Source organism: Geotrypetes seraphini, chromosome 1 (genome assembly GCF_902459505.1).
Source record: "Geotrypetes seraphini chromosome 1, aGeoSer1.1, whole genome shotgun sequence".
Taxonomy (NCBI): Eukaryota; Metazoa; Chordata; class Amphibia; order Gymnophiona; family Dermophiidae; genus Geotrypetes; species Geotrypetes seraphini.
The window spans coordinates 109,342,043-109,630,400 of NC_047084.1; positions in this window are offsets into that span (position 1 = coordinate 109,342,043).

Consider the following 288,358-nt stretch of genomic DNA (forward strand, 5'->3'; position numbering starts at 1 on the left):
TTTGGCATTTTATAGATATGGCATAAAGAATTCCACCAAAAGTTATAATTTAATCTCCTCCAGTCTTTCCAATTATATGTGATTTGATGAATGGCAACACCTGTCATTATAAGTAGTAATTTATTGTTGTTCGCAGAAATCTGACTTTTTGCTCTCATATCCATACCAAATATCACAGTATCATAGGATAATGCCACTGGGCTCTCTAATAAATTATTAATTTGGTCCCAAATTGATTTCCAAAAATTCATAAAGTGCCGGGTTTTGAAAAGCCCGGACATGATCTTGAAAAAGAGGACGTGCCCGTGGAAATCCAGACGCCTGGTAACCCTAGATGTAGGTAGGGTAGTTTTGGGGTGGGTTTGCATGTGAGAGGCAGTGGGATCGTTGCCCACATTCTCCAGAAACAGCCACCATAACCTTAGCTTTTGGAGGTGGGGAACGGCTTAGTGGTAGAAATGTTGCCTCAGCACTCTGAGGTTGTGGGATTTAATCCCAGCGCTGCTCCTTGTGACCCTGGGCAAGTCCCTAAATCCTCCATTACCCCAGGTACAAAATAAGTACCTGTATATATGTAAACCACTTGGAACGTGTAACCACATAAAGGTGGTATACAAGTCCCCCCCCCCACACACACACACACTTTTAGATGACTCCCAATACAATGTAACAGGTTAGCTGTGAGATGTGTACTTGGGACCTTTTATGCGGAGTCCACTGCAAGGCCTCCTAAGGTGCCCCACTGCTCCGCGGGGATGTCTGTGTGATGGCTCCGTCTTGGTGGGGGCGCAGGCACCTCTCTGCCCCCCCACCTTGCCACGCTCCCTTCTCCCGTACCTCTTTAAAACTTCTCAGACCTGTTGCTTGCACCAGCCTGGCTCCCCTCTGAAATCGCTTCCGGGTCACGGGGCCAGGAAGGGACATCGGAGGGAAAGCCAACACCGGCGCAGAGGCAGCAGGCTGGAGAAGCTGCTCACGCTGGCAAAGATTTAACGAGGTGCGGGGGAAGGGAGGGTGTGAATGTGGTGTGGGAGCGGGTGAGGAGCAGGGGGGGCAGAGAGGAGGGCATGGGTGGCACCTTCGCCCCGGGTGCCTCCCACCCTAACATAGAAACATAGAAACATAGAATATGACGGCAGAAAAGGGCTGTAGCCCATCAAGTCTGGCCACGCTAATGACCCACCCCCAGACTTCATCCGGCTAGAGATCCCACATACATATCCCATTTCTTTTTGAAATCGAGCACACTGCTGGCGTTAATCACCTGCAATGGAAGTTCATTCCAATGATCGACTACCCTTTCGGTGAAGAAATACTTCCTGGCGTCGCCATGAAATTGCCCACCTTTGATTTTCAGCGGATGACCTCTTGTGGTTGAAGGTCCTTTAAGAAAGAAGATATCGTCTTCCACCTCAATGGCCCGTGATATATTTAAAAGTCTCAATCATATCCCCCCTCTCTCTACGTTCCTCGAGCGAGTAGAGTTGCAGTTTATTCAGTCTTTCCTCATATGGGAGGTTCTTGAGTCCCGAGACCATCCTGGTGGTCATTCGCTGAACCGACTCGATTCTCCGCACATCTTTTTGATAACGTGGTCTCCAGAATTGAACACAATATTCAAGATGAGGTCTCACCATGGATCTGTACAGGGGCATTATGACTTCGGGCCTCCGGCTGACGAAACCTCTACGGATGCATCCCACCATTTGTCTAGCCTTGGATGCAGCTTTCTCCACCTGCTTGGCAGTTTTCATGTCTTCACTAATGATTACTCCCAAATCACGTTCTGCCCTAGTCCTAGCTAAGGTCTCGCCATTCAGAGTGTAAGTTCTGCACGTGTTTTTGCTGCCAAGGTGCATGACCTTACACTTTTTGGCATTAAAGCCTAGCTGCCAAGTCGAGGACCAATGTTCCAATAAGAGCAGGTACCCTATCTACTCCGCTGCCTCCCATACATCCTAACGGCTGTTTTTTTGTGCGTTTTTCCCTTGAACTTTTTTTTTTTTTTTTTTTAAATATTCCTAAAAGATAGGCACACTCCCCCAAATTCTATAAAATGTATCTAAAATAAGGAACCTATATTGAGGGGAGTGTGTGGTGGAGTGGTTAGAGCTACAGCCTCAGCAACCTGGGGTTGTGAGTTCAAATCCTGCTCTGCTCCTTGTGTCCCTGGGCCTAAGTCACTTAATTCCCCCATTGTCCCAGGTACATTAGATAGATTGTGATCCCGCCGGGACAAACGGAAAAATGCTTGAGTACCTGAATGAATTCATGTAAACCATTCTGAACTCTCCTGGGAGAGCAATATAGAAAATTGAATAAATAAATAGTGTGAAAAGTTTCAGCCTCTGATAACCAGAGCTGCTATTATGACGTCATAATGCCTCATTCCACCAATAAGAGCCAACCTCATCAGTGATGTCACAATGGCTTGATTGTCCTTTACTCGGCTCACTTTTACTACATTTTGATTTCTAGAGTGGCGCAGTGGTTAAAGCTACAGACTCAGCTCCCTGGGGTTGTGGGTTCAAACCCAGGCTGCTCCTTGTGACCCTGGGCAAGTCACTCAATTCCCCCATTGCCCCAGGTACATTAGATAGATTGTGAGCCCACCGGGACAGACAGGGACAAATGCTGGAGTACGTGAATGTAAACCACTTAGGCTATAAGTGGTATAGAAATACAGTCAAACCTCGGTTTGCGAGTAACCCGGTTTGCGAGTGTTTTGCAAGACGAGCAAAACTTGTCTCGCAAACCAAGTGTTGGCTCGATTTGCGAGCGCACAACCCCCCCCAGAGAACCAGCATCGCTACCCCCCACTCGAAAAGGCCCCCCGCTCGAACCGGCACCCCCCGCCTGAACAACTTGAAACTTCCCCCCCCCCCGCCCGTCTGGCACCGGCACGCAGCCCACAGGACGTGCCGGTGCCGCTTGAAGAACTTCCTGCCTCTGCTGGGCCTTGAGCATGCATCTGCGCATGCTCAAGGCCTTCTAATTCTCCCTCTCGCCGATGTAGGTGCCTAACTTAATTGATAGGCTAAATCGACACTAATAGAGCTTCTATGTGGGTGGAAAACGCTCTTAAACTTTTAATGCGCTGGTATATTAAGTTTCAAGTTTATTAGTATATTTGATGAATCGCTTATTAGGATTACTAAGCGATGAACAAAATTAAAAATAGAGTATAATACAGAGAGACTAACATATTAACAATATTCTTTCATAAACTACAAACATGAGTCGGGAGGGTAAGTGGAAAAGTTACAATTTTCATCTTGGTAAAAAAAGGAAAAAACAAGAGGGAGGGGGGTAGTTAAACTTTAGCACATTTTGAAACCTTTATTAAAAAGTTTAAATATTAAAAGCATCTTTAAAGAGATAAGATTTTAAAGATTTTTTGAACAATGTGAGATCTTTTTCTTTTCTAATATATTGTGGCAGAGAATTCCACCATTGAGGACCCATCACAGAGAACATGTCCGATCTTCTTGTTCCTATAATTTTCAAAGAAGGAACAGAAAGGAGATTTTGGCTTGATGAACGAAGTAGGCGTTGAGTATTATGTGGTATTAACAATCTTGATATAAATTGGGGTTCGTTGAATGCTACAGTTTTAAATATAAGCAACATTATTTTAAAAATGATCCGATGGCCAATTGGAAGCCAATGGGCATCTATCAACAACGGCGAGACATGGTCATATTTCCTAGCATTGGTTTTAATTAGTAGATGTGTAAAAGGGAAAAAAGATGGTTGTTGGCGGGGGTGAACTGAAAGAGGCACGTTCTGTCATATGTGGTGGGAATGTCAAGTCCTTCAGAGGTATTGGGAACAGGTGCTCCAGTATGTGAGCAGATGAATTCAGATCCTTGTCGATATGAAAGCTGAAAGGGAGTGGGGGGTTGAAGGACTGTCATCCCCTCATTCTAAACTGATGGATCTGGCATTTATAGCTGTGGCCCAGCCGTGGCGTAATCCCAGTGCTCCTAAATCAAGAGATATTACATTACATTAGTGATTTCTATTCCGCCATTACCTTGCGGTTCAAGGCGGATTACATAAGATTTCTCAGGAGGTTACAAGAATTGTAACTTTACCTAAGAATTGTCATATGAGGGATCGTTTAGGAGTACATTTCTCCCTCCGTATTCGCGGGGGATGCGGGCGGACCATAGGCGGGAATATGGAAAAACCATGAATAACTTTTTATATATTATTCGTGGGTTTTAGAAAACGTTGTTGTTTTTATTATTGAAACTGCAAATAACTTTTCTACTGTTATTCGCGTTTTTTGAAATAAGCAGCGATTTCAGGGCTTGGAGCAGGCAAGCAACGGTTCCCAATTCCCAAAGAATTAAGGGCTTGGAACAGGCAAGCAGCGATTCTCAACGATTCCCAAAGAATTAAGGGCTTAGATCAGGCAAGCAGCGATTCCCAAAGAATTAAGGGCTGAGAACAGGCAAGCAGCGATTCCCAAAGAATTAAGGGCTTGGAACAGACAAGCAGCGATTGCCGATTCCCAAAGAATTAAGGGCTTGGAGCAGGCAAGCAGCAGTTCCCAGTGATTCCCAAAGAATTAAGGGCTTGGAGCAGGCAAGCAGCAGTTCCCAGTGATTCCCAAATAATTAAGGGCTTGGAACAGGCAAGCAGCGATTCCCAATGATTCCCAAAGAATTAAGGGCTTGGAACAGGCAAGCAGCGATTGCCGATTCCCAAAGTATTAAGGGCTGGGAACAGACAAGCAGCAATTCCCAATGATTCCCAAAGAATTAAGGGATTGGAACAGGCAAGCAGCGATTCCCAATGATTCCCAGCAATTCCCAAAGAATTAAGGGCTTGGAGCAGGCAAGCAGCAGTTCCCAATGATTCCCAAAGAATTAAGGGCTTGGAACAGACAAGCAGCGATTGCCGATTCCCAAAGTATTAAGGGCTGGGAACAGACAAGCAGCAATTCCCAATGATTCCCAAAGAATTAAGGGATTGGAACAGGCAAGCAGCGATTCCCAATGATTCCCAGCAATTCCCAAAGAATTAAGGGCTTGGAGCAGGCAAGCAGCAGTTCCCAATGATTCCCAAAGAATTAAGGGCTTGAAACAGACAAGCAGCGATTGCCGATTCCCAAAGTATTAAGGGCTGGGAACAGACAAGCAGCAATTCCCAATGATTCCCAAAGAATTAAGGGATTGGAACAGGCAAGCAGCGATTCCCAATGATTCCCAGCGATTCCCAAAGAATTAAGGGCTTGGAACAGACAAGCAGCGATTCCCAAAGAATTAAGAGCTGGAACAGGCAAGCAGCGATTCCCGATTCCCAAAGAATTAAGGGCTGGGAACAGGCAAGCAGCGATTCCCGATTCCCAAAGAATTAAGGGCTGGGAACAGGCAAGCAGCGATTCCCAATGATTCCCAGCGATTCTCAAAGAATTAAGGGCTTGGAACAGGCAAGCAGTGATTCCCGATTCCCAAAGAATTAAGAGCTTGGAACAGGCAAGCAGCGATTCAAAGAGAATTTAGGGCTAATAGCAGGCAAACAGCGATTCCCAGCGATTTTCTCCATGCATACTGGGAAGAAGCCTTTCTCTCTATGGATGCTGGGAAGCAGCATTTTTCTCAATGCTGGGAAGCAGCAAATATGTGGGAGAAAGCATGGAAGCAGCGATTTTCAGAGTGAATGGTAAGCGATCAACTTTTTTTATCGGTACACTAAAAGGAAAAAGAACTCTAATGATGATGTAATTTGGGGGGGGCGGAGTCAGCAGCCGAAAAATAGCGAATCCGCAGATTCGGAAACCGTGACTACAGAGGGAGAAGTGTAGTCTGTGAAAAATAGAGATTATCAGCCCTCTTAACAAACCGGTTTTATACAATTTAAAGATTTGTGGGGGAAATATGGTGAAGTAGAGAAATAAGGATGTTATGCATATTATCCTGTCCTTATGAAAATTTCTTTTCCTTCAGATTAATTCCAGATTCTTGAGGGGGGGGGGGAATGTTATATCTAATTATATGTTTAAAGATGTGTTACTTCTACATTTTAATGCATTGTATACAAATCTTTTGGATAAATGTATTTTATGCTTTTCTTTGGAAAGTATTATGCTATATTTTATTCAAAATAAACAATTGAAAAAAATAAATTAGCACTGATAATTGGCACAACACCTCCTAAGTGACGTTAATTGAAGTTAATTGAATGTTAGGCACTCAACTTAGTAGATAAAGCGCCATTTTAAAAGTGGGTGTGGCTAGGGGGTGGATTATGGGCATTTTGTGAGTTATGTGCACGATTATAGAATATGGACCAATGTTAACTTAGGTGAAGCCATTTAGGCCCCAAAACTCCTGGCATAAAAATGATGCGCTTAAAGTTCGGGCCCTTAACGCCGCTTCGATGGCACTAAGCGGGATTCTATATAGCGCATCTGACGTTCACAGAATCATGTTGAGCGCCGCACTAGTCTGTGCCGATTTTGTAAGCGACCTACGTAGAAATGGGCCCGCAGAGCTCATTAATATCTAGCAGATAGCCATTTTCGGGAAAAAAAACCCCCAAAAAACGTTGGAGGTTTTCAGGTTTGAAAATAGCTATTTTCTCTACTGAATTTTTGAGCATTTCCCCCCAAACATCCCAGATCGGATTTAGACGTCCTATTAAAAGTGTCCCTTTCCCATCACCTTTTCTGTTTTCTACAATGGGGCACCTCTCGATGTTTGTTTCATAATCTGTCATTATTGTAGATTGAAACTTTTCCTTATTATAAAGCACCGTCACTGGAGTACCGTATATACTTGAATATCAGCTGAGATTTGGGGGCCCAAAAAATAGGGGTTTTGGCTTATGTTTGGGCCATGGCCTACCCACCCCCCTTCCCGGACATATCGCAGGCTTTCACAGGGACTGCTGCAAGACCTGGTGATCCAGCGGTGGGCTGGGACATGAGAGATCCCCCCTATAACGGCCGAATCCAACCCCCCCCCATGCACCGTCCGACTCCATGGCGGCCTCACGGTGGATAGGACAGGAGGAATCCCTTCTGCCTCCTGTACCTGCCGAAATAGACACCCACACCTCCCTCCCACCTCCCCCACATACCTTTGTTCGAGTACTCGCAGCAGCCAATCAGCCAGCAGCCTCGAATGGAGTAGGAGGGCAGGAAGATCGCTCCTGCTCCGTGCACCGGCTGGCTACCAGGACCCGAAAAGTACGGGAGGGAGATGTGGGTGTCAATTTTGACAGGCACAGGAGACAGAAGGGATTCCTCCTGTCCCGTTCACCGCAAAGCCACTGAGGAGTTGGGGATGCGTGGGGGAGACTGGGGGGGGGGGTTGTTGAAGGCCTGCAAGGCATCAGGAGGGAGGGAGATGGTATAAGGCAGGGAGGGAAGGGGGGCCGGGTGCAGAGCCTGGCAGTGAGGGAGGGGGCACTGAGTACAGATCCTGACAGAGCAGTGCACTTGAATAATAAGCTCCCCTGTCTTATATTCGAGTCAACAATTTTTCCTCCTTTTCTGGGGGAAAAGTGGGGGTCTCAACTTATATTTGAACTGATTTATATTCGAGTATAGGAGATAGTGTAGTAAAGAGCCAAACATTTGTTCTTTCTACTCACTACTCTGTATGACCTCTGGCAAGCCACTTAACCTCCCCATGCCCAAATATAGTCTGTAAGGCAGCCAATCATAACCCAGTCCTTGGGGCACAGTGCATGTAAATCTATCTCATGCATATTCATTGTGAATAACCCGAAAACTTGCCAACCCGAAAACTTCACTAACCTGCCAGATCGTGTCTGATCCGCGGCAGGCCGACAAATTCACCAAGGGTCAGCATGCCAATGGGAGTGATCGGAGGAACGCCCCCCCACCGACCACGCTGATTGCTAGTGAGCGATCCTGAAGCATGCGCAGACCATCTTCTTTGTCTGTAGACGGTCTACGCATGCTTACAGAGCTGCGAGCTGCTTTTTCTTTTTTTACTTTATTAATACTTCGCAAGCCCATGGTTTTAACCCGCTTTAAACTCACGGGTTAAAACCACGGGCTTGCACTGCGGGGGAAGGACAGGAGACAAGACAGGCGCAGGGCAGCGATTCGGGGCGGCGAGCAGGGCGGCGAGAGGAGAGTCGGGGCGGGCAAGGCAGGAGAAGTCGGGGCTGAAAGGCAGGAGAACTCCGAGCGGCAAGGCAGAAGTCGGCAGAGAGCAGGAAAGGTCGTGAGGGACTGGTCCCCACGAGTCGCTTCTTTTTTGATCGGCCAGCCCAGTCAGTGTTCCTGAAAAAGTTTAGTGAATCGCGTCCTTCCTGCTGTGCATGCTGTTTTCCCTCATTTGCATGCGCGGATCGGCCACGAGTTTAGTGAATCGGGTTGGAGTCGCAAAGGGGTTGCAAACCGATCGGAACACGATCGGTAAGCTTTGTGAATCTAGCCCTGGGTGTGCACTGAGCATGGCTGGTGTAAGGTTTTGGACAAGGTGACCTTGCTAGCATGGAACTTAAACTCTTCTGCCATGTGTGAGGGCTCTGAAGGCCTCAAATGAAACGCTACAAGTGGAATGGAATGTCCTGCTGGATTTCAGCAAACTGGCTGGAGGAAAAGGTCCAAGTTTTAAAGGGTAAAAGGGATGGGACCCGATATGCTGTTGTTTTCTGTGTGGTTTACACAATCAAAGCGGTTTACAAGGGGCAGTGAAGTGTTAAGTGAATTTTATTTTATTTATTTATTTCTAAACTGCCTATAACTAAGCGGTTAACAGTTAAAAAAACATTCACAATAGTTCAAAGGACAGTACATTTACAAAGTGCATTCAGTTACGTTTCAATCACATAGTAATTTAATCCACTTAATATAATGTCAAAAGTTTCCAAGTTTATTACAATTTGATACCCCACTTTATCATTAAATAAAGTGCAACAGTCATAATCCGTGTGGCACAGTGGTTAGCGCTACAGACTCAGCACCCTGAAGTTGTGGGTTCAAATCCCATGCTGCTCCTTATAACCTTGGGCATGTCACTTAATCCCCCATTGCCCCAGGTACATTAGGAAGAATGTGAGCCTATCAGGACAGATAGGGAAATATGCTTGAGGACCTTAATGTAAACCACTTAGACCAGTGTTTTTCAACCTTTTTACACCTATGGACCGGCAGAAATAAAAAAAATTATTCTGTGGACCGGCGGTTGAAGAACATTGGGCTAAGTCATGGGCCAGACCCCGCCCATCTCTAACCAATCTCCACCCCACACCCCGCCCCCATAATAGTACTAATTGCACCTTGCATGTCCCTTGCCTCATCTGGAAGCCTTCCCTCTGACGTTGCTTCCGGTTCAGGCGCAGGATGCCCGTAGGAGCCAATGCCCGTGGCTTTGTGCACTGAATCAGTTAGGAAGAGGGAGCCGGCTCGAAGATAACACCGCATCGATCGCACTGTGGACCGGAGGTTGAAGAACACTGTTTTGGGCCTGATGCACGTGCTGGCCCAGGAAATTTCTGTGGACCGGCACTGGTCCATGGACCGGTGGTTGAAGAACACTGACTTAGACTATAAGTGGTATATAAATACAAAACTAAAATAAATTCTTATTAGATATGACCACCAGTCCAGAGTCACAAGGAGCTGCAGAGGGAATTGAACTCGCAACCTCAGAGTGCCGAGGCAGCTGCTGTAACCACCAGGCCTATAACTCGGCCTCCGCCAATACCTCCAAAGGGCTGAAATAGAAATTTGCAGTAATAGGCATGGTGAGGCCATTAATCAAGCCCTTCATGGGCACGGCAGTCCCATGGGTGTTATATATGAGAAAGATACTGAGAATTTTTTTTTTTTAATACCATTAGAGAGTATGACAGATGCCACAGTGTCTGGTGCAGAATCAGCTAATTCTGAATTTAAGCAAGTGCGAGATACTATGGATGAGTGAGTGAAAGGCACAGACACAAAGCTCTGGGGTTGAGAGTAGAGAAAACTGCTATTTCCCTCTGTGCATCGGTGAGGATTTTAGGCGTCGGAGTTGACGCTCACTTAACCTGTCATGAGCAGATTCAACGTTTTCAAGTTGAGGCTTCTATGAACATTGTGTCTTTTTCTAGGAGGCTGGAGCTCCGTACTGTATTGTATTCACTACTCTTAACCTGTGGCAACTAAAATACAGCGGCATGGCTGTTGACAAGTTGTACTTTTCCCTTTAACTCTAGAAATTCTGAGTGGTGTACAAGTGACTCGATTTTCAAAAAAAATGCAAGGACTAGAGGACACTCAATGAAGTTACAGGGAAATACTTTTAAAACCAATAGAAGGAAATATTTTTGTTTCACTCAGAGAATAGTTAAGCTCTGGAACACATTGCCAGAGGATGTGGTAAGAGCGGTAAGCGTAGGTGGGTTTAAAAAAGGTTTGGACAAGTTCCTGGAGGAAAAATACATAGTCTTCTATTGAGACCGACATTGGGATTGGTAGCATGGCAAGTTGCTACTATTTGGGTTTCTGCCAGGTACTTATGACTTGAATTGGCCACCGTGGAAGGAGAATACTGGGCTAAATGGACCATTCATCGGACCCAGTATGGCTATTCTTATGTTCTTATGGTACGACCAAATGGTTTACATATTACAAAATCCAACTGTGCAATATGTACGAGCTGAAAAGTTCTCAGACCAACCAAGAAGAGAGTGATGTGGAAATGGTTCAATCACCGATCTGAAAAAATGTCAAAACCAGAATTCCGTTTCTGCAAATTGGCACGTCACGAAATAACACTCTTTTCAGCTAAAGTGACAAAATAACGTTCAGAATTTAAGAAGTTGGTTGGTTGGGCTGAGAACTTTTCAGCACCCCTTGGTATGTAATAAAAGTGAGCCAAGTATAGGACAATCAAGCCGTTGTGACATCACTGCTGAGGTTGGCTCTTATTGATAGAATGAGGCATTATGACATCACAATCTCAGTTCTGGTTACCAGACACTGAAACTCTTCGCACTACGAGGAGGTGCTGAAAAGTTCTCGGCCCAACCAACGACGTGGATACGGTTCAATGAACGATCTGAAACAATGTCAAAAACAGAATTTCGCTTCTGCAAATTGGCACTTCACGAAATAACCCTCTTTTCAGCTGCAGTGACAAAATAACGCTCAGAATTTAGGAAGTTGGTTGGTGGGGCTGAGAACTTTTCAGCACCCCCTCCTATGTGTGTGTTTCCTGCAGGAGGCTTTTCCCCTGAATCTGCGCAGAGTGTGGGGGTGATGCAGGATTAAAAAGACAACCTGGCCTGAAAGGAAAATCAGGGGTAATCCAGGATTTGATTACATTTTCCCTGAAGTTGCAGAGATTTGTTTCATTATTCTGACAGTCCATCTCATTGTATCAGTGATAAAGTATTTAGTGGTTATGACTCCTGATGCAGGCACTATTTGCCGAAACACGACTGTGTCTAGTCCTTTCAGTTTAACTATTTCTGTGCCACGGATCTTTTTATTTACTGGATGCAATTTCCATTAAAGTGACGTTGCATCGGATCTAGTCTTGCTTGTCTAATCTAAATCTAATCTAAACCTTAGGTTTGTATACCGCATCATCTCTACATTCGTAAAGCTCGACACGGTTAACAAGAGTTAGGGTAGAAAGGAACTCCAGTGGAGGGAAGAGGCAAAATGAAGAGAAAATTTAGAGGACTAGAATAACCAGAGAGGGAGGAGGAAATAACCAGGTTTTCAGATGTTTACGGAAGAGTTGGAGGGAGCTCAGATTCCTAAGAGGGGAGGTAAGGTTGTTCCAGAGCTGAGTGATTCTGAAAGGGAGGCAAGAACCTAGTTTTCCTACAAGTGAAACACCTTTTAGAGAGTGAAAGGAAATTTTCAGTTTTTGGGTGGATCTGGCAGAATTGGGGTTAGAGGAGTTCCAAGAAAGAGGAATGAAGGGAGGGAGAATGCCGTGTAGGATCTTGAAAGTGAGGCAGGCACATTTGAAGTGGACTCTGGAGATAATCGGAAGCCAGTGGAGCTTGGATAAAAGCGGTGAGACGTGGTCGAATTTCTTTTTGCGAAGATAAGCTTAGCAGCGGTATTCTGAATCCGCTGGAGTCTTTGAAGGTTTTTCTTTGTTAGGCTAAGGTAGATAGAGTTGCAGTAGTCCAGTCTGGAAAGGATGGTGGATTGGACAAGGACGGCAAAGTGTTTTTGATGGAAACAGGATCTCACTTTTCTCAGCATGTGAAGGCTGAAGAAACATTTTTTTTACTAGGGAGTTGAGGTGGTCATTGAAGGAAAGTGTAGAATCAATGATGACTCCCAGAACTTTACTAGATTGTCAGCATTTTTGGTCCACTTTGTTTCACCAGGACTATATCCTTTGTTATATCTGTTAAAATAGTAGCACCCCCAGTGATATACTCAACTTGGACATCCTTTCTAAAATGCCATTCTACATCAGCTACCTCACCTTAGGAGTTAGGCCTAGGGTCACCCAGAAGAGTTCCTATTGCCAAGAATTCATTTTCTAATCTTGCCTTGCCTGAGAGTCTTAGCAAGAACCCCCCTTATCTATTAGGGTGAGGTCAAAGTTTGGTTAAACCAGTCCTTCCTTGTTTGTAGTCAAGAGGAGTCTCCTCTCCCCATTCTTGGGTTTATATAGAAGTCCCTAGGAGTCCATTCTCCGTTTCCTAAAGGATTTATCTTCTGTTTTCAGTCATATGCAAATACCTTGCAAATTAGTCAATTCAGTCCCATATAGCTGAACAACAAATTCTTCCTGTTCTTGAATATACAAAGTTTGGAGGATATATCGGGTAGTCTGTCCCTGACACGACCATCTAGTCCTTACTAGTACTGCCCAACTCAGGGATTCAACAAGGCTACCTTTATACCCACGTCTTCCTGGGGTTGTTACGGGAAACCTTCCTCCCTCGTGATGGGACATACACGCTATCACAGAACCTTTAGCTAAATTATGGACTGCAGGTACCAATAGACTAGCAAACAATCTGTTTCCAATGTCAGGGTTACCAATCCATATGTTTTTTGACTAAGCTTCTTGAAGATTTAGAGTTGAAATTGATTATTTAATCTTCTGTAAAAGACGGAAGAAGTTTCTATTTGTTTCAGGTTTTTGGAGATGAAGCCTAACAGAAGGAAGATGTTGGGTTATTTAATGCATGGGAGAGCGATATTCAGCCAGGCATTGAAAGGATAATTTGTTTAAATGGCACAACTCAATATCCATACATAATTTGAAGTATCTAAGTTGAAAATTTCAAAGACATACCTACGACTGTGCAGACCACCTGGACAAAAGCCATGTTAACACCTAAAATGCTGTTTTTCCACATGTAAATGAGCTCTTATAAAATTATACAAGACGGCACTTGCTTGTACAGGAGGATGAAGGATTCTAGAGGTAAGGCACTGCCCCTTTCCTTTAAGACTACCGTATTTTCACCCATATACCGCGCACCCATGTAAAACACGCACACGGGTATAGCGCACGAGGAACACAAATTTATGTTTAAAAAATTTAATATAGCGCGCACACCGCGCATGCTAAAACCTCCTCCCGCCTACTCCGAACCGGCATCCTCCCCCCCCCCCCGCTCGCTTAGCCGCGTTTTACAACTTTTTTTTTTCAATCCGATCCGGCATCCCCCCTGCGAACCGGCATCCTCCCCCCCTGCTCGCGTAATCCCCCCTCCCCCGCGATCCTACATCCCCTCAGCACCAAATATCTCTTATCCGATTGGGCACCGGCACCAGCACCAATGCACAGGACATGCCAGTGCCCGAAGATCCTCCTCGTTGGTTTGGGCTGGGCTGGGCTGGGCGGTGCGGTGCATGCTCAAAGCCTTCTGGTCTCGCTCTCTCCAGAGTGTACCTTCCCCAACTACATGTAAATACCACAACTTGGCTGAGGTTACGTAGTGAGACCGAGTGACTGTGGTCTGGCTAGAGCCAGTCCATACTGGAGCAGTGGCTTAGCAAGGGGGTGGGGGTGCCGGCAACCTTCCTCCTCTCCGCTCCCCCCCGCCTCCCCTCACCACTTGCGCTCCCCCTTTCCTTTCCCCGTACCTTTAGTTGTTCACCGCCGCGAGAAACAACTTCAATGTGCTCCTCGCAACCGCGTCGTCTCTCCTGCCGACACGACTTCCAGGCGTTGCGCATAGGAAGTGACGTCAGAGGGAGAGCCGACGGGGCCGCGGATGAGCGCTTTGAAATTCTTGTTGGTTCGCAGCAAACAACTAGAGGTAAGAACATAAGAATAGCCTTATTGGATCAGACCAAAAGGTCCATCAAGTCCAGTAGCCCGTTCTCACAGTGGCTAATCCAGGTCACTAGTACCTGGCCAAAACCCAAAGAGTAGCAAAATTCCGGAATCCCCAGAATAGCAACATTTCAGAGCTGAGATTGTGATGTCATAATGCCTCATTCCACAGTGCCTCAAAGCCAACCTCATCAGTGATGTCACAATGGCTTCATTGTTGTATACTTGGCTCACATAAGAACATAAGAATAGCCTTACTGGGTCAGACCAATGGTCCATCAAGCCCAGTAGCCCGTTCTCATGGTGGCTAATCCAGGTCCTTAGTACCTAGCCAAAACCTAAAGAGTAGCAACATTCCAGCATCTCAAAGAATAGCAAGATTCTGGAATCCCAAAGAGTAACAAAAGATTCCAGAACCTCAAAGAGTAGCAAGATTCTGGAACCCTCAATAGTAGCAACATTCCATGCAGAATCCCAAAGAGTAAAAAGATTCTGGAACCCCAAAGAGTAGCAACATTCTATTCAGATTCCTAAAGAATAGAAAGATTCTGGAATCCCAAAGAATAACAAAAGATTCCAGAACCCCAAAGAGTAGCAGCATTCCATTCAGAATCTCAAAAAATAGCAACATTCCGGAATCCCAGAGAGTAAAAAGATTCTAGAATACCGAAGAGTAGCAACATTCCATGCTACCAATCCAGGACAAGCAGCGACTTCCCCCATGTCTTTCTCAATAACAGACTATGGACTTTTCCTCCAGGAACTTGTCTAAACCTTTCTTAAAACCAGCTATGGGTGGAAGGGAAGGGGCCGCACATGCGGCAGGGGGAAAAGGGGGGCAGAGATGGCACCTCTCACCCTTGCTATGCCACTATTTTAGTTTATTAGTCATCTATGTGGAACCACTTCAAAAGCTGTCATCGAGGGCGCTCTCTCTATGCCCCTCACTAGCCATCCAGTCAAAGAAATTAGTGATTTTCATCACCTACCACTGTTTAGTTTATTTAAGCTAGAAACCATGCTGCCTTGGGTCCTGCGATCCACTGGATTCCAGGAACTTTTCTCAGTTTTAAAAGTTTTTTCATTCATTTTTCATACCCCAGACGTCAGACTTACCAGCTTTATCTGCGCATTCTTATTTGATTATTTAAAAGATTTTTAATCTGCCTTTATCCAAGGCGGCTCACAAATTGCCATACATAATAAAATTAAACCTTTTACAAGAGACATACGTCACATAAAGGAAAATACAGACTAGATGGACCATTCGGGTCTTTATCTGCTGTCATCTACTATGTTACTATGTTAGAAGATCTCAATTTGATATCATGTCTTCAGCAAGACTAAATCTAAACAATTATCAAGCAACATCATTCTTCATTTTAGTACACCGTTATCCAATAAAGACGTAACTGAAAAAATGTTTTATGTTCACTTAGAGAGGGCTTGAACAAACAGATGGGTTGTAAGCAACTTCCTGTATTGTAGGAGATTTCTACAGAGATGGAACGTTCCAGACAAGGCATTCCACATCAATGGTACGGGAATGAGTAAGTATGTGTGTGTGGGGTGGGGGCTTTCAGAAGGGTGCATTATGCTTGGAAGTGGGGGGGGGGGGTCTGGGAAAGGGAACTGTTCTTGGTGGTGGGGGCCTGGAGGAGGCACTATACTTGCTAAAGGGGACAAGAAAAACGCTTTTCTGGGCATGAGGTCAAGAAATAGAGGGAGGGAGGTTGAAACTGATAATCCCCCTATTCAAGTCCTAGCCACTATTCAGCTAGGACCCATATAAATCTCTTATGTGGCTAGCACATGTCTGGTCCAATCATAAACGGGAGCCCGAGATCTTGTGTCGATGGGCGGAATATAACACGGGGCTGGTAGGGCCCATGTGCTGCCCATCAGTGGAGGGGGGGGGGGTTAGGAGGGAAAGAAGTTAGGGGAGAGGATTGGGCGATGGACTGGTTAGGAATAACAAGTTTAAACTGATTTAGGGAGGCAGTGAGGGGCGAAGTGTTAAGAGGCAGGACGTGGGAGGACTCGGTTCCTTCCGAGGTCCTCCAGGGTGGTTTTTCCCACCCAACCGCCCCTTTTTTTGTCTTGGCTGGTGCTGGTAGCTCGGGTGTGCGGAGCGCCCGAGCTACTGGGTCGTGGCGCTCATCCGGCGATGAGCGGTGGGCCAACAGGGAGCAGTGCCTGGTGGGTCAGATGATCCGGGTAAAGGGGCATGTGGGTCATGCCACCCCTCTGACCCTTGCTGAGGTGGTGGGGTCGAGGGCACTGAAACAATGTATATTTTGGTAGCTCGGGAGGAGCTCTTTGGTTTTCTGTTAATTAAGTTATGATTGTTAAAGCTATTGATTAATAAACTGAGCTGCGGCTAATTTTTACCATCATATTGATTGTAGCATGTTTGTGATAATAAAGAGGATGGAGGAAGGTTATGTCAAAGTGGCAATGATCAGCATTTAAAAAAATCACTGACTGCCACAGCTCAATATTAACTGGAACTATACATAAAACATATCATAACATTAAAACTGATCAAAATAGACTGATTCCCCCCCCCACACCCCCTTTTATACCGTGGACTTAAATTAGCTGATTTCTCCTTATCTATATATATATAAAATCGGAGGTATGTGTGTGTGTATGTGTCGCGATCACGCAAAAACGGCTTGACCGATTTGAACGAAACTTGGTATGCAGATCCCTCACTACCTGGGGTGATATGTTCTGGGGGTCTCGCGGCCCACCTGCACACGTGGGCGGAGCTACAAACAGAAAATCAGATTTCACCCATTCATGTCAATGGAAAAATTGTAAAAAGCTGCCAACGCAAAAACGGCTTACCCGATTTGAACGAAACTTGCAACACATCTTCCTTTTCAGTTTAAGAGATTGCAAATTCCAGTGAGACTTGCATTCTCTATCACAATCAACAAATCACAGGGACAGACTATTACATACTGTGGAGTGGATTTAAGATCCCCCTGTTTTTCCCATGGTCAACTCTATGTTGCTTGCTCAAGGGTGGGTTCACCCAAGAATTTATATGTTCTTGCTCCTGGAGGTGAAACTAAAAATGTTGTTTATAATCAAGTTTTGTGTTAGTTGTATTGTATTCATTTTGTCAAATATTTCACATTATTATTTGAATATTGCACTTTTTATAAAGCTGTAAAAATATAATTTCATTCACCACTATAAAGTATCTTTATTTGAATCCATTTACAGTGTTATTCCTATAATTAAATACCCCTGCAACGCCGGGACATCAGCTAGTATGTCATAAATGCAACAGCTTATGTTTCTATGGGACAATTCATTCTTCTGTGCATCGGTTTGAAATCTCTAAATAAAAAGTAGAACTATAATTCTTTTCCATTTACGCTTTTTATGAAGCATTTGCCCTTGAAAGAGCAGATGGGTTTTTTTTTTCTTACTTAACTACTTTTAAATGTGAACTAAGTCAGTTGTGCTCAAACGTGCGTGAGGTGTGGTGTTAATTTTTGATTCGCCACTCAAGAGGTAGCAGAATCAACTCGTAAGGAAGCGAGGAGCGATGGCCTGGGGGGTACAGGATGGGTACGGCTGACGAGCCAAAAGACGAAAATTGTAAATACGGAGGATGCAAACATGCTTTGGATTCATTTGCAGCTACACTTCTCCCTCCGTATTCGCGGTTTCGATTATGCGAGGGTTTTTTTTTTTTTTTTTTAGCTTGCTGGCTCCTCCCCCCAAAATTACGTCGGCTTGCATAGAGAAATCGCAGATTCCAAGCGTTTACGGAGAAAAATCGCTGATTCCCGGCACTTTCTTCACCGTGTTTTGCCTCTCCTTCAAGCAACAGGTCAGGTCTCCCACCATGTTATTTGTGGTTTCACCATATTTACGATGGGTTTGTTTGTTTGAAATAATTTTTATTGAACGGACAGAACAGGCAAACAATGCACTGGCAGCAAATGGAGACACAAGAACCGGGAAAACACTTGTACTCTAAGGAGAAGGGGGGCCGAAACCCACACATACCCCTTCAAAAACCAGTCCCCCCATAACAAAAATAACAGCAAACCAGGATCACTGGGCAAAGAATAAATGGACCGTTTAATAAGTTCCAATTTTTAGCATAAGAAATGAATAGTTCCCCAAGTAACCCCTCCATACAACCATCCACACTCACACATCCCCCCATTCATACCATCCCCCAAATACTTCACGATGGTTTTTAATAGAAAACCGCAAATGACATATGAAAATGTTATTTGCGGTTTTTCTGTATTCGCGGGTCTATTAATCCCCTATCACAGCGAATGCAGAGGGAGACGTGTACTTTTATAATTCAGGTGTATCTGTCCTTCTGCATTTTGTTCTTCCAGTAGAGAAGCCACAGTCTCAAGGTTATCATGATAACTTTGAAAAATATCTACTTTTTAATATTCTGCATTATTCCTGTTTTTATTTATATGCCTGGCAGGGTATTGTAGCTGAAATGGAGCTTCCTGATCATCCATACTAAACACTTATTACATAGGACATGGATAACAATTTTTTTTTTTTCAGCTCAGCTGCCAAGATGTGAAAAACTTTGACGCGAGCAGCCATGAACTTTGCTGCTCGTGTCGGCTTTGGCGCTCTCTCTGACGGTCACTTCCAAGGTGCGGGTCCCAGAAGTGACATCAGAGAGAGCGTCGAAGCCAAAGTGAGCATCGTGACTGCTCGCACAGACGTTAAAAAGGTATGGGGGAACGGAAGGGGTGCACACGCGTGTGCGGTAGGGGGAGGAGTAGGAAGGGGGAACGGAGAGCAGGAGGGATGACAGCGCCCCGAGGAAGACTGCACCCGGGGTGGACCGCTCTGGCCCGCATCCTAACTGTGCCACTGACAGGCATCGACATGGCAGATGAGGTTCAACGTGGATAAGTGTAAAGTGATGCATGTCAGGAACAAAAATCTCATGCACGAATACAGGATGTCCGACTCCAGGGCAGTACCTGGAGAGACCCCCCAGGAAGGAGACTTGGGAGTTCTGATCGACAAGTAGATGAAGACGTCCGCGCAATGTGCGGCGGCGGCAAAAAGGGCAAACAGAATGCTAGGAATTATAAAGAAGGGGATCACAAACAGACTGGAGAAGGTTATCATGCCGCTGTACCGGGCATGGTGCGCCCTCACCTGGAGTACTGGTCCAGCACTGGTCGCCATACATGAAGAAAGACATGGTACTACTCGAAAGGGTCCAAAGAAGGGTGACTAAGATGGTTAAGGGGCTAGAGGAGTTGCCGTACAATGAAAGATTAGAGAAACTGGGCCTTTTTTCCCTCGAACAGAGGAAATTGAGAAGAGACATGATCGAAACATTCAAGGTACTGACGGGAATAGACTTAGTAGATAAGGACAGGTTGTTCACCCTCTCCAAGGTAGGGAGAACGAGAGGGCACTCTCTAAAGTTGAAAGGGGATAGATTCCATACAAACATAAGGAAATTCTTCTTCACCCAGAGAGTGGTGGAAAACTGGAACGCTCTTCCGGAGGCTGTTATAGGGGAAAACACCCTCCAGGGATTCAAGACAAAGTAGATAAGGACAGATTGTTCACTCTCTCCAAGGCAGAGAGAACGAGAGGGCACTCTCTAAAGTTGAAAGGGGATAGATTCCGTACAAACATAAGGAAATTCTTCTTCACCCAGAGAGTGGTAGAAAACTGGAACCCTTTTCTGGAGTCTGTTAAAGGGGAAAACACCCTCCAGGGATTCAAGACCAAGCTCGACAAGTTCCTGCTGAACCAGAATGTACGCAGGTAGGGCTAGTCTTATGGCGCTGGTCTTTGACCAGAGAGCCGCCACGTGAGCAGACTGCTGGGCATGATGGACCACTGGTCTGACTCAGAAGTAGCAATTCTTATGTTCTTATGTTGTCTGCTATTGAGAAAGACATGGGGGAAGCCACTGCTTGCCCTGAAATCGGTAGCATGGAATGTTGCTACTGTTTGGGGTTCCGGAATCTTTTGTTACTCTTTGGGATACCAGAACCTTGTTATTCTTTAGGATTCTGAATGGAATGTTGCTACTCTTTGAGTTTTTTCCAGGTACTAGTGACCTGGATTGGCCACCGTGAGAACGGGTTACTGGGCTTGATGGACCTTTGGTCTGACCCAGTGAGGCTATTCTTATGTTCTTATTTTAGCGGCGGATTCTCAGAATGGGCTTACCACGGTCTTTTCCGAGCTTCCTAGCAGTCTCCGATTCTGCCACACAAATAGGCTGATCAATATTTAAACGAGCACTCTGTACGATTCTTCATCATCGCCGAGTGATTCTCCAAGAGCGACGTCGGCTTTTAGCGTCCAAAAATCAGCCGGTGCTGTGAAAAGCGCATCTCTGGTTTTGAAAAGCTGTGTCGGGGCAGGGAGGGCGTCCGTGTATGCACGGCCTTCATGCAATGACATTGTTTCATAGTGTCCGCACATGCGCCAACGTCCTCCGTGCCCGACAAGAGCAGGTGGTGGGGGCGGGGCTAGGGTGGGCTTGGGGGCGGGATTAGGGCGGAGATTTGTGGAATTAGGCGGGGCTAGGGGGGTCCGGATTTTCCAAAAGGACAATCTGGCAGCCCTATTTGGCTGGGACCAGACTGGGACCCTTGGCTAAAGAAAGACCGCTTGCTTTTTTTGAACTGAAAAACTACTTTTCCTTTCACCGAGCCTGGTGAAGTAACAGGGCTCAGGTTTCTGAACTAATGAAGACCTTTTGCTGCACCTTTCATGGGTGCACACAGGTTTCATTACAGAATCCGCGCAGGCTCTTACACATCGGAACAAATAATCTCTTTAGCCAAATGCGAACAAGAAAGGGATTTGGGGGTGCTGATAGACAGAACCCTAAAGCCATCGGCTCAATGTGCGGCGGTGGCGGCGGCAGCGAAGAAAGCAAATAGGATGTTAGGCATGATTAAGAAGGGGATCACGAGTAGGTGGGAAGATGTTATAATGCCACTTTACAGAACAATGGTCAGACCACACTTAGAATACTGTGTCCAACACTGGTCTCCATACCTTAAGAAGGATAAAATTCTGTTGGAAAGGGTACAGAGGCGAGCCACGAAATTAGTCAAAGGCATGGAGAATTTAAGCTACATGGAACGCCTCGGAAAACTGGGACTGTTCACCCTCGAAAAGAGAAGACTGCGTGGGGATCTAATAGAGACTTTTAAAATATTAAAGGGATTTGATCAAATTGACCAGGAAGCAGCATTACTGACATTTTCAGATGTGACGCGGACAAGAGGTCATAGCCTAAAACTGAATGGCAGCAGGTTCAGGACAAATGTCAGGAAGTTCTGTTTTACACAAAGAGTGGTGGGTGCTTGGAATGCTCTCCCGGAGGAGGTGGTGGCAGAAAATACTGTGCTGGGTTTCAAACGCAAGTTGGATGCACACCTTCTTGCAAATCATATTGAGGGATACGGGAATTCCGGGTCTCCAAAAAGGAGCACCTAAATGGGCCTCCGCGTGTGCGGATCGCCGGACTAGATGGACCTCGGTCTGATCCGGTGAAGGCGTTTCTTATAGTCTTATTTACCAATCGCAGAAAAAAAAAAAAAAACCCCTCACATAATTTATTTGCTGGTAAATAAAGGAAAAGCAGACTAAGAGAACAGCTTCAAGGCAAAAACAGAAAAAAAAAAAGCGAAACTCAGTTGGCAAGGTGAAGACGCAAATGGACTCTTTCACTGACAACATAAAAAAGCCAGGTTTCAGCTCATGCGGTCTCAAAGAATTGAGTGAAAAGATTAAGGCTTTAGCTCAGAGCTGGTGCTTGAATGCAGCCCGGTGGTACTTGCATAAAAAGGAGAGAAACGGCCTTTAGTTCACAATGAAACCAGACTCCGGTTGTGACAAAGGAACCGTCACGCTCTGATCTCCTCAGACTAGATGCTGGCGGAAAAGGCTCAGGATTTGCACCAGAGGCTCCACTCTGCAATGCTATCTTTCTTTCTGTCTCAGATGCAACCTACAGCTCCAGCTCATCCCACGGCCATGCTGAAGTCAGCTCTTCCCTCAAACAGCAACCGCGGCACCGAATTGCCGTTAACCTCTAGTTCAGAAATGGGCAACCTCAAGGGCCACAAACCGGTCGGGTTTTCAAGATTTCCTCAATGAATATGCATGAGAACCTTTTTTTTTTTTTTTTTTTTGCATACAATGGAAGCAGTACATGCAAATCAATCTCATGTGTATTCATTGTCGAATTCTTGAAAATTCGACTGGGACCTGCTCTAAGGTAACATTGAAGACTTACTGGCCGATATTTAGCGCTATTTAATTGGTTCCTGGCCAGCGTTTGGCTGGCTAAGCGCTAATGTTCAGTGGGAGATAGCCGGCTCTCGCCGCTGAATGTTAGCGGTTAGCCAGTTATATCACGCAATAGCCACAAATTGCATGGCATGTGGGTGGGGGGCAGGGGTGGGAAGGAGGTGACATCAAAAATGACAGATATTAGTGTCTAATTCATAAACGCATGGACAGATTTCAACCAAACTTGGTATACATAAGACTTACTATCTGGGGGACAAATACTGTGGGGGGAGGGGTGACGTGGGTGGGGGGACAGGGGAAGGGGTGATATCGAAAACGTCTAATCCATAAACGTAAGAACAGATTTCAACCGAACTTGGTATACATAAGACTTACTATCTGGGCACAAATACAGGGGGGAGGGGAGGGGTGACGTGGGTGGGGGGCAGGGGTGGGAAGGAGGTGACATCAAAAATGACATATTTTAGTGTCTAATCCATAAACGCATGGAGAGATTTCAACCAAACTTGGTATACATAAGACTTACTATCTGGGGGACAAATAGTGTGGGGGGAGGGGTGACATGTGGGTGGGGGGACAGGGGTGGGAAGGGGGGTGACATCGAAAATGACATATATTAGTGTCTAATCCATAAATGTAAGAACAGATTTCAACTAAACTTGGTATACATATCACTTACTATCTGGGAAAAAATACTGTGGGGGTGGGAAGGGGGTGACATGTAAAAATTATCGAAAATGATAGATATTAGTGTCTACCCCATAGTGTTTTCGGACTCACTGAGATAAATACTGACACTCCCAATATCGTTTAAGTCCAAGTTCAGCCCCATAGAGAGGGACATTCCTGTGGGACATGTGGGGGTGGGGGGACCATGGTAGGGGTGGGACATAGTAACATAGTAGATGACGGCAGATAAAGACCCGAATGGTCCATCCAGTCTGCCCAACCTGATTCAATTTTAAATTTTTTTCTTAGCAATTTCTGGGCAAGAATCCAAAGCTCTACCTAGTACTGTGCTTAGGTTCCAACTGCCGAAATCTCTGTTAAAACCTACTCCAGCCCATTTACACCCTCCTAGGCACTGAAGTAGAGAGCTGCATGGGGACGGGGACGACGGGAATCCTGCGGGACCCGCGGGCATCCCGCGGGTTCCCCCTTCGAGTCACAGGGATCCCGTGGGGACGCCCCCTAGGCTCGCGGGGATCCTGTGGGGACGCCCCCGAGGCGGGGTTCCTGCGGGGCTGGATGTACTAAGTCACGCGGCTTTTCTCCCTACCTGCTCTGCTTGCAGCACAGAGCCGAACAGAAGTCTTCCCGACGTCAGCGCTGACGTCGGAGGGGAAGGAGGGCTTAAACAAAGCCCTCCCTCCCTCCGACGTCAGCGCTGACGTCGGGAAGACTTCCGTTCGGCTCTGTGCTGCAGGCAGGATAGGTAAGGAGGAGTAGCCTCGCGGCTCGAGTGTCTACCAAGGGAGGGGGGCGGTCCGCCCCGCCCCGCCCCGGGTGCAGCACAGCCGGCCAGGTCCCCTTACTTTTGTGGCGCTTCCCCGACCGACCGACAACAGCCCTGGTCCGACAAACCTCCCTGCCCTTAACCGCAAATCTAAATTACCTTCTTACAGCAGCTGTAAGAAGGAAATTTAGATTCGCGGTTAAGGGCAGGGAGGTTTGTCAGACCGGGGCTGTTTTCGGTCGGTCGGTCGAGGAAGCGCCACAAAAGTAAGGGGACCTGGCCGGCTGTGCTGCACCCGGGGCGGGAGAGAAGGAGGGGGGAGAAGGACGCTGAAAGTACTGGGGAAGACAAAGGGGTGGAGAAGGACGCTGAAAGGCCATGGGGAAGACGGGGGGGGAAGGACACTGAAAGCATTTGTGGAAGACAGAAGGGGGAGAAGGACACTGACAGGACATGGGGAAGACGGGGGGGGGGGAGAAGGACGCTGAAAGGACATGGGAAAGACGGGGGTGGAGAAGGACGCTGAAAGGCCATGGGGAAGACGGGGGTGGTGGTGGTGGAGAAGGACGCTGAAAGGCCATGGGGAAGACAGAGAGGGAGAAGGACACTGAAAGGACATGGGGAAGACAGAGGGGGGAAAAGGACACTGAAAGGACATGGGGAAGACAGAGGGGGGAGAAGGACGCTGACAGGACATGGGGAAGATGGGGGGGGGAGAAGGACGCTGAAAGGAAGTGGGGAAGAGAGAGTGGGGAGAAGATGCTGGCAGGGAAGAAGACAGAGATGCCAGACTATGGGGGGAGCGGAGGGAAGAAGATGGGTGCCAGACCAATTTGGAAGGGGGGGAGAAAGGGAGAGGCACAGTAACAGAGCAAATGGAAGACTCAGAAGGAAGAGAGACAGTGGATGGAAGGAACTGAATGAGAACATGAGGAAAGCAGAAACCAGGCAACAAAGGTAGGAAAATAATTCTATTTCTTTTTTTTTGCTTCAGGATAAAGTAGTATATTAGTTGTGTTGATAAAAATTTATAAACAAAAGAGGCTCTGGTAGAAACCCGTTTACAAAGTATGTATTCTTCACAATTAATATTTCCAAATTAATAAAGTTTTTTTGCTTATTTGTAAATGGGTTTCTACCAGAGCTTTTAATTCAGTAGCATAATTAAATGAAATAACTATTTCTGAAGTTTATAGGGACGGGCGGGGACGGAGGAGATTCCTCACGGGGACGGGTGGGGATGGGTGGGATTCCTCACGGGGACAGGTGGGATTTCTGTCCCCGCGCAACTCTCTACACTGAAGCCCTCCCCAGCCCATCCCCCACCAAATGGCCATACACAGACACAGACCCTGCAAGTCTGCCCAGTACTGGCCTTAGTTCAATATTTGTGGTGGGACATGTGGGGGGGGTGGGAGGGAGATGGGAGACATGGGGGTGGGACTTGTGGGGGAGTGGGAAATTTTGGGATAAATAAATATCCAGGCCACGCCGGGTAATCTGCTAGTGTTAGAATAAAATACCCCAGAGCTAAGCCGAAATTTAACAGGAAAGATTTTAAAAGATTTAAAAACTAGTATGAATATTTAAAAATATAATCCTCCCAATTTTGTCCCCTGGTCGATGGAGGTGAAGGAACACAGTTGCCGTGGCAGGTAGCTTGCTTTAGAAGTTGAATGAGAGAGGTTCCATGTATCATATGACCGTGATATACAGACAAAATGGACAGCTCTCACCGCTTCTATATAATACTCTGGCCGTTGCTTGAATTCTTCCCCCTCTCCCTCCCCCCCCAAAAGGAGAAAGTTTAGAAGACACTGCAGGGATTCCTAGCATAACCAGTCTGTCTTCCCTGGCCAAACTGCTTTCCCCTCAAAATATAAACTAAAATCGAGGCAGACTGCTGTTTCAGCTGTCCAGAAGCAATTTCTCCTGTGTGGATGAGCAGAGCAGCTAGAAGCCGCAAAGGAAAGGTTCAGAGGATTTTAGATTTACCTCAGGCCTTTTTCAGCTGACGCCCAAGGCAAGTTAACCTTCAGGCACCTGAAAGGAAAGAAATGCTGAAGGACAAATGTTCGTCTGATGGAGCTGAGACTCTGAAATATGAAACTTTGTCATTGAGAAATATAGGGATTGGGACTTGTATACCGCCTTTTTGCATTTTTACAATCACATTCAAAGCGGTTTACATACAGGTACTTCATGCATTTTCCCTGTCTGTTCTGGTGGGTTCACAATCTATCTAATATACGTGGGGCAATGGGGGGGGGGGGTTAAGTGACTTGCCCGGGGTCACAAGGAGCAGTGCGGGGTTTGAACCCTCAACCTCAGGCTGCACCACTCTAGAAATCAAAATGTAGCAAAAGTGAGCCAAGTATAGGACAATCGAGCCAATGTGACATCACTGATGAGGTTGGCTCTTATTGGTGGAATGAGGCATTATGACATCACAATACCAGCTCTGGTTATCAGAGGCTGAAACTGTTCACGCTATTAGTTTATTCAATTTTCTATACCGTTCTCCCAGGGGGAGCTGAGAACGGTTTACATGAATTTATTCAGGTACTCCAGCATTTGTCCCTGTCTGTCCCGGTGGGCTCACAATCTCGCTTATTAAAAATAGTTTTCTTACATCTACAGTTCCTCTTGATTGGAAAAAAGCGATTGTCACTCCAATACTGAAAAAATATAACGCTGACCGCAATGATGCAGCCAACTATCGCCCAATCTCAAATTTGCCTTTTTTAGCTAAAGTCACTGAAAAACTGGTCTTTGAACAACTATCGGACTTTGTTGAGATATCAAACGTATTACACCCTAATCAGACTGGTTTTCGGAAACACCATAATACAGAGTACTCACTGCTTGGCCTTGTCAACACCATTCACTACTATTTAGACCACCATAAATCGGTTGCTCTTTTTTCCCTGGATCTTTCAGCGGCTTTTGATACTATTGATCACGCTATTCTAATTAATCGTCTGGAATCTATAGGTATCGGAGGACAGGTACTGGAATGGTTTAAATCTTTCCTTTCTAATCGACTCTCAACTGTTATAATGAAAGAAGATCATTCTACTTCTTACACCTTGCCTTTTGGTATACCTCAGGGTTCTGTTCTGTCTCCACTGCTATTCAATATCTTCCTTTCACCTTTACTTACTATCTGTCAATCACTGGGTTTTACTTCATTCTCTTATGCCGATGACATTCAACTCCTTCACCCAATTGACCCACAGAACAATAATGAAATTACAGAAATTAATACAAAACTTGATATAATCAAAAACTGGCTCTACAACAATAAACTTTCATTAAATATTAAAAAAACACAAACTATGTTATTTACATGGAAAAATGACATTACAGCTATATCACCCTTCATGCTTGAAAATAATCCAATAGAACCTGTATCAGCTATAAAAATTCTAGGTGTAATTATTGACACAAATTTATCCTTCCATGATCATATAAGTCAAACGGTAAAATCTTGTTTCTATAAATTACGCCTAATACGATCTATTGCATCTTTTCTAGAACCAAAATCTATTAATATTTTGGTTCACTCTATGATAATTTCTAAATTAGATTATTGCAACTCTTTATTGTATAACATATCTCAAAAAGAAAAGAAAAGACTTCAAATAATTCAAAACACTGCAATAAAACTCATACACAAAGGAAAAAAATATGATCATGTTACTCCTCTTCTTATCAAGTCGCATTGGCTACCTATTAATCATCGGATAACATTTAAAATAGCTTTCTTAGTTTACAAGGTATTATTGTTTAATACGCCATTATTCATCTCTAGAATGATAACCCCTTATTGTACAACTTGACTCCTTCGATCTTCCCAGCAAGACTTATTACTGGTCCCTTCGCTAAAAACTGTTGGAACAAGGAGAAATGATATGTTCTCTGTACTAGCTCCCCAACTCTGGAACACCCTGCCTCTTTTTATCAGAAAGGAAAAAGATCTTATTTCTTTTAAAAAATTATTGAAAACTTTTTTATTTAACGATGCTTTTAACGATTAATTTCTTTTCCTTTCTCCCTTTTTTATATTGTCTTTCCCTTCCATTTGTTCTTTCCCTTTTTTTTAAGAGAAATATTGTAACCCTTTCCTTCCTTTCCTCCCTGTTATGTCTTATGTTTTCTGTTAATTGTTAGGTAAAGAGAAATTTTCTCTATTTTATTTTATTAATTAATAATTATTTGAGATTATGTTTTGGATGTTTTGTAATACTAATGTGATATTATGATATTAACTTGTATTTTATTGTACATCGCCTAGAAAGTTTTATATAGGCGATTAATCAAAATAAACCTGAACTTGAACATCTAATGTACCTGGGGCAAGGGGGGACTTGAGTGACTTGCCCAGGGTCACAAGCAGCATGGGTTTGAACCCATAACCTCAGGGTGCTGAGGCTGTAGCTTTAACCACTGCGCCACTCTAGAAATCAAAATGTAGTAAAAGTGAGCCAACTACAGGACAATCGAGCTATTGTGACATCACTGATGAGGTTGGCTCTTATTGGTGGAATGAGGCATTATGACATCACAATACCAGCTCTGCTTATCAGAGGCTGAAACTCTTCACACTATTTATTCATTCAGTTTTCTATACCATTCTCCCAGGGGAGCTCAGAACAGTTTACATGGCTTTATTCAGGTACTCAAACATTTTCCTCTTTCTGTCCTTTTGGGGTAGGGATACCAGATGCCCGGATTTTCCCAGACATGTCCTCCTTTTGAGAACATGTCCGGGGGTCCGGATGGCTTTTCAAAACCCAGCACTGTGTCCGGGTTTTGAAAAGCTTCCCCCGAAATCGTATCGGGCCAGAGGGCACCCAACTAGAGCAGTGGTCTCAAACGCAAACCCTTTGCGGGGCCACATTTTGGATTTGTAGGTACTTGGAGGGCCGCAGAAAAAAATAGTTAATGTCTTATTAAAGAAATGACAATTTTGCATGAAGTTAAACTCTTTATAGTTTATAAAACTTTCCTTTAACAGTTAAAAGGAAAGATATATCTATATATATATAAAATCGGAGGTGTGTATGTGCCGCGATCACGCAAAAACGGTTTGACCGATTTGAACGAAACTTGGTATGCAGATCCCTCACTGGGGATATGTTCTGGGGGTGATATGTTCTGGGGTGATATGTTCTGGGGGTCTCGCAGCCCACCTGCACACGTGGGCGGAGCTACAAACAGAAAATCAGATTTCACCCATTCAGGTCAATGGAAAAAATGTAAAAAACTGCCATTCTCACAGTAATTCAAAAACGGCTTGACCGATTTGAACGAAACTTGGTATGCAGATCCCTCACTACCTGGGGTGATATGTTCTGGGGGTCTCACGGCCCACCTGCACACGTGGGCGGAGCTACAAACAGAAAATCAGATTTCACCCATTCATGTCAATGGAAAAAATGTAAAAAGCTGTCATTCTCACAGTAATTCAAAAACGGCTTGACCGATTTGAACGAAACTTGGTATGCAGATCCCTCACTACCTGGGGTGATATGTTCTGGGGGTTTCGCGGCCCACCTGCACACGTGGGCGGAGCTACAAACAGAAAATCAGATTTCACCCATTCATGTCAATGGAAAAAATGTAAAAAACTGCCATTCTCACAGTAATTCAAAAACGATTTGAACGAAACTTGGTATGCAGATCCCTCACTACCTGGGGTGATATGTTCTGGGGGTCTCGCAGCCCACAACTCTATGTTGCTTGCTCAAGGATGGATTCACCCAAGAATTTATATGTTCTTGCTCCAGGAGGTGAAACTAAAAATGTTGTTTATAATCACGTTTTGCGTTAGTTGTATTGTATTCATTTTGTCAAATATTTCACATTATAATTTGAATATTTTACTTTTTATTAAACTGTAAAAAAATAATTTCATTCACCACTATAAAGTATCTTTATTTGAATCCATTTACAGTGTTATTGCTATAATTAAATACCCGTGCATCGCCGGGGCATCAGCTAGTAAACTATAAAGAGTTTTACCTCATGCAAAATTGTCATTTCTTTTAATAAGACATTATTTTTTTTGCGGCACTCCAAGTACTCTATTTTCTCTGCAGCCCTCACATTTAAAGTTTAATATCTTTTCTTTCTCAAAACTGGCACATTTCAATCACTAAATTGAAAATAAAATCATTTTCCTACCTTTGTTTGGTAATTTCATCAGTCTCTGGTTGCACTTTATTCTTCTGACTGTGCATCCAATATTTCTTCCCTTCTTTCAGCCTCCTGTATGCTTCCTCTCCTCCAGACCTCATTCCCTACCCCAACTTTTTATTTCTTACTCTATATCTGTCTTTCTCTGATTCCGTGTCCCATTTTTTGCTTTGTTTCTGGCTCCCTGTCCCCCCCTTCTTTCTTTCTTCCTTCCTGCCCTCCCCCATGCCACCGCCGCCGGGGAATAAGCTGCTGCCGCTGCCGCCATCGGGAACAGGCCGAGATCTCCCTGCTTCTCTTCTCCACGGGGCTGACCAACTCTCGCCGTCTGACGTCAATTCTAATGTCGGAAAGGACATTCCGGGCAGCCAGGCAGCAATTGGCTAGCCAGAACGTCTTCTCGACGTCAGAATTGACGTCGGGCGGCGAGAGTTGGTCGGCCCCGTGGAGAAGAGAAGCAGGGAGATCAAAGAACACGGTGCCGGCCTGTTCCCCGATGGCAGTGGTGAGAAGGAAAGGGAAGCAGGTTGGGCACCACTGCTCTAGACGAGCCACGAGCCACACTCTAGGGAGAACAGTGGAGGGTGGCCAGCTGTGCACCCCCTTGGGGCGTGCACCTGGGGCGGACCGCCCCCCCTTGGTATGCCACTGGAGCAGCAGCGTGTCTGGCCAGCTCGTTCCGTTCAAAGCCGCGGGTGGTGGCTCCTTGCGAGAGGCTTCCGATGCAGGAGTGGATAGTGCAAGGAGCCGCCAACCCGCGGCTTTGAACGGAACGAGCCGGCCAGACACACTGCTGCTCCAAAAGGAAGAGAATGATCCAGTCCAGACAGCGGGCCGCAAATAAAACCTGGAGAGCCACATGCAGCCCGCGGGCCGCGTGTTTGAGACCGCTGATCTAATGGAAGAAATATCAGTAGATCGGTTTAAATCAGGGATGTCAAACTCAATCACATAAGGGGCCGAAATCTAAAACATAGGCTAAGTCGCGGGCTGAATTTTTTTATTAAGATACTTAGGGGTCGTTTTATTAACCCCTTAGGCCCTCTTTTACTAAGGTGTGCCAAGCGTTTTAGCGTGCTAAATCAACGCGTGCACTAACCGCCAACGTGTCCATAGGATAACATGCACGCGGTGGCGTTTAGCTTATGATTAGCGTGCGCTAATATTTACCGCATGCTAAAAAGCATAGCGCACCTTAGTAAAAGAGGGGGTTAGTCTTCGTAGACGTATAGCTAAAATAATAGATTTACTGTTATAAAAGTTTAATATCCTACAGGTATAAAAAATAAATTTACAAAGTTAGTCTAGAGCGCTAGTGGTATTACTTGTATGACAAAAAAAAGTAAAAAACGTGGTTAAGAACCCGACCCACGTGGTGGCCTCTAGGGCCACAACCCCAAAATGTTTTTATTATAAACAGCAAGGCCGTGCTATCATTTCACTGCCCAACCCCAGTTCAAGATTCTCTTCCTTCATTTCTCGCTGTCGCGATAAGTTTAGCGGCAGCCCGTCCCCACCCCCCACGAACACTACCGGCAGGAGGGATGCCCAATCCCTCCTGTCGGACCACCCAGCCCACCTCCGACCTCCACCACTACCCAGATCCCCCCACCAGGACCCCTCCTAACCCCTACCGGACCACCCAGCCCATCCCCACCAGGATAAGGTGGCCCCCAGAAGAGGGGGGGGTATGGAAACCCAGCACCCGGTTATAACACATGATTTGTGCCAGGAGATGACCTATTTCTTCAGATTCTGTAAAAAAATCTTAAGACTTTTCTTCTATGGAAAAGTTACACTGATAGAAGCAAATTTTCAAAGCAGCGAACCAGGAAAGAAAAAAACCCTCTAAGAAATTATATTTAACAAAGCTAGTGCAGGATTTAGATAAGGTGACCTTATGTAATAACGAGTTAAAGACGGGCTCACCTTTCGGTCTTGCTCCATCAGGGCGCTTTTGTTATCACTGCTGTAAGCGGTTTTTTTTTTTTTGCTCTGCCCTCAAGTCTATGACCCGCCGATCGCTCACTTTTCGCATCTCTGGGCTGCCGTCCTGTGCCAGACTTGCTGCTTCAGCCCCACTCCCCTGTTCTACCGCGCCCTGGTTCTCTGACATAATCTCCTCCTAGTACCCGGTTTTAACACAAGACTTGCGCCAGGAGATGACAAAGTACTCAATTACTTTTTACTCGCGGTCCAAAGGTTTTAAAAAAAAAAAAATATGCTGATGCGGCGGGCCGGTTTAAGTGCAAATTTGAAATTGTCTGGCAGGCCAAATTTTATTACACTGCGGGCCAGAGTTTGACATGTCTGGTTTAAGTCAAATCTCAAAACCTTTCTTTTTAGGGACGCTTTTAACGTATAACTATCCAATCTCAGGAAGCTCGGTGCAAATGTCCTTTACCTCAATGCCTTTCTGGGTCAGACTAATGGGCCATCAAGTCCAGTAGCCTGTTCTCACGTTGGCCAATCCACGTCCCTAGTACCTGGCCAAAACCCAAGCAGTAGCAACATTCCAGCATCTCAAAGAATAGCAAGATTCTGGAACCCCAATGAGAGCAACATTCCAGAGCTGAGATTGTGATTAGAGAATGACACGGTGACGGTTTACCCGCGGCCACCGCATTTAAGCCGCGGGTCACCGCCGAAAACGGGGAAGAAAACTAGCAGTCGCTGCGGTGACGGGGACAAGGCCATTCACCGACCGCGGAAACGGTGAACAGGTTTGTCCCCGCGGGCCAATGTACCCCCTTCTAGGAACCGCTATTTACCTGTGTTTCACCGCTCCTCGCTCGTCTGGCCAGCAGGGGTTGGGTACCCTCCTGCCGGCGATCTTAGGGGAGGCCATTGGGAGGCAGGGGAGGGGAGGAGCTGTCCGGTCCAACTTGGAAAGTAAGACTAAGGGGGTTCCGGGGTGGGAGGGTTCGTTGGGGGGGGGGGGTCCAGCAGGAGGGGTTGGGTACCCTCCTGCCGGCGATCTTAGGGGAGGCCATTGGGAGGACCGGCAGGAGGGGTTGGGTACCCTTCTGCTGCGATTGTCGGGAGGGCCGTTGGGGGGGTCTACAGGAGGGGTTGGGTGCCCTCCTGCCGTGATCGCTGGGGGGAGGGGAGACTTGCAGCCGCAGCCGCGGTCACTATGCTAATCACGGCAGCATTTAAAGTACATGTCGTGTTTGTTTTTGCATTGCTAGCCCCAGGGGTGGTGAAAGATTAGTGATTGAAAAACTGTATGAAAAATAACTATTTTAAATTTAGTGATCAAAATGTGTCAGTTTTGAGAATTTATATTAATTAATTTTTTCTCTGCGTGTTTTGTTTTTGTATAGTTATTAACTAATATTTAACTAAGTTTTAAAGTTTTAAAGAATGTTTCCTTTATACGTAAATAAAGAAAAGTGAATGGGATTGCAGTGGCGGTGACGGGGAGGTGAATGGGGTGGCAGTGGCGGTGACGGGGCGGTGAAGAGGATGGTGAGACGGGGACGGGGCGGTGACGGGGATGGTGAGACGGGGACGGGGCGGTGACGGGGATGGTGAGACGGGGACGGGGCGGTGACGGGGACCAATTTTTTCACCGTGTCATTCTCTAATTGTGATGTCGTAATGCCTCATTCCACAGTGTCAGAGCCAACCTCAGCAGTGATGTCACAATGGCTTCATTGTCCTATACTTGGCTCATGTAAGAGCATAAGAACAAATCCAAATGCACAAAAACACACCCTTAATGCTCAAGATTCAATATCAGATCACCTTCAAAAGGGAGAAAAGACCTCAGTGTCTAGGGGTACACTAAAAGGGCTACCCACATAGACAAACTGATCTCAAATGGAACTTGAGACCAGAAGACACATCCTTGGTCAGAAAAACTCCCAGAAGAAAGAAGACGCGATAAGGTAACAGTTTATAGCATGAGCTAATTCCGAAAAACAGTCTTATAAATCTTAGCTCCCAAATCACTTATCTGAAATTTGCTGTCTTCAGTCCATTGATACTGGTAGAAACTTGAGACTTAAACGCAGGCAAACACCGGCTCCAAAAAGGGATCAGCTTGATAACCAACTGCTAGCCTGCCTCCATCAAATCCAACAGGGCTCCCTGTTTCGCTAAAAAGCTTCTTCAGGGATTTGAGCGTCGATTCACCCTGTTGGATTTGATGGAGGCGGGCTAGCAGTTGGTTATCAAGCTGATCCCTTTTTGGAGCCGGTGTTTGCCTGCGTTTAAGTCTCAAGTTTCTACCAGTATCAATGGACTGAAGACAGCGATTTTCAGATAAGTGATTTGGGAGCTAAGATTTATAAGACTGTTTTTCGGAATTAGCTCATGCTATAAACTGTTACCTTATCGCGTCTTCTTTCTTTTGGGAGTTTTTCTGACCAAAGATGTGTCTTCTGGTCTCAAGTTCCATTTGAGATCAGTTTGTCTATGTGGGTAGCCCTTTTAGTGTACCCCTAGACACTGAGGTCTTTTCTCCCTTTTGAAGGTGATCTGATATTGAATCTTGAGCATTAAGGGTGTTTTTTTGTGCATTTGGATTTATTTGACATCCTTCTTGATTTATATTTATATTTAGAGCATAAGAACAGCCATACTGGGTCAGACCAATGGTCCATCAAGCCCAGTAGCCCATTCTCTCAAGGTGGCCAATCCAGGTTACTAGTACCTGGCCAAAACCAAAGAGCAGCAACATTCCATGCTACCGATCCAGGGCAAGCAGTGGCTTCCCCCATGTCTTTCTCAATAATAGACTATGGACTTTTCCTCCAGGAATTTGTCCAAACCTTTCTTAAAACCAGCTACGCTATCCGCTCTTACCACATCCTCTGGCAACGCGTTCCAGAGCTTAACTGTTCTCTGAGTGAAAAAAAATTTCCTCCTATTGGTTTTCAAAGTATTTACCTGTAACTTCGAGTGTCCCCTAGTCTTTGTCTTTTTCGACAGAGTGAAAAATCGATCCACTTGTACCCTTTCTACTCCTACCCTCCTTTCCCTCTTGTGTCAGTTTGTCTGTTTGGTCTTTCTATGGAATACCCTTATTTTTATTATTATATTTTATATGTACTCCGCTTAGAAATTTGATAGGCGTATGAACAAATTTTAAATAAACTTGAAACTTGATTATAACCACCAAACCAGATGTTTTATTTATTTATTTTTACGCCAGTTGCACTTTAGAAAAAATAAATAGTACCGTGTTTCCCCAAAAATAAGACAGTGTCATATTAATTTGGGGTCCAAAAAATGCATTAGGGCTTATTTGGGGGGGATGTCTTATTTTTTTTCCATGTACAACAATCATTTCTCCCTTCATCTCCTCCACCCCAATTCTTCCTCTTTCTTTTCTCCTCTCCCCCTCGCCGCATGTGCAGCATTTTTCTCCCCTCTTTCCCATTCCCTTGTGCAGCATCTTTCTATCCCTCCCTCCCATCCCCCTGTGCAGCAAAACCCCACCGACCCTCCCACCGTGAGTCTGACATACCTCCGCTCCAAGGCCCCCCAAAACAGCAGCGCCGGCAGCACTATGAACGAGCTGCTTCGTGGTCTTCCCCGCCAGGGTCGAGCCTTCCCTCTGCAGCATCTTTCTATCCCTCCCATACCCCTGTGCAGCAGAACTCCACTGGCCCTCTCACTATGACACGGCGGAGGGAAAGCCCCAACGGGGAAGACCACGAAGCTGCCCTTGCAGAGCGCTGCCACCGCTGCTGCTTTAGAAGGTCTCGGAGCGGAGGTAAGTCAGGTCTCACTGAGGTGGGGGGTCGCTGAATTGACGAGTCTGATTTTTTTTGGCAAATTGGGCAGCACTAGTGTTAGGGATGGAATCGTGGCGTGCCAAGGACATTCGGGGTGGGGGTGGGGCTTCGGTGGTCGATCTTAACTAGGGCTTATTTTGGGGGAAAACAGGGTAGTTGTAGCAGTGGTTGCCAACTCTGTGTGACTTTCAGGTACTATACATATTCTTTCTATGTGGTCTCAGCTGATTTTGTTATACTTTTTCATATCATTAATGCTAGTATAATACTGTGTCCTGTGGCTGGTGTGAAATAATCTGATACCAACAGGGCTGCCTGCATCACTTTGAACCATTAAATAGTAAAACGTGTTGGGAAAAGCTAGCATGCAAATTTAAATTACTTCAAGGCATGCTGGAGGCCTTTTTTGTTCTTATACAAATATTCATAATGAAGTTACAGAGAAGCTGAAAATAAATCTTACCCCAATTCCCTGTGCCAAGCGCGTGGAGATCACGCTGCAGCAGTGGCAGGCAACGCCATTCTTTGTGATACCCTGTAACGGCCTGGCACGTTAACAAAGCGTTTTTCTAATTAATCTGCTTGCCCTCGCAGCAAGGAGATGGGGATACGAAACGAGTAGCAAAAGTTCTAATTAGCAGGCACAGGAAGCTGCTGGGCCCCAGAGCGAAAATCTGAAATTAAGGAAATCAGATTCGATCGAGGCTAACAAAAATGAGTAGGAATGGGCCGCTGGGTGCCTCCGTTCATTGCTAGCGTTTCACAGCCATGTCTGGTTAAAAGTTTCCTAATGAATGTGTGAAACAAACCGAAAAGTTTGGATAATCAGTTAAAAAAAAAAAAAAAAAAGCCCAAAGTTGTTTTTTTTGGCCCATGTACAGTCCTGCATTCCGGTCTGTTAAAACAGCATAGCTCTCACACATTGGGCTAGATTCACAAAGCAAACCGATCGTGTACCGATCGGTTTGCGACCCCTTAATGTGCAAATTTCCCTCCGGCCTGATTCACTTGCCTCTCCTGCGATCCGCTTCGAATCCGTGCATGCAAATGAGGAGAAACGCATGCAAATTGGACAGCGACGCGATTCACTGCACAAAATTTCACAGCCGAGAGGGCTGGCCGATCAACGGAAGAAGCGACTGCTGGGGAGCAGTCGAAAACGTCCTTCCGACTCTCCTGTTCTATTGAAGCCCTGCTCTCTGCCCTGTCAGCCCCGATCTCCTGCAGCCCCGAACGCCTCCTGCAGCCCTGACCTGCCCGTTTCGATCTGCCTGCCCCGGCTCTCGCGGTCCTGCACCCCTGAATGCCTGCCTGACATGTCCTCTCTGCTCCCCCTGGCTCTGCCGCCTTCCCTCCAGGGCGAGACACAGTGCAGCCCCGCTTTAAACCCACGGGCTCGCACTGAAGGGAAGGAGGGAAGAGGCCGCCGCATGGAAGCAGGAAAGTCGGGCCTGAACATGCCTGCCTGCCCCGACCACATCTACCCCGACTGCCTGGGCAAGCCCATGGGTTTAACCCGAAGCGGGTTAAACCCACGGGCTGCAAAAGTTTAAAGTTAAAAAACCCCAAAACGTTGCGGCTGGGACAGGTCTGCGCATGCGCACAGATCGCGCATGCGTGAGCCGTGCAGACAGATGGGGGCGTTCCTCATCTGCATATTTTTGTTTCCTGAATTAGTCGGACCTGCCCGGATTGGGCCCGATCAGGCAGGTTAGTGAATCCACACACCCTCACACCCCTTCCTCTTGTCCCCACTAATTAATAAGACAACACACTCAGTTCTGGAAAACAGCCGCAGCTCTATTTATTGATCAATAATCTATATATATAAAATCGGAGGTATGTATGTATGTATGTATGTATGTGTGTGTGTGTGTGTGTATGTGCCGCGATCACGCAAAAACGGCTTGACCGATTTGAACGAAACTTGGTATGCAGATCCCTCACTACCTGGGATGATATGTTCTGGGGGTCTCGCGGCCCACCTGCACACGTGGGCGGAGCTACAAACAGAACATCTGATTTCACCCATTCATGTCCATGGAAAAAATGTAAACAGCTGCCATTCTCACTGTATTTAAAAAAACTGCTTGACCGATTTGAACGAAACTTGGTATGCAGATCCCTCACTACCTGGGGTGATATGTTCTGGGGGTCTCGCGGCCCACCTGCACATGTGGGCGGAGCTGCAAACATAAAATCAGATTTCACCCATTCATGTCAATGGAAAAAATGTAAAAAGCTGCCATTCTCACAGTAATTCAAAAACGGCTTGACCGCTTTGAACGAAACTTGGTATGCAGATCCCTCACTACCTGGGGTGATATGTTCTGGGGGTCTCGTGGCCCACCTGCACACGTGGGCGGAGCTACAAACAGAAAATCTTATTTCGCCCATTCATGTCAATGGAAAGGATGTAAAAAGCTGCCATTCTCACAGTAATTCCAACTATAAAACACTTTCTATGACACTATAACCACTAGGGACATCATTTCTATTCTACCACGGACACCATACATATAGAGTTTGTATGTTCTAACTGTGTTTGTAACTGTTTCCTTCATGCACCCCAGTTCATAATGTTATTACATTACATGAGTACTCACATATCCTGAACTAGGAACACAGGTTCCATTCTGAACCGGGAAAAAAACTACATGGAGTTTCTTTTCAACCTGAGTTTCCACATATTGAGTTGTTTAAATCAATACTGAAACTTTTGGATGCCACTTATTCCAACAGATCTTCCTTTTCAGTTTAAGAGATTGCTAATTCCAGTGAGACTTGCATTCATTCACCACTATAAAGTATCTTTATTTGAATCCATTTACAGTGTTATTGCTATAATTAAATACCCGTGCAACGCCGGGACATCAGCTAGTAACAATTAAATTAACATTGCATATATTAACAGCATTAACAAATTAAACATCTATTAACAAAATCAGCAAGCTCCTCCCGAGCTGCCAGGTGTAGACCAATCCCGCCACAAACAGCAAGAGTGACCTCATGCCCCTTTAACCTGGTCACCTGACCCCAAGGCACGGCTCCCAGCCAGCCCACCACTCATCGCCGGATGAGCCCCAGCACTCAGTAGCTCAGGAGACCCGCCACAGCCCCCCCCCCCCTCAATAAAAGAGCTACGACTAAGGAATCTTTCGGAACCCGATGCAATATCATCAAGCAAAAGATCCTATCCCACCGCCGATAGGTGAACTCCATCCCTGAGGTACAAGCCAGCTTCGTGGTCTTCCCCGTTGGGGCTTTCCCTCTGCCATGTCATAGTAAGAGAGTCGGTGGGAGTTCTGCTGCACAGGGGGATGGGAGGGAGGGATAGAAAGATGCTGCCGAGGAAAGGTTCGGCCACAATGAGGAAGACCACGAAGTAGCCCGTTGAGAGCACTGCCGGCGCTGCTGTTTTTGAGGGGCCTCGGAGCAGAGGTATGTCAGTCTCACGGTGGGAGGGTCGGTGGGGTTTTGTTGCACAGGGGGACGGGAGGGAGGGAAATAAAGATGCTGCAGAGGTAAGCCAGCACATCAACCCAAGCATGGAAAATCTGAATACCCCCATGACCCTCCACCCATTTTCCCATTTTCCGATTAAGCTTGGCCAACTCCTGCGACCAAGAACGGGGGCGGGGCACAATATCGGACCAAACCAACATCACTTCGGGGAATCAGTCAAGGACCACCCTCAAGTCTTCTTTCATGATATTAACCAAGTCCTTCCCAGGCCAGGCATCCACATCATTCCCCCCTAGGTGAATCAATAGAATATCGGGATGCCCTGTCCGAGACCGCAGATCCTTCAATAACAACAGCAGCTGACTCCGACGCATCCCTCGCTGGCCCCACCAGGACACACGTAAGCCACCATGTCCTAACCCAAGACGACGACCACCGGGGCGGAGAACTGCACGCACACCAGCCCAGTGTACAAAGGAATGGCCCACAATCCAAAGAGAATAACGGCTGCATCTTGAAGCTGAGAGAAAAACAACAAATCTTAACACCCATCAGCAGAATTCCCTCCCCCACCAGCAGCCCCTGCATTACCGGTTTCCCTGCCCTGGGCACAAGCCCGACCCCGAACCCCCACGCCGAATATATCCCTGAAAGTCATCAGAAACCCAGCGACCCAGCCGCTGTATGCCTTCCGCAGACATACCCGCCACACTCAAAACAGCCCGAAACTAAGAGGGGAACCATCCATATTCACAAACAAGATCTGACCCCCCCCCCCCTCAGGATGAATCGCAAGATAAGCATGCAGCCGCGACACCGGACAAGAGAGACTGCCGGTCACCGTGTGCAGCACAAGCCACTGACCGAAACTGCACTGATCAGTCTTGGAACTGACAATATAAAGTCTCAGCGAAGAGTCCCTGAAGCAAACGTGCTGAAGAAAGAGCCTGATACGACGGGCAGACCACAAGCTCACTAATACGCAAAGCACCGAAAAAGACAATGGAGAAGGCCGCCTGAAACAAACAAGCTTTGTAAGGGGAGCTCGCCACCCCAGGCAAAACCGCCAACAAGCGGAGGAGCAACTCATGCGTAGTCGGCAACCGAGAGTCACGGGGACTGGGTAGAACACGCCCCAGAGCCCTCAGCATGCGCTGCACCAAAAACCCGGTAACCGGGCAAGCCCAGCCCAGTGCCCGACAGAAAAAAAGGCAAACCTGGCCAAGCGCCCCTGCACAACACCCCGGTAAACCCGAGCCTGAAAAGAGGACAGCACGAAATCCTCCAGCAAGGATTCGGCCACATCGCCTGGGCATCAGCCCCTTGCAGCCAAAAGGCCGCCACCGTCCTGAACCCCCACATTGTAGTGCGACCATGTTGAAGCTGCTATTGACATACAGAACATCTCCCAGACTCCTTCCCTACCAGGCTCCACAAATGCACTGGCATCGGCGAACCTTCCGCCCGAGCTTCCGGCGCCAACTGACAAAACTGCAAAAAAAAAAAATGAAAGCGATGCCATTCTGCAATCATGGAACATGATGCTCCCGAATGTACAAATTCAGCCACAAGCAGCGCTTAACTAACTCACGCATCAGCGCATTGATCGTCAGACAGGGCGCAGCCTGTCGGTTAACAACCTCTACTGCCCCAGGTTGTCACACCTGTTACGCAAAGAGTCCAACCAGAGCTCCTGGTGGGCTCCCACTCTATCTAATGTACCTGGGGCAAAGGGGATTAAGCGACTTGCTCAGGGTCACAAGAAGTAGAGTAGGATTTGAACCCACAACCTCCGAGTGCCAAGGCCATAGCTCTAACCACTGCACCACACACTCCCGTGAGTGTCCCAGCTTGGGTGCAGAGGCCCCAAGAACTGGGCAAATACTTGGCGACGAATCCCAAAAGAAGGGAGCTGAATTTTGTTTGGCTTGTGCACGTCCTTAATATTTGATGTTGTAATTCTGTGTGTGAGTTTTCCGTGAAAACTGTTCAGACTTTCTGCAGTGCAGCTGTACCTAGCTTCTGTGCTTTGCAGAACCCTTTACCCCGTTGACTGAATGAAAAATATTTAAAACTCATGCTGGTGTGGGACTTTGGATCAGACAGAATGCATTAATCTTGTGTTCCCCAAACTTGTTCTCAGAACTCTGTAGCCAGCTGAGTCTATCCACAATGAATATGCATGAGATATATTTGAATATTCCAAGTCTTCAACGCGTATCCGTGGTGAATATCCTCAAAACTAGACTGGCTGCTGTATCCTCAGGACAGATATGGAAACCGCGGCATTAATATTTCCCATTTTTGTCTGTCTCTGGGACATGAACCAAGCATAAGCATTCCCGAATGCATAAAAGCATCGACCAGACAATCAATCAATCAGCCATAAAATGAAGTTTAAAGAGTGTGTTGACTAAGGGTCACAACGCAATGGACCACTTAAAGGTTGACAAGATCTTGGTGACAGATCCCCAAAGGAATATTTTTGTAGAACATTTTGTAACTTTGGCTAATTTCTGTTACATCAAAAATACCTTTTCATGAACTTACAAATGTGTTGATTCTTTGCCCATCTGACACAAAAAAGGCCCTGCTACACATTGTAGTGAGAGAGAGGTAGCCAGTATGTTTATTTTCCATTAGTGTTTGATAAACTGCCTTTCACTGGGGGGAAATCAAACATAAACTAAGTAAGGAAACCCTAAATAAGGAAGGACGTATATAAAAAATAGTTGCAGAGCATCCTACGAACACGCTTGCAAGCGTCGGGCTTGCTAGAAACTCTGCATTTTAAAGATAAGTAGCCCATCATGTTGTGTATACAAAAATAAATAAAAAAAATATGAAGCACAGCAAGAATTAAGTTGAGCACCAGGAGGAGGAAGTTATAAGGGTATTTGGTCATAAGGGTATTATACTCTTAACCAAGTGGGTTTCTGAGTCGACCCTTTATCCTCCAATTCTCACTTTAATATATCCTGTTGTGGGATCTATTTGCATCTGTGGATTTTGCAGTTAATCCCTCAAACCATCTTCCCTGATTTTTCATTAGTTTACTATGATGGTTTGGAGAATCCCCAGCCTGAGTCCTGCTTTTCTTTTTTTAAACTTTTTGTTTGCTGCATCCATAACTTCATTTGCAAAAGCTTAAAAACAGAAAGTAGCATGGCTTCTACTTCATTGCAAATGGAGGCATGCAGCTGAACAATGCTGACCTCATAATGAGATCATCAAGGTACACCTGCAGGGTAGAATGCCACAATTAAAATACATGCAGGGATTTGAACCTATGACCTGAGGAAGATGGAAACAGGGCTTTTACCCATTGAGCCACAACAGCTTCCACTAATATCTTCATTCCTCATATCTGATATGATAGCTTAGGGATCTGCTACGCTACGATCTTGTCAGCTATTTTCACAGTCACATAGCTAGGATCACTGAGCTCTCATGGTAGGAAACACCATGACTGAAAAGCAGCAGTTGTGGTTCAATGGGTAAAAGCCCTGTTCCCATCTTCTAGAAGTCATAAATTCAAATCCCAGCACGTATATAATTGTACCATTCAACATTGCAGGTGCACCTTGATGATCTCACAATGAGGTCAGTATTGTGCAGCTGCAAACCTCCATTTGCAATGAAGTAGAAGCCATGCTAAAATCTGTACCGGTTTTTAAGCTTTTGCAAATGAAGTTATGTATGCAATCTATAATAAAGCAAAAATAAAAACCCAGAGAGATATTTAGCAGATCGCGTTAAGGACGTCCAAACTGTGCCTAAGTTCAATCCATAGAATTCAGGTCTATCTGAAGACCAAACTAAGCCAAAAGTAGACCTGTTTATCATTCGCCTACAATGTAGGCATGAGATGGATGCTCTAGGTCATTCAGCATTATGCAAATAAATCGAAGGCCCCCCTTACCCAGACCACACCCATGCCTATTCCATTAGCCATGAGTTTTCCCAATGGGCGTCCATGAAATTGTGGAGGTGCCTACAAAGTGACAACCGCATCCTTTGGACGTCCATGTGCCAATTATCACTTGTTAAGACCCTTAAATTGCTCATTAACTATTTAGTTTGGACGCCTAAATCCCACTCAGTGTTACACAGGACTTTGGCGCCATTTAGGCACCTTTTATAGAATCAGGGCCTTTGTGTCTAGTATTGTTAATTGTACAGCATACAGTTTCCTGTTTTGTTTATTTTATTGTTGTTTTTTAATTATTTCCCTTTGATTTTTATCTATTGTTAACCACTTTGATTTGACTTTTTTTTTTTTTTTAATAATAATGGAGGTCTATCAAATAAAATAACTCAAAGAGGATTACAATAGTATCAAGACCTTACTAGGTGCCTTGAAGTATGATGAGTACGTCTGGGAGGTCATTGGAGACTTCAGAATGGTGGTTGCGTTTAATTCTGGTCTCCTTATCTCAAGAAAGATATAGGGCTCCTTTTACAAAGCTGCGTTAGCGGCTTTATCGCACGCACATTTTTAGCACGTGCTAACTCCCGCGCTAGCCGAAAAACTACCGCCTGCTCAAGATGAGGTGGTAGCGGCTAGCGTGGCCGGCAAATTATCGCACGCTATTACGCGCGTTAAACCGCTAACGCGGCTTCGTAAAAGGAGCCCATAGTGGTGCTAGAAAAGGTTCAAAGAAGAGCGACCAAGATGGTAAAGGGGATGGAAAGACTAAAACGGTTAGGGCTCTTCAGCTTGGAAAAGAGACGGCTGAGGAGAGATATGATTGAAGTCTACAAAATCCTGAGTGGAGTAGAACGGGTCCAAGTGGATCGATTTTTCACTAGGGGACACTCAATGAATTTACAGGAAAATACTTTTAAAACCAATAGGAGGAAATTTTTTTTCACTCAGGGAATAGTTAAGCTCTGGAAAGCATTGCCAGAGGTTGTGGTAAGAGCGGGAAGCAAAGCTGGTTTTAAGAAAGGTTTAGACAAGTTCCTGGAGGAAAAGTCCATAGTCTGTTATCGAAAAAGACATGGGGGAAGCCACTGCTTGCCCTGATTCGGTATCATGGAATGCTGCTACTCTTTGGGGTTCCGGAATCTTTTCTTACTCTTTGGGATTCCGGAATCTTGCTATTCTTTAGGATTCTGAATGGAATGTTGCTGCTCTTTGGGGTTCCGGAATCTTTTGTTACTCTTTGGGATTCCGGAATCTTGCTATTCTTTAGGATTCTGAATGGAATGTTGCTACTCTTTGGGGTTCCGGAATCTTTTCTTACTCTTTGGGGTTCCGGAATCTTGCTATTCTTTAGGATTCTGAATGGAATGTTTCTACTCCTTGGGTTTTGGCCAGATACTAGTGACCTGGAATGGCCACCGTGAGAACGGGCTACTGGGCTTGTCGACCATTGGTCTGACCCAGTAAGGCTATAAAACTATAAAACTGGGGAGCTGTTCTAGAAATTCATTGCCCTGTTCATGAAAAAGTATTTGCTCAGGTTACTTTTGAAAATTTTCTCAGATCGGCTTCATTCTTTACTCCTCATTGCCGAGCTTCCTTTCAATTGAAAGAGACTCGCCTCCTGTGCATATATGCTATATATGATAGAGAATTTTAAATATCTATCTCCCCTCTCAAATATTTTTTCTCCAAAGTATAGAGATCTTGAAGTCTGTCCCCATATGCTTTATGATGAAGACGACTCCCTCCAGTTTATCTTTTGAAAGTCCAGTCTCCAGAATTCTATACAATATTCTAAATGAGTCTTATACAGGGGGCATCAATACCTCCTTTTTTCTACCGGCCATTCTTCTCCCTATGCACCCAAGCAACCTTGTAGCTTTCACCATCAACTTTTCCACTTCTACAACTACTGCTGTTAATTATTTCTATAGCGCTACCAGACGCACGCAGCGCTGCACAGTCAAAGAATAAGAAAACAGTTCCTGCTCGAAAGAGCTTACAATCTAACCAGACAAACAGGATGTCATGGATACAGTTAAGGGGAAGGGTTAATCTGCTGTCTGCGTTGGAGGGTAGAGGGGAGTACAGGACAATCAAGCCATTGTGACATCACCGATGAGGTTGGCTCTTATTGGTGGAATGAGGCATTATGACATCACAGTCTCAGTTCTGTTCCCCAAAGACTGAAACTCTTCACACTACTACTATGAATTAGTTCTATAGCACTACTAGACGTACGCAGAACACAATCCCTGCTCCAAAGAGCTTACAATCGAAACAGACAAATAGGATGTCATGGATACAGTTAAGGGGAACGGTCAATCAGCTGGCTGGGTTGGAGGGCAGAGGGGAGTACAGGACAATCAAGCCATTGTGACATCACCGATGAGGTTGGCTCTTATTGGTGGAATGAGGCATTATGACATCACAAGCTCAGCTCTGCTCCCCAAAGTCTGAAACTCTTCACACTACTACGACTATGAATTATTTCTGTAGTGCTGCCAGACGCACACAGCGCTGCACAGTCACAAAGAGTAAGAAAACAGTCCCTTTGGCCACCATAATTATATATTTGCAAGCCTAGCACCCGCATGTAATAAGTTTAGAAGAGAACCTCAGTGCAATGTTTCCCTACAAAGAGTCCCTTTGCCATGCCACTGCTTAAGACAGCGTGGCACAGAGATTAGAGGTCTGTCAGTCAGACTTACTGCCACTGGATTCTTATGCTGATACAGACAAATATCACGAGAACAATGTAGCTCTGGGCTCCCCTCCCCCACACCATCCTTTCTGGAGCAATGAATTCTGGATAGGTTTGCCCAGATCATTATACCCCGGAACGGCCGACCGGAGCTTTCCAGAAGATTTTCCAGCATGCCACGGCTGCAGAAGGGGGGCCCCTCCTCCCCTTCCGGCTCTTTGTTTTCCATGGCACCCGCTGCTGAGACAGCAGCCTGGCTCCCTAGTGGAGCGTGATAGATGGAAATCCACAGCGCAGCCTAGGTCAGGCTGATAAACTAAGCCCCATCATGCATCAGTGAACTCTCATTTTTGAGAGATTGCTTGCTGAGCTGAAGGAAGGTGCCCACAGGGAGCTGGCTTCCATCTCGTTCTGATGGGCTGACTGAAAACTCCTGCTGCCTGCTATTAGGCCCCAGTGAGCCAACTTGCTTCCTATCAGCTCTCTGCTCCCACCAGTGTGCCCTTCACGCTGCATTTAGCAGTTGTCTGTGAATAAGAACAGAAGGAGGAGGAGGAGGAGAGCGCAGCCTACCTGTTACCTGCTGGACTACGGGGAAGGAAATCATTGCCAACGTGGACGTGGCTTTAACTGCCCTTTAAGGAACCCATTCCCAGTTTGCATGTCTGTGGCCGGTTCTTCAATGTGTATGTTGCCTGGGTCATAAGAACATAAGAATTGCCATCTCCGGATCAGACCCTGGGTCCATCAAGTCCGGTGATCCGCACACGCGGAGGCCCCGCCAGGTGTACCCTGGCCTAGTTTTAGTCCCCATATCACCGTATGCTTCTCAAGGGAGATGTACATCTAATTTAACCCTTACCCGTATCACTCTATGCCACTCTTAAGGAGATGTGCATCTAATTTAACCCTTACCCGTATCACTCTATGCCTCTTTTAAGGAGATGTGCGTCTAATTTAACCCTTACCCGTATCACTCTATGCCACTCTTAAGGAGACGTGCGTCTAATTTAACCCTTACCCGTATCACTCTATGCCTCTCTTAAGGAGATGTGCGTCTAATTTAACCCTTACCCGTATCACTCTATGCCACTCTTAAGGAGATGTGCGTCTAATTTAACCCTTACCCGTATCACTCTATGCCACTCTTAAGGAGATGTGCGTCTAATTTAACCCTTACCCGTATCACTCTATGCCACTCTTAAGGAAATGTGCGTCTAATTTAACCCTTACCCGTATCACTCTATGCCACTCTTAAGGAGATGTGCGTCTAATTTAACCCTTACCCGTATCACTCTATGCCACTCTTAAGGAGATGTGCGTCTAATTTAACCCTTACCCGTATCACTCTATGCCACTCTTAAGGAGATGTGTGTCTAATTTAACCCTTACCCGTATCACTCTATGCCACTCTTAAGGAGATGTGTGTCTAATTTAACCCTTACCCGTATCACTCTATGCCACTCTTAAGGAGATGTGCGTCTAATTTAACCCTTACCCCTATCACTCTATGCCACTCTTAAGGAGATGTGCGTCTAATTTAACCCTTACCCGTATCACTCTATGCCACTCTTAAGGAGATGTGCGTCTAATTTAACTCTTACCCGTATCACTCTATGCCTCTCTTAAGGAGATGTGCGTCTAATTTAACCCTTACCCCTATCACTCTATGCCACTCTTAAGGAGATGTGCGTCTAATTTAACCCTTACCCCTATCACTCTATGCCACTCTTAAGGAGATGTGCGTCTAATTTAACCCTTACCCCTATCACTCTATGCCACTCTTAAGGAGATGTGCGTCTAATTTAACTCTTACCCGTATCACTCTATGCCTCTCTTAAGGAGATGTGCGTCTAATTTAACCCTTACCCCTATCACTCTATGCCACTCTTAAGGAGATGTGCATCTAATTTAACCCTTACCCCTATCACTCTATGCCACTCTTAAGGAGATGTGCGTCTAATTTAACCCTTACCCGTATCACTCTATGCCACTTTTAAGGAGATGTGCATCTAATTTAACCCTTACCCGTATCACTCTATGCCTCTCTTAAGGAGATGTGCGTCTAATTTAACCCTTACCCGTATCACTCTATGCCTCTCTTAAGGAGAGGTGCGTCTAATTTAACCCTTACCCGTATCACTCTATGCCACTCTTAAGGAGATGTGCGTCTAATTTAACCCTTACCCGTATCACTCTATGCCACTCTTAAGGAGACGTGCGTCTAATTTAACCCTTACCCGTATCACTCTATGCCACTCTTAAGGAGATGTGCGTCTAATTTAACCCTTACCCGTATCACTCTATGCCACTCTTAAGGAGATGTGCATCTAATTTAACCCTTACCCGTATCACTCTATGCCTCTCTTAAGGAGATGTGCGTCTAATTTAACCCTTACCCCTATCACTCTATGCCAATCTTAAGGAGACGTACGTCTAATTTAACCCTTACCCCTATCACTCTATGCCACTCTTAAGGAGACGTGCATCTAATTTAACCCTTACCCGTATCACTCTATGCCTCTCTTAAGGAGATGTGCGTCTAATTTAACCCTTACCCCTATCACTCTATGCCACTCTTAAGGAGATGTGCGTCTAATTTAACCCTTACCCCTATCACTCTATGCCACTCTTAAGGAGATGTGCGTCTAATTTAACCCTTACCCCTATCACTCTATGCCACTCTTAAGGAGATGTGCATCTAGTTTACCCTTAAATCCTAGAACGGTGGATTCTGCAATTACTTCCTCTGGGAGAGCATTCCAGGTGTCCACCACTCGCTGGGTGAAACAGAACTTCCTGATATTCGTCCTGGACCTGTCCCCCCTCAGTCTATGTCCTCTTGTCCGTGTCACGCTGGACATTGTAAATAACTGCTTTCCCTGCTCCTTGGAAGATTAATGAGATTCACAAGCCACACTTGTAATATCAGCTTGCCCATTTACCACGCAGAGGCTGCATGTAGGGTATTGTTTTTCAGGCAGAGATAAAATTGCACCTGCTGTTATCCTGTTTCACATCATTGGCATTGACAGCTGAGTTCAGCCGAGATCGTTTCTGCCATGCTTGTTTTAGCAGACAGCCTGGAAAGAGTCATTCGAAAATAACAGCCCATTAACAGTATTTTGTGGTGAAATTTATCAATACTTACCAGGAAGACGGAGGCTGGCAGAATCTGTCAGCCGTGCTCATAACCCCCCATTTTATCTCTGTGACAGTCCCTCGGATGATGCATGGTCCTTCCTTTCCCTAGGCCGTTCTGGGGCTATTGCTCCCTGCCCCCCCCCCCTTTCCCTTCTCACGGGAGGCTGGTATCTCTGACCTGCTCGATTACATTTGTCACCATATTTCATGGCTGACAGACATTATGAGATAACAGCTTCGGCCTTTATCGGCACTAATCCAAGATCATGGCTTTAGGCAGCATCTGTGTGCCTTGACGTGATCTGAGAGGAAATATTTCTTTGTTACCGCAGCCTCTGTTAAGACATCTGGTATACTTGCCTTTGAGGCCATCATAAGAACAAAAGAATATTAAGAATAGCCATACTGAGTCAGGCCAATGGTCCATCAAGCCCAGTAGCCCGTTCTCACGGTGGCCAATGCAGGTCACTAGTACCTGGCCAAAACCCAAGGAGTAGCAACATTCCATGCTACCGATCCAGGGCAAGCAGTGGCTTCCCCCATGTCTTTCTCAATAACAGACAATGGACTTTTCCTCCAGAAACTTGTCCAAATCTTTCTTAAAACCAGCTACGCTATCCGCTTTTACTACAACCTCTGGCAACGTGTTCTGGAGCTTAACTATTCCCTGAGTGAAAAACTATTTCCTCTTATTGGTTTTAAAAGTATTTCCCTGTAATTTCATCGAGTGCCCCTTAGTCTTTGTCATTTTTGACGGAGTGAAAAGTTGATCCACTTGTACCCGTTCTACTCCACTCAGGATTTTGTAGACTTCAATCTCTCCTCAGCCGTCTCTTTTCCAAGCTGAAGAGCCCTAACTGTTTTAGTCTTTCCTCCTACGAGAGGAGTTCCATCCCCTTTATCATCTTGATCGCTCTTCTTTGAACCTTTTTTAGCGCCGCTATATCTTTCTTGAGATAAGGAGACCAGAATTGAACGCAGTACTCCAGGCGAGGTCATCTTTACATCCTTGAGCTCTTTGTTATTTTTACTCTCTTTCTCATCTTCTCCAGGGATTGAAGACAAAGTTGGACAAGTTCCTGCTAAACCGGAACGTACGCAGGTGAGGCTGGACTCATTTAGAGCCCTGGGCTTTGACCTGGGGGCCACCGGGTGAGCGGATTGCTGGGCACAATGGACCACTGGTCTGACCGAGCAGCGGCAATTCTTATGTTCATATGTTCCAGTGTATATACAGACCCTTTAGTCATTTGTTCAAAGTATTTAAATAAAAGTACAGTGAGAAGCATATTAAAAATGTGCTTAAGTAAAAGTAAAAAAAAAACTTATTGCCTAATACTGTGTAATACTTTATGAGTAAAAAGTAAAAGTACCACCATGACAATGAATATAGCTATTAACATTTTTATCCTAACCTTATTGCTCTGTCGATTCACTTTGCTTTTAGTAAAAGTAAATTTTTGAGAATGACTGTCACTTATGCAAATGTGCTGATGACTTATCCAGCATAGCTACAAAGGTGCTCTACAACAACTGCACCAGCGGAAAGTGGATTGTTCAGCTTGATTTAATCTAATCTAATCTAATCCTTAGGTTTGTATACCGCATCATCTCCACGTTCGTAGAGCTCGACGCGGTTTACAGTAGGAGAAATAGGAAGGAACTACAACAGAGGGTTAGAGGTAGAAGTGTGAAGAAAATTTACAGGACTTGGGTTGCCAAGATAGAAGAGTTTCCTTGATTCCTAAGTTGGAGGGAGACTTACATTTTTTGAGAAAAGCCAGGTTTTCAGATGTTTGCGGAAAGAAAAAAAAAAAAAAAAGTTCCCTCAAATTAGACTAAGCTGTAACATTACTGATGTCTTCTGAAACTGTTGACCTGGATTGGCCACCGTGAGAACAGGCTACTGGGCTAAATGAACCATTGGTCTGACCCAGTATGGCTGTGCTTATGCGAGTCATGGAATCGAGGGTGAATTACTCATGTGGATTAAAAACTGGATGGCGGATAGGAAACAGAGAGAGTGTGTGTGTGTGTAAATGGACAATACTTGGACTGGAAAAGAGTCACGAGTGGAGTGCCTCAGGGTTCGGTGCTTGGGCCCGGGCTCTTCAACATATTTATAAAAGACCTGGAAATTGGGACGATGAGCGAGGTGATAAAATATGCGGACGATACGAAGTTATTCAGAGTAGTGAAGACACAGGAGGATTGCGAAGACCTGCAACGGCACATAAACATGCTCGAGAAATGGGCTGCGGCATGGCAAATGAGGTTCCATGTGGATAAGTGTAAGGTGACGCATGTCGGTAACAAAAATCTTATACAGGATGTCTGGTGCAGTACTTGGAGAGACCCCCCAGGAAAGAGACTTGGGAAAACTGGTCAACAAGTCAATGATGCCATCTGCGCAATGCGCGGCAGCGGCGAAAAGGGCGAACCTAATTATAGGAATGATTAAGAAGGGGATCACGAACAGATCGGAGAAGGTTATCATGCCATTGTACCAGGGCCATGGTACGCCCTCACCTGGAATACTGCGTCCAGCACTGGTTGCCGTACATGAAGAAAGACATGGTACTACTCGAAAGGGTCCAGAGAAGAGTGACTAAAATGGTTAAGGGGCTGGAGGAGTTGCCGTACAATGAGAGATTAGAGAAACTGGGCCTCTTCTCCCTTGAAAAAAGGAGACTGAGAGGGGACATGATCGAAACATTCAAGATACTGAAGGGAATAGACTTAGTAGAGAAAGACAGGTTGTTCACCCTCTCCAAGGTAGGGAGAACAAGAGGGCACTCTCTAAAGTTGAAAGGGGATAGATTCCGTACGAACGTAAGGAAGTTCTTCTTCACCCAGAGAGTGGTGGAAAACTGGAACACTCTTCTGGAGAATGTTGTAGGGGAAAACACCCTTCAGGGATTCAAGACAAAGTAGATAAAGACAGGTTGTTCACCCTCTTCAAGGTCGAGAGAACGAGAGGGCACTCTCTAAAGTTAAAAGGGGATAGATTCTGTACAAACGTAAGGAAGTTCTTCTTCACCCAGAGAGTGGTAGAAAACTGGAACGCTCTTCCGGAGGCTGTTACAGGGGAAAACACCCTCCAGGGATTCAAGACAAAGTTAGGCAAGTTCCTGCTGAACCAGAACGTACGCAGGTAGGGCAAGTCTCAGTTAGACCGCTGGTCTTTGACCAGAGGGCCGCCACATGAGCGGACTGCTGGGCACGATGGACCACTGGTCTGATCCTGCAGCGGCAATTCTGATGTTCTTAATTGGCTGTTTTGGGGTGCCCGGTTTTGTAAAATGTGCCACTTGTACTGACATTTACATGTGGGAGTGTGTTACCAGCCAATGGTCTGTCATGCAGGAAGAAGGTCACAAGAGGGAGCTTGATGCCTACTTGGGATGGTATATGGGTCACTTCATTGATTCCCTATCCGTTTCCGCTTACAGTTCAAACTCCTGTTACTGACGTACAATTGTATTCACTCTGCAGCTCCTCAGAATCTCTCCTCTCTCCCCACTTCCCTCTCTCCCCCCCCTCCCCGGGTACTCCACTCATCAGTTAGTCTCTCTTACCTGTACCCTTCTCTTCTATTGGCAACTCTAGACTCCTTCCCTTCTGCTTTGCTGCACTGTATGCCTGGAACAAACTGCCTGACTCGATATGTCAGGCTCCGCCTCTGGCAGTCTTCAAATCCAGTGTCTAGTAGCGCTATAGAAATGATTAATAGTAGTATGGAATGTTGCGACTCTTTGGGGATTCCAAATAATAGCATCATTGCAGAACCTCATAGAACAATAACATTCCGGAATCCTGACTCGATACGTCAGGCTCCGCCTCTGGCAGTCTTCAAATCCAGACTTAAAGCCTATTTCTTTCAATTACAAACTCCAACCCACCTGCTAAGCATCAATATCTGTCTTATGATTCCCTCGGTAATTCCCCCACCTGAGCCCTGTGTATTGATGCACCTTCTTGCCCAGTTTGTCTGTCTTGACTAGACTGTAAGCTCTTTAGAGCAGGGACTGTCTCTTCTGTGTTTTGATATACAGCACTGCGTATGTCTAGTAGCGCTATAGAAATGAGCAGTGGTAGTAGTGGAAGCTGTCTGAACGCTCCGTGACATCACAATGCATCTGCGTCATACCCAGAATTCTTGATGACATCATAATGCAGCTATATACGGTTCCTCCAACTGATGCACCTTCTTGTCCAGTTTGTCTGTCTTGACTAGATCGTAAGCTCTTTTGAGCAGGGACTGCGTCTTCTGTGTTTTGATGTACAGCGCTGTGTATGTCTAGAAGCGCTGTAGAAACGGTTGTAGTAATATGCCAGCAAGGCCACCAGGGCGCGCTCCGGAGACTGGAGTCAAAGAGTAGAACCGAGAAGGCAAGGTTGTCTTCCTGAGGGAAATACAGTCCCCAAGAGGCTTAGAGGCTGGGTCCTTGGAAGCTTTGGGAAGTAAGGAAAACCCAAGATGAAATCTTCTTGGATGGGGGGGGGGGGTGAGAGAAAGACAGAGCATTCTGGAATACCCTATGAGAGAGAGGTCTCAGAGGAGGGATCTTGACTAAGGTAGGGCTGGGTTCCTGGGTAGAGTTAATCTAGAACCTCCTCACTCCTGGATAAGTTCCTTTGGAAAAGCTAGTTCTGCAAGTATATTGTAAGTCTTGACAGAGCTAGGGGATGGACAAAGTGTTAAATGACTGGTTGTTTTAAGAAAATGTTCCTTCAAGCACTGATAAAACTTAGCAGGGGAAAGGAGAAGGAGCCCTAGCAATGTTTTGGGGGGTTGAAGGATGACATGGAAAGAAATGTCAAAAGGGTAAATGTCATCCACGGTTTGGAAGTGAATAAGCAAAAAAAGAGCAAAATCCCCCTAGTCTGCTATAGAGCAAGTACCACAAGAGTCAGACTTGTCCACGCACTCATTTTCCCAGTGGTCAGTTATGGATGTGAAAGCTGGACACTATGGAAACAAGACAGAAAGAAGATAGACTCATTTGAGCTTGGGTGCTGGAGAAGGCGTACCGTAGACCGCCAGAATAACTAAGCAAATCGATTCTGGAAGAGATCAAACCGGCTATGTCACTTGAAGCCCAAATGATGAAGTTACGACTGTCTTATTTGGGTCACACCGTCAGAAGAGAGAGATCACTGGAGAAGGACATCATGTTTGGGAAGATCGAAGGAACCAGGCGAAGAGGGCAACCTGCTTTCAGATGACCGGACACAATGAAAACAACCATGGGGATGATGCTGGAGGACCTTTCCGAACTGGCACAAAACTGATTTCTTTTTCAGATCCACAATTCATCAGGTCGCTAGGACTCAAGCATGAGTTGGTGGCACATAACAACATTCACATAAACCTTGTTTTCCAGAGAGGAGAGAGAAGGGCAAGTGAGCGTCTTGCACAAGGAGGCCAAGATGATGCCTCCTCAGAGTCTGAGCTGGAAAAAGGAACATTTTTGAAGTCACCTTGACTTAAAGAGGACTGGGAGATAGAGCCCTGTATCAGTAATTACGGAGCTAATCAAGCTTTGCCTCTGAAGTGGGTTTTTGTTGTTGTTGTTGTTGTAGAGACTAGGGTATTTTCCCATGGCACAAATGGTTGCTAGCCCTTAGAAGTGGATGGAGAACTGGCCTTGATCTCAGTGAGGTCCTGTGGCTTTCTTGTTGGCCATCTTTCGGAGGGAGGAGTATCTCACGGGCCGCATCAAGGTGGAAGAAGATATCTTCTTTTTCAAGGGTCCCGCGGCAACAAGGGGGCATCCGTGGAAAATCAGGGGCGGGAAACTGCACGGGGACACCAGGAAATTCTTTTTCACTGAGAGGGTGGTTGATCGCTGGAATAGTCTTCCACTTCAGGTTATTGAGGCCAGCAGCGTGCCTGATTTTAAGGCCAAATGGGATAGACACGTGGGATCTATTCACAGAGAAAGGTAGGTGAGGGTCATTGGGGTGGGCAGACTAGATGGGCCGTGGCCCTTATCTGTCGTCTATTTCTATGTTTCTATATGGGATAGTTACGTGGGATCTATTCACAGAGAAAGGTAGGGGAAGGTCATTGGGGTGGGCAGACTAGATGGGCCGTGGCCCTTATCTTCTGTCTATTTCTATGTTTCTATGAGGAGCCTAACCTTACCATTATCATGGCACTTGCATGCCTGAAGACAGGATCCAAATCCGGCAGATCCAGTTGTGAGGAGGAGCGGATGCCTTGAGCCATCGGGGAGAGAGATGGTGGAGGTCAGGATGAACCACGCCAGTGTGGAGGATGAGGACCAGAGAGGCCAGTAGCCCAGTCAGGGCCCACATGTGAAAACTCACCTGTGCAGACTCACATGTGCAGACTCACCTTTGCTGCATGTAAAAGGTACCAGGGCAGGGTGGGGCACATGCATTGGCAGTAATTCCAGGGACGGAGACAGTGGCGTAGGAAGGGTGAGCTTCTCCGGCATGAGCAGCGTGCTCACATTGGTATTGGCTCGCCCTATGATGTCACTTTCTAGGCACAGGTCCCAGAAGCGACGTCAGAGAGTGCCGGGGCTGATGCGGACAGCAACCTTGCACTGGGGAAGTCAAAAAAGGGATGGGGGAAGGCAAGGGACGTGCATTTGCGGCAAGGAGAGGAGCGGGGGAGGGGGCAGAGAGGCTGAGGGGTGCTGCACCCTTAGGAAGACCACGCCTGGGGCAGACCACCCTCCTCCCCGCACCGCTCTTACTATACCGCTGGACGGAGGGTCAGTCACACTTGGTGGCAGAAGGAACGGAGCGAACTGCAACCGTGAGGCCAGATGGAGAAGGTGCCAAGGTCATTCGACCCATAGGGAGAGAAAACCAATGGCAGAGCTTCCAGATCCTGGAGCGATGGTGGCTCTGCTAAAATTGTCACAAGGCTTATGAGAAGCCAGCATCCAGAAGGGCAGTGAGAAGCCTCTTTATCTTTCGCAGTTCCACCTTATGCGCGGAAGCCCACCGGAATCGTCGCCAGGGGACGCCAAAGGATGAGACAGACTTTGGATGCGGCATACTTGGAGACCTGAGGGACTTGACCCAGAGGAAGGTCTGCAGGAATGGACATGGAAAACCCAGGAAGAATCGGGTACCTTTGATCCGTTTCGGAACTCAAGGAATGGGGAAAAGTCCGGGGAGGAAGAGGATAGCCCAATAACAGGTGACTGGCGAGTGTGAGAAGACCCTAAAGCCAAACCCAGGAGGGCCAGGGGACTGTCATAAAGGGAAAATACTCCAGTCCTGGTTACATTAGGGAACTAGTGAAGTAGAGCTAGACCCGAACCCAGGAGGGGAGGGATCGTCATACCTGCCCTTGGAGAACGATACGCCCGCAACAGATGACAAGTGGAATAATCAATATTTACTTAGATTATTTATTTATTTAATTCGATTTCTATCCCGTCCTCCCGGGAGCTCAGAACGGGTTACAAGCCAACATTCACAGTATGTTACATTGGACAGTACATTTGGTTAATACAACACCATACAATACAGTAGACATTCATAGGATATTCCTGGGGAGGTAGTACAGTAGATTGGACCAGAGGGTCGCCAACTAGTGGTTAGTGGGAGAGAGTTGAGGGGATTGTTTGCGGTAGGACCTTTAGTTGAAGAGAAGAGTCTTCACAGCTCTTCGGAAGGTCATTAAGGCTGTCAAGTCTCCCCCCTCCCCCATCCCCACCCTGGTTGTATAATGCATGGCTTTGACACGCAGCTCCTGATTGGTGAGGCCCGACTTTAGTACAGGAAGAGGCGGTCGGAGCATACCGTGAGTAATTTCCTTCCCTCGCCGGAGCTCCGGTTGCCCTCTCCTATCTCCCCTGCTAAAAACCGTATTTGCGGTTTTCCAACATTTGCCGGGGTTCCTGGAACGGAACCCCAGTGAATATCGGGGGAATACTGTATATAAAAGTCACATTCACTTAAGGGATGAGAAGGAGGTTTTGATATAAATGATTACATAAGAACATAAGAATTGCCGCTACTGGGTCAGACCCTTGGTCCATCGTGCCCAGCAGTCCGCTCCCATGGCGGCCCTTAGATCAAAGACTAACGCCCTAATTGAGTCTAGCCCTACCTGCGTACGTTCTGGTTCAGCAGGAACTTGTCTAACTTTGTCTTGAATCCCTGGAGGGTGTTTCCCCCTATGACAGCCTCTGGAAGAGCGTTCCAGATTTCTACCACTCTCTGGACTTGAAATAACATATACGTTATATGAGGTCCTATGCACTGAAATTTCTTATCCATATGATATATCAACCTCCTAGTTGATGCACCAATTGGGAGAGGTTTAAAATGTGGGTTTGTTGTTAGCTAATTAAAAGGTTCTGGTATGTAGTTGTGATTGGAACCGCGTTGGTCAGCTGCATTAGTTTGCCATAAAAATCTAAAGCCGACCCCCTATTTTTGTGAATAATTTAAATGTGGGTCGGATACAAGCTATAAAGATCCGTTTTCTAGTGTATTTGGTTAGCAATTGATTATTTAGGATTGGCACATTTGAGGAAATAATTTACACAGCTGTGGCTGTGTTTTTAGGGTTTAATGAACATACGTCTCTCCTGCGTGTTAGAAAATGAGCCAGGAATCAAGCGATCTGCACATCATGCGTACGTGTGATGTCATCACGGCAACATCCACGCCTGCGCGGAAGCCCTCCAGACGGGGCCCTGAGCTTACTAACCATGGGAAGAGAGGCGCCGGCAAAGGGTGAGAGATGCTGGCGCCGCGAGAGGCACGTCCTGTGGATGCTGGCACCGGCGCCTCTCCTCGCTGGCGTCTCACGGCGCACCCTGAATCTCGCCGCGGCAGACAGTTTGCGATACACTGGCTTAACCCAACTGGACTCTTGTCTTTCAGTAAACTTAAAAATCAAACATAATGTTTTGAATTCTTAGAGGTGGCACTTCCACACCACAGAAAGCACATATAAAACTTTAAACTTATTTCCAGGTATGTTCAAAGTCCTGATCTCGTAATTTTCTCACTTCCAAAAATATCCAGTGTTTACGATGAAACCCACTGCTGCCTATTATAGCTTCTACTTTTATAAAAACCTTCATTTCTCAAAGCATCTGGTGCCGCCTTCGTGGAGTAATTGACAAATTGCTTCTCAGAATCCCACTGCGCCCCCCCCTTCTCGCCCCAGAGCTCCGTCCTCTGTTTCTGGTGAGCACAGCGCTCTGAAGCAGAATGGAGAGGAGTGGGAAGGAAAAATCGTGTCAGGACAGAGAGGCTCCCTTGAAGCCTCAGCCTTGGATCGGGGCCGACGCGGCCGTTACCTTGCAACGTCTGTTACCAATGAAATATTGTGATAAAGAGAGAGAGAGAGAAGGTCAGAGCTAGGCAGCGTTGGGCTGCATAGCTAATGCAGACGCCGGATTAGGCCTGGAATATTTATGAGGACTGCAGGGGCCTAATGATACAACAGGTGTGTAGGGAAATAGAGGGCATCTATTACCAAAATGAAAGCAGGCCTGCCAATTACCACGGACTCGATGCGCACAAATTCATTTTGGGCCCTGGAGGCTGCACAGCAGTAAATACTTAGGGTTTGCTGAAGAGCAACTGTCCTAGAGGAAATGTTTGGCAGATAAATGGCAGGAGGAGAAAAAAATATATATTTGCCAGAGCCTGAAAAAGATATGTGGAGAGGGCAGGAGCATAAGTTGCTTTTATAGCTGGCCTGCTCCCAAATATACATGCACAAGAGGTCGCAAATATTTTTCTTGCAAGTGATATCTCAATTGATAAGCTCAGTGTGGGAGGGGGAAGTCTCTGCCTTTTTCTAAAGGGAGAGGGCCTCAATTACCTGTTGTGGAAGATTATTCCAGCGGCGGTTGACCGCTGGAATAATCTTCCACAACAGGTAATTGAGGCCAGCAGCGTGCCAGATTTTAAGAAAAGATGGGATTGGCAGGTGGGATCTCTTCATGGAGGTAGTTAGGGGGTGGGCCATTAGGGTGGGCAGACTGGATGGGCCGTGGCCCTTTTCTGCCGTCATTTTTCTATGTTTCTAAAAGGAATTATAACTAAGGGCTCCTTGTACTAAGCCACGGTAGAGGTTTCTACCGCGGCCCGGAGCGTTAAATGCTCCGACATTCATAGAATTCCTATGAGCGTTGGAGCAGTCTGGATTGCGGTACGAACCTCTACTTTGGCTTAGTAAAACCCAGCGAAAATTTGAATGATGAGGTTTTTTTGGGGGGGGGGTTTCTTTGGATCTTTTCCAGATGAGCCCCGCCACTAATGGAAAAAGTGCACGCGCCGAAAGTTAAGCCCCGCCACCTTTTGCCAGCGCACGCAACCTTAACCAGTGAAGTTCTCAGCACAACGCCCCCACAACGCGGCGCGATGTGTATAAAGTAAAGTGGGGGGGGTTCCCCCCCATACCCCCCCTGTCGGAGAACCCAAAAAAGATTATAAAAAAGAGGATATGAAACAACATTATAAAAAAAATAGGATAAACTGTCGACCATTTTTTTAAGGGCTCCGACGGGGGGGGGGGGCGTGGGGGGGGAACCCCCCCACTTTACTTTCTACAGATCGCGCCTCTTTTTTATAATTTTTTTTAGGTGGCGGGGGTTAACTTTTTGGCGGGGCTTATCTGGAAAAGATCCGTTTCTTTTAGGGGGATTAGGGGGATCCAAGCTGCTTCCAGGGATCCTGAACTGGGCCAAATGGTTAGAATATCAATCTCATATCTGCATTTTAGAAAGCTATTAAAAACCCATCTCTGATCAATTTCTCCGACTCCTTTCCTGCCTTGCTGTATCTTTGAAATGCTTCCGGATAAATCTGGACTACTCTTGGCATGCGAATGTAATCTGAAAGTCCTTTTCCGTAACATCGCTGTCTGTGTACAGTCTCTTCCTCTGTAAACCGCTCTGAACTTGTAATATTGCGGTAAAAATAAAGTTATTATTTTTATCTGTTTTCCAAATTCTTGTAATCCCTTTCGTTGATGACAATATTCTATCCATTGTAGCGCACTGATAATGCTCAGTGCTATATTCTATTGTTCGATGACTCTCTCCGTACGCTCAAACCAACTTACAACGCAAGCCCTTGCTGAACATTTTGACACTTGTTTTGATAGACGGTATATCAGAAATAAAGAAACTTGAAACTTAAACCGCATAGAGCCGAAAGGCTTTTGCGGTATATCAATAAAAATGTAAGTTACGTTATGTTATCCTGTTTCTCAGGTTCTCAACCGGTGTTGGGCACACTGGTGCGATCCTAACAGCTAGTATCAAGTATCCTAACAGTTCAAGTATCTTACGGGCCGCATCGAGGCGGAGGAAGATATCTTCTTTTTCAAGGGTCCCACGACAACAAGAGGGCATCCGTTGAAAATCAGGGGCGGGAAACTACGAGGTGACACCAGGAAATTCTTTTTCACTGAAAGAGTGGTTGATCGCTGGAATAGTCTTCCACTACAGGTGATTGAGGCCAGCAGCGTGCCTGATTTTAAGGCCAAATGGGATCGGCACATGGGATCTATTCACAGGGCAAAGGTAGGGGAGGGACATTAAGGTGGGCAGACTAGATGGGCCGTGGGCCCTTATCTGCCGTCTATTTCTATGTTTCTATGTTTCTAGGAGGCACATCACTGAAACTTTGATAGCATATTTGTGCTGCAAGTTGGGGAGACTTGAGAATCTGCGAGTCGGGTACAGGCAGGCCCCGGTTTAAGAACGCTCGACATACGTTGAACTTGTACTCCCCTCTGCCCTCCAACCCAGCCAGCAGATTAACCCTTCCCCTTAACTGTATCCATGGCATCTTGTTTGTCTGTTTCGATTGTAAGCTCTTTGGAGCAGGGACTCTGTATAGCGCTGTGTGTGTCTGGCAGCTCTATAGAACTAATTCATAGTAGTAGTGTGAAGAGTTTCAGTCTTTGGGAAGCAGAGCCGAGGTTGTGATGTCATAATGCCTCATTCCACCAATAAGAGCCAACCTCATCAGTGATGTCACAATGGCTTGATTGTCCTGTACTCCCCTCTTCCCTCCAACCCAGCCAGCAGATAAACCGTTCCCCTTAACTGTATCCATGACATCCTGTTTGTCTGTCTTGTCTGATTAGATTGTAAGCTCTTTGGAGCAGGGACTGTTTTCTTACTCTTTGTGACTCTATGCAGCGCTATAGAAATAATTATTATTAGTAGTAAACAACTGCCAGGTTTGAAGAGGCATCAGAAACTTGTCTGGGTACTGGAGAGCAGAGATTTTGAATCTACAAGGATCTGATCATTTAAAATGAGTCCTAATTGCGTTTTTTTCTCTGGGACAGGATCTGGGCCATGCCTGAGTTCTAACCACTGGACATTCCTCAAGTTAATTAAAGAGTAACATAGTAACATAGTAGATGACGGCAGATAAAGACCCGAATGGTCCATCCAGTCTGCCCAACCTGATTCAATTTAAATTTTTTTTTTTTTTTTTTCTTCTTAGCTATTTCTGGGCGAGAATCCAAAGCTTTACCCGGTACTGTGCTTGGGTTCCAACTGCCGAAATCTCTGTTAAGACTTACTCCAGCCCATCTACACCCTCCCAGCCATTGAAGCCCTCCCCTGCCCATCCTCCTCCAAACGGCCATACACAGACACAGTGTTGATCGACCGATACCTTGTAAGTGGAGCAGACTCTGTTCTAGTGTTTCCCACAGAAATTTGGGGTAGAGGGCCCTATAGAAGCTTAGGTTCCTGGAAGTTAACGTATACACTATCGCCCGTCCAAGAATAGCTTCGGAGTGGATGGTTGAAATTTCAAGGTTCGGTTTATTTTCACATACCACGAATCATTAAAATATCTAAACGGTTTAAGTAGTCAATAAAGTATGGGCAAATTCAATTAAACAAAGCAGACATCACATAAGAAAGGGAGCAGGGGAAAGACAGAATTATTACTTACAATCTCTCTTTTAAAAAGTTAAAGGGTCTGGGGGAAGGAGAAAACCAAAGCTTAATCTAAAGTTATCAAGGATGATGATAAGTAGGGTCAACATATTTTGTGTCGAGAAATCTCGGAAGCATGGTCCGGCCTTGTTCCACTCCAGCCCCGCCCTGTTTTGCTTCTAACCACGCCCCATTCGGCCTCTAGCCCTGCCCCATTCTGCCCCCAGTACCCGCCCCCAGAAAGCTTCATCTTTTTATTCCTGACCTCTGGGCCGCGTCCAAAGTCTAAGTATGCGTGGATGTGTGTGACGTTATTGGCATGTCCGAGTTTTCTCAGATGTCCGGTAACCCTAATCATAAGCCCGCCAATTCTATGGGAACACCTGGGTAAAAAGGCACGTCCTAAGGGCACTTTTGAATTTCAAAGATGAAGATTCAGTCCTGCGAACCAAAGGGACAGGGCAAAAAGGCTGAAACAAGTCGCACACGTCAGTGGGATGGGAGGGACTGTGAGAAGGAACAAAGGATATCTTGTGGCTTGTAAGGAACGGGAAGATCAATTCTTTGAATGGAACGACATCATTTGCCCAGTTCAGGATAGGCCTAAAAACGTTTCTCTTTAACGATGCCTATAGCTCCTCAATCTGGTAGCATTCTAGAAATACCCTGTTTCCCCGAAAATAAGACCTGGCATGATTTTTAAAGATGCTCCTAATATAAGCCCTACCGCCCAAAAAAGCCCTAGTTAAGATTGACCCCCAAAGACCCCCATCCCCCTGAATTTCCCCGACACTCCCTGACTCCATCCTTGACACTAGTGCTGCCTGATTTGCTGGAAAAAAAATCGGACTGGTCAATTCAGCAACCCCCACCCCTGCTGCTTTAGGAGACCTTGGAGTGGAGGTATTTCAGGTTCAGTGGGGTTCTGCTGCAGAGGGGGAGGGGAGGGAGGGGAGGAGAGAAAGGAAAGAGGAAGAATAGGGGTGGAGGAGAGGAAGGGAGAGATGACTGTTGTACTTGAAAAAACATAAGACATCCTCGAAAGTAAGCCCTAGTGCGTTTTTTGGACCCAAAATTAATATGACACTGTCTTATTTTCGGCAAAACACGGTAATAATTAGCAGTAGTAGTTTTCATCAGACTCCCAATCATAAAAGGACTGATATTAAACTAAAAACAAAACTTTATTAACAGTCCATCTCCCTCAGCAGTCGAGGTGTCTATTAAGCTTCTCATACAGCATGAACACATATTAAGCAAGCAGCGTCTCACTTCCGGCTCACCACACAATTGTTTCCCACGTAATCACCTTTATAGGACCCCCAGGGACCCCTGAAGAAGACTTTTTGTCGAAACGCGGACCGTGTTGGGTCCTGTATCCCTAGTGGACTAGGTCCTTTAAGGCTTTTATGTGGATGAATTTATTTTTATGTGGATGATTTTGGTGTAATTTTGGAACTTTGACTCTTTCAAATAAAGTCCATTTAGGAACACCGTCACTCCACAGAGTTTTTTGGGGTTTTAAAGCTGCTAAACTTGCAAATGTGGATTCTTCGCACTCTTTCCTACGGTGGTAAGCAGTTTATAAGCCGCTCACGTCACGGGCTGAAGAAAACCCTGCTATTCAACGCCAGGGCATGCAAGATATCAAGCATTGAATATTTGGGAACGCATGCTGGCCTGGAAGTTAACAAGGCACTGGCCTATATTCAGACGGATGTTTAGTTCGCTTGGTACAGAAAGTCAGGCCAGCCTTTTCGGTTTTCTACATTTATCCACGTAGGTAGCCAGGCTAGGCTGAGGCAGTGGCCAGACTCCGATCCCAGTCCGCCCCTAATCTAGCCAGTTAGCAAATATGGGGCCCAATATTTTAATGGTGCTCCAGTTGAAGGGGGGGGGGGGCGAGAAAAAGGAGGGAGGTGCATTTTGAAAACCCTGAGAGGGGCAGGCAAGTTTTCGACGGGTTTTATGGAATTGACCCTAAATCAGTTTTGCAAGCCTTTATCAAATAGTTTCAAGTTTTCAAGTTTTATTAAATTTTAATATACCGACCATCAACAAGTATCTAGCCTGTTTACAAATTAAGATAGGATAAAACTAATACTAAAAAGATATGGAGAGTGGGGTGGTGAACATTCAGACTTTAACTGGACATACTAGGTAGAGATGGTGAGGAAGAAAGCGGGGAAGGGAAAAGTTACATTGTAACTTGATCTTTTTGTCTTACTCATAGTGATCTTCAATATGTTTATTATGAGCACTAATTTGGTTGCTGTATTTACCAATTTGATAACTATATGATTGATTTCGTATGACTATAATCAGACATGTTTATTTCTGACATTGTACACACATGTCACACATTTCATATTTCTTATCTCTTTTATATTCACGCTCATTATTGATAGCTGATGTATTCCTATATACCTGTTGTATCGTATTATTGATTTTTTTTTTTTTTTTTGTAACCTACTCTCCATTGTTATGCAATGTGATATATTTGCTGGTGTCCTTCTCTTTCGATTTCTTCCGTAGTTTTTCGGAAGCTTATCTTACTTTTCTGTAACTCTATTGTTTATAAAACCAATAAAAATTACTGGAACTTAAAAAAAAAAAAAAGGAAATGGAGAGGGAAAGGATAAAACATTAGGGATACTGCAGTTGTAACCATGCAAAGTCCGAATAAGCCGGGAAGCTGACCTTAAAACTGTACATCTGTGTGGCATTGTGCTCATACGTGTGGGCACTGCGTCGCCCTTGTAGGGCTCTGTAATCATTCTGGAAGGTGCTCTAATCTCAAATTTTCTTTTGGGTTTGATTGCCACATCTTCCAATTTCTCACTGATTTCTGAGTCTTAAAATTGAGGTTATTCCACGTTGGCTACTTCACTGAAAAGAGTGATTGGACAATAGGGCAGTGGAGAGCTTGTTAAGTGCCTCAGATATCTGCCATATCTTAATGCTCTACAGGGGAGACAGACCTGGAAGAGCGCCAGGCAGCACAGGTTGGAAGAAATCTGTTGTTTTTTTTTCCAGTGGAAGCCAGATTGGTTTGTTGATCGGGCCAAGGTCACGAAAGCACAAGCTGCCTTGTCACAACACCGATGGTTTATGGTATCTTTGAAAACCCAGGAAATGACCTCCAGCTGGGGATTTTGATAACAGCGGGATCTGGACACGTCCACTGTTGCCCTATAACCCCAACACCTTGACTCTCCCTCCCCATACTCCCCAAGCATTACCCCAAAAACACTCTGACTACAATTGTTGGTAATTAGCCGCAGCTCAATTTATTAATCATAACACTTAACATAATATAATTTCAATTATAACATTAGTTAACATAAACTCCGAGAGCTCCTCCCGAGCTACCCATAGACTTCAGTGCCCTCGACCCTGCCACCCCAGCAAGGGTCAGAGGGGTGGCATGTCCCTCATGCCCCATTATCCGGGTCACCTGACCCACCAGGCACGGCACCCCGCCGGCCCACCGCTCATCACCGGATGAGCCCCAATGACCCAGTAGCTCGGGAGATCCGCCCCCGAGCTACTCCCAACTACCGGAAAAAACATGGGGTGGGTGGGAGGGAAAAACCGGCTCAGGAGGACCCACGACGGTTGAGTCCTCCACAGTCTCCCCTTTTATAAATTCACCCCCCCCCCCACCGCGCGCTCCTACTACCTCCAGTCAATTTTAAATTCTCCTGCCTACCCAGCCAATCGTACCGCCCCTCAAACTCACCGCCCCTCCGACCGCCCCAGCCGATGGGCAACACGCAGGCCTGCCAGCCCCGTGTTATCTTACGCCCATCGACACGGGGGTCTCGGGCTATTCTTAATTTCAGTTTATGACGTACAAGATGGGGATTTTAATAGTTTCAAAGAAACTTTGATAAAATAATCTCTGAGCAGAAGGCCAAAACTAAGCAGAATGGAGGGAGTGGCCTAGTTAGGATTACCAGACGTCTTTGTCCGGGTTTTGAATAGCCTCTAGCAACGGGCGATGTTGAGATGGCGTCTGCACATGCACGGATGCAACGCGGTGATGTTACCGCGTCACACCGGCGCAGATGCTGTCCCGGCGAGCAAACAGGTTGAGGGGGCGGGGCTGGGGGTAACCCTAAGCCTGGTGGTTACGGCTGTAGTGAGGTGAGATCCTGGAGAATTGGTTTCGGTTCTCATTGCAGCTCCTTGTGACCTTAGGACAAGTCACTTAACCCTCCATTAATTGTCAACCAACCAAGGATAGAGGAAGTATCTACATATAGGGGCAAATGCTATAAATGGCGCCTTAACTTAAGGTAAGAGGAAAACATCATTTCAGATGCAACTTAAGTGAATATTCAAGGTGCCTACTGGCGCCCAACACCGCTATAGGCATGGCTAATGCCAGAAGTGGCATTGGGCGCCATAAAGTAGAAAATGACATGGGGACAAATTTTCCCCATCCCCGCAAGTTATTTTCCTATCCCCGCAAGCTCTGTCCTCATCTGCACAAGCCTGAAACGCTTTAAAATCCTAAGAGCAACATTCTAGAGCTCAGATTGTGATGTCATAATGCCTCATTCCACCAATGCCTAAGCTCCGTCCTCATCTGCACAAGCCTCAAACACTTTAAAATCCTAAGTAGCAACATTGTAGAGCTCAGATTGTGATGTCATAATGCCTCATTCCACCAATGCCTAAGCTCCGCCCTCATCTGCACAAGCCTGAAACGCTTTAAAATCCTAAGAGCAACATTCTAGAGCTCAGATTGTGATGTCATAATGCCTCATTCCACCAATGCCTAAGCTCCATCCTCATCTGAACAAGCCTCAAACACTTTAAAATCTTAAGTAGCAACATTGTAGAGCTCAGATTGTGATGTCATAATGCCTCATTCCACCAATGCCTAAGCTCCGTCCTCATCTGCACAAGCCTCAAACACTTTAAAATCTTAAGTAGCAACATTGTAGAGCTCAGATTGTGATGTCATAATGCCTCATTCCACCAATGCCTAAGCTCCATCCTCATCTGAACAAGCTTCAAACACTTTAACATCATAAGTGTTCGAGGCTTGTTGGTTAATGCAGAGCTTGCAGGAATGGGACGGGGACAGCAACAAAACTTGCAGGGACATGGAAATTGAGCTCATGTAGGGATGACAAATTTGTCCCCATGTCATTCTCTACACTGCACCACTCTAGAAATCAAAATGTAGTAGAAGTGAGCCAAGTAAAGGACAATGAAGCCATTGTGACATCACTGATGAGGTTGGCTCTTATTGGTGGAATGAGGCATTATGACATCACAAAGCCAGCTCTGGTTATCAGAGGCTGAAATTTTTCACACTATTTATTTATTCAATTTTCTATACCGTTCTCCCATCCGCAGTAACCATTGTCTCTTCCTCTCTCCGAGAGATCCCACGTGCCTATCCCAGGCCCTTTTGAATTCAGACACAGTCTCTGTCTCCACCACCTCTACCGGGAGACTGTTCCACGCATCTAACACCCTTTCTATAAAAAATGATTTCATTTGATTACTCCGGAGCCTATAAATAGAGGAGTGGCCTAGGTGTGGGAGCTGCTGTCTCAGCACCCTGAGGTAACAGGCTCAGTTCCAGCAAATGGCATAGTGAGGGTGAGAGGCACCCTCATCTGTGCCCCCCTCTTTCCCCGATCCCCAGTACTGCATGCACCCTCCCCCCTTTTCCCTTCCCTTCCCCATACCTCTGGTTGTTCACCGCTACAAGGAAGAAGAACTTCATTATGTGCACGACGGAAGAGTGGGACTTGGGTGTGATTGATGTGATGATCTTAAGGTGGCCAAACAGGATAAAAAGGTGACGGCAAAAGCTAGAAGGATGCTAGGTTACATAGGGAGAGGTATGGCCAGTAGGAAAAAGGAGGTATTGATGCCCTTATATAAGATTCTGGTGAGACCTCATTTAGAATATTGTGTACAATTCTGGAGGCCACACCTTTAAAAAGATATAAAAAGGATGGAGTCGGTCTAGAGAAGGCTACTAAAATGGTGCGTGGTCTTCGTCATAAGGTGTATGGGGACAGACTTAAAGATCTCAATCTGTATACTTTGGAGGAAAGGCGGGAGGGGGGAGATATGAGAGAGACATTTAAATACCTACGTAATATAAATGCGCTTAAGTCGAGTCTCTTTCATTTGAAAGGAAACTCTGCAATGAGAGGGCATAGGATGAAGTTAAGAGGTGATAGGCTCCGGAGTAATCTGAGGAAATACTTTTTTACAGAAAGGGTGGTAGATGCGTGGAACAGTCTCCTGGAAGAAGTGGTGGAGCCAGAGACTGTGTCTGAATCAAGAAAGCCTGGGACAGGAACATGGGATCTCATAGGGAGAGAAGGAGATAGTGGATGCTGCAGATGGGCAGACTGGATGTGCCATTTGGCCTTTATCTGCCATCATGTTTCTATGTTTATAAAATGCTCCTCGCAACCCCGTCATCTATCCCAGTGACGTCACCTCCTATGTGTGGCATATCGCTTAGAAATACTAATAAGCATTTGAATCAAATTTTAAATAAAGCTTGAGACGACGGAGCCACGTGGAGCACATTGGGGTGAACAATTAGAGCTTCAGGGGAAGGGAAGGGGGGCATATGTGTGGTGAGGGGAGGAGCGTGAAGAGGCGGGGAACTGGTGCCCAGGGTTGACCGCCCCTCTGCCCCCCACCACGCCCCAACTATGCCAATGTATCCCAGCATTGCTCCATGTGCCCCTGGGCAAGTCAGAGAAAAATTCTATAAACAGTGCCTAAATTTAGGCTAAACCGGCTGGCCATGAAGAAGCTAGACACCTGGGGGGGGGGCCCTTCCCTCTTGCCAAGTTGCTATAGGCTCTGCCAGTGTCGATCTCACCCCTCAAAATCAGGAAGTAACCAGAGGGGGGTGGGATCAAAACCGGCAGAGCCTATAGTGACCTGGCAAGAGGCAAGGCCCCCACCGTGTCTGGCTTCTTCATGGCCAGCAGGTTTAGTGGGACCAGGAGCGAAGGCAGAGCTCATCGCCATCCATATGAGTGCTGACTCCTCATTACCCCCTCCTCCCGGCGACCGGCAAAGAGTATGAACTGATGCTGTGGCCGTCACCGGGAGGAATTAGCTTCCTGCCTCGTATTTTGGGCCTGCCCCAGACCCACAGCCAGACCCCTGGTAGGTGTAAATTCAGATTTTTTAAAATTATTTTTTATTAGCTAGAGAAGTACTCAAGTATAGACTCAAATATAACCGAGACCCACATTTCTAGGACATATTTTTAACCCCCAAATCTCAGTTTATATTTGAGTATATACGGTAATTTCCTTAAAGAGAAGTCCACAGGTCATTCTTGAGATGGCTTGGGGAAATCCACTGCTTATTCCTAGGATAAGCAGCATAAAATCTGATTTACTACTTGGAATCTAGCTAGGTATTTGGGATCTGGGTTGGCCACTGTTGGAAATAGGATACTGAACTTGATGGACCTTTGGTCTGTCCCAGTAGGGCAACTCTTATATGAACTAAGTATAGGGATAACCAAGCCATTGTGACATCACTAATGAGGTTAGCTCTAAGGCATTGGTGGAATGAGGCATTATGACATCACAATCTCAGCTCCGGAATGTTGCTACTCTTTGGGATCTTGCCAGGTACTTGGGACCTGGGTTGGCCACTGTTGGAAACAGGATACTGGGCTTGACGGACCTTATGTTCTTATGTGAGCCAGGTATAGGGATAATCAAGCCATTGTGACATCACTGGTGAGGTTTCCTCTTAGGCATTGGTGGAATGAGGCATTATGACATCACAATCTCAGCTCTGGAATGTTGCTACTCTTTGGGCTTCTGCCAGGCACTTGTGACCTGGGTTGGCCACTGTTGGAAACAGGATATTACATTACATTACATTAGTGATTTCTATTCCGCCTGTGCCTTGCAGTTCTAAGCGGATTACAAATTAGAAGATATCTGGACATTTCCTGGAGAATTACATAACAAAGAAGCAAGTATATAACTGGTTACAGTAGAGAATAACAACACATTCAGGTTACATAACGTTGAAGGAAGCAGTTTTCTGGTTACAGATGGTAGCTGCTAAACCTTAGGTTTGTATACCGCACCATCTCCATGGTCGTGGAGCTCGGCACGGTTTACAGGAATTGTAGTGAGAAAGGAACTACAAGGAAAGGGCTAGATGAAGATCAGAGGAAAGAACAATATTAGAGGGCTAGGATGTCAGATGAGGAGGGAGTGTTAGATTCTTGAGAAAAGCCAGGTTTTCAGATGTTTACAGAAGGGTTGGAGAGCATTCAGGTTACGAAGAGGGGAGGTCAGGTTGTTCCAGAGCTCGGTGAATCTGAAGGTGATAAGGTTTGAAGAATTGATTAGGTGTTACTATAGGGGTGGTATTCAGGAGGGAATCTGCATGTGCGAATAGGAAGGTGGTTAGAATGATGGGAAGTGTTTTTTTGAATAGAAGTGTTTTGATTTCTTTTCGGAACACTTTAATGTCTGTTGTTTTGATCAGCAGCTTGGAGATGGTAGGGTCAATTTTCGCTGCCTGTGTCGCTAGAAGGTTGTGGTATAGTTTCTTGCGTCGAGTACCATTGAGAGGAGGGTAGGTGAATAGGCTCCGAGTTCTCCTTATTCTGGGTGAGAGGTTACGGTATAGGCGGTTGTTTAGGTAACTGGGTGCGGCACCATGGGTTACTTTAAATATTAGACAGTAGAGTTTGAATTGGGTTCTTGCTTTTATCGGTAGCCAGTGAGAGTCTAGGTAGGCATTGGTGATGTGGTCAAATTTGCTAAGGGAGTAGATGAGTCTGAGGGCTGTGTTCTGAACGGTCTGTAGTTGTTTTATCATGTTGTTTGGGCATGGTAGGTAGAGGCTGTTGCAGTAGTCTACAATACTTAGCACAAGGGATTGGACTATGATCCTGTATTGATCTTTGTTAAAGAATTTTCTTATTTTTCTTAAGTTTCGCATGGTGAAGAATGCTTTTTGGATGATTTTGTGGATTTGTGTCTGCACTGGGATAGATGGACCTAAGGTCTGTCCCAGTAAGGCAACTCTTATGTGAGCCAGGTATAGGGATAATCAAGCCAATGTGACATCACTGGTGAGGTTGGTTCTTAGGCATTGGTGGAATGAGGCATTATGACATCACAATCTCAGCTCTGGAATGTTGCTGCTCTTTGGGATTCTGCCTGGTACTTGGGACCTGGGTTGGTCACTGTTGGAAACAGTGCTTAATGGACCTTCGATCTGTCCCAGTATGGCAATTCTAATGTACTTACTGTGAGTTTAAAAAAAAAAATATCCTGGAAGCGTTGTAGAATCAATACCAGGGTTTATGTATGAATCTTTAATAAGCAGCCTGAACATGCAGGTCAAGGCAGTTTACAAGATTAGTAGTATGTGTAAACTTGAAATCTTTTGGTGGCCCTCGGAGCTTCCTCATGGTCACACTAAGGTTAGAGACGACTGCTATAAAGGGCGCACTCTAGAGAATGGCGCTGAGCGCTGAATTCGACCCTCAACTTAAGGCATGAGAGCTTTACACCAGTTGAAACATGATGTAAATCCTAGCATGCAAACTGGGCAAAGGCTGCTGTTATTCTGTAACACTGCTCACATCGTCTGGTCACACTCCATTTGAGTTGCACGCAGTCCAATTCAGGCGCCCCTTGTCACTGAACAGCACGTGGTCAGATCAGCCAGAGCCAGATCACGACGACTGCTCGCCATTCTCCAATAATTAAATCATTTGGAGACCATTAACTAATTATTTCAGACGCTGATCCGGAATCTGTGTTCGAGTTGGGCGATCGTTGTAGAATCCGAGGGGGTTAGCATTTGTGTAAGAGAGCTTTATTTGAAACCCCTCCCCCCCCCAAACCTTTACTAGGGAGGAAATGTCCCTCACAGCAAGACCACCAGAATTTTGGACCGCTAAGGTGGAGCTGGTCTGCATGGGGTGAGAGGAGGCTATTTTTTTTGATTTATAGGCTGTCTTCCGCTGCGGAATGAGTCGACACCTCTGGAATTAACAACATGTCTTGTCATTGACTTTCCTGAAATTACACAGCTTGAAAAGGTTATCATAAGCTGCATGGTTCTGTTGGCATAATAATGGGTTGTTTTGCATGCATTTGCATGATTCATAGCTCTTTATTTCTTAATGTGTCTTCTCCTTGGATATTTTTATACCAAACTGCGTTATTGGCAAATGGCATTCATTCTTGCCAATTAAGGTGTGTGATGATCATAACTCAGCATTATAAATAGGCCTCTATATTTCTGAGCTGTCGGGGGATGGGAAGATATTCGCTCTACCTTGAGCATAATGGGCCTGAATCTATAAAAGATGCCTACAATGAGGCACCTAGCCTATCTGGGTCCTAAATCATTAGTGTGCCTTAGCAAAGGATCCCCTTAATTTTTTAAATTGCTTTAAACAGCACTGATCATTAAAAGCCAATGAAAAAATGATGAAAAAATTAATTTGCCAGTAGGGGCCTACCATGTCAAGGTAGACGTCCACCCCAAGGTGCCTACCGATGCCTACTAGAAAGTAGACATGGTTAGAGGCGGATTCGGGGTGGAGTTTGGGCGTGGATTGATCTAGGTGCCACTAAGCGCCTACTGTAGTGTAACCAAGGTTTTAAAAATAAACATAATTTATTAGTTACCTGTGGCCAAGGGATTTAGGCAGCAGATGGAAGCAGGGGAGGGAGGGCCGCGTCGAAGCATCTGGGTCCGCTGGGCCTTTGCAGGCACTGCTAATTGCCGAGAAGAGGCAGTTCGTTCTTCCGGCGGCCACGTGAGTTTTATTGTTTGCAGCCACTAGAAAGCGATGCTGGGAGCACCGATAGCATGTCCGATTGAGGAAGGTGCTGGAGAAGCCGTCCATGCTCATCATTATCGAGCGCGACCATACATCCGCAATTTCTGACTTGAAGAAATCTGATAAAAGGTATGGAAAACCTTTCATATGCTGAAAGGCTAGAGAAGCTGGGGCTCTTTTCCCTGGAAAAGCGGAGACTTAGAGGGGACATGATAGAGACTTACAAGATCATGAAGGGCATAGAGAAAGTGGAGAGGGACAGATTCCTCAAATGTTCGAAAACTAAAAGAACGAGGGGGCATACGGAAAAATTAAGAGGGGACGGATTCAGAACCAATGCTAGGAAGTTCTTCTTCACCCAACGGGTGGTGGACACCTGGAATGCGCTTCCAGAGGGTGTGATAGGACAGAGTACGGTATTGGGGTTCAAGAAGGGATTAGATAATTTCCTGAAGGAAAAGGGGATAGAAGGGGATAGATAGAAGATTACTATACAGGTCCTGGAACTGATGGGCCACCGTGTGAGCGGACTGCTGGGCGTGATGGACCTCTGGTCTGACCCAGCAGAGGCACTGCTTATGTTCTTATGATCATATTACACCATATTATAGAGAGCTCCGTTGTAGAGGTCTGCACAGGAACAGGGAACACGGGAATCCCGCGGGTCCCGCTGGAGTCCCGCAAGAATCTCCCCATAGGCCACGGAACTCCCACGGGGACCCCCCTCTAGCCAACGGGACTCCCACGGGGATGGAAGGCTTTGGAAGCAGGGTTCGTCCATAGTGGACACGTCAGCCTTAGTAAAAGAGGGGGTTTATAAGTTAATTACCTGAACAGAAAACAAAAAAAGGGTTTCACCAAAGAGATTCCACAAGGAAAACAGCAGCGCAAACACAAAAGAAACTGTGGAGTTGATGATCCTGTCAGAAGTAATTGCTGCTTTTTATGGGGACGGGCGGGGATTGAGGTAATTCCTTGTGGGGACGGAGAGGATCCTGGTGGGGATGGGTGGGGATGAGTGGGATTTCTGTCCCCGCGTAACTCTCTACTCCATTGGCTCCCATTCGAGGCCCGGGTACTGTTCGAATTTGGGACCCTCTGTTACAAAGCTTTATATGGGCAAGCACTGGAGTATTTACTGGATCTAGTCACTTTTTTAAAAGTAGATCGTCCATTACGAATTACATCTTTATTTGTATTTCCTTCTGTTCGAGGTTGCACTTACAAGACGTTTTTACGTTTGCCTGCCTATCAGGCTGCTAGTTGGGATAAGGAGTTACGTGCTTTTATTTGTGCGGTTGCGTTCGTACATATGTTTCAGAAAATTATTAAAATCAACTTTATTTGTGAGATTTCTGGGAAATTAATACTGTTTATGATTATTCTGTAGGTCACTGGGGTTGTGCAGTCTCTTGTTTTTGTAAACCGCTTCCAGCTGAGAAGTTTTGCAGTCTAGAAATGAAATGTAATGTAATGTGATGGTTTCCTGATGCCTGTTTGGGCCTAGTCAGCCTGAAGAGAGAGTTTTTAGTGCCAGAAACCGCTGGAGAAGGCTGACAGTGGCCAGGAAGAGTGGGGAGAGGCTTCGGAGAGCCTCCCCTGAAAATTATTAAGCGCAGTTTTCCCGCAGCTCGTTTTTTAAATAAATTTTAAAACTGGCGCGAGCACAGACAGGAGAGTGCTGGCACGCAAGTCAGAGCTGGAAAGTGTTGGGTGTCTCTGTGGCAACGGCTCTTAAGCATGCTCATGGCCGGAGTCTGTTCCGAGTTCGTGAAAGTTGCTGCGGAGGAAGACACTTGAATAAATCTGAAGTTTTGAAGGTTCAGAAGACAAAGGTAACGTCTGGTGTTCTGGGTTGTGTTTTGTTTTTTATTTGCATTGTGTACTGGTTTGATTTTAGGTCAGCATTTAGAGTTTTTGGAGCGGCAGCATGCGTGCTTACCTCACGCAAAAGTCAGCGGACCTTCTGGAGATTCTAAACCATCAGGTTGACATTTGGGAGGCTTGTACTATTAGAGATAGGTGTTATATAGCTGGCTCTTGAGGAAATTGGATTTTGGAGAGATAATTTCCCTTTTTGGGTTCTTAATGGCAATATTGATAAGCTCCGAGTTGTGGTTTTAGTGTGACATCGATTCGGGCAAAATTATTTACTGGTATAAAAAAAAAACTTCTCTCATTCAGTCACTTTGGCAGGAAGGGTTGCTGTTGTTTTAAAACTGATTTTTAGAGTCTTACTCTGTAAGTATTCAGTAGTCTCAGTAGGTATTTTTGGGTTAATAAATTTACCTGTATAGCTATCCTCTCCTGAGAGCTTAGGGAAAGCATTGCAGAAATTTATTCTCCTGAAGTTTTGAGGATAGCCATGAAACATGCCCTTGAGGAGGGTAAGTGGCTAAAATAGTGACTGCTGGCACGCAAGTCATCAAAAAAAAATAAACAAACCCTAACTTATGCTTGTTAAACCTTGGTGACTACTAGTCTGTTTAAGTCATAGTAACAAAGTAGATGACGGCAGATAAAGAACCGAATGGTCCATCTATCCTGCCCATCCTGATTCAATTAAAAGGTTCCAATTACTGAAGCCTCTGTCAAAGTTCACTCCAGCCCATCTACACCCTCCCAGTCATTGAAGCCCTCACCAGCCCATCCTCCACCAAAAGGCCATAAACAGACACATATCGTGCAAGTCTGCCCAGTACTGGCCTTAGTTCAATCTTTAATATTATTTTCTGATTCTAAATCTTCTGTGTTCATCCCACGCTTCTTTGAACTCAGTCACAGTTTTACTCTCCACCACCTCTCTCGGGAGCGCATTCCAGGCATCCACCACCCTCTCCGTAAAGTAGAATTTCCTAACATTGCCTTTGAATCTACCACCCCTCAACCTCAAATTATGTCCTCTGGTTTTATCATTTTCCTTTCTCTGGAAAAGATTTTGTTCTATGTTAATATCCTTCAAGTATTTGAACGTCTGAATCATATCTCCCCTGTCTCTCCTTTCCTCTAGGGTATATATATTCAGGGCTTCCAGTCTCTCCTCATAGGTCTTTTGGCGCAAGCCTCCTATCATTTTCGTCGCCCTCCTCTGGATCGCTTCAAGTCTTCTTACGTCCTTTGCTGGATACGGTCTCCAAAACTGAACACAATACTCCAAGTGGGGCCTCACCAACGACCTGTACAGGGGCATCAATACCTTCTTTCTTCTACTGGTTACGCCTCTCTTTATACAGCCCAGCATCCTTCTAGCAGCAGCCACCGCCTTGTCATACTGTTTTTCGCCTTTAGATCTTCGGACACTGCCACCCCAAGGTCCCTCTCCCCCTCCGTGCATATCAGCCTCTCACCTCGCAGCAGTATTGTTTTATTATTAATTGGGTTTAAATTGAGGGAGGGTCCAGGTTAGGGGTTTTCCAATTATCTTTTCTTTTGGGGTGATTAGACAGGAAATTATGAAAAAAAATTTAGACAGATTTTAGGTTTATTCTTTTTGAGTTTTAAAGGTAGGGAGTAGGAAACCTCTGAGTACAATCAAGAGCGTGCAGAGAAGAATAGAAAAAGAAAAAGTATCCCTGGATTCACCGTAAGAACCCACCCCCAATAATCAATTTTTAACAAGAGACTTTTGTTTAGAAACTTGACTTAAAATTTATTTAGTCAAAAGAAAAAAGGTTGCTTAGAGAGTTGAGAGGTGGCCGCTGAAACTAATTAGAGCTAAATACCTAAAAATAAAGAAATTCTGTTCAGATATTTAAGTGTTTTGGAGTGGTTGAACTGATGTATATTTTGCATTTTTAGCCAATCAGGCCTTCAGCCCCTCCCACTGTATCCCAAGATGCATTGGGAGGGGGAAGCTCTGTCATTGCAGCAGGCGGTCCAATAGGCAGGAGAGAGTGAGCTTCCCTCCTGCTGTTTGCTCTTCCAAAGGTACAAGGGTTGGAGATGTCAGGGGAGGGATGGGATATCAGGGGGATGTCGGGATATAAGGGGGAATGTGTGGAATACTGGGACGTAAGGGGGAATGTGGGGAATATCAGGGGTATATCAAGGGGATGTCAGGGGGATGTTAGTAGGGCTCCATGGCTCAGCTGATCCTGGCAGGGGGAATCCCCATCAGCTGAGCCAGCAGGAATCCCTGAAACTGGCTCAGCTGATGGGGATTCCGTCTGCCGCAATCGGACAAGGTAGTTGGTGAGTATGTCTACAAAACTTGCTTTTGTGCGTTTTTCACATGGATATTTCTGTTTTTGAAAATGTGCAAAAAAGGTAGACATCCTAAGGACCAAACCTTTTAACGTGCTCATTTTCAAAAAGAAAAGATCGACGTTTGGAAACTTTGAAAATGGACATTTTTCCTGCCGGGTCTGATTTCATTGACACAGCATGAGTTAACCAACCAATAGCACCAGAGTACTGTGTGCAATTCTGGAGGCCACATTACAGTAAAGAGGTGCGCAGAATTGAATCGGTTCAGCGGACGGCCACCAGGATGATCTCGGGGCTCAAGGGTCTCTCGTACGAAGAGAGACTGAACAAATTGCAGCTCTACACTCTCGAGGAACGTAGGGAGAGGGGAGACATGATCGAAACATTTAAGTAGCTCACGGGACGTGTCGAAGTGGAAGATGATATTTTCTTTCTCAAGGGACCCTCGGCCACAAGAGGGCACCCGCTCAAACTCAGGGGCGGAAAATTTCATGGCGACACCAGAAAGTATTTCTTCACAGAGAGAGTGGTTGATCATTGGAACAAGCTTCCAGTGCAGGTGATCGAGGCAGACAGCGTGCCAGACTTTAAGAATAAATGGGATACCCATGTGGGATCCCTACGAGGGTCAAGATAAGGAAATTGGGTCATTAGGGCATATTTTAATTTAGGTCATTTAGGGCATTTAATTTAGGTCATTTAGGGCATATTTTAATTAAAAAGGGTGGCCAGGTAGCATTTTGTTGATACTGTATTTCTTTTAATTTCATTTAAACTGAAAGTGATTTCTAAGCTCGAAGATTAGACAAAGGAACGGAGTTGATATAAGTCTGCTGCAGTCCCAAATTAGCGCCATTGTACAGTTTCGGTGGGTAAGCAGAGTGGGCAGACTTGATGGGCTGGAGCCCTTTTCTGCCGTCATCTTCTATGTTTCTATGTTTCTATGATGGGTCATTTGGCCTTTATCTGCCATCATGTTTCTATGTTTCTATAATCAGAAAGTTCTATGACATCACAATGCAGGTGTAAAGAGCCTTAGCCTATAGGAAGAGGAGATGCAAATGTTAAGAGCCTTAGCCAATAGGGAGAGGAGGAGAGAGTGGCTGCTGCAGACACCAGAAAGTATTTCTTCACAGAGAGAGTGGTTGATCATTGGAACAAGCTTCCAGTGCAGGTGATCGAGGCAGACAGCGTGCCAGACTTTAAGAATAAATGGGATACCCATGTGGGATCCCTACGAGGGTCAAGATAAGGAAATTGGGTCATTAGGGCATATTTTAATTTAGGTCATTTAGGGCATTTAATTTAGGTCATTTAGGGCATATTTTAATTAAAAAGGGTGGCCAGGTAGCATTTTGTTGATACTGTATTTCTTTTAATTTCATTTAAACTGAAAGTGATTTCTAAGCTCGAAGATTAGACAAAGGAACGGAGTTGATATAAGTCTGCTGCAGTCCCAAATTAGCGCCATTGTACAGTTTCGGTGGGTAAGCAGAGTGGGCAGACTTGATGGGCTGGAGCCCTTTTCTGCCGTCATCTTCTATGTTTCTATGTTTCTATGATGGGTCATTTGGCCTTTATCTGCCATCATGTTTCTATGTTTCTATAATCAGAAAGTTCTATGACATCACAATGCAGGTGTAAAGAGCCTTAGCCTATAGGAAGAGGAGATGCAAATGTTAAGAGCCTTAGCCAATAGGGAGAGAAGGAGAGAGTGGCTGCTGCAGACACCAGAAAGTATTTCTTCACAGAGAGAGTGGTTGATCATTGGAACAAGCTTCCAGTGCAGGTGATCGAGGCAGACAGCGTGCCAGACTTTAAGAATAAATGGGATACCCATGTGGGATCCCTACGAGGGTCAAGATAAGGAAATTGGGTCATTAGGGCATATTTTAATTTAGGTCATTTAGGGCATTTAATTTAGGTCATTTAGGGCATATTTTAATTAAAAAGGGTGGCCAGGTAGCATTTTGTTGATACTGTATTTCTTTTAATTTCATTTAAACTGAAAGTGATTTCTAAGCTCGAAGATTAGACAAAGGAACGGAGTTGATATAAGTCTGCTGCAGTCCCAAATTAGCGCCATTGTACAGTTTCGGTGGGTAAGCAGAGTGGGCAGACTTGATGGGCTGGAGCCCTTTTCTGCCGTCATCTTCTATGTTTCTATGTTTCTATGATGGGTCATTTGGCCTTTATCTGCCATCATGTTTCTATGTTTCTATAATCAGAAAGTTCTATGACATCACAATGCAGGTGTAAAGAGCCTTAGCCTATAGGAAGAGGAGATGCAAATGTTAAGAGCCTTAGCCAATAGGGAGAGAAGGAGAGAGTGGCTGCTGCAGACACCAGAAAGTATTTCTTCACAGAGAGAGTGGTTGATCATTGGAACAAGCTTCCAGTGCAGGTGATCGAGGCAGACAGCGTGCCAGACTTTAAGAATAAATGGGATACCCATGTGGGATCCCTACGAGGGCCAAGATAAGGAAATTAGGTCATTAGGGCATAGACAGGGGGTGGGTAAGCAGAGTGGGCAGACTTGATGGGCTGTAGCCCTTTTCTGCCGTCATCTTCTATGTTTCTATGTATAGTCAGCAACGGTGCCTGGATAACAGCAGGCTTAATACGACTGGGATAATTTTTGGCAGCTGCCAAAGAGCTGGAGATTCAGCAGCCCAGCCAGATATGACCTGGTGTTTAATATCGGAGTCTAAATCAGCCCAAAGTGGCCAGATTTTTTTTTTTTTTTTAATTTACTATATCTAAGAAAAGCAAGATTGGAAACTCATACTGTACAGATAATGTGATGGGAATTTGAAAGCAGCTGTTCCCTAATAACTTGGAGGCATCGAGTAACCAAGACATATTGCACTAGTGTTTGGAACCGCAATTCTATTATTTTCGAGATGAAAATAACAGTTTGCAAATCTACAGGTCCAGATTACACAACAGTAGTGGGTCACATTTTAGCTTGGCTAGGTGGTGCGATTAATGGCACTGATGCTGCAGCATGGAAGACAGACACAGGGCCACCAGATGGTGGAGGAGATGATGGCCCCGCCCCCCGTTCCGCCCCCATCCCCTCCCCCTCAACCTAGTCGCTTGTCGGGAGGGCGTGTGCGCATGTGCTGGTGTGACGCAATAACATTGCATGCATGCGCGTGACATCACCGCATTGTATGCGTGCATTCGTAGATGCCGGCCCGATGTCGCTGCTACCTGGAAAGCTTTTCAAAACCCAGACAAATTGTCAGGTTTTGAAAAGCCGTCCAGGCTCCCCAGACACGTCTAGTAACCCTACACATATGGAACTAGTTTTGGACTGTCTGGATCCACATCGGTAATGTGAAGATCTTGCAGAGAATGTTGTCATTGAGTTTCGATGAAAGGAGTCTCATCGATACTTACGATTGCAGTTTTTGTGAAAGGCAGTGGAAGGATCACAGCAGACTTGTGTCACAACCCATACATTGCACTGGGTTTCATTTCCCATTGAGAGCATTTTCTTTGGTTTTGGCCGGCTGTGCACCCCCCCTAAGGCTGCACCCGGGGCAGACCTCCCCCCCGCCCCCTTCTTGGTATGCCACTGCTTAGTACAATTATAGAAAAGGTATGTGCTAAGCACTAGTGCATGTCATAACTTTTAGGTGCACCCATTTAGACCAAGGAAAACCAGGCCTAAATACCAGCGCCTGATTTGTACGCGCTTCGGGCGTATTCTATAACAGTGCACAGAAATTTTAGGAATACCCACATTTAGAGTTACCAGATTTTACATATGTAAAATATGTACCCCCTAGGCCCGCCCCCAGGCCCGCCCAGTTTTACCCATCCCTTCCCTGTTAGGCCCACCTATGCTCCAGCCTAGTCCCGCCCTCTCAGACTGCTCGTATCAGGTGGGAGGGGCATCCACACATGCGACACCATGACTTCACCTCATTGCATCCGTGCATGTGCGGATGCCCCTCCCAACACGATCCGCTTTTTCGAAACCCGGACAAAGTGCGGGGTTTTGGAAAAGCCATCCGGATGCCTACAACCGCCCTCTACATTGACGCCACAAGCATCTGCGCGTGCTGGAGGCCCTCCAGACACGGCCTGGAGGTTGGGGGAAAAAAAGACGAGGCTTTTTGGCGCAGGGCTGGAGGCGGAATGGGAGGGGCGTAACAGGATGGGGCCATGTGTCCGGGCTTGTCCGTTGTTAAATATGGTGACCCTAACCAGGACATTTTTAATATCGGGGGGAATTGGGGGAGGGGGCATCGGCTCAGGAGGAAAGAGAGGGAGATTGGGGATGGTGACTGTCAGTGTCTGAGCCAATCACAGCTCATGGCTGTAATTCACATGCCCTGGTTGCTTTCCTGCAATCGTTTTGCGGTAGAACCATGTGCTAAGCTGGCTCTATCGTTAATGCTGGTTTATGGAATTACCCCCTAAATAAAAGAAAAATGTCAGAAGCTACAGGGCGGGAAGAGTTACCGAAGCTTTCTTGCCTTTCCCCCCCCCCCACCCCACCCCATTTTAGGAAGTGCCTTGAAGCCTTTGCCTACCTTGGAGCTCAGCTAAACAAACTAAACACCTCGATCCTTTTTCTAACGTACCTTGATTGCATTTTCTTAATCAATCTACCAAAACCAAGTAAGAGAAGTGAGAGCAGAGAACTCCCCTCCCTTTAAACGCCTTTCTTTCTTTCTCAAGATGCCCCTCATGTACTCAGATATTCGCTATCCATAGTACTCCAATTCAAATGGAAGTTCTAAAGAAATACTCAATTACTCTTTACCCATTGAACCCCAATCTGTAACTTTCCCCTCTTCACTATTGTATTATATTTAGACTCATTGTACGATACTGTATTAGACTTATGTATGGTGTTGTCTTTAGACTTATTGTATTGTATTATATTTAGACTCATTGTATTGTATTGTTTTGTCTTGTATTGTATGTTGACTTACTGTATTGTATTGTGACCTTGTTATTCGCTGAATGTCCAGCCTTCTTACAGTGTGAACCGCCTAGAAGTCACCTGACTATGGCGGTATAGAAAAATAAAGTTATTATTATTATTATTATTATTAAACCCCCCCCCCCCAGCGACGACACATCATTGGACGCCTCTCGTTCATATATTGCGGTAAAATCGGTAGCAACAGCAACCCTGTTGACATAATTCTTAGATGCATCATATGCCAAATGATCGGTAAGTTATGAGCTTTCTCTCCTAACTGCCTTTCTCGTCTCCTCGGGCTCGTTATTTCTCCTCGTTGCCGACTGCGCTCTTGCCTTTTGAACTGGCTATGAAAGAGCTCTTGCTTTAGTGTTAAGGCACAGCAGGGAAGGCTTCGTGTCGTCGCCGCATGCAGTGAATGTGCTAGAAGGCAGGAGATCAAAGGCCTACATCAGCACCGTGATACGAGCAAATGAGTGATGACCTGGTGCGGCTACATAATAACTTCTGGCGTGCGCATTGCACAAGATACATTGGCCCGGCAGCTCACTCAGTCACTTTGTCCTCCGGATGCTGCATACGGTAATCAAAGTTGTGCACGCAATTCTATTAGCACCATCAATTAGCCAATTAGCACCATCAACTGGGTGCCACGTAAAATCAACTACTGACGGTAATTGGCAACAAATTGGGTTTGATTGCGCAACTTACCAAGTGCTATTCTATAAAGATGTGCGTACAAATCTTTTAGGCCCAGATTGTATAAACGGTGCCTAGATTGGCGCGATCCAGGCACCTGACTTAGTTTTTCATTAGCTTAATCGGCACTGTCAATGCGCAATAATGAACCGATAATTGGCCAAACTTAAAATGAATTGGGTGGGAGGGGGAAATAATTAACTGGTTGCCACGGGTACGGGGACAAGGCCATTCACCGCCCCACGGGGTGGTTTATGGCCTAGTCCCTGCAGTAAAGGATCTTCTTAGTTGCCTCCCTTCCTTCCCCTTCAGGTCACACTGACAGCTCCCCTTGTGCTTGCACCGCCTGCCCGACACCGGGAGAGGTTCCGCGGGACTGGAGAAGAGCAGATGTGGTCCCTCCTCACAAAAGTGGTCGCACAGATGAAACAGGAAATTACAGGCACCGGTAAGCTTCAATTCAGTTATTGGAAAAATAATGGAAACGATGCTGAAAGAAAAGATAGTGAAATTCTTAGAAACTAATGGATTAAAAGAGCCAAGGCAACATGGATTTATTAAAAGTAAATCGTGCCAAACAAATCTGATTGAATTTTTTTGACTGGGTGACCAGAGAATTGGATCAAGGACATGCACTTGACTAGATGTAATTTACTTAGATTTCAGCAAAGCCTTTGACATGGTTCCTCATAGGACTCCATGGTAGAGAATGACACGGTGAAAAAATTGGTCCCCGTCACCGCCCCGTCCCCGTCTCACCATCCTCTGCACCGCCCCGTCACCGTCATTCCCTTCACCGCCCCGTCACCGCCACTGCCACCCCATTCACCGCCCCGTCACCGCCACTGCAACCCCATTCACCGCCCCGTCACCGCCACTGCAACCCCATTCACCGCCCCGTCACCGTCACCGCTGCATACATAAAAGCCTCAAACGGGTACGATTTTATATACTTTTCTAATATCTCCCCTATGTATCTGCCATTGCCCCCCCCTGTGTCCATATTCCATCCACATGGCATGTCCCCTTTTTGTCTCTGTCCCTATGCCCCAATGCACATAATTTCCCCTCTTTCTGTTACCTTCCTGTGTCCAGATTTCCCCTATCTTCCTCTTCCATACCAGTGTGTCTCTTCTTTTCAACCCCATCTAGCTTTTTTCCCTCTTTCTTCCCCCCCCCCTGCTTCTAGCATCTGGCTCACCTGCCTGTCCTACCCTTTCTTTCCTGCTGTGGGTTTTTCTTTCCGTTTTCATCCCCTTGGCCCAGAATCCTTTTCCCTTTCACTCCCTCCTTACAGTCTGAGCCGGGAACACGGGTGATCGCACGGTCCTCGCAGCCCCCACCCGCCTGCCCAATCGATCCTAGTGTTTAGCCAGCTCTCTCCCTTCTCCTCACCTTAATTTGCAGGCTTTCTTTTTCAGCGACCTGCACGCTTTCCCAAAGAGCCGCACACGCACGGCTGCTCAGTGTTCAATCTTCTGCTCTGCTGCAACTTCCTGTTTCCGGTTGCGTCAGAGCAGAAGATCGAAACTGAGCAGCAGCGGCTCTCTGATAGCGTGCGGGTCGCCGAAAAAGAAAATCTACAAACTAAGGTGAGGAGAAGGGAGAGAGCTGGCTAAACACTAGAATCGATTGGGCAGGCGGGTGTGAGCTGCGGGGACCGCGCGATCCTTCATGCCTCACTGCGGGGACAAGACCCATTCACCGCCCCGCGGGCGGTGAATGGCCTTGTCCCCGTCGCCGCAGCGACTGCTAGTTTTCTTCCCCGTTTTCGGCGGTGACCCGCGGCTAAAATGCGGTGGCCGCGGGTAAACCGCCACCGTGTCATTCTCTACTCCATGGACTGAAGTTAGGGCCCAAAGCGGTGAACTGGATTAGAAACTGGTTAATAGACAGACGCCAGAGGGTAGTGGTAAATGGAATTTGTTCAGAGGGCATTTGGAAAAGTTGAAAGGGGACAGATTCAGAACGAATGCTAGGAAGTTTTTCTTTACCCAACGTGTGGTGGACACCTGGAATGCGCTTCCAGAGGACGTTATAGGGCAGAGTACGGTACTGGGGGTTCAAGATTGGACAATTTCTTGCTGGAAAAAGGGATACAGGGGTATAGATAGAGGATTACTACACAGGTCCTGGACCTGTTGGGCCGCCGCGTGAGCGGACTGCTGGGCATGATGGACCTCAGGTCTGACCCAGTGGAGGCATTGCTTATGTTCTTATATGAAGGACAGGTGACTAGTGAAGTGCCTTAAGGATCGGTGCTGGGACCATTTATGTTCAATATGTTTCTCAGCGACATTGCTGAAGGGTTAGAAGGTAAGGTTAGCCTTTCTGCGGATGATACCAAGATTTGTAACAGAGTGGACACCCCAGAGGGAGTGAAAAACATGAAAAAGGATCTGCAAAAGTTAGAAGAATAGTCTAGCGACCGTTCAGGTCTTTATCTGTCGTCATTTACTATGTTACTATGTTCCAAATCCATTAGTACACCTTAGTAAAACTTTTCTGCTGAAAATTCACCTAAATTTAGGAAGAGGAGATGCAAATGTTAAGAGCCTTAGCCAATAGGGAGAGGAGGAGATAGTGGATGCTCTGGATGGGCCATTTGGCCTTTATCTGCCATCATGTTTCTATAACCATAAAGCTCTATGATCTCACAATGCAGGTGTAAAGAGCCTTAGCCAATAGGGAGAGGAGATGCAAATGTTAAGAGCCTTAGCCAATAGGGAGAGGAGGAGATAGTGGATGCTCTGGATGGGCCATTTGGCCTTTATCTGCCATCATGTTTCTCTGTTTCTATTTATCCCAAATTAATATTTGGAGTAGATATTATTATTACTCTTTATTAAAACTAGGAAATCTCGTTAACCGAGTCGAGCCCTTTTTCTGAGGGATGAATCGGTATATAAAACTAAAGATTGGATTGGATTGGATGACATTTTTTTTTTTGCTGTTCGCTGGTAATAGCGCACAGTCTTTGAAAATGATGATTGCAGGAGGATAAAAGCAGAATAAATGTTTTTTCAAAAATCCTGTAAACTGCATGAGAAACGAAACAAAATAACTTTTTTTTTTTTTTTGCCTTTACATCCCTATCAGCCTCCCCTTCTTCCCTTTTGTTTTCTGCTCTGCAGCGTCACTTTTGAGTCATGGAGACCAAACTTGCAGAGAGCAAACCTGACGTGAGCTGGCTGGGTCCTCGTGCAAACGCAGAACTCAGTTTTGCAAACAAAAAGATTGCCACTAATGCTGAAAATAAAAGTCCAGCCTCTTGTTAAACAGAAGCTTCAGTTAAAAAAAAAAACAAAGCAAAAGCAATAGCTGATTATTATGATCTCAGTAGTGCTCTGTCCTCCCTGAGAGAACAGCTCCTAGAAAAACCATTTCATTTCCCCATCGGAAACAATACAAAATTGATTTGCTTTCATTGCTCTGGTGCAGGATGAACATCCTTCAGGCAATTACCAGGAGATGATGGGCTGAAATTAAACAATCATATCTTTGTTTGTAACTATAGGGTTTTTAATGTTGAACACACGCTGAATGGGAATCAGTATGCATTAGATATCCCCAGCCTGCTCGATCCGAAACTGTACAATGGCGCTAATTTGGGACTGCAGCAGACTTATATCAACTCCGTTCCTTTGTCTAATCTTCGAGCTTAGAAATCACTTTCAGTTTAAATGAAATTAAAAGAAATACAGTATCAACAAAATGCTACCTGGCCACCCTTTTTAATTAAAATATGATGGAATTAAAGCTGTATTCAGTTCAATGAAAAGATATTTCTTTTTCTTAAGGGGGCGGTAGTTGACCTCTACGAGAACTATATACCAAATATAGGGCTCCTTTCACGAAGGCGCGCTAGGGCCTTAACGCACGGAATAGCGTGCGCTAAAATGCCACACGCGATAGCCGCTACTGCCTCCTCTTGAGCAGGCGGTAGTTTATGTGGCACCCTTTTTGTGAAGTTCGCAGCAGTCCGCTGTAAGGTGCCCCCCTACTGTGTTGCCATGTCTGGGTGTCCTGTCCGTCACTTTGCTGGCCCCTCCCACGTCCAAAAGGTCTGGTTCTAGGCGTTTTTGACTTGGATGAATTTTTGGACGAGAATAGGGTATAAAGATAGACGACTTAGCGATCTGACGTATACTTAGACGATTTTCAAAAAAGAAAAATATTTTGGACAGATTTTTCGGGAATGGACTTTGGACACTGCCGACTTCTGAGCGACTAGCGACTTAGACCCAAAACGGACTTAGACGTTTCTTTCGATTATTCCCCTCTATGTCTGACTTGATGTCTTCCTGCAGGAATCCCACAAGGAGCATAGCCACTAGGCAGGCCAAGGGGCTCTAAGTAGACGACCTGAGATGAGAGTAAACAAAACCAAGAGTGGCAATTTATTTATTTGGTTTAAAAACTTATATTTCAATAAAACAACAAACCAACATAATACAATGAACATACAACAACCAACCGACAATAAACAAACCCCAACAAAGCAAATAACCATCAACTCCATTGCTTGTACTTGACCAAGACTTGACTGCCGGGTCATTACTCGCCGCTACCGGTTGAAAAAGCGCGCAAAAATAAAAAAAGGTTTTCAGCTTGCCCAAGATCCATAGAAAGCCTGTTCCAACAAAGAGGGCCCTGAACAGGAAACATCACTTTCCGGCGACTCGGCAGTTTAACTTCTGACAGGGAGGACGCAACAAGACGAAGCTTACCTCTGGAACGTAAACTCCGTAATGGAACGTAAAAGTGCACCAACGACCGCAGCAACTCGGGACCACCATCATTCATTAGTTTAAACAGCTTAAACACGTTGTCTTACATTCAATACGAGCCCTGATTGGCAGCCAATGCAGGTCTTTCAAAACAGGCATAATATTATCTATACTCTCATGCACAAATACAGGATGTCCGGGGCGGTACTTGGAGAGACCTCCCAGGAAAGAGACTTCGGAGTTCTGATCGACAAGTCGATGAAGCCCTCTGCGCAATGTGTGGCGGCGGCGAAAAGGGTGAACAGAATGCTAGGAATGATCAAGAAGGGGATCACGAACAGATCGGAGAAGGTTATCATGCCGCTGTACCGGGCCATGATGCGCCCTCACCTGGATTACTGCATCCAGCACTGGCCGCCGTACATGAAGAAGGACACGGTACTACTCGAAAGGGTCCAGAGAAGAGCGACTAAAATGGTTAAGGGGCTGGAGGAGTTGCCGTACAGTGAGAGATTAGAAAAACTGGACCTCTTTTCTCTCGAAAAGAGGAGATTGAGAGGGGACATGATCGAAACATTCAAGATACTGAAGGGAATAGACTTAGTAGATAAAGACATATTGTTCACCCTCTCCAAGGTAGGAAGAAGGAGAGGACACTCTAAAATTGAAAGGGGATAGATTCCGATCAAACATAAGGAAGTTCTTCACCCAGAGAGTGGTGGAAAACTGGAACGCTCTTCCGGAGTCTGTCATAGGGGAAAACATCCTCCAAGGATTCAAGACAAAGTTGGCCAAGTTCCTGCTCAACTGGAAAGTACGCAGGTGAGGCTGGGCTCATTTAGAGCACTGGTCTTTGACCTATGGGCCGCCATGTAAGTGGACTGCTGGGCACGATGGACCACTGGTCTGTCCCAGCAGCGGCAATTCTTATGTTCCACTTTCAAATACAAATGGAAGAAAATGCCATTTCATAATGTGGCAAATGTTAATATAGAAAATGGAGAAGGACGCTGCTTTACTGTGTTCTTTTAGGGTTCCAATTTTTGACATTCAAAAGTCCAAAAGCTACAGTTCAACTGCCTACCAATTTTGCCAAGTCGTGCCGTTCTATGTTACCCATGCTTTGTAATACTAGGCTCACCAACCTATATTCTCACCATACCAGGTATGTTCTACCATGCTTTGTTAACTAAGGGCCTTTTCTACTCAACCACGCCTAGTGGTTTTAGTGCAGAGTGTCAGCCTAGCTATCACTACCATTCAGCATTTTTAGTTGGCATTACTTATGTCAGCGAGGCTTATGGGAAATTATATCAATCTGACTCGCATGGGAATGCAGATAGACTATGTAAGGCAGGGAGACTGTGTTAAGTATCCCTGATATGTTTTAAGTTGCCCTGATTGAATCATGACTAGCTAAAAGATGTTAATGTCTGATTAAGAGGGTGCTTAGGACAATGGCCTGCTTGAATGGGACAAAGAAGCCAGAGACTAATCCCATCACCATGCTTGCAAGTATCACACCCTCCTTAGCAATTAAATTAACCATTGTTTCAAACAATTTACAAATTCTAAACAGAAAGATACTGGGAGATACAATAATTTCTTTATTCAGAATAAGATTCCAAGATATAAAAGCCTGCTCTCTGCTCTATCAATCTATCTCTTTTTCTATCGAGCTATCAATCAATCTATCTATCTCTGGGCTCTCTGGTTCTTTCTTTCTTTCTTTCTCTGGCTCTCCCTAGAACTGCAAGCTTCTTTCTGGACTCTGTAAGGCAGAGAAACTGCTTTGCTCTCTGCTTAAGTGTAATGCTCTCTACTTAATTGTAATGCTTCAGAATATTGCTTTTCTGTAAGACTATTTCTATAATATATTCTTTTGCAATCACCTCTGGCTGTGCTCGTTTATTCTACTTCCTGGTGAGTCATCTGTGAGGGAACTGAACCTGGGACCTGGCGTTGGTCAGTGCGCATTTCACTTAACCCCTACCACCATACATTGGGGGGGCCACGAACAAAACTGACACAGAGAGCCGCGCTGGATGGCCCGCGCTGCTCCGAACTCAATGAGCGTCGGGAGCAGCGTGGGCCATTCAGCGCGGCTCCCTGCGCTACAACCGCTAGTGTGGTTTAGTAGAAGAGGGGGTATGTTTTGCCATCCCTGTCAGACAACGTTTGCCAAGCTATCTCCCACCATACTATGCCTGAGACTGTGGCGAAGGGGTTGGCCCTGCAGCCGCGGCACCTTGAGGTTGTGGGTTCTGACACGCGCTGCTCCTTGTGACCTTGGGCAAGTCACTTAATCCCCTCATTGCCCCATCTACATTAGATAAGACACGCGCTGCTCCTTGTGACCTTGGGCAAGTCACTTAATCCCCTCATTGCCCCATCTACATTAGATAGACACGCACTGCTCCTTGTGACCTTGGGCAAGTCACTTAATCCCTTTATTGCCCCATCTACATTAGATAGACACGCACTGCTCCTTGTGACCTTGGGCAAGTCACTTAATCCCCTCCCCAATGCCCCCAGGTACACTACATAGATTGTGAGCCTACCGGGATAGACAGGGAAAAATGCTTAAATACCTGAATTATTTATTTATTCAATTTTCTCTACTGTTCTCCCAGGAGAGCTCAGAATGGTTTCAGGTTTTATTCAGAATTTATTCAGGTACGCAAGCATTTTTCCCTGTCTGTCCTGGTGGGTTCACAATCTATGTAATGTACCTGGGGCAATGGGGGGCATTAACTGACTTGCCCAGAGTCACAAGGAGCAGTGCGTGTCTATCTAATGTAGATGGGGCAAAGAAGGGATTAAGTGACTTGCCCAGGGTCACAAGGAGCAGTGCGTGTCTATCTAATGTAGATGGGGCAAAGAAGGGATTAAGTGACTTGCCCAGGGTATATATATCCGAGCATTATGCATAGATTCAGTAAATGGTGTCCACATTTGGGCATTAAAAAAAAAAAATCAATCTACCTGGAACACCATCCTATAAAGATCATTCTGAGTTGTGTGCCTCCAAAAACAGTGCTGGTCATGTGTCAGTCACACAATGGCACCATTTGTAGAATCGCGGCCACCGTTAAGCATAGGTGCCAGAAATGTAGGCCAGATTTTTTTTGAAGGCCTACATTTCTGGCACCTATGTTTGACGTGAATTGCGTCCTTCTGAGGTGTCTGAGGTCATTTTATGGCATTAACCATGCCTATTGACACATGGGCTGAGTCGGGTGTCGCTGAAGGAGATCTGTTTGAACGCAGGAAGCAAAGGTACTGGTTTTGTTTTCGAAGAGCCGATATGGATACACTGCAGCTGGTCGCATGTCCCTATAATCCAGCGCACAAAATGAGTGCCACGGAGTTCCAAGTGCATATGCTGACAAAAAACATTTCTTTTTAAAGCTTCTTTCAATCTTTAAAGAGGAATTTTTTCCTCGATAATTTAAAATAATCAAAATGTGAAAAGGTTTTACTTTACTTATACCCCAACCCCAGTGTTCTATCCTACCCCATCCAGTTTTCTTCTCTTCCCTGTGGGGAAACAACAATTTTGTAACTTTTATCCCCTTATGTTTTTTCCAATCATTCCAGTATTGTCTGTAGTGTTAGTTTGTCATGACCATGTTTTTTTATTTTTAAGTTAATAATATTTTTAACTGTTTTTATCCCAATATTTACTGTTATGTTATTCGCTTAGAATTATTAAGCGAACCATTAAATATAAATAAACTTGAAACTTGAAACTATTTCGACCTTGGGTACCCTTAGGTTCCTCCGTAGATGCGACGACGGTGCCATTTTTGGAGGCACTGATGGGTGCCTATATTTTCTTTAATAATTATTTTTTAATTGTTTTAAAATGATGAAGTCAATTTCCATGCCAATTAAAAACAATTAGACATTAATTTAGCCGCAGCAGAGCACCTACCGCTGCTTAATAGATGGCACTCTTTGAAGAATTTGAACCTTAGAACCAATTTCCATGCCAAACTTTGCGCAGGAAGATTTACATTAACTGATAGTGGTAGTTGGCGATTCTCTTCTGAGGGGTACAGAAGCATCCATCTGCAGACCAGACATGATGTCACGAGAGGTATAATGTCTGCCTGGTGCCAAAATCCGAGATGTTACGGAGATGTTACGGAGAGTTTGCCAACACTCATCAAGCCTGAAGACTATTATCATCCACGTTGGCACTAGTGATACTGCCAGGTACCCCTGCGAACGTATCAAAAGCGACTTTGTGGCTCTGGGAGAGAAGGTGAAGCAGTTAGATGCGCAGATCTTATTCTCGCCATCCTCCCTATTGAGGGTAAGGGCCAGGTCAGAGAAGCTCGCATCCTGGAGATGAATGTGTGGCTACGTGGATGGTGTCGTCGAAAGCGTTTTGGCATCCTGGACTATAGGATGATTTTCCAAGGGCTGCTGAGTAGGGATGGTATACATCCGTCAAAGAAGGGAAGAAGTGTCTTCGATGGCAGGCTGGCTAATCTACTGAAGAGGGCTTTAAACTAGAAGTGATGGGGCAGGGTGGTCAAAGCCCCCGGGTGAGTATAAGCCCTCAGGTAAGTAAATCACTGACACCCCTGGTGTAGAGGTATTCAAAGTCCCTCCTCGAGGGCCGCAATCCAGTCGGGTTTTCAAGATTTCCCCAATGAATATGCATGACATCTATTAGCATACAATGAAAGCAGTGCATGCAAATAGATCTCATGCATATTCATTGGGGAAATCCTGAAAACGCAACTGGATTGCGACCCTCGAGGAGGGACTTTGACAGCCCTGCTCTACACGGATGGGAAAAGGGGGCAACGTCTGGAAAGCAGTATATACTAATGCTCGGAGTATGGGAAAGAAGCTTCTGGATCTAGAAGCTGTGATGGAAGAAGAGACATTCACGGAGAACCATGACTGGGATGTAATTATTCCGGGCTATAATTTGTTCAGGAAAGACAGGGTAGGAAGAAAAGGAAGGAGAGAAACGTTATATGTTAAAGATCATATTAAATCAAAAATAAGTAAGGGTGAGAATGATCGTTCAAAGAAAAATTTTTAAGAGCTGAGAGGTCAAAATAACATATGTAATACAAAAAGGAAAAAGACTTCTCAGAGTGAAGGTCACAATTAGAGATTTGAATGAAGTTCAAATACTATAAAGTACACTTTAGCATACACTAAATCCGACCAAGAGCCAAAGCTCCTCTAGCCGAACCCACCGTCCCATCACTGTGAAGTGAAGAAATAAAGTAATCTTCTGAACTATTTAACTAAATTTTTCGATGGCAATAGAGGATAAAAAAATCCTACTTAGCTTAAACGGGTGTTAATAGGTCCCGACGTGGGCCATGTTTCGTGGTCTTTTTCAAGGAACCCACGAAAGAGAGGTGGTAAATTCAAATGCCAAAGAAAAGCAGGGTGATGTAGACAAAAAGATAATTCATAGATTGAAGAAACAACTTCGTGGCGGGATGCCGAAATTTATAATACTTCAAGAGAATGGCGGCGGGAAAAGACCACGAAACATGGCTCACGTCGGGACCTATTAACATCCGTTTAAGCTAAGTAGGATTTTTTTATCCTCTATTGCCATCGAAAAATTTAGTTAAATAGTTCAGAAGATGACTTTATTTCTTCACTTCACAGTGATGGGACGGTGGGTTCGGCTAGAGGAGCTTTGGCTCTTGGTCGGATTTAGTGTACGCTAAAGTGTACTTTATAGTATTTGAACTTCATTCAAATCTTTAATTGTGATCTTCACTCTGAGAAGTCTTTCCTTTTTGTGTTAAAGATCATATTAAAGCCACACAATTGCAGGATCTGCAGGGCAAGGAAGAGGCACCGTGGATCGGTTTGGAAAGAGGGAATGGTGAATATATTTACATTGGTGTGATATACAGCCTCCTTCACAGACGGAAGCAGTGGACAGAGATTTAATAGGAGACATTCAGAATATAGGGGGTGGAAAAAGGGTGCATCTTAAGGAATGAATGTTAAAAAAAACCCCAAACCCCGTACCTTATATTCCCTTCCCGGCAGTCCAGCGCGCTTTCCACGCTCATGGCTCGGTTTTCCCTGCTCTCTTCCGGCAGCGGCACAGTGGTGCACAAGGCAGGCACGCACTTTTTGCGTGCCTACTTGGCCCTGTGCTGCGCTCCGAATGGCTGCCTGTCAGTTCTCATCCCGCGAGAACTGCCATTCGGAGTGCAACCAATCCAGGTCACTAGTACCTGGTCAAAACCCAAAGAGTTAGCAACATTCCAGCATCTCAAAGAATAGCAAAGTTCCGGAACCTCAAAGAGAGCAACATTCCAGAGCTGAGATTGTGATGTCATAATGCCTCAGAGCCAACCTCAGCAGTGATGTCACAATGGCTTCATTGTCCTATACTTGGCTCAGATAAAAGCATAAGAACAGCCATACTGGATAGACCAATGGTCCATCAAGCCCAGTAGCCTGTTCTCACGGTGGCCAAGCCAGGTTACTAGTACCTGGCCACAACCCAAAGAATAGCAATATTCCATGCTCCCAATCCAGGGCAAGCAGTAGTTGAAGGAATATTTCTCTTTAAACGGTTTGAAACTGGACCGAATATATTATTACTCTTGGCCTCCAGCCTACCAGTAACAGTCTCCGTTCCTCCCCCATTTCCAGCTGTGCCAAGCCCCGTGCCCCCACAGCCCTCCCTTTCTCATTCTCGCCATAATTATAAGCATATTTACACTGTATATGAAAGGCCAATAGAAAACTTTTAGCGCTGGAATATCTTGAAAAAAATCAATATATTAATTACATTATTCAGAGGGAAGCGCTGTGGTGCCTCGGGAAGTTATTATTTTTCAAAGGTCACTCTTGTATCTACATGGCTAATGTAGAATGACCAGAGGACAGAAGCAGGAAGTGTTTACATTTACAGCAAAATTTGCTTTTGTTTATTTGAGGACCTTATTCTACCTTGAAAAAAACAAAGCAGTTTGCACTCATGAATCAATAAAGAAAAAAAAAATAAAAATAAAAATGAAAAGGTTACAATGTATCCAAAGAGAAAGGGTGGAGGAATACTCCAGAGTACTCTTTAAATGTGCCTGTTTAGCTTTCAAGATCCTACATGGCATCCTCCCTCCCGTTATCCCACTCTTCTGGAATTCCTCTAACCCTAATTCCACTAGATCCTCCCAAAAACTGAATCTATCATTCCCCTCTGCAAAAGGTATATCCCGCATAGGAAAACTAGGAACACCCCTCCCCTTTAGAACCACAGAACTCTGGAACAACCTCACATCCCCGCTCAGAATTTCAAGCTCCCTCCAATCCTTCCGCAAACACCTGAAAACTTGGCTCTTTTAAAAAATCTAACACCTCCCGCTCTTTGGTTCCCTGTCCCTCTTTATCTTCCTAGCTCCTTTCCATTGTAGCTCCTTTTCTAACCCTGTAAACTGTGCCGAGCTCTACGCTTGTGGAGATGGCGCGGTATACAAACCTAAGGTTTAGTTTAGTTTAGAAAGGATGTGATTGGCTACCTTAACCTTTGGTTTTCTTTTTTTTTTTTTTCAGTTCAAAATTTTTATTGAAAATTTTGTGACAACAGAAAATAAAATACAATTATGCAGTGAATATATAATCAACGAAGAAATTAGCATAGGAGAGAACAACAAATTCACTGATCATTTTGCCCCGTACAACGAAATCAACCTATAGGTTATAAGGTGAGGCAAGATAAGAAGAAGCAAAGGAAGAAAAAGAAGAAAAGGAAGAGTCACAAATAAGAAGAAGCGGAAAACAGGAGTGTTCTAGACCACAGTTCTTCAACCGCCGGTCCGCAGGAAATTTTTGCCGGTCCGCACAGGGCCGGCAAGACTGACTGACTTCAACTTCCTGCCGGTCCGCTCAGGGCCGGCAAGATCAACATCCGAAGTCTGCACTGGGACGGAGAGATCTTGGGGAGTCTCCGACAGTGGCTTTCTCCCCTCTCTATAGCTCTCCTTTACTTCCCAGCGTAGCGATTCATGAAGGCAGCCTCGGGGCTTTTGCTGAGTCGCGGCTGCCTCTGATGATGCAACTTCCTCTTTCCTCAGAGGCGGCGCGACCCAACAAAGGATCCAAGGCTGCCTTCGTGAATCGCTACGCTGGGAAGTAAGAAGAGCTGCTGAGAGGGGAGAAAACCACTATCAGAGTCTGGGAAGCTGTTGGGCAAGGGGAAACAGGGACAGCTGCTACTGGAGAGGGAGAAGGAGAGATGCTTCTGGGAGGGGAGGAGGGAAAGGGATCTGGGAAGCTGCTGGGCAAGGAAAAAAGGGACAGCTGCTACTGGAGAGGGAGAAGGAGAAGGAGAGATGCTTCTGGGAGGGGAGGAGGGAAAGGAATCTAGGAAACTGCTGGGCAAGGAAAAAAAGGGACAGCTGCTACTGGAGATGGAGAAGGAGAGATGCTTCTGGGAAGGGAGGAGGGAAAGGGATCTGGGAAGCTGCTGGGCAAGGAAAAAAAGGGACAGCTGCTACTGCAGAGGGAGAAGGAGAAGGAAAGATGCTTCTGGGAGGGGAGGAGGGAAAGGAATCTGGGAAGCTGCTGGGCAAGGAAAAAAGGGACAGCTGCTACTGGAGAGGGAGAAGGAGAAGGAGAGATGCTTCTGGGAAGGGAGGAGGGAAAGGGATCTGGGAAGCTGCTGGGCAAGGAAAAAAAAGGGACAGCTGCTACTGCAGAGGGAGAAGGAGAAGGAGAGATGCTTCTGGGAGGGGAGGAGGGAAAAGAATCTGGGAAGCTCCTGGGCAAGGGAAAAAAAGGGACAGCTGCTACTGGAGAGGGAGAAGGAGAGATGCTGCTGGGAGGGGAGGAAGGGAAGAGAGTTATTGCTGGACAGGAGGAGGAGGGAAGGGAGAATGAAAAAAGGAAGGAAACAGCTGGCAGAGAGATTAGAGAAGGGGAAGGGGAGACACAGGCATGAGAAAGTAGAGAGATTGATGATAGGAAGGGGTCAGCAGAAAAATAAGCAGAGAGGGACAATGATGATACATCTGGTGTAGGAGAGATAAAAATGAAGAGCAGTGAAGCTGGAATGAATCATGTAAAAAGGAGAGAGGGGACACAAGCTGGATGGAAAGGGGAGAGGGGCATAGAAAGAAGACAGATACCTTATGGAAGGGGGAGAGGACAGACAGTGGATGGAAGGGGCAGATGCTGGATTGAAGAGACAGAGAGGGCAGACGCTGGAAGGAAGAGAGTGAAAAGAAGATTGAAAGCAGAAACCAGAGACGACAAAAGGTAGAAAAAAATAATTTTATTTCTATTTTGGGATTAGAATATATCAGATTTGAAATATATATCCTGCTAGACATAACTGGGGACTGCAAAACCCAGGCAGTGCTTCTTTAGCTTCCAGCTGGCTTAGGGCGCTCTCTGACCAGGGGGCAGTTGCCCTAGTTGCATTCCCCTAAAACTATTCCTGTCATGTGTGACTGCAGTATTCTGTTAGCATGATATTTCTGTGAAGCATTCTGTAATAATTTGGCTTGTTCAGTTTTCTTGATAGTAGAGGGGATATATGTGAAGAGGAGGGGAGACAGGGGTTTTGTTGATCCTGCTCTGAATTTTTTGTATTTATAAAATGACAATTGTACAGAATATTGTTTCTTTTTATACTTTAATAAAATACATTCAATATAAAATCATAACTGAGGCTTGTGTGGATGGGATCAGATGATTTGTGGGGACCGAGCTCGCGGAGATGGGGCGGAAATGGGGTTTTTAAATTTTAGTCCTAGTAGTTTGCCGGTCCACAAAATAATTCTTTTTTTTCTGCCGGTCCACGGATGTAAAAAGGTTGAAGAACACTGCTCTAGACTGTATAAACCGATCTAAAAACTTCCATGATGAGGTAGGATGAGAGGCCTGTGGAGAAAGCCTAGAAATACAGCGTTTAGTTTGGAAGGCCAAACTAAAATCAGACCCTAAATGCTGGCACTGCTTACGAGTCGATCGTACTCTTGATCAGTGTTCTTCAACCTTTTGACGCCTTTGGGCCGGCAGACATAAAATAATTATTTTTTGGACCGGCACCAGTCCGCAGACCAGCAGTTGAAGAACACCGGGCTAAGTCATGCCCATCTCTACCCAATCTCCGCCCCAGACTCCGCCCCCATAAAAGTACTAACTGTAACACCATTTTTTCCATTCATTTTCATATCTACACACACACACACACACACAATATAATCGTATTAACTAACACATAATGATTAACCACAAAATTAAACTACACAAAGCACACTGTATGCTTTTTAACATTCATTCCTACCAGAAGACAGATAACCCCTAAGCAAATATGGGACCAAAAACTAAAAGCACTAATATTCACAAACGAACCCTAAGATGCAAGACTCTGCAAGCAGTACAACCCCAGAGGAAAAGAAACAAATTCATTTCTTCCTGAACAGCCAAATCAATCACTAAATAAAAAAAATAAAATCATTCCACCTACCGTTGTTGTCACTCTCCCTCCATGCTGTGCCTTGCCTTCTGGCCTGCCCCCAGGCGTTATCTTCGGGCCGGTCCACGGTGCGATCAATGCGGCGTCTTCAGGCCGGCTCCTTAAGTGCTGCAGTGCACAAAGCTGCAGGCAGTGGCTCCTTGCGCGCGTCCCGCATCTCATCTGGCAGCCTTCCCTCTGACATTGCGACGTCAGAGAGAAGGCTTCCGGTTCAGGCGCAGGCCGCGCATAGGAGCCTTTTCCCACGGCTTTGTGCACTGCAGCACTCAGGGAGCCGGCCCCAAGACGCCACGTTGATCGCACCGTGGACCGGCGGCTGAAGAGCACTGTCTTGGGCCCGATGGACGTGCTGGCCCTGCGGACCGGAAGAAAATTTCTGCGGACCGACACCGGTCCGCGGACCGGCAGTTGAAGAACAGTGGTATAGATCAGTGTTTTTCAACCTATGGACCGGCAGAAATAAAAATAATTATTCTGTGGACCGGCGGTTGAAGAACACTGGGCTAAGTCGTGGGCCAGACCCCGCCCATCTCTACCCAATCTCCACCCCAGACCATGCCCCCATAATAGTACTAATTGCACATTGCGTGTCCCTTGCCTCATCTGCAAGCCTTCCCTCTAACGTTGCAACATCAGAGAGAAGGCTTCCGGTTCAGGCGCAGGATGCCCGTAGAAGCCACTGCCAGTGGCTTTCTGCACTGAATCAGTTAGGAAGAGGGAGCTGGCTCGAAGATAACGCCAACCCTTAGGTGAGAAGGATTTCCTGTCAGTAACCCTAGAGATGAGAGGGGGATGGGCGCCCTGCACCTGTGCTCTCTGACCCCCTCTAGAGTTCAAGGAAGAAACAGCACAAGATGAATCAAAAAGAGGTTTACATGAATCACTATGAGAAGGGTTTGCATTTAAACTAGGCTCTGTTCTGGGGACACGCCTAACAGGCATAGGCTGCATACCACACCACATTGTTTTGTTGTGTTTTTGTGTATAATGCTCAGCAACACTGTTTTGATGTGTGTAGCTAGTGTTCAGCCCCATTATTTATTCATCTATCTATTAAATTTATATCCCACACTATCAAACTTATGTAAGTGAGTTACAAGGAAACATACATAAATCATAAAAGCATGCAAAATACATTGACTTAAAAAAAAAAAAAAAAAATACAAATTCATGGCATCCTGCAAGGTAACAGAAACAAAGGAGTTCTCATGGATAAGCATCAAAGAACAGAAGAGGTCCTGCAAAAAGAAAGCATCCAAGATTCAAAAGCAAATGTTTAAAAGACCAACCGGTTAAAAAAAAAGCTTTAATACTGCCATGCTTCAGTATCAATGCCTGCATCAGGAATCTGTTAATATTTGAATACCAGTACAGCAAAAAAAACGCAATATATGTGCTTCTGGACTGAAAAAGTGTCTATGCACTATATATACTGCTTAGGGCACCCACAAAAACAGATCGTCCAAGAGCCGATAATCAAACCTATTTTTTGGACGTATCCAGGGACTTTTTAGGCCTCTGAATCCTGCTGTGTGCCCAGTGCTAAAGGGGGCGTATCTGAAGGAGTGGTTAGGGCGGGATGTAGGCCGAACTAGACCTAGTTGTCCTGCAGGGATAATCAAAGGTTTTATGAGACAGATAACCACTGTAGAGACAAAGTAATGACCCCCATACACTCTCCAAGTGTTCACTGACCCCCTCACACCCCCACAAAGATTGAAATAAAATAATACGTGCCTGTCTCTAGAACATCAGCAACTAGTATAGGAAAGCCTTGTAGAGTTACACATAAATTACAACTTTTATTAAAATTTGATATACCTATATCCTCCTCCTTCTTGTAACTCCTCTGGAAATGTTCTTCTTCTTGTAACTCTTCTGGAAAAGTCCAGAAGTCTCTTTGTAATTATCCTGGAAATGTCCAGATGTCTCTTTTGTAATCCGCCCAGAACTGCAAGGTTGAGGCGGAATAGAAATCAGTAATGTAATGTAATATACCACTTATCGGGCTTCTAAGTTGGTGTTTGGGACTTGGACAAATTTCCTTAGATTAATCCTGAGCCTATCACCTCTTAACTTCATCCTATGCTGTCTCCTTCCAGAGCTTCCTTTCAAATGAAAGAGATTTGATTCATGCGCATTTACGCCACGTAGGTATTTAAACATCTCTCAAGAAAAAAACAAAGAGTAATAGAAAAAAATCCCAAAATTTAACTACAAAATATTACTCACTAGAGATGGGTTACACTCCCCCGATAACCATTTTACAAATCAGTGGAGAAAAAGCCTCAAAAATTTCAATGCAGCAGTAAACAACTTCAATACTGTTTAAAGTCCAAGCTGCTTATGTACTATCACTGGCAAAAAAAACTCCACCACCACTGAAATGTAATTATCAAAAGGGTAATAGACCTATCACTGTGCACAGGAAAAGCAGAAAAAGTTTTACTTAGCTTGGGACCATGGTCTGAAACGCCGTGATGTGCTGGTAGAAAATGTCTGGCCAGACTGTAGATGAAAACACCACGGCACCATTTAGATCATGAGTAGGGAACTCCGGTCCTCGAGAGCCGTATTCCAGTCGGGCTTTCAGGATTTCCCCAATGAATATGCATTGAAAGCAGTGCATGCAAATAGATCTCATGCATATTCATTGGGGAAGTCTTGAAAACCCGACTGGAATACGGCTCTCGAGGACTGGAGTTCCCTACCCCTGATTAGATGTACAGTCCAGAATCCATGCCCAATCCTCGAACAAGTGCCTTGTTTCGCCTCTCAAAGGGTTCCTCAGGGAATGTATCAGCTGGAAAACTTCACTCCTCTTCCGTGCACACCGGCACAAGAAACGCCCATTGCTAAAAAGAACTACAGGATCCAACTTCCAGTAGCACTTCCAGGTTACAGCGTCATAGCAACAGCCAAAAAACGGCTGCCATTCGTCCATACAACTGCCATTCATTCTTCAAACTGTCACTCATCCAAAGAATGCCAGCCACTCCACCCGCTGATTGAGGCCATTAGGCCAAATAGTATCCAAAAAAGAAAATCCAGCGCTGTTCATGCTGGCACAAAAGCCTCTTCACATTGCCCCTCCGTGGGGTAACAGGAATGTGTTCTAGCACAAAACACACAAAATCATGCCGTTCTTTGGCTCCAATGGCGGGTCAGGATGTCAACTTCTTTTTTGTGACCGATATTGGACTGGTGTTCAAATAGCCGAGTCTTGAAACATCTGGCAGTGTGACCAATATAGGTTAACCCGCAAGGGCACGTCATCTGGCATGTCTGGCCAGACATTTTCTACCAGCACAGCACGGCGTTTCAGACCATGGTCTCAAGCTAAGTAAAACTTTTTCTGCTTTTCCTGTGCACAGTGATGGGTATATTGCCCTTTTGATAATTACATTTCAGTGGTGGTGGAGTTTTTTTTTGCCAGTGATAGTACATAAGCAGCTCGGACTTTAAACAGTATTGAAGTTGTTTACTGCTGCATTGAAATTTTTGAGGCTTTTTCTCCACTGGTTTGTGAAACGGTTATCGGGGGAGAGTAACCCAGCTCTGGTGAGTAATATTTTGTAGTCAAATAACATCTCTATCATATGTCCCCTTTCCCGCAGAGAGTGGTAGATGTATGGAACAGTCTCGCAGAAGAGGTGGTGGAGACAAAGACTGTGTCTGAGTTCAAGAGAGTGTGAGAGAGGCACATGGATTTGTTAGGAAGAGGAGGAGATAGTGGATGCTCTGGATGGGCCATTTGGCCTTTATCTGCCATCATGTTTCTATAACCATAAAGCTCTATGACCTCACAACGCAGGTGTAAAGAACCTTAGCCTATAGGAAGAGGAGATGCAAATGTTAAGAGCCTTAGCCAATAGGGAGAGGAGGAGACAGTGGATGCTGCGGATGGACAGACTGGATGGGATATTTGGCCTTTATCTGCCATCATGTTTCTATAACCATAAAGCTCTATGACCTCACAATGCAGGTATAAAAAGCCTATAGGAAGAGGAGATGCAAATGTTAAGAGCCTTAGCCAATAGGGAGAGGAGGAAATAGTGGATGCTCTGAATGGGCCATTTGGCCTTTATCTGCCATCATGTTTCTATGTTTCTATAACCATAAAGCTCTATGACCTCACAATGCAGGTGTAAAGAGCCTTAGCCTATAGGAAGAGGAGATGCAAATGTTAAGAGCCTTAGCCAATAGGGAGAGGAGGAGACAGTGGATGCTGTGGATGGGCCATTTGGCCTTTCTCTGATGTCATGTTTCTATGTTTCTATAAATATAAAGCTCTATGACCTCACAATGTGTAAAGAGCCTTAGCCTATAGGAAGAGGAGATGCAAATGTTAAGAGCCCCTTAGCCAATAAGGAGAGGAGATAGTGGATTCTGTGGATGGGCAGACTGGATGGGCCATTTGGCCTTTATCTGCCTTCATGTTTCTATATTACATTAACCATGTGAGAGACAATCCCTGCTTGACAGAACTTACAATCTAATCAGACAGACAAACCGAACAATTTGGGGTAGGGAATTACAGAGGGAGTGACCAAATAGACATGTGTACTTTACAAGTGGGTTGGACTTAGGAGTTAAAAGCAGACTTTAAAAAAACAGAAGGTTTTTAGCTTGGATTTGAACACTGCCAGAGATGGAGAATGATGTACCAACTCAAGCAATATTTTCCAGGTATATGGTGCACGAAAGATGGGATGGAGTCTGGAGTTGGCAGTAGAAGAGAAGAGAGTCTTTCCCAATGAACAGAGTTCTTGGGGAGGAGGATAGGGAGAGAGAAGAGAGGAGAGATACTGTGGAGCTGCAGAATACACTTCCCCCTCCATATCCGTGAATTCTGTATTTACGGATTTGCTTATTCGCGGTTTTAAACCAAAAATGCATTTTCATTTTTCAGGCTATTTTAAGCCCTGTAAGCCCCCCCTTAAGCCTTACCTGGTGGTCGAGCGGGTTTTCGGGGCAGGAGTGATCTTCCCACTCTCCTGCCCCGTGTAGATCACTCACAGGAAATGGCTTGAGAGACTACGGGAGCTCAAGGCAGCCATTTACTGTGAGCAATCTGCACGGGGCAGGAGCGTGGGAAGCTTGCTCCTGCATGAAAACCTGCTAGACCACCAGGTAAGGCTTAATGGGGGGCTTTTAGGGCTTAAAATAGCCAGGGGAAGCGGAGGTTAGGGTTAGAACTGGCCCGAATATTATTCGCGGCCCGGCTCTGCCCCTAACCCCCACAAATACGGAGGGGAAATAAAACTATTTCTTTAGTTAACTGATCATACACAATAGATCCATATAGTCCACCTCTCTGTCATATACACTTCCAGGAGAACTACGTTCCAGCCAGGCTTCTCTTAAACATTGGAAAGTACACGGAAAGGTGTCTTTTTCTACCCGTTATATGAATTCATTACCACATAACTTAAGGGAAGGATGATCTTTTTCTCAATTTAAAAAGAGTATAAAGGCCTGGTGGTTCCTACAGGCCTATGGGACTGTTCTTGAGGAAGGTTGAAACAGAGAGCATTGGCTTGATAGAATTGGATGTAAAGAGGGGGCCGTATTCCTTTTTTGGGCTCAAAAGATGTTTTATTAGGGGTACTCTTTGGCGTGATTTCCCGGGTGGGTTTTTCTCTATGTGTATTATGGCGTTCTTTTCTTAATAATGGTTGTTTTATGGTTGAAAACAGCTTATATTCTCCATAAAGTGACATAGCGCTATATTAAGAAAACCTGTAACCTCTGGCTAGGTCGATAAACATCTCCTATTCCTCGATCTGCATACTTTTGAACTCGACCTAGACCCAGCTGGTCTTATGATAACCCAGTTTTTATATATATATATATTTTTTTATTTTATTTTATTTTATTGTTTTTTGTTTGTCATGAAAGTTGCATGCCATCTGAGGTCAGCGCAAACCCTTCCTGCTGTAAGTCTGAGCTAATAGCGTTTTAAAAAGGCTCCGATTTGTCTCAATAAGTGAAAGAACGCATGCACAGTACCCTTAGACGCTGCTTTTAGAGAAGACGTCTGAAGAGCCATTTTAATAATTACTGTTTGGTTTGCCTCAGGATAGAAGGGATTCACATAAAGAGCTCCTTCTCTCTCTCCATATAGGCTCATATTAAAGCTTTTAAAGGAATGCTCAGGCTTATTGTGAATTCATAAACAGAAGACCAAAGGTTAAATGCTATCACAGAAGGCCCGGGAAAGCTTTAAATGCGTACCATATCGTATAAATTGCTGGCCATATTTTATTCATCATAGCTGGATTTATTTGATTGAAGTTTTATTAAAGTAGCAGCCATCCTGCTCCCCAAACCCCCTCCTAGGATTTTATTACAGCATAGACTTCTTCCCTTTTCTTTTTTTTGCTCTGTTCTTTTCAATGTACAGTAAACCTTTCCCCTTCTTTTTCTCCTTGCCTTAATGTCTCGATAGGTCTAGGCCAGGGGTAGGCGCTGAGGGATCATAAAAGCTTAGAGGGAACATTGGAATAAAGGTAGGCTGGCATTTCTGAGGGAACCCTGGAGATCCAGCTTCCATCACCGCGGGAGTCCCTTGGACCTAGGGGGGATCCCCGCAGGAGTCCCGTGGACCTAGGGGGGATCCCTGTGGAAGTCTCGTGGACCTAGGGGGGATCCAGCGGGAGTCCCGTGGACCTAGGGGGGATCCCTGCGGAAGTCCCGTGGACCTAGGGGGGATCCCTGTGGAAGTCCCGTGGACCTAGGGGGATCCCTGCGGAAGTCCCGTGGACCTAGGAGGATCCCCGCGGGAGTCCCATGGGACTCAGGGGATTCCCGTAATCCCCGTTTCCATGCAGACCTCTAATTTGGACATTGTGCGTTATAACCCTGCGTGCAACCAGATTCATGTGCCAATTCTAATGGGTGCCAATTAACATTGGCACTTGGTTGTCAGCAGTCAATTATTGCTCGTTAATCGCTCATTCGCTAATTAAGATTCCAAGTACAAAAGAGAGACAAAAATCCCACACCATTAGAAGTGGTGAATAACAATGTCAAAAATATCAAAATGTCAATAATATATCAGTGGCATCCAAATCATAAATGCTGACTGTAAAAAATTGTAATAAATAATGTAGAATCCACTCAGAGCAAGTAAGAGAAAAGGGGGGGTCAAACACAATACATAGTAGAGAAGGAAGATGAACTACAATTTGGGATAGGAAAGAATGACACATAGGGTAGGGGGCGCTCTCAGTGGCATAGTAAGGGGGGCAGTCCGCCCCAGGTGCCGTCTTGGTGAGGGCGCAAGCACTTGTCCTTCTTTCTGCCCCTCTGCTCCCCCCCACTGCCGGGTGTACGCACCGCTTCCCTTCCCCCGCACCTCTGTAACGTTCCTGGCACAAGCAGCAACCTCCAACTGCCTGTTGCGCCAGTGTTGGCTCTTCCTCCGACGTCACTTCCTGGACCTGCACCTAGGAAACGACATCAGAGGAAGAGCCGACGCTGCTTGGGGGGTTCCTTGGGGGTTGCTGCTCACACCGGCAACGTTGCAGATGTACAGGGGCAGGGAAGGAGCGTGTGGATGTGGGGGTGGAGAAGAGAGCAGGGGAAGGGCGCCTCTCACCCTTGCTTTGCCACTGGGTGGCCTTGGGCATTTTGCCGGGCTCACTCAATGGTAGCTACGGCCCTGCTCACACAAATTATCTGATCCTCTGTTGAAACTAGTAACCGTCAGGACCTGGCTAGTTTCTCACTCTGAGTTTCAAACCTTTTTATTAAGGGTTTTATAATTACAGAGAGAAATACATTATTCTGTAAATACGGTACAAACAGAAACAGAGATGCAACCTGGGGGCAACAAGCACCCAGTCACAATGAGTACACGAGAACAATTATATGAAACCATAAGAAGAAGCAAGTACGTTCAATAGGAGATTCATGAGAATTATAACTAATGAAGTAAGCAAATAAAGGAGAAAACAAAAAACAAAATCTGAACTGCAGTATAATGTACAAGGTGCGGGAATTTAATTTAAAACATGTATAACATACATAAAATAAATATAATTTTAAAAAATCCCAAAACTGGTCCTAGTGTGTGAGTAATACTGTAAATAATATGAAGCAGAAGCCCAGATGGTGAATACGAGAAGAAAAGATGTGAGGAAGAAGTGTTTTTTCGAAACACAGACCGTTTCGGATCCGGTCCACATGAATACTAGGACCAGTTTTGGGATTTTTTTATTATATTTATTTTATGTATGTTATACATGTTTTTTAAATTAAAGTCCTAGGTCTTCTAGACTACTGCAACAATCTCTATTTCCCCTGCCCTGCAACCATGACAAAACAACTAGAAACAGTTCAAAACACAGCGCTAAGACTTATCTATTCACTGAGGAAACACGACCACATCACGGCGGAACACCTCGACTCACACTGGCTCCCAATACAAATAAGAATACTATTCAGATTCTACTGCCTACTATTTAAAACCATAAACGGAGACAGCCCAGCCTATCTAAATAATCGCCTAATCCAAACTACCTCAACAAGACACAAGAGAACACACAAACCGTTGACGCATCCCCAATCAGAGACGTCAAACGAAAAAAACTGTACGATGGCCTTCTAGCCACTCAAGCAGCAAAACTGGACCACCAACTCTCCAATTTACTGATAACGACCCCAGACTACAAATCTTTCAGAAAAGAAATAAAAACCATCCTATTCAAGAAGACAAACTAACACCGCAAGATTCGTCCCAATTCTCTGAAGCATCCCGCTCTACTCTTCAATTCCTCTGGAAATGGCCAGACAACTCCTTTTGTAATCTGCCTTGAACCACAAGGTAATGGCGGAATGTAATGTAAATTCCTGCACCTTGTACATTATACTGCAGTTCTGGTTTTGTTTTCTGCTTTGCATTTTTTCCGTATTTTCTGATGGGTTTTTTTGTCCAGCAAAGAAAGGAGTAAGGTTAATGCTTGATATTATTAAAACAGTTGGAATATATATATAGTAGAGAATGACACGGTGACAAAATTCATCACCGTTCCCGTCCCTGCGGGAAATAATCCCATGTCATTTTCTAGTGTCTATTTCAACCTCCGTCCTTTTACACCAGCATTCTTCAAAGCAAAGCTTGCGGGTCAGTGGTTGTGGCCATTCATACTCTGATTCTTATGTGAGCCAAGGATAATGAAGCTATTGTGACATCACTGATGTGATTGGCTCTTAGACACTGGTGAACTGAGGCATTATGACATCACAATATCTGCTCTGGATATAGACTGTCATTCTGTAGTGTCTGTTTCAACCTCAGTCCTTCTACCCCAGCATTCTTCAAAGCAAAGCTTGCGGGTCAGTGGTTGTGGCCATTCATACTCTGATTCTTATGTGAGCCAAGGATAATGAAGCCATTGTGACATCACTGATGAGGTTGGCTCTTAGGCACTGGTGGAATGAGGCATTATGACATCACAATATCTGCTCTGGATACCAGAGACTGTCATTCTGTAGTGTCTGTTTCAACCTCAGTCCTTCTACACCAGCATTCTTCAAAGCAAAGCTTGCGGGTCAGTGGTTGTGGCCATTCATACTCTGATTCTTATGTGAGCCAAGGATAATGAAGCCATTGTGACATCACTGATGTGATTGGCTCTTAGGCACTGGTGGAATGAGGCATTATGACATCACAATATCTGCTCTGGATACCAGAGACTGTCATTCTGTAGTGTCTGTTTCAACCTCAGTCCTTCTACACCAGCATTCTTCAAAGCAAAGCTTGCAGGTCAGTGGTTGTGGCCATTCATACTCTGATTCTTATGGGAGCCAAGGATAATGAAGCCATTGTGACATCACTGATGTGGCTCTTAGGCACTGGTGGAATGAGGCATTATGACATCACAATATCTGCTCTGGATACCAGAGACTGTCATTCTGTAGTGTCTGTTTCAACCTCGGTCCTTCTACACCAGCATTCTTCAAAGCAAAGTCAGTGGTTGTGGCCATTCATACTCTGATTCTTATGTGAGCCAAGGATAATGAAGCCATTGTGACATCACTGATGAGGTTGGCTCTTAGGCACTGGTGGAATGAGGCATTATGACATCACAATATCTGCTCTGGATACCAGAGACTGTCATTCTGTAGTGTCTGTTTCAACCTTGGTCCTTCTACACCAGCATTCTTCAAAGCAAAGCTTGCGGGTCAGTGGTTGTGGCCATTCATATTCTGATTCTTCCCTCTCTCCTTAAAGAATGACATGAAGATGGTTATCTGCGGGGACGGGAACGGTGATGAATTTTGTCACCATGTCATTCTCTAATATATAACTTTAATGGAGGGAAGACATATTTAGTAAGGAGAACCACATTTTTATTGATTTAAATCCCTTATTCATGAGAGAGTTAGCTTTTACATTCAAAGTTATGTATCATCATTACAGTGGCTCACCAAAAAGTATCGAGCAGTGGACAATAGATTTTAAACTCAAATTAAATCCTGAAAAAACTACATTTTTTCTTGTTAGTCCAAATGATAAAAATCAAAGACACGATACTTCATCTCAACGGCCAGAACTATCCGATAGCTGCCTCAATTAAAATCTTGGGAGTTAACGTTAGACCGTCTCTTAACTTGGGTCGAACATACAGATTTATTCATCAAAAAATGTTTTTTTTTGTCTTATGGAAGCTGCGGACCAGCAAAAAATACTTTGATCCAACATCTTTTGGATTGTTAGTACAGACTTTTCTATTCTGACCATTCTTGACTATTGTAACATAATCTATTTGGGATCTTACAAGAAGATCTTTAAAAGATTGAGGATAATTCAAAACTCAGCTGTCTGATTGATTTTCGGCCTGTCAGTCCTTATTATTGGCATAAGAACATAAGAAGAGCCTTACTGGGTCAGACCAATGGTCCATCAAGCCCAGTAGCCTGTTCTCACGGTGGCCAATCCAGGTCACTAGTACCTGGCCAAAACTTAAAGAGTAGCAACATTCCATTCAGAATCCTAAAGAATAGCAAGATTCTAGAATCCCAAAGAGTAACAAAAGATTCCGGAACCCCAAAGAGTTGCAATATTTCATGCTACCGATCCAGGGCTAGCAGTGGCTTCCCCCATGTTTTTCTCAATAACAGACTATGGGCTTTTCCTCCAGGAACTTGTCCAAACCTTTCTTAAAGCCAGCTTCGCTATCCGCTCTTACCACAACCTCTGGCAACGCGTTCCAGAGCTTAATTATTCTCTGAGTGAAAAAAAATGTCCTCCTATTGATTTTAAAAGTATTTCCCTGTAACTTCATCGAGTGGCCCCTAGTCTTTGTCATTTTTGATGGAGCGAAAAATCGATCCACTTGTGCCCGTTCTACTCCACTCAGGATTTTGTAGACTTCCATCCTATCTCCCCTCAACCGTCTCTTTTCCAAGCTACCAACTGAGGCAAGAGTTTTGTTTAAATTCGCTTGCATCTACTTTAAATCGACATTCGGTTTGGCTCCAATTTATTTTTCCTCTCATTTTGAGCTGTATAGGCCCACCAAGGTTACTCGAAGCTTGCAACCACAGTGGTACCTCGGTTTGCAAGTAACCCGGTTTGCGAGTGTTTTGCAAGACGAGCAAAACACTCAGCAAACTTTTGACTCACAAACCGAGCACTGCCCCGATAAACGAGCACTTACAGCCCAGGAAGCGCCACTTTGGGGGATTCCTCATCCGTCTTCTGGCCAGCCTTCCATGTCTGGTGCCTTCCGCAGGTTGGAGGACCCCTGTCTGGACCTGCGCGGCCGGGTGCCGTCCCCCCTGTGCGTTGCGTGTGACGCGCACAGCGTCAATCATCGGCATTGTGCGTGTTGTGCGCGGTGTGCGGGTGGGGCAGCGCTCGGCTGCGTGGGCTCGGGTGTGGGCTCTCCAGCATGCAAGGGGCATCCAACTTGTAGGGCTGGCCGGCGGATGGAGGAGGCATCCCTCTGAAGCGGTTCTCCGTCGGCTGACACATTAAAGGCATCCCCCCCCCGAAGCGGCACCGTGGGGTTGTTCTTCATGACGGACGGAGGAGACGGCGCTGCAACACCCGGCCCCAACAGGTACATACCCTGGGTTCTGGAACCAATCGTTGCTGTTGCCACTATTGTCCATGGGGAACTTTGCTTTGATAAACGAGCATTTTGGATTACGAGCATGCTCCTTTTTTTTTTTATTATCTTAAAAATTTTATATCATCGCTTATTCTATTCTTTCAAATTTTGAATGTAATTCTTGTTTTTAGTTTGAATGTAATCCGCCATGAACCGCAAGGTAATGGCGGAATAGAAATCACTAATGTAATGTAATGTAATTATGCTCGTAATCCAAGGTACCACTTTGCCTACCCGAATTTAAAATCTTATCGATATAAGACGTCTCTGGATAGAACATATTGCATTTCAGGCAGGCAAAATGCACACTTGTCCTACTGTTCTTTTAAATTTGTCACATGACATAATTGTTCTTATCTTGCTGTATTTCTTGCATAATTGTACTTTCACTGATTATCCAGTTTCTCTTTTACATGAACCGCCTAGAACTGCTGGTGTGGCGGTATACAAGAACAAAGTTATTATTATTATGTAATAGGTGAGCAGATTTCCAATGCGACAAGATCATCTGTAAGGAGATAGCTATAAGAGCAGGGGTGCCCAATACGTCAATTGTGATTGACCGGTAGATCACGAAGGCAACGCGAGTCGATCGCAGAGCCCATCCCGGGCTCCGTGATAGACTCGCGTTGCCTTCGCGATCTACCAGGCCGTTCAGCCTTCCTCTCCCCGATGTCAAGTCTGCCGTCGGAGAGGAAGTTCTGGGCCAGCCAATCGCTGCCTGGACCGGAACTTCCTCTCCGACAGCAGAATTGACATCAGGGAGAGGAATGCTGGTCAGCCCGACGCTTCTAATCTGCAGGGAGAGCTTGGGGCAGCGGTGGCTTGGGGGCCTGTTCCCCGATGGCGGTGGCAGTGGCTTGGGGAAGGACAGGGAGAAAGAAAGAAAAGGGACATGGAGAGAGAAAGAAAGAAAGGGAGGCAGGGAGACAGAAAGAAAGAAGGGAGAAGGGAGACGGGAGACTGACAGAAAGGGGGCATGAAGAGAAAAAGACAGAAAGAAAGAAAGAAAGGGGGCATGGAGAGAGAAAGAAAGAAGGGGCAGGGAGAAAGAAAGAAAAAGTTGGTGGAGGGAATGAGATCTGGAGGAGAGGAAGCATACAGGAGGGAAGAAATATTTGATGCACATGGGATAATTTGGAGAAATGGGGGGGGGATAGGATATTTTAACTGATTAATGCATATAAGAAATATGGTATATATGTATGAACAGAAAAGGAAAGGGGGTAAATATATTGGAAATATATTGCTATGGAATTTTAGGGGATATATGTAATATGATGAGTTATATTTGTTGTGCATTTAATTTATATAATACAATGAACAAAGAGTTTGAGGAAGAAAGGGTGGGGGGAGGGATAGGTTAATGTAAGATTAATTGTAATATAGAAGAGAGATGTCTAGGTATGTATATGTTTGGATAGATTATTTTGTGGATATGGGGAGGGATGGGAGGTGGGTGGGGGGGAATTAAAATATGTATAATAACGTTGTTTAAGAATGTCAAGTGAGTTATGTGAATCATTTGTAATAATATTGTACACTTGTTGAAAGAAATAAAATGAATAAAGATTAAAAAAAAAAAAAAAGAAGAAGAAAGTGCAACCAGAGACTTATGAAATCACCAGACAACAAAGGTAGGAAAAATGATTTTATTTTCAATTTAGTGATCAAAATGTGTCCATTTTGAGAATTTATATCTGCTGTCTATATTTTGCACTATGGCCCCCTTTTATTAAACCGTGATAGTGGTTTTTAGCGCAGGGAGCCTATGAGCGTCGAGAGAAACGCTGGGCATTCAGCGCAGCTCCCTGCGCTAAAAACTGCTATCGTGGTTGAGTAAAAAGGGAAGGGGGGTATATTTGTCTATTTTTGTATGGTTGTTACTGAGGTGACAGTGCATGAAAATCTGCCTTGACCTCTTTGAAAAAAACCTGGAATTGAATGATAATTAACATTTTCTCAGCGTACAGTGTGCTTTGGGGGGGTGTTAATTTTATTGTTGGTAGATTATTTTTGACATGGTCATTTTAAAAGTAGCTCGCAAGCCCCAAAAGTGTGGGCACCCCTGTATAAGAGCATCTAGTAATTTGGATTGCCAAACACCCGGGGCCGATAGTTTCTCACTGTGTAACAGAATCAAGCGATTCTTGTCTGCATTTTCCTCCACAAGTTCCTCACTGAATGTAGACCTGGAAATGTTGCCGCTTGCCGACCCTCCCAGCAGAGCAGAAGTTTGAGACAAGTGGTAGATCAAAGTCGTCTCAAGGACCTGCATGTTCTGAGCACAGCTAACCAGCAGGGTGTATTGACAAGCCCAAGTCACATAGTGGGAGTGTGTAATATACAGTAATCCATGAACCATGGTGTCTCATCACCCAGAACAGGTTGTCAAGGGAATAAGTGCAGGTTGACAATGAAGGACATGAACTCGATTTATGGATCTCTGCTGGCTGAGCTACTCAATGTTGCTTAGGGAAGCCAACATCTAATGGTTAATAGGAAACAATCATAGTCAAACAAGCTATTTTAAATATATACCAGCTCAGATTTGTATTTCAAACTATTGGCATGTATACAATGTTTTTTTTTTGTTTTTTTTAAACTTTTTTATTTATTGCAATTATATTTTGACATGATGAAACTAATCATACAGAAATAAGCAGTGCAAACTGTATAAAGGAAATATAAAGAAGAAGCAGAAAAAATATATACAGTGGTGCCTCACACAACGAACTTAATTCGTTCCAGGAGCAAGTTTGTTATGCGAACAGTTCGTTATGTGAAACGCGTTTTCCCATAACAATACATGTTAAAAAAAATAATTCATTCTGTAGCATAAAATATGCTAAGATGACATAAAAAAAGATAAATTTTTTGTTATTATTTTTATTTAGATACATCTAAAAACATAATTGTTTTTTAAAACAACACACATTTTTTAAATTTAAAGACAGACTAAGTAGAGTCTAATTTTACAGTGAGAGAGGGCAGAGTCTCAGCGGCAAAAACTGGGACTTAACTGTTCATTTTTTTTTTCTAGCATCGGGGAAGCGGCGAGAGTAGCTCTGCCCCCCCCAACGCATCAGCAGTAGGCGCCGGGCCCCTGCGAGCCGACGGTCCGCCACTGCACAGGGAGCCAGGCGGAGAGAGGGCAGTTAAGCGCAGTGCCTGCGCGGAAGGATGCAGCTCGGGCGACTTCGTTGTGTGAAACGAAGTTCGTTGTAGGAAGCAAGACATGAAGTTCGTTGTGCGCAGCGTTCGCTGTGCGAGGCGTTCGTTATGCGAGGCACCACTGTATATCAATGTATACACTGCTAATTTAGTCCACTATTATGGGGGAGTGCTATAAGAAAAAACGGAATTACATGTTCATATCCAATAAAATGTCTATAAATGGACCGAAGTTGGAAGGAGTACTCGATGGAACCTTCCCTGAAATAAATTGAGAAGCTTCAAAAAAGACACATCTAACTCCTTGTAATATTATCAAACATTATCATATCACTTTGTGTTATATAACCCTGTGCGGATAACCAGGAACTGCAAACCTATTTGCTTACCCAAAGATTATAGGCTGCAAACTCAGGTCTTATTTAGACAGGATGCTGGCTTTTCAAGCAAGCAAACAACAGTCCTGGTTGGGTAACTTTATCAGCGGAGCCATGTTGTCCTATGGCGCTTTTAGAAAAGAAATCAAGACAATATTATTTGATAAATTCATCTCTTAATCTGTGCTTTTATCTTCATTTTCTAAACACAATGAATCTTATCCTAACAATTTTAAATTTTTAATGTCTTTTTAATATAACAGGTTGAATTCATTTTTTACCATTTTGTATTTCACTGATTGTCCAAGTTTTTCTCTTTTGTGGAAACCGCCTAGAATTCTTCAGATTAAGGCGGTATAGAAAAATAAAGTTATGTTATGAGAATTGCCGGCTCTTCTTTCGGGTAACTCTTGATACATCAGGATACATCCGAATTTCATAATTCAAAAACAAAACATCTTGGGGGTCGTTTCAGTAAGGCACGCTAGTGTAATGTAATGTAATGTAATGTAATTTATTTCTTATATACCGCTACATCCGTTAGGTTCTAAGCGGTTTACAGAAAATATACATTAAGATTAGAAATAAGAAAGGTACTTGAAAAATTCCCTTACTGTCCCGAAGGCTCACAATCTAACTAAAGTACCTGGAGGGTAATAGAGAAGTGAAAAGTAGAGTTAGAGGAAAAATAAAAATAAAATAAACATTTTAACAAGACAGCATTGATCTAAATACTTTGGAAGGTAGAAGAGAGGAGAGAAAGGAATAGAAGCATGATGAAGTGATGAAGTGGAGCAAGTAAGTTTAGTAGGAGCGATTGACGTTTCCAGAAAGGGCTAAATGCTAATACGTCCATTGATGTTTGAAAAACATTTGCATCAACCAATCACAGAGCAAACTGTAGCAACAACTGTAGCTCCCGACCCCATTCCAGATCTCTCTAAAAAGTTAGTTTAGACCAAGCTGTCCACTGAATGACCTTGCTGGGCCACAACAGGATTATTTTTCCCTGAAGGAGATAGTATATCTTAAAACATAAGAATAGCCTTACTGGGTCAAAACCAATAGTCCATCAAGCCCAGTAGCCACTAGTACCTGGCCAAAACCCAAGGAGTAGCAACATTCCAGCATCTCAAAGAATAGCAAGATTCCGGAACAACAATGAGAGCAACATTCCAGAGCTGAGATCGTGATGTCATAATGCCTCAGAGCCAACCTCATCAGTGATGTTACAATGGCTTCATTGTCCTATACTTGGCTCATGTAAGAACATAAGAAAAGCCTTACTAGGTCAGACCAATGGTCCTTCAAGCCCAGTAGCCCGTTCTCACGGTGGCCAATCCAGGTCACTAGTACCTGGCCAAAACCCAAGGAATAGCAACATTCCATGCTACCGATCCAGGGCAAGATCGGAGGGTAGGAGGATTCAGGAATTTTCAAAATCTCAGTTGAATATCTTTTAAACATATCAACAGGTGGTACCAAATATGTTTTAGGAAAATGTATTAATCTAAGATTATGTCGTCTGACGGTGTTCTCTAGGATCTCTAGTTTATAATGGATATACCCACTGTCTCTTATCCAGGTTTGACCCTCTGAATCCGCTGTTTCTAATCTTGATGTATATTCTCCAACTTTAATTTCTAATTCTTAAACGTATTCTTGTGTAATAGCTGATTCCGATAAGATTCCTTTACAGTGGGATGATATTTGTTGTATTTGAGCTCCCAAAGAAGCCTGCAAAGCCGAAATAGCCTCCCAAATTGTTTCCAAATTAAACACAGTTGGTCTCTGAATTGGAGTCAGTGTCATTCGTGAGTCAATTTTCTCAGTACTCATGGTGTCTGAATTTGAAATTAAGGCAATTGTATTTGGGTCCCATCTTCCTTCTTCCAACTGTATCGAACCACCGTCTGTCAAATCCAACGATGTTCGTCGTCGTTCTGCTATTGCCGTGGGTTTCCCCTTCTGAATCAGAACAGTTTCGCTCACTTCTCCCGACGCTAATAATGACAACAGTGTAGAGCTGTGGTTGATTCAGCAGGCTTCGATCGTCTGAAGAGAGACTGACCGCTTCAATTGAGGCTTGGAGATCCTCCGCCTGACTCCCACCTCCTACCGAGGACATTTCTTCCAGATGCCCAGGTCCAGTTCCACAAACCAATCCACTGGGCCAGCAAATACAGCATCAGACCGGGGTTCAGATGGAAAAACCCGGGTTTTAGACTTTCTATTTTTTTTACCAACAAATTCCTTTTACAGCGCGTTGCAGGGCCTCCGACTGCCATCTTGTTCAAGCTCCTTCCCCATATATACAATGTATTTGGTTTTAGAGTTAGGGGTGAACACATAAGCCCTTCTTAAACAGACAATTCCTCCTCCAAATCCTTAGGCCGATTCTGTAACCGGCACCGTGGTCGGCAGCCACCGATCTCATCAAAGGTAGGGTTAGCAGACATCTGGATTTCCCCAGAGATGTCCGGGGGTCTGGACAGCTTTTCAAAACCTGCCACTTTGTCCGGGGTTTTGAAAAGCTTTCCTCCTGCCCGACGAGAGCAGGCGGCTGGGGCGGGAATGGATAGAACTTGCGGGCCTGGGGGCAGAACTAGGGGGTCCGGAGTTTCCAAACGGAAAATCTGGTCACCCTAATCAAACGTAGGTGTCAGACATGTGGGCTATGGTTTCCGGGCCTACATTTCTGTCGCCTACTTTTGATGAGAATCATGCCTTCGTAGGCGCTTTCTGGCACCTAACGCCACTTCCAGTGTGAACCAGTGGCATTAGGCGCCGGAAAACACCCACAGAGGCACGATTACAGCACTGATTTTTAATGCAACGGTAGGCGCCTTGAAAATCAGTGAACAATGTTGTTTAAATGGCATTTTGGCTGATCTTGGGCGTCTAAAAAACCGGCTCCGTTTAGAGAATCTGGGCCTTACGGCGTCCCGGACATCCTCTTCTTGGTTACTCTATACCCCCTCCTCCCCCCCCCCATAGACCCCTGCTCCAAACATCCTACATTGACACACCTCACCTATATGCACTTCCACACATCACAACCCCCCCATGCCATCAACAAACTCTAGCCTCTAATCCCACACCTCAGGTGTGTAAGTACAACAACCCCTTACTATGCTAGGTACCTCTTACATACCTCATATAACAACCCCCCCCCCAGTCCAACACACCCGAATCCCAGCTGTACACTGCATACCTAGACTCACACTGGCTACCTACACAAGCGCGAATACTATTCAAATTCTACTGTCTATTATTCAAAGTAATGAACGGCACTGCCCCCACCTACCTAATCAACCGTCTAAACCGGAACAAATCAACTCAGACCCCCATTTACCCAGTCCCCAATCAAAGGTACACAGCACAAAAAGATGTACGACAACCTACTAGCAACGCAAGCAGCGAAACTTGATCACCACCTCTCCAACATGCTGACAACAGCGACCGACTACAAATCATTTCGAAAAGAAATCAAAACCTTGTTATTCAAAAAATTTATCAAAAGACCCTAACACATCTCCAGGACTATCCCCAGTCTTGTAAATCTCCCAGCAAAGTCTCAACCATGTAGACAGTACCCTAATTTGTAATTCTCCTGGAAATGTCCAGTTATCTTCTTCTGTAATCCGCCCAGAACTCAAGGTATTGGCGGAACAGAAGTCAGTAATGTAATGTAATTGTTACCTTTAATATCTGCCCCCCCCCACACACACACACACATTACCCCAATACCTTCTAGTTTCCACAGAACCTCCTTCTGCTCTCTGAGTGGAACTTAAGTGCCTCCCCTTGATCTCCTTCCGCTGCCTCAGCGCCCTGAGGTTGTGGGCTCAAATCCCAGCGCCGTTCCTTGCGACCCTGAGCAAATCACTTAATCAAGGACAAAATAAGTACCTGCATATATGTAAAACCACTTTGAATGTGTAACCACAAAAGAGCATTTAAACGAGCCCCATTCCCTTCCCCGTCTTAATTTTCAGCCCAGGGCCCGTTCAGTTTCCTTCGCAGCCGTTTCCACCATCCACGTTAGGCAGAAGGCAGCTTTCCACGGTTTGTCTGCTTTTCTGTTCTTCAGCTCCCATCCTTGTCATTAAGATACATAAATTTTAAAAAGCCCATCCATTATAATAGTAATTAATGAGGGCTAAATAATTGTAACTGCTGTTAATATTTTGCATTTTTGCAGTCATGTTTCTTGTGATTTCTAATGATCGGTGTAGGGAGACAAGTCTGCTCTTGACAGCTTATGCACTTTAACTAGCCTTTACCGTGGATTTGTAGTCAGTCCTCCTGCACTCCAGTCGCCCACGATACCTAATTTATTAAGGCAGAAACACCGGAGATACTGACAGAACCTCATAAACGTCAATTACCTCATTACAGCACGCTAATTAACACTGTATTTGAGGAAAAAAAAAAAGCTCACTGCTCTCCAAAAAAAAGTGTGATTAAGGTGAGTGGCAAGGGTGTTTTAAAAAGCTAATTATTATAAATGTGTTTAGCTGCTAAGATTGAGGCTGTTCTCCAGGAAAATGAAAATGAAGGCAGGCTGTTCCTCCTTCAGCCCTGATAAGTTAAACGGCGCTTTAATAATGTTGGATCTGAAGGTTACGATAATCGGCGGTAATGGGGGGCAGAATAAATTGGATTGTGTATATAGTACACTGCACGCCGTCAACAACGGCCATGCTTGTCTAGGGTTACCACACGTTCGGGTTTTGAAAAGCCTCCTCAAATCGCATCGGGCAGGGAGGAAGTCCACGCGTGCGTGAACTTCCTCCCTTCCCGACGTGATTTGCGGACAACAGCAGGGAGCAGAGGGGAGGCGGACAAGAACAGGCAGCGGGGAGCGGGGGGGGGGTGGACAAGAACAGGCAGCAGGGGCGGGGCTAGGATGGGACTGGGAGTGGGATTAAGGCAGGGATGTGCGGAACTGGATGGGCCTGGAGGGCGGGTTTGGGGGGGGGGCGGGGTCCAGATTTTCCAATTAGAAAATCTGGCAACCCAATTCATGTCAGTACTACAATAGAACTTCATTATAAAGGACCTGGATATAAGGACATTCTGATACAGTGGACTACAATTTTAGTCTCGGCTGAGAGAATAGGACATCTCGTGTATTTCAGTTCAGTGGGCTTCCGCTTATGAGTCCATTTTACACAGTCCCAAGGCTTCAGTCAACCATCAATATAAGACAGAGTTTCTCAACTTCTTCAAGCCAAGTACCCCCTAGGTCTAACAAATATCGACCGAGTACCCCTGCCCAAGCTCCACCCCAGTCCTGCCCAAACTCTGCCCCTGAATCTGCCCCCATAATAATAGTAAACGAAACCTTAAGTTTGTATACCGCATCATCTCCATAAAGATAGAGCTCGTCACGGTTTACAGGTAAATTCAATAAATGAGGTAAGGACATAATAAGAAATTAGAGATTATGAAGAGGATAGATCGCTTTACGTTTTGGAGAAAAGCCAGGTTTTCAGATGCTTTTGGAATAATTGGAATGAGCTCAGGTTCCGCAGCGGGGCAGGGAGGTTGTTCCAAAGCTCAGTGAATTTGAAGAAAAGGGATTTCCCTAATTTCCCTGCATACATGATGCCTTTTAACGAGGTGAAAGATAGTTTGAGTATGTGGGCGGATCTGGTAGTGTCAGGTCTCGAAGAATTCCAGAATAGTGGGATTAGGGGAGGAAGAATGCCATGTAGGATCTTGAAAATTAGGCAGGTACATTTAAAGTGAATCCTAAAAATCACCGGAAGCCAGTGAAGTTTTAACAGAAGTGGGGAAACATGATCGAATTTGCTTTTTGCGAAGATCAACCTACCTGCAGTGTTCTGGATCCGCTGAAGTCTTTGAAGACTTTTCTTGGTTAGACGTAGATAGATGGAATTACAATAGTCCAGTCTGAAAAGAATGATTGATTGTACAAGGACAGCAAAATGTTGTTGGCTGAAGCAGGATCTCACTAATAGCAATTTCTTCCATCCATTTTTCATATACACACATAATCTTATTAATACATAATGGCAACCACAAAATTAAAAAAACCACAAAGCACATTATATGCAGAGAAAATGTCAATTATCATTTATATTCGGGGGGTTTTCAAAGATGTCAAGGCAGATGGCGTTACAATATACAATATCACCTAAGTAACAACTATAGAAAAATAGACAAATATAGTGCAAAATATAGACAGCAGATACAAATTGTCAAAACGGATACATTTTGATCTCTAAATTGAAATTAACATCATTTTCCCTACCTTTGCTGTCTGGTGATTTCATGAGTCTCTGGCTGCACTTCCTTCTGACTGTGCATCCAATATTTCTTTCTCTCTGCCTCCTGCACGCTTCCTCTCCTCCAGTCCTCATTCCAACTCCCAACCAACATCTCTCTCCTCAATGAGGCAGCAGCTCTAATCATTAGGCCACCCCTCCGCATATGCACAGATGAAAGGACGGACAGAAAGTTTAGAGTTACCAGACATCTGGGAAAACCCAGACGTGTCCTCCTTTTAGAGGATTGTCCGGACTCCCGGATGGGATTTTCAAAATCCGGCATTTGTCCAGGTTTTGGAAAGCCCTAATGAACTCTGGCTGCATACGGGGGGAGGGGGGCCTCTGAGCATATGTGTATGATGTCACACACATCCGCGCATGCTCCAGGCCCTCCAGACGCGACTGGAGCTTGTTGCAGAAGAAAGGAGACTTTCTGGGGGTGGGACTGGGGGCAGAACTGGGCAGTGCTGGAGGCGGAACCAGGCGGGGCCAGAGGTGGAACTGGGCAGGGCCAGAGGCAGAACTGGGCGGGACCGGAAGCGGAACCAGGCGGGGCTGGATGCGGAACTTGGCGGGGCCAGAGGCAGAACCGGGTGGGGCCAGAAGCGGAACCAGGCGGGGCTTTAGGTGGTACTGGGCGGGGCCAGAGGCGGAACTGGGCAGGGCCGGAAGCGGAATGGGGCGGGGTTATGAGTCCAGGGTTTTCCTTTGTAAAATATGGTAACCCTAAGAAAGAGAAACAGCCAGACAAACTTTCAACCAAAAGCACTTTTCTTTTTTTAAAATTTTTATTGAGGCATGAGCAGAAAATGGAATATCAGAGGGCACTGAGGGCCCACGAAGGATATGAGCCAGGAGTCAGGGAGCGCTCTGCTACTGGTGGCCAAAATCTCTATGACATTTGATAAATGGTTCTGAAATTATAAGAGAAGAGGATGGACAGACACATGTAGCCCTGACAGCTTTATAGAGCCTGCTAATTTACTTTAACTTACCGTACACCCAGCTGTACATAATCTATTTCTCTGTTTCCACCCACATAACTCAGATCATAATAAGGAAAGTTCTTTTGGCTAATGTCATAATTTTAGAAGATTCCTGTAGTGACAATCATATATAATATTTCCACATTTGGCAGGCCGTGAGCTGGTTCGCGGTTCCCCCAACTATAATTTCACCCACTGTTAAAAGCATTCCCAACTTATCTTTTTTTAATTTTGTTTAAATTACACGGATTAAATACTTTCCATAATGCATTTCAGAGTGGACTGCACAGATTTCAAATGTTTTCCATCACTGAGCGGGATCCAAACCTCTCGGGTGTCTGGAGCCCAAAATGCTTTCAAACACAGCCAGAGAAGCAGGGCAATTTTCTCCTGGCTACTCCCTCCCCCCCACCCCCCAAGTGTGTCTTCAGCGTTTCATACCCTCCCAAATGCTTGCCCGCTTCTTCATCGATTTCGCCCTTGCCTTGTGAAGCAGCTGGGAAAGAATTAGACACCAAGGGGAATTTTATACTAAACTGTGCTGAAATCTGGACTTAACATGTTCTAACGGTACACCGGCAAAAGCGCGCATGACAACTGCGCCCCGTCAATCACGCGCCGTGAAATGTGCACACCAACAACTGTGCGCAAGACAATGGTGCCCCATCAATTGAACTAGTGTTAGGGGTAAGGATTAGATGAGGATTATGGGAACCCTTCCCATAATCCTCATCTAAACCTTACCCCTAACACTAGATACCAAGTGAATATTTTAAGTGTAGTGGGGGGTCCCCCCACCACCCTTCAAAAAAGAGAGTTACTTCATAACCTTCAAAAAGACAAAATAGTATCCGCTGTATGGCGCAATTTTTCTGTGTGCATTTGACGGGTCACGGGTCCAACACGCGACTGTTCCGACTGCTGAGCCCAGATTTAATGTGACACATTTAAAAAAAAATTTCAGGTCATGCACTAATGTTCTTATTAGCACCCAGTATCTGTAAAAGCCTAATGCAGGTCCGCTACACATTTATATTGCGCTACTAGACATAAGAACATAAGCAATGCCTCTGCTGGGTCAGACCTGAGGTCCTTCGTGCCCAGCAGTCCACTCATGCGGCGGCCCAACAGGTCCAGGACCTGTGCAGTAATCCTCTATTTATACCCCTCTATCCCCTTTTCCAGCAGGAAATTGTCCAATCCTTTCTTGAACCCCAGTACCGTACTCTGCCCTATTACGTCCTCTGGAAGCACATTGGCTAAGGCTCTTAACATTTGCATCTCCTCTTCCTATAGGCTAAGACTCTTTACACCTGCATTGTGAGGTCATAGAACTTTATGGTTATAGAAACCTGATGGCAGATAAAGGCCAAATGGCCCATCCGCAGCATCCACTATCTCCTCCTCTCCCTATTGGCTAAGGCTCTTAACATTTGCATCTCCTCTTCCTATAGGCAAAGGCTCTTTGCACCTGCATTGTGATGTCTTAGAGCTTTATGGTTATAGAAACCTAGAAACATGATGGCAGATAAAGGCCAAATGGTCCATCCGCAGCATCCACTACCTCCTCCTCTTCCATAAGAACATAAGCAATGCCTCCGCTGGGTCAGACCCGAGGTCCATCGTGCCCAGCAGTCCGCTCACGCGGCGGCCCAACAGGTCCAGGACCTGTGCAGTAAATTTCTATCTATACCCCTCTATCCCCTTTTCAGCAGGAAATTGTCCAATCCTTTCTTGAACCCCAGTACCGTACTCTGCTCTATTACGTCCTCTGGAAGCGCATTCCAGGTGTCCACCACACGTTGGGTAAAGAAGAACTTCCTAGCATTTGTTTTAAATCTGTCCCCTTTCAACTTTTCCGAATGCCCTCTTGTTCTTTTATTCTTTGAAAGTTTGAAGAATCTGTCCCTCTTTACTCTCTCTATGCCCTTCATGATCTTGTAAGTCTCTATCATATCCCCTCTAAGTCTCCTCTTCTCCAGGGAAAAGAGACCCAGTTTCTCCAATCTTTCTCTCTCTCCCTTTCTCTCTCTCTCTCTCTTTCTCTCTCTCTATTTTTCTCTGTCTCCCTTTCTTTCTGTCCCTTTCTACTCTCTCTATGCCCTTCATGATCTTATAAGTCTCTATCATATCCCCTCTAAGTCTCCTCTTCTCCAGGGAAAAGAGTCCCAGTTTCTCCAATCTTTCTCTATCTCTCTCTATTTCTGTCTCTCTCCCTTTCTTTCTCTCTCTCTTTCTTTCTATCTCTCTCTCTCTATTTCTCTCTGTCTCTCTTTCTGTCCCTCTCTACTCTCTCTATGCCCTTCATGATCTTGTAAATCTCTATCATATCCCCTCTAAGTCTCCTCTTCTCCAGGGAAAAGAGACCCAGTTTCTCCAATCTTTCAGCGTATGACAGGTTTTCCATCCCTTTTATCAGACGTGTCGCTCTCCTCTGAACCCTCTCGAGTAACGCCATATCCTTCTTAAGGTACGGCGACCAATATTGAACGCAGTACTCCAGATGCGGACGCTCCATCGTCCGATACAACGGCAGGATAACTTCTTTCGTTCTGGTTGTAATACCCTTCTTGATTATACCTAGCATTCTATTCGCTCTCTTAGCGGCCGCTGCGCACTGTGCTGTCGGCTTCATTGTCATGTCCACCATTACCCCCAAGTCCCGTTCTTGGGTACTCTCATTCAATAACATCCCTCCCATCGTATAGCTGTACCTCGGGTCTCTGCTTCCCACATGTAGTACTTTACATTTCTCAATGTTGAACTTCATCTGACATCTCGTCGGTCGTTATAGAGTACTAGCACAAGTCCGCAGTTCCATGCCTAATCTTAGGCATGATATTAACGCCTGCTCAAGGAGCTGCTGAAAATGCCAAAGGTTGACTCTGAGGCCCCCCCCCACTCCCCGGTTTGTTCCACCGGTCCCTGCACCCATCGCCTCTGTGCTTTCGCTCTTACAAAATTAACAAGTGCAAAGTGTGTACGCTAAGCACAGCTGCATAATTTCCACCTGAGGCATTGCACATGGAAAGCAGACATAAGACAATTTAGAATTACAGCACCATAAACAGCACAGTAAGATACTAATATATAATTATATGCATGCAACTTACACAGTCACCTCAATACATTTTAAAACATCTTAATAGATAATAAAGAAGGCATGTGGAGACATAATGCATGGACAAATAAAACGGCATAAGGAGTAAACTGCAGTGTCAAATCAAGGGGGGAGGAGGGTCTGCCCCAGGTGCAGCCCGTAAGGGGGTGCTCTGACAATTCCTCCGAGGGACAGCAGAAGCAACAGCAGCTTTTATAATTTGCTGCTCTTGTCGACCCCAGACCTTCCTCTCTGCCGGGTCCCGCCTTCATGGAAACAGGAAGTAGACAGCGAAAGCAGCGAATTGTGAACGTTGCACTGCTGGCTGGAGGGTGACAAAGAGAGGGAGGGAGGGGAGAGAAATACTGCACCCGGTTGAAGAGAGGGATTGAGAAGGAAGACCAGGGAAGAGAGAGGAGGTGAAAGACAGATGTGAGACCATGGGGAAGGAAAGAAGGGAGGGAAAGGAAGAAAGGAAAGGAGATGACAGGCCATGGAGGGGGAGGAAGAAATGCCAGTGCATGGATGGAGGGAAGGGAAGGAGACAGAGATGCCAGACCTGGGAGAAAGGAGGGAGGGAAAGGAAAGAGAGGAGATACCAGAGCATGGAGGAGGAGAGAGAGATGGAAGGAGAAGAGAGGAGAGAGATCCCAGGACATGGGAGAAGAGAAGTAGAAGCCAGAGCATTGGGTCAGTTGGGGTGGGAAGGAGGGAAGGAAAGGAGAAGAGAGAGATGCCAGAGAATGGGGGAGGGCGTGGAGACAGAAAGAGAAAAATGGAAGGGACAGAGAAAGAGGGCGGACGCAGAATGGAATGGAGAGTGAAGAGAAGATGAGTTTCATTAGGATTTTATATACTGCCTATCAAGCATTTTTCCCTATCTGGCCCGGTGGGCTCACAATCTATCTAACGTACCTGGGGCTACGGAGGAAAGCAGAAACCAGAGATCCAAGTTTCTAAGTTTTATTTAAAATTTGATATATCGCCTTAAAAAAATCACCTAACTAAGTTTTATTTAAAATTTGATATATCGCCTTAAAAAAATCACCTAAGTGGTTGACACGATTATATTAAAAAATTTCCCAAAATTTAGGGGGAACATAATTAAGACTGAATAATAACAGGACTCACAGAAACGAGCAAGGAAGGGGTGGGGGGGGGGGGGGGAGAAGACAGGAGGTAGAAACAAATAATTTTTTTGCTGCTTTAGAATAAAGTAGTATTGTAACTGTATTGATAAAAATTTATCAATAGAAAATGGAAATAAGATAATCTTTTCATTGGACTAATTTTAGTACATTTTTAAATAACTTTGGAGACCAAAACCAAGGAGTTGGGGGGGGGGGGGGCGGGCGGTTCACCCCAGGTGCAGCTTGTAAGGGGTTCTCCTCCAATCCCTTTCTTTATGGAGGCATGGGAGGGGTGTAAAATATGATTGGCCCTGGATGTCACATACCCTAGGTACGCCACTGGTAAAATGAAATCAGGTAAATGTTGAGAGATTTTATTTTAAAATGCAGGTGCAATTGTTGAAAATGGGGCTGATATTCAGTGTTATTTAGATGGGTTCATAGACAACAGCGCGAAAGACAAAGGCGCGCTCGGACAATTGAGCGCAACACGGAGGCGCGCGCCGCTCTAAATTAGTGTTTTTAGGGCTCCGACGGGTGTGTGTGTGGGGGGGAGCCCCCCCACTTTACTTAATAGACATCGCGCCAGCGTTATGGGGGGTTTGGGGGGTTGTAACCCTCCACATTTTACTGTAAACTTAACTTTTTACCTAAAAACAGGGAAAAAGTGAAGTTTTCAGTAAAATGTGGGGGGTTACAACTCCCCCAAACCCCCCACAACGCCCCCACAAAGCGGCGCGATGTCTATTAAGTAAAGTGGGGGGGTTCCCCCCACGCCCCCCCGTCGGAGCCCTAAAAACAGTAATTTAGAGCGGCGCGCGCCTCCGCGCTGCGCTCAATTGTCTGGGCGTGCCTTTGTCCCGGCGCGCTTTTGACCTGACACCATTTAGATGACCGGAAATGGCTCTTAGCCAGCTAAATAGCACATACTATTACTACTATTAATTATTTCTATAGTGCTACCAGAAGAACACAGCACTGCACAGAGCCACAAAGAGTAAGAAAACAGTCCCTGCTCCAAAGAGCTTACAATCTAAACAGCCAAGACAGACAAACAGGATGTCATGGATACAGTTAAGGGGAAGGATTAATCAGCTGGCTGGGTTGGAGGGCAGAGGGGAGTACAGGACAATCAAGCCATTGTGACATCACTGATGAGGTTGGCTCTTATTGGTGGAATGAGGCATTATGACATCACAAGCTCAGCTCTGCTTCCCAAACATTGAAACTCTTCACACTACTACTATGAATTATTTCTATAGCGCTACCAGACGCACACAGCACTGCACAGAGTCACAAAGAGTAAGAAAACAGTCCCTGCTCCAAAGAGCTTAAAATCTAAACAGGCAAACAGGATGTCATGGATACAGTTAAGGGAATGGTTAATCAGCAGGCTGGAGCTATCCACCAATATTCAGCAGGAAATGGCTGTCCAGACAGACATGACTTATAGAATTGGGGATGGGTGAGGTGAGAGGATTTAGGAGTCGAAAGCAATCTCAAAAAGGTGGGCTGACATTTATAGATGGTCCCTGCTTGGAAGAGCTTACAATCTAACTTGGTCAGACAGATATGACATAGAGGGTTGGGGATGCTGTACATTTTGATATAGACGGTGTCTGATTAGCAACTTAGCTGCCAAATCCATTAACCCCCAGATTTGTATGCCTATATTTGAGCATGCTTCCCTGGATATTCGTGACTGGAATTTATGTGAGTCCTTTTTTTACTCCTCAAAGCCCACTTCCGCCCTATAAAATAGCCCCTACCTCCCAATTACCCTCCCCTCCAGTCTGTGACATTAAGAACCTCCCTCCCTCCTGAACTCCTCCAGGCCTTCCTCAGATCTCTGGTGATCCAGTGAGGGTGATGGGGGCAGGAGAAGGGTTACCATATTTGTGAAGACAAAAAAGAGGATATGACCCCACCCACACTCCACCCTCAGCCTCGCCCACACTCCACCCATGGTCCCGCTCATACACCACAATTTCCTTGGTTCCCCCCCCCCCCCTTCCCACCCTCTGTACCTTTTTAGTGCTTCTCTCTAAATATTTCCCTTCTCATACCCCCTTCTGTGGGTGCTTTTTTCTTTCTCCTTCCAAACCCCAACCCCATTTCCCCTGGTGCCCTTCTCTCTCCTTCTAACCTTCTCTCCTACTGTTTCTATCTCTTTCCTCCCATCCAGCACCTACCCTTCTCCAAGCTTTTTTCTATAGCACCCTCTCCTCTCCACAATGCTTAATTGCTTCTCCAGCCCCACTCCCCCCACTCGGCATGGAGGGGCAGGCCTACGGCGGGAGGCTGGCTTTGTTACGCCATTGGCTACCTGAAGATTTTAAATTTCAGCGGCAGAGAGGTGGTAGGTGGGGGAGTCGGGAACTGGGGATGAGTCATACAGTAGAATCCAGCTGAGAGGGGAGGGCTGGGGTTGTGAATGAGGGAAGAACATGGGCTGCAGGGGGAGGGGTGTTGGGAAAGCAAGAAGGACTGATGCTGCATGGGCTGGGAGGGGGTTGGGAAGGACAGAGGCTGCATGGGCTGGGGGATAGGAAGGGATGGAAAGAGAAGGAGAGAGATAATACACCTTGGGAAGAGGGAGGGAAGGAGAGAAAGTTGCCAGACCATGGGAGAGGAGAGAGATTCCAGGCTATGGGATAGAGAGGCAAAAGATGGCAGACCATATGAGGGGGAAAGGGGGAAGACAGAGTTGCCTGACCATGCGAGAGGGATGAGATGGTGCACAGGATTGGAGGGGAAGGGGAGACAGAGGGGGAGATGGTGCACATGCTCAGAGGCCCTCTAGACGGAGTCACAAGTTTAGGGTGCTGCGGTGAAAAATGTTTGTGACACACTGAGTTAAAGTTGGCTAGTTACGTTAAAATGGGCAAAGCTAAGCCTTATTTTCTTATGATCCAATGTGCCTGCTACAATTAGCAGGTCAGTGCTGAATATGGTCAATTATTCTGTGATATAGCCGGTTAACTTTTAGCTGCTAACCACAAATATTCAGCGGAGTTAACCACTTATCTCACGCAGAATATTCACGGTTAGCGAGTTAAATGCTATTTAACTGGTCAGTGGCTATTTCTGGCTGGTTAAATAGCTTTTAATATCGGGAGGTTTCTGTAACTAAAGGCTCCAAGAGCCCTAAACTAAACTTTAGGTTTGTATACCGCACCATCTCCATAGTCGTAGAGCTCGGCATGGTTTACAGGAATTGGGATGATAAAGGAACTCCAAGGAAAGGATGAAGATCAGAGGAAAGAAGAACGTTTAGAGGACTAGGATATCAAAGGAGGAGGGAGTGTTACATTTTTGAGAAAAGCCAGGTTTTCAGATGTTTACGGAAAAGTTGGAGAGAACTCAGGTTCCGAAGAGGGGAGGTAAGGTTGTTCCAGAGCTCGGTGAATCTGAAAGGGAGGGAAGTCCCCAGCTTTCCTGGATGGGAAATGCCCTGAAAAAAACTTACAAAGAACTGAGAGAGAAAAGGGCCTCCCATGAAAGTAAAGCTGTAAAATCATCAGGAACCTCTTTCAAGAATAGACTTTAAGTGTTGGAAACTAAGAGAACACCTGATCCCTCCCCAGTCCCGCCCCATTCTACACCAGCCCCACCCCCAAATAAGCCTCGCTTTCTCCTTCCCTGACATACGGACACCCTTCAGAAGCGGCCCCCCAAGTTCGGGGACTTCCAAAACCTGGACAAACTACCAAGTTTTGGAAATCCCTCTGGGCACCCGGACAAAGAGGGCATGTCCGGGTTTTCCCGGATGTCTGCTAACCTTAATCCTCTAGGCCTGAAGAATCCAAGTTCGAGCAAACCCTTTTGGTTCAGAATAAACTTCTGGCCTAGACTGACTTGTTCAAGAAAAGTGTGGAACGAGTGGATTACCTGTTCCAAAGCTGAGCCGGGTCCCGACTTCCCTCCGAAACCTTAGTGGTGTACTTAAAGTAACCTACCTGATGCTTACCCAGGCAAGCAAGATTTACAAGGAACATCTGCAGTAAATGGCCAGAAGGGGTTCCACCGTAACTAGGCTTCGCTACTACCAGTACCACCAGCTGAGTATAAGAACATAAGAACTGCCGCTGCTGGGTCAGACCCAGTGGTCCATCGTGGCCAGCAGTCCGCTCACACGGCGGCCCTCTGGTCAAAGACTAGCCCTACCTTCGTACGTTCTGGTTCAGCAGAACTTGTCTAACTTTGTCTTGAATTACTGGAGAGTGTTTTCCCCTATAACAGCCTCCGGAAGAGCATTCCAGTTTTCCACCACTCTCTGGGTGAAGAAAAACTTCCTTTCGTTTGTACGGAATCTATCCCCTTTCAACTTTAGAGTGTGCCCTCTCGTTCTCCCTACCTTAGAGAGGGTGAACAACCTGTCTTTATCTACTTTGACTTGAATCCCTGGAGGGTGTTTCCCCCTATGACAGACTTCGGAAGAGCATTCCAGTTTTCTACCACTCTCTGGGTGAAGAAGAACTTCCTTACATTCGTACAGAATCGATCCCCTTTTAACTTTAGAGAGTGCCCTCTCGTTCTCCCTACCTTGGAGAGGGTGAACAACCTGTCCTTATCTACTAAGTCTATCCCCTTCAGTACCTTGAATGTTTTGATCATGTCCCCTCTCAATCTCCTCTTTTCAAGGGAGAAGAAGCTCAGTTTCTCTAATCTTTCGCTGTACGGCAACTCCTCCAGCCCCTTAACCATCTTAGTCGCTCTTCTCTGGACCCTTTTGAGTAGCACCGTGACCTTTTTCATGTACGGCGACCAGTGCTGGGCGCAGTACTCCAGGTGAGGGCGCACCATGGCCCATTACAGCGGCATATAACCCTCTCCGATCTGTTCGAGTATGGCTTGACCTAGCCTTATGGGACTTCTGTTTTAGGTGTAACCTTTCACTCTATCTAAGATGTGTGAAATTGAAAGGAATTCAGCCTTGGAGCAGATGAAGGTGACACTCTAGAAGGTGAAAGGAGACCAGGATTCAGCTCAGTGTGTCTCCCATTAGCAATAAAAAAAAAAAAAAAAGGGGAAGCAGAGTGTGATTTTAATTAAGTGTGGTGACACAGGCTTCTTGCAATTTCCCAGGCTGTGTGTTATTTCAGGTTAAGTGCGCACTTCTATAAAGCCATGACGTGCTGTCAATTTCTCATCAAGGGCTCTCACCAGCTCTGCCTTTCCACACAATAATTGGAGGTCAGTTCTGGTCACATTTGTGTATAAGCTTTAGCAGATCCAGGTCTACAGATATGCAGCAACTCAGGGGTTCACGAGCCTGACATGTTGTGGACCGCAGGGAAACAAGATATGAATCTGAAATATGCATGCGTGTACATACACACACACGCATATCTTTGCACCTGTGGATGAAGCCCCCTTTTTTCCCCCCCCCCCCCCAATAATTTTTATTAGCAAATGCAACACAGAGTGTACAGAATCCAACAGTACAAGGGCACAAGGCCCAAACCCAGGTACAAAACTGAGCAATACATCAAAATCAGCAAGACACAGAAAAGAAAGAAAAAATACAGACTGTCGCCATATCCTCCAGTTGCAATCTGCAATTTTTTCAGAAGACCCTTTTTTAATGCTTTGATTTGGAGGCTGATGCTTTGGAAGAGTAGACGTACCAGACATTCGGGGAAACCCAGACATGCCCTCTTTTAGAGGACTGTCAGGGTCCTGGACGGACTGTCCCAAATCCAGCAGTTTTTCCAGGGTTTGGAAAGTCCCAAAGAGCTCTGGAGGGCATCTGAGCATGCGTGGATGACATCATACACAACCGCGCAAGCTCCAGGCCCGCCAGGCGTCGGGAAAGAAGGGAGGTTTGTGGGGGCAGGGCTTGAGGCTGAACTGGGAGGGGCTGGGGCAGAATGGGGCGGAGCTGAAGGCGGAACGAGGCAGAGCCAGGGCCAGAGGCAGAACAGGGCGGGGCCATGTGTGTCTGGATTTTTGCTGCCCAAAAAATGGTAACCCTAAGGAAGAGTGCAGGGGTCTAATTTCATATTCTAAGAAAACATGGAGCCCTTCATCAGTTGTGAATTGGATGGATGCAGGAGACATTTGCACTCATGCCCCCTATTTCTCTCCCATATTTATCTGTCTTCAAATAGATTGGACAGTTCAGAGAGTGAGCCGTACTATTGGTGAGAGTTTCTAGAGAAGAAAGTATGGCCCCCACCTCCAGTCAAACAAAACAAATCCCTTTAAGAGTCTCAGCTGACTCTCAAATTTGTTTTTGTCATAAAGTATATGGGCAACATTATTGTAATTCACTCACAATAAAAACAAGAGAATTGACCCAATGATCTCCACAGACAAATCCAAGAAGAAAGAAAAACCAACGTGGAGAAATGATGTTCCTGAGATGGACTTTATTAATATTAAAATAATATGAAAACTTGGCAAACCACATAAAAACCTGTAGGACGCAGTCCGCTGAAAAGCTTTGGACCCTGGACCCAACACGGTCCATGTTTCGACAGAAAGTCTTCTTCAGGGGTCCCTATGGTAAAGATACCTGGATAAAAATGCCATAAACTGAGAAACTGATCCGTAAAGCTGTGTGAAGGACATGGACTCAAAAAGTCGAGTATTGGGTCCAGGGTCCAAAACTTTTCAGCGGACTGCGTCCTAGAGGTCTTTATGTGGTGTGCCAAGTTTTCATATTATTTTAATATTAATAAAGTCCATCTCAGGAACATCAATTCACTCACAATGGAACAACCACTACACAATAAATAACGTTCCATTGGAAAAGTATATAAATCTCATTAAAACCCACCCCTAAATATCCTTTAAACTGGCTAACTTGATTACTGCAGTGCCCTGTACTTTGGAATAACAAAAGCAAGATGCAGGGCATTGCAGGTTCTACAAATCGCAGCAGCACGATTGATAATATACTCAGCCATATACCAAAAAGATCTTTGCGTTCTGAGAATTGAGCTTTACCGAGGACGTCTGGTGAGACTGGTAAAATGACTTTCTGTTTTGCAAGAGTTAGGTTATGGAATTCCTTGGTGGGTCAGAAATTGCTGTAAAAAGGGCAGGTTTAGAAAACTTCTTAAGATCCAGTTATTTGTAGATGCCCTTTTTTTTATTTTTTTGCTATTTCTGGTAAAGTTGATGAATTATCCATTATTTTTATTATCTAAATTACGGTATCTTTCTGAGGATTGTTTGCATGTTTATTTTATCATATGTCTATTTCATTATGTATTTGATTTATCATGTGTCTATTTTAAATACTAGAGAGCTCATAATCCCCCTCATAAAAAGTTCAAAAAGTGGCCTAAATGGGATGGGGAGGGGGTCGTGGGGTGGGGGGGTCACCTCGGCAGGAGGGGTTTGGCTCCCTCCTGCCGGTATTGTCCAGAGGGGGGGGGGTGGATTGCGATCGTGGCAGGAAATCCCCCCCCCCCGAACTGCCGCGAACCACGGTAGGAAAGATTAGGCATTTCTCCTGCTGCAGTTCGCATCAGTTCAGGGAGAGGGGGATCTCTCCTGCCGCGATCGTTGTGGGGGGGGGGGGGGGGGAAATAAGTACAAACAATCCACACTTAGAAAAATACAATGAGGGGCCGCTGAAAAGTTCCCAGCCCAACCAAGAAGAGAATGATGCGGAGTCATGAAACTTACAAGTTATTCCACACATTTTTTGACACCTTTCGTTTCATTTCATATTATTGAAACAAAGTGTCAAGAAAAGCCTGAAATAACTTGTAAGTTTCATGGCTCCGCGTCATTCTCTTCTTCGTTGAGCTGAAAACTTTTCAGCAGCCCCTTGTATGGTAGGCTGTTAGCGATTTGTACATTAAACACCCCCTCCAAAACATTTATTGGTCTCAACTAGAGAATGCCACAGGGACAAATTTGTCCCCGTCCCCGCAAGTTTTGTTGCTGTCCCTGCCCCATTCCTGTAAGCTCTGCCTTAACCACACAAGCCTTGAACACTAATGATGTTAAAGGGTTTGAGGCTTGTTTAGATGAGGGCGGAGCTTAGGCACTGGTGGAATGAGGCATTATGACATCACAATCTGAGCTCTAAAATGTCGCTACTTAGGAATTTAAAGCGTTTGAGGCTTGTGCAGATGAGGACGGAGCTTAGGCATTGGTGGAATGAGGCATTATGACATCACAATCTGAGCTCTAGAATGTCGCTACTTAGGAATTTAAAGCGTTTGAGGCTTGTGCAGATGAGGACGGAGCTTAGGCATTGGTGGAATGAGGCATTATGACATCACAATCTGAGCTCTAGAAGGTTGCTACTTAGGATTTTAAAAGCGTTTGAGGCTTGTGCAGATGAGGCGGAGCTTAGGCATTGGTGGAATGAGGCATTATGACATCACAATCTGAGCTCTAGAATGTTGCTACTTAGGATTTTAAAGTGTTTGAGGCTTGTGCAGATGAGGACGGAGCTTAGGCATTGGTGGAATGAGGCATTATGACATCACAATCTGAGCTCTAGAATGTTGCTACTTAGGATTTTAAAGCGTTCGAGGCTTGTGCAGATGAGGACGGAGCTTAGGCATTGGTGGAATGAGGCATTATGACATCATAATCTGAGCTCTAGAATGTTGCTACTTAGGATGTTAAAGGGTTTGAGGCTTGTGCAGATGAGGGCGGAGCTTAGGCATTGGTGGAATGAGGCATTATGACATCACAATCTGAGCTCTAGAATGTTGCTACTTAGGATGTTAAAGGGTTTGAGGCTTGTGCAGATGAGGGCTCCTTTTTCTAAGGTGCGCTAGCGTTTTTAGCGCACGCAAGAAATTACTGCGCGCTATACCACATGCTACGCTTCTAGAACTAACACCAGCTCAATGCTGGCATTAAGATCTAGCATGTGGGAAATGTAGCGTGCGCTATTCCACGCGTTAAAGCCCTAGCGCACCTTAGCAAAAGGAAGCCCATGCCTTTTGTCTTCCTCCATTGCAATCTGTTATCAAACTTCCATTTTTCAGATATTTCGCTTTAGAAAATCTCTAGCTTCTCTATATTTTCTCTGTTTGTTTTTCATAAATAAGAGATTAGGGATTGCCGTGCGTCCAAGCACAGTCCACAGGCTCAGAAAACTTCAAATCCATGATTGTGATCTGCTAGGATTTGTAGTGAGAGCTAGCTTTCAAATATTGTTGGGTATTTCTTGTTCCATATTGTGCTAACTCGAATGAGCGCTATAACTAGATTAATAAACCATAAACCTCTCCAATACAGCTTTACTTTAAAAAAAACAACCCCCACCCTCTCCTTCCTTCAACCCATTTGCTTCAGGGCTGGATTTTCTTATATCGTCTGCACAACACATAACTAATTGTCTTTCATTAAGTGAAAATCAATCTAGATTTCTTTTGTAATATAAGCACTTTATAGCACACCTAATAATCAAAATGGCTATTATTGAATGGAAGAGCTACAGTGAAACTCTCAAGGGAAGGGAAACCATCAGGAGCCTCAAATCTTGCCCCCATCAGTCCGCAAAAAAAAAAAAAAAAAGAGTTGGTTTCTACTGAGGGAAGTTTTAGCTGCAAAAAAACGGTCTCCCCAGATTCAACATGAAGACAATGCCACCCCTAGTCTCACAAAGGATCATTCAGTGCAGGAATAGATGGATTCCTGTGGGGTCAGGCCGGAAATGCCTTCCATGCCTTGGGAAGTGACAGCGGTTTAAGAATAGAATATGAAGTCTGACGTCACTTCTGAGACCTGCGCCTAGGACAGGGGTGGGCAACGAGGGCCAGAATCCAGTCGGGTTTTCAGGATTTCCCCAATGAATATGCATGAGATCTATTTGCATGCACTGCCTCCCATTGTGTGCAAACGGATCTCATGCATATTCATTGGGGAAATCCTAAAAACCCGACTGGATTCTGGCCCTCGTTGCCCACCCCTGGCCTAGGAAGTGAAATCAAAGGGCGAGTCGACACCAACGTAGGCAGCATGCTGCTCACGCAAGAGAAGCTAAAAAGGTATGAGGAAAGGGAAGAGGCGCATGCATGGAGGTGGGGAGGGGGGGCACCACCGCTCCAGGCTCCACTCTCCCTTACTACGCCACTGGTTGTGGCTTGTGCTGCACAGGTAGGGTGCGAGTCAGAGGGCCGGGATTTGATTAGAGATTATGATCGCTATCTCCAGTAGAGAGAAGGAGAATGAACAAGAGATTATGGAGAAGAGTGGGGGGAGGCATGACTAGCGTGAAGAAAATGAGATACGGTCAAAGTGGAGAGGATGAAATGAACAGAAGAAGCTTGAGAACTGAGGAGAAGATGTAGTAGATGACGGCAGATAAAGACCCGAATGGTCCGTCCAGTCTGCCCAACCTGATTCAATTTAATTTTTTTAAATTTTTTCTTCTTAGCTATTTCTGGCCAAGAATCCACAGCTCTAGCCGAAATCTACGTCAAAACCTACTCCAGCCCATCTACACCCTCCCAGCCATTGAAGCTCTCCCCAGCCCATCCTCCACCAAACGGCCATACACAGACACAGACCGTGCAAGTCTGCCCAGTACTGGCCTTAGTTCAATATTTAATCTTATTTTCAGATTCTAGATCCTTTGTGTTCATCCGACGCTTCTTTGAACTCAGTCACCTCTCTCGGGAGCGCATTCCAGGCATCCACTACCCTCTCCGTAAAGTAGAATTTCCTAACATTGCCTTTGAATCTACCACCCCTCAACTTCAAATTATGTCCTCTGGTTTTACCATTTTCCTTTCTCTGGAAAAGATTTTGTTCTACGTTAATACCCTTCAAGTATTTGAATGTCTGAATCATATCTCCCCTGTCTCTCCTTTCCTCTAGGGTATACATATTCAGGGCTTCCAGTCTCTCCTCATACGTCTTCTGGCGCAAGCCTCCTATCATTTTCGTCGCCCTCCTCTGGACCGCTTCACAAGGACCATGGTACTTGACCATACAACAGGAGATGTATCTTTACCAATATTCGTACTTTTACCCTCCAACTAACTGGCAACCAATGTAATTGTTATAACACTGGGGACATTAAAGTTTATTGATTCACTCCCGTCAGTACCCCTGTCACTGCATTCTGAATTATTTGAAGTGCATGAAATCTACATTTTGCAATTCCCAAATAGAACACATTACAGTAGTCAATCGGAACACTAGACTTTGCAAGATATTCCAAAAATCACTTGGTAGTACTAGAGGTTTCAATCTTCTTAACAAATGAAGCTGGAAAAAAGGTGACTGTATTACATGTGCCACTTGTGGCGGTGGTGGTGAAAAGGGCGACCAGAATGCTAGGAATGATTAAGAAGGGGATCACGAACAGATCGAAGAAGGTTATCATGCCACTGTACTGGGCCATGGTGCGCCTTCACCTGGAATACTGCGTCCAGCACTGGTCGCCGTACATGAAGAAGGACACGGTGCTACTCGAAAGGGTCCAGAGAAGAGCGAGTAAAATGGTTAAGGGGCTGGAGGAGTTGCCGTACAGCGAGAGATTGGAGAAACTGGGCCTCTTCACCCTAGAAAAGAGGAGACAGAGGGGACATGATCAAAACGTTCAAGATAGTGGATAAAGACAGGTTGTTCAACCTCTCCAAGGTAGAGAGAACGAGAGGACACTCTCTAAAGTTAAAAGGGGATAGATTCCGTACAAACGAAAGGAAGTTCTTCTTCACCCAGAGAGTGGTGGAAAACTGGAACACTCTTCCGGAGGCTGTTATAGGGGAAACACCCTCCAGGGACTCAAGACAAAGTAGATAAGGACAGGTTGTTCACTCTTTCCAAGGTAGAGAGAACGAGAGGGCACTCTCTAAAGTTGAAAGGGGATAGATTCCGTACAAACGTAACGAAGTTCTTCTTCACCCAGAGAGTGGTGGAAAACTGGAACGCTGTTCTGGAGGCTGTTATAGGGGAAAACACCCTCCAGGGATTCAAGACAAAGTTGGACAAGTTCCTGCTGAACCAGAACGTACGCAGGTAAGGCTAGTCTCAGTTAGGGCACTGGTCTTTGACCTAAGGGCCGCCACAGGAGCGGACTGATGGGCCACTGGTCTGACCCAGCAGTGGCAATTCTTATGTTCTTATATTTTAGTGACAATCCAACAACATTCCCGACAAGCGTTTCTTCTTCCTATAATTCTATTCGTCATCTGCTCTGGACACTTCTGCTCCTCTATTCTGTATGTGTACAAGGAGTCGCTGGAAAGTTCTTAGCCATCAAGGGCTGTACACTTAGTCCAATGATATTTCCACTTTGTTCATTCCTATAGAAAAGTATGGAACGAAAAAAGTGAAAAATCGCTGGACTAATTGTATAGCCCTCAATGGAGACTGCCCCAACTTTGTCAGTTGGGCTGAGAACTTCTCAGTGGCCCCTCATACCAAACCTCAGCCTTACCTGACCTCCAACACTATCTACGGTCATGTGCCCTTTCCGACCAGTACCTTTGGCTAACTTCCTATGTCCTCGTTGACTTGCACGTTTCCGTTTCTTCTTCACCTCATTCCAGTATGCTCTTGTACTTGCCAGAAAGCTAAAAGGATATTGTGGTGCTGTTTAACTCCTTGTAACAAGGCCTAATCCAGTGTGAGGCCTTGTTGCAAGGAGCTGAACAGCATCACTGGCTTTATCCAGACTATCTCAAGAAGACATTGAATGCTTGAGCGTTTGGAACGCCATTGGTAGATGACTACACCAAAGTGTACGTGTTTTGCTATTGTTTACTATTCCGTTCTCCCCCAACGAGCTCAGACCGGGTTACAGGTTAATCTATATAATATACAGTTAACAGGTTACAATTTGCCATACTTACAATACAAAGTGTTATTCATATCTCAACATATACTGGGGGTCTAGGTCCAATCTTCTTAATGCCAAGGCAGTAGGTAGGGGAATTAGTGAAGTATGTTAAATTTCTGTTATTTTCCACTATAAAGTGCAGATATTGAAGGATCATTTCATAAAATACTGCTAGATTTTTGCATAAAATGCCTTTTTTTTAATCATTATTTGATGACAAGAGATTGGGTAAGGCGGTATACAAGAACATAATAATAATAATAATAATGTTTTCCTATTCTTTTGTGGTTGTAACAATGTATTAGTGGGGTTCTAAGGAATCTGATCCCTCTTGTTAAAATAAGCATATTAGAGACTTATTTCTGTAGTAATTTATTGTTCTTTTTCAATAAAACAGATGACATAAAATGTCTTTTTATCAAAGTATCATTGCTGTGTGTGAAAATATAAAAGTTACAGCTATAATACCAAGAAATTTGCTCCGTTAAGCAAAACTAATAGCAAATTTTAAGAAAAACAGAGCTTTATGCAATCGGTGGCTTTGAGGGACCCCAGGGTGGACTTTATAAAATAAAAAAAATAAATATATTTTCTGGTCAAGCGCAATCGAATTCATGGGGAAAAACTTCAAGGTGCACAATTTTTCCAACGGACAACCCAGCCCTACATAGTGGTGTCTCACTCTGCACAGGAGAAGGTGATGGCAAACCACAGCGGTATCGTGCCAAGAAAACCATGGGAGGGTGGGGGGAATCTCTCACTGTGTGGTCACCAGGAGTAACGACTCAAGAAACTGGGACTGTTCTCCCTTGAGAAGAGGAGACTGCGAGGGGACATGATTGAGACTTTCAAAATACTGAAAGGATTCAACAAAATAGAGCAGGAAAAAAAATTATTTACAGTGTCCAACGTGACACGGACAAGAGGACATGGACTGAAGCTAAGGGGAGACAAGTCCAGGACAAATGTCAGGAAGTTCTGCTTCACGCAGCGAGTGGTGGACGCTTGGAATGCTCTCCCGGAGGAGGTTATTACGGAATCCACTGTGCTAGGATTCAAAGGCAAATTAGATGCACATCTCCTTACGAGAGGCATAGAGGGATATGGGTGACTAAAACTACATCAGGTGTACACCTGACTGGGCCTCCGTGTGTGCGGATCGCCGGACTCGATGGACCATGGGTGTGATCTGGAGATGGCAGTTCTTATGTTCTTATGTTTTAAGTGCCTGTCCCAAATAGGGTTACCAAACATCTGAATTTCCCCGGACATGTCCTCCTTTTCGAGGACATATCCAGACGTCCGGACAGCTTCTCAAAACCCGGCACTTTGTCCGGATTCTGAAAATCTTCCAGCAACGAGCAACGTCGGGACGGCAACATGGTGATGTCATGCACTTGCGTGTGACATCATTGCATCATACCAGCGCAAGCGCAGATGCCGTCCCAGTGAGCAAACAGGTCAAGGGGGTGGGGCTGGGGGGGGGCGGAACGGGGCATGGCCGGGCAGAATGAGTTGGGGCCTTGGGTCTGGATGTTCGTTCCTGAAAATCTGGTAGCCCTAGTCCCAATTTTTCTTGAATTCACTCGCAACTGTCATCTCTACCACCTCCAATGGGAAGCCTCTTCACCAATTTGCCACCCTTTCCGAGAAAAAGTTACTTCTGAGTCTGTCCCCTTTCACCGTCATCCTCCATCCCCTCATTCCAGAGCTTCCATTCACTTGCAAGAGACTCAACTCCTGTGCAATCATGCCATGGAGTCATTTTAAATATCTCTATTACATCACCCTCTCCTGCCTTTCCTCCAAAGTATTGAGATCTTTAAGCCTGTCCCTATTTGCTTTATGACAAAGACTATCAACCATCCTCTGGACTGATTCCATCCTGTTTATATTTTTTTGGAGGTGCAGTCTCCAGAATTGTACACACCAGAGTTACATACAGGGGCTTCATTGCCTCCTTTTTCCTACTGGTCATTATTCTCCCTGTGCATCCGTGCATCCTTCTAGCTTTTGCCACGGTGTCAGGTCAAAAGCGCGCCGGGACAAAGGCGCAAGCAGACAATTGAGCGCAGTGCAGAGGCGCGCGCCGAAGAAAATTACTGTTTTTAGGGCTCCGATGGGGGGGGGTGTGGGGGGGAACCCCCCCACTTTACTTAATACAGATCGCTCCGCGTTGTGGGGGGTTTGGGGGGTTGTAACCCCCCACATTTTACTGAAAATTTCACTTTTTCCCTGTTTTTAGGGAAAAAGTTAAGTTTACAGTAAAATGTGGGGGGTTACAACCCCCCAAACCCTCCACAACGCCGGCGTGATTTGTATTAAGTAAACTGGGAGTGCTCCCCAACAAAACCCCCCATCGGAGCCCCTAAAAACAGTAATTTTCTTCAGCGCGCGCCTCCGTCTTGCGCTCAGTTGTCGGCGCGCGCCTTTGTCTTCCGCGTTGTTGTCTATGAACCTTTGCCACTGAAAGCTTGTATGCTGTACTGTTTGTAGCCTCTTAACTACTTGGATCTTTTTGTGACCCCTGAGGAAGGCATTTTTATTATGCTGAAACATGGCCCGTGTTGGATCATCTGTATCTTATACATCATTTGTTTTCTATCTTGTGGGGCACTTGTGGATTGTTTTTGAGATTATTGTTTTTTAAGCTTATTGGATGCTTGTTAAAGTGCAAACTGGCACATCCGATCTTTTGTTTGCCCCTTGAGATCATCACAGTCACACCCAAGTCCCGCTCCTCTATCATGCACAAAAGTTTTGTACCCCTAAAATGTTAAAAACAAAAGACTGTGGATATAAATGTTCTGAAAGATGATTTATTATTCGCTCTACGCAATGAAAACGTTAAAATGCAAATATAAGTCTATAGTGCATATGTAATAGTCTAACCGGACCCTACACGGTCCGTGTTTTGGCGAACACGCCTTCCTCAGGGGTCCAGATGATGTAAGGTACACAGATAGAAGAATAGACTAAACCAGGGTACTTATCTTTGAGCAGATAACCGAAAATGGCTGGAGATAAGCGCAGTGGTGCGAAAAATCGACATTTTGCTTGTCTCCAGCCATTTTCAGAACATCTATATCCACAGAGGGGCATAATCGAAAGGGATGTCTAAGTCCGTTTTCGTCCAAGTCGCAAGTCATCCAAAGTGAAAAAACAGCTTAGGACACATTTTCGTAAAATATGTCCAAATTATTTTCCGTTTCTGATCGTCCAAGCCGCTAAATCGTCCATCTTTATACCACATTTTCGTCCAACTTTTTGTCCAAGGCAAAAACGCCTAGAAACAGACCTTTTGGACATGGGAGGGGTCTACAAAGGATGGACTGGACAACCAGACATGGCACCTAGAGGGGTACCTTATAGGGCACTGCTGTGAACATCACAAAAAGGGTGCCATGTCTTCTCCTCACTACAGCTCCCTTATAGATCATTGTGAGCCCCCCAAACCACCTCCAGAATCCCCTAGACCCACTTATCTGCCACCCCAATAGCCCTTATGGCTGCAGGAGCCACCTATATGCCAGTACAAAAGGGTTTTGGGGGTGTATAGAGGAGTGCACATGTTACAGTATCAATGCAGTGATTACAGGGGCTTATTGGCATGGATCCTCCTCTCCATGGGTCCCTAACCCACCCCCAGGATGGCTTTGCAGCACGACTAGGCTTTCCTATGCCAGGTGGCCAGGTGATGATGGTCTGGAGGCAGAATTTTAAAGATGTGATTAATATTTTTAGTGGGGGGTCGGTGATCACTGGGGTAGTGTGTGGGGGTCTGTATGATGTGTTTGCAGTGCTTATCTGGTGACTTTAGGTGGGTTTTTGTGACTTAGACCATGTTTTAAATGATCTAAGTCACAACGTCCAAGTTCCGTCGATCCTGGGCTGTATACATGCAGTAAGACTAAGTCTAAGCCGGCCCACGTCCCGCCCAACTCCCGCCCTCGACACTCCTCCTGACACGCCCCGTTTAGCTATGGTCGTTCAGCGGCAGTATGAAGGCCGAGGTCATTTAGAAATATGTCCAAAAACCCGTTTTTATTAACGGCATTTGGACGTATTTTGACAATGTTCTTCCAAGTGCCGACTTGGGCCGGTTTCTGGACGTTTTTCTCTTTCGATTATGAGCCCCACGGTCTTTCGTTTTTATCGTTGGATTGTTCTCACTGTGGAATATTGGGTCTTTCTTTTTGTTCCTTGTTCTGGAACCCCTAAAATGTACCATTCACTTGGGTTTTAGCACCCAAATATATGACCCAGAATTGTTTAGCTTTAAAATGACCGTTTGAAAGTTTTTAACGTGTGCGCATAAGACAACAAAGAAAAGCTTTTCCTCCTTTTTTTTTTTTTTGTTGCTTTTTATTTTCACTTAAACACGAAAGGACATAGAAAATGTTTCAAATGACTGCCCTATTTTACATTTCATTAGTGGCTCAGGCCTCGGACCTCCTCTGATGACTCTTAATTGACCAATTTCCCGCTTTTAGGCAGAATATGCATTTTGACAGCTTCAAACTTTACTCCTCCAGGACAAGCCATAGTGGCCCGTAAACACCTGGTTTCCCCGTCTCTCATCGAAAGAGAACGAAAGGAAAGGGCTTAGGCTAGAGATAACATTGGCAGACCTCTGCAGAAACCGGCCTGGCCATCTTCCAGCTGTTGCAGCTCCCTAATTACCAGGCTGATGTGCTTTGCACACACTACGCGAAATTATAATAGCGCAGCAACTCTCATTATTCAAATGCCTCCCACAGATGTCTCTCGACACCGGTTCTGGCTTCACTTTATCGACTATAAAACTATACAAGCTAGTCAACGACTTGCTACCATTAACACCATCTCATCTTCCCTTAGAAGAAATAACGTACGGTATGCCAGCACTTTATGAGAAGGTGGAAGACACACGATAAGTGGACAGGCTCATGGAGGATTTAGTGTCTCTTAGCAATGCCAGCCAGTAGATTTTGCAATTACATGTTTGTTCCAAGGCACCAAACTGCTGGATTTAGGGAGACAGGACTAATTTGGGCAAGCCACTTAACTTTGCATTGGTTCAGGTACAAACTTAGGGACCCTTTTATTAAACTGCGTTAACCAGCTCAGGTGGGGTTTTCCGCATTGTAGACGGCAGCACAGGTCCATGCTCCTGTCAGCTGTGTTAAAACGGGAGCCTGTGCATTAAAACCACTGCGTGAGCTGCCTCACGTGGGTGTGGTCAAGGTCGGGAAATAAAAGGAGCATGTGACGATATGGCGATGTGACACTAGTGCATGGGTCTTTACTGATAGAAACAGTCGGACAGCACCGGGCTGGCATAGGAGTTGCAGCAGTGCTGTTCTCCCCTTCTGCAACCCTCCCTCCAGTCTCCCCCATCATGCTCTCCCAGGCCACAATATCACCAGATCCATCTCCCACCCCTGATTCACGTTATCACCCCCACACCCCTGATTTACATTAGGCGATCTCTGTGAACGTAAACTAGCATTCCTCAAACAACCCAGCATCCCTGACGCACAAACCCCACTCTCTGGTCTATCCTGCTCCCAACTCTGGGAGTCCTTATTCGTGGTCAGTGGTCCCCCAGGTGGCAGTGGTCACCCTTGCTGTAAGTCAGGGAAGCATTAGAATTCAAAATGGCTCTGATAATCCCCTGGAGGTAGTTTCACAGTACTACCACTAGGGGTCACCCTTCCATATAAAGGAGGTTTGTGAATACTTAGGGCCTCTTCTATTAAACTGCGCTAGCAGTTTCTAGTGCGGGGAGCCGCGCTGAATGGCCCGCGCTGCTCCCGACGCTCATAGAGTTCCTATAAGCATCGGGAGCAGCGCGGGCCATTCAGTGCGGCTTTCCACGCTAGAACCTGCTAGCGCAGTATCGTAGCAGAGGGGGGTTAGTGGTTGTAACATGAAATTAATGCTAGGGGCACAATTTTGGGAGGAGGAATAGCTTTTCCATTCAATGTTTAATTCCTTTTAATACACCTTAGAAATTATGGGGATTTTCCTCCCTATTGTCTGTTAGTTTTTCAGAGTTAGACAGGAGTGATTTTGGAATGTCAGGATTTTGGGCTCCTTTTACTAAGCTGCGCTAGCGTTTTTTAGCGCATGCAGTATTTTAGTGCATGCTACACCCACGCTACGCAGCTAGAACTAACGCCAGCTCAATGCACGCACGGCAATTTAGAGTGCGCTATTCCGCGCGTTAATGCCCTAACGCGGCTTTGGTATATCCTGAGCTGGCAAGAGCCACACAGACTCATAAGAACATAAGCAGTGCCTCCGCCGGGTCAGACCATAGGTCCATCCTGCCCGACAGTCCGCTCCCGCGGCGGCCCGAACAGGTCACGGCCTGTCTGAGTCACCAGAAGGGGCCCCCTTGCCACCTTGGTTTCCCATTGAGTCCTATCTTCCCATCGAAGTCCTAACCCTCCGGTCTTGCACATGCACGACCTGGTTGGATTTCTATACTTATTACCTGGTTAGCTTTCTATACCTGTGTTACATCTCAGCACCTCTCTCAGTATCCCACGATCCCCCTATCCCTCAGGAATCCGTCCTATCCCTGTTTGAATCCTTGTACCGTACTCTGCCTGATCACTTCCTCCGGTAGCGCATTCCAAGTGTCCACGACCCTTTGTGTGAAAAAAAACTTCCTTGCGTTTGTTTTGAACCTATCTCCCTTCAGTTTCTCCGAATGCCCCCTCATACCTGTTGTCCCCCTCAGTCTGAAGAATCTGTCCCTATCCACCCTCTCTATGCCCCTCATGATCTTGAAGGTCTCTATCATATCACCCCTGAGCCTCCTTTTTTCCAGAGAGAAGAGCCCCAGCCTATCCAACCTCTCAGCGTATGGGCAGTGTTCCAGCCCTTTTACCAGTTTCGTTGCTCTCCTTTGGACTCTCTCAAGTACCGCCATGTCTTTCTTGAGGTGCGGCGACCAATACTGAACGCAGTATTCCAGATGTGGACGCACCATCGCTCGATACAATGGCATGATGACTTCCCGCGTCCTGGTAGTTATGCCCCTCTTTATGATGCCCAGCATCCTGTTGGCTTTTTTTGAGGCTGCTGCGCACTGTGCAGATGGCTTCAGTGATGCATCCACCAGCACACCCAAGTCCCTCTCAAGACCGCTGTCTCCCAACAATGCCCCCCCCAATTCATCAATGTCAATTTCTCTTACAAAGGCCAAGGCTACACCAGGTTGTGGCACAGTTTTATTTAAAATTTCCTTAGCTAAATACGTTTGTTTTTGAACCATCATAACCATCTCTTTTTCTTTGAAATGGTAAAATCTCTGCCTTATCTCACTCTAATGATAATTACACTTCTCTACTTGGTGGGTCCTTTTAAGTCTCTGTGCTATATTTGGTTGAAATACGAGCTAGAAAGCTCAACAACAGTGGCATAGTAAGGGGAGGAGGCGTCCGGGGGCAGTGCCCCCCCCCCCTCCGGGTACCTCTAAATCTTCACCAGCACAAATGGCTTTTCTCCAGCATGCTCCTCGTGCCAGTGCCAGATTTCCCTCTGACGTCACTTCCTGGCCCCGTGACCTGGAAGTGATTCAGAGGGGAACCAGGTGGGCGCAAGCCACGGGCAGGAGAAGTAGCTTGCACTAGCGAATATCTACAGAGGTACCAGCAGGGGTGGGATGGTGTAAGGGGGCACGGCGCTATCCACCACTACACCACAGCTCAGCAAACAGAATGTTAGGAATTATCAGGATGAAGACATGGCCATTTTAACGATACAGGCACAGTCTTAATAATAATTTAAAAAAATTATTTTTATACGGTTCTATGCGGTTAACAATAATGAAAAGCTGAACGAAAACAGTGGTGGGTCAATTTCTATACACAGCATGGAAAATCTAACATATGAGTTGGGACTAATTACAGCAACGAAACAGCAACTTATTAAGAACATAAGAATTGCCGCTGTTGGGTCAAACCAGTGGTCCATCATGCCCAGCAGTCTGCTCCCACGGCGGCCCTTAAGTCAAAGACCAGTGCCCTAACTGAGTCTTACCTGGGTACGCTCCAGTTTAGCAGGAACTTGTCCAACTTTGTCTTGAATCCCTGGAGGGTGTTTTCTCCTATTTGAATCCCTGGAGGGTGTTTTCCCCTAGGACAGACTCCGGCAGAGCGTTCCAGTTTTCTACCACTCTCTGGGTGAAGAAGAACTTCCTTACGTTTGTACGGAATCTATCCCCTTTCAACTTTAGAGAGTGCCCTCTCGTTCTCCCTACCTTGGAGAGGGTGAACAACCTGTCCTTATCTACTTTGTCTTGAATCCCTGGAGGGTGTTTTCCCCTATGACAGACTCCGGAAGAGAGTTCCAGTTTTCCACCACTCTCTGGGTGAAGAAGAACTTCCTTACGTTGCACAGAATCTATCCCCTTCCAACTTTAGAGAGTGCCCTCTCGTTCTCCCTACCTTGGAGAGGGTGAACAACCTGTCCTTATCTACTTTGTCTTGAATCCCTGGAGGGTGTTTTCCCCTAGGACAGACTCCAAAAGAGCGTTCCAGTTTTCCACCACTCTCTGGGTGAAGAAGAACTTCCTTACGTTTCTACGGAATCCATCCCCTTTCAACTTTAGAGAGTGCCCTCTCGTTCTCCCTACCTTGGAGAGGGTGAACAACTTGTCCTTATCTACTTTGTCTTGAATCCCTGGAGGGTGTTTTCCCCTATGACAGACTCCAGAAGAGCGTTCCAGTTTTCTACCACTCTCTGGGTGAAGAAGAACTTCCTCACGTTCGTATGGAATCTATCCCCTTTCAACTTTAGAGAGTGCTCTCTCGTTCTCCCTACCTTGGAGAGGGTGAACAACCTATCTTTATCTACTAAGTCTATTCCCTTCATTATCTTGAACGTTTCGATCATGTCCCCTCTCAGTCGTCTCTTCTCAAGGGAGAAGAGGCCCAGTTTCTCTAGCCTCTCATTATACTGCAACTCCCCCAGTCCCTTAACCATTTTTGTTGCTCTTCTCTGACCCCTTTTGAGTAGTACTATGTCCTATTTCATGTACGGTAACCAGTGTTGGACGCAGTATTCCAGGTGGTTTGTTTTAAATCTAATACTTAATAGCTTCATCACATACCCCCTAATCCTAGTATTTTTGAAAATCTAATCTAATCTAATCTTCATTTTGTACACTGAATCTACTCCCTAAGGAGCTCAACTCGGTTTACAGTTCGTTAAAAAAATGAAACATAACAAGTAAAACTGTGGGATAAACCCAGAAATTGGTTAGATTAGATGGATGGAAAAAGTTAGAAAAAAAGTATGTTGAATTGCTTAAAAGTGAATAAGTGCGACCTCACCTGGAATATTGCATTCAATTCTGGTCTCCTTATCTCAAGAAAGATATAGCGGCACTAGAAAAGGTTCAAAGAAGAGCGACCAAGATGATAAAGGGGATGCAATTCCTCTCGTATGAGAAAAGACTAAAATGGTTAGGGCTCTTCAGCTTGGAAAAGAGATGGCTGAGGGGAGATAGGATTGAAGTCTACAAAATCCTGAGTGGAGTAGAACGGGTGCAAGTGGATCAATTTTTCCGCTCTGTCAAAAATGACAAAGACTAGAGGACACGCGATGAAGTTACAGGGAAATACTTTTAAAACCAATAGGAGGAAATAGTTTTTCACTCAGAGAATAGTTAAGCTCTAGAACGCGTTGCCAGAGGTTGTGTGGTAAAAGTGGATAGCATAGCTGGTTTTAAGAAAGGTTTGGACAAATTCTTGGAAGAAAAGTCCATAGTCTGTCATTAAGACTTGGGGGAAAGTCACTGCATGCCCTGGATCGGTAGCATGGAATGTTGCTACTCTTTGGGGTTCCGGAATCTTGCTGTTCTTTAGGATTCTGAATGGAATGTTGCTACTCTTTGGGGTTCTGGAATCTTGCTATTCTTTGAGATTCTATATGGAATGTTGCTACACCTTGGGTTTTGGCCAGGTACTAGTGACCTGGATTGGCCACCGTGAGAACGGGCTACTGGGCTTGATGGACCATTGGTCTGACCCATTAAGGCTCTTCTTATGTTCTTATGATCATTTTCTTATCAGGCTGTTCAGACGTGGAACAGCTTCCATTTGAAATAAGAATCTTAGATACGTATATTATTTATCATAAAATTTTAAATATCTACTTTTTTGAGAAATGTTTCTCTTGATTTTAATTGTTTTTATAATCTTTTTTATTTTTTAAAGTATACATGTACCCCTTTAATGTAGGGTTTCTCTTATAATCCGCTCTGAATCTGACTTGAAAAGCAGCGGAATACAAAATTAGATTAGACTAAGGGTAGAAGTAGCCAACTTCTAACATGTTCTATTTTCCTTGTGGAAACCAAGTTGTTAATATCTTAATGGCAGTGCATCCATATTTAATAACGTTTTGACTTCTGTAATTGAAGTTTCAGCAGGAAGCACCGCAGGCAGCACTTAGCAAAGATAGGAAAACACGCCTGGCTATTATAAGATGTTTAATAAACAGGAGAAGGAGTTGACAAAGGCAAAGACGGCATGGGAAAGCATCCAGCATTTGTCTCATCTGCATGCCAAGTTCATTAAGGCATTCGACGAGCCTGAGAACGGCTCACTCCAGGCCCCATTTATCACTGGAGCACTGGCACGTGTAGATCCTGGGGCCTTCAGTCTAATCAGAATGGATGATTCTACCTTGGAGAAAAGAAGTGGCTTTTATTCCGTCCATAAGTGCGACTGTAATGAATATTTATTGCTGATTTCTTTCTGACACATGGGGTGTTCACAACAAATATGCCGTTTCAGGGTATAAAAAAAACTGTCCTTCTCCTTGGGTTGACATTTTGGCATTCAAGGCCGGATAGAGAAGGGCCTTTCTCAATCCCCAGCCACTTATGCATCGATCAAAATATTCCGAGAAAAGGCTAAAGAAAGTGTCACGTCGATTGCACAGGCCGAAAGAGTGGTTCCTGGTAACCCAGAATGATTGCAGTCCATGCTGAGCACGGAGCACAAAAGAAAAATTTTTTGGCTGTGATAGCGTTCAAGTTAATTTCTTATTTAGCCACTGAAGCCCTTTTATTAGTCGTTTTGCTTCAGAATAAAGCGGAGTCAGATGCCTGCCTGAGCTCGAAGCACATAATAATTTGAGACAGACAGAAACAGTAACAGAATTTGAGAACGGGTGGGATTTCATATACTGCCTTTCTGTAATTACAATCAAAATAGTTGTATATTACGAGGGGCCGCTGAAAATTTCTCAGCCCAGCCAACAAAGTTGGGACAGTTTCCATCGAGGGCTACACATTTAGCCCAGCAATTTTCCATGCTTTTTGTTCTGTATTTTTCTGAGAAATATATTTTTCCAATGGAACGAAAAAAGCAGAAAATTACTGGACTAAGGGGCTCATAATAAAATTAAAAAAAAACGTCCATAAGTCGGTACTTTGACAATCAAAAAGATAGATTGTCCAAGTACCAATACTGGTTTTAGACGTATCTAAAACCAGCTTAGGTCTTTTCATTGCCTCTATGTGCCCAGAGCTAAAAGGGGCATTTTGGGGGGAGTGGCTAGGGCGGGAGGTAGGCAGGACCTAGATGTGGGTCGACCTAGACTTAGTCGACCGGCAGCCATAATCAAAAAGTCTGGAAGGTTGCCAGACGGAACTTATACATTTTGACTTAGACAAAGTCAAAACAGGTATAAGTTCCAGATCGGGCCGCTGAGCTGATCGCAGTTGCTGCGATCAGCTCAGCGGCCCAGGCAACACATCCCCCGCACCGATAATGATCACAGCAGGAGAGATGCCCAATCTCTCCTTCCGCCACCCGCCGTGACCCCCCCCTGACACAACGCAGCAGGAGAGATGCCTAGTCTCTCTTGCCAGACACCCCCCGAACCTGCGTGATAGTGATCTTCATCGGCAGGAGGAATGCCCAGTTGGAGTTTGTTGGTCATTGCTCTATTTGGTTGATGATAGATGCGACAAAGTGACTTGTTTCAGTTGACAGTGCAGAGATGGGGACAATGATTGTGATGTCATCCGCTTAGATGTGAGATTGGAGGTTCAGTTTGGATTGTTCTTATCCTAAGGAGGCCATGTACAGATTAAAAAGGGTGGGGGATAAGGCGGAGCCTTGAGGGACACCACAAGTGTTGGCCCAAGCCTGGGAGTAGGTTTGCTCACTGATGACTTGGTAGGATCGTTTTTTTAGGAAGCCTTTAAACCAATTAAGTACGTGACCCGAGATACCTATGGCATCTAGACAACTGAGTAGGTTGTTGTGGTTGACCAGGTCGAATTGGAGTATTAGTGTGTGTTTCCCAGAGCTGAGTAGTTGTGCGATGATGGAGGCTAAGGCTGTTTCTGTGCTGTGGTGTGAGTGGAATCCTGACTGATACTCATGGAGTATAGAGATTTATCTAGGTAGTTTGTAAGGGCATTGTTGATCAGACCTTCCATCAGTTTGCTGAAGAAGGGGATGTTGGCTACTGGTCTGTAGTTGGATGTTGTTGATATGGGATCCTTGTGGTTCTTTATAATAGGCGAGATGAGAATGTGGCCAAGATATGTTGGGAATTTGCCGTTTGCCATTAGATGAGAGATCCAGTCAAAGAGCATGATCTTGAAGGGAGTGGGGGCTGGTCTCATGATGGAGGGTGGACAGTTGTCTAGGTGGCAGAAGGTTTTGGCATATTTATTATAGAGCTTGAGAAATAGGAATCAGTTAGGGGGCTCCAAAGTGGCTCCAGCTCCTGTCTACCGGGGTCAAATCAGAGAGTGTGGATGTGGTTGTTGGGGGAGAGCTTGATGGTTGGTTTTGGAAGGAGGCTCTGAGATTGAGAACTTTAGACTTGAAGTAAAGTATGACGTTCTCAGCGGTAGGTAGTTGTGTGGAGGAGGATCTTTTTGGTAATCAATTTCCAGTAGCGTGTTGATAAATCTGAATAGTTGGAGTAGAAGGTATGTCGTTTTTCCTTGGTGATTCTTTTGTATTCATGGATTTTGGATCTCCATATTGCTTTGTCCTCTTCCTTCTTTGTTTTGTTCCAGATTCTTTCAAGTTGCCGTGCTTTTCTTATGAGTGAGGTTAGATCTGTCTATTAGGTGTCGTCTTTGTTTGCCTTTCTTTAGGGGAGTGATTTGGTCTAGAATCTGATTGCTGAGGGTGATCCAGTTGGAGTTGAAATCTATTTCTGAGTTTAGGTTGGATAGCAGGTTGAAGTGGGAACAAAGTACTGTGGAATTGAGGGAGGGTCTGAAGATTGTTATTGGGATATCTTTTCTGTGTTTAGTTGATGTGTGGGGGAGTGTGTTGCTCCATAGTATTTTAAAGTTGGCCCTTAGGTGGTCAGATGGTGTCTGTCCAGGTTCCCTCTGTGGCAATCTGCTCTGTCAGAAACGGGAAGTTGCAGCAGAGGGAAAACTTCAGGGCAGCCACCAGCAGCTTGCGAGAATAGCTGCTGTGTCGGGGCTCTTCTGTGCAGGAAAATTTTGGCTACTGGCAGAGCCACACTCAAGTGGCTAAAGAGCCGCGGTTTGCCGACCACTGCTCTAGGTGGAGGTTGATGTCACCGAGAAGTAGGCTGTGTTTGTCTTTGGAAGTGTTCAGTAGGAGGAATTCGGAGAAGTCTTCACTAACATTACTCCATCTGTTGGGCGGGATATAGAACAGAGTGGTGTTCAGGTTGGTGGTCAGGCCATGATTTGTGAGGTTGCAGGTGAGAATTTCTAAGTCTTCAGTTGACTTGGAGTCAATGACCTGGAAGTTAAAGTGGTCTTTAAGGATGATGGCTATTCCACCACCTCTTTTGAAGTTTCTGGAGAGGGGAATGATCTTGTAGCCCCTAGGTAGGATGTCTTGGATAATTATGTTGTTGTCAGAGATGAGCCAGGTTTCAATTAGAAATACTAAGTCCAGTTGAGATTCATTTAGCCAGTCTTTCACTAGTTAGGCTTTATTTCTGATGGAGCGTATGTTGAGGTAGGTGCAGAAGTGAGAGTGGTTGGCCGGGGTTCCAAGGTGGTGATGTTCTTTAGCAGGCGTTCCAGAGTGGGTTCCGAGATAGTGATGTTCTTTAGCAGGCGTTGTTTTCTCAGGAAGGTATGTTTTGATGGGTGGTGAGTGGTATGAAGTACTTGGATAGGGAAAGGGCCTGGTTTTGGATTGGCGAATTTAGGGTGGGGATGGTGGCCATCCGGCCTTACTTGTTGGTGATAGAAATGGTGGGTGTGGGAAACGGATTCAAAGGCTAGTGTCCCGTAGGACCAGAATTGGGAGCATATTAAGTTTAAGATCAGGTATGATCGGAGGCTGTTTCGGGTGGGTGTCATGATTAGTTGTGGGGAGGGGGAGACTGAGGGCAGAAGTGATCGCGTGGGGCTATGGGTGTGACTGTGTAGATGTGGGTTGAATAGATGTCGGGTATACAAAATGCAATGGTATCAATAGGTAGAAACATGAGCTGAGGTGTGGCTCTTGGTTGATGAAGATGTGTCCTGTATGACTCTTTGTGTCAATGATTGTCTGTTATCTGTGGTTTGTATGGGCTGAATAAACCTGTGTCAAAGTTTATCTGTTATCAATGGCTAATGTGTGGTTAAGATTTCCGTGCCGAAGTCTGATTGTTGCTGTTTCTGCATCTTTGAGCGATTTTTGCTGCCCTCAGTCGTTGCACAAAGGAGTGCGCCTTTGGCATGCACCTTAGGAACCTTGTCGAGCTGGGGTAGCTCCCGACAACAGTGGAGCTGCCCTGAAGAGATCTTTTCTTGGGCAGGAGCACCGCAAGGGCCATTAGGGGGGGCGGAGTTTGTCTCCCACGCCTGCCTCAACTCCTTCCCTTGCGGCAGCATCGGCAGTTGGAGGTTATCTGGGGCAGCTCCCGACAGCAGTGGATCTGCCCTGAAGGGCTTTGCTTTAAGCAGTAGCGCCGAAAGGGTTGTTGATTTAAGCACATAGCTAAATGATCTCTTGCAAACCTGTTGGGCAGAAAGACAGACAGACAGATGGCCAGGGAGAGAGACAGACAGAAAGAAAGACAGACAGGGGGCCATGGAGAGAGACAGACAGACAGGAGGCCAGGGAGAGAGACAGACAGACAGGTGGCCAGGGAGAGAGATAGACAGAAAGAAAGACAGATAGACAGGGGGCCGAAAGAAAGACAGACAGCAGGCAAGGGAGAGAGACAGAAAGACATACAGACAGGGGGCCAGGGAGAGAGACAGACAGAATGCAGTCAATGGGCTCCACGCCATTTGGAATGCGTTACTATATCCCAAACATTCCGCGTTCGTTCTTTCATACTTGTAACTGGAACATAGGTTTGCCCACCAGAAAGTGTAATTCAGTCGATCATAACTCTTCCAGTTACGTGTAACCATCTGGATCCCGTCATTATCAAGAAAAGCCGGCTTTTATGTTGATCCAAAGAAGGTTTAATATGTAATAGAGTACCACAAATTATGGCTTCATAAGTCATTGGTATCGTTGACCCAAGTACAACTTTGATTTGTCCCCAAATTGACTTCCAAAAATTAAGTATCAATGGACAATAGAACAACAGATGATCCAACATCCCTATATTAACATGACAATGGCCAGCATCTATTAGACTTAGAACTGTCTATCTTTTGTAAACAAACTGGGGTCAAAAAATCCTATGCAACAAAAAACCCCAAGTTTGTCTCATAGTTACTGACGCTGTACATTTTAACCTCCAAGTCCAAATTCGTGGCCATCGAGATGCAGAAATATACTGTTTTATCTCGATGCTCTAAATGTCTCTAAGACTATTTTTTTATTCAAAATTTCTGAAATTAATTTATATCACTTATAATTTATATTCACTCTTTATTAATGCCTCTTGTATACTTTCAAACATAGATATCATAGAAATATGCAATCTTACTTCATTTAAGCAATCTCGGTCTTCATTTCTCCCCATTTAGGATCCTCAGAGTTGAGCGCAGGAATCCTTCATAATTTTATAGAAACACTGCTCAAATCAGCATTGATCCTTTTTTTTTTTTTCTTCTGTTTATCTTTTTCAAAATAATTATATAATTTTTTTTTTCTTTTAATTGTACTTAAAAATACCCATAAATTGGGCACTTATCTTTTATTGTTGAAGTTCTGTTGGCTCGGGACTTGCCGACATGTTTCGCCTCCCCGGCTGTGTCAAGGCTGACCCCTTACGATATTGTGCTGCACCATCAAGCCCGCTATTTACTCTGGACAAGAATCCTGAAATGAATACCAAATATATTGCCAAACTTATAAGCCCTCTTTTCCTAAGGTGTGCTAACTGATTAGCATGTGCTAAGCGCTAACATATGCGTGTTAGGATGTCAGGTCAAAAGCGCGCCGGGACAAAGGCGCACCCAGACAATTGAGCGTAGCGCGGAGGCGCATGCCGCTCAAAATTAATGTTTTTAGGGCTCCGACGGGGGGGCATGGGGGGGAACCCCCCCACTTTACTTAATAGACATCGTGATGCGTTGTGTGGGCGTTGTGGGGGGTGTGGGGGGTTGTAACCCCCCACATTTTACTGAAAACTTCACTTTTTCCCTGTTTTTAGGGAAAAAGTTAAGTTTACAGTAAAATGTGGAGGGTTACAACCCCTCAAACCCCCCATAACGCCGGCACGATGTCTATTAAGTAAAGTGGGGGGGTTCCCCAACAAGACCCCACGTCGGAGCCCCTAAAAACAGTAATTTTGAGCGGCGCGCACCTCCGCGCTGCGCTCAATTGTCTGGGCGCGCCTTTGTCTTTCGCGCCGTTGTCTATGAACCGCGTGTTAGTCTATGGACATGTTAACGTTTATTAATAATAATAATAATAATTAATTTTTTTGTATACCGCTATACCAAAAATTCAAAGCGGTTCACAACAAAATAAAAAACAAATACAATCAATATATAGAGAGTATATTAAAACAGTCAAAAAATACATCAATTAAAAAGTTAAAAATCAGGAGAAGTTAAACAGTGCCGCAACTAAGATGTAAACATGTCGAACAGGCGTGTCTTTAGTGAATTTCTAAAATCAGAATGAGAAGTAATCTCTAATATAGGTTTTCCAAGCCATGTATTCAATTTAGCGGCCTGGAATGATAAAATTCTATCAAAAAACTTCTTATATTGACATGATTTTAGAGAAGGGTAATTAAATAGATTTATTCTACGTGTACTCTAATCAGTTAGCACATCTTAGTACTTTCCACATCACTATTGTGGAAGGATAATTGCATCAAACAGTCCATTTCTGAGGATCTAGATCACAATAATGAGACAATTCCTCATTTGTGAATATATTTTTATTATTAACTTGTGGACTTCTATACTGAACTAGGTTAGGGTGTCTCACACTCGGTCCTGTTGTTCAGTTAATGCTCAAACGAATGGAACATCCGCTTTGTCCAGCTGTCAGCTCCAGAAGGGTTTTGGTAACTTGAGTAGCTTGTTGAAAGCTCACTGATGATGTGTTGGTTGAAAACAATATCTGAATTTTAAAAAAAAACTCCAAAAAATGCTGTTTCTGTTTAATATTTCATGACCAAAATCCGCTCTCTGTAAATGATAGTCCCCTTGGGAAAAGTCACTCTTCTCCAGGAAAATACTTGTGGACCAATTGAAAGCAGTTGATGTCAGCAAGGGACATCTTGACTTGGGTTGGGTAATTCTCTGGCATCAGAGCCCATTTGTTATGAATCACTGTTTGATTTTCTATTGCAATGATGCATTACGTTATTAAATGGTTACTAGATGCCAATTTATTTGAAGGACAAAAGACAATAGTTTTTGGACACCGGGAAAGCAATGTTGCAGGTGTTCAGGAAGCTGCAGCTGAAGACTGTCCAATTCGATGAAACCAAAGCTGCAGGTGATGCAAGCTGATATAAGTAAAACATTGATTTATTCACTGCCTGAATGAGTAGACTGACCTTTGCACCAAGGGCCCTTTCAATTTTTCTGCAATTAACAAACGATTGTAACTCTTTGAACTTTGGTCATTCGTGATTAGAATGCTCTTTGATCGGCTTGTGCGAGTTCATTCCTTGAGGGCTGCAAGCAGACCAGGTTTTCGTGAAAAAAGACCTGGAGAAGCTTGAAGAATGGCTTTAAATTTGGCAGCTAAAATTTAATGCTAAGAAATGCAAGGTCTTGCATTTGGGCTGCAAAAAACCCGAGGGACCGGTACAGTTTAGGGGGTGAAGGACTTAAGCGCATGACAGAAGAGCGGGACTTGGATGTGATTGTTGGTGATGGATCTTAAGGGGGCCAAACAGGTTGAAAAGGTGATGGCGAAAGCTAGAAGGATGCGAGGATGCATAGGGAGAGGTATGGCCAGTAGGAAAAAGGAGGTATTGATGCCTCTGTATAAGACTCCGGTGAGACCTCATTTAGAATATTGTGTACAATTCTGGAGGCCTCACCTTCAAAAAGATATAAAAAGGATGGAGTTGTTCCAGAGGAAGGCTACAAAAATGGTATGTGGTCTTCATGACAAGGCTTGTAGGGACAGACTTAAAGGTCTCAATCTGTATACTTTGGAGGAAAGGCGAAAGGGGGAAGTTATGATAGAGACATTTAAATACCCACGTAGACACTTTGTCCGGGTTTTGAAAAGCGTTGAGATCGGGGCTGCGTCTGGAGGGCTTCAGCGCACCGGTGGATGCAACTCGGCGATGTCCCACAGATGTGCGCATGCATCCGCACATGTGCAGAGTGGCCCCCAAAGAGACATGGATCGTGTGAGGCGGGGCTGGGGTGGAACAGGGCGGGGCCAGGCATTCTCATTTTTTTGAGGCAAAATCTGGTAACCCTAGTTTTTGTGCCTAGGTAACCTGAAAATGGGCCCCTAAGTCAGAGGCATCCAGGTTATAGACTGCTTATTCTATCTATTTGTTGGGCTCTTAAATCTTGAAACACGGTAAAATAGTTTTTAACCCTTTAATTGGCAGATGGTGAAAACGGCTGCTTTACGTAACTTGAACCTGAACGAGAGCAACAGTGCCAAGCAAACAGGCATTTGGGGATGCAGATCTCCCCTAAGAGCCACAGAAGGCACATGTTGCTTCTGAGCAGCAATGCCAAATAAAGGGTTAAAGCCCAGTGCCTAATATCTAACAAGGCACTTCTGTTTCCTAGAGACATACCCCCCTCTTCTGCGAAACTGTGCTAGCGGGTTCTAGCGTGGCGGAGCCGCGCTGAATGGCCCGCGCTGCTCCTGACGCTTGTAGGAACTCAATGAGCGTCGGGAGCAGCGCGGGCCATTCAGCGTGGCTCTCTGCGCTAAAAAAAACGCTAGCGCGGTTGCATAGAAGAGGGGGATAAATGATTGAATTTCACGCCTGTGAAAATATCTGGAAGTTTTAATGCAGAGAGATATTCAGATAGTGTAAGTTAAAAATATGAACTCCAACTCAAAGAATTATATTACAAATTGCATTTATAACCTGCCAATATCACAGAGTTCAAGGATGGGTCACACAGTCAAAAAAAAAAGAGAAACTAAGCATTCTCAGGATATAACAAATTAAAAACCATCAGATACAACAATTTGAACTTATTTCAGTTCGTTAATACAAATTTCTGAAATAAATAAGCTTTTAATTCTTTGAGACCTTTTGCAATTTGTTATACATCTCAGAGGTGAAGGTAATTCATCCCAGTATTTTGCAGCTAAAAAAGTTAAGAGATGTGGAAAACAATTTCTAATATCGAACCTCGGTTATGCTGGACACTGAGGCATTATTGCTTATTGAAAGCTTCTACTAGTGACTGGATAAGTCAATAGTGCGGTTTACATGAGCTTCTGCAAAGGTGTTACAATTCAGAGTTAGAGTGTTTCTGATGGTTTTCGGTATAGCACTCACTTTGGTTTATGTGTATTTAGGCATTGTGGTAACATAGTAGATGACAGCAGATAAAGACCCGAATGGTCCATCTAGTCTGCCCAACCTGATTCAATCTAAAAATTTGTTGGGTTGTTGTTTTTTCTTCTTCTTAGCTATTTCTGGGCAAGAATCCAAAGCTCTGCCCGGTCCCGTACTTCTACTGAAGTCTCCGTCAACGCTCACTCCAGCCCATCTACACTGAAGTCCTCTCCAGCCCATCCTCCACCAAACGGCCATATACAGACACAGACCGTGCAAGTCCTTAGTTCTTCAATATTTACTATTATTTTCTGATTCTAGATCCTCTGTGTTCATCCCATGCTTTTTTGAACTCCGTCACCGTCTTCATCTCCACCACCTCTCTTGGGAGCACATTCCAGGCATCCACCACCCTCTCCGTAAAGAAGAATTTCCTTACATTGCTCTTGAGTCTAGCAGCCCTCAACCTCAAATTATGTCCTCTGGTTTTACCATTTTACTTTCTCTGGAAAAGATTTTCTTCTACATTAATACTCTTCAATTATTTGAACGTCTGAAACATATCTCCCCTGTCCCTCCTTTCCTCTAAGGCAGGGGTAGGGAACTTCGGTCCTCGAGAGCCGTATTCCGGTTGGGTTTTCAGGATTTCCCCAATGAATATGCATTGAAAGCAGTGCATGCAAATAGATCTCATGCATATTCATTGGGGAAATCCTGAAAACCCGACTGGAATACGGCTCTCAAGGACCAGAGTTCCCTACCCCTGCTCTAAGGTATACATATTCAGGGCTTCCAGTCTCTCCTCGTACATCTTCTGGCTCAAGCCTTCTATCATTTTCATCACCCTCCTTTGGACCACTTCAAGTCTTCTTACGTCCTTCGCCAGATACGGTCTCCAAAACTGAACACAATACTCCAAGTGGGGCTCACCAATGACCTGTACAGGGGCATCAACACCTTCATTCTTCTACTGGTTACGCCTCTCTTTATACAGCCCAGCATCCTTCTAGTGTGGTGCATTAGAAAGTGTTTACAAGAAATAACACAATTTTTTGCTAGAATTTTGACTAAACATATATTCTGGAGCTTGTCCATATAGAACCAAGAATACAGTAGCACAAATTTTAAATATCACTCTAGCCTCCATGGGCAACCAGGAGGGTAATATGAGAGGCCGATGAACAGTTCTCAGCCCAACCAACAAAGCTGGGGCAGTCTCCATCGAGGGCTATACACTTAGTCCAACGATTTTCCCCTTTTTGGTTCTGTATTTTTTCAGCACAGTGACAAAAGTGGAAAATCACCAGCCTGTAAGGCCCAGATTCTGTATAGGGCGCCGGGTCTTGCAAGCCAACGGGCGTCCTATCGGTCCTAAGGCTGCTTAAAGTGAACCCAATTCTCTAACCGACGTCCATGTTACAGACACCGGTTAGAGAATCGATTTGTTGTAGACGCGACCGCTAAGCTTATCGCTGCCAGTCGCCCCCCCCAAATGAATGCAGCTGAACCCATGCTAACTCTGTCCCATTAAATCATGTTTGTCTATATGTTCCACAACTTAATTTTTTATAATTGCTTCCACTATTTTGCCCGACACTGAAATCAGGCTTATCAGTCTGTAATTTCCCAGATCTCCCCTGGAACTCTTAAAAAATTGGGGTAACAGTGGGCAAAATGGTGGAAACAATTAAAAAAAATTTGTGTAACACATAGACAAACGATTTAATGAAAGAGAGTCAGCAAGGGTTTAGCCAAGGGAAATCTTGCCTCACCAATTTGCTTGACTACTTTGAAGGTGTGAATAAGCATGTGGATAAAGGTGAGCTGGTTGATGGAGTGTATCTAGATTTTCAGAAAGCTTTTGATAAAGTTTCTCACGAGAGGCTCCTGAGAAAATAAGAGTCATGGGATAGGTGGCAAAATTTAGTTGTGAATTAGGAATTGGTTATCGGATAGAAAACAGAAGGTAGGGTTAAATGGTCATTTTTCTCAATGGAAGAGAGTAAATAGTGGAGTGCCGCAGGGGTCTGTACTGGGACCGATGCTCTTTAACTTATTTATAAATGATCTGGAAATTGGAACGACGAGTGAGGTGATTAAATTTGCAGAAGACACTAAAGTATTCAAAGTTGTAAAAATGCATGCAGATTGTGAAAAATTGCAGGCGGACCTTAGGATATTGGCAGTCTGGCCGTCCAAATGGCAGATGAAATTTAATGTGGACAAATGCAAAGTGATGCACATTGGGAAGAATAAGCTGAATCACTGTTACCGGATGCTAGGGTCCACCTTGGGGGTTAGCGCTCATGAAAAGGATCTGGGTGTCATTGTAGACAATATGATGAAACCTTCCGTCCAATGTGCGGCGGCGGTCAAAAAAGCAAACAGGATGCTGGGAATTATTACAAAAGGGATGGTTAACAAGACTAAGAATGTCATAATACCCCTGTATCGCTCCATAGTGCTACCTCACCTGGAGTATTGCGTTCAATTCTGGTCTCCTTATCTCAAGAAAGATATAGCATCACTAGAAAAGGTTCAAAGATGAGCGACCAAGATGGTAAAGGGGATGGAACTCCTCTCATATGAGGAAAGACTAAAACAGTTAGGGCTCTTTGGGATTCTAGAATCTTTTGTTACTCTCTGGGATTCCGGAATCTTGCTATTCTTTGAGATTCTGTATGGAATGTTGCTACCTTTGGGATTCTAGAATCTTTTGTTACTCTCTGGGATTCCGGAATCTTGCTATTCTTTGAGATTCTGTATGGAATGTTGCTACCTTTGGGATTCTAGAATCTTTTGTTACTCTCTGGGATTCCGGAATCTTGCTATTCTTTGAGATTCTTAATGGAATGTTGCTATCTTTGGTATTCTAGAATCTTTTGTTACTCTCTGGGATTCCGGAATCTTGCTATTCTTTGAGATTCTTAATGGAATGTTGCTACTCTTTGGGTTTCTAGAATCTTGTTACCCTCTGGGATTCCGGAATCTTGCTATTCTTTGAGATTCTTAATGGAATGTTGCTACCTTTGGGATTCTAGAATCTTGTTACTCTCTGGGATTCCAGAATCTTGCTATTCTTTGAGATTCTGTATGGAATGTTGCTACTCTTTGGGATTCTAGAATCTTGTTACTCTCTGGGATTCCGGAATCTTGCTATTCTTTGAGATTCTGTATGGAATGTTGCTACTCCTTGGGTTTTGGCCATGTACTAGTGACCTGGATTGGCCACCGTGAGAATGGGCTATTGGGCTTGATGGACCATTGGGTTGACCCAGTAAAGCTATTCTTATTTTCTAATGTTCTTATCCCCTGAGGAAGCCACTAGAGTGAAACATAATGGCCATAACATGTTACCTTCAGTTCCGTATAAAGGTGTCTTTAGAAGTTTGGCACTGGAGTGTTTGAAGTCTTTTTCTTCATTGCATTAAATTTCCATCACTGTGTTCTAAGTATTGATGCCCCATTCAGTGGTTATTTGAATGATGGTGTGTTTCCATTTGTAAATTAGTGCTCAGCCCACAGCATTAAGATGCCATACTGGAGGATCCAAGTTATAGAATGTTCCCTAGATTTTCTAAAGCAGGGGTGTCCAACCTTTTGGCTTCCCTGGGCCGCATTGGCCGAAAAAATTTTTTCTGGGGCCGCACAAACACTAATACTAGCCGATGAGCCAAAAAAAGGTTGAGCAGGTCCCAAATTTGCAATCACTAATATAGAAGATGTACGTATCTAATAATAAACCTTCATTAAAGGGACATTGTGGAGAGGAACCCAAAAAAGCGGTAATACTTACCCTGACTGAGTGATTCCTCCATGTGCACCGCTGACAGTGGGAGCAGCCACAGGCTTCCGCATCCCCACTCTGATGAGCAGGGATGCGTGCTCCTGGTTCTCCCGTTCACTTCTATTACAGCTACGGTGAGCCTCTTCAGAGGTGAGCCTCATCAGAGTGGGGGTGCTGAATCAGCTGTCAGGAGCGCATGTGGAGGATCGTTTAATCAGGGTAAATATGACTGCTTTTTTGGGCTTCCCACCTGGAGCTTAGGCTCCCTCAAAATGAACATCTCCCCTGTTGTAGCTAGTAGGGATCCCCAAGCCTCACCAACTGATGGCCACCTCCTCCCCCTCCAACTTCCCAAGTTCTGCAGCTGGCAGCAATATTGCAAAGCTGCTGCCTTCCCTCCTCCCTGCCCTCCCCCTTGGCATTCATGCATGCATGAAAGCAGTGGCAGCTTGCTATTGGCTGGAAAGCTTGGAGATTTTGGGTTGATAGACTGGAGGAAGATGTCCTCAATTGGCAGGGCTTGGGAATACCCACTAGCTCAAGTATTTATAAATTGCACTCAAGCGGGGAGAAACTTTGGTGCCCATCCACTAATTTTGGGCTCCAGTCCCTCCCCCAAATCAGCTGCATATAACTACTCCACTGAATACAAAAATAATTGTGATGCACATATCCCAAAGCTAACATATTCCAGTTAATAAATTCAAAATAAAACAATTTTTTCTACCTTGTTGTCTGGATGTTTTGTTTTTCCATCATCTTGGTCCCAGTTTCTCTTTCTGCTTTTTCTCTGTCTTCAACTACCAATTCTCTTTCCAGTGTCTGCTGTCCATTTTTTTTCTCCTCTTCTCTCGTTCCATTTCCTTTTTATGCCTGTCTCCAACGTATTGATTTTTCCCTTTCAGCTTTCTTAACTTTTTCTCTTCTGTCTCTTTCTACTCAAATCTTGCCTTCTTTCTCACCATTCTTCTTTTTAAATGTTCAGCTATCTCTCAATTCTCATCTTCTCTCAGTCTCTAGCTCTCCCATTTTCCATCTCACTCCTTTCCCAGCCTCCTATTCCTTCTATCTACTCCCCATTACCACATTTCTACCACTGTACTCACTGCTCTTTCACTCATCTTGTCATCTCCATTTTGACCTCATCCACATGCCTCACCACTTTCAGAATCCCCCTCCCTCTCTCCACTGGTCAGACTATAACTCCCTGTCCCTTTCTTTCCATCCCCTAGCATCATCTTATCCCAGCATCTCTTCCCTCCTGCCCTTCCATGTTTCCATTTCTCCTCCTCTATCTCCATGGTCCAACATTTTGCTCCCTCTCTTTTCTGTTTTTCTTCTTCCCTCCCCCCTTGATGCTGAACAATGAAATGGAGAGAAAAAAGAGAGATGCTGCCTTCTCTCTGCCTTCCATCCACAGGCCTAACATTTCTCCCTCCCATCCCCAGATCTAACTTCTCTCCCTTTCTCTTCCCAACTGCCCCATCCCATCTCTCCCCGTGCCTGCCTGCTTCCCTTCCCCAGGTCCACCATTTCTTTCTTTCTCTTCCCAACAGTTCTTCCTTGAAGTATCTCTTTCCCTCTTCCTCCTCACTACCCCAGGTCCAACTTCTCTCCCTTCAGACCATTGCCTACCATCTCTCTCTCTGTCCTCTGTTTCTGGCCCCATAAGCTCTCCCACCAGGCCCAATCTGGCACTTCTTTTAATACCCTGCCCCCCCAAAAAAAAAAAAGTCCAGGAGGCTTCCTCTGCCCAGCATGTTCTCCCCCTTCTCTCTGCGCCCATGCATCTCTACCTCACTCCTCTCCCACCACCATGTCCAATAATTCTCTCTCTGTCTCCGTCCCTCCTCTCTCTGCCCAACAGTTCTCCTCTTTCTTTATCTCCCCAATTGCACCATCTGTTTCCTTCTCTCAGACACCCAATTATCCCTTCCTATTATCTCCCTCACCTCTGCACCTCCTTCTTTCACTCCCTCAATTCTTCCATTTTACGGCTCATGCTCCCCTCTATCTTTCCTTTCATTCTGTCTCCTTCACTGCTGCCCCCAGCCCTCTCTGCCTTCTCCTGAAGGGCTACTCGCTGCTCGTGTCTGTAACTTCCAGTTCTAAGCCCGTTGATTTTAAAGATTATTTTAACACAAGGGAAGAGCTTGGATCTATATGAGACTAGAGAAGAGAGGGCTCCTTCCATAAACTGTCTATCCTATGTCCCTTCTCTCCTTTGTATACGATTCATTTCAGCTTCACCCCCTTTCCATTTTTCTGTCTCCACCCCTCCCCTGGGGTCTGGCATCTCTTTCTTCTCCTTTCTTTCCTTCCTAACCATTTCACCTTATGGTCTGGCATCTCTATCACCTTCCCTTCCCTCCCCCCATGCCCTGGTACCTCCTCTCTGGCACCTCTTCTCCCTCTGGTCTGGCATTTGTTTCCTTAGTTTCCCTTCCCTCCTCCCCCATGCCCTGGCATCTCTCCTCTCCTTCAAACTCCCCCTTCCCCTCTCCCTCCATTATCTGGCATCCCCTCTCCTTCCTTTCTCTCCCTCCCTCCTTCTTTCCTTTCCCCTGGCCTGGCATCTGTCTCCTTCCCTCCCCCCCCAATGCCCTAGCATGTCTTCCTCCATCTCCATGGTCTGGTATCTCCCTCCCATGGACTTGGCATCTCTCATTCCTCTCTCTTTTCCTTCTCCCTCTTTCCCTCTCTCTCCTCAATTGGGTGCAGCAGCAGCAGCATTTCTCTTCCCCCTTCCCTGTGCAGAAGCAGCATTTCTCCCCCCCTCACACATCCATCAGCAGTACAGGAAATTACCCCTCCTGGCCAAAGTGAAGCATTTGCTTAAAACCGCTGATCCCTACCCGTTCTTCTGCCGGGTAATGCAGAGTACTGGGTTGTAGGCCTTGTCCATGGAGCAGCGCTGTAGGTTCCATGTGGCCTCACGCAGCAAGAGTCAGCACTTGTGCATGCTGGGGAAGGGCTCAAGGGGCGCGCGCGCTACCTACAGCTGCCCTGGGCCACCGGCAGGGAGCTCAAGCTCTTCGCTCTGCAGACTCAGCGTGCCACAACCAGGCTTACTCCCCTCAGGGTCATCAGCTCCTCCTCAGTGGCCGTGTTGATGCTCAGTCACCAGGATCTGGCCAAAGGATCTTGGGAAATGGAGCGGTGGCAGCCCAAGGTGCTGACCATTAAAAAAAAAAATTAATTGATGCTTCCGACGATGTTTAAGTGCCTGCAGTATGCGCTCAAAGCTGTGGGCAGCGGCTTCCACGTGCCTCCTGCGGCGGACCTGGAAGTGTTCCCTCTGATATCGCAACGTCAGAGGGAACACTTCCAGGTCCGCCGCAAGAGGCACATAGGATCCGCTGCTCGCGGCTTTGAGGATGGAGCCGGCCAGACTGAAAATCACCCGGGGGCGGCAGAGGAAAACACCGCATCACCCTTGAGTGTGAGCGGGGCCGCACAAAATAGTCCACGGGGTTGGACACCCCTGTTCTAAAGTATTAACCCTTCTCTAACTTCATCTCCTTCACAAGCCTTCCTTCCATCCAGATAAATTTTTGAGCAAAGCATTTAATAAGTCTACTTCTGTATGTAAAGCACTGCTTTGCCTCTAGAAATGCTTGACAAAATTACCCATCCGATGTACAGGCAAGATGAAAGAGCCTTAAGCAATTCAGCCACCTTTCTCTCTGGCTCTTCACACACTCTGCTGCCTGTCTGGAGCAATCAGCCTTTAATAAGCTCATCATACAACCAGGCAGCCATTCCTTCCCCAGATTTACTGCTGCTTTTCATTTAATCAGATTTCTTGCATTAATAATCTCTGTTTGTTTTACAACCGGTGAATATTATACGGCTGCTTCCCCCCCCCCCCCCCCACTTTTGCTTGAGCTGAGATCTCTGATCATTCCTCGGTGGTCGCTTAACTCCACGGTCTCTTGTGGCCCCCTATAGCACCCAGAGACGGAGCAAGGTATGACATTCATCGCTTCAGCGGTAACGCAAAGCACTTACATTCTCCTTAGGCGTTATCCATGGCTTTTTAAACTTAGTAAGGAGAAGGAAGCTGACAGGGAAAATTCAGGCAAACAAATTCTGGGCTCCTTTTACTAAACTGAAGAAGAGCTTCTTACTGCGGGCCAGTGAGGTAATTACTCCAATGCTCATTTAATTCCAATGAGCTTCAGAGCATTTATCTCGCCAGCCCACAGAAAGAAGCTCTTCTGCAGTTTAGTAAAACCCAGTGTCCATTTGCTCAAGTGTTGCTTGGGTTTCATTTCCCATTTTTGGAGTCTACTGTGAGGGGCGCTGTTATGCATAAAGCATTATTATTATTATTAATAATTGTTATGATTATTTATTGATTTGATAGACTTCCTTTACCAATTAAGGACCTAGCAGTGAACATAATTGCTAAAAACACACCACAGAAAAGAAAGATATGCCAATATCAAAAGAAAAGTTCCAGAGATAACACACATACATACGATCATTCAATCTTTAAAAAAAAAAAAGTCACTAAAACCAAATATAATTTAAAACTCGATAAGATCAGCCAATGGCTTTTGTTAAATATCTCCAAAACCAATTGTCTCCTCTTTCCATGGAAAGAAAATATTCACTTACCATCCCCGATTACCCTCAATGGCACACCAATAAACTTCATTAGTTCAATCAAAATCCTCGGTGTAATGATCGACAATAAACTGTCCTGTCACCTTCAGATTAGCGCAGTTGTCAAGAATTGTTTTTGGAAACTCAGAACGGTCAGATCCTTAGCTAACTTTCTTGATCCTCTGTCTCTTTACATTTTAATTCACGCCCTCATAATTTCCAAACTCGACTATTGTAATTCCTTATTCAAAGGTGGCTGTCAAAAAGACATCCGACGCGTACAATTAATACAAAACACTGCCATAAAAATTATAATGAACAAGAAAAAATTTGACCACGTCACTTCTTTGCTAAAAAGTGCACACTGGTTACCAATCCACCATTGTATTATTTATAAAATTGCTTTAATCTCCTTTAAAACTATGAATTCCAAGGAACCCGCTTTTATTCATAAGTTATTCCCCATGATCCTTTGAGAACTTTAAGATCTGCCTCTCAGCACCTTCTTCATGCCCCATCTTTAAAAATCATTAGTACGCGTAGGGTGACTTCATTCGCAACTATAGCTCCTACAATATGAAATTCGTTACCTCACATTTAAGGTGGAGGTCTGCATGGGAACGGGGATCGCGGGAATCCCGCGGGTCCCGCGGGAATCCCCCCCTAACCCATAGGACTCCCATGGGGACCCCCCTCTGGCCCACGGAACTCCTATGAGGAGCCCCCTCTGGCCAATGGGACTCCCACGGGGATGGAAGGCTTAGGAAGTAGGGTTCATCCATATAATATAATGGACACGTCAGCCTTAGTAAAAGAGGGGATTTATAAGTTAATTACCTGAACAGAAAACAAAAAAAGGGTTTCACCAAAGAGATTCCACAAAGAAAACAGCAGCGCAAACAAAAAAGAAACTGTGGAATTGATGAGCTTATCAGAAGTAATTGCTGCTTTTTATGGGGATGGCTGGGGATGGAGGTAATTCCTTGTGGGGATGGAGAGGATCCTAGTGGGGACGGGTCGGGACGGAGAGGATCCTAGCGGGGACGGAGAGAATCCTGGCAGGAATGGGCGGGGATAGGTGGGATTTCTGTCCCTGTGCAACTCTCTAATTTAAGGTCTGAGAAAAATTTAGATAAATTTAAGGGCATGGAAGTGTTGCTGAAAGAAAGGATAGTGTATTTCCTTGAATCTAATGGGTTACAGGATCCGAGGCAACATGGCTTTACAAAAGGTAAATCGTGCCAAACGAACCTGATTGAATTTTTTGATTGGGTGACCAGAGAGCTGGATCGAGGACATATGCTAGATGTAATTTACTTGGATTTCAGCAAAGCCTTTGATACAGTTCCTCATAGGAGGCTGTTGAACAAACTTGAAGGGCTGAAGTTAGGACCCAAAGTGGTGAACTGGGTCAGAAACTGGCTGTCGGACAGACGCCAGAGGGTGGTGGTTAATGGAAGTCGCTCGAAGGAAGGAAAGGTGACTAGTGGAGTCCCTCAGGGTTCGGTGCTGGGGCCAATCCTGTTCAATATGTATGTGAGTGACATTGCTGAAGAGTTAGAAGGGAAAGTGTGCCTTTTTGCAGATGATACCAAGATTTGTAACAGAGTAGACACCGAAGAGGGAGTGAAAAATATGAAAAAGGATCTGCAAAAGTTAGAGGAATGGTCTAATGCCTGGCAACTAAAATTCAATGCAAAGAAATGCAGAGTAATGCATTTGGGGATTAATAATAGGAAGGAACCGTATATGCTGGGAGGAGAGAAGCTGATATGCACGGACGGGGAGAGGGACCTTGGGGTGATAGTGTCCGAAGATCTAAAGGCGAAAAAAACAGTGTGACAAGGCAGTGGCTGCTGCCAGAAGGATTCTGGGCTGTATAAAGAGAGGCGTAGTCAGTAGAAGGAAGAAGGTGTTGATGCCCCTGTACAGGTCATTGGTGAGGCCCCACTTGGAGTATTGTGTTCAGTTTTGGAGACCGTATCTGGCGAAAGACGTAAGAAGACTTGAGGCGGTCCAGAGGAGGGCGACGAAAATGATAGGAGGCTTGCGCCAGAAGACGTATGAGGAGAGACTGGAAGCCCTGAATATGTATACCCTAGAGGAAAGGAGAGACAGGGGAGATATGATTCAGACGTTCAAATACTTAAAGGGTATTAACGTAGAACAAAATCTTTTCCAGAGAAAGGAAAATGGTAAAACCAGAGGACATAATTTGAGGTTGAGGGGTGGTAGATTCAGGGGCAATGTTAGGAAATTCTACTTTACGGAGAGGGTGGTGGAATGCGCTCCCGAGAGAGGTGGTGGAGAGTAAAACTGTGACTGAGTTCAAAGAAGCGTGGGATGAACACAGAAGATTTAGAATCAGAAAATAATATTAAAGATTGAACTAGGCCAGTTACTGGGCAGACTTGTACGGTCTGTGTCTGTGTATGGCCGTTTGGTGGAGGATGGGCAGGGGAGGGCTTCAATGGCTGGGAGGGTGTAGATGGGCTGGAGTAAGTCTTAACAGAGATTTCAGCAGTTGGAACACAAGCACAGTACCGGGTAAAGCTTTGGATTCTCGCCCAGAAATAGCTAAGAAGAAAAAAAAAAAAAAAATTTAAATTGAATCAGGTTGGGCAGACTGGATGGACCATTCGGGTCTTTATCTGCCGTCATCTACTATGTTACTATGTATTTCTCCCTACCATCCTGCTGTTTTCATGTAAGTAATGTTAATTGTTCCCCTTTTTTTTTAAACTTCAAACAAGTTTTTATTGAATTGTTCCCCTTTATAATTTTTTAATTGTCAAACGCTTAGGATGTATGATTAGCATTTTATCAAATTTTAATAAAACTTGAAACTTGATAATTAATATCTCAATCTGATAGCCCTCAAAATCCAACAAACCAACCCACCAATATTTCTGCATCGTTTTCTGATCCCACACTCTCCAGCCGGGACTCTAAGATCAACGGAACAACATTTGCTGACTATCCCTTCTCTAAAAATAATAGGTACCAGAAGAGATTTGATTTTTTCCAGTCATAGCACCCCAGCTTTGGAACAATTTACCAATCTATTTGCGTGGAGAAAACTCATTAGAAAAATTTAAAAGCACATTAAAATGTCACCTGTACAAAGACGCATTTGAGACATAGGATAATTCATTTATCATTAATCCCAGGCTCAAATACCTAAATTTAACCAGACCTTATGTATAGGTCACAACCTCCCCCATCCTCTTTTTAGGCTTAGCCATATTTGTAAAACATTTTTTCATTACCCTCCTGATGCTGTTTTTTCCTTAAATGTATCTTTACTTTCCTTAAAAATTGTAGTTCACCCCTCTTCCCTTATGTATCACTAATTATTTCTGTACATACATTGTATGTTTACTTGTACAAATTGTTTTATTTTGTCTCCCCAAAATTTTTATTGTTATACGCATTGAAATTATTTGATATTGCGTGTATAACAAACTTTTTAATAAACTTGAAACTCAACCAGGGGGCAGGGAGGAGAGGAATTGGGGGCCTTCCTTAATTTCTTCCCTGGGCCCCAGCATGTCTGATGCCAGCCCTGCTCCCAGTTATTCTATACTAGTATTTTAGCCGTTACATTAACGGGTGCTAGCTGTCTGTCTTTCTTCCCACCCACCCACACTTCCCTGTGCAGCAGCCACAGCAGCATTTCCTCCCCCTCCATGTCCCTGTGCAGCAGCATTTCGCCCCACCCTACTTCCCTGTACAGCAGCATTTCGATCCTCCCCCCTTCCCTGTGCAGCAGCCACAGCAGCAGCATTCCCTCCCCCCCCACTTCCCTGTGCAGCAGTAGCATTTCCCTTACCCCCCTTCCCTTCCCACGGTCCCGACAAATCTGCTGATTCCAGCACCGTGTGCAGCACTCTACACACGCTGCTTCAGGGCCTTCTACTCAGTGGCGTACCAAGGGGGGGGGCGGTGCGCCCCGGGTGCCAGCCCTAAGGGGGTGTTCCTGGCCTTGCCGTTCAGTCCCCCGCCACCCCCGAAGGACCGCTCGCCCCACTGACCTTCCCGCACCACCTATGAAGCAGCCGCAGCAAGATCGCGAAGTCAGCGTCAGTGATCCCTGCGCTGCTTCCTGCGTCGCGATCCCGCCCCTCCTCTGACGTCAGAGGAGGGGCGGGACCGTGGCGCAGGAAGCAGCGCAGGGATCGCTGACGCTGACTTCGCGATCCTGCTGCGGCTGCTTCATAGGTGGTGCGGGGAGGCCAGGGGGGCGAGCGGTCCTTCGGGGTGGGTCGGGGCATCAGGCCTTCAGGGTGGGGTGGGCGGGCAGGCAAGCAGGCTTTCAAGGGGGAGGGGGTGGCAGGCAGGCAGGCAGGCCTTCAAGGGGGGACAGGCCTTCTGGGGGGTGCAGACCTTCGGGGGGGTGTAGGCCTTTGGGGGGGTGCAGACCTTCAAGGGGGTGCAGGCCTTCAAGGGGGGGACAGGCCTACAAGGGGGGGACAGGCCTACAAGGGGGTGGGACAGGCCTTCAAGGGGGGGGGTACAGGCCTTCAAGAAGGGAGACAGGCCTTCAAGGGGGGGAAAGGCAGGCAGGCAGGCCTTAAAGGGGGGACAGGCCTACAAGGGGGGGACAGGCCTACAAGGGGGTGGGACAGGCCTTCAAGGGGGGGACAGGCCTTCGGGGGGGGTGCAGACCTTCAAGGGAGTGCAGGCCTTCGGGGGGGGGTGTGCAGGCCTTCAAGGGGGTGCAGGCCTTCAAGGGGGAGAAAGGCAGGCAGGCAGGCCTTCAAGGGGGGGACAGGCCTACAAGGGGGGGAGAAGCTACAAGGGGGTGGGACAGGCCTTCAAGTGGGGGACGGGCCTTCGGGGGGGGGGGGTGCAGACCTTCAAGGGAGTGCAGGCCTTCGAGGGGGGGGGTGCAGGCCTTCAAGGGGTGAACAGGCCTTCAAGGGGGGGACAGGCCTACAAGGGGGTGGGACAGGCCTTCGGGGGGGGTGCAGACCTTCAAGGGAGTGCAGGCCTTCGGGGGGGGGTGCAGGCCTTCAAGGGGGTGCAGGCCTTCAAGGGGGGGGAAAGGCAGGCAGGCAGGCCTTCAAGGGGGGGACAGGCCTACAAGGGGGGGAGAAGCTACAAGGGGGTGGGACAGGCCTTCAAGTGGGGGACAGGCCTTCGGGGGGGTGCAGACCTTCAAGGGAGTGCAGGCCTTCGAGGGGGGGGTGCAGGCCTTCAAGGGGGTGCAGGCCTTCAAGGGGGGACAGGCCTTCAAGGGGGGGGGAAAGGCAGGCAGGCAGGCCTTCAAGGGGGGACAGGCCTACAAGGGGGGGGGAGAAGCTACAAGGGGGTGGGACAGGCCTTCAAGTGGGGGACAGGCCTTCGGGGGGGGACAGGCCTTCGGGGGGTGCAGACCTTCAAGGGGGGGACAGGCAGGCAGGCCTTCAAGGAGGGGACAGGCCTACAAGGGGATGGGACAGGCCTTCAAGGGGGGACAGGCAGACCTTTAAGGGGGGACAGGCCTTTGGGGGGGACCATGATTTAGAAGTACACGGAGGGAAGGGGGTGTTCAAAGAGACGTGCATATGCCAAACATTGGGGGGGGGAAGAAATAATGGGTCTGAAAATAGAGGAGAGGGAGAGAGATGATGGACCATGGGATTTAGGGAGGGAAGGAACAGAAAGGGAGAGAAATTGGACACAAGGGATGGTGTGGAGGAGGGATAGAGATACTGGATAGGAGGGTAATTAGGAAAAGAAAGGGAGAGATGGTGGACTCTGGGATGGTGGGGAAGGAGGGAGAGATGCCGGATGAAAGGGTATTTAAGAAAAGGTGGATCTGTGGAGGGAGATGAAAAAAAGGAAAGATACCAGACTTCCTGGGAAGGGAAGGGAAATGGAAAGGGAGGACAGAGTTGGCAGATGGATGGTTAGCATGCAGAAAGAAGGAGACCCTGGCAAGCAAGTTATCAGAAGAAAACCAGAGCCTTGGACCAACAAGATTTGAAATATAACCAGACAACAAAAGGTAGAAAAATTAATTTTATTTTCTGTTTTTTGATTATAATATGTCAGATTTGAAATGTGTATCCTGCCAGAGCTGGTGTTGGACTGCAAACGTGAGCTAGGATTTAACAGAGAGAGGAAAAGTCCTTTTTGTTTCTTTATTTTATTTACACCACAGCGCCAGTGTGGTTAGGAGAAGCCAAAGGGGGTGAAAAAGCTATAAAACCCACCAGGAGTTTTGAAAAAAATCACCCAACTGGGCAGGAAAATCAAATTGAAAAACCAATTCAATAGGGCTGAATCGAATCAAAAATTTTTTTCCTGTATCTGGCAGCATTAGTTTGCGCTACTGTCTTAGACTTTAGGACCTGGGATTGGGGAGAGATGGCATCCTCAGTACTTTATAATGCAAGTGAAATGAGGATTTGGTCAGACTTTTGAAGGGTCTGCAGAAAAAAAATATTGTATAGGCTGGGGACATGAGACAGCAGGAAATGGGAACTTTTCTTCCTTCTATTTTTGTGAATGGAAAGGCTGAGGATGTCAGAGAGTTCAGTTAAAATATGTGCTTTATAAGAAAATATAATAATGTGTTTTATAAAGTTTATAGCATAGCTGGCCTACCCAGTGAGGTGTTCCTAGTGGTGATGGTGGCAGCGTGTCAATGTGTTGAGAGGAAGAGGTGGTCTGGGAAATTCTGCTGAGCAAACTCCGGGCCCATTTCCACCCCCCAGTTAGTCCACTCCACTCAACTGGTTCACACACTGAGTGGGTCTTTGGGTGTTGTTTTGGGATCTCTTCCAGTGGTTTATCTCCTTCTGGTCCAAGGAAGGAAACTTTGTTATCCTTAGCATTGACCTACAGAATATGTTTGTAACAGCGCTGCTTGTGTGGCATTAGGCTATGTAGTGATCGAAAGAAAAAAACAGACCTTTGCACATTTTTGCACTATATGGTGGGTGTATGAGGAGATTCACGTTTCCTGCACAGCTAAGTCCATGTGAAGTTACCTTGTGCTGTATTTGACATCTAGCAAGGTCTCTGTTTGAAAGGAAAGATCTAAACTTAAAAATGAAGTGGCCAGAAGTTATGGTAAAAGCAGATAGTGTAGCTGGTTTTAAGAAAGATTTGGACAAATTCCTGGAGGAAAAGTCCATAATCTGTTATTAAGACATGGGGGAAGTGTCTGCTTGCCCTGGATCGGTAACATGGAATGTTGCTACTCTTTGGGTTTTGACCAGGTATTAGTGTCCTGGATTGGCTACCATGAGAATGGGCTACTGGGCATGATGGACCATTGGTCTGACCCAGTTAGGCTATTCTTATGTTATGTTCTCATCTCTAGGGGCCTTTGTTTTCACTTCTTATTTTAATGTATTTTTTTTCTGGGAACTTATCAGTGTTTTTTATAATGGGAACAAAAATGGAAGAGAATTAATGTGTGTGGGATGAGGGGGTAACTAATTTCTTCAGCTAAATAATTCAATCCACCTCAACCAGACATAGGAGAACTCACGCACCATTCACACACCCTCCAACCAAAAACGTCAAAAGAAAAAAACTGTTCGACAACCTCCTAGCCATTCGAGCTGCAACACTCGACCCCCAACCCTACAACCAATTGACATCGACCACAGACTGCAAAACCTTCAAAAAGAAATAAAAACCCTTCTATTCAAAAAACACATAAAACCGAACTAACACAATCAGAACTGTCCCAAGCATCACCTGCAACTACTCTATATGTACTTCTGATGTCATGACAATTCAGACATAATTTATGTTATGTTATGTTTGGAATATAAGAAAATTTTCACTGCCTGTTTCTATTCTGACCATTTATTCTGTTTCATGGTCATTACAAAAAATATTTTTTTACATAGGGGGGGGGGTGTCAAAAAATGATGGGCCCCGGGTGCCACATACCCTAGGTACGCCACTGCTTCTACTGTCCTGATTTACTCTGGCACGTCCCTGATGACATCATAAGAGACACGGCAGAGCAAATCAGGGCAGTAGAAGGCCCCGAAGCAGCGTGTGTAGAGTGCTGCACACGCTGCTGGAGTCAGGACCGCGAAGAACGTAGCGGCTGGAGTGGTTTTTCGGCGCTTCCCTTCCCACCCTGCAAGGTGTCACCGCAGCTCCTCTCGATCCCTGCCAGCGTCGGAAGCCTTCTCCGACGCTGGTGTGGCTGGTGAGAGGAGCCGAATATTGTGCAGAATACAGCGCTGGCAGCCAGTCCTGTCGGCAGTGTAGGTAGGTGCTAGGAAGAAGGCTGGGGACTCGCGCATGCGCACTCCTGCGGCCACAGACCTACAGATCATGGAAGCACACAGTTAGGAGTGCGCATGCGCGGGGGTTTTATTATATTGATGCCAGGCACTGTTCCCTCTAGGCTGAGCAGGAGTCTGCTATGTAGAGTTCTGCCAGTGGGGGGTGCTGTTCACGGTTATATTTTCAATAGTTACGTACAGGTAAGCTCTACATGACTCCAGAAAATCTGCCTGCCCCTAATAATTGAAAACACAATATTGAAACAACCCCCCCCAGTGGCAGCAATGCAGTTGGAGAACACCCGCTCATCTTAAAGGGAACAGCGATGCTAGGGGTCCTCGAAACCAGTCCTCGAGGTCTACAACCCAGCCTGGTTTTCTGGATTTCCACAATGAAAATGTATGAGATCTGTTTGCATCCAGTGCTTCCATTGCATGGAGACGGAAATCCCACATATTCACTGTCCTCAAGGAATGGATTTGAAGACCCCTGGTATATATTATCATCTCTCCATCCTTTGTTCTCTCTGTAAAGGTCGGTCAGCGGAGAAACAGAGCAGATCTCACAAACCAGATAAAATTATCAAACACAATTTGTAGTAGCAACAGATCAAACAACAACGCCCTATATCGGCCAAATGTAAGAGCATTTAACTTCTCAATTGATAATTCATATTTATTTAAGAGCTTAAAGGTTCACGTGTATTTGCGACAGTTGAACGTTTTCCAGGAATTTAAGCAAATGTTAAAACATCTATTTTGTGCTATCAAATATGATACTTAACACAATGTAATAACAGAAACAGTGGATAGAAAGGTGTACCGTGAAGTATGTCATTTGGTGAGAAGTTTGATTGTTATGGGCAAGTTGTTTTGTTAACTGTTGTGTATGTAGGTTTGTTTTATTATGAACTAGTTTTTTAGTCTGTGACATTAACGGGTGCTAGAATAGATGTGTAGACTTAGGCATTTCTTTCTTTATGTCTGTCTTTCTTTCTGTATGTTTGTCTTTCTTTCTCTCTCTCTGCCCCCTTTCTTTCTTTCATTATGTCTGTCTTTCTTTCTGTCTCTCTCCATGGCCCCCTGTCTGTCTGTCTTTCGTTCTTTCTTTCTGTCTCTTTCCCTGCCCGCTGTCTGTCTGTCTGTCTTTATTTCTATCTCTTCCCCTGTCCAGCAGCACCCCTTCCCTGCTCCCCTGCCCAGTAGTACCTCTTCTGCCTTCCCTGCTCCCCCTGTCCAGCATCTGCTAGCCTGGGCAGCCTCGGGGCTTTTGCTAGGCTGGCCCGCCTCGCATTATCAAAGTGGGCTGGCCTAGCAAATGCCCCGCGGCTGCTTGATGAAACCGGTTGCAGCAAGCAGCATCTCTTTATCTGCTGGTTGCACCAGCCTCCCTCTGATGTCACTTCCTGGTCATGGGGCTGGGAAGTGACTTCAGAGGGAGAGATGAGGCCTACGCGAGCAGCAGGTAGGGAATACTACTCACTGCTGGTGAAAGTTGGAAGGCATGGGTGGGTGGAGAGGAGGTAAGGTGCTGGACCCACCAAGAGGTACGTAAGGGAGAGAGTGGGGGGGGAGCACGCAGAAGGGAAGAGTGCAGAGGGAAGGGTGCGGAAATGCTTGCTACACTGCTGTGTTGGTATAAACATCAAGTTGAGTGGAAGTAACCAGTGGTATACCAAAGGGGGTGCAGGGAGCCCAGGGGTGTCAGAGCAGTTGCAGGTCTATGCTGGTATCCACCCCCTCCGACGTCAACTTCCTGTTCTGGGGCGGAGGATTGGCGGAGCCAACTGCTGTGCACAGGGGGTGCTTCAGACAGACGAGAAGGTGCTCTACCCAGGGTTCCCGCCCTGCCAGGTATACCACTGGGAGTAGCCTTGTCTTTGACTCTTAACTCCCACCCATTCTCCCACCACAGCAAGGGGAAGAGACTTGGCTTTAATCTCCCTAATTAAAGTACATCTAAGAGGAAGTGGATTTCTGGCTATAAAAGCCACTTTGCCTGGAGGGAGCAGGATAGAAGCACATTTAATGCTATTGACCCAACAAAGCTGCTGCATTTGCACAAAGTGAAAGCAGGAACGGGTAACCAGCTCAGCAAGGGAGAAAGCCAGAAGAAACAGGACAGAGAACCTTAAGAACCTAAGAATAGCCTTACTGGGTCAGACCCAGTAGCCCGTTCTCACGGTGTCCAATCCAGGTCCCTAGTACCTGGCCAAAACCCAAGGAGTAGCAACATTCCATTCAGAATCCTAAAGAATAGGAAGATTCCAGAACCCCAAAGAGTAGCAACATTCCATCAAGGAAGAAACCACTTGCAGGGGCTTTGTACCTGAAGACAGAGATTGCTTCTAAATCTGATATGAGACTTACAGAGGGTAAAAATGAAAACGACATTTCTCGGAACCTCTACCAAAGTAGAGTGCCCAAATGGAAACTACTAGAGATTGTAAGTGACTGAAACAACCTTATTCTGTTAATGCCAAGAAGTTGTCCAGCACCATCCAAGTTTATGTAAAGTTTTGGAAAAGAGCTGCACCTTCTGGCCTCTACCAACTTGTTGGATGAAAGGAGAATGCTGAGAAAGGCCACCCTGATGCTCCCTGGGCAAGCAAGGGTTACACAGGAAAGAAAAAAAAAAAAACCATCAAAGTTTTACAGTTCCTTTTCAAACTGCCAGTTCCATTTCCCAAGTTTCTGGTCCTGAAATAATTCTGTTGCAGCCGTCATTTGGTTGAATAAATTCAATTTATCTTCCAGTGTTGAACTCATTCCCCAGTTTCCTCATTCTCCCGGTTTCCAAATGGTTTTTTCAAACACTTTGCAGAGCAAGATACACTATTCAGTTGGCTCATATGGGTTTGACCTCAAACTCTGTCTCGCAATTCTTTTGCTCTCTTTTCTCATTTTTTATTTTTCTTTCTCCTTCTTTTCTTTTAATCCTCCCATGACTCACTTCCCATTCTCTTATTTTTTGGTACTCGCCTCATTTTCTCTCTCTGTTTATCTCTCACTTTTTCTTGCCAAATTCTACATAAGCATCTTCTACTTCTCCTATTGCCTTTGATGTACTTTACACAGTGAAAAAAGGTACCGGCACTCGTACCGGAAACCTCAGGGGCAGGGGTCTATCTGTTGCTCCATCCGAAGATGTAGCGATGGAAGTTGTCATCCTGCATGGCTGCACCGTATGCCCCCCACTCTTCCCCGCCATTTGAGTATCCCCCGCTGCTTGGCCACCCCCCACGTAGCTCTTGAAATGTTCTCCAGCACAAGCAGTATCTTTCAACCTGCTGCTCGCACTGGCCTAGCCTAGACTCCCTTCTGATGTCACATCCTGGTCCCATCAAGCAGCAAATGGAACATTTCTCTCTGCCTCTTCCATATGGTATCTGCTCTCTTTCTATGCCTCTTCCAGAAACTGTCTGCCTCTCCCTTCCATCTCTCCCCCCCAAAAAAATTCTTCCATCCGCTCCCTCCATAGTCTGGCTTCTCTGTCTTCTGCCCTTCCATCTTTTCCTCCCTCTCCCTGGTGGTTTTTAGTATCTCTCTCTCCTCCTTTCCTCCCCTCAGATCTGGTATCTGTCTCCTTCCCCTTTTCCTTCCCCATGCTCTGTCATCTGTCTCCTCCCCTCCCCCTCCCCCAAGTTCTGGCATCTGTCTCCTCCCCCTCTCCCCATGCTCTGGCATATCTCTCTCCTATCCCTTCCCCTTCCTTTTTTCTTCCCTGGTCTTCCTTCTCATTTTATTTTCTGCCTCTATCTAGATTAATTTCTTTCTTACTATTCAGCCCTCAATTTCCCTCTTTTCATTGTGTCTGTGTATAGCTTGCCAACTCACTCTCTCACCCTTTCTAGTATCTCATTAACTCTATCCTCTTCCCCAATCCATCATTGCCCTTTTTTCTTTATCCCCTCCTTCCATCCAGTATGTATCCTCTCTCTGCTCCCCACTTCCTTTCAGCATCTGCTTCCCTTTCTCCCTCACTCCACTTCCATCCAGTTTCTGCCCCCCCCTCCACTTTCATTCAACGGCTGCGCTCTTCTCTCTCCACTTTCATTCAGCATCTGTTCTCTCTTTCCTCCCCACTTCCTTCCAGCATCCGCTCCCCTCTTTCACTCCCCCCCCACTTCCATTAAGCATCTGTTCTGTTCTTTCCTCCCCACTTCCTTCCAGTGTCTTCTCTCCTCCCCACTTCCTTCCAGCGTCTGCTCCCCTATCTCTCCACTTCCATTCAGTATCTGTTCTCCTCTTTCTCTTCACAATAAACCTAAAGCGCCACGCAACCTCTTCCCCTTGTCAGGCCATGTCCATCCCTTCCCCTCACCTTCACGGGCGCTTTTCAAAATCAAAGTTTTCTCTCTCAGAGGAACCAGGATGCAGCAACCGTTTTCTCTAGTTGCATGTGGCTACCTTGCAGCATCTCCTCTGATGTAACTTCCTGCTTCCGCCTGGGCGGATCACAACACAAAATGTGTGCTGAGCTGTAGAGCCTGAATCTAATACAAGGTTACTGGATGAACACTTTAGCTTACACATTTAGCTGTGTACACCTGCTTGCACCTCTAGACAAGAGAGGATCTTACAACGTACTATTCTTATTGAGTATTTATCACTTATATAGCGCTGAAAGACGTATGCAGCGCTGTACATTTTGACATTTAATAAACGGTCCCTACTCAGAAGAGATTACAATCTAACTTAGACAGACAGACATGACATATAGGGATAAGGATGCAGACCCAAGGTGAGATAAGTTAGGTGCTGAAAGCAGTCTCGAAGAGGAGGGCTTTTAACTGGACCTTGAACTCTGCCAGAGACAGTTAGACTGTCCAAATGCGAGATTTCACTTTCTCATACTACGCACCCCACATTTTAACATACAAAAGACAGTCCCCGCTCAGAAGAGCTTACAATCTAATTTAGACAGGACATTACAGGGTTGGGGAGATTATGTTAGAGGAAATGATACAGCGGGTCTAGGTATCTGACATTTTTACATACAACAGACAGTCTCTGCTCAGAAGAGCTTACAGTCTAATTTAGGCAGGCCATTTCAGGGTTGAAGATTCATATTTCATCTACTCAATTAAAATTTAGGTAAAGCCCCAATACCTAACTCTTTGGGCAAACATTTGAAAGCGAGCTGGTTTGTTCCTCTCAGTCCCATATTACATATTCATGCTTTTTTTTTTTTTAAATGTGTTTTATTTATTATTGGAGCCAGGATTTCTAGAATGTTTTATGTGAACATTTCATACATCATTTGAGCTTTCCTTGTAAGTTTTTTTTGTGGAGATGCGAGAGATATTTATGTACTGTTACTGCTAAGTTGATGTGTCTGATGATTTCTGGGGGTGCTGCATTGTTGCTCTAGGCTGGTCTCTTATTTCTTGCGCTGTATCTTTTTGCAATGTGATTTATGCATAGAGTATGTTTATTTCATCCTATGATATTTGTTTCATTGTGCAGGGAGGGGAGGGCATCTATAAATAAGGTGACTTTAAGTAGAGCATCACAACAGGGAAAATTCCACTTATTTATTGACTGTTCCTTGGATTTGAACACTTTCATGTATTTACTTTGTGCTGTATCTTATGTAATCTTCAGAAAGGGGTGTAATAAATATGAGTTAATAAATAAAATTATAAAATGACAGGATTCAGCTCGTGTACAGTAAACCACAGAACATCGATGAAATGCCGGTTCTTTGTTTCTGAACATCTCTGGGCATTTGTTCTTTTTTCTGGGCCATAACTTTAAAGCCTGCTGAACGGCGACAGCGGCCAAAGTTTATTAAAACTAGCGAGAATTTATGAGCCACCTGTGCTCCCTCTGCATCTAAATTTGTAACTTTTTCAACACGCTGAAGGAACAAAAGCATTGACAGGTTCATGAATTAAGAATTTCTTGCTGAGGTTTTTGATATATCTTCAGGTTAGTGCATAAATCGATGCAAAACTGATTCCTTTACCTGTGAATTAATTTAAAGAATCTAAAGCACAGGAAGGGGGGAAAGGATGCTGAGTTTTCCCTTCGGATCTGGGGACCTGTAGGAATGAGAGGTGGGAGAAGAGAAGCATCCTATGTTCCCTGGAAGTCCTCTTCATGGGATAGAACATGCTAGCTATTGAATAATTCTCTATGATCTGATCCCTCTAGGATAGTGAATCGCAAACTGTGTATCGTGGCTCAATAGAAACATAGAAAATGATGGCAGTAAAGGGCCATGGCCCAACTAGTCTGCCCACACTAGTGACCCACCCCCTAACTTCCACCATGAAGAAATCCCACATGCCAATCCCATCTTTTCTTAAAATCTGGCACGCTGCTGGCCTTAATTATCAGTTGTGGAAGATTATTCCAGCGGTCAACCACTCTTTCGGTGAAGAAATATTTTCTGGTGTCGCCATGAAATTTTCCACCCCTGATTTTCAACGGATGCCCTCTTGTTGCCGTGGGTCTTTTAAGAAAGAAGATATCTTCTTCCACCTCGATACGGCCCTTGATATATTTGAACATCTCAATCATGTCTCCCCTTTCTCTGCGTTCCTCGAGTGAATAAAGCTGCAACTTACCCAGCCGTTCCTCATACGGGAGATCCTTGAGTCCTGAGACCATCCTGGTGGCCATTCGCTGAACCGACTCAATTCTCTGCACATCCTTTTGGTAAATCTGAGACAAGTCCGAAAATTCTTTGAAAGAACACAATTCCAACTTATAGTACAATCCCTAATACTAGGTATATTGGACTACTGCAACATCCTCTTCCTTCCTTGCCCTGTAACTACGATTAAACAACTCCAAACAATCCAAAATACAGCTTTGAGACTCATCTACTCAAGAGAGAGGAGAGAAGGGAAGCAGGAAGCAGAGGAGACAGGCAGCGTTGGTGCCGGGCACCGAAGCAAGCAGGAGGAGGAAGACAGTAGGCTCGGGGTAGCGGCGAGAGTTCGCTCCGCCCCCCCCAAGCGTCACAGGCAGCGCCGGACTCCCCCTTGAAAAGGGGAGGAGCCAGCGCGGCACACGCGGTGCCGAAGAGAGAGGAGAGAAGGGAAGCAGGAAGCAGAGGAGACAGGCAGCGTTGGTGCCGGGCACCGAAGCAAGCAGGAGGAGGAAGACAGTAGGCGCGGGGTAGCGGCGAGAGTTCGCTCCGCCCCCCCCAAGCGTCACAGGCAGCGCCGGACTCCCCCTTGAAAAGGGGAGGAGCCAGCGCGGCACACGCGGTGCCGAAGAGAGAGGAGAGAAGGGAAGCAGGAAGCAGAGGAGACAGGCAGCGTTGGTGCCGGGCACCGAAGCAAGCAGGAGGAGGAAGACAGTAGGCTCGGGGTAGCGGCGAGAGTTCGCTCCGCCCCCCCCAAGCGTCACAGGCAGCGCCGGACTCCCCCTTGAAAAGGGGAGGAGCCAACGGCGCCCAGCCGTTCGGCGCGCGGCGAAGGCGTGCGGTAAAGGCGCTCGCCTTAGCGAGAGCGCCTTTGCGAAGGGCCTTGCAAGGGACGAGCGCTACTCTCAAGAACACCAGAGGAGAACAGACCGGTAAGGAACCGACAACCACAGAAGGTAAGGAAGAGACAGACACAAAAGAAACCAACCCGCACATACAATCAAGGTGAGGTAGAGCAGAGACAGCACACACGAGAGAGACAACAAGGCAAGCAACACAAGGAAGCAGCAGGCAAGGGACACAAGCACACAAAGGCACAGGCACTGTAACACAAACAGACTCACTCAAATAGGAAGCTTGCAGTCAGGAAGTCAGAAGGTAAGGGGGAGGTAGGATCAGTAGGAAAAAGAGCAGCAGTAGGTCACAACAAATCACTCAGACAACCCACGAGTGAAGCACGAAATGGAAGCCCAAGGAAGTCAGAAGATGAGCTTTCCTGTCTTCTGCATCGACTGCAATATGTATGACTACCTCCCTTCGGGGATCCAGGCATACATTTGCGATCGATGCATGGAGATGGATAGCTTGAAATGTCAGGTAAGACTATTGGAGGGAACAGTGATGGAACTCGAAGACAGAATCCGAGCACAAGGGAAGATTCTAGTGGAGTACAGCCCAAACGACGAGGTCAAGGATCTAGAAACGTTCATAGAGGAAGCCCATCAGCACCACGTAGAGTTCCCAGGGCTGGAAAACTGTACTCAGGAAACACATGTGAGGAGAGAAGACATCCATGCAAACACAGAAGAAAACGAAGACGAGATAGGAGACAACCGCACAACAGGAGGAATAGTGAGAGCACAGGAAGATGTCCCCCCACCCAAAGAACAGGAAACAATTTCAAGAGTATCATTGGAGGAAGATGACTGGCCCTACTCCAAGGACGTGGACCTACGCCCCCCAAGGAACTCCCGAATAAAGAAGATGGGGATCATCGTAGGCGACTCCATTATACGACACGTGGACAGCCACACCGCAGGAGGAAGAGAGGACAGAGTCGTCACCTGTCTGCCTGGAGCAAGAGTAAAGGATGTGACCAGCAGGATCTCCAGGATCATAGATGGCGCACGGGGAGTGGACACCGCTGTGCTTATCCACGTGGGAACAAATGATGTGAGCGGGCGGAAGTATGACAGGGAAGAGATGAAGGGCCAGCTCCGCTCACTCGGAAGACAATTGAAGATCAGGGAGGTGAAGGTGGCCTTCTCTGAAATCCTCCCTGTACCAAGAGCAGATGGAAAGAGACAAGGGGAATTGCAAGTGATCAACGCCTGGATGAGACGATGGTGCGAAGACGAAGGCTTCGACTTCGTGCGCAACTGGACGGCGTTCTGGGGAAAAAGCAAGTACTACAGAAGGGATGGACTACACCTCAACAAGGAAGGAGCAAGAGTTTTGGCAGGCAACATGAAGAAAGCAATAGAGAAGGCTTTAAACTGAAGGACAGGGGAAAGCCGACAGTCGACAACCGGTCGATGGCACGGACAACAGGATGCCCCGACGTAGGAACAAAGGACCACTACTCATACACAAGAGAGGTCGACCTCACAGCCAACAAAGGAGAACAAGCAGGAAAGGACAACTCAGACACAGGAGGGGATGACCACACAGCAAACATGGGAGATAACACAGGAGCAGTAAAGGATACCGTAAATGAAACTGTAAGGACAGCCAAGAGTAGAAGGTCCAAAAAGGTAACACGAAGGGAACTTAGATGTATGTATACAAATGCTAGAAGTCTAGGAAACAAAATGGGAGAACTAGAGACGATAGCAAGACATGAGAACATGGATATCATTGGCATAACAGAAACATGGTGGAATGAAGAAAACAAATGGGACACAGTACTACAGGGATACAAACTATATAGAAGAGATCGAGAAGGGCAGAAAGGTGGAGGTATTGCCCTATATGTTAAGGAAGAAATAGATTCTGTTGGAATGAGTACAACAGACAGGAAAGAGAAGCTGGAGTCCCTCTGGATCAAAATTCCTGGTCGCAATGGCGCAGATATAAAAATTGGCCTTTACTATCGTCCCCCAGGACAGGCGGAAGTCACTGACTCAGAAATGATGGAGGAAATCAAACAAGTATGCAAGACAGGCAATGTAGTTATATTGGGAGACTTCAATTTCCCAGGAATAGACTGGAAACTAGGAGCCTCCAACTGCGGCAAGGAGGCCAAGTTCCTGGAGGTGCTAGGGGATTGCTTCCTGGAGCAAATGGTAAAAGAGCCGACAAGAGGCGACGCCACCTTGGACTTGGTCCTAAATGGTCTCACTGGACCGATAACAGAAGTAGAAGTCATGGTTCCACTGGGAACGAGTGATCACAATGTAATCAACTTTAAACTTGACATCGGGAAAGGGAAACATGTCAAAACCTTAACCACCACCTTAAACTTTAAAAAGGGTAAATACGATTGCATGAGAGCCATGGTAACAAAACGACTCGAGAAGATGGTGGACAAACTTGAAACAGTAGATCAGGCATGGTGCCTATTGAAAAATACTATTGCAGAAGCACAAGATCTCTACATTCCGAGGATTTCCAAAGATCGGAGAACTAAAGGCAAAAGAGAACCGGCATGGCTTACCATACAGGTGAAGGAAGCCATAAAGGTAAAGAAGGACTCTTTCAAAAAATGGAAATGCACGAAGACAACCGAAGCCTGGAACAAACATAAAGATGAACAGAAGAAATGTCACAAGGCGGTGAGGGAAGCAAAACAGGACTATGAGGAAAAAATAGCCCGGGAGGCCAAAAACTTCAAGCCCTTCTTTAGATACGTGAAAGGGAAAAAACCTGCAAAAGAGGCAGTGGGACCCCTGGACGACAAGGGAAGAAAAGGGTACATCAAGGAAGATAAACAAATCGCAGACAAACTAAATTCCTTCTTTGCGTCCGTTTTTACGAAGGAGGACACCTCAACAATACCTGAAGCGGAGAAAGTGTTTGCAGGAGAAATAGAAGACAGCCTCACCACAGTTGAAGTGGACTTAGCCCAGATATACTATCAGATCGACAAACTTAAAAGTGACAAATCACCTGGACCGGATGAAATTCACCCGAGAGTCTTGAAGGAATTGAAGATTGAAATTGGAGAGTTATTGCAAAAACTTGCAAACCTGTCAATCAGAACTGGTCAGATACCAGACGACTGGAGGAAAGCGAACGTCACGCCAATTTTCAAAAAAGGATCGAGAGGAGAACCGGGCAACTATAGACCTGTGAGTCTTACGTCTGTCCCCGGCAAGATGATTGAATCACTGATCAAGGATAGCATAGTTCAGCACTTGGACACACACGACTTGATGAAACCCAGTCAACATGGATTCAGGAAAGGGAAATCGTGTCTGACGAATTTACTCCAATTCTTTGAGACCGTGAACGAGCAAATTGATAGTGGAAAGCCGGTGGACATAATATACTTGGACTTCCAGAAAGCATTTGACAAAGTTCCACACGAAAGACTTCTCAGGAAGCTACAAAGCCATGGCATAGAGGGAGATATACAAAGATGGATAGGCAAATGGCTGGAAAACCGAAAGCAGAGAGTGGGCATAAATGGGAAGTTCTCCGACTGGGAGAGAGTGACTAGTGGTGTGCCCCAGGGCTCGGTACTTGGGCCGATCCTTTTTAATATTTATATCAATGACCTGGAAAACGGAACATCCAGTGAGATCATCAAGTTTGCAGACGACACAAAACTCTGCCGGGCAATCAGATCGCAGGAGGACAGTGAGGAACTCCAGAGCGATTTGTGTCGGTTACAAAAATGGGCGGAGAAATGGCAGATGAAGTTCAACGTGGAGAAATGCAAGGTAATGCATTTAGGCAGTAAAAATAAGGAATACGAGTACAGAATGTCAGGTGCAACTCTGGGGAAAAGTGAACAAGAAAGAGATCTGGGTGTACTGATAGATAGGACCCTGAAGCCGTCGGCACAATGCGTGGCAGCGGCAAATAAGGCAAATAGAATGTTGGGCATGATAAAGAAAGGAATCTCGAGTAGATCGGAGAAAGTTATAATGCCGCTTTATAGGGCAATGGTCAGACCCCACTTGGAATACTGCGTCCAACATTGGTCTCCCTACCTAAAGAAGGATATAAAACTGCTGGAGAGGGTGCAGAGACGAGCAACTAAACTAGTGAAGGGTATGGAGAAACTGGAATATGAGGATCGACTTAAAACACTGGGATTGTTCTCCCTTGAGAAAAGGAGACTGCGTGGGGATATGATCGAGACCTTCAAAATACTGAAAGGAATTGACAAAATAGAGCAGAGAAGATTATTTACAATGTCCAATTTGACACGGACAAGAGGACATGAAATGAAGCTAAGGGGGGGCAAGTTCAGGACTAATGTCAGGAAGTTCTGCTTCACACAGAGAGTGGTTGACATCTGGAATACTCTCCCAGGGGAGATTATTGCGGAATCGACAGTCCTAGGTTTCAAAAGCAAACTAGATGCATATCTCCTTGAGATAGGCATATAAAGATATGGTTGGCTATAAAATAAGCCAGGTGAATACCTAGCAGGGCCTCCGCGTGTGCGGATCGCCGGACTTGATGGACCGAAGGTCTGATCCGGAGATGGCGCTTCTTATGTTCTTATGTTCTTATGTTCTTATGACCACATCACTGAAGCCTTCATCAACTCACATTGGCTTCCAATCCAAGAAAGAATCCAATTCAAATTCTACTGCATACTATTTAAAACCCTACACGGAGACAGCCCATCATACTTGAACAATCGCCTCATCCTAGCACCCACTACCAGACACAGAAAAACACACTCCCCATTCATACCCCCCCCAATCAAGGAAGTAAAAAGAACAAAACTACACGACGGCCTCCTAGCCACTCAAGCCGCAAGGCTGGACAACCAGATCTCCAACCTTCTGATGACCACCCCAGACTATAGGACGTTCAGAAAAGAAATAAAAACCACACTTTTCAAGAAATTCCTGAAGCAGCAATAACATCACGACCTCTGAGTAACTCTAAAACCGACATCTGATCTACCCATTACTGCACTAACAACAACAAAAGAACCTCCACAATGACCAACTATTAATTCTCTTACAAACCACCTCACCCTCAACAACCCGTTAATGTTTATAAAATCTACAACTTACCTCTCTAGCTAATCATTGTAACTCTGTATTTTTTAAATTAACCTTTTGTAATCCGCCTTGAACCGCAAGGTAATGGCGGAATAGAAATCCCTAATGTAATGTAATGTAATGTGGTCTCCAGAATTGTACACAGTATTCCAGATGGGGTCTCACTATGGATCTGTACAATGGCATCATGACCTCAGGCTTACGGCTGATGAAACTTTTACGAATACAACCCATGATTTGTCTAGCCTTGGATGAAGCCTTCTCCACTTGATTGGCAGTCTTCATGTCTTCGCTAATGACCACTCCCAAGTCTCATTCTGCTACAGTCCTTGCTAGGATCTCACCATTTAGGGTGTAAGTCCTGCATGGATTTTTGTTGCCTAGGTTTTGTTGCATTTTTTGGCATTGAAACTTCGTTGCCAAGTCTTTGACCAATGCTCCAGTAGCAGTAGGTCTTGCTTCATAATGTCGGGAATTGAGCTTTTGTCGGGCACTGTGCTTTTGTCTACTATGTTGCATAGTTTGGCATCATCGGCGAATAATGTAATTTTACCTCGAAGCCCCTTAGCCAAGTCTGTTACGAAGATGTTAAATAGGATCAGGCCTAAGACCAAGCCCTGCGACACTCCGCTGATCACCTCCGTCGTATCGGAGAGGGTACCGTTTACCACTACCCTCTGAAGTCTACCTCTAAGCCAGTCCTCAACCCATGCGACGAGATTCCGGGTGTGCCGTGGCCAGATACGAGGCACGCGTGCAATGCCATCGCGTCGACATCCTCCAGACATGGGAAAATGAGACGAGGTTCGTGTGGGCTGGAGTGGGGCAGGGCAGGGCTGTGGGTGTTGCCACAGCAAAACATTTGCTCCATTAGCGTGCAGGAGCAAAATGAAGTTTGCGGGACACTGGGCTATAGAAAGGGCGTGGCCCTGGGCTACGTGAGCCTAAAAAAAATAGCACAACAGAAGGTAAGCGCTGTCTCGCCAAACTCTGTCCCCCCCCCCCCTGTTTTACCAAGGTGCGCTATGCGTTTTAGCGCATGTGTAATGTGCGCTAAATCTACGCGCACGCCAACCGCTAACGCGTCCATAGACTAACAAGCACAAGTTAGCGTTTAGCACGATGGCGCTTCCAGAGGGCGTAATAGGGCAGCGTACGGTACTGAGGTTCAAGAAAGGATTGGACAATTTCCTGCTGGAAAAGGGGATAGAGGGGTTATAGATAGAGGATTACTGCACAGGTCCTGGACCTGTTGGGCCGCCACGTGAGCGGACTGCTGGGCGCGATGGACCTCAGGTCTGACCCAGCGGAGACATTGCTTATGTTCTTATGGGAGAGGAGGAGATAGTGGATGCTGTGGATGGACCATTTGGCCTTTATCTGCCATCATGTTTCCATGTTACTAAAGGTCTGTGACATCACAATGCAGGTGCAAAGAGCCTTAGCCTATAGGAAGAGAAGATGCAAATGTTAAGAGCCTTAGCCAATGCGCTTCCAGAGAGCGTAATAGGGCAGAGTACGGTACTGGGGTTCAAGAAATGATTGGACAATTTCCTGATGGAAAAGGGGATAGAGGGGTATAGATGGAGGATTACTGCACAGGTCCTGGACCTGTTGGGCCGCCGCGTGAGCAGACTGCTGGGCACGATGGACCTCGGGTCTGACCCAGCGGAGGCATTGCTTATGTTCTTATTTAGCGCTTAAAAGCATAGCGTACCTTAATGAAAGGAGGCCTTTGTGTTTCCTGGTTTCTATACTGTTCTCCCAAGGGAGCTCAGAATGGTTTAAATGAATTTATTCAGGTACTCAAATAAGTTTCTGTCTGTTATGGCAGGCTCACAATCTATCTAATGTACCTGGGGCAATGGGGGGGGGGGGTTAAGTAACTTGTTCAGGGTCACAAGGGGTAGCGTGGGTTTGAACCCACAACCTCAGGGTGTGGAGGTTGCAGCTTTAGCCACTGCGCCCTATTCTCCCCCTGGCTTTCTTTCTGCTTAGCTGCTGAATCTTTGCTTCCCTTTTCGTAAGGAAGTTCCGGAATGAGGGGGGCATAGGATGAAGATGAAAGCGGACAGATTCAGAAGTAACCTCAGAAAATATTACCGCTAGTGAATGCACGGAATGACCTTCCGGTTGGGGTGGTAGAGACGAAAAAAGTATCTGCATTCAAGGAAGCTAGGGATAAGTACAGTATGTTGGATCTCTAAGGGTCTTATCTCACCTCCTTGAGTTGGATGCGTGTTCTTTGGCCACAGGAGCAATATCCTGCGGGCAGCCCAGAACACAGGGGTTATGAGTGCGTGCTCCTATGCCCTGGGCCCTTAGAACATGTTCTCCCACTCAACATGCAATTGGTTTCAAACTGTGATCCTTGCTGGGCTTCTAAAGCTCACGGTGAGCAAGTGTCAAAGCATCTGATATGGACAGGGTTGCCAGATTTTCCAATCGGAAAATCAGGACCCCCCCTAGACCCACCCCCTGGCCCACCCATCCCCGCCCTTTAATGCCCTAATCCCACCCCTGTACCACCTTAGCCACGCCCCCGCTTCTTGCTCTTGTCAAGCGATTCGCGAGAATTCACGGGAGCCAGTCAAAGAGGCCACTGAGTGCCGAGCAGGAACGCCAAACCATACCCCCGCTCTTTGCTGCTCAGCAGCAGAAGAAACCAGCCACGAAGACCGGGCAAGCAGCGGGGCAGGAGTGAGGAAAGCTCGCTCCTGCCCGCTGCACTGCTGGACCACCAGGCCAGAGGAGGTAGGAGGACGGGGCTGGGTGCAGAGTCTGACAGGGGGAGGGGGCTAGGTGCAGTGCATAATGTGGGGGGAGAAGGGGGATATGTGCAGTGCCTGAAGGGGCTGGGTGCAGACTGACGGGGTGGGGAGCTGGGTGCAGAGTCTGATGGGGGAGGGGGATAGTAGTGCATGACAGGGGAGAGAGGGGGGCTAGGTGCAGCAGAGCCTTAGAGGGGAGGGAGGGCTGGGTGCAGAGCCTGACAGAGTAGGGAGGGAAGGGGGTTGGATGGAGAGCCTGACAGGGGAAGGCTGGGTGCAGAGGGTAGGGAGTTGGGAAGGCAGAGAGGACAGATGCTCAGGGGGTTGGGAAAGCAGATACTGCACATACAGGGAGAGGGTTGGGAAGAACAAATGCATGGGGGGTGGGTAGGAAAAGAGAGATGCTGCACAGGTGGAGTAGTGGAAAGGGAGAGAAATAAATGCTGCCATGGGGGAGGGAAAATGAACCATGAATTGTTGGACATAGGGTGTGTGGCGTGAGAGGGAAAGACAGATGATGTATATGGGGAAAGGAAGAAAGAGGGGGAATTGTTGGACATGATAGTGGTGGAGAGGAGGGAGGGAGAAATGTTACACTGGGAGGGAGGAGAGATGATCCAAAGGGAGTGACGTCAGACCACTGGAATTTTGTCTCCCTTTTTCAAATTTCTAGCCGCTTGCACTTTCACCAGACGTATCTCTCTTGGCTTCTTTTTGTTTCACCCAGTATTGCTTTCTGTGCTCCTTTTGGAGCCGTCTGTGCCAGGGCTTCGTGGATGACGTCACCCACATGTGAGAATATCTGCCTGCTGACCCTGGATAACACCTGCTACGGTAAGTAACTGTGCTAAATCAGTGTCTGGAAACCAGAGCTGAGATTGTGATGTCATAATGCCTCATTCCACCAATAAGAGACAACCTCATCAGTGATGTCACAATGGCTTGATTGTCCTACACTTGGCGGCTCACTTTTATTACATACCAGCGGGGGGGGGGGAGGGGGCTGAAAAGTTCTCAGCCCAACCAACCAACTTTCTAAATTCTGAGTGTTATTTTGCCACTGGAGCCGAAAAGAGCGTTGTCTTATTTTGCCGAGTGCCAATGTGCAGAAATGGTATTCTATGTTTTTGACATTATTTCAGATCATTGCTTGAACCATATGCACGTCATTCTCTTTTTGGGTGAGCTGAGAACTTTTCAGCTCCCATTGAAATTATTGGAACCCATCGTAAACCTCTGTACAGAAAGACGGGATATAAGAAAAATAAATGGAATGAAATGTGCCTTGTAAAGGGTTAATACAAGACCTTCAGCTTTAGAATTTCCTCGGAAGACGGATCGGCAGTCAAACAAGACATGCGAGGACACGTTCAATGTAAGTTTTGGGCTCTATCAGAGTTGTTTTGCACCAGCATCAATTCTCTTGACTTGAATGCACCTAAAAAACGATTTTGTAGCCAGTGAAAAATGTGTCTGTGTGTATATGTGAGGTCAGGGACTGATGCTTTTGAATCCGAGAATCTGTTCCCAGTCCATGATGAACCTTCAATGGGAGGACGACATAGCTACGGTGCTCTGGTTAAAACCTTTAAAATGAATATGAACCAGGAAATGTACCTTGGAGACGGTTATACGGAGAAGGAGGAGGTTTATTGTTGCCACTTCCCCTGCTTGTTGAAGTACAGCTTAATTTGATATTCCACCAATGCATACAGAGACATCAAAGTGAATTCTATGCTTCCAGTACCTTCTCTAGTTCATAATGAGCAGATCTATAATTGTTTATGTAATGAAGACTGTACGTTGAGAGTGAGTTGAAATTTCTTAGGCATTAAAATGTACTTATGAATGTTATTAGAGTATAAGGTGGTCTATAAATTGCTTAGAGCACAGTTCTTCAACCGCCGGTCTCCGTTCCGCAGAAAATTCCTGCCGATCCGCGCAGGACCGGCGAGATCAACATCTTCGATTTCCTGCTGGTCCGCGCAGGACCGGCAAGATCGAGGAGCTGTAGTTCGGGCAGGGCTGGAGAGATAATGGAGAGCCTCAGACAGTGTGCTTTCTCCCCTCCCAGCGGCTCTCCTTACTTACAAGCGCAGCGATTCAGGAAGGAAGCCTTGGAGCTTTTGCTGAGTCGGGCCGCCTCTGATGATGCAACTTCCGCTTTCCTCAGAGGCGGTGCGACCCAACAAAGGACCCGAGGCTGCCGTACTGAATCGCAGCGCTGGCAAGTAAGGAGAGCTGCTGGGAGGGGAGACAGGGGTTTTGTTGATCCTTGCTCTGTATTATTTGTATTTATAAAATGACAATTGTACAGAATATTGTTTCTTTTTATACTTTAATAAAATACATTCAGTATAAAATCATAACTGAGGCTTGTGTGGATGGGATCAGATGGTTTGCGAGGACCGAGCTCGCGGAGACGGGGCGGAAACGGGGTTTTTAAATTTCAGTCCTAATAGTTTGCCGGTCCACAAAATAATCTTTTTTCCCGCCGGTCCATAGGTATAAAAAGTTGAAGAACACTGGCTTAGAGTATAGGCGATATATAAATTGTTAAATAAATAAATAAATAACACATCAAAATAAATCATTTCAGGGGGAACACACACAAGAAAAGATGTAAAAACAGAATAAAAAGAGGATGAAAAGAAAAAGGGGGAACATAAGTGAGGGGGGGGCCCCTGCTCCCTCTAAGCCAGGGATCTCAAAGTCCCTCCTTGAGGGCCGCAATCCAGTTGGGTTTTCAGGATTTCCCCAATGAATATGCATGAGATCTATTTGCATGCACTGCTTTCAATGCATATTCATTGGGGAAATCCTGAAAACCTGACTGGATTGCGGCCCTCAAGGAGGGACTTTAAGACCCCTGCTCTAAGCTAAGCAGAAATCCACCAGCTGCATTGCCGTCAGTGTGGTGTGATACTTCAGTATTGCATTTTCAGTTGCAAGGGCCAAGCGGGTTCCCTAGAGTCCTGCAGAATTTACCCGTGAAACAGCTCTCCTGGGGGGAATCGGAGTGCAAGATCTGTTATGCAATAGTCAAATATATAAAGGAATTCTAATAGGTGATAGGGAGCCAGTGTTCTGAAAAAACAGGGGTGTCACATGATCATATCTTCCTCCCCCCCTACCAAATAACAGTTTGATGGACAATCTGAATTCATCGGATTTAGGAAGCTGCTAGGCAATGATATAGGGAGTTATAATAATCTAATTTTGTGGTGATCAGGGCCAAAAGGAGGATTCTAAGTGAGGACTTGTCAAGCATGCAGTAGATTAGGGATGTCAAACTGAAATATACAGTAGAGAATGACACGGTGGATGTTACTCGCGGCTAGCCGCGAGTAGCCACGGGTAACCTGCCAAAATGGTGGAAGGGGGAAAAGTGCTCACCGCAGGTACAGGGGCAAGGCCATCCACCACCCCATGGAGCGGTGAATGGCCTTGTCCCCACAGTTAAGGGAGGGAACGCACGCGGTCACCAATTGCGCGCGGCCCCCTCCCTCCTTCCTACATACCCGAATCTATCTATCTTCCTCCTTCCCCCTTAACTTCACGGCGTGTTTTAAGGTTTGAGACTTGTTGAAAGCCGCCGGAGCATACATGCAGTCGCGTGCAAGTGTGGGCAGAAGCTTCTCCTCTGATGCAACTTCTGGTTGCGTCAGAGGAGAAGCTTCCGCCCACACATGCATGCGACTGCATGTACGCTCCGGCAGCTTTCAACAAGCTACTCAAATCTTAAAACGCGCCGTGAAGGTAAGGGGGAGGGAGGGAGATGCACGGACCGCACGAGGGGTGCCGAAGGGCGGTGAGGTGGCAAGAGGGAAGGGTGGATGCTACAGGAACGGGGCGGTGAAGGGGATAAGGACATAAGCAGTGCCTCTGCTGGGTCAGACCAGAGGTCTATCCTGCCCAGCAGTCCGCTCGTGCGGCGGCCCATCAGGTCAAGGACCTGCATAGTAATTCTCTATCAGTACCCTTCAATCCCCTTTTCCTTCCGGAAATCATCCAATCCTCTATCTATACCCTTCAATCCCCTTATCTTTCATCCAAACCCTTCTTGAAACTCAGTAGCGTACTCTGTCGTATCACACCCTCTGGAAGCGCATTCCAGGTGTCCACCACCCTCTGGGTGAAGAAGAACTTCCTAGCATTGGTCCCGAATCTGTCCCCTCTTAAATTTTCCGAATGTCCTCTTGTTCATTGATTTTTCAAAATTTTTAAAAATCTGTCCTTCTCCACTTTCTCCATGCCCTTCATGATCTTGTAAGTCTCTATCATGTTCCCTCTAAGCCTCCGCTTCTCCAAGGAGAAGAGGCCCAGATTCTCCAGTCTTTCGGCATATGTTAGGTTTTCCATACCCTTTATCAGTCTCGTCGCTCTCCTCTGAACCCTCTCGAGTATCGCCATATCCTTCTTAAGGTACGGCGACCAGAATTGGACGCAGTACTCCAGATGCGGGCGGGGACGGGGCGGTGAAGGGAATGGCGGGGGCGGGGCGGTGAAGGGGACGGTGGTCCGGTGACGGGGACAGATTTTTTCCCCGTGTCATTCTCTAATACACAGCCAAAATTAAAAACTTGGACAAAGTCGCAGGCCAACCAAAACAAGTGCCGTGGTCATAACCATGTTTAAGAACAAGGTTCGGCAAAAGAAACTAAAAGAGTGTAAACATAAAAGCGGCCAAAGAAGCATCACGGCCACGTAATAAACTAAAACCCAACGACAACAAAAAAAAAGTGAAAAATAAATAATAACAAAACCTTGCGTGCGGACAGGTTTAAAAATGCATAAATAAAAAAGTCACTGCTGTAGAGCGTGAAAAAAGCGTAGAAATGTCGCAGTGTGGCAATAGACTATAGAAAACGTAAAAACCATCCTGTGTATCTTCCAAAAACTCTGTCAGGTTAATTTCACTTGTTACCAGATGGTCCACCTCCTGGTCGGATTGTATTTTCTTTTGCGGAATATAATAACAATTATTGACTGGAAAATTCTCCGGGATGGGTAATCCCAGTATTTCTTTAAAAAACTTCCTTAACAAAATTTCAGGAGATAGTAAGTGAGTCACTGGGAAGTTAACCAAGCGTAGATTCCTCGCTCTATGCATGTTTTCCAACATTTCTATTTTAGAATGTAACACCGTAGAATCCTTAACAGCAGATACTGAGACAGCTTGCAACGTATTACTTTGAGTTTCAACCACAGTTAGTCTTTTATCTTTTTTTTTTTTTTTAATTCTTTATTCATTTTCAAAATTACATTAAGGGTAAAATATATTCATTCACAGTAACAATAAATATATCACTTATAAACAATCATTGGTACATTATATAAATTTTTATCCCTTCCCCTTTCCCATCCCTCCCAACCATATATTCCATTATTATATAATATATGTAATAATAAAATACCCCCCTCCCTACATCCTGAACTGATAAATAAAAGGGAAATAATTTTACTTAATTCTTACAATATTTTTTTAATGGTTTCCACACATCCTGAAATTTCTTAAAGTATCCCCTTTGTAAAGCAATAAATCTTTCCATTTTATAGATATGGCATAAAGAATTCCACCAAAAGTTATAATTTAATCTCCTCCAATCCTTCCAAGGGAAATGCTTGATACAAAGGAATATTATAATAGTTTGGAATATTTGTTAGAAAACGTATATGAAAGTGATGAATATATAAATGGAACTTAAAATACTTTCACTAAATGTTAATGGTTTAAACCATCCAATTAAGAAGAAGAAAACACTTTTATTTTTAAAGATCAAAATATAAATATATGTTTCATTCAAGAGACTCATTTGTCAGCCTTAGAGTCTCAAAAGCTAAAAGGAAGTTGGATTAGTTAGTCTTTTATCTAAAGAACTTAAGTTAGAATCCACATTCTCAAACTTTTGAGACACAGAATGTGAATAGTCCAGGATGTTATTCAGATTAGGTCCACCATGGTAATAACATGCATGAGTGAGATAGACAAAATGTTATAATGAAACTTTACTTTAAAAATAGGTTGACCAAATTTTGTGGAGATTTGGTTAGAATTTTTCCTGATGTCTCTAGAGCTACACAACTAAGAAGGAAAGAATTTTTGAAATTAAGAATAAGAGTTCTAGCTCTAGAGGCATCTTTTTATTTAAAATTTCCATGCAAATGTCTTGTCAAATTACAAGACATTGAATACGTATTTTGGGATCCCATTCAACTGCAACAATTTCTAATAGCTCGAGAACAGAAATGATTTTTCCTATTGTTTTAATGATTCATTACTGAGAAAATGGTGGATGTAAGATTCCCAATAGTAATTGAATGGTTAAGATTCATTTGAATCAAGAACCAAGCATGTCTCCCCATTATTTGAGGGCTTGAAAAGGAATGTTTGTGTTGTATGAATATTGTAAAAAAATTGTTGTAAGAAACCTTTATCCTTGATATCTTTTGATATTGTAAATCATTTAAATTCATAAAAAAAAAAAAAACCCCGTAAAAACCATCAGCTAATATTTTAGGGGTAGGGTTAACTTAAAATAACTATATACACGTTAAAAATAAAAAGGAAGAATGAAATAAAGTCATGGTGGCTCTTCCCTAGTAGAGACAATCTGTAGCGCTCTGAGCTGAGCAAACCAAAAGTAAAACCAGCTCGAAAAATGCCAGCAATTTAAAAAGGAGGGGAGTCACATGACAAGTGCCGCAGTCACAACCGTAATCAGAAGGAAAAAGTGGTACGAAAAAAAACACTAAAGAAATCGATGGTCACATGATGAATTAAAAGCCGATTAAAAATAATAAATAAAAGTGAAAGGTCTAAAAAACAACTGACACACATTGTGAAGATGGTCCAGCTGTCCGAGATTAACATACCCAGCGGGCCAACTCTAGTAGACATTTGGTATCTTCTCGCGGGCCAGATTTGGGCCACGAGCCCGAGTTTGACACCCCTACAAGAGATAGAACGGATCTACTGCAGTTTATAACAACCTTGTACCACAGATGAGCTCTGTTTTTGAAAGGAGAGGGAGTTATCCGAGTGGACCCCAAGGATCTTGATAGAGTCCCGAGGGGAACGTCAATGCCATGAATATAGGGTGGCAAATGGATTGAAGTAGGTGGGCCAGAGAACATAAGAACATAAGAATTGACGCTGCTGGGTCAGACCAGTGGTCCATCGTGCCCAGCAGTCCGCTCCCGCGGCGGCCCTTAGGTCAAAGACCAGTGCCTTAATTGAGTCTAGCCTTACCTGCGTACGTTCTGGTTCAGCAGGAACTTGTCTAACTTTGGCTTGAATCCCTGGAGGATGTTTTCCCCTATGACAGCCTCCGGAAGAGCGTTCCAGTTTTCTACCATTCTCTGGGTGAAGAACTTCCTTATGTTCGTACGGAATCTATCCCCTTTCAACTTTAGAGAGTGCCCTCTCGTTCTCTCTGCCTTGGAGAGAGTGAACAATCTGTCCTTATCTACTTTGTCTTGAATCCCTGGAGGGTGTTTTCCCCTATAACAGCCTCCGGAAGAGCGTTCCAGTTTTCCACCACTCTCTGGGTGAAGAAGAGCTTCCTTATGTTCGTACGGAATCTATCCCCTTTCAATTTTAGAAAGTGCCCTCTCGTTCTCCCTACCTTAGAGAGGGTGAACAACCTGCCCTTATCTACTTAGTCTATTCCCTTCAGTACCTTGAATGTTTCGATCATGTCCCTTCTCAATCTCCTCTGTTTGAGGGAGAAAAGGCCCAGTTTCTCTAATCTTTCACTGTACAGCAATTCCTCAAGCCCCTTAACTATCTTAGTCACTCTTCTCTGAACCCTTTCGAGTAGTACCCTGTCCTTCTTCATGTACAGCGACCAGTGCTGGACGCAGTATTCCAGGTGATAGCACACCATAGCCCGGAACTTCCTGTGGCTCATCTGGCTAACCTTTCTAATGCTTTTCTAGAGCCAGAAGACTGGAGAAGGGCAGGTGTGATCCCTCTCCACAAAAGCAGTAAGTCTGACTATTGGATAAGTAAGTTAATGGAAATTCTTTTGAAACAGAGGATAGTGAAGTTACTTATGCATCAAAAAAGTTCCAACCCTGCACGCATCAACGCAGCATTCCAACACGACGTCACCACACACAGCGTGGTGATGGCACCCGTAATCAAGTTCGAAAACAGCGGCGCCAGCATGTATCAATGCGGCATTCCAAAATGATGCCATCACGCATAACGTGATGACGTCACCGATCATAAAATTCAAGAACCTACCAAAATAAAAATGAACAAAATGTCTTTAGTAAAAAGCGTTCCAGTCTTTGCTGCCATTCAGACCCCCTGGAGGAACAGCGTTCCAATCAAAAATCCATTTCTGTTCCATTCGCCACACAATGGGAATCCAAAGGAAATGTCATCTGTTCAATTAATCTTGCTTTTAAAGCTCCAGATGTTTGACCCACATATAAAAGCCGAAAAGGGCAAACTAGCAGATAAATAACTTAGGAAGATGTACAATCTGTCAAAAATTGTGAAGACACAAAGCGAGATCTAGTTGGATGAATAAATTTATCAGCCTCTAACATAAGGGCACGCATTCAAGTTTCAAGTTTATTGAAATTTTGATTTACACGCAATATCAAATATTTTCAATGCGTGTAACAAAAATAAAATTGGGGACATAAATGAATCATTTAAACAATAGACATAAAAACATATCCATAAATAAAAATACATAAGGAATACAGGGATAAAATTACATTTGTTTAAAGTAAAAAAACCAAAAGAAAAACATTTAAGGAAGAACAACATCAGGAAAGGTATAATTAAAAAAAAAAAAAAATCATTAATATTTAAGTGAAACTTAGGTTAAAAATACGTCTTTAAAAGAAGACTGAATCCAAGAATAAATAGGGAGATCATAAGAAGGGAAAATTATCTGATTTAAGATTCAAATGCATCTTTATAAAGGTAACTTTTAAAATTACTTTTAAATTTTTCTAGAGAGGTTGCGGCGCGCAGAAAGATTGGAAGTTTGTTCCAGAGCTGAGGTCCAAAAATAGAAAAGGTTGCCTTTCTTCTAGTGCCTATTACTTTCAATGATGGAATGGTTAGTAAATATTGATCTGCTGATCTAAGAGATCTAGCTGGGGAATAGGGTATCAAGTACCGATATAAGAATATTGGGGTATTAGTTTTCTGAATTTTTAATGTCCACATTTTCTCTGCCCTTTCGTACTCTCACCCATAGCTAAAGGCTGAGTCTATACATTAGGTTTACATAAAAGATTCTTTAAATTTCATGAAAAAGAAAACATTAAGGCCTGGGTTCTATAAATGGCGTCCTGATCGTAGGCAGCGGAAGGCATCCTAGCACTGTCTAACCAGCCAATCAAGACGTACGTTTTTAAAAAAAAAATAAAAACCTCCTGAGGCAGGCCGTTTACATTGAAGGCACCTCCAGGAGCCTAGAGAACTGCACAAGCCCGCCTGAGCTCGCTTAAGGCTGGGCACAGGCGTGGTTTGGCCCGGAAGTAGCCTTAGGCTGACCTAGGCTGACCTAGGCCAGCAGGAGACGCATACAATGTAGGCCAGCAAAATGCTGGCCTATGTTGTAAGTAGACGCGGCTGCTGAGCTTATCGCGGCAAGGGATCTCCCTGCCGCGATAAGTTTAGCTGCTGTGGCTGAAGCCGCCAGTCCCTCCACCCCCCCGAATGAACGTGGCAGGAAGGATGCCCAGTCCTTCCTGTCTGGAACTCCCACCCCCCCACTCCCTCACCCCCTGAATGAATGCGGAAGGAGGGATGCCAATCACTCCTGCCGGAAACTCCCCCTAGTAGGTCGTCGGCAGGAGAGTGCCCAATCTCTCTTGGCCCCCCAACCCCCCTGTAGATCGCCAGCTCGTTCCTTCTGCTTTTGGTCGAGGGGTGTGTGTGTGTTCCAGGCAGGAGGGACTGGGCATCCCTCCTGCTGCATTCATTGGGGGGGGGGGGGAAACTGATGGCCACAGCCACGGCAGCTAAACTTGTCACGGCAGGGAGATACCTTGATGCGATAAACTTAGTGGCCATGCCTACTACAACCCGATTCTCTAACCTGCGCCTGTAACATGGACGTCGGCTGGAAAATCGGGTTCACTGTAGGCGGTCTTAGGCCCTATTCTATATAGGACGCCCATCGGCTTCTGAGACAGGGCGTCGTCTACAGAACCCGGGCCTAAAGGCGGCTGCCTATCATACCTTTATGGATTTATGCTGCTGGGTTCTTCATCATATCCTGATTTCAATTTGGAGAGGAAATATGCAGAGGCCTAGGCGTTTGTGGCAAATGGAACAGAGATAGATTTTTGTTTGGGGGTCTGAATGGTAGCGTAGAGTGGAATGCTTTTCAGTAAAGTTAGATTGTTTCTCTTTATTTATTTATTTATTTTTTTTGTAGTTTTATTTCATAGGTTTTTGAATTTATATGTGATGATGTCATGTTGGAATGCTGCACTGATGCATTGAAACTTTGATTCCCGGTACATGGTGATGTCACTGAACGTTGCATTGATGTGTGTAGCATTGGGTGTGGCTAGCTTGGAGTTTGACGAGATGATTTATCATGCAGGAGAGCTGAAGGAAGCTGCAAGCTGCAGGTGAGCCTTATATGGGATGCTTTTCAATATTCTACTTTCTTTTTAAAAAAATTTTGATAAGCTGATGGTTCGTTGGAGGATACTTGCCAGTGCTCTTGAAACAGCTGCAGGGGGGGTAAAAGGACAATACTTGGACTGGAAAAGCTTCATGAGTGGAGTGCCGCAGAGTTCGTTGCTCAGACCCGTGCTCTTCAACATATTTATAAATGACCTGGAAATTGGTACGACAAGTGAGGTGATTAAATTTGCAGACGATACCAAGTTATTCAGAGTAGTGAAGACGCAGGAGGATTGTGAAGACCTGCAACGTGACATAAACACGCTCGAGAAATGGGCTGCGACATGGCAAATGAGGTTTAACGTGGATAAGTGTAAGGTGATGCATGTCAGCAACCAAAAACTTATACATGCCTACAGGATGTCCGGTGCAGTACTTGGAGAGACCCCCCCCCAGGAAAGAGACTTGGGAGTTATGATCGACAAGTTGATGAAGCCGTCCGTGCAATATGCGGCAGCGGCAAAAAGGGCGAACAGAATGCTAGGAATGATCAAGAAGGGGATCACGAACAGATCGGAGAAGGTTATCAAACAGCTGTACCAGGCCATGGTACGCTCTCACCTGGAGTACTGCGTCCAGCACTGGTCGCCGTACATAAAGAAGGACACGGAACTACTCGAAAGGGTCCAGAGAAGAGCGACCAAAATGGTTAAGGGGCTGGAGGAGTTGCTCTACAGTGAGAGGTTAAAGAAACTGGGCCTTTGAAAAGAGGAGACAGAGGGGACATGAACGAAACGTTCAAGATAACGAAGGGAATAGACTTAGTAGATAAAGACAGGTTGTTCACCCTCTCCAAGGTAGAGAGAATGAGAGGGCACTCTCTAAAGTTAAAAAGGGATAGATTCCGTACGAACGTAAGGAAGTTCTTCTTCACCCAGAGAGTGGTGGAAAACTGGAAGGCTCTTCCGGAGTCTGTTATAGGGGAAAACACCCTCCACGGATTCAAGACAAAGTAGAGAAAGACAGGATGTTCATCCTCTCCAAGGTAGGGAGAACAAGAAGGCACTCTCTAAAGTTGAAAGGGGATCGATTCCGTACAAACGTAAGGAAGTTCTTCTTCACCCAGAGAGTGGTGGAAAACTGGAACGCTCTTCCGGAGTCTGTCATAAGGGAAAACACCCTCCAGGGATTCAAGACAAAGTTAGACAAGTTCCTGATGAACAAGGACGTACGTTGGTAGGGCTAGTCTCAGTTAGGGCGCTGGTCTTTGATCAAAAGGGCCGCCGCGGGAGCGGACCGCTGGGCACGATGGACCACTGGTCTGACCCAGCAGCGGCATCTCTTATGTTCTTACACTTGCCTTATCATAGGGGTCTGTACCACAAATGTTGTTTGTTTCTATTTAGACAGGATGGAGTCAGTCCAGAGGAAGGCTACTAAAATGGTTAGTGGTCTTCCTTACAGAGAGTGTAAAGATTTCGTATAAAGTCCTAAAGATCTCAATTTGTATACTTCAGAGGAAAGGCGGGAGAGGGGAGATATGATAGAGCCGTTTAAATACCTATGTAATATAAATGTGCATGAGCCGAGTCTCGGTTCTGGAATGAAGATGAAAGGGGATAGATTCAGATGTCACCTCAGAAAATATTACGGCTAGCGAATGCACGGAATGACCTTCCAGTTCAGGTGGTGGAGACGAAAAAAGTATCTGAATTCACGAAACTTTGAGATAAGTACAGTACGTTGGATCTCTAAGGGAGAGGAAGGGATAATAGTGTGGATAGGCAGACTAGATAAATTTATTGATTTATATTTCACCTATACCCCACGTGGTTTACATTCAGGTACTTTATCATATTTCCCTATCGGTCCCGGCGGGCTCAAACTCTATCTAGTGTACCTGGGGCAATGAGGGGATTAAGTGACTTGCCCAGGGTCACAAGGAGCAGCGAGGGATTTGAACCCACAACCTCAGGGTGCTAAGGCTGTGGCTCTAACCACTGCGCCACACACTCCCACGGATAAAGATCATGTGGCCTATCTGTAGGGTTATCAGATTTTACTATTATATAATCCGGACCCATGGCCCTGCCCTCAGGCCCACCCTGTCCCGCTCAAGTCATGCCCCGCCCCCTCAACCTGTTCTCATGCTCAGAGCCGCATTGGGAGAGCATCCGCGCATGCGCGACCTGATGATGTCACACGCCTGCACGTGACATCACCGCGTTGCATCCATGCACGCACAGATGCCCTCCCGACGCAGTCCCCGAGCTGGAAGCTTTTCAAACCCCAGATGAAGTGCCGGGCTTTGAAAAACCATCCGGACACCCGGACATGCCCTCTAAAAATAGGACATGGCCAGGTACGTCCCTTCATCATTATCTTTCCTATGCAAATTGTAGTTCTGCCACACTCTCCTTTTGTTTCAAGTTAGTTTGGTATTTGAGGGTTTTCGTTAGTGACGCCATTTGCTTGATGTTTATGCAATGTAATGTAATGTAATTATTTGTTTCCCCTATTATATTTTATCTGTATCTTGCTTGGAAATTGGATAAGCGATAGAATCAAATGTTAAGAAAATCTTTAAACCTGAAAAACTTGACATCTGGTAACCCCTACCTATCTGCGTTAATCGTTCTCTGTTTCTGTGAGCGAACTGCTGGGCACGATGGACCATGGCACGATGGTCTGACCCAGCAGTGGCAATTCTTATGTTCATTCCTCAGGACACACCTAGCCAGTCGAGTTTTCAGGTCACCTGCAGTGAAGAATCACATTGCCAGAGGTTGTGGTAAGAGCAGATAGCATAGCTGGTTTTAAGAAAGGTTTGGACAAGTTCCTGGAGGAAAAGTCCATAGTCTGTTATTGAGAAAGACATGGGGGAAGCCTCTGCTTGCCCTGGATCGGTAGCATGGAATGTTGCTTGTCTTTGGGGATTCTAGAATCTTGTTACTCTCTGAGATTCCGGAATCTTGCTATTCTTTGAGATTCTGTAGGGAATGTTGCTACTCTTTGGGGTTCTAGAATCTTGTTACTCTCTGGGATTCCGGAATCTTGCTATTCTTTGAGATTCTGTAGGGAATGTTGCTACTCTTTGGGGTTCTAGAATCTTGTTACTCTCTAGGATTCCGAAATCTTGCTATTCTTTGAGATTCTGTAAGGAATGTTGCTACTCTTTGGGGTTCCGGAATCTTTTGTTACTCTTTGGGATTCCGGAATCTTGCTCTTCTTTAGAATTCTGAATGGAATATTGCTAGTCCTTGGGTTTTGGTCAGGTACTAGTGACTTGGATTGGCCACCTTGAGAACGGGCTACTGGGCTTGCTGGACCATTGATTTGACCCAGTAAGGCTATTCTTGGCTATTCTTACGTTCTTATATCTTGAAAACCTGACTGGCTAGGTGTGTTCAGAGGACTGGATTTTGAGAAACCCTGATCTGAAAGCAGAAGCCACAGAATTCTGGCAACAGGACAAAATGCAGTCTCAGGGTCTCGTCCCTTCTTATCCACATCTATCCACTGAGTAAAGACGAGCTCGGCCTGCAGGCAGCGCTTGCTTGAATTGATCGGCGCCGTCATGGGGACACTCTTGAGCCACTCGTCTTTTAATCGCCCTTCCCTAAACATTCTGGGACTTCTCTTCTTGTTTAATTGTATTTTCTTTCAGTTGAAAAGCCCAGCCGTGGGAGATTTGAGCCCAGTGCCCTGGTTTCCTCTCAAAGGGCCCCACATGACGGAGGCTTAGTCGACACTTCTGGTTTCCATTAATGTTACTGAGAATAATAGCGGGATAGGAGGAACCCAGAAGACTTCAAAAACAATACAACGGCACTGAGAACAAGAGCCGGCTGTTTAGGCAGCGTGGGTTCACTGGACTCTTTTATGCTCGAAAATTTCAAGGTGGCTGCTTGCCCAGTCAAGTGAAATTGTGCAGCCCGACGAGGACGGTTCTGGAGCAAAGCAGAAAGTGAGATTATTTGGCTGAAAGTGAGATCCCTTCATGCTGGCAAACACAGAAGAGCTGCCGGCGACCCCTGCCCTGACCCCCCCTTCTTATGCCGAATAGGAAACACATTGGCATCACCGACTGCTTTGTTCTGCTCTATCCAATTGACACTCCCGGCAGCAAAGGAACTATTTATTCATTTAAAAATATTTATACATGCGACTCCGCCAGTTCTTTGAATGAAACAGCCCAAAGCAGTGCTACAATGTAACAATAAAAAGCGTAATAGGCAACAGAAGACCAAGAATGTGTGATACACAGCAAACGGATGAATTTTCAACTGAAAACTGGGGCCGTCTCTTACCAAGGTGCGCCGAGCGTTTTTAGCGCACGTCGAGCGCACGCTAAATCAACATGCGCGCTAACCGCCAACGCGTCCATAGGATAACATGCACTTGCCAGCGTTTAGCGTGTGATTAGCGCGCGGTATAAAGCATAGCGCACCTTAGTAAAAGAGGGGGTTGGTCTTCTAAATCAGTGTTTTTCAACCTTTCTACACCTATGGACCGGCAGAAATAAAAGAATTATTCTGTGGACCGGCATCGGTCCATGGACAGGCGGTTGAAGAATGCTGGGCTAAGTCGTGGGCCAGACCCCGCCCATCTCTATCCAATCTCCACCCCAGACCCCGCCCCCAGAATAGTACTAATTGCACCTTCCATGTCCCGTGCCTCATCTGGAAGCCTTCCCTCTGACATCAGAGAGAAGGCTTCTGGTTCAGGCGCAGGATGCCCATAGGAGCCACTGCCCGTGGCTTTGTGCACTGAATCAGTGAGGAAGAGGGAGCTGGTTCGAAGATAACGCCGCATCGATTGCATGGACCGGCGGTTGAAGAACACTGTTTAGGGCCTGATGCACGTGCTGGCCCTGTGGACCGGCAGGAAATTTCTGTGGACCGGCACTGGTCCATGGACCGGTGGTTGAAGAACACTGTTCTAAATTATTATTAGCTGAAAATGAAGAACAAATGTATTAATGTAATTTAGGCGTCTTATATTTTGGAGCTCTGCTTTTTTGGAGGGTAATTCTATAACTGAGGGCCCCAAATTTGGTGCCTAGATGCCTCATGCGTAGGGTTACCAGGCGTCTAGGATTTACCCGGACATGTCCTCTTTTTAGGGATGGCTTTTCAAAACTCAGCACTTTGGCTTGGTTTTGAAAAGCTGTTGAGATCGGGGCCACGTGCGGATGCGACATGGTGATGTCATACAAATGCGCGCATAAGTGCGACATCATCACGTCTCTTAGTCCAAAGAGACAAGTTTTGCATGGGACTGGGGTTAGAGGGGGGGTGGAACGGGACGGGGATGCGGGCAGAACAGGGCGGGACTGTGGGAAGACTGGGGCGGGGCCACGTGTCCCTCTTTTTTTTCTCCAGTGGAAAAATCTGGTAACCCTAGATACGGGCTGGGGTACAAAGAGAAGTGGGTGAGGGATGGGCTGAACAAAGATGCAGAGATGGGGAGCCGGTGTTGAACCGTGTGGGATTCAAAGAGCTGGTAGGGGAGATGGGCTGAGAAAAGGGTTCTGAAAAGAGAGAAGATCAGGTTGCAGGGAAGAAGTATTAAGGGATGAAGAAAGGAATGAAAGTGACAGAAGGAGTGAAAAGAAGAAGAAGAAGAAGAAAATAAAGTACAAGCAACAAAATGATAATTTGTAGATTTTTATGCTTATAGTTCAAATCTATCAGCCCATCCCCACAGCTCAAGAATCACTGGTTGAGAGATACGTATATTACTAATGGGGTAAGTTTGGGGTAGCTGGTGGTATCTGCTCTTTTCTTCTGACTTTGTGGTCACTGGGGTCAATAAGGTATTTCAGTAGAAGGATGGGAAAAAGGGGAGAAGGTTAAGAACATAAGAATAGCCTCACTGGGTCAGACCAATGGTCCATCAAGACCAGTAGCCCGTTCTCATGGTGGCCAATCCAGGTCACTAGTACTTGGCCAAAACCCAAGGAGTAGCAACATTCCATTCTGAATCCTAAAAAATAGCAAGATTCCGGAACCCCAAAGAGTAACAAAAGATTCCGGAACCCCAAAGGGTAGCAACATTCCATTTAGAATCCTAAATTTAGCAAGATTCTGGAATCCCAGAGAATAACTAAAAGATTCTAGAATTCCCAGAGAGTAGCAACATTGCATGCTACCGATCCAGGACAAGCAGTGGCTTCCCTCATGTCTTTCTCAATATCAGACTATGGACTTTTCCTCCAGGAACTTGTCCAAACCTTTCTTAAAACCAGCTACACTAACCGCTCTTACCACATCCTCTGTCAATGCATTCTGGAGCTTAACTATTCTCTGTGAAAAAAAAAATATTTCCTCCTATTGATTTTAAAAGTAACTTCATTGAGTGTTCCCTAGTGAAAATTTGATCCACTTGTATCCATTCTACTCCACTCAGGATTTTGTAGATTTCAATTTTATCTCCCTTCAGCTGTCTCTTTTTCAAACTGAAGAGCCCTAACCGTTTTAGTCTTTCCTCATACGAGAGGAGTAACATCCCCTTTACCTTGTTGGTCGCTCTTCTTTGAATCTTTTCTAGTGCCGCTATATCTTTCTTGAGATAAGGAGACCAGAACTGAACGCAATACTCCAGGTGAGGTGGCACCATGGAAGGATGAGGTTATGGAAGGATGGAACACCGTGAACTGAAAATGTCCCTTTTAAAAACCTACTTTCTCTTGGCAGCTCTGATATTGAGAGGGATTACATAGAAACATAGAAATAGACGGCAGATAAGGGCCCAAGGCCCATCCAGTCTGCCCACCTTAATGTCCCTCCCCTACCTTTGCCCTGTGAATAGATCCCATGTGCTGATCCCATTTGGCCTTAAAATCAGGCACGCTACTGGCCTCAATCACCTGTAGTGGAAGACTATTCCAGCGATCAACCACTCTTTCAGTGAAAAAGAATTTCCTGGTGTCACCTCGTAGTTTCCCGCCCCTGATTTTCAACGGATGCCCTCTTGTTGTCGTGGGACCCTTGAAAAAGAAGATATCTTCCTCCGCCTCGATGCGGCCCGTAAGATACTTGAACGTCTCGATCATGTCCCCCCTCTCTCTGAGCTCCTCGAGCGAGTATAGCTGTAATTTGTCAAGCCGTTTTTCGTATGGTAGATCCTTGAGTCCCGAGACCATCCGGGTGGCCATTCTTTGCACCGACTCCAGTCTCAGCACATCCTTGCGATAATGCGGCCTCCAGAATTGCACACAGTATTCCAGGTGGGGCCTCACCATGGATCTATACAATGGCATAATGACTTCCGCCTTACGACTGACGAAACCCCTTCGTATGCAGCCCATGATTTGTCTTGCCTTGGACGAAGCCTGCTCCACTTGATTGGCAGACTTCATGTCCTCAGTGATGAAGGTCAGGGATTGATTAAGGTCAGGGATTGAACTGAGGGAGAACGGAGAGTAGCACTGTTCCCAATCCTCCCCAAAATGAAAAATATTTTTCCTCCCCCCCATTACCTGCCACAGGAGGTAGATATGGTGGGGGCACTGGACTATGTGAGCCTAAAGAAACAACACAGCAGCTACAGCAGGAAGAGTGGCAGGAGACCATTGGGGATGGTGGAGAAGAGACACGCTGTCTCGCAAACTGTGTGTTTCCTGGTTTGGCTCCTTCTTGCTCAATTACTGGATCTTCGCTCCCCCCTTTATTTTGGGTAGAACTCTGCAACTGCCTTCCAGGTGCCAACTTGGCTCCTTAAGCTTGCTCCTTGGCTACTGGCAGCCCAGAACACGGTGGCTTAGTATGAGTGCGTGCTCCTATGGCGTGGCCCACTAGAACGTGCTCATGTAATCTTTGAGGTTTCAAACTACGATCCTGGCTGGGCTTCCAAAGCTCAGGGTGAGCATGTGGCAAAGAATCTGACGTGGACTCAGGAGGCAGAAAGGTGGCCCTTGGTCTGGGATCTGCGAGTGCTGCAGTTGCAAAAAGGGGTGAGGAACCAGCCCCAGAAAACAGGGGAACAGAGCAAGGAAATGATTCACGCCTGTGGTTAACGGGAAGTCACAAACTGAAGATGAGTTAAATCGACAAACAAAAGGAACTCTCACCTGTAGAGGGGAGGGAAAAGTGGGAATTAGAGAATGACATGGGGACAAATTTTTCCCTGTCCCTGCCCCATTCCTGTAAGCTCTGCCTTAACCGCACAAGCTTTGAACACTCATGATTTTAAAGTGTTTGAGGCTTGTGCAGATGAGGGCGGAGCTTAGGCATTGGTGGAATGAGGCATTATGACATCACAATCTGAGCTCTAGAATGTTGCTCTTAGGATTTTAAAGCGTTTCAGGCTTGTGCAGATGAGGGCGGAGCTTAGGCATTGGTGGAATGAGGCATTATGACATCACAATCTGAGCTCTAGAATGTTGCTACTTAGGATTTTAAAGGGTTTGAGGCTTGTGCAGATGAGGACGGAGCTTAGGCATGGTGGAATAAGGCATTATGACATCACAATCTGAGCTCTAGAATGTTGCTACTTAGGATTTTAAAGCGTTTGAGGATTGTGCAGATGAGGACGGAGCTTAGGCATTGGTGGAATGAGGCATTATGACATCACAATCTGAGCTCTAGAATGTTGCTTTTAGGATTTTAAAGCGTTTCAGGCTTGTGCAGATGAGGGCGGAGCTTAGGCATGGTGGAATAAGGCATTATGACATCACAATCTGAGCTCTAGAATGTTGCTACTTAGGATTTTAAAGCGTTTGAGGATTGTGCAGATGAGGACGGAGCTTAGGCATTGGTGGAATGAGGCATTATGACATCACAATCTGAGCTCTAGAATGTTGCTTTTAGGATTTTAAAGCGTTTCAGGCTTGTGCAGATGAGGGCGGAGCTTAGGCATGGTGGAATAAGGCATTATGACATCACAATCTGAGCTCTAGAATGTTGCTACTTAGGATTTTAAAGCGTTTGAGGATTGTGCAGATGAGGACGGAGCTTAGGCATTGGTGGAATGAGGCATTATGACATCACAATCTAAGCTCTACAATGTTGCCATGTATGATTTTAAAGTGTTTGAGGCTTGTGCAGATGAGGACGGAGTTCGCAGGAATGGGGCAGGGACAGGAAAAGAACTCCCTAGGACAGGACGGGAAAATGAGTTCCTGCGGGAATGGGGAAAAATTTGACCTTGTGTCGTTCTCTAGTGGGAATCAGTAAAGGGGTGGGTGAGCCAAATCCGCATGGAATGGCAACTAGCCAGGGAAAAGAGCATTGGACCTTGCTAGGGAGCGTAAGGAAATAAAGGCTGGGAAAAAGGAAAAAGGAGAAACAGAATAGGTTAAAAAGATTTAGGAAGCAGAGCAGGCCAACAGCAGTTAAATTCCCTGTCTCCAAATATATAGCATCAAATTATACCTGTGCTGGAAGAGAAAAATTAAAAAGTACAAAGGGAGGTTGGGGGGGAGGGGGGGAATGAAATTAGGGAAAAAAAAAAATTGGGGGGAATAGAGTATGGGGTAGATCAGGGGTAGGCAATTCCGGTCCTCGAGAGCCGGAGCCAGGCCAGGTTTTCAGGATATCCACAATAAATAGGCATGAGATAGATTTGCATCTCAAGGAGGCAGTGCATGCAAATCCATCTCATACATATTCATTGTGGAGATCCTGAAAACCTGACCTGGCTCTGGCTCTCGAGGACCGGAATTGCCTACCCCTGGTGTAGATGGACTGAGGGAAAAGAGGGACTGGACCAGGGGTCTCAAAGTCCCTCCTTGAGGGCCCCAATCCAGTCGGATTTTCAGGATTTCCCCAATGAATATGCATTGAAAGCAGTACCTGCACATAGATCTCATGCACATTCATTGGGGGAAATCCTGAAAACCCGACTGGATTGCGGCCCTCAAGGAGGGACTTTGAGACCCCTGGACTGGACGGAGAAAAGTGCTATGAATGGCTTGAATAGAGGGAGGGGGAGAGAGGGAGTATGAAGCTGACATGCTGGGAGGGGAGGAAGGGAGCAACTGGACCTTAGCTTTTGATTTGTCCACATTTAGAGACAGGCTGATCATCACTACCATTCGCTACCAGATGTATTTTTGTTTTTCCTTCTTTTTTTTCTTTGCGAGGTGAGGGGAAATCTGTTGTGCGTTAGGAGTCGAGCACCCCCCAATCATTTTCAAAAGTTGGCTCCTATACCACAAACAGATCAAAGTGATTTACAATTGACAAAGATCAGTACAATTGGGAATTGCAATTAGCAAAGAGAAGACATCTAAAGCTGAGATAATTATTTGCAAAAAAATCACAGTGTAGCCAAGTCCACATGTCTGTCTGTCCCTCTTGTTGACTCGTTACTAATAAAAATGATTTAAAAAAAAAAGTTGTCATGGAATAGGAATAGCAAAGGAACAGTCTCCCAAGCTATCCCAAAGTTACAAGTTCAAAGCATTTCCCGTGCATTCAATCTGACAGAATTTGATATCTCCTAAACAAAATTGCTTTTAAAGACTTACAAAATTGACCATTATATGAGATACCTCTAATAAACATAGAGGGGAATTTTCGATAGGACGTTGGATGTTTTGAGAAAAATCAGATGGACAAAATGTCCATTTTTGAACCCACAAGAAGGCTTTCACCCCCCCCCAAAAAAAATATCCAGCTAGATGTTTTGGCCAACTATACATCTATACAGTATATACCGTATTTACGGTTTCGATTATTCGCGTTTTTTAGCTTGCTGGCTCCTCCCTCCCCCCTTATGTCAGCTTGCATAGAGAAATTGCCGATTCCAAGGGTTTACAGAGAAAAATTGCTGATTCCCGACACTTTCTTCACCGTGTTTTGCCTCTCCTTCAGGAACAGGCCAGGTCTCCCACCATGTTATTCACGGTTTCACCATATTCACGATGGTTTTTAATAGAAAACAGCGAATAGCATATGAAAAAGTTATTCACGGTTTTTCTGTATTCACGGGTCTGTTAATCCCCTATACCACGAATACTGAGGGAAAACTGTATAAAAGAAAGTTCAAATTAAAAAGGCCAGAACAAGCCATTTGCATGTAAGAAGTGCCAGCATTTTTAAAGGAATGGCCACACAGCCATGCCAGCAGAGCAGTGGGGCACCCTATGGAGCACTGCTGTGAACTTCACATTAAGGGTGCCAGGTACACATCTCACTATCACCCCCGTACATTATATGGTGAGCTGTCCAAAACTCCCCCAAAACCTACTGTACCCACCTGTCTACCACCCCAATAGCCCTTAGAACATCACGTTAAAGAATGACACGGTGACAAAATTCATCACCGTTCCCGTCCCCCGGATAACCGCGGGAAATAATCCCATGTCATTTTCGAGTGTCTATTTCAACCTCAGTCCTTCTACACCAGCATTCTTCAAAGCAAAGCTTGCGGGTCAGTGGCTGTGCTTATGTGAGCCAAGGATAATGAAGCCATTGTGACATCACTGATGTGATTGGCTCTTAGGCACTGGTGGAATGAGGCATTATGACATCACAATATCTGCTCTGGATACCAGAGACTGTCATTCTGTAGTGTCTGTTTCAACCTCAGTCCTTCTACACCAGCATTCTTCAAAGCAAAGCTTGCGGGTCAGTGGTTGTGGCCATTCATACTCTGATTCTTATGGGAGCCAAGGATAATGAAGCCATTGTGACATCACTGATGTGATTGGCTCTTAGGCACTGGTGGAATGAGGCATTATGACATCACAATATCTGCTCTGGATACCAGAGACTGTCATTCTGTAGTGTCTGTTTCAACCTCAGTCCTTCTACACCAGCATTCTTCAAAGCAAAGCTTGCGGGTCAGTGGTTGTGGCCATTCATACTCTGATTCTTATGGGAGCCAAGGATAATGAAGCCATTGTGACATCACTGATGTGATTGGCTCTTAGGCACTGGTGGAATGAGGCATTATGACATCACAATATCTGCTCTGGATACCAGAGACTGTCATTCTGTAGTGTCTGTTTCAGCCTCAGTCCTTCTACAGCAGCATTCTTCAAAGCAAAGCTTGAGGGTCAGTGGTTGTGGCCATTCATACTCTGATTCTTCCCTCTCTCCTTAAAGAATGACATAAAGATGGTTTCCCGCGGTTATCTGTGGGAACGGGAACGGTGATGAATTTTGTCACCGTGTCATTCTCGACTTCACGTGTCACCTATATGGCAGTACAGGCTCACACTTTCCACCACAAGTGTACTAGTTAGGGTGGTATATGGGGCTGGGTCCCTTTCTCTGCAATCCACTGTCCACCATAGTTTCTGCAGTTGTCATAGAGACAGATATGTACTATTTCATGCAGATATTTGGAGGGTGGGAGGGGGGTCGGTGACCACTGGGGGAGTGTGTGTGTGTGTGGGGAGCATATTTTTATCCCTCCAGTGGTCATATGGTCAGTTTGGGTATCTTTTTGGCCCTTATTCATTTGAAAAATAGGTTTAGTCCAAAAGTGTCCAATTGTGCTCTGGACATTTTGTAAAATGTTTGATTATCGCTGTAAAACATCCAAGTGCTAACCCTGCCCTTATCCCATCCAAAACACACCTTAGTGCAGGAAGAGGCGGTCGGAGCATACCGTGATTGATTTCCTGCACACGCGGTGCTCCGGCTGCTCTCCAGCTGCCCTCTTCAGGCTCCCCCATGAAAAACCGTATTTGCGGTTTTTTGAGATTTGCAGGGGTTCCTGGAATGGAACCCCCGCAAATATAAGGGGAGTACTGTATTTATATTTAACTTTCAGGCCACTATGGCCATTTTAAATCAGAAAATGTTTGATGGGAGACACAAGATTCCTAGGGTTAGATTCACTAAGCAAACCGATCGTGTACCGATCGGTTTGCGACCCCTTTGCAACCCGATTTTACTCTGGCCCCATTCCTTACCTCTCCTCCGATCCGATTCCGATCCGTGCATGCAAATGAGGGGAACGGGCATGCAAAGTAGGCAGGGATGCGATTCACTACAGAAATCTTGCAAGCCGACTGGGCTGGCTGATCAACACAAGAAGCGACTGCTGAGGACCAATTGCTGAGATCCTTTCCAACTGCCCTGCCTGCCTTCTGCCGCCCTACTCTCTGCCCCAATCTGATGTCCTGTCTCAGTCCCAATCTCCTGACTGCCCTGATCTGCTCTCTGCTCCGATCTCCTGCCCTGTCTCAGCTCTAATCTCATGCCTGCCCCGATCTCCTGCTGTCTCCTGCCTGCCCCTATCTCGTGCTCTGCCCTGAATCTCTCCTTTCTGCCACCCCGACTCTCCTGCCCTTCCCCGCACTGCGAGTCCGTGGTTTTAACCCGTGGTTTTAACCTTGGGCTTGCTGGGCTAGTAAAAGGTTAAAAAAAAAAAAAAAGTTGCGGCTCTAGACAGCTCTTAGACAGATGGTCTGCACATGCGTCAGGATTGCAAACTAGCGATCCATGCGGTCGGAGTGGAGCGTTCCTCCTATCGCCCTCACTTGAATATTTTGTGTTCTGAATTCGTCAGGCCTGCAAGGAACGGGGAAGCAAAGGAGGTTTAGTGACTCTAGCCCTTAGCCAGAGGATTAATTTAAGTTCGTCACAGAGGCCTCATCAGATCAGGAGGATAAAAGCCCCAGAGCCCTGCCACGACGTCGATGCTTTATGACTCCCAGTGATTAGATAAGTATCTTATTTTTCAAGTCCCTGTATTGCTTGTTAAATTTATGATATTAAGCTCTTTAATTGCATTTTTTTTTTTTTTTTAATTGCACAAGGCTCAAAAGTATACATTTCAAGACAGGAGGTTTTTTTTATGCAGATGATGTAGCATTGACCCTGGACACACACTATCCGATCTCTGCAGGATAGTGGCTGGGCTCTGAGGCTTTTCCTTCCTGATCTGATGTGAATTGTTTGATCTGTGCAATTAATTAGGAATATTTACTCATTTCCCAACAGTATAACTCATGAGAGGGCATAGGATGAAGCTAAGAGGTGATAGGCTCCAAAGTAATCTAAGGAAATACTTTTTTACGGAAAGGGTGGTAGATGTGTGGAACAGTCTCGCGGAAGAGGTGGTGGAAACAGAGACTGTGTCTGAATTCAAGAGGGCCTGGGATAGGCATGTGGGATCTCTTAGAGGGAGAAAGAGATAATGGTTACTGCGGATGGGCAGACTGGATGGGCCATTTGGCCCTTATCTGCCATCATGTTTCTATATGTCCATTCTAATGCTACTCACACAACGCCTCTAACAGATCCCCTAGACCAGGGGTGTCCAACCTTTAGGCTTCCCTGGGACGCATTGGCTGAAAAAAAATGTTTCTGGGGCTGCACAAACGCTGCAGCAAGACAGAGGAGGGAGCCAGCAAGACGGTAAACACCCAGGGGCAGCAGAGTAAAACACTGCGGTGCCCTTGACCAGGGCCGCACAAAATACTTCACTGGGCCGCAGGTTGGACACCCTTGCCCTAGACATTTCGATGAACTACTGATCAACAGCATAGATAACCATCTAGAAAATAGGTTTCAAAAATAGAAATTTGGAAGGGTTTGGCAAAAAAAAAAAAAAAGTTTATTTGCCCCTCTATGCCACTTTTGGGATGTTTTTCTTGTTTGAAAATGGGAAGCAAACTTTTCCAGCAATAATACTTTCACCTTTGGACTATTGCAATGTCTGTTTAATTGGATTATCAATAAAACGTTTAGAAAGACTTCAAACCCTTCAAAATGGATCTGTTAAACTGGTTTTGGGAGGACTGTTCCAGCAGTTGGTAATGGAACCCACGCGGGAATGGGTCATACTGGACTTAGTGCTTACAAACGGGGAAAGTGTTTCTGATGTTACAGTGGGTGATCATCTGGCATCCAGCGATCACTGCATGGTACGGTTTAATATTAAGAGAGGGCTCATTCAAAAGCAAAGGTTCTAGACTTTTTTAAAAACTAACTTTGTTTGGATGGGGGATTATGTCATGGAATTATTGTCTAGATGGGAACGTCCGGAAGGAGTGGAAATGCAGTGGGAAAAACTGAAAGGAGCGATTGTAAGGGCGACAAATCTTTTTGTGAGGCAAGTAAGTAAAAGTAAGAGGAAAAGAAGGCCGCTTTGGTAGTAGCTGAGAAGGTAAGGAATAAGAAATTAGCTTCATAAACTACGACAGATCGCAGAAAGAGGAAGACAGGCAAAAATATCTGGAAAAGTTAAGAGAGGCTGGTCGTGTAGTCAGGAAAGCAAAGATGCAAATGGATGAAAAAATAGCTGACAAGGTAAAACAGGGAGATAAGACATTTTTTAGATATATTAGTGATAGGAAGAAGTGCAAAAGTGGAATTGTGAGACAAAAGTGAAGGGGAAGAATATGTAGAAGCTGATAAAGAAAAGGACGAATTGCTTAACAAATATTTATGCTCTGTGTTGTCAACTGAAGTGCCAGGGGCGGGACCGTGGAAGACAATAGGGATGGAGGAATAATAGACCCTGATCGATTTTCAGAGGGTTGTGTTCGTGAGGAGCTAGCTATGGGGCCGGGTGGTGTACATCCGAGGGTGCTGAAGGATCTTAGGGAAGTTCTGGTTGCTCCGTTGACTGACCTTTACAATGCTTCTCTAGAGTCGGGAGTGGTACTGGAGGCCTGGAGAACGACGCATGTGATCCCTCTACACAAAAGTGGAAGTAAGGAACAAGTATTTTTATTTATTTAAAAGATTTATAAACCGCTTACATTCGAAGCAATGTGCATACTGTACTTAATAAAGTGACAAACCATAAGTACATCAAACATAATAACATCTACATAGCAGAACAGTGAAACTAAAACTCTTGCTTATCTCTCAACATCTCTTCATTAACCCATTGAGGCAGTGTGATGCTAAATTATGACAACATACAGTCAATCCATATTACATAAATGCATCATCAAACAATTGGGTTTTCAGTTGCTTCCTGAATCATACCCGATTATTACACAGTCTCATAACTGAACCTTGCAAAACTGCCTAGAACAAGGCCCTCTTCAAATCCCTGTCATGAACACCACCCGAAAACCCTTCAAACCATACAAAAATAAGGCTAATAACAGAAACCTAAAAAAGCTAATGCCTACTGAAACTCCCACTCCAAACAACTACAGAAACCTTAAGGGACTCTATCTAAACACATGGTCCGTTTGAAACAAAGCACATATGATAAACGATTGGATAGTGGAAACAAATCCGGACCTCCTGAAACATGGTTAGCCTCTGACACAGACATTATCATGAAAGAAATTCTACCACAGGGATACAAAATACTCCCACTATCAAGAAGCTGGAAAAAAGGGGGTGGTCTAGCGATTATCTTAAAATAATCCTTTGGTTACAACAAGAAAGACTCCAAAACCTCAGATAACCTAGAAATACTAACTTGTAAGATCACAAACGCCCAATTAGAAGAGTCACTAATTGCGACATTATTTTACATCCCTCCCAAAAAATGGTCTAACGCTAGAGAAGAATTCTTCGAATTCCTTACGTTAAACGCCCTAAAAGGATCGTACAGCCTACTACTGGGTGACATAAACATACACCTAGAGCAAAAGGAAAAACCAGAAGTGACCGAAATCGACATCTTCTTAATGTCGCTCAATTTCTTATTGCCACAGAGATAACACACGAGAAGGGGCATCAACTAGACATAGTTACTTTTTCTCAAAGTACTCCTGACCCAAAGATTAAGTACAATACAGGGACCTGGGAAAAATGCATTTGGTGAGACCACTACATTGGCAAATTCGACCTACACCGGCAAAAGAAGTCACTCCAACCTAAAATTATAAGAGAAAACCAGTCGCGGTAATATCAACCCAACAGAATTCTGGACTCATTACGAACTACGTCCCACAACCGAGGAAATACAGGATTTCCCAACAAGATGGGGAAAGTTCAGTAAGGAACTATTAGACCAATTAGCACCATACCAAACATACAAAAAGAAAGAAAGAGTACTAAATGAATGGTTCTGCAAACAGGAACTAAGAAAACTGGAGAGAATCTGGAAAAAAAACAAACAAAGAAAAAGACAAGACCAACTGGAAACAAAAAATGAAAATATACAAAACTCTGATCAAAGAAAAAAGCACAAAACACTATGCACAGAAAATAGGTACATCAAAAATAAATAAAAACAAAGAAAAAGACAAGACCAACTGGAAACAAAAAATGAAAATATACAAAACTCTGATCAAAGAAAAAAGCACAAAACACTATGCACAGAAAATAGGTACATCAAAAATAAATAAAAACAAAGAAAAAGACAAGACCAACTGGAAACAAAAAATGAAAATATACAAAACTCTGATCAAAGAAAAAAGCACAAAACACTATGCACAGAAAATAGGTACATCAAAAATAAATAAAAACAAAGAAAAAGACAAGACAAACTGGAAACAAAAAATGAAAATATACAAAACTCTGATCAAAGAAAAAAGCACAAAACACTATGCACAGAAAATAGGTACATCAAAAATAAATAAAAACAAAGAAAAAGACAAGACCAACTGGAAACAAAAAATGAAAATATACAAAACTCTGATCAAAGAAAAAAGCACAAAACACTATGCACAGAAAATAGGTACATCAAAAATAAATAGTAAAGAACTGTTCAAACTAATAAAAACCAATAACAGACACATCCCAAATCCTGAAAAAAGACAACGAAAGCCCTCCATCTACTCAAACCCTAGCCAATTTCTTTAAAAATAAAATCACAGACCTAAGAGCAACAATGCCCACACCCAAAACCAACACAGATTCCTACCTCGAACCCCACGATCAGGAATCCAGAGCAGACATGCTCTGGGACCACTTCGAGATTCCAAACTGGCATCAATTCCTAACTTTATTCAATAAATACACAAAGTCAAACTGCCTACTGGACGAATGTCCATCTAAAATCATGAAAGTTGCTCCACCAGACTTTAAAAAGGAACTATTCTCTTGGCTCACAACTACTCTTACAAACGACATACTGAATGAGGACATGGGTCACATACTGATCACACCTATCCCCAAAGATCAAAAAAACTCAATAGCCCTGACATCCAACTACAGGCCTATAGCAAGCATCCCCCTATTCGCTAAGCTTCAGGAAGGATTGGTCAACCTGGAACTAGTGAACTACCTAGACAAATTCAACATCCTTAGTGAACACCAATCAGGATTCAGAAAAGAATACAGCACGGAAACAGTTATAGCTTCCATCCTAAACCACCTATACGATCTTTTCAGCAAAGGTAAAAGTGCCCTGATTTTGCAACTTGACCTTAGCAGTGCGTTCGATCTAGTAGACCACGAAATTATGCTACTATGCCTAGACACAATAGGCCTCACGGGAAAGGTAAAGAAATGGTTCCAGGAATTCCTAACCAACAGATCATACCGAGTAGTCAGCGAAGGGAAATACTCTAAACCATGGAAAAACCCCTCAGGGGTTCCCCAAGGCTCCCCACTATCACCCACATTATTCAATATCTACATTTCATCCTTAGGCCATCTATTAAAAAAGTTAAGCTTAAACCACTATATATATGTAGAAGATACAGTGGTGCCTCACACAACGAACTTAATTGGTTCCAGGAGCAAGTTTGTTATGTGAAACGTTCGTTATGTGAAACGCGTTTTCCCATAGGAATACATGTAAAAAATAATAATTCGTTCTGCAGCATAAAATATGCTAAGATGACATAAAAAAGATAAATTTTTTGTTATTATTTTTATTTAGATACATCTAAAAACATACATCTCCCTGTCCTTTTACTTCCACTATCTTCCTATCCCATCTCTATTCCCTTTTGTCCCTCTCCCCATGATCAATCATCTCACCACCTCTCTCTGCCCTCACCCTCAGGGTTCAAGATTGCTTCCACTCTTTTTCCTGTTGTTCTCTCTGCCTGTCACCCTATGATTTAGCATCCCTTCTGCCCTTGTCCAATATTTCCCCTTCTCTCCCTCCCTCTCATCCCCTGCTCCAACATGTGCTTTCAGCGGCCTTCTCCCCCCTTAAGCGTCTTTTCTTCTCCACTCCACCTTTCCTCCCTCCCTGCCTCCACCTTTGTGGCGCTTTTGCACCCGACCGACAACAGAACAGGCCCGGTCGGACAAATCTCCCTGTCCTGTAGCCGCGAATCTAAATTACCTTCTTACAGCAGCTGGATTATTGAAGCTGCTGTAAGAGGTAATTTAGATTCGCGGCTACAGGGCAGGGAGGTTTGTCGGCCGGGCCTGTTGTCGGTTGATCGGGGGACCTGACCAGCTGTGCACATTCTTCGGGGCGGACCGCCCCCTCCCCCCTCTTTCGTTCGCCATTGCCTTCTTCCTACCTGCCCTGCCGCAGCCGCACACAGCCGACCGGAAGTCTTCCTGATGTCAGCGCTGACGTCGGAGGAAGGGAGGGCTTTGCTTAAGCCCTCCCTCCGACGTCAGCGCTGACATCGGGAAGATTTCCGTTCGGCTGTGTGCGGCTGCGACAGGGCAGGTAAGGAGAAGGAGACTACCCTCGCGGCTCGACCAACCCCGCTGCGATCCAACCCCGCAGGAACCCCGGAAGTATGCAGCTCGGGCGACTTCGTTGTGTGAAACGAAGTACGTTATACGGATCACGACATAAAGTTCGTTGTGCGCAGCGTCCGCTGTGCGAGGCGGCCGTTATGCAAGGCACCACTGTATATCCATCCTGATCCCCCTAAATGACATAACAAACGAAACAATAAATAACCTTTCTCACATAATGACCGAAATCGAAAAATGGACAACCAACTTCAAGCTGAAGCTAAACACAGAAAAAAACAAAAGTTTTCTTGGCACGCCCCAAGGACAAAATTACCAGAACATCATTAAAATTAAACCAATCTCCAAAACCATAAAAATACTGGGTATCACACCGGACACACACCTAACCATGGTAGACCACGCAAACTTAGTGATGAAGAAATGCTTTTGTACACTCTGGAAACTAAGGACCATCAAAACATACTTCGACACCACATCTTTTAGGCTACTGGTGCAGTCCCTGATCCTATCAACGCTGGACTACTGCAACACTGTTTACCTAGGTATCCCAAAAAAAACAGTACAAAAATTAAAAATAGTGCAAAACACAGCAGTTCGTCTGATCTTCGGATTGAGGAAAAAGGACCACATTACCCCTTACTATAAAAAGTTGCACTGGTTGCCAATGGAGGTGCGCATTCTGTTCAAATTCACCTGCATTTCTTTCAAGCCGGTCTGGGGTCTAGCGCCTTCCTACCTGCTACCACACTTCATATTTCACAACCCCAGAAGACCAACCAGAAACCGAAACATATTTACTTAACCAAAAATCACAGGCTGCAAATACTAATCCTTTCTGGACAGGACTTTCAAAGTTCCAAGCAGGCAGACAGCAGTCCTGGCTGGACAATTACATAAACAGAGCCAGCTTGACCTACGGCGCATTCCGAAAATCAATCAAAACCATTCTGTTTGACAAATTCATCTCCTAAACAGAAGCCTCCAAATGATATATTCTCCCTCTCTCTACCTCGATGTAATTTCGCTGTTTTTTTGCTGTTCCTTTACCTAATTTTTATGTAACCCTCTGCTTCTGGTATTGTTGCGGTATCCTCCTTTGTAAAGACAGATGCAAAGAAGGAATTTAGTCTGTCTGCAATTTGTTTGTCTTCCTTGATGTAACCTTTTCTTCCCTGGTCGTCCAGTGGTCCCACTGCCTCTTTTGCGGGTTTTTTCCCTTTTACGTATCTAAAGAAGGGCTTGAAGTTTTTGGCGTCTTGCGCTATTTTCTCCTCATAGTCCTTTTTGGCATCCCTCACCTCCTTGTGACATTTCTTCTGATCATCTTTATGTTTGTTCCAAGCTTCGGTCGTTTTCGTGCATTTCCATTTTTTGAAAGAGTCCTTCTTTTCTTTTATGGCTTCCTTCACCTGTCTGGTAAGCCATGCCGGTTCTCCTTTGCCTTTAGTTCTCCTTTCTTTGGAAATCCGCGGAATGTAGAGATTTTGTGCTTCCGTGATAGTATTTTTCAGTAGGGACCATGCCTGATCTACCGTTTTAATTTTGTCCATCTTTTTCTTGAGCCATTGATCTACTATGGCTCTCATGCGATCGTATTTACCCTTTTTAAAGTCTAAGGTCATGGTTATGGTTTTGGTATGTTTCCCTTTCCCGTTGTCAAGTTTAAAGTTGATCATGTTGTGATCGCTCGTCCCCAGCGGGACCGTGACTTCTACTTCTTTTGTCGGTCCCGTGAGGCCATTTAGGACCAAGTCCAAGATGACATTGCCTCTTGTCGGCTCTCTTACCATTTGTTCCAGGAAGCAATCCCCTAGCGCCTCCAGGAACTTGGCCTCCTTGCCGCAGTTGGAGGTTCCCAGGTTCCAGTCTATCCCCAGGAAACTGAAGTCTCCCAAGATTATTACATTGCCTGTCTTGCATTCTTGTTTGATTTCTTCTATCATTTCTGAGTCATTTTCCTCCGTCTGTCCTGGGGGTCGATAGTAAAGGTGAATTTTTATATCTGCACCATTATGACTAGGAATCTTGATCCAGAGGGACTCCAGTTTCTACTCCTTCCTGAACATATAGAGCAATACCTCCACCTTTCTGTCCTACTCGATCTCTTCTGTATAGTTTGTATCCCTGTAGTACTGTGTCCCATTTGTTTTCTTCATTCCACCATGTTTCTGTTATGCCAATGATTTCCAGTTCATCGTGTCTTGCTATTGTCTCTAATTCCCCCATTTTGTTTCCCAGACTTCTAGCATTCATATACATGGACATTATGAACATTTTTTTAAAATAGTGTGTTGTTGTTTAGTTATGTTGCAATTAGATTATTGCAATGGCTCTCAGTTAAACAGACCCCCAAACTCTATGTCCCTGAGAATCCTGCAACTACAATGGTCGTAGGAAGCCTGGCATGGTACGCATGGGGCCACCATTTCACCATAGCTACAAGGGCCACATATAATTTTACAATATGCTGTTGGCCCTCTGAGCTTAATCACCTACTGTATCTTGCTAATAAGGTCAAGTGTTAACCATCTAGCTATGCATTGTGATAAAATTATGAATATTTCTGAGCTCGCTGGGGAGAACGAGATTAAAAATGAATTAGATGCACATATACCTTAGTGCAATAGATGCATCTGGCCCATGGTCCAAGATAAATCTTCCATTGTTTAAAAAAAGATTAAAAAGTTGGCTCTTTCCTCTTTGGGGGGGAGACCTGAGTGGGGGGCTTTTATTTGATTGCCTCCCATTCTCACTTTTGGTTCTGAAATAAAACTTGGTTATCTGCCTGGTTTGATAAGGCCTTTTATTTGTTATGGGTATTAGGGAAGAGAGGTGGTAAGAGAGCATTTTAGAGCGACAGTATTGGAATAGGTTAGTGGGCGGTCCAGGGGAAGACTTGTGCATTCATGAAATTTTTATCATTTTTATTAGGTATTTATACATTGCCTATCAAAGTTATCTAAGCGGTTTACAATCAGGTACTCAAGCATTTTCCCTATTTGTCCTGGTGGGCTCACAATCTATTTAACGTACCTGGGGCAATGGAGGATATAGCAATGGAGTGTAAATAGGCACGATGCTGCCTGGAAACACACGACAGGTGCACCAGTTTCTTATTACGTGTTGTTTTCTGTCCAAAATAAGACAGAAACATTGCCCAGGGTCACAAGGAGCAGCACGGGGTTTGAACCCACACCCTCAGGGTGCCGAGGCTGTAGCTCTAACTACCTCGCCACACTCTCTCATGCAATATCAGAAGTGAGCTAAGTATAGAACAATGAAGCCATTGTGACATCACTGAAGAGGTTGGCTCATAGGCATTGGTGGAATGAGGCATTATGACATCACAATGTTGCTACTCTTTGGGTTTCTACCAGGAATTATGACATCAGGGAAAGGGACTTGTATATCGCCTTTTTGTAGTTATACAACCACATTCAAAGCGGTTGACATACAGCTACTTCAAGCATTTTCCCTGTCCGTCCTGGTGGGCTCACAATCTATCTAATGTACCTGGGGCAGTGGAGGATTAAGGCCCAAATTCTGTAACTGGCGCCTAATATTAGGCACCTATTTTGGAGGCGCCCATCTAGAAAGGTGCCTATCTAAATTGATCAACCAGTTTTGAAGGGACACGTATCAGAACCTTGGTAATTTTCCTTAGGCATATGTTGTTTAAAGCTGTAAAGCCAGGCCCTGTTTGTCTTTCCTTCTTTGAAGAGAGTACAAGGACATTTATGTTTGAAAAGATATGTTCTTAACTTGTTGTGAGTGACTTCAATTGTTTTTATAAGCCGTATTTGCAAACAAATTTAGTTAAGAGGCTTTGCTAATCAAGGCTTTTTCTGACCTTTTGGACTCCAGCCAGAGATAGAGGAAAATGCTGATGTCTTTAAAGTTTCATAGAAACATAGAAACATAGAAATAGACGGCAGATAAGGGCCCACGGCCCATCTAGTCTGCCCACCTTAATGTCCCTCCCCTACCTTTGCCCTGTGAATAGATCCCATGTGCCGATCCCATTTGGCCTTAAAATCAGGCACGCTGTTGGCCTCAATCACCTGTAGTGGAAGACTATTCCAGCGATCAACCACTCTTTCAGTGAAAAATAATTTCCTGGTGTCACCTCGTAGTTTCCCGCCCCTGATTTTCAACGGATGCCCTCTTGTTGTTGTGGGACCCTTGAAAAAGAAGATATCTTCCTCCGCCTCGATGCGGCCCGTAAGATACTTGAACGTCTCGATCATGTCCCCCCTCTCTCTGCGCTCCTCGAGCGAGTATAGCTGTAATTTGTCAAGCCGTTTTTCGTATGGTAGATCTTTGAGTCCCGAGACCATCCGGGTGGCCATTCTTTGCACCGACTCCAGTCTCAGCACATCCTTGCGATAATGCGGCCTCCAGAATTGCACACAGTATTCCAGGTGGGGCCTCACCATGGATCTATACAATGGCATAATGACTTCCGCCTTACGACTGACGAAACCCCTTCGTATGCAGCCCATGATTTGTCTTGCCTTGGACGAAGCCTGCTCCACTTGATTGGCAGACTTCATGTCCTCACTGACGATTACCCCCAAGTCTCGTTCTGCTACCGTTTTTGCTAGGATCTCGCCATTAAGGGTATAAGACTTGCATGGATTCTGGCTGCCCAGGTGCATAACTTTGCATTTTTTGGCATTGAAGTTGAGTTGCCATGTCCTAGACCATCGCTCCAGTAGGAGTAGGTCGTGCATCATGTTGTCGGGCACTGAATCTTCGTCTGTTGTGCATTTGCCCACTACATTACTCAGTTTGGCGTCATCGGCGAATAATGTTATTTTACCTCGAAGCCCTTCTGCCAAGTCTCTTATAAAGATGTTGAATAGGATTGGGCCCAAGACTGAGCCCTGTGGTACTCCACTAATCACCTCCGTCATTTCGGAGGGGGTGCCGTTCACCACCACCCTTTGGAGCCTACCTCCAAGCCAGCTCCCAACCCATTTCGTCAATGTGTTACCTAATCCTATAGAACTCATCTTGCTCAGTAACCTGCGGTGTGGTACGCTATCGAATGCTTTGCTAAAGTCCAGGTACACGATGTCCAGGGACTCCCCAATATCCAGCTTCCCCGTTACCCAGTCAAAGAAGCTGATCAGGTTGGATTGGCAGGATCTCCCCTTAGTAAATCCATGTTGTCGGGGATCCCGTAGATTCTCCTCATCCAGGATCTTATCTAATTGGTGTTTGATTAGAGTTTCCATTAGTTTGCTCACTATCGATGTTAGACTCACTGGTCTGTAGTTTGCTGTCTCCATCTTTGAGCCTTTCTTGTGGAGTGGAATGACGTTAGCCGTCCTCCAGTCCAACGGGACGCTGCCTGTACTAAGGGAGAGGTTGAAGAGCGCGGACAGTGGCTCCGCCAAGACATCACTCAGCTCCCTAAGCACCCTGGGGTGCAGGTTGTCTGGCCCCATTGCTTTGTTAACCTTGAGCTTTGACAGCTCACCGTAGACACTGCTGGGCGTAAACTCAAAGTTACTAAACGGGTCAACTGAGCCAACCCTTGTCTGTAGCTGAGGGTCGAGCCCTGGCGCTTCTCGGGTGAAGACTGAGCAGAAGTATTCATTTAATAGCTGGGCTTTTTCCGAATCCTTTTCCACATAGTCTCCGTCTGGTTTCCTAAGACGTACAATCCCGCCTGAGTTTTTTCTTCTATCACTGATATACCTGAAGAAGGATTTATCTCCCTTCTGGATGTTCTTTGCTAGAGACTCCTCCATGAGGAATTTAGCCTGTGTCCATATATGGTTTATGTTTACGTCACATGCTGACACATGCTGACAACACTGATTCATTTAGAATGATATAAAAGATGTGAAGCTCGTAATAAAATTTGGACATGTTTGGAGATCATTTCTTGCCTCTACAATATGTCCCCAGGTGCACCTGACTTCCAAATGGCAGAGAACGTATGGGGCAGGAATTGGGACCTAATCCTTTTCAAGTTCAATCAAGCTTTTTAATTAGCAATAATTGCAACTATCAAGAAAGAGCGATTCTGTAATAAGGCGCCCCTAAAAATGTAGGCGGCCTTCAAAAAATAGGCGCTATGTATGTTAGGCATCTTCATGCAGAATCGCTGCTCTTAAGCGTGCTTAAGCACTTAAGTAGGCGACTAGCTTTTAGTTGTGCCTAGAGAAGACCTATTTATTGGGCGCCTCCAAAATAAGTGCCACTCAGCGTGATTCATTAAACAGCACCCGATTATACTTGAATTGCGCTGAACAGGGCCTATTTCGGCGCCTAACTTTTGGGCGCTGCTTATAGAATTTGCCCTGAAGTGACTTGCCCAGGGTCACAAGGAGCAGCACGGGGTTTGAACCCACAACCTCAGGGTGCCGAGGCTGTAGCTCTAACCACTAGGCTCTATTTATTTGGATAACGTACGGCCTGCTATTTCTAGAATTGAATTGCGACTTGCCGTTCACCATTTTGAAAGGTCTATGCAGAAGAAATAATAATAATAATAATAATAATAATAACTTTATTTTTGTATACCGCCATACCCAGTGAGTTCTAGGCGGTTCACATTGATTTAAACATAGTTACATACAGTTAAGTATTGGGGAGTGGATCGGGGGGGGGGGTGGAAGCGTAATAAAGGGCGGGAGGAGGATTAGGTTCTTTGAGGGGGGGCAATTAAGTGTCCTGGCCTTGGAAGAGGTGAGTTTTGAGTAATTTTCTAAAACTGAGGTAGGAGGGAGCATCGAGGATTAATTGGGCTATCCATGGGTTTAGTTTGGCGGCCTGGTAGGCAGCATGATAAGGGTTGAATTAAATAAATAAATAAATGAACCACCCCTTTTGGGACATTCACAAATACCTGCCCAAATACGATAAGCTGCAGATCTTCCCTACAGGTTGATTTCTCTAATCACCAAAACAACACAATTACCGAAATCGATTAGGCATGAAAGAGAAAAATTTAGCTGCCATTTATTTAACTAAGGATAACGGAATTCCTAATTATACATCAAAATGATAAAAAGTCTCGGTTTTTTAACAGTTTCTGAATCAATTATTGCTCATAGCAAAATGTTTTAGCATTATAATAAATGACATAAATTGGAGCAATTACTTTACACTTTAATTGCATGGGCTCAAAAGCAGTTAGGCCTTCTGTTCCTCAGTCACTCACTTCTCCCCCAACAATATTTACATGTGTTATGGAAAAGGAACAGAGCAATTAGCATTCATTGCAATTCCAAAATCGCACCGCACATTGCATTCAGGTTTCTCGCCGAGCTTTTGAGTCTTAGTGGGAACCGTTTCAGAAACCGATGGATATTGTCTGGTTCGTTTAAAAGGACTATATTGTTTCCCCTCAGATGCCAGAATTCTACAATAAGGGGTTATCGCTAACTGCAGCTCCGTTAGAAGAGATGCTTCAGTTAGCAGATCATCTTTGTATTACGATTTCATCTGATTGGGTAAGCGAATTAAGGTGATTGTAATTGTATATAATTGCTAAGGATAGGAAGTATTGATGCTTAAAGCTTTGAAAACACCTCTTGACCCGTCGCCGTTATGAATACTAATACATTAGGACGAAGATCTGCAAAAGAAAGAGACAAAAGGCAGAAAAAAGTGTAAATAGGCACGATGCTGCCTGGAAACACACGACAGGTGCACCAGTTTCTTATTACGTGTTGTTTTCTGTCCAAAATAAGACAGAAACATGATGGCTTATAAAGGCCAAATGGCCCATCCAGAGCATCCACTATCTCTTCCTCTCACCATTGACTAAGGCTATCCCAGGAAATGTCCCCCAGTTGTCAGGAAATGCCTCCCCCCCAGTTTTGCTTTTTTGGCTGTGTGGTATTTTTCTTAGCAAGCCCAAATGACAAAATTAAAGACTCAACAATTTTTGTGAACGGTCAGGCCTTCCCTATTGAAGATTCCATAAAAATTCTGGGACTGACCCTGGACCGACACCTCACCCTAAATGTACACACAGACTTTTTGGTTAGGAAATGCTTCTCGATCTTATGGAAACTCAGAACCATCAGAAAATATTTCGACGAAGTATCAATCCGCTTATTGGTTCAATCTTCCATTCTAAGCACACTTGACTACTGCAACATCATTTATTTGGGTACCTTCAAAAAAACCCTACAAAGGCTCTGAATCATTCAAAATTCAGCGGTTCGACTGATTTTTGGGTTGAGAAAATGGGAACACATCATTCCCTACTATCAAAAACTTCACTGGCTGCCCTTGGAAGCACGAGTTTTATTTAAATTTTTTTGCCTTTGTTATAAATGAATTTTTGGCCTGGCCCCTATGTATCTGGTTTCTCAATTTAATCGCCTCATCCAAGCACCCACTACCAGACACAGAAAAGCACACTCCCCATTCATACCCCCCCCAATCAAGGAAGTAAAAAGAACAAAACTACACGACGGCCTCCTAGCCACTCAAGCCGCAAGGCTGGACAACCAGATCTCCAACCTTCTGATGACCACCCCAGACTATAGGAGGTTCAGAAAAGAAATAAAAACCACACTTTTCAAGAAATTCCTGAAGCAGCAATAACATCACGACCTCTTAGTAACTCTAAAACCGACATCTGATCTACCCATTACTGCACTAACAACAACAAAAGAACCTCCACTATGACCAACTATTAATTCTCTTACAAACCACCTCACCCTCAACAACCCGTTAATGTTTATAAAATCTACAACTTACCTCTCTAGCTAATCATTGTAACTGTATTTTTTAAATTAACCTTTTGTAATCCGCCTTGAACCGCAAGGTAATGGCGGAATAGAAATCCCTAATGTAATGTAATGTAATGTAATCTGGTCAGTTCCATTAGGTCCACATGCAGAATTCATTTGTTCTCCTTTCCATCGTTAAAGGACTGCCACTAGAAAAGATTCCTGGACAGAACTCTTGCCTCCCGGGCAGGTAAATGGAACGACTGGCTGGCTAACATCATCAACCACTCCTCATCTTACCTCAATTTCAGAAAATCAATAAGAATGAATTTGTTCAACCAATGGTAACCTATGATCCTAGTGTATCTTTCCTCCCAAACTGTACCTTATTTTCGATGACTTTGCATTGTTACTCTTCGACTTTGTACTGTATCTACTTCGATGACTTTGTATGGTAACTACTTCGCTGATTGTCCAGCGCCTCTTGCTGCAAACCGCCTCAAACTACCATGGCTTTGGCGGTATATAAAAATAAAATTATTATTATTATTAATACAGTCTGTTCTCTTTATTCGTGATAGTGTGTTTCGCAAAAATATTTGTGAACCGCAAAATTGCAAATAACGAAATGCTGAGAGAAAATAGAGGTTAGGTTCCAGCAGTGTACCTTGTGCCTCAAAATCACGGAAAGTGAACAGTGGATCCTATTGGGAGCATAAGGTTAGGTTCCTGTATGGGACAGCACTTGATGTACCTGTAATTCACTCTCCAGATGCTTGGGGGGGGGTGGGGGGGGGGGAGAAGGATTCTAGAAGCAAAGCCTGACCATGGTCAGTGTCCCACGACAACAAGAGGGCATCCGTTGAAAATCAGGGGCGGGAAACTACGAGGTGACACCAGGAAATTCTTTTTCACTGAAAGAGTGGTTGATCGCTGGAATAGTCTTCCACTACAGGTGATTGAGGCCAGCAGCGTGCCTGATTTTAAGGCCAAATGGGATCGGCACATGGGATCTCTTCACAGGGCAAAGGTAGGGGAGGGACATTAAGGTGGGCAGACTGGATGGGCCGTGGGCCCTTATCTGCCGTCTATTTCTATGTTTCTATGTTTCTATGAGGTGAAAGTGAAAGCAAAGAAAGCTGGTTTGGTGAGCGCCGGTCCGTGAATACGCAAATGCAGCGGTGTGAATGGGGAATATTGGTTACAAATGATGCAGACGTGGATATGCGAATTTGCGCATTACGAATGAGCGCAAAACGAGAACGGACTGTAGTGTGCAATCTTTCAAAAGCGTGCACATTTTTCCGGTTCGGTAAATGGAGCTCAGAACGCAACGCTGAAAATATTGGTGCTGAATGGTTTTCTATAATGGGCATTCTGGGATCCTCGCCCTTCAAAGAATAGCGCATAACGCCGGGATCTGCGCCCAACTTTGGGTATGAGGGGTTACATTAAACGACACCAGGTATAAATCCCAGCCTGCAAGTTGTGCATTGATCTGCGCTATTGTATAACTCTGCACACATTTTTAGGGAACGCCCCTGAACCACCCAAGGCCACACCCCCTTTGCGTAGCTGCATGGAAACACTTGTGCCCTAATCTGTAAATTGGCGTGTGTTTCAATTAGAAAATGACACGGGGATAAATTTGTCTCCGTCCCGGCAGAAACTCAATTTCCCTGTCCCGTCCCCACGATTTTTGCCGAGGTCCCATTCCCTTAAGCTCTGCCTTAACCGCACGTAGATGCGTGGAGTAGTCTCTCAGAAGAGGTGGTGGAGACAGAGACTATGTCTGAATTCAAGAGGGCCTGGGATAGGCATGTGGGATCCCTCGGAGAGAGGAAGAGATAATGGTTACTGCGGATGGGCAGACTAGATGGGCCATTTGGCCTTTATCTGCCATCATGTTTCTATGTTTCTGTGTATGCCTGCTGTATTAGCCAACACTTTGCTAGTTTGGCACCCACAGCATGGTGTTAGCCTAAGGTGAAACTATAAAACAATCACAGCTCTTATCAATTTTCAAAAGTGAATATAAAGTGCTCAGACCAAACAACCATCAATTTAGTGATAACACCAAACTGCGGCTTAGAGAGGGACCATCGTTGCATCTTTATAGTCCCTGGCCCAACCCATAAACATAAGAAGATTAAAAATAACCACTTATCCGAGTTCACTGAAGGGTTGGGCACTTCTTCTGCCGCAGTTGTGATAAAGTGCTTAACAGTGCAAATCGAAGTTAAAAATATGCACTAAACTGCCGTATCAATATCCATGACCCCCCGATTCGAGTTTCGGCTCTTCTTCAGGAAGGGACGCACGTGTCAGCAACCTATACCCGGCAGGCTAGGAAATATTGGCAATATTTTTAATCTTCTTATGTTTATGGGTTGGGCCAGGGACTATAAAGATGCAATGATGGTCCCTTTCTAAGCCGCAGTTTGGTGTTATCACTAAATCGATGGTTGTATGGTCTGAGCACTTTATATTCACTTTTGAAAATTGATAAGAGCTGTGATTGTTTATAGTTTTATGATTTTTCATCACAGAGTCAAATTAGTTAGCTCTCTATTGAGTAGTTGCTTACTTCCCATTTTGAATGGGACCGTCCTTTTTTCAGATCCCCTGTCCCATTGACCCCCACGCACAGCTTTGAGACGTCGAAATCTCCCGTTTTCAGAGATGGCATCCCTAAGCTGTGTGTGTGGACAACGGGACTGGCGGTCACGTGAGAACGGGCTCTCTCCCTGCTTCCCCTTCCACCGCCGCAACAACAGCTGGAAAGGCATGTCCAGGCACCAACCCGGAAACCTTCTCCCCGTGTTCTGTACCATTCTTAATTTTCTCACTGTCTTCTTTGGGACATCCAGATAGATGATATTGCAGTAGTCTAGTATTGATAGAACCAAGGACTAAAAGATAAAGGGTCAAAGTATTTTTTTAATGGTCCTTAATTTCCACAGTGCACAAAAGAACTTCTTCACCACTATTTTCGTATGGTCAACCATAGTCAAGTGTGTGTCTAGCGTGACTCCCAGCCCTATTAAAGGCAAAGGTCAACCCCAAATATGTTGAGACCAGCGCAAAGACCTTTTGTTGTGCAGGAGGTTAAATGGTGAAACTCACCCGTGAGTCAAATACGGAATGGGGTGAAAAAGGCACATTTAGGAAATTAGGTGAAACACAATTGTTTGTAAGTGCCTTTTTCTAGACATTGATTCCTCATAGCTGCCGACTTTTGAGAACCTCTTCGTAATTGTTTGTATAGGCCTTTTGTGGCTTTGATTTTTCTATGGCTGACTCTCCGAGGATATGCCCATTTATGTTTACTTGTTTTTATGTTGTTTTACAAACTTATGTATGTAATACCATGTAAACCGTTTAGGCCTTAGACCAGGGGTCCCCAAAGTCCCTCCTTGAGGGCCGCAATCCAGTCAGGTTTTCAGGATTTCCCCAATGAATATGCATTGAAAGCAGTGCATGCACATAGATCTCATGCATATTCATCGGGGAAATCCTGAAAACCCGACTGGGTTCAGCCCTCAAGGAGGGACTTTGGGGACCCCTGCCTTAGACGGTATAGAAATTCTTAAAATAAATAAATAATACTCATAAGATCTTCAGGCTCTAGAATCTTTCATATATAAGCTTTTTTTTCCATCCTTGAAAGGAGTAAAATCTGCTAGTAAAATTTCTTTCTTTTCCATATCTACTTACAGTAATTTGGAATGAATTGCTTTTTTATATAAAAACCTGTTCTTCTCTCCCGATTGTCCGTAAAGCGTTGAGAACTGATCTCTCTTTTAGGTAACAACTCCAATGAATATTAATAGATCTAACTAATCTTTTTACAATTTAATTAGGTAAACAGAGTCGAACTCCTATTTTCAGATGATTCAGTATATAAGTCAAAGATTTAGATTAGATTAGCACTGTTCATTAAACACGCAAGATACAGTCCCTGCTAAAAAGAGCTTACAATCTAAATTCTGACAGACATACAGGACACAGGGAAATATAAAGGGATGAAGCGGCGGTACTTGGAGAGACCCCCCAGGAAAGAGACTTGGGAGTTCTGATCAACAAGTCGATGAAGCTCTCTGCGCAATGTGCGGCGGCGAAAAGGGCGAACAGAATGCTAGGAATGATAAAGAAGGGGATCACGAACAGATCGGAGAAGGTTATCATGCCGCTGTACCGGGCCATGGTACGCCCTCACCTGGAATACTGCGTCCAGCACTGGTCGCCATACATGAAGAAAGACACGGTACTACTCGAAAGGGTCCAGAGAAGAGCGACAAAAATGGTTAAGGGGCTGGAGGAGTTGCCGTACAGTGAGAGATTAGAGAAGCTGGGCTTCTTCTCCCTTGAAAAGAGGAGGCTGAGAGGGGACATGATCGAAACATTCAAGGTACTGAAGGGAATAGAGTTAACGAGAGGGCACTCTACGTTGAAAGGGGATAGGTTCTGTATGAACGTAAGGAAGTTCTTCTTCACCGAGAAAGTGGTAGAAAACTGGAACGCTCTTCCGAAGTCTGTCATAGGGGAAAACACCCTCCAGGGATTCAAGACAAAGTTAGACAAGTTCCTGGTGAACAAGAGCGTACCCTGGTAGGGCTAGTCTCAGTTAGGGCGCTGGTCTTTGATCAGAGGGCCGCCACGTGAGCGGACGGCTGGGCACGATGGACCACTGGTCTGACCCAGCAGCGGCAATTCTTATGTTCTTAGGGAGGGCAGGGGCTACAGAGGGAACAAGAAACAGATAGAGTGTATTCCAAGTTGGAAGCATTAGGACCTAAGCGCAGCTTCGAAAAAGTGGGCTTTGTAGAGCCAAAGAGAGAAATCGTTTTCTAAAGAAGGCATATGTAAATGCAGCGAAGGTTGGAAGAAATACAAACGGTACCACTTCCCGGCTGTTCATTTCATGGCATCTGAAGAGGGCTGACGCTTCAGACTGTCGGTTCTGCACTCCTCCCCCTTTCCCTTGGAAGGATCTCTTCCCAACCAAACAGATTTGGTTCTAAATGTTAAAACAATGGACTTGAACATTTCTGTCAGGTGCAGTTCCGACTTCTGACGACAAGCAACGCCAACAGAGGTCCTTAATTACACATACGATTAACTCCACGAAGAGCACCGTTGCTCTGCCAGTGATCCCATCTCAGGTTTAATTGCTGAAAGGGCATTCGGAGAAAGTCATGTGTAATTGCTTCCAGCGTCCCCGTGCACAAAGGCCTCAAAAGGAACCCTGCATAGATTCCTTTCGTCTCCTGACCGGCTGCAGATTAAAAATTTCCCACGAGCCAGGCAAAAATTATTATTTGATAAAACCTCTCATGTTCCCTGGAATTCTAGCACCGCACTGCTCTCACGTTCTAATTAACTAGTGCAGTGGTCCCCAACCCTGTCCTGGAGGACCACCAGGCCAGTCGGGTTTTCAGGATAGCCCTAATGAATATGCATAGAGCAGATTTGCACGCCTGTCACCTCCATTAGATGTAAATCTCTCTCATGCGTATTCATTAGGGCTAGCCTGAAAACCCGATTGGCCTAGTGGTCCTCCAGGACAGGGTTGAGAACCACTGAGCTAGCGAGTCCTGAGCTCTAAAGGGAAACTAAAGTCTCTGCATTGAAACCTGCTTTATACTTTTATTTTCTGGTGGGTTCAAAGGTTTCTCCTGTGCTGCAGAGAGTGTCACACTGTCGGGTTTTTACACACATGGGTAAATTCCAGAAATGGCACTGAAATGTAGGCACTGGGATGATACGCTTTGAGAATGGCTTCTACTACCTTCGCCAACTGAAAAGGATCAAACCCTACATCTCCACACCAGACCTCGCCCAACTCCTATACGCATATGTCCTCTCCAGAATGGATTATTGTAACTCCCTATTTAATGGACTAACCAAAAATAATATCAAACGCCTCCAACGGGTCCAAAATGCAGCCATCCGCCTCCTACACAACCTCAACTACCACGATCCCATCTCCCCGGCACTCCATGCTGAACACTGGCTCCCAATTAGCCAACGCTGTACTTTCAAAGCCCTGGCAATTGCTCACAAGAGAATCTATTCCACCACCCCCTCCTACATAAAATCCAAGCTTCCCATCTACAACCCCACTCGCACCCTCCGCTCAAAGTCAGAGATACGCCTATGCACCCCCCCCCCCCCCGGAAGATCCCTGCTCACAGAAACTGCCCACAAACGATCCTACAGCCACTTCATTCCACACCTCTGGAACCAACTCCCCCCCCCAACTTAGACAACAGAACTCATTATTAACATTCCGTAAATCGGTAAAGACCCTCCTCTTCAACTAAAGATCTCCTCTGTCTTCTCCCCCCCTTACGCCCCACCCCTCCACTCTCCTATCACCTTCCCGAACTCCAGTATAATCCTCTCTTACTCTCTCCACTAACAAATTGTACCTAAACGCATATAACTTTCCTTAAACTAAACTACGGTATTTCCCCCTTCTCTCTTTCTGCTATACTCTCCCTGTATTTAATTCTCTCCAAAATCTATAAATCCAATCACTAAACCTGTTGTACTACTTATATGTCTAGTTACTCCCCACTGTGTATGTTCATTTGTAAACCGTTCTGAGCTACTGGGAGGACGGGATAAAAATCCAAATAAATAAATAAATAAAATAAATAAATTTTGCTCCACTGAGATAGAAATAAGAGCTGAGGGGGTATGAAACCAGTTCAAATAGTTATTTAGACCAAACACTAAAATGGAATATAAATGTAATGTGGACCCCTTGTTATTAGAGTGGTATAACTACCTCTAGATATAAGTTGGTGGAAGTGTCACGGTACCTAGCAGGGTTCCCAAATAACTCCATGCAACCAAGGGATTCGGCCAGAAAAGGAATTGTAAGATTTATTAGACAGCAATAGGAGAAGAGCAGGTAAGCTCCTCAAATAGGTACCAGTTAGTACAATTAGATAATGCAAGGTGTTAATACTATAGGGCAGCGGTAGGCAAATCTGGTCCGAGAGAGCCAGAGCCATGTCAGGTTTTCAGGATATCCACAATAAATATGCATGAGATAGATTTGCATCTCAAGGAGGCAGTGCATGCAAATCCATCTCATATATATTCATGGTGTAGATCCTGAAAACCTGACCTGGCTCCGGCTCTCGAGGACCGGAATTGCCTACCCCTGCTATAGGGTAAACTACAGAGGCAAGAGGATGTTACAGGTTACCCCTCCAAACTGGCAACAGTTCAATGGCCTGATTAACTTCTATAATCTGCAATCAGTTTGACTCACTGACCATTACTTCGAGTACTCAAGTCTAAGGAGTGTTATTTGCATTATTGAGGTCTATTGTAGTAAACTGGTGTGCTACGAAAGTCTCTGGAAACATTGATGATGTCTTGTGTTGGGTAGCAAGATCCTTGGCGTCCACGTCCTCACCGGCCCTGGAGTCAGCTCGTTGGCTTTGAAAACCCAAATTTTTTTTAAAAGGGAGCTGACAGAAAAAGGGGGCTAACTAGATGCAAAGAAACCCCCTCCCCCATGAAACAGGGGGTTCCTATCTATCCCTCCCCAAAAGCAATGGCTTCTGGGAACCGATATGGTTCTCCAAACTAGTGGCGGACAAAATAAAGGCAAAAGAGTCGGTGTTCATGAAATATAAAAAAAACCCAAGAAGAGCAGTATAGAAAGGACTACTGGGTGAAACTGAAAGAAGCCAAGTGAGAGATACGTCTGGCGAAAGCGCAGGCGGATGAACAAATGGCTAAAAATGTCAAAAAGGGAGACAAAAATTTTTTCAGCTATATTAGTGAAAGGAGGAAGATGAAAAATAGAATTGCTAAACTAAAAGATGCTGGGAACCGATATGTGGAGTGATGAGGAAAAAGCAAATGTGTTCTGTGTTCACAAAAGAAAATCCTGGAGAAGGACCGAGATTGTCTGGCAAAGTTACATGAGAAAATGGAGTAGATTCTGCGCCGTTCACAGAGGAGAGTGTTTATGAGCAACTTGAAAAACTGAAGGTGGACAAAGCGATGGGGACCAGACGGGATCCATCCCAGGATACTAAGGGAGCTCAGAGAGGTTCTGGCGAGTCCTATTAAAGACTTGTTCAACAAATCTCTGGAGACGGGAGTGATTCCTGGGGATTGGAGGAGAGCGGATGTGGTCCCTATTCATAAAAGTGGTCACAGGGATGAAGCAGGAAACTACAGGCCGGTGAGCCTCACTTCAGTTGTTGGAAAAATAATGGAAGTGTTGCTGAAAGGATAGTGTACTTCCTTGAATCTAATGGGTTACAGGATCCGAGGCAACATGGCTTTACAAAAGGTAAATCATGCCAAACGAACCTGATTGAATTTTTTGATTGGGTGACCAGAGAGCTGGATCGAGGACATATGCTAGATGTAATTTACTTGGATTTCAGCAAAGCCTTTGATACAGTTCCTCATAGGAGGCTCTTGAACAAACTTGAAGGGCTGAAGTTAGGGCCCAAAGTGGTGAACTGGGTTAGAAACTGGCTGTCGGACAGACGCCAGAGGGTGGTGGTTAAAAGTCGCTCGGAGGAAGGAAAGGTGACTAGTGGAGTCCCTCAGGGTTCGGTGCTGGGGCTGATCCTGTTCAATATGTTTATGAGTGACATTGCTGAAGGGTTAGAAGGAAAATTGTGCCTTTTTGCGGATGATACAAGATTTGTAACAGAGTAGACACCGATGAGGGAGTGGAAAATATGAAAAAGGAACTGCAAAAGTTAGAGGAATGGTCTAATGCCTGGCAACTAAAATTCAATGCAAAGAAATGCAGAGTAATGCATTTGGGGATTAATAATCGGAAGAAACCGTATATGCTGGGAGGTGAGAGGCTGATATGCATGGACAGGGAGAGGGACCTTGGGGTGATAGTGTCCAAAGATCTAAAGGCGAAAAACAGTGCGACAAGGCGGTGGCTGCTGCCAGAAGGATGCTGGGCTGTATAAAGAGAGGCGTAGCCAGTAGAAGAAAGAAGGTGTTGGCGCCCCTGCACAGGTCATTGGTGAGGCCCCACTTGGAGTATTATGTTCAGTTTTGGAGACCGTATCTGGCGAAAGACGTAAGAAGACTTGAAGCAGTCCAGAGGAGGGTGACAAAAATGATAGGAGGTTTGCGCTAAAAGACATATGAGGAGAGATTGGAAGCCCTGAATATGTATACCCTAGAGCAGGGGTCTCAAAGTCCCTCCTTGAGGGCCGCAATCCAGTTGGGTTTTCAGGATTTCCCCAATGAATATGCATGAGATCTATGTGCATGCACTACTTTCAATGCATATTCATTGGGGAAATCCTGAAAACCCGACTGGATTGCGGCCCTCAAGGTTGGACTTTGAGATCCGTGCCCTAGAGGAAAGAAGAGATAGGGGAGATATGATTCAGACGTTCAAGCATTTGAAAGGTATTAACATAGAACAAAATCTTTTCCAAAGAAAGGAAAATGGTAAAACTGGAGAGCATAATTTGAGGTTGAGGGGTGGTAGATTCAAGAACAATGTTAGGAAATTCTACTTTGCGGAGAGGATGGTGGATGCCTGGAATGCGCTCCTGAGAGAGGTGGTGGAGAGGAAAACGATGATGTAGTTCAATGAAGCATGGGATGAACACAGAGGATCTAGAATCAGAAAATAATATTAAATATTGAACTACGGCCAGTACTGGGCAGACTTGAACAGTCTGTGTCTGTATATGGCCGTTTGGGGGAGAATGGCCTGGAGAGGGCTTCAATGGATGGGAGGGTATAGATGGGCTGGAGTAGGTTTTAACGGAGATTTCGGCAGTAGGAACCCAAGCATAGTACCGGGTAGAGCTCTGGATTCTTGCCCAGAAATAGCTAAGAAGAAAAAATAAAAAAAATTTAAATTGAATCTGGCTGGGCAAACTGGATGGACTATTCGGGTCTTTATCTGCCGTCATCTACTATGTTACTATGCTTTTGTGCTCACATTCAAGCAGACTCTTTCCACCCATCCTAGGCTCACTGCAGTCACTGGCTGACTACCGCTAACCCCGAAAGGCAGGCTCTGAGACAGGTCTCAGCAGGCAGGCTCCAAGTCAGTTCTTAGAGGGCAGAGTGTCATGCAATTTCCAGGGTCAGACTCCGCCAGTCAAAGTTCTCCGGGGAGAAGGGCGAGGCTGTTTGGGGTTCACTTGGGCTTTCTTTTCTCCTTCTCGCAGCGGTCCCTTACATGGCTCTTCTCTCTGCTCCCAGCATTTCGCTCTCTCCTGTAGCGCGGGGCTTCTGTGGCCAGGTCTCATGCAGCTCTCTCTTCAGACAGCACTCTCTTTCTGCTCCTCCTCTCATGCAGGTCTCTCCTCCTGCCCCCTCTTCCAACCAGGCTCTCCTACTTCAGTGTCCCCTAGGGCTCACCTCTTCTGGCAGGCTTGCCAGGCTTGTCTGTTTCCTCTTCCTTCGGTCAGCTTGCGTCTCCCTCCCTCCTGCAGCATGGCTCCACACTGCCCTACTTCCTGGTCCCTTCTTCTTCCCAGGCTCCTTTGGGGTTCTTCTCCTCCCTGGTGTCCGATTGGTGCAGCCTATTGTTGCTAGGCAGAGGTTCTCCTTATTCTTTCTTCAATTTGCTCAAATTTCACACCCGGTCTGAGAGATTAGCTGTCGCTGTCTCCTCTCCCATTGGCTCCCCTCTTCTGGCCTTGTCCCCTGATTGGCTGGCTCCTCCTTCAGCACTGCCTCTTTCTTCTGCTGAGCCCCTAATTGGCCCAGCACTCTCAGTCCTCCCCTGGGCTCCTGTGTTCTCTTATTTATAGTAAGTCTCTGTGTAGGTGCGTAACAGGTGCGAACGCTTAGACCTGCTCAAAGTCTGGTGTTAGAGGTCATGCCTAAACTTTAGCCAGTTAGGTGCCTACGTGATAGTGTTCTATCAGCTACAACATAACTGACTAAAAATTTTGAAAAGTGTATTCAATGTATAGGTTTTTGGTAAGTACCAATGGTGCAATGATATATTGGAAATATTAAACTCCATGCAATATAACCATTTAAAGAGCAAGCATCTTTGATATAGCAGGTTCTTAGAAAACAACAGTTAACTGTTCTTGAGGAGACCACTGCTTCCTTTAAATGTTTTGGGAACACCCCTTCCCCCAAAGAAGAATTGAAATATAGAAACATAGAACATGGCGGCAGAAAAGGGCCGCGGCCCATCTAGTCTGCCCACACTAATGGCCCACCCCCTAACTACCTCCATGAAGACATGCCAATCCCATCTTTTCTTAAAATCTGGCATGCTGCTGGCCTCAATTACCTATTGTGAAAGATTATTCCAGCGGTCAACCACCCTTTCGGTGAAGAAATATTTTCTGGTGTCGCCATGAAATTTCCCACCCCTGATTTTCAACGGATGCCCTCTTGTTGCCGTGGGTCCTTTAAGGAAAAAGAGATCCTCTTCCACCTCGATACGGCCCGTGACATATTTGAACGTCTCGATCATGTCTCCCCTCTCTCTGCGTTCCTCGAGTGAGTACAGCTGCAACTTACCCAGTCGTTCCTCATACGGGAGATCCTTGAGTCCTGAGACCATCCTGGTGGCCATTCGCTGAACCGACTCAACTCTCCGCAATCTTTTTGATAATGCGGCCTCCAGAATTGTACACAGTATTCTAGATGGGGTCTCACCATGGATCTGTACAACGGCATTATGACCTCGGGCTTACGGCTGACGAAACTTCTACGGATACAGCCCATGATTTGTCTAGTGAAGAGAAATGATGCCAACTCCTCAGCCTCATGAATCACTCTTACAAGTACTGTTTCCTCCTGGTTTAATTTCAGACAAACCCCCCCCCCCAACACAAATGTAAAATTATTTCATTTTCATCTAAAAAGAACTGGATAATTAATTAGTCCTCTCCAAGCTACTGCTGTGATCTTCCATGGAGACTCGTTCAGATAGCTGTGATATTCTTAAGCCATTAATAACATAAAATAGTTTCTGAAGCTTATTTGCAGCAGAAGATAATTTACTGGAAAAAAAAAATTCTCTTCACTTCTGATTGTCTCATTTAATTTATTTCCTATAATCTTCTCTAACCTCAGCTTTACAAAACGTACACCATTTTCTTTCAGATTTTCTGCCTTCTTAGCCTTTTTCAGAGTAAAAAAAAAGAGGCTCTGTTTATAGATTTAGAGGCTCATTTTCAAAAAAGAAAAACATCCAAAAAGTGGCATAAAGGGGCGGTGTCAGGTCAAAAGCGCGCCAGGACCAAGGCGCGCGCAGACAATTGAGCACAGCGCGGAGGTGCGCACCGCATAAAATTACTGTTTTTACGGCTCCGACGGGGGGGGGGGGCGTGGGGGGAACCCCCCCACTTTACTTAATAGAGATCGCGCCGCGTTGTGGGGGCGTTGAGGGTGGTGTGGGGGGTTGTAACCCCCCACATTTTACTGAAAACTTCACTTTTTCCCTGTTTTTAGGGAAAAAAGTTAAGTTTACAGTAAAATGTGGAGGGTTACAACCCCCCACAACGCCGGCGCGATCTCTATTAAGTAAACTGGGGGGGGGGGGGGCTCCCCAACAAAAACCCCCGTTGGAGCCCCTAAAAACTGTAATTTTCTTCGGCATGCGCCTTTGTCTTTTGCCGAGTTGTCTATGAACCTAAAGGGGCAGATGGATGTTTTTTCTCACCAAACCCTTCCAATTTGCTATTTTCGAAACCTGTTTCCTAGATGCATTTCTATGCTGTTTACCCACAGTGTGTCTAAATCTGAAGGGGACGTGTGAGAGGTGTGGTGTGGGCGAGACTAGGGCGTGCCTATGACGTGGAGGGTGTTCTGCCATATTCGAACATTTAGAATTCGTCAAGGGCACAAGTTAGACGTTTCGGGAAAGAAGACCCGCTTTTAACAACAAGTAAGTGACAAAAAGGTGGCCAAACTGACTGGATGACCACTGGAGGGATGTAAGCATGACCCTCCCCCATACTCGGTGGTCACTGACCCCCCTGCCATCTCCCAAAGATGTAAATTAAACAGTACAGGTGAATGGGTTAGATTACAATATAGAACAATCCATAAAAATATTGAGGGTAACGTTGGATAAACACCTTACATTGGAAAAACATACCGATTTATTGATTAAGAGATGTTTTTCGGTGCTCTGGAAGCTTTGTACCATCAAGAAGTATTTTGATGAAGCCTCTTTTCGGTTGTTGGTGCAATCTTTCATTTTAAGTATTCTCGACTACTGTAACATTGTATATGTAGGGGTTTATATGAAAATTCTAAAGAGATTAAGGGTAATCTAGAATACTGCTATTCGCCTCATTTTTGGTTTAAAAAATGGGAGCATATCACCCCTTTCTATCACAAACTGCATTGGTTGGTGGTGGAGTCTAGGGCAGTGTTTTTCAACATTTTCACACCTATGGACCGGCAGAAATAAAAGAATTATTCTGTGGACCGGCATTTGTCTGTGGACCAGCAGTTGAAGAACACTGGGCTAAGTCGTGGGCCAGACCCCGCCCATCTCTACCCAATCTTCACCCCAGACCCCGCCCCCATAATAGTACTAATTGTACCTTGCACGTCCCGTGCCTCATCTGGAAGCCTTCCCTTTGATGTTGCAACGTCAGAGAGAAGGCTTCCGGTTCAGGCGCAGGATCCCCCGTAGGAGCTACTGCCCGTAGCTTTGTGCACTGAATCAATTAGGAAGAGGGAGCTGGCTCGAAGATAACGCCACATCGATCGCACCGTGGACCAGCAGTTGAAGAACATTGTTTTGGGCCTGATGCACGTGCTGGCCCTGTGGACTGGCGGGAAATTTCTGTGGACCGGCACTGGTCCATGGACCGGTGGTTGAAGAACACTGGTCTAGAGTACTGTTTCTTGCATCTGTTACAAAGTAGCTCTTGGTTTTCATCCTCACGTTTTTACTCGCATGGTCTGCACTTTTTTTGATCAATTCTACTGAAATGTAGGCACTTCCGTCTTGATCAATTTTATTGAAATGTATGTATTATCTTTTGCTGTATTTTATCAAGGATGTTTTTTTTATTGAAATGTATGTATTATTTTTCATGCTGTGAGTCGCTTAGAACCTCCCCAGTATGGCACCATATAAATAAATAATAATTATTACTATTATTGTATGACAACTTCAGATGTTTTGGGCAGTTCTATAAGAGCAGCGAGCAGGTCATTTGAGTAGCCTTGTGGTCAGTGCGGTGGACTGTGGAGAAAGGAACCCAGGTCCATACCCTACTTTTAACTACTACGCTTGCGGTAGAGCATGTGAGCCCACCAAGAGCCACCCAGAACCTACTGGACCCAACTATATACCACAACAATGGCCCTTATGCCTGCAAATGGCACCTATATGATGGTCCAGTAGGTTTTGGGTGGGTTTTGGAGAGTTCACCACACATTGTAAGGGGGTTAAGGTGAGATGTATACCTAGGATGTTTCACGAGGGGCCAACCAACAAAGTTGGGGCAGTCTCCATCGAGAGCGATACACGTAGAGGGGCATTTTCGATAAGGCGTCTAAATCAGAGTTTGGACGTTCTGAGAAAGACGTCCAGAAATTCAATAGTAAAAATATCAGTTCTCCAAACTGCCACAAGTCTAACTTTTTTTTTTTTTAATATAATCTAGATCAGGGATCTCAAAGTCCCTCCTTGAGGGCTGAATCCAGTCGGGTTTTCAGGATTTCCCCAATGAATATGCATTGAAAGCAGTGCATGCACATAGATCTCATGCATATTCATTGGGGAAATCCTGAAAACCCGACTGGATTGCGAGACCCCTGATCGAGATATTTTAACCCTTAGTACGTCTATCTTTTTTTGATATTTCCAAATACTTTATAAAGATGCCCACATGAAAAACGCATAAAAGCAAGCTGTTCGGATGTGGTAGTCAATTGTCCTACCGCATCAGAACAGTTTGCCATCAGCTGATCGTGGCAGGGGAATCCCCATCAGTTGAGCCAGTGTTGGGGATTCCTGCCAGGTCAGCTGATGAGGATTCCCCCTGCCAGCATCAGCTGAACTACTATAAAGATAGTATGTAAAGAGGGCTTAAATATATCATCCCTAAAACTCAAATAATTGATAACAAGAAAAATAAGAAGGGAAGATGATACTTATTGATAAATCATTTCTGACTATACTTATAACTATATCAAAGCCATCATAGCATCTAATGAATCAAAGATTTCCAAAAATGATATGTGTAAAAAAATTTTTGTTTAACACTAAATCAAGATTCCTATTAGAAATTGAATAAACTCTATTTTTTATGCCAAACTATTTGATCAAAAATGGATGGATAAGTGTAATTTAAAAATATTATTTTTAAACTAGTGGTAAAAAAAAAAAAAAAAAGGATTTTGCAATAGACATTTCCTCCCTCCTTTACAAAGCCTTACTGGCGTTTTTAGCGCCAGCCGCCATGGTAACAGCTCCGATGCTCACAGGGTTCCTATGAGCATCCTAGCTGTTACCACCGCTAAAAATGCACGGCTTTGTAAAGGAAGGGGTTTATGAGAAGATTGAGTTTGATGTTTGGGGGGGAGAGGGGGGTTCTGAGTTCACTCACATTTTGTGCTGAATTGTGATGTTTTTTTAAAAAAAATCTTTTTTTTAGGTGTCCCGTTCTCTAAGTTGACCCTTGTAAAGTACACAGTGGCCGGTTACACGTGGATTTGTTCCATGAATAAACCTTCTTTTTCTGTTTTTCAAGTCATTTAAATAGGGGGCCAGCAACAAACCAAAGGAAACCACTCAATCACCAAAAAGATAAGACATTGCAATCGAATGGCCCCGCCCACATTTGTACTGTCAGAAGCCAATGGAATGTGCAAACTACGAAGGGTTAGTCATCTGTGTTTTGGTCAGGAACACAGTAGGAAAGAATTCTCCGGTTGCAAAGAGAGAACACAGCAGTCATTTTCTGTGGTCTGCCTATAATTATAAGCCTTATGCCGAACACACAACTGGGGGTTGCAAACCAGCTTTGCACTCCGTGTTCTTTCTCATGGCAGGTCACTTCGCTTGGTTTCTGTTTTCTGGCTTTTTCTTGTATGTCTCTTTTCAGCCTGGAGAATAAAAGTATTATGCATGAAAATGGATTTACATATATCCTCCCCTGACATTTAAAGCCTGTGGTCAGTTTTGCTTTCAAATGCTGGCTGGCTCTAAGGATCTGAGTGCAAGCTAGCCACTGGGACCTCTCTGGGGGTGGCTGATAGACACTACGCAACAAATTTTAACTTTTTTTTTCTGGGGCAAGAAGAAAATCAGGTTTACTTTATAGGATTTGACCTCCTGCGTATGAAAATAGCCTCAGTTTTCTCCTATCGCGTATAGTTTTTGAGCAAATTGCAAATATTTATAGCATGAGAAGTCATGAATTAAAAAAAAAAATTTATATACCGCGGTTTACAAAATTACATGGATACTTATTAAAAATGCTAAACATGTTTAAACAAGACAAACAATAAAATAGTAACTAATGATATCATTGATATTAACTAATGATATCATTAGTTAATATCAATGATATCATTGACCCCTCCATATCCAACCTATTGACTACAACAACAGACTATAAAGCATTCCGAAAAGAAATAAAAACACTACTATTCAAAAAACATATTCGGTTAACCTAACCTAACACGAATCCCATCATGCTGGAATCTTCTTCTCTATGTCACAAAATAACCTGAAACCTCACTATGTAACTTGAAACCAACTACCTTCTAATATAATGTAATTTCATGAAAATGTCCACTTTCTTCCAATGTATCTTCCTGGAAATGTTCAGCTATCTCCCAATGTAATGTAACTTCCTGGAAATGCCCAGCTATCTCCCAATGTAATGTAACTTCCTGGAAATGCCCAGTTATCTCCCAATGTAATGTAACTTCCTGGAAATTTTCAGCTATCTCCCAATGTAATGTAACTTCCTGGAAATGCCCAGCTATCTCCCAATGTAATGTAACTTCCTGGAAATGCCCAGTTATCTCCCAATGTAATGTAACTTCCTGGAAATGCCCAGTTATCTCCCAATGTAATGTAACTTCCTGGAAATGCCCAGTTATCTCCCAATGTAATGTAACTTCCTGGAAATGCCCAGTTATCTCCCAATGTAATGTAACTTCCTGGAAATGTCCAGCTATCTCCCAATGTAATGTAACTTCCAGGAAATGTCCAGCTATCTCCCAATGTAATGTAACTTCCAGGAAATGTCCAGCTATCTCCCAATGTAATGTAACTTCCTGGAAATGTCCAGCTATCTCCCAATGTAATGTAACTTCCTGGAAATGTCCAGCTATCTCCCAATGTAATGTAACTTCCTGGAAATGTCCAGCTATCTCCCAATGTAATGTAACTTCCTGGAAATGTCCAGCTATCTCCCAATGTAATGTAACTTCCTGGAAATGTCCAGCTATCTCCCAATGTAATGTAACTTCCTGGAAATGCCCAGTTATCTCCCAATGTAATGTAACTTCCTGGAAATGCCCAGTTATCTCCCAATGTAATGTAACTTCCTGGAAATGCCCAGTTATCTCCCAATGTAATGTAACTTCCTGGAAATGCCCAGTTATCTCCCAATGTAATGTAACTTCCAGGAAATGTCCAGCTATCTTCCAATGTAATGTAACTTCCAGGAAATGTCCAGCTATCTTCCAATGTAATGTAACTTCCTGGAAATGCCCAGCTATCTCCCAATGTAATGTAACTTCCTGGAAATGCCCAGTTATCTCCCAATGTAATGTAACTTCCTGGAAATGTCCAGCTATCTCCCAATGTAATGTAACTTCCTGGAAATGTCCAGCTATCTCCCAATGTAATGTAACTTCCTGGAAATGTCCAGCTATCTCCCAATGTAATCTGCTTAGAACCGCAAGGTACAAGCGGAATAGAAATCCGTAATGTAATGTAATTATTAAAACCTTCTTTTAAGTTCATCCTACAAGATGGAAAGACAGAATCCTATAAAAACATTTACAGGACAGGAAAGCATTAAACAGCAAATAGCATTAGCACATGAAGGTAATGACAAATAATTGCATTTTCAACATTTTCTTAAAGTTCAGTCTTCCATCATAGAAACGCAGAATATCGGGCAACGCTTTCCAGAGCTTGGTACTAGCCACAGATGGCATTGTTGCCCCAATCTTAACATTGCGCCGATTTAAGAGTTCCTATAAATATTATTTTCTAGAATCGTTTTGCTGTTGAAGTGCGTTTATAAGAACATAAAATCATAAGAATTGCCGCTGGTGGGTCAGACCAGTGGTCCATCCTTCAATGGGTCTGAATTCAAGAGGGCCTGAGATAGGCACGTGGGATCTCTCAGAGAGAAAGAGATCATGGTTACTGTGGATGGGCACACTGGACTTTTATCTGCCGTCATGTTTCTATCATTAAAATTAATACTTTAGCTTAAAAATCTAATTTGAGGCAAACTGTTTTAATATTTCAGAGATTGTTATAATGTTTACTCCAAGCATTAGAAAATATAGCAAAAATGTTAATTTTTGCATTACAATGCTCTTTTGCCAAAAATCAGAGGGTTATACCAAAAAATGGAGGTCAGTTTTAAATTCAGCAACCCCAAATCACTATAGAACGCCCACGACAATTCATGCACAGCGTAACCAGAGCTGGTATTGTGATGTCATAATGCTTCATTCCACCAATGCCTAAGAGCCAACCTCAGCTGTGATGTCACAATGGCTCGACTGTCCTGTACTTGGCTCACTTTTACTACATTTTGATTTCTAGAGTGGCGCAGTGGTTAAAGCTACAGCCTCAGCACCCAGAGGGTTATACTGAAAAATTAAGGTCAGTTTTGAAATCAGCGACCCCCAAATCACTATAGAACACCCACTATAATTCATGCCCCCAAACCTCTGTTGCACAGTGATACAGGTATCTGGCTGCCAGCACAGAATACCATGGGCTCCTTTTACTAAGCTACGATAGCGTTTTTAGCGCACGCAGGATTTTAGCGTGCACTAAACCTGCGCTACGCAGCTAAACTAACACCAGCTCAATGCTGGCGTTAAGGTCTAGTGCGTGCGGCAGTTCAGCGCGGGCTAAGCCATTTTGAATGAAATCTTTTGAGCCACATAGGAAGCCGTGCTCCGTGTTGCCATAATTTATCCCCCGACGAAGCCTATCAGGGTGAAACGGAGGCCCTGTTGGGTTTCATAGTGCAGTGCTATTGACTTGAAATGACATTTATTAAGATAAGTGCTTTTTGAAAATTTGTGCACTATTATATATATATATATATATATATTTATAAGGTGTTGAAAATTTAAGATAAAAAGATATTGAAAAATTTATTTAAAAATTCTTTTGATTCATTGAAGTTTCGGCCGATGATCGAGACATTGACCTGCAAACTTTTCTAGCAGTCAACTGCCTGAATTTAAGGTCTCTGAGGCCATTCTTCATTGTTTAACCAATATTTTTGGTGCAAGTTATGTGGGATATTTGGTATTGCCTCTTGTTTTAAGAAAGGTTTTGGACAAGTACCTGGAGGAAATGTCCATAGTCTGTTATTGAGAAAGACACGGGGGAAGCCACTGCTTGCCCTGGATCTGTGGCTTGGAATGTTGCTACTCTTTGGGGTTCTGGAATCTTTTGTTATTCTTTGGGATTCTAGAATCTTGTTACTCTCTGGGATTCCAGAATCTTACTGTTCTTTAGGATTCTGAATGGAATGTTGCTACTCTTTGGGGTTCTGGAATCTTTTGTTACTCTCTGGGATTCCAGAATCTTACTATTCTTTAGGATTCTGAATGGAATGTTGCTACTCTTTGGGGTTCCAGAATCTTTTTACTCTTTGAGATTCTGCTTGGAATGTTGCTATTATTGGGGGTTCTGGAATGTTGCTACTCTTTGGGTTTTGGCCAGATACTAGTGACCTGGATTGGCTACCATGAGAACAGGCTACTGGGCTTGATGGACCATTGGGTTGACCCAGTAAGGCCATTCTTATGTTCTTATGAGATACGCACACAGCATTCAAGTTGTGGCTGTACCATGGATGGATTAGGGCTGTTGTAGTGTGATAAACTTCCTATATAGATTCTATATGTCTTTTTGCAGGGTTTTATGTTATTTTGCAAACTGTTTGACCCCATTTAAAAGCAGGTCCTTGACCCACAAAATATGAATACAAGTGTTCCAAGACCGGTGATCTCCACATCCTGTGGAGTCACCACACAAAGCAAAATCTATCTGGTGGCGGAAGCTGCCAGTGCCGTTCCTGAAGTGACAATCACAGTTTTACTTAGGAGGAATGCTGGGAAATTTTTTTTCACGGAGAGGATGGTGGACGCCTGGAATGTTCTCCTGAGGGAGGCGGTGGAGAGGAAAACGGTGACGGAATTCAAAAAAAGCATGGAATGAACACAGAGGGTCTCTAGCTAGAACATGAATGGGCAAACACTCACGGTTTGAATCCCGAAAAGGAGATGGTTTGGACAGGCTGGAGTGAGCTTCAACGGCAACTGCAGTCATTGGATTCTAAGGACAGAACCGGGTAGACATCTGGGATCTACGGTAGAGATAACCGCGGGAAATAATCCCATGTCATTTTCTAGTATCTATTTCAACCTTGGTCCTTCTACACCAGCATTCTTCAAAGCAAAGCTTGCGGGTCAGTGGTTGTGGCCATTCATACTCTGATTCTTATGTGAGCCAAGGATAATGAAGCCATTGTGACATCACTGATGTGATTGGCTCTTAGGCACTGGTGGAATGAGGCATTATGACATCACAATATCTGCTCTGGATACCAGAGACTGTCATTCTGTAGTGTCTATTTCAACCTCAGTCCTTCTACACCAGCATTCTTCAAAGCAAAGCTTGTGGGTCAGTGGTTGTGGCCATTCATACTCTGATTCTTATGGGAGCCAAGGATAATGAAGCCATTGTGACATCACTGATGCGATTGGCTCTTAGGCACTGGTGGAATGAGGCATTATGACATCACAATATCTGCTCTGGATACCAGAGACTGTCATTCTTTAGTGTCTATCTCAACCTCAGTCCTTCTACACCAGCATTCTTCAAAGAAAAGCTTGAGGGTCAGTGGTTGTGGCCATTCATACTCTGATTCTTCCCTCTCTCCTTAAAGAATGACATGAAGATGGTTTACCACGGTTAACCGCGGGGACGGGGACGGTGATGAATTTTGTCACCGTGTCATTCTCTAGTCTATGGCCCAGAAATAACAAGGAAAAATCATGAAATTGTAATGGATGGGACTTCAGGGCAGACTGGATGGCCAATTCTGCTCTTTATCTACCGCCATTTATTATGTTACGAACAGTGGCGTAGTAACGTACCGCCCTGGACACTGTCTTGGCGGGGGCGCAAAGCACCTCTCCTCCTCACCACCCTCCTGTTCCTTCCCACTCCTCCTCTGCCTTACAAGCACCTTCAATTACCCCTCTGCCTTATCTCTAGCTCCTCGCCAGCGCGGGCAGAATTGCCAACTTGCAGGCCATGCCAGCGCTGGCACCCCCCCTCTGACGTCACTTCTGGGTTCAACAACTAGGAAGTGACATCAGAGGGAGCGGGTGGCAAGTTGGAGATGCCGATCGCGCCGGGGAAGCTAAAGAGGTACAGAGCAAGGGAATGCGCGCACGTGGCAGGGAAGGAGCGGGTGTGTGTGAGCCTTTGCTTCGGATGCCTCCCACCCAGTGACCCGTCAAATGCGCGTAAGACAATTTTGCACTGACAATTTTGAGCCGACATTTGCGTGCACGGACAAATGTGCGCACTGAATGGGAGGTTACATGACAATTAGGATACTATTTTGTCTTTTTGAGGGACTACAGTCAAAACATTCACTTCCTATCTAGTGTTAGGGTTAGGTTTCAATCATGATTATGGGAAACCTTTCAATGCATATCTGGAAGGTCCTGATTTGCTCAGACTCCTCAGGCCCCGCCCCTTGGGAGGGGCTCGAGGCGCCTCAAGCCCCTTCCAAGGGATGGGGCCTGAGGAGTCTGAGCAAATCAGGGGCCCTTCCAGATGGCACACCGACAAATCCGAAAGGCCGCAATTCTCATACGCGCACTTCTCCAGGTGCGCAATTGTCGGGGGTGCATTTGTCGGAGCGGATTTGTCGGTGTACCCTCCCACCCTCGCTACGCCGTGAGTATTTTTTGTATGACAAGCTGTAAGCTCACAAGTCCACAATCTGATTCATAGCCGGCAATGCTGAAATGTGAACGAAAGCGCCAAGTATTTTAAATAAACTGTACCCCTTCCCTCTGTCATGGATGTGTTTATTGGTTGCCGAAAGCACAAGTTCTAAAGTTCACGTTTGGGCACTTACGAAATAATAGCTCAGCCAACTCCTCGGGGCATTTGCTTTCTGCCGTGCAGAAAACTGAGCAGAATCTCTCACACCTCAGCCTATGCCGACGCGAGACCCGTCGCATAATGGAAGTGGCAATGGAGTGGAACACGATTATAGTGACCTCCGTTACAGTCAATGTCCTGAAACCCTGTTCCAATCAAATGTATTTTGGTAGCGCGAAATTTCTCTTCCGCTGGATGAGTCTCCTGATATACTCATTAAACACTGGATAACATCAATTATCTCTATGGCTGCCTCACTTTATATGAAGAATTCCATCTGCTTCACAGTCTAATTGCATATGCAAAGAGGACTTAATTCATAATTGCAGTCTAACAGCATGCGATGTAAATGATATAAATGCCAGTGTCAGTGAACCATGGCTGAAACGACAGGAATGGCAGTGTCAGCTTTGATTTTGTGCAGCGAGGCTGAAGTGACAAAAACATTTACAAACAGGGGGTGCAGCTCAGTTTCTGAGGCACAATATAGCAATACAGAGGAAGAATTCAGATGTGCTTATGCACATCTTCTTATTCCACGAAGGGTGAACAGGGACAGGGAAATATCAACTCTGAATGCAGCTCACCTTGAGCTATTGCCGAAAAAAGTGGGAGCAGAATGATGGCAGATAAAGGCCAAATGGCCCATCCACTGTCTCCTCCTCTCCCTATTGGCTTAGTTTGCATCTCCTCTTCCTATAGGCTAAGGCTCTTTACACCTGCATTGTGATGTCATAGAACTATCTGATTATAGAAACATAGAAACATGATAGCAGATAAAGGCCAAATGGCCCATCCACTATCTCCTCCTCTCCCTATTGGCTAAGGCTCTTAACATTTGCATCTCTTCTTCCTATAGGCTAAGGCTCTTTACACCTGCATTGTGAGGTCATAGAGCTTTATGGTTATAGAAACATGATGGCAGATAAAAGCCAAATGGTCCATCCAGAGCATCCACTATCTTCTCCTCTCCTATTGGCTAAGGCTCTTAACATTTGCATCTCCTCTTCCTATAGGCTAAGGCTCTTTACACCTGCATTGTGAGGTCATAAAGCTTTATGGTTATAGAAACACAGGGGGAGTAGTGTTTTATGTTAAAGATCATATTAAAACTACACAATTGCAGGATCTGCAGGGCACGGAAGAAGCACTGTGGATCAATTTGAAGGGAATGGTGAATATATTTACATTGGTGTGATATATAAGCCTCCTTCACAGACAGAAATGGACAGAGATTTAATAGGAGACATTCAGAATATCTCTAAAAAAGGGGGAGTCTTGCTAATAGGTGATTTTAACATGCCGGATGTGGATTGGGGTATCCCTTTTGCGGGCTCTTCTAGAGGTAGGGAGAACCTGGATTCTCTACAAGGAGAACTGTTCCAGCAGTTGGTAACGGAACCCACATGGGATGGGGGGTCATACTGGACTTAGTGCTTACAAATGGGGAAAGTGTTTCTGATGTTACAGTGGATGATCATCTGGCATCCAGTGATCACTGCATGGTAAGGTTTAATATTAAGAGAGGGCTCATTCAAAAGCAAAGGTTCTAGACTTTTAAAAAACTAACTTTGTTCAGATGGAGGATTACATCAAGGAATTGTTTTCTGGATGGGAACATCTGGAAGGAGTGGAAATGCAGTGGGCAAAACTAAAAGGAGCGATTGTAAGGGCAACAAACCTTTTTGTGAGGCAAGTAAGTAAAAGTAAGAGGAAAAGAAGGCCGCTTTGGTAGTAGCTGAGAAGGTAAGGAATAAGAAATTAGCTTTCTTAAACTACAAAAGATCACAGAAAGAGGAAGATAGGCAAAAATATCTAGAAAAGTTAAGAGAGGCTGGTCGAGTAGTCAGGAAAGCAAAGATGCAAATAGAAGAAAAAATAGCTGACACGGTAAAATGGGGAACAAGACATTTTTTAGATCTATTAGTGATAGGAAGAAGTGCAAAAGTAGCATTGTGAGACTCAAAGGTGAAGGGGAGGAATATGTAGAAGCTAATAAAGAAAAGGCCGAATTGCTTAACAAATATTTCTGTTCTGTGTTCATGGCTGAAGCGCCGGGAACAGGACCGCAGAAGACAAACGTGAATAGGGATGGAGGAGTAATAGACCCTGATCAATTTTCAGAGGGTTGTGTTCGTGAGGAGCCAGCTAAAATAAAGGTAGCAAAGTGATGGTGCCGGATGGTGTATATCCGGGTGTATATCTGAGGGTGCTGAAGGAACTTAGGGAAGTTCTGGTGGCTCCTCTGACTGACCTTTTCAATGAGTCTCTAGAGTCAGGTGTGGTACTGGAGGACTGGCGAAGTGCGGATGTGGTCCCTCTCCACAAAAGTGGAAGTAAAGAAGAAGTAGGGAATTACAGGCCGGTAAGTCTGACTTCTGTGCTAAGCAAATTAATGGAAACGCTTTTAAAACAGAGAATGGTGAAGTTTCTGGAATCCTTTGGATTACAGGACTGGAGGCAACATGGATTTACTAGAGGTAGGTCTTGTCAAACAAATCTGATCAATTTCTTTGACTGGGTGTCCAGAGAATTGGATAGCGTGAGTGTACTAGATGTGGTGTACTTAGATTTTAGCAAAGCCTTTGACAGTGCTCCACACAGATGTCTAATAAATAAACTGAGTGCCCTTGGGATGGGTCCAATAGTGACAGGCTGGGTCAGGAACTGGTTGAGTATAAGGCAACAGAGGGTAGTGATCAATGGAGGAAAGGGATATTATCAGTGGTTCTGTTCTTGGGCCTGTTCTTTTTAACATTTTTATAAATGATATTGCTGCAGGACTGTCAGGTAAGATTTGACTCTATGCAGATGATACCAAAATCTGCAATAGAGTAGAAAACCCAAGGGAATGGTACAGTTTAAGGGGTGAAGAACAGAAGAGCGGTGCATGACAGAAGAGCAGGACTTGGGTGTGATTGTATGTGATGATCTTAAGGTGGTCAAACAGGTTGAAAAGATGATAGCAAAAGCTAGAAGGATGCTAGTTTGCATAGGGAGAGGTATTGCAGGTAGGAAAAAGGAGGTATTGATGCCTCTGTATAAGACTCTGGTGAGACCCCATTTAGAATATTGTTTACAATTCTGGAGGTCGCACCTTCAAATAGATATAAAAAGGATGGAGTCGATCCAGAGGAAGGCTACTAAAATGGTGTGTGGTCTTCATGATAAGACGTATTGGGACAGACTTAAAGAACACTTTGGAGGAAAGGCGGGAGAGGGGAGACATGATAGAGACGTTTAAATACCTACGTAATGTAAATGTGCATGAGTCGAGTCTCTATCATTTGAAAGGAAACTGTAATGAGAGGGTATAGGATGAAGTTAAGAGGTGATAGGCTCCGGAGTAATCTGAGGAAATACATGTTTACGGAAAGGGTGGTAGATGCATGGAACAGTCTCTCAGAAGAAGTGGTGGAGACAGAGACTGTGTCTGAATTCAAGAGGGCCTCGTGGGATCTCTTGGAGAGAGAAAGAGATAATGATTACTGCAGATGGGCAGACTAGATTGGCCATATGGCCTTTATCTGCCATCATGTTTCTATAACCATAAAGCTCTATGACCTCACAATGCAGGTGTAAAGAGCCTTAGCCTATAGGAAGAGGAGATGCAAATGTTAAGAGCCTTAGCCAATAGGGAGAGGAGGAGACACTGGATGCTGCAGATGGTCCATTTGGCCTTATCTGCCATCATGTTTCTATAACCATAAAGCTCTATGACCTCACCATGCAGGTGTAAAGAGCCTTAGCCAATAGGAAGAGAAGATGCAAATGTTAAGAGCCTTAGCCAATAGGGAGAGGAGGAGATAGTGGATGCTGTGGATGGGCCATTTGGCCTTTATCTGCCATCATGTTTCTATAACCATAAAGCTCTATGACCTCACAATGCAGGTGTAAAGAGCCTTAGCCAATAGGAAGAGAAGATGCAAATGTTAAGAGCCTTAGCCAATAGGGAGAGGAGGAGATAGTGGATGCTCTGGATGGGCCATTTGGCCTTTATCTGCTGTCATGTTTCTATGTTTCTTTTACAAAACTGTAGCGTGGCTTTTAGCGTCGGCCATGGTGGTATTAGCTCTGATTTTCATAGAATTCTTATGAGCATCTGAGCTGTTACCACTACTTCCGGTGCTAAAAATTGCGCTACAGTTTTGTAAAAGGGGGAGGGGGTTAAGTTAGGTGCTTAAGAAGTGTCTAAATTTAGATGCCCTTTATAGAAATCAACCCCTTTGAATTTTGTTAATTGGTATTTCAAATGGTGTTTCTGCGCTAACTTAGATGCCAGTAGGGTGCCTACCAGTGCCCACTTTAAGGCGCCATTTATAGAATTTCCCCTTTTAATGGACTCTCATTTGCAGCAAGGGAGGGAGAAAATATGAGAGCGAGATAGAGAGAGAGAGAGGGTGGTCAATGAAAGAGAGAAAGACGTTGCACATGGGGGTGGAGGAGAGAGGAAGAAATGCTGTGCACTGGTGGGGAGGGGGAAAAGAGTGCACTTTGTGTGGTGACGGGACAAAAGCGCGCAAGACATCAGCGCACCGACATTGGAGCGCAGACAATTCGATGCAAGACGCCAGTGCGCCGCGGAAAAACTTACTTTTAAAGAGCTCCGACAGGGGTGTGGGGGGAACCCCCTCACACTTTACTTCATATTCTTCGCGCTGCCGTTGGGGAGGGGTGGGGGTGGGGGTGCAACCCCCCACATTATAGAGAAAACTGAACTTTTCCCTAAAAATAAAATGCTAGGCATAATCAAGAAGGGTATTACAACCAGGACGAAAGAAGTCATCCTGCCGTTGTATCTGGAATACTGCGTCCAATATTGGTTGCCGTACCTTAAGAAGGATATGGCGTTACTCGAGAGGGTTCAGAGGAGAGCGACACGTCTGATAAAAGGGATGGAAAACCTTTCATACGCTGAGAGATTGGAGAAACTGGGTCTCATTTCCCTGGAGGAGACTTAGAGGGAATATGATAGAGACTTACAAGATCATGAAGGGCATAGAGAGAGTAGAGAGGGACAGATTCTTCAAACTTTCAAAGAATAAAAGAACAAGAGGGCATTCGGAAAAGTTGGAAGGGGACAGATTCAAAACGAATGCTAGGAAGTTCTTCTTTACACAACGTGTGGTGGACACCTGGAATGCACTTCCAGAGGACGTAATAGGGCAGAGTACGGTACTGGGGTTCAAGAAAGGATTGGACAATTTCCTGCTGGAAAAGGGGATAGAAGGGTATAGATAGAGGATTACTGCACAGGTCCTGGACCTGTTGGGCCGCCACGTGAGCGGACTGCTGGGCGCGATGGACCTCGGGTCTGACCCAGCGGAGGCATTGCTTATGTTCTTATGGGAGAGGAGGAGATAGTGGATGCTCTGGATGGGCCATTTGGCCTTTATCTGCCATCATGTTTCTATGTTACTAAAGGTCTGTGACATCACATTGCAGGTGCAAAGAGCCTTAGCCTATAGGAAGAAGAGATGCAAATGTTACGAGCCTTAGCCAATGCGCTTCCAGAGGGCGTAATAGGGCAGAGTACGGTACTGGGGTTTAAGAAAGGATTGGACAATTTCCTGCTGGAAAAGGGGATAGAGGGGTATAAATAGAGGATTACTGCACAGGTCCTGGACCTGTTGGGCCGCCGCGTGAGTGGGCTGCTGGGCACGATGGACCCCAGGTCTGACCCAGTGGAGGCATTGCTTATGTTCTTATAATGTGGGGGGTGTAGCGGAGCCGGTACCTGTGGGTCAAGGAGGTCCGGCCCGCGCTCACAGTTACGCCGCTCTGACGTGCCTCCCCAACTGAGAGAGGTCCTGCTGGTTACCATTCACTGGCTTATCAATAAAGCACAAAGACAGAAAAAAGTCAATTCTTCATTAATCCTCACTAATACACTTTATTCAGAGAAAAGTGTGATATGTTCTGTCCAATAGTTTGTTCCCAAACACCAAGTCCTAAAACAAATATTTAAATCAGGCACTCACGATGAGGCGGTCTCCAAAAAGCAAAAGGGACCAACTCAGACCTTTGTTCAGGTAAGGAACATAAACAAAAACCAAAAACTATTTTCATGAAATCAGGAGAACCAAAACCCAACAGTTCTCCTCACTAGCAAACAAAGTTCATTGTCACAGCACAGCTAAATAGTCCAGGTGCTTCAAGCCTTCAGGTATTCTGGCTTCTTCCCCAGCCAACTATACAAGAGCTGGCAGGGGGGAGGGGAGCAAGTGAATTCACCAATTAAGTAATCTGTGAAACAGACTTGCCACTAATGGCCCCACTATCCCAACCTGGATGGATAGTGAATTCTCCCCTACTTTACTCCCCTCAGGCTTTCACTCAATCCCTGTCAAAATACAGTCAGCTTAACTCCAGCTGACTGAATCACATTTTAAAAAAAAACGTTTTTTTTTTCTTGCTTAAATCAAGCAGTGCTGGAACTGCCAGCACAAGTCCATCAAAGGGTTTTCCCTTAACAAACCCCCTTTGCTCCAAAGCAGTGCAAACCCCAGCCCCCGTAGGGAAATAAACCACACATTCTCCAGCCCTGCCACTTAACTGATTTCCATAAGGACTTCTTCAGGCAGACTGGAGCTTTCACCAAATTCCATAGGTTCTATCCCGGGTAGCTGGTTGTCCAAAGGGTCTGTGTCAGGCTCCTGCATTTCCCAGTCCCCAGCCTCTGGGGTGCCTTCAGGAGGGGAGATCCTTCCCTGAGCTGGTTCAGGACAGACTGCCCTTCTCCCTCTCAAAGCAGCCTCAAAAGTACTCCAGGGAAACTGCCCTGCCCTTTGAAGGGGAGGAGTTTTCTGCCTACCTTTCCTGGCTGGCTTTGGGAGCCTAATCATTCCCTGCAGCTGATGATCTCCAGGGAAAGAAAGGTTTCTCAGGGGCTGTTGTGGGCTGTCCCAACTCTCCTCTTCTCCTGCCTGGAGATCAGACCTGTCTGCTCCAAAGGGAAACCTGGGTTTTTCCCTAGGCTTGGTCACAATCCTATCCCCATGATTCGCCCTCCGAATCACAGGGCCAGGTTTAACATTAGCCTGCCCTGGCGAAAGCTGCATTTCAGGGATAGGATTGTGACAGGGGTTGCATCCCCCAAGCCCCCCCCCAACTGCAGCGCGAAGAGTATGAAGTAAACGGGGGGGGGGGGGTTTCCCCACTCATACCCCGCGTCGGAGCTCTTTAAAGTAAGTTTTCCCATGGCACATTGGTGTGTTGTGCCGAATTGTCTGCGCTCCAATGTCAGTGCGATGATGTCTCGTGCGCGATGATTATGAACCTGTGTAGTGACGGGACCTTTGGGTAGTTTAATTTTGTGGTTACCATTGTGTATTATTAATAAGATTATTATTGTGTGTAGATGAAAAATGAATGGAAGAAATGGTGTTTACAATTAGTATTATTATTATAGGGGTGAAGTCCGGGGAGGAGCTTGGGCAGGTCTGGGGCGGGGTCTAGGGCAGAGCTTTTGCCCCCCCCCCCCAAAACGAAAAAGTGTTCCGCTGCCTATGGTTGCCACTGTAACTGTTCTGTTTCAAGCATACAGCCAACAGCGTCTTACCAATACGACTATTCCCTTTATTTTTGGTCAGGTGCCTGGGGAAGAAACTGAGCTCTTCAGGAAAATTAAATGAAAGCACACCATTTGCGTAGTATCTGCCATGATTATTAACGTAAGAATTTTTTGGTTCGGCAACTCGGCTCACCTCACCGCAAGATAAACGCCACCTTCACCCTGTTTAAGCGAACAATGGATGCCGAGTGTCAGGAAGCGATTCAAGCAGGGAGCAGTAAACACAAGCCGGCCCCCAAATTGCTCCTCCGGGCTTGCAAACGAAGGCATCCATATCTCCCTCTAAAACAATGCAAGTTAATTTTGCAGTGGTTCAGAATAGAAAGCACTCTATCAGCCGGCCGGCTGATGGATCTAACTTTATGCTAAAAAGAAAGGACGAGAATATTGGATTCCCGTAATGACAAAGCCAGGACATCTATTCATAAAGTAAACGCAAGCAGATTCATTCTCTGTTCTAATTATATGCCATGGAGTATAGTTTTCTTTCTGACTGCCTTCTTCATGCAGGTCAATAAAATCAGCAATTAACAATGTTTGACCTATGAATTTTCAGGACCAGATTTGTTTTTCTCGGTTGCTTACATTTTTCATAGCTGTCTTTTTTTCTTTCTTTTTTTTTTCCTTCTAGCTAATGAAGAAACATGTGGGCAGACTGAATGGGCTACTTGTTCTTTCTCTGCTCTCATCTACTGGTGTACCCCGTGCTGCACTTTTTAGAAGCGTGTCTTCTTGGGCCTGATACTAGCGTTCAAATCCTTGCACGACATGGCGCCGGACTACGTGATGGCAAAGCTTTCTCCATACGTGCCGAACAGGTCCCTCTGCTCGCAGGATGAAACATGCCACCTGGTCGTGCCCTTCAACTGGAAACCGCCAAATGACATTCCTACTCCCGCTTCCTACCGAGCCACTGGAATCAACTGCCCCTGCCAATCAGATCCCTTGAAGGACTCTTCAACTTTAGGAAAGCAGTAAAAACCGACCTCTTCACCTAACTCCCCTGCCTACGAGTGATGGATTACAAAGAAATGTGTATTGGTACTAGATCCTCAGTATGTGTCACGTTTGGAAAAAAACTTATATTGAAACATCTTCTATTGTAACTATGGCAAATTGAATCTGTAACTGTACATTATGGGGCTCATAATCGAAACTTAAATACGTCTTGGATGACCTAAAAGACAGGTCGTCCAAGTACCGATAATCAAGCAGAATTTCTGGACGTATCCAGGGACTTTTTAGGCCTCTGAATGCCGCTGTGTGCCCAGAGCTGAAAGGCGGGATGTGGGCCGAACTAGACTTAGTCGTTTTGCAGGGATAATCGAATGTTTCATGAGACTTCCTGGATGAGACGTATACAGTGTGACTTAGACCAGTGGTTTCCAATCCTATCCTGGAGGACCACTAGGCCAATCGGGTTTTCAGACTAGCCCTAATGAATATGCATGAGAAAAATTTGCATAGAGTGGAAGTGACAGGCGTGCATATTCCTGGTGGACCTCCAGGACTAGGTTGGGAACCACTGACTTAGACGATGTAAAGGCAGCTATAAAAAAGGTATCCAAAGTGATCAAATAACCCACTGCAGAAACAACGTAAAGACCCTCCCACACTTCCCCAGTGATCACTGACCCCCTCACACTGCCACAAATATCAGAATAAAAAAGTACATACCTATCTCCAGAACATCAGCACCTGGCATAGGAAAGCCTAGTAGAGCTGCACAGAAGTGGCTTAAGTAGTCTGGGGGTGGGCTAGTGAACCATAGAGAGGAGGACTCAGGCCCATAAGCCACTCTAGCCACTACATTTATGGTGGAAAATGAGAGTCCACCAAGACCCTACTCTACTGCGGTTCATAGACAACCCCGCGAAAAACAAAGGCGCGCGCCAACAACCGAGCGCAAGATGGAGGCGCGCGCCAAAGAAAATTACAGTTTTTAGGGGCTCCGACAGGGGTTTTTGTTGGGGAGCCCCCCCGGTTTACTTAATAGAGATCGCGCCGGCATTGTGGGGGGTTTGGGGGGTTGTAACCCTCCACATTTTACTGTAAACTTAACTTTTTCCCTAAAAACAGAGAAAAAGTTAAGTTTTCAGTAAAATGTGGGGGGTTACAACCCCCCAAACACCCCACAACGCCCCCACAACGCGGCGCAATCTCTATTAAGTAAAGTGTGGGGGTTCCCCCCCACACCCCCCCCTGTCGGAGCCCTAAAAACAGTAATTTTCTGCGGTGCGCACCCCCACACTGCGCTCAATTGTCTGCGCGCGCCTTTGTCCCGGCGTGCTTTTGACCTGACACCCTCTACTGCCATATAGGTGCTATCTGCAGCCATAAGGGTTGCAGACAGATGGGTTTGCGGGGGGGCTCACCATATCCTATAAGGGAGATCTGGTGAGATGTTTGTGTGACACTCTTTTTATGAAGTTCACAGCAGTGCCCTGTAAGGTGCCCCACTGCCTTGTTGCCATGTCTAGGTGGCTGGTCCATTACAAGATTGGCCCCTCCCATGTGTAAATGGTCTTGTTCTGGGCGTTTGGGATTTGGACGAAATTTTGGTCGAAAATGTGGTATAAAGGTGGAAATACTGGCGGACTGGATATTCAGAGAGGCGATTTAAAAAATAAATAAATTCTAGATGTATTTTTCAAGAATGGACATTTTCCCACTGCCGACTTTGGGTGTCTAGCACCATATGACCAAATTCGACTTAGAGGTTTCTTTTGATTATGCCCCTCCACGTATATTGGTATTAGATCCCTAGTGTGTGTCTAGTTAGGATAAAAACTTTAACAGCGGGATCTGGATAGCTCCTACTCCTGCCACTAAACCCCCCCCCTCTCTTTCCCTTATGCCTTGAACCAATAACAGAGACCTCACACAATTTTGGAATATAGCCGCAGCTCAATTTATTAACCAGAACAACAATTAAATTAATTTGCATAAATTAACATCATTAACACAGTAACTTCCATATCACAAGATCTGCCAGCTCCTCCCGAGCTACCTAGTGTAATCATCAATAAATGGCCCCCGACCCCGCCATGAACAGCAAGAGTCTGAAGGGTGTCATGACCTCATGCCCCTTTAACCAGGTCAGTAGACCCCAAGACATGGCTCCCAGCCGCAGGGCCGCCATCAGGGCAGTACTACCAGTCCTGCATTCAGGGGCCCGGAGCTGACAGGGGGCCCGGGCTCCCCCAGGGTCCTAGGCAGTGTTCTAAGGCAGGGGCGCCAGTAGCTCGCCAAGGTAAAGTGAGTCGATCACCCAGGACTCACTTTGTCTTGGCGATCTAATCTATCGGGCCGAACAGTCTTCCTCTCCCCGACGTCAATTCTGCAGTCGGAGAGGAAGTTCGGGCCAGCCAATCGCTGCCTGGCTGGGCGGAACTTCCTCTCCGACGGCAGAATTGACGTCGGGGAGAGGAAGACTGATCGGCCCGAAGCAGGGAGAGCATGCGTCGGCGTCGGCTTTGGGGCCTGTTATCCATTGGTGGGTCCTGTTCCCCGATGGCAGCGGCAGTGGCAGTGGCTTGGGGAACGGCAGGGAGAAAGAAAGAAAGGGGGCAGGGAGGGAAGAAGAGAAACAGAAAAAAAGAAAGAAAGGTCAGGGGGAGAGGAAGAAAAAGTTGGGGGAGGGAATGAGGTGTGGAGGAGAGAAAGCATACAGGCTGATAGAAGGGAAGAAAGATTGGATGCACAGTCAGAAGAAGAAAGTGCAACCAGAGACTCATGAAATCACCAGACAAGGTAGGAAAAATGATTTTATTTTAAATTTAGCAAAGTGGAGGCAGTATTACCACAGTTTTCAAAGTAATTTGCCCAAATAACTTAATAGTTAACTGGGTAAATTCCCAGAGATGAAAACTTCCCTTCACTTACTATACACAGTTCTGAATTTATATCTGCTGTCTATATTTTACAATATGGTCCCCTTTTACTAAACCACAATAGTGGTTTTTAGCGCAGGGAGCCTATGAGCGTCAAGAGCAGCGCTGGGCATTCAGCGCAGCTCCCTGCGCTAAAAACTGCTATTGTGGTTTAATAAAAAGGATGGAGGGTATATTTGTCTATTTTTGTATGGTTGTTACTGAGGTGACAATGCATAGAGTCATCTGCCTTGACCTCTTTGAAAAAAACCCAGAATAGGAATGATAATTAACATTTTCTCAACGTATAGTGTGCTTTGTGTTTTTTAAATTTTATTGTTGGTAGATCATTTTGACTTGGTCATTTTAAAGTAGCTCACAAGCTCAAAAAGTTTGGGCACCTCTGAGCTAGAGCGTTGAAACTGTGTATTTCTATTTTATCCCCCCTTTTACAAAATTGTGGAGCGTTTTTTAGCGCCAGCCGTGGTGGTAGCAGCTCTGATGCTCAGAATTCTATGAGCGTCAGGGCTGTTACCACCGTGGCTAAAATCCACACTACAGTTTTGTAAAAGAGTGAGGGGTTAGTTTGTGATGACATATTCCATACTAGGCGAAGGTGTTTTCTGTGTTCTGTTTGTTTGAAAGACATGGTTTTCTGTTAGGATTGACGGTGTAGGATTGATCTGTGCTGGTCTGGCTTGTTTAGTTTTACAATGGGTGTATTGATGTACTGCTCACTGCAATATGTAAGATGCTGCCTTTTCCTAGGTACTCATGTGTGACGTGTGGTTTGTTACTAAAAATCATGTTTTTCTTACAGATGGGGAGGGGTGCCAAAAAATGATGGGCCCCGGGTGTTACATATGCTATGGACGCCACTGTATGTAAAGAAACCATAAAGCTGGCGTAGCAAAAACTTTAAGTAAATTGTTATTCTTCTAAGTTTTGAGTATTTAATCCTCCCACAATCTCACGGGCACTCGTTTCAAGTTTCAAGTTTATTGAGATTTTGATTTAAACGCAATATAAAATATTTTCAATGCGTATAACAAAAATAAATTTGGGGAAATAAATAAAACCATTTGAACAATAAACATACAAACATATCCATAGATGATTAAAATTACATAAGGAGTACATTTGTTTAAAAATGCGTTCTCCGCGCCTGCTCATAAATTTGTTGACTGGAAGGATCCAGCAATGTGCCCAGATGCCATTCAGGACAAAGACAGAGAAAGAATTGTGCAATTTGGATTAATGATGGAAGATGATTTAAAGCAAATGGCACAGTCTATGAGTAAAGATCTTGACGGACATTCTTTTTATGAATATCTCCTCTATGCCAAATCACCCAATGGACGTGAGAAGATTTTACGGGACTGGCTTAGGTGGAGCATTAGCAGAAAAGTATGTGTGTATTCGGCCCATGGAAGAAGAGGGGGGCGTCAAGGGGTGCGTGGGGGGCCCAATAGGATTGCTCAGTAAGGGGCCCAGAAATTTCTGATGGCGGCCCTGCCCAGCCGTCCCTCCGCTCATCGCCGGATGAGCCCCAGCACCCAGTAGCTCGGGAGACCCGCCTTCCCGAGCTACAAAGGCCATCTATAAAGGGTGGGTGGGTGGGGAAAAAGCCGCCCTGGAGGACTCTGAAAAAACCGAGTCCTCCAAGGTCCCGGCTTTTAACACCTCCCCCGGTACCGTCCACTTCTCCCTATACATCCAATCACGCACCATTTTTCGGCACACGTCTCCCCCTCACCAAAACAACTTTTAAAACCACCAATCCTTCCTCCGCTTCCATGACAACACGGGCGGCATAGGGCTCCCAGCCCCGTGTTATCCTACGCCCGTCGAGACTGGCTCTCGGGCTACTCTATACTGAAAAACTTGCACTCTTAATGATAACTATGGCAAATTATAACCTGTGAATTCGATATTATGTTTATTGGTATTAGACCCCTAGTTTGTATAAAATGACGACTGAGGTGATTAAATTTGCAGATGACACTAAACTGTTCAGAGTTGTTAAAACGCATGCGGACTGTGAAAAATTGCAGCCAGACCTTAGGAAATTTGAAGACGGGGCGTCCAAATGGCAGATGAAATTTAATGTGGACAAATGTAAAGTGATGCACATTGGGAAGAATAACCTGAATCACAGTTACAGGATGCCAGGGTCCACCTTGTGGGTTAGCGCCCAAGAAAAGGATTTGGGTGTTATCGTAGACAATACGATGAAACCTTCCACCTAATGTATGGCGGTGGCCAAAAAAGCAAACAGGATGCTGGGAATTATTTAAAAAATGGATGGTTAACAAGACTAAGGGCTCCTTTTAGAAAGCTGCAATAGCGTTTTTAGCACATGCAGAATTTTAGCGTGCGCTAAACCCACGCTACGTGGCTAGAACTAACGCCAGCTCAATGCGTTAGCGTCTAGCGTGCGGGGCAATTTAGCGCATGCTATAACCACTATCGCAGCTTTGTAAAAAGAGCCCAAAGAATGTTATAATGCCCCTGTACCGCTCCATGGTGCGACCTCACCTGGAGTATTGCGTTTCTTATCTCAAGAAACATATAGCGGCGCTAGAAAAGGTTCAAAGAAAGAGCGACCAAGATGGTAAAGGGGATGGAACTCCTCTCGTATGAGGAAAGACTAAAACGGTTAGGGCTCTTCAGCTTGGAAAAGAGACGGCTGAGGGGAGATATGATGGAAGTCTACAAAATCCTGAGTGGAGTAGAACAGGTACAAGTGGATTGATTTTTCACTCCACAAAAATTACATTCGATGAAGTTACAGGGAAATACTCTTAAAACAATAGGAGGAAATAGTTTTTCACTCAGAGAATAGTTAAGCTCCAGAACACGTTACCAGAGGATATGGTAAAAGCGGATAGTGTAGCAGGTTTTAAGAAAGGTTTGGACAAGTTCCTGGAGGAAAAGTCCAAAGACTGTTATTGATAAAGACATGGGGGAAGCCACTGCGTTGCTACTCCTTGGGTTTTGGCCAGGTACTAGTGACCTGGATTGGCCTTGTATCGTAAAATTGTCCTGTAACTGTCGTATTGTAACCTGTTAACTGTACTTCATGTATGTTTAACCTCTAACCCGTTCTGGTCTCTCCAATATGGTTTCTATCATTTCCAATGTCTCTGCACTTCAAGTCCAGAATCTAGTCCCTCTACCTTCCCTCCTCACCCTCACCATCTCCATGTCCCTTCTATTCCACCTCCCCAGCATCTTCCTGTCTCTTATCTCTCCCCATCTACCCCTTCCCTAGTGGTACAGCATTTTTCCCTTTTTTCCCTCCTACCCATTGTCCAGCATCTCTCCCTCACTCCCTTCTGCTCCTGAATCCAACATATTCCTATTTTCCCCCTCCCCCTCATGTTCATCTCTCCTTCATTCTTCTGCATCTCTCCTTCCCTTTCCTTCAACCCATTGTTCTCTCCTCTCCATTCTGTGCCCTGGTCTAATGTCTCTCCATCTCTTCTTCCCTCCCCCATGCAGTGTCTTGGGGAAAACTGGATGGGAAATGAAATTAAATGAAATAAATGTTGGTTGTACATACCGGGAATGCTGAAGACAAAAACTCTAGTCAATCGTGTGTTGTGGAAAAAACTGGAAAGCATAACTGCGCAATTATATGGCAAAAAAAAAAAATTCATTTCCATTTGCGAGCTTTTGTTTAACATTTTAATATGCTGATTACCGACATAAAGCTAACATGGAATGAGCCTGTTTGTTTACCACTAATGTCTTCACCGATATGCCTTCAATTTTGCTTCCCCGCGAGCCCATTAACGTGGCAGTCTTTCACTTTTATTCCTTGTATTTCTTGCTGCCTCTGAACAATAAATATCTCAGACGTACACACAACAGTGAAAACGGAGAAAAAAGCAGAGCAAGGCGTCTCTAAAAGTGAGAAGAAACAGAAGGGCAGCTTTCATGTTTAGGGTGCGTCTCTTTGCGGACTTCGGGATTAGTGGTTCTCAAACCTGTCCGGCCAGTTGGGTTTCCAGGATATCCTAATGAATATGCATGAGAGAGCTTTGTAGATAATGGAGATGACAGGCAGGCCAATCTGTCTCATGCATAGTCATTGAATTCAACCCAAAGAAACTTACACTTTCCCCTCCGAATCTGCAGTTTCAGCATCCGCAGATTCGGTTATTCGCAATTTTTTTTTAGGGGGAAAAAAACGAAAACGATTTGTTTCGGACCTTCCCCCCCTCCCTCCCGCCTTCCCCCCGGCATCCCGGCCTTACCTGGTGGTCTAGTGGGGCTTTTGGGGCAGGAGCGATCTTCTTATCTGCCTCAGGCAGATCTCCAATAGGAAATGGCTGCCATGAGCTCCCTTAGTAGTGTTGAGAGACTACGGGAGCTCACGGCAGACATTTCCTATTGGTGATCTGCACGGGGCAGGAGCGTAGGACGATCGCTGTTGCCCCAAAAGCCCGCTAGACCAGTGTTTTTCAACCTTTTTACACCTATGGACCGGCAGAAATAAAATAATTATTCTGTGGAATGGCGGTTGAAGAACACGGGGCTAAGTCGTGGGCCAGACCCCGCCCATCTCTACCCAATCTCCACCCCAGACCCCGCCCCCATAATAGTACTAATTGCACCTTGCACGTCCCGTGCCTCATCTGGAAGCCTTCCCTCTGACGTTGCAACGTCAGAGAGAAGGCTTCCGGATCAGGCGCAGGACGCGCGTAGGAGCCACTGCCTGTGGCTTTGTGCAGTGCATCAGTAAGGAAGAGGGAGCTGGCTCGAAGATAACGCCGCATCGATCGCACCGTGGACCGTGGACCGGCGGTTGAAGAACACTATTTTGGGCCTGATGCACGTGCTGGACCGGCAGGAATTTCTGTGGACCGGCACTGGTCCATGGGCCGGTGGTTGAAGAACACTGTACTAGACCACCAGGTAAGTCCTGCACAGGCTTCCCAGCCCAGAGAGGAACGATCTTCGCTCTGCCCAGCCCGACACCGAAGCGGGCAAAGAGGAGACCGAAGCACCCGCACTGGCCCCCTGCAAACACGCAACACGCACGCAAGGAGGCGATCAGAGGCGGAGACCACCAGGTAAGGTCCGGGGGTGGGTCAGAGCCGGCACAAAGTTATTTGCAATTTCTCACACTCCGCGGTCCGGCTCTGCCCCTAACCCCTGCGAATACCGAGGGAGAAGTGTATTTTTAAACTATTCCTTTTACCTTAATGGGCTAGCACACAACCAATTTCTTTTGAGATCTGTAATTCTTCAAGTCGATCGGATGCAAACATGAGCCAATGGCACCTATCGAATTATCACCCCTCCCCCCCCCCCTTTTTACAAAACCGCGCTGCTGAACTCTATGAGTGTTGGGAGCAACGCAGAGCATTCAGCATGCCAGCCTGCACTAAAAACTGCTTTTGCAGTTTTGGAAATGGGGGGGGGGGGGGCGGTATATTTTTATATCTCATTTATTTAATTCATTTTCTATCCCGTTTTCCCCGAGCTCAGAACGGGTTACAGGTTAACAGACACAATATACAGTTAACGGGTTACAATTTACAATAGCTACAGTACAAGTTTTCCCAATATAAGTTTTATCCTAACTCGACACATACCAGGGAGCTAATACCAATATATATAATACTAGGCTTTAAGCCCGTTACATTAATGGGTGCTAGAATAGATGTGTGTGTCTGTTCTTTTTTTCTTTGTCTCTCTGTCCTTGGATGCTGTCTGTCTGTCTGTCTTTTTTTCTTTGTCTATCTCTCCTTGGCCGCTGTCTGCCTGTCTTTTTTTTCTTTGTCTCTCTGTCTCTCCTTGGATGCTGTCTGTCTGTCTTCCTTTCTGTTTGTCTCTCCGGCCCCCTGTCTGTCTGTCATTCTTTCTGTCTGTGTCTCCCCCTGGCCCCCTACCTGCCCATATTACTCCCAAACCGCCGTTCTTACCCTTCCTCCATCCCGGCTTCCTGGTCTCTTCTGGCCCAGCGGCACAAACCGCTGCCGCTTTCCGTTCGCATCTGCCCTCCTCTTCAAAGCAACCTGCTGAGAATCGCCGGCTGGCTGTAGCAAACCTCACAGGCCGCTCTCCACCTCGGTAGCACATTCCCTCTGATGCGATCCCGCCCCTCCTCTGACGTACGGGATAGCGTCAGAAGGAACGTGCGACCAAGGTGGAGAGCGGCCTGCGAGGTTCGCTACAGCCGGCCGGCGATCCTCAGCAGCCTGCTTTGAAGAGGAGGGCAGACACAACAAAGAGCAGCAGCGGCGGGAGGGGGGAGTCACCGGCGTATTCTCCTTGCGTCCGTGGTCGCCAAACTACGCATGCGCAGTAGCATTCTACTGGCAAGGAGTTACAGATCACGGAACACGAAGTTTGACATGCGCATGCGCGCTTAAGGTTTTATTATAGTAGAAACAGTTTATAGGTTACATTTTGCCATAGTAACAGTGCAAGATTTTTTTTTTTTTAATAATTCTTTATTCATTTTCACAAATTACATTGTGTTAATATTTTCATTCACAGTAACAATAAATACATCACTTATAAACAATCATTGGTATATTACATAGATTCTTATCCCTCCCCCTCGCCCATCCCTCCCAACTATATACTCCATTATTGTATGATATATGTAATAATAAAATACCCCCCTCCCTACCTCATAAACTGATAAACATAAGGGAAATAATTTTACTTAATCCTGACAATATTTTGTTAATGGATTTACTAAGAAGAAATTAAAAGTGCAAAATATTTTTAATACGCATTTTTATCGTAATGAGACTCATACTGAGCATCTAGTACCAATATATGGTTCTTTGTAATCCACTGGCTTAATAAGAGGGTGTCGGGAAGGGGCATTTGCGCATATGCAGATGCAACACGGTGACGGAACAGAATGGGAAAGAGGTGGAACTGGGCAGTCCTGGGGGACGTGGCCATGGGTCTGGATTTTCTCGAAGGAAAATCTGGTCACCCTACTGTGGCAGTACCGTTAAACCAGTTCCTATTCAGCAGTTTTTAAATGCTGACGGTGATGGGTAGAATTAGGCCCGAACATTCAATGCTGGGCCATGTCTGTGCACTGGCATTGAATGAGCAGTTGAGGTCAGGCCACCGGCTCTTATGCAGGCCCCAGTTGATAATCACCAGATAATGCATAAGAAACATAGGCCATTTGGTCTTTATCTGCCTATATGTTTCTATCTAGCCTGCCTATCCCTTCCTCTCCCTTAGAGATCCGACGTATTTGTCCAAACTTTCTTGGCTTCAGGTACAGTTTCATTTCCACTTCCTCTACCAGGAGGTCGTTCCAGGAGTTCCAGGAGGTCGTTCCAGGAGTTCCAGGAGGTCGTTCCAGGAGGTCGTTCCAGGAGGTCGTTCCAGGAGGTCGATCCAGGAGGTCGTTCCAGGAGTTCCAGGAGGTCGTTCCAGGAGGTCGTTCCAGGAGGTCGTTCCAGGAGTGTTTTCTGAACCTATCCTCTTTCACCTTCATCCTATGCCCTCTCATTCCAGAGTTTGCTTTCAGCTGAACGAGCCTAATCTCATGCATATTTATTTCACAGAGGTCTTTAAAGTTTCAAATTTATTAAAAATTTGTTGTACACGCAATGTCAAATGACAATTCAAAATTGGGAAACAAACAATAAAACATCTTTATTCAAATAAATATACAGTGTATACGTACAAATAATTACCAGTACAAAAGGAAAGGAGGGCGAACTACAATCTTTAAAGAAAATAGAGATACATTTAGGGGGGGGAAAAAACCAACTGGAGGGTAATAGAAATTAATCTTGAAAGCATAGCTAAACATGGAAAACGTGGAAAAGAGGTAAAGGAGATTATTAGAGCATATGCTTTAATGACAGAAGAATTATGCTATCTATGTCTCAAATGCATCCCTATACATGTAACTTTTTAAAGAGCTTTAAAATTTTTCTAATGAGGATTCACCACCTAGGTAAATTGTTAAGTTGTTCCAGATCTGCTATAACCGAAAAGATAGTAGATCTCCTAGTACCTATTACTTTTAAAAAGGGGATAGTCAACAGATGTTGTTCTGTTGATCTGAATGTCTTGACTGGAAAATATGGTATTAGAAGACAATCCAGAAATATTGGTGCATTAGTTTGTTGGATTTTAAAGGTTATCAGTGCGATTTTATAAATGTCTTTATCATATCTCCCCTCTCCCACCTTTCCTCCAAAATATACAGATTGAGATCTTTAAGTCTGTCCTCATAGGTCTTATGACGAAGACCACTGACCATTTTAGTCGCCTTCCTCTGAACCGACTCCATCCTGTTTTTATCATTTTGAAGGAGCGGTCTCCAGAATTGTGCACAATATTCTAATTTATAGCATTTTATTGAAGGAATGAAATATATATACAATAAAATAATACAAGGATATATTCATTACAATTAGATTCACAATTATAATATTTCTATCATTCCTCCAAAATATATTTCCATATCTAATCTAATCCTTAGGTTTGTATACCGCATCATCTCCACGTTCGTAGAGCTCGGCGCGGTTTACAGTGGAAGAAATAGGAAGGAACTACAACAGAGGGTTAGAGGTAGAAGTGTGAAGAAAATTTAGAGGACTTGGGATGCCAAGTTATAAGAGTTTCCTTGATTCCTAAATTGGAGGGAGACTTACATTTTTGTGAAAAGCCAGTTTTTCAAATGTTTGCGGAAAACTTGGAGGGAGCTCAAGTTCCGAAGAGGGGAGGTAAGGTTGTTCCAGAGCTCAGTGACCTATTTCATTCCTCTCTACACCCTCCCCTATTCCCTTCTCCCCTTCCCCCATTCCTTTCATTACCAATTATAACATTGTATTGAATGAATTAAACAAATATACAATTCAAATATTTCCAAACATATTACAATCATCCCCCCTATTCCCTCCCCTCCCTCGGAATGGAAAGTGACACAAATTACCAGGTGTTGGAATGCAATGATTGTTTCCAAAGCTTCTAAATGAGGTTTCCTCAAGGGCATCACCAGCTCCTTTTTCCTACTGGCCATTCCTCCCCCTTTGCACCTAAGTATTCTTCTAGCTTTTGCCATTATCCTTTCTACCAGATTAGCATCTGTTATGTGCTACAAAGAGGAAAATTCTAGAGTCCCTCCTCCTCTTCTGATTCTAGCCAGGAGTGTGAGGTAATGAAGTTAGGAGCTGCTCAGGGGGTATCTCTTCTGTATTTTGGAGGAAATGATTTACTTATGTTTAGAACAAGCTCCGATCCCGTATAGGGAGGAGCGCGGCCAAATCGGCCGAAACCGGAGCAAAAGAATAGGAGGGGGGGGAGGGGGAAGGGAGGAGAAAGAAAGGCCAATCAACAAGAGAAGTGAGGGGGAGGTTTGGGGGGTGGGTTAGGAGAAGAGGGGGGAGCGGAAGGGAGGTCGCCCTTTCTCGACGGCGATTCCTGGGAGACAGACGCGGCTTCCCTCCCGCCCACCCTTCACTACTGTCGCAGCCAGTCTGGCAGGTAAGCACAGCATATGGGGAGAAGGCATACATCTTTACACTGGTTAAGACATGGGGCACGTCACCTTGCTTGGACGGCAGGGAGGCCAGGCCATGATCTTCACAGCAACGTACCGCTGACGAGGGGACACCTCCTTGAACGGGAAGGGTCCGGTGAGCCGGGGAAGCTTGTACGGCGCCCCCACATTGTGCGGGGATAGAGAGGCATATGCTGTGCGCCTGATCATCGGTTGGTTATATGTTGCCTGGTGATGCGCATTGCGAGTTATGCCAGTTTCAGAAGTGCGGTTACAGTGTATGGTTCATCACTGTTCATGCTTGATTATTATGTTCAGTTGATAACAGTTTGATGTAAAACTGTGCAGTTATGGCTGTGCTGAGTGCACGATTTGGCAGAGTAGCCTGGTTTTTGTTTTTTTTTTGCTTTTGCAGGCATCTTCAGTCAGTTTCAAACAGTTAAAACCACAAATTTCACATCCAGGAGGTGGGTGCTCACCGTTGACTATTGTCCACCGATGTTCGACTTTTGTTTTCTGCCTCCTTTACTGAAAAGGAACACTGTCGGTCCTTTTTTCATCTAACATTGCTCTATCTTTGTTCACAGCTAGTTCCAGCTGTGTTGTATTTTGCAAAGATATTTCCCTTTAGGTAGATTGAGAGGACTTCAAGGCAAGAAAAGGAGCCAGACTGAGGTGATAGAAGAGGTTGATAACTATGACTCAAAAAAGAGAGAAAGTAGTGGCCTGTCGTCATCCCTGCGGTCAGTCAGGAAAGGTGCATGTGAAGAAAGGTAACCTCCATGACAGAGGGAAGGTCTCAGAGCAAGAAGTGGCAGATGAGAAATACAGAGGTCGTAAATGTAGACAAACTTGTTGGAGACAGAACGGACAGGGTTGATGAAAAAGAGGAATAGGAATATGATTGGAAGGGTTAAGATTTGCCTTTGAAGGACTAGGATTGAGAAAGAAGTTGCAGAGAGTAAAGAGAAGAGTTAGGGAGGCATGATGATATCGACAAAGATGAGATATGCTCAGAGAGAACGGAGAGAGCGGAATGAAAGGGAAGAAATTGAAGCTCAAGAACCGAGGAGAGATTAAAAGACAGGAAAATTGAGAATGGCAGTGGGGTCTTCAGGTATGTACAGTTTGAGACAGGGAATAAGACCGGGGGGGGGGGGGGGCAGGGGTAGGGGTTAGCATTAGGAAGAGCCATTGGAAATAGAAAGAGCAGGCATAATACTAGGTTTACCATATGGCTCCAGAAAAAGGAGGACGGATTGAGGCATTCGGTTTTTACTTCCATGGAAAGCAACGGAAGTAAGGAGGACAAATAGAGACATCCGGGCTTTACTTCCATGGAACGGAAGTAAGAAGGACAGATAGAGAAGTCTGGGCTTTACTTCCATGGAAAGCAACGAAAGTAAGAAGGACAGATAGAGATGTCAGGGCTTTACTTCCATGGAAGCAATGAAAGTAAAACCCAGATGTCTCAATCCATCCTTCTTTATCTGGAGCCATATGGTAACTCTACATAATACAAACCTATGACGAATATGATACTGCATGCAGTGTGGACCTTCTGGCAAGAAGCTGGATGAAGTAGAGGCCTGAATGATTTGAGTGGACATGGAGTTACTTTGAAGGATACCAGGAGGGATATGTGCAGCCTTCTCAGCCTATGATGCAATTTGAAAGGAATGCCTGGATCAGTGTAGAGCTCTAACGACTTTAAACTCAGAGACTTTTCCATTCTGTGAGAAAAAAAAGAGACCAACTGACTTTCCTGCCAAAATTCAAATTGGTGACCAACTGACTTTCCCGCCAAAATTCAAATTGGTGACTAACGGACTGCCCTGTTCCCAATCAGATAAGTGGATTATTTCCAAAGACCAACTGTAGACCTCAGAAGAAAGCCACAGCATGGTGGCCCAAGCGTTGGTCTTTACTGGACAAGACGGAGCGAGACCCGGAACCCTTCAACAAGCAGCACCACTGTTAGGTGGCTCATTGCTGGTAGCTCAAACAGTGCATGAGCTAAAGTTGAGTGCTCCCTAGCAAAGTCCTTCCTGAAGCCCTTTGTGAGAATTTTGTCTGCTCATTTTGTTGAGTTCTTGTACTATTGGGTTCTATTTAGCGAGTGATACTTTTCTGTCGGTTTGCCTTTGAACATGGGTTGTATGTGCTGATGGGGAAGGATGTAGAACAGAAGTGTTTTGGAGTTGGTATTGGGGTATATGGAGGGTTTTTGAGTTCCAATGCAGGTTTTGGGGTCAGAAGAAGGAGTACTATGGTGAATTTGCGATTGTTGAATGTAAGATTTTAGGTACAGTGCATTGGCCTAACCCTCAGAATAGCAATATACCGTATCATTATGGAATACAGCCCAAAGCATGTGCTAGATACTGTAGCAAAGACGACAGTGATGGATTTTCCATTATGAATTTTTGACATGTTTTCTTGAAATTCTGTGCCTATAGTTTGAGGTTCAGTGACACAGTATGTTAACTTTTCTGGCTCTCCACTTCAAGCCTGACTGACAGCTCTGTTCAAGCAGAAAGATTTGAGATGCTCTCTGCAGTGGTAAGGATCAGACCCTTTCAATTACAGAACCTCACCACTCTGCTTCATGGGGGCAATTTTTTTCCCTAAATGTACAGGATTTATTTCCAAGCCGACGCTACAGGAAAACAATAGCTGTCCAAATGAACAAAGAACAGCAGAAAGGTTGTTTTACACACAGAAAAGGAGAGGGCCCTTACAAAATTGTACAACTTTATGTGTGTGTAAAAAGTATGCACGAGGAAAGTGTGAGGTGGGTCGAAGATCTGTGTGTAGGCTTACAAGCCAACTCATTGATGTTTACAATCAATTATTGTAATTAAAACATCTTGTTTTAGTTTGGAGAACATACTGGGTCAGACCAATGGTCCATTTAGTCAAGTTTTCTCTTTCCAACAGTGGTCAATCCAAGTCACACATACCTGGCAGAAACCCAAATAGTGAAACTCAGACTGTATAGTGTTTAGAAACCCAAATAGTGAAACTCAGCACATACAACCCAGAGCGAAGATCACTTTATAGATTATCCAACCCCATTTGGTAAGTTTGTAGAAACCCAAATAGTAGCAACATTCTGGAACCCCAAAGAGTAGGAAGATTCCAGAATCTCAAAAATAGACAGACAGAGTCACCAGCCAGGTCCACTAAGTAGAACAGAAGATAATGAAGGGGTCCCAGAGAAGATGAAATTGGGACATCTGGCCACGAGACTCCACAAGGCGATGTTCATACTGATAGGTGAGAGATAACAGATTCCACCATTTCATAAGAGGCCGTAATGTTTCTGCTTTCCAGTGCCAAAGCCAGCATAATATCAAATAACTTGGACTGAAGCAAGGTGAGAGAAAAATCCGGAGATATTGAACGCAGTAGGACGTAAGGACTTAGGCAGTGGTAAAATAGAACCAACAACGTCCCATAACTCAGTCCAAAAAAGAAATGCCGTAGAGCAATCATACAGAAGATTCCAGAACCACAAGGAGTAGGAGGATTCCATGCAGAATCTCAAAAAGTAGCAACATTCCACGCTACCAATCCTAGGGCAAGTAGTGGCTTCCCCCAGACTAAAAGCTAAAGTTGCAGTGGATGTTTCTGGAGAATGTGAGCAACGGTCCCACTGCCTGTTGCATGCAAAGTGAGCACTCCACCGGTTGAGCTAACTCCCCTGACCTGGAGCCATTGCTCTTAACGAGCACCCTCTTTCAACCCCTGGCTCCACCCACCCACCTACTCCCCTTAGCCTAGCCCTGTGGACCCATAGGACCCATGGCAAGTTCATCTGGGGAGAGATTCACGTTGTGGAGAAGATGCGGTATATAAACCCAAGGTTTAGTTTAGTTTAGATTCAGGTACGGAGGCCTTCGGTGTCGAGTGATTTAAACTCTATCACTCATAATACCAAGATCTGTAAGATGTTTTCAGGTGGGGGGGGGGGGGAGGAGAGAGAGGAGGAAAATCTCATTAATCAGAGGCTTAAAAAAATGCTTACATTTAACATATTGGGTGAGATGTGACAGGTCTGGTTATGTAGGGTACACCAGAATTCACCCTTAGTAATCACACTAAGGCAACTGAAAGGGGAAACGCAGTCCTGGGAGGAGATTTACTTCAGATGGATAGGGGGGGGGGGGGGAGGGGAGGAGGCTCAGAGTGACATGTCACGCCTCTGCCTCTCCATGCTGAACTATTCATCATGCAAACTCTGTGGCACTAACTCATCAGGACCTTGACACAACATAGTGTTGCTGTAATCACATCACGCCGCTGTGTGCCAAAGCATTAGTGATGCCTCGATGGGCTGCCAGCTCATTATTAATACCATGGAACTGTAGAATACGATCCATCATTCTCTTCAGCCATGTCAGTATTTGATGGCAAGAACATAAGTATTATTGCAGATCGGTCCCTGCACAGACCACGACACTGGAAATGTCGTCCTTCGGCCTGCTCCGACCGTGGGTTTATCACGTGCCGGGGGGGGGGGGGAGGGGGGCGTGCTGAAAAGTTCTCGGCCCAACCGAGACGAGAATGATTTGCAGCCACGAAACTTACAAGTTATTCCACGTCTTTGGGAAGACTGCACCCCCCCCTCCTCGCTGTGCCACTGAGTACCATTTACCGAATTTGGCCCTAAGCGGCAAAGAGGTGTTACTCCCATAATGCACCTCAGTAACTACTCTCCATAGGGTCTAAATTGTACAAAGGAAACAGATTCCTTGTTCGATAGCATACATTTCTATTTTAGGTTTTGAAAAGAGGCTGGAGGGTTTTGAAATCTTGCGTATGGTGTTCATCGATACTTGTAGAGCGAAACAGCAGAGGGGTAAAAACATCTACACAAAAATGGTCCCAACAAAACATGTGGAAGAAATCACACAGTATCAGGAGTAGTTAATAAAAATGTATCTATTTATTAAAAAATGAGGCAGCAAAGCAAGAGGGTAAGATAGCAGATCACAATGTTGGATGGTTTAGAGTAGGACTCCAGGCAAGCCAAGAGGGGAAAGACGAAATTTGCCTCCTTGACACTTGGCGCTTGTGCTTTTTCCTATGAAGACGCTGTCCCCGCGCTCAGAATGTTTATCAATCTAGCGATTGACTTCTTGTGCTTTCATCATCTACGGCAGTGTCTTTTATCCCTTGATGAAGGCACCTACGGATGCTGAAACTGGGATCCTAATTGGGACAATCTAGGTCAGTGGTCTCAATCTTGTGGCCAGCGGGCCACATGAGGCCCACCAGGTACTATTTTGAGGCCCTGGGTATATTTATCATAATCACAAAGGTAAAATAAAACAGTTTTTTGATCATATGTCTCTTTAGCTATAAATGACAATATTATTGTTAAGACTTAGCCAAAAGGAAAGATTTATAAACTATAAAGAGTTTTACCTCATGCAAAATTGTCATTTCTTTAATAAGACATTAACTTTTTTTTTTTTTCTGCGGCCCTCCAAGTACCTACAAATCCAAAATGTGGCCCTGCAAAGGGTTTGAGTTGGAGACCACTGGCTTAACTGTAACCATGACATCCTGTTTGTCTTTGGGAAGCAGAGCTGAGACTGTGATGTCATAATGCCTCATTCCACCAATAAGAGCCAGCCTCATCAGTGATGTCACAATGGCTTGATTGTCCTGTTCTCCCCTCTGCCCTCCAACCCAGCCAGCAGATTAACCCTTTCCCTTAACTCAGTGGTCTCAAACTCACAGCCCGCCAGATGCTATTTTGAGACCCTTGGTAGGTTTATCATAATCCCCAAAGTAAAATAAAACAGTTTCTTGATCAAATGTCTCTTTAGCTATAAATGACAATATTATTATTAAGACTTAGCCTAAAGGAAAGATTTATAAACTCTAAAGAGTTTTACCTCATGCAAAATTGTCATCTATCATAATAAAACCCTTAGCGCGCATGTGCACTTTAAACTCTGTGAACCCTTGCGTCCATGATCCGTAGCTCCGTGGCCCCACATGCGCAGTAGAGGTTTGCGATTCGTGCGGCGGTGGATCCTGTGGCGGTTTGCGGCGCGTGCAGCGGTTTCCATCTTGAAAAGGAAGGCTGTGGAACTAAGAGCGAAGGTGATGGCGACGTGGGCCCTACACGGTTAGAAAGGGGAAAATATGCCGGGGGGGGGAGGGAATGAGCCTTGGGGCCCTTCTGTTCACCCTCCCCCACCTACAGCCGGCCCTGTGGAGGCGGGGTTGGGGTCCATATAGCCAGTTCCCGTACAAATTAAACAAATTTAAAAAAATCGCCAACAGCGTCCCTTTTCCGGGGCCCCGCCCTCATCTGACACAACTTCCTACTTCCATAAAGGTGGGATGCATCAGAGAATTCTGTGAAAGGGGATCGGTAATCAGACAAGGAAGCTGCAGGCTGCTGGTAGGTGACCAGGTATGAGGGTGAGGTGCCAGATGGTAGATAGGGAACAGAGGGGAGATGTGCTGGCATGTGGATAATGGAAGAGAAATGGCAGACCACGAAAATATCAGTCAGATTGGTTCTTTCATCTCCGAATGAATCTGGAAGAGAGGGAGACAGACAGACAGACACACAGACAGAGGCCAAGGAGAAAGACAGAAAGACAGACAGACAGCGGTCAAGGAGAGATAGAGAAAAAGACAGGCACACAGACAGCGGCCAAGGGGAGAGAGAAACAGAAAGACAGACAGACAGTGGTCAAGGAGAGAGAGAGAGAGAGAGACAGAAAGACAGACAGACAGAGGCCAAGGAGAGAGAGACAGACAGACAGACAGCGGCCAAGGAGAGATAGAAAGACAGACACACAGACAGTGGTCAAGGAGAGAGAGAGAGACAGAAAGACACCAGCGACCGGGACAACTTCAGCTAAGGAGGATCAAAGCTCAAGGGAGGTAAACCAGCCGATTGAACAATTTCATATTGCACAAACAATTTCCTTTTTTCCTGTTAAATCCCCAGAAGTCACTTTAGAATCTCTTTGGGACTTAGTGTCTACTTTGGGAAATTCCCTTAATCCTCAAATAAAAAATCTGGATTAAAAAATGAAAAACCAGAGAGAAGAAATTAAATCTTTGAAGCAAGACATGGTACTGATGAAGTCTGATATTCAGGAAGAAAATAAAGACTTAAAAAATGGTTAAAAGCAATCAAGATTTACTTGTCAAAGATAACTTAATTATGAGGAGAAAATTGGAAGCTCTTGTGAATAATAGTCGGGCTAACAATTTGCGCTTAATTAATTTTCCTAAGATTCTATCAATCTCTCCACGAGATATGATAAAGCGTTACTTTCTGGAAATTCTTAAAATTCCTGAGAATTCTTTACCACCACTTACAAGGGTGTATTATCTACCTACAAAAACTCAGGATTCTCAAAAGAAAGAGAAAGATATGGGGGAAGCCACTGCTTGCCCTGGATCAGTAGCATGGAATGTTGTTACTCTGGGGATTCCGGAATCTTTGGTTACTCTTTGGGATTCTGAATGGAATGTTGCTACTCTTTGGGTTTTGGCCAGGTACTAGGGACCTGGATTGGTCATCGTGAGAACGGGCTACTGGGCTTGATGGACCATCTGTCTGATCCAGTAAGGCCATTCTTATCTTCTTAACATGGGCAAATACCAAAAAATATGTAAGAAAAAAATACGAGGAGACGCATATAAAATCACAGAGGGTTAAACAACAAATCTGGATAATATTACATATATGTATATCATGAGCCCCTAATTGATGCTTGTACTGCATTCAAGATAGTCTAGTGGAATGTGATGCTGGTGTAAAATGTAATTAACATATGGAACGTATCTGCGCTGTTTTTCTCGTTGCCAGCAAGTCGTCAGCCTTTTGCCAAACATCTTAACAATCGCATCCCCTTTAGATTATGTAGTTCTGAGTGTCAATAAATACATTGCTAAATCCTTGGCGCGTTTCTCTTTTTGTGGCAAAAACATAGATTGCTAAATTAGATTGGAAATTAATCTCCAGATCTGAAGCTACGGAAAGATGCCATGATTGATGGACTTCAAATGGAAGCAATGTCAGTGCGGTCTGGCTGAAGGTCGGAATTCGTTAACGCTTTTGACAATTTGAGGACACTTGGTTGGATCGTTGCTATTGATGCAATGAGAATGTTTCCTGGCTTTATTTGCTAAATTCATTTGAGTTTGTGGACAACATTGTCAGTCTGGTTCAGTCAGAAGAGGCTTTGATTCTGTCAGTCTCGGTTCATAGACAACAACGCGGAAGACAAAGGCGCACGCCGACAACTGAGCGCAAGACGGAGGCGTGCGCCGAAGAAAATTACTGTTTTTAGGGGCTCCGACGGGAGGTTTTGTTGGGGAGCACCCCCAGTTTACTTAATACAAATCGCGCCGGGAAAAAGTGAAGTTTTCAGTAAAATGTGGGGGGTTACAATCCCCCAAACCCCCCACAACGCCCCCACAACGCGGCGCAATCTGTATTAAGTAAAGTGGGGGGTTTACCCCCCACACACCCCCGTCGGAGCCCTAAAAACAGTAATTTTCTTCAGCGCGCACCTCCGCGCTGCGCTCAATTGTCTGCTCGCGCCTTTGTCCTGGCGTGCTTTTGACCTGACACCGTCAGTCTCATTTGGGGATGTTGGGCATTATCAAAAAAGGTACCACTACCAGAACCAAGGAAGTTATCCTCCCGCTTTACAGGGCAATGGTGCGACAGCATCTGGAGTTACTGCGTCCAGTACTGGTCGCCGTACCTAAAGAAAGATATGGCGATACTCGAGAGGGTCCAGAGAAGAGCGACAAAAATGATAAAGGGCATGGAAAACCTCTCGTATGCTGAGAGGCTGGAGAAGTTGGGGCTCTTTTCCCTGGAAAAGCGGAGACTTAGAGGGGATATGATAGAAACTTATAAGATCATGAAGGGTATAGTGAAGGTAGAGAGAGACAGATTCTTCAGACTGGCGGGGGCAACAAAAACTAGAGGGCACTCAAAAAAATTGAAGGGAGATAGGTTCAGAACAAATGCTAGGAAATTCTTCTTCACCCAGAGGGTGGTGGACACCTGGAATGCGCTTCCAGAGGGGGTAGTTGAGCAGAGTACAGTTTTGGGTTTCAAAAAGGGATTGGACGAGTTCCTAAAGGGTAAGGGAATCCAGGGGTACAATTAGAGGGTTACTATACAAGACAAAATGCTCTTGAGTAATAGATCATTGACCTGGGGGGCCGCCACAGGAGCGGACTGCTGGGCATGATGGACCTATGGTCTGACTCGGCAGAGCCAATGCTTATGTGCTTATGTGAATGAGTAGGGAACAATTTTGGGATATTCAGATCTGTTCCTGCTATAAACAGTAATGAATAGAAAAAGTGATACCTTCTTTACTGAACTAACTATGCAATGTTTTAACTATCTCTGAAGAACAGGGCATTCTTTCTAAGGTCACTCAGGACCTAAGAAAATTACCCTATTCCTAGCAATGCATAGAAACACTGGTGGAATTGGTTGTTTCATTTTCTATAAATTCTGATGTGGCGCTGCACATACCTAAAAAAAATTATTTCATGCTAAAGCCACTTATGCAATTTTCATTTTTTCATAAACTACAAAGACCAGGGGACACTTAATGAAATTATGTGGAAATATGTTTAAAACAAATCAGAGGAAATATTTTTATCATTCAAATAATTAAGCTCTGGAACTCGTTGCCAGGTGATGTGGTAATGGCGCTTAGCATATCTGGGTTTTAAAAAAAAAAAAAAGGTTTGCACAAGTTCCTGGAGGAAAAGTCCATAGTCTGCTATTGAGACAGATATGGGGGAAGCCACTGCCTGCCCTGGAATTGGTAGCATGGAATGCTGCTACTATTTTGGTTTCTGCCAGGTACTTGTGTCCTGGATTGACCACTGTTTGAAGCAGGACACTAGATGGACCATTGGAGTAGCTTTATATTATTTGTGTTTATAAAATGACGATTGTACAGAATATTGTCTCTTTTTATACTTTGATAGAATAAGTTCAGTATAAAATCATAACTATTCGAGGCTTGTGCGGGTGGGATCTGACAGTTTGCAGGACGGGGACAGGACAGGGATGGGGACTGAGCTCATGGGGTGGGGAAGGGGCAGGGACGGGGACTGAACTCATGAGGACAGGGCAGGGACGGGGATGAGCTCACGGGGATGGGTTGTGAACAATGATAATTTTTTTTCCCCATATCAGTCCCTACTCAGCAGTGAGTTTCTAGCTGCCAAAATGACACTGTCCCCCCTCAGGGGGGGGGAGTAACTCCAGAGAGGCTTCCAATTGATGGGGCCAGGGGATTCCTTCACAGCAATTTGGCACACTTGAGGGTTTTTTTGGAGGGGGGGGGCGGGGGGGGGGTTGTGGCTGCTGTTTCAGTCCTTAGTCTCTTGCTCTAAAAATAATTACCATGTCTATTGTGCAGCTCCAAATATTCAATTGTACCCATGAAATGAACTTTTAAATCGGTATTAATCTTAGATTAGCAAGGTAAAAGCCGTCAGCAAAACCAAACTTATCTGTGAATCAGCGTGTTGTCAGCTTCCCCTGGTAACCCACTGTTCCTCTTAATATTGAGTTTTGGGCACTAAAGTTCTCCGAAACATTACAAAACGCACAATGAGCTCATTCAACAATGGCTCCAGAAAGTTTCCTATGAATGGCGAACATTAACAAGCATCAGCGTAAGTTGGCAACACGCTGTTTCACCGATAAGCTTCATTGTGCCGACACCTTTCCCTACATGCTAATCTAAGATTAATCAGAAAAATATATATATAATACTGCTTTAAATTGGAACATACATATCAAAACACAAAGCCCAGCATAGTTCAAGAACTCAGGCCTCAGAAACGGAGCCTACGCTCAGTCGTAAATCACAGACTGGAAAGATCCGCGTAGTCAAACAGCCCCTGCTCCAATCATTGGCCAGTAAGTCCGGCTTATTTGAAAAAAATTTTTTAAATATTTTTTTAAGCAATTTAAAACTCTAGCATCAACTAAAACACTAGAGAAATGTTTCGCATATGTAGTAGCCAGGATTTGAAAAAAAGGACTTATCTCAAAGTTCAGCTTATTGTATCTGCCATTCGTGTCTTATTTTGCCGACGCGGCCACGTTTCGCGGGAATTTTAACATCCGCTGCATCAGGGCCATCAAGACACTCAAAATCACAGGCTCACTAGAAAGTAAAGACACAGAAAGTTAAAACATTCACACTATCATGCCATAACCAAACACACTAACACTTAAATACTCACAAACATTCCACCAGTCACAAATTTTCAAACCAAATCAAGATGGCGACAACCCCAACTATATAGCGTCCAAATGACGTCATGACGCCGTATCACGCCCACATCTTCCACTTACTGCAGTATACCCTGCTCTAATAGAAATGTTGCCATTCATAAGACCTATTTAAACCTTATATGCTGCTGGGATAACTAGTTTTAGGTAATCTAAGATTAATGCCATTTTTTTAAAAAAGTTAATTTCATGGTCATAATTGAATATTCAGAGTTGCACAATAGACACAGGTTTGTTCCAAAGAAAGAGTCTGATGACTCAAATAGCAGCAAAACAAACAGCTCGTCAAATTATTGTAAAGGCGAAAAAGGTGGTATAGACGACACATTTTTCTGACAGTCTCTTGATTTAATAGATTGAACGTAGAAACCTCATACATCGTAGGTGCATTGAATCACAGAATATTTTCTGTGGCATATCAACTGAATTGTTCTGTAGTGTTGGAATTTTTTTTTTTTTTTTTTTGGGGGGGGGGGGGTGTATTTCTGCCAGCATATTTTTATAAAATCGGCATCTATGAGACGTTCAAGTATCTTACGGGCCGCATCGAGGCGGAGGAAGATATCTTCTTTTTCAAGGGTCCCACGACAACAAGAGGGCATCCGTTGAAAATCAGGGGCGGGAAACTACGAGGTGACACCAGGAAATTCTTTTTCACCGAAAGGGTGGTTGATCGCTGGAATAGTCTTCCACTACAGGTGACTGAGGCCAGCAGCGTGCCTGATTTTAAGGCCAAATGGGATCGGCACATGGGATCTATTCACAGGGCAAAGGTAGGGGAGGGACATTAAGGTGGGCAGACTGGATGGGCCGTGGGCCCTTATCTGCCGTCTATCTCTATGTTTCTATGTTTATGTTTCTATTTGGCATGTGGGATCTCTTCATGGAGGTAGTTAGGGGGGGGTGGGCCATTAGGGTGGGCAGACTAGATGGGCCGTGGGCCCTTATCTGCCGTCTATTTCTATGTTTCTATGTTTCTATCAACGGTAGCACTTGCCTGAGCACACAAATAAATACAGATTTACAGTACTGGCATAACCACGGGTGGGCAGTGGACCACCCAGTTTTGCTTCAAGCCCACCCAGTGGTGGTATACATCATCAGTGTGGCTGCCGGAAATCCCCAGGCCCCATCATCTGGAAGCCTCTCTGGAGTTACTCCCCACCCCCCCATCCCGAGCTTGAGGGGGGACAGTGTCATTTTGGCAGCTAGAAACTCACTGCTGAGTAGGGACTGACATGGGGAAAAAATTTATCACCTTTCACACCCCGTCCCCGTGAGCTCGTCCCCGTCCCTGCCCCATCCTCGTGAGTTCAGTCCCCATCCCTGCCCCTTCCCCGCCCCGTCCCCGTGAGCTCAGTCTCCGTCCCTGCCCTGCAAACTGTCATATCCCATTCACACAAGCCTCGAATAGTTATGATTTTATACTAAACTTATTTTATTAAAGTATAAAAAGAGACAATATTCTGTACAATCGTCATTTTATAAACACAAATAATACAGAGCAAGGATCAACAAAACCCCCGTCTCCCCTCCCTTTCACAAATATCCCCTCCACTATTGTGTCTGAATTCCAAAGGGCCTGGGATAGGCACGTGGGATATCTCCGAGAGAGAAAGAGATAATGGTTACTGCGGATGGGCAGACTGGATGGGCCATTTGGCCTTTATCTGCCATCATGTTTCTATAACCATAAAGCTCTATGACCTCACAATGCAGGGGTAAAGAGCCTTAGCCTATAGGAAGAGGAGATGCAAATGTTAAGAGCCTTAGCCAATAGGGAGAGGAGGAGACAGTGGATGCTGTGGATGGGCCATTTGGCCTTTATCTGCCATCATGTTTCTATAGCACTACTTTTATATTACAATCCAAAAAATATTTTTTTATATAAAAATATTCATATATAAGGCGGAGTGAAAGTAAATAGGCGGCCTGAAGCTTCCCCGAAGATACCACCGTACCTGTTTGCAAAACTTTTCAATAACCAGATGGTAAAAAGGAAGTCCAAGGTCCGGGTCTTCCCGGACGAAACGGTTACCTCTTCAGGCCCGATGGAATGCTTTCGTGGAGCGAACCGAGGCGCGAGATTTCACCTTAGAGGGTGCTACACTGTCCTCCGAGGAGCGCAGTCCACCTTGCTGTCCAGGAGCGACCGGGGAGTCCTTTTTGGACGTGCCGGCTCAGGAGTCCTACTTGCTGGTCCCACAGAGCGGGAGGACTGACTCCGGAAGGGGGCGAGAGGACGGAAATTCATCTTTTCCAGCAGGCGTTGAGAAGGCAGCAAAATCAAGGGGACATTTCTTCGTCTGAGGTGGTTCAAGCCGTGCAGGGAGCTGCAGGGTCTATCGGAGCAGAAGTCCCTCCCCTACAGAGGCCTAAGGTTTTCTCGATGGAATCTATTTGGGATGCTATCTCTACAGTACAGACTTCTCTAGGGAATCAGATTCAGCAACTATCCACTAAATGTACTATGGCACTTTCAGAAAATCTGGATTTAAAGATGAAGGTAACCAGTTTAGAGTCTAAAACTAATAACTTAGAGACGAAGATAAAATCCCTGGAAGTACAAGCTCTAACTTGGACTAAGGACAGTGCCAGTTTGCATTTTAAACAATAAATGATGGAAAATTCTAGATGTAATCTCCGGATTATTCATTTTCCTAAAGTTCATTTAATACCGCCCTTAGTGATACTTAAGAGATATATGAGTGAAATTCTGAAAGTCCCCGAGACCTCATACCCACCTCTATCAAAGATTTATTACCTTCCAACAAAAAATACAACTCAAAAACCTGACCAGCAGAACGTTTCTGCTGATAGTTTGGATTTGACAAATTTTCTTGAGAGATCGGACCCTGAGGCTCAGGAACCAGCTACATCGATTGGGCAGTTTGCTATTGACTCTGATAGGGAATGGATGCTTAAGATGTTTTTCAAGTATAAAGACATACCTTTCTTGATGAATACCGTAAGAATGTATCCAGATGTTTCTCGACCCATCCAGAAGCGAAGGAAGCAATTTCTTATATTGAGACCCCGGGCAATTCAGTTGGGGGCGACTTTTGTCTTAAGATATCCCTGCAAATGCCTGATAACTTATAACAACAGTTATAACTGATAACTTTGAACAACAACAGCTGTCTAAATTTGTTTCAGCTAGAGAGCAATTAACTTCTACTACATGAATTTTGCTGTTTCTTAGATACATAGAAACATAGAAATAGACGGCAGATAAGGGCCACGGCCCATCCAGTCTGCCCACCCTAATGACCCTCCCCTACCTTTACCCTGTGAATAGATCCCATGTGTCGATCCCATTTGGCCTTAAAATCAGGCACGCTGCTGGCCTCAATCACCTGAAGTGGAAGACTATTCCAGCGATCAATCACCCTTTCAGTAAAAAAGAATTTCCTCGCAGTTTCCCGCCTCTGATTTTCCACGGATGCCCTCTTGTTGCCGTGGGACCCTTGAAAAATAAGATATCTTCCTCTGCCTCGATGCGGCCCGTGAGATACTTGAACGTCTCGATCATGTCTCCCCTCTCTCTGCGCTCCTCGAGCGAGTATAGCTTTAATTTATCTAACCGTTCTTCGTACGGGAGATCTTTGAGTCCTGAGACCATCCGGGTGGCCATTCTCTGCACCGACTCCAGTCTCGGCACATCTTTGCGATAATGCGGCCTCCAGAATTGCACACAGTATTCCAGGTGGGGCCTCACCATGGATCTCTACAATGGCATAATGACTTCCGGCTTACGGCTGACGAAACCCCTGCGTATGGAACCCATGATTTGTCTTGCCTTGGATGAAGCTTGCTCCACTTGATTGGCAGCCTTCATGTCCTCGCTGACGATCACCCCTAAGTCTCGTTCTGCTACCGTTCTTGTTAGGATCTCGCCATTAAGGGTATAAGTCCTGCATGAATTTTGGCATAACTTTGCATTTTTGGGCACTGAAGCTGAGTTGCCAGGTCCTAGACCAGCGCTCCAGTAGGAGTAGATCGTGCATCATGTTGTCGGGCATTGAGTTTTTTGTCCGTTGTGCTTTTGCCCACTACATTGCTTAGTTTGGCGTCATCGGCGAATAATGTTATTTTACCTCGGAGCCCTTCTGCCAGGTCTCCTATAAAGATATTGAATAGGATCGGGCCCAAGACCGAGCCTTAGGGCTTAGCGCTAGGATATTTGCTTTTAGTTTGTTCCCTATTATTGATTTCCTTTGCTTAGTTTCAGTTATATTTAAACTACGTCCCCAATTATAGTGGACTAACTATATCTTGTATTGAGGATATTACTTTTAAAGAATTTTGGTTTTGTATTTCATTCACACAATATTTTTTCCTGTTTGACTTGTTATGATGTCTATTTTAAAATATGAATAAAGAAATAAAAACATAAAAAAAATATTCATATAAATTATTAAATGGTGCTCAGACCCACAACCTCTGTGTTTAAGTGTATAAAACAAAACACAGGCTGCCATCAGACCATCATAGCACCATCAATGTCTGTACCACCTAATCTAATCTAATAAAACCCTAAGCCGCGCATGCGCACTCCCATCGCGTGTTCTGTTTTCCGTGCGCTGTAGGGCACCACAGATAGGAGTGAGCATGTGCGTGGTGCTGCCGCGGCGGGTCTTGCCACCTGAAGGATAAAGCCAAGAAGCAAAAAGTACGCCCTCTGTCCCTTCCTGTAAGTTTGCCGCACCACTGCTCCCTTAATGTCTTTGCTTCCCGATTCTATTGTCTCTCCTCCCCCGAGGCGGATGTCGGATGCGGCGGCTGTCGGCCTTGTTGTTCTTCGGTCTGCCCTGCTCCTTGCCTTACTATATTTTTAAGTTGAAAGACAAGGCAGCGGCTTCTCTCAGGATCCCCACCTGCATCGGAAGTCCGATGCAGTCGGGGATCTTGAGAGGAGCCGCCGCCAACGCGTCTTTCAACTTAAAAATATACTAAGGCAAGGAGCAGGGCAGACCGATCTTCAAAATGGCCGCAACTCCTGCACAAAACGCCGATGTAGCCATCTCCATTGACTGCCCAGCCTCAC